General features: G+C 49.2%; 5 protein-coding genes, 1 long non-coding RNA gene and 1 pseudogene across 33 annotated transcripts, besides 38 other annotated features; 5 read left to right on the top strand and 2 right to left on the bottom strand.

Annotated features, from left to right (window-relative positions):
- Positions 1717-1976: a silencer, noted in NCBI's record as "silent region_839". NCBI's record gives its function as "represses an Ori minimal core promoter by ATAC-STARR-seq in GM12878 lymphoblastoid cells {active_cell/tissue: GM12878}" and the evidence as "EXISTENCE:reporter gene assay evidence [ECO:0000049][PMID:35858748]".
- On the top strand, positions 2081-32866 carry RAD54L (RAD54 like). Of its 3 annotated transcripts, NM_001142548.2 has the most exons (19): positions 2081-2139; positions 2737-2801; positions 2905-2991; positions 4393-4512; positions 13079-13139; positions 14357-14492; positions 14935-15004; positions 15120-15408; positions 15654-15778; positions 21852-22002; positions 25052-25178; positions 26859-26933; positions 27065-27195; positions 27748-27858; positions 28017-28140; positions 28531-28609; positions 28931-29110; positions 32210-32373; positions 32465-32866. In NM_001142548.2, exons 2-19 carry the CDS (start codon positions 2799-2801, stop codon positions 32673-32675), a joined length of 2244 nt encoding a protein of 747 aa, NP_001136020.1. In that variant the 5' UTR covers positions 2081-2139; positions 2737-2798; the 3' UTR covers positions 32676-32866. The 3 variants fall into 3 exon arrangements, with proteins under 3 accessions (NP_001136020.1, NP_001357695.1, NP_003570.2); NM_001370766.1 differs by lacking the exon at positions 2737-2801; NM_003579.4 differs by lacking the exon at positions 2081-2139 and having other exon boundaries at positions 2156-2801.
- On the bottom strand, positions 31855-58009 carry LRRC41 (leucine rich repeat containing 41). 2 transcript variants are annotated; one of them, NM_006369.5, is made up of 10 exons: positions 57517-58009; positions 52677-52763; positions 51956-52026; positions 39755-40892; positions 35518-35778; positions 34789-34953; positions 34585-34683; positions 33885-34007; positions 33575-33650; positions 31855-33477 (listed from the first exon to the last, which is right to left on the bottom strand). In NM_006369.5, exons 1-10 carry the CDS (start codon positions 57713-57715, stop codon positions 33258-33260), a joined length of 2439 nt encoding a protein of 812 aa, NP_006360.3. In that variant the 5' UTR covers positions 57716-58009; the 3' UTR covers positions 31855-33257. The 2 variants fall into 2 exon arrangements, with proteins under 2 accessions (NP_006360.3, XP_047287644.1); XM_047431688.1 differs by lacking the exons at positions 31855-33477; positions 33575-33650; positions 57517-58009 and adding an exon at positions 57156-57424 and having other exon boundaries at positions 33657-34007.
- Positions 39677-40301: an enhancer, noted in NCBI's record as "H3K27ac-H3K4me1 hESC enhancer chr1:46750956-46751580 (GRCh37/hg19 assembly coordinates)". NCBI's record gives its function as "activates a minimal SCP1, AML or CMV promoter by ChIP-STARR-seq in primed H9 embryonic stem cells {active_cell/tissue: H9 hESC(primed)}" and the evidence as "EXISTENCE:reporter gene assay evidence [ECO:0000049][PMID:30033119]".
- Positions 52978-53479: an enhancer, noted in NCBI's record as "NANOG hESC enhancer chr1:46764257-46764758 (GRCh37/hg19 assembly coordinates)". NCBI's record gives its function as "activates a minimal SCP1, AML or CMV promoter by ChIP-STARR-seq in primed H9 embryonic stem cells {active_cell/tissue: H9 hESC(primed)}" and the evidence as "EXISTENCE:reporter gene assay evidence [ECO:0000049][PMID:30033119]".
- Positions 55349-55931: an enhancer, noted in NCBI's record as "H3K27ac-H3K4me1 hESC enhancer chr1:46766628-46767210 (GRCh37/hg19 assembly coordinates)". NCBI's record gives its function as "activates a minimal SCP1, AML or CMV promoter by ChIP-STARR-seq in primed H9 embryonic stem cells {active_cell/tissue: H9 hESC(primed)}" and the evidence as "EXISTENCE:reporter gene assay evidence [ECO:0000049][PMID:30033119]".
- Positions 55932-56514: an enhancer, noted in NCBI's record as "H3K27ac-H3K4me1 hESC enhancer chr1:46767211-46767793 (GRCh37/hg19 assembly coordinates)". NCBI's record gives its function as "activates a minimal SCP1, AML or CMV promoter by ChIP-STARR-seq in primed H9 embryonic stem cells {active_cell/tissue: H9 hESC(primed)}" and the evidence as "EXISTENCE:reporter gene assay evidence [ECO:0000049][PMID:30033119]".
- Positions 55932-56764: a biological region, named in NCBI's record as "H3K27ac-H3K4me1 hESC enhancer GRCh37_chr1:46767211-46767793".
- Positions 56005-56124: an enhancer, noted in NCBI's record as "active region_996". NCBI's record gives its function as "activates an Ori minimal core promoter by ATAC-STARR-seq in GM12878 lymphoblastoid cells {active_cell/tissue: GM12878}" and the evidence as "EXISTENCE:reporter gene assay evidence [ECO:0000049][PMID:35858748]".
- Positions 56215-56764: a silencer, noted in NCBI's record as "silent region_840". NCBI's record gives its function as "represses an Ori minimal core promoter by ATAC-STARR-seq in GM12878 lymphoblastoid cells {active_cell/tissue: GM12878}" and the evidence as "EXISTENCE:reporter gene assay evidence [ECO:0000049][PMID:35858748]".
- Positions 56795-56864: a silencer, noted in NCBI's record as "silent region_841". NCBI's record gives its function as "represses an Ori minimal core promoter by ATAC-STARR-seq in GM12878 lymphoblastoid cells {active_cell/tissue: GM12878}" and the evidence as "EXISTENCE:reporter gene assay evidence [ECO:0000049][PMID:35858748]".
- Positions 57215-57364: a silencer, noted in NCBI's record as "silent region_842". NCBI's record gives its function as "represses an Ori minimal core promoter by ATAC-STARR-seq in GM12878 lymphoblastoid cells {active_cell/tissue: GM12878}" and the evidence as "EXISTENCE:reporter gene assay evidence [ECO:0000049][PMID:35858748]".
- Positions 57395-57444: a silencer, noted in NCBI's record as "silent region_843". NCBI's record gives its function as "represses an Ori minimal core promoter by ATAC-STARR-seq in GM12878 lymphoblastoid cells {active_cell/tissue: GM12878}" and the evidence as "EXISTENCE:reporter gene assay evidence [ECO:0000049][PMID:35858748]".
- Positions 57495-57554: a silencer, noted in NCBI's record as "silent region_844". NCBI's record gives its function as "represses an Ori minimal core promoter by ATAC-STARR-seq in GM12878 lymphoblastoid cells {active_cell/tissue: GM12878}" and the evidence as "EXISTENCE:reporter gene assay evidence [ECO:0000049][PMID:35858748]".
- Positions 57545-57944: an enhancer, noted in NCBI's record as "active region_997". NCBI's record gives its function as "activates an Ori minimal core promoter by ATAC-STARR-seq in GM12878 lymphoblastoid cells {active_cell/tissue: GM12878}" and the evidence as "EXISTENCE:reporter gene assay evidence [ECO:0000049][PMID:35858748]".
- Positions 57545-58263: a biological region, named in NCBI's record as "H3K27ac hESC enhancer GRCh37_chr1:46768959-46769542".
- Positions 57680-58263: an enhancer, noted in NCBI's record as "H3K27ac hESC enhancer chr1:46768959-46769542 (GRCh37/hg19 assembly coordinates)". NCBI's record gives its function as "activates a minimal SCP1, AML or CMV promoter by ChIP-STARR-seq in primed H9 embryonic stem cells {active_cell/tissue: H9 hESC(primed)}" and the evidence as "EXISTENCE:reporter gene assay evidence [ECO:0000049][PMID:30033119]".
- Positions 58091-71169, top strand: UQCRH (ubiquinol-cytochrome c reductase hinge protein). Of its 3 annotated transcripts, NM_001297565.2 has the most exons (5): positions 58091-58213; positions 63494-63520; positions 64290-64437; positions 64548-64709; positions 70945-71169. In NM_001297565.2, exons 3-5 carry the CDS (start codon positions 64375-64377, stop codon positions 70975-70977), a joined length of 258 nt encoding a protein of 85 aa, NP_001284494.1. In that variant the 5' UTR covers positions 58091-58213; positions 63494-63520; positions 64290-64374; the 3' UTR covers positions 70978-71169. The 3 variants fall into 3 exon arrangements, with proteins under 3 accessions (NP_001284494.1, NP_005995.2, NP_001284495.1); NM_006004.4 differs by lacking the exon at positions 64290-64437; NM_001297566.2 differs by lacking the exons at positions 63494-63520; positions 64290-64437.
- Positions 58264-58845: an enhancer, noted in NCBI's record as "H3K27ac hESC enhancer chr1:46769543-46770124 (GRCh37/hg19 assembly coordinates)". NCBI's record gives its function as "activates a minimal SCP1, AML or CMV promoter by ChIP-STARR-seq in primed H9 embryonic stem cells {active_cell/tissue: H9 hESC(primed)}" and the evidence as "EXISTENCE:reporter gene assay evidence [ECO:0000049][PMID:30033119]".
- Positions 75689-75748: an enhancer, noted in NCBI's record as "active region_998". NCBI's record gives its function as "activates an Ori minimal core promoter by ATAC-STARR-seq in GM12878 lymphoblastoid cells {active_cell/tissue: GM12878}" and the evidence as "EXISTENCE:reporter gene assay evidence [ECO:0000049][PMID:35858748]".
- Positions 83150-83878: an enhancer, noted in NCBI's record as "H3K27ac-H3K4me1 hESC enhancer chr1:46794429-46795157 (GRCh37/hg19 assembly coordinates)". NCBI's record gives its function as "activates a minimal SCP1, AML or CMV promoter by ChIP-STARR-seq in naive H9 embryonic stem cells {active_cell/tissue: H9 hESC(naive)}" and the evidence as "EXISTENCE:reporter gene assay evidence [ECO:0000049][PMID:30033119]".
- Positions 83879-84608: an enhancer, noted in NCBI's record as "NANOG-H3K27ac hESC enhancer chr1:46795158-46795887 (GRCh37/hg19 assembly coordinates)". NCBI's record gives its function as "activates a minimal SCP1, AML or CMV promoter by ChIP-STARR-seq in naive H9 embryonic stem cells {active_cell/tissue: H9 hESC(naive)}" and the evidence as "EXISTENCE:reporter gene assay evidence [ECO:0000049][PMID:30033119]".
- Positions 84609-85337: an enhancer, noted in NCBI's record as "NANOG-H3K27ac-H3K4me1 hESC enhancer chr1:46795888-46796616 (GRCh37/hg19 assembly coordinates)". NCBI's record gives its function as "activates a minimal SCP1, AML or CMV promoter by ChIP-STARR-seq in naive H9 embryonic stem cells {active_cell/tissue: H9 hESC(naive)}" and the evidence as "EXISTENCE:reporter gene assay evidence [ECO:0000049][PMID:30033119]".
- Positions 86068-86797: an enhancer, noted in NCBI's record as "H3K27ac-H3K4me1 hESC enhancer chr1:46797347-46798076 (GRCh37/hg19 assembly coordinates)". NCBI's record gives its function as "activates a minimal SCP1, AML or CMV promoter by ChIP-STARR-seq in naive H9 embryonic stem cells {active_cell/tissue: H9 hESC(naive)}" and the evidence as "EXISTENCE:reporter gene assay evidence [ECO:0000049][PMID:30033119]".
- Positions 88333-88382: a silencer, noted in NCBI's record as "silent region_845". NCBI's record gives its function as "represses an Ori minimal core promoter by ATAC-STARR-seq in GM12878 lymphoblastoid cells {active_cell/tissue: GM12878}" and the evidence as "EXISTENCE:reporter gene assay evidence [ECO:0000049][PMID:35858748]".
- Positions 93601-94400: an enhancer, noted in NCBI's record as "H3K27ac hESC enhancer chr1:46804880-46805679 (GRCh37/hg19 assembly coordinates)". NCBI's record gives its function as "activates a minimal SCP1, AML or CMV promoter by ChIP-STARR-seq in naive H9 embryonic stem cells {active_cell/tissue: H9 hESC(naive)}" and the evidence as "EXISTENCE:reporter gene assay evidence [ECO:0000049][PMID:30033119]".
- Positions 95061-95270: an enhancer, noted in NCBI's record as "active region_999". NCBI's record gives its function as "activates an Ori minimal core promoter by ATAC-STARR-seq in GM12878 lymphoblastoid cells {active_cell/tissue: GM12878}" and the evidence as "EXISTENCE:reporter gene assay evidence [ECO:0000049][PMID:35858748]".
- Positions 95200-139592, top strand: NSUN4 (NOP2/Sun RNA methyltransferase 4). Of its 22 annotated transcripts, NR_170618.1 has the most exons (8): positions 95200-95312; positions 95716-98687; positions 99194-99537; positions 101314-101468; positions 107261-107421; positions 111969-112052; positions 115097-115221; positions 115963-119411. NR_170618.1 is itself a non-coding variant. In NM_001387266.1 (7 exons), the coding sequence occupies exons 1-7, from the start codon at positions 95220-95222 to the stop codon at positions 122260-122262; spliced, it is 1086 nt and encodes a 361-aa protein (NP_001374195.1). In that variant the 5' UTR covers positions 95200-95219; the 3' UTR covers positions 122263-123611. The 22 variants fall into 22 exon arrangements, 11 of the variants coding, with proteins under 11 accessions (NP_001374195.1, NP_001374198.1, NP_001374197.1 ...); NR_045789.2 differs by lacking the exon at positions 111969-112052 and having other exon boundaries at positions 95716-95890; NR_170617.1 differs by lacking the exon at positions 101314-101468 and having other exon boundaries at positions 95716-95890.
- Positions 96398-96487: an enhancer, noted in NCBI's record as "active region_1000". NCBI's record gives its function as "activates an Ori minimal core promoter by ATAC-STARR-seq in GM12878 lymphoblastoid cells {active_cell/tissue: GM12878}" and the evidence as "EXISTENCE:reporter gene assay evidence [ECO:0000049][PMID:35858748]".
- Positions 119096-119296: a silencer, noted in NCBI's record as "peak205 fragment used in MPRA reporter construct". NCBI's record gives its function as "represses an SCP1 promoter by STARR-seq MPRAs in K562 erythroleukemia cells {active_cell/tissue: K562}" and the evidence as "EXISTENCE:reporter gene assay evidence [ECO:0000049][PMID:32103011]".
- Positions 126456-126620: a silencer, noted in NCBI's record as "fragment chr1:46837735-46837899 (GRCh37/hg19 assembly coordinates)". NCBI's record gives its function as "represses an EF-1alpha promoter that drives an FKBP-Casp9 reporter gene in an ReSE screen in K562 erythroleukemia cells {active_cell/tissue: K562}" and the evidence as "EXISTENCE:reporter gene assay evidence [ECO:0000049][PMID:32094911]".
- Positions 148598-149111: an enhancer, noted in NCBI's record as "H3K27ac-H3K4me1 hESC enhancer chr1:46859877-46860390 (GRCh37/hg19 assembly coordinates)". NCBI's record gives its function as "activates a minimal SCP1, AML or CMV promoter by ChIP-STARR-seq in naive H9 embryonic stem cells {active_cell/tissue: H9 hESC(naive)}" and the evidence as "EXISTENCE:reporter gene assay evidence [ECO:0000049][PMID:30033119]".
- On the top strand, positions 148710-168238 carry FAAH (fatty acid amide hydrolase). Its single transcript, NM_001441.3, has 15 exons — positions 148710-148936; positions 156484-156597; positions 159407-159541; positions 159765-159898; positions 159981-160187; positions 160431-160471; positions 160637-160761; positions 162852-162977; positions 163494-163591; positions 164791-164890; positions 165207-165247; positions 166005-166044; positions 166536-166644; positions 167468-167613; positions 167840-168238. The coding sequence occupies exons 1-15, from the start codon at positions 148742-148744 to the stop codon at positions 167966-167968; spliced, it is 1740 nt and encodes a 579-aa protein (NP_001432.2). The 5' UTR covers positions 148710-148741; the 3' UTR covers positions 167969-168238.
- Positions 174600-174649: an enhancer, noted in NCBI's record as "active region_1001". NCBI's record gives its function as "activates an Ori minimal core promoter by ATAC-STARR-seq in GM12878 lymphoblastoid cells {active_cell/tissue: GM12878}" and the evidence as "EXISTENCE:reporter gene assay evidence [ECO:0000049][PMID:35858748]".
- Positions 187138-187858: an enhancer, noted in NCBI's record as "H3K4me1 hESC enhancer chr1:46898417-46899137 (GRCh37/hg19 assembly coordinates)". NCBI's record gives its function as "activates a minimal SCP1, AML or CMV promoter by ChIP-STARR-seq in primed H9 embryonic stem cells {active_cell/tissue: H9 hESC(primed)}" and the evidence as "EXISTENCE:reporter gene assay evidence [ECO:0000049][PMID:30033119]".
- FAAHP1 (fatty acid amide hydrolase pseudogene 1) lies at positions 188220-200095 on the top strand (annotated as a pseudogene). Its single transcript, NR_045483.1, has 9 exons — positions 188220-188340; positions 189600-189641; positions 190305-190429; positions 190517-190641; positions 193916-193970; positions 195059-195098; positions 195487-195595; positions 197285-197430; positions 199592-200095. The product of NR_045483.1 is annotated as a fatty acid amide hydrolase pseudogene 1 (transcript).
- Positions 196621-196750: an enhancer, noted in NCBI's record as "active region_1002". NCBI's record gives its function as "activates an Ori minimal core promoter by ATAC-STARR-seq in GM12878 lymphoblastoid cells {active_cell/tissue: GM12878}" and the evidence as "EXISTENCE:reporter gene assay evidence [ECO:0000049][PMID:35858748]".
- Positions 197271-197510: an enhancer, noted in NCBI's record as "active region_1003". NCBI's record gives its function as "activates an Ori minimal core promoter by ATAC-STARR-seq in GM12878 lymphoblastoid cells {active_cell/tissue: GM12878}" and the evidence as "EXISTENCE:reporter gene assay evidence [ECO:0000049][PMID:35858748]".
- A 970-nt stretch (positions 200096-201065) lies between the features above and the next one.
- Positions 201066-204097, bottom strand: LINC01398 (long intergenic non-protein coding RNA 1398). Its single transcript, NR_121680.1, has 3 exons — positions 203880-204097; positions 201845-202282; positions 201066-201538 (listed from the first exon to the last, which is right to left on the bottom strand). It is a non-coding gene; the product is annotated as a long intergenic non-protein coding RNA 1398 (long non-coding RNA).
- Positions 202212-202723: an enhancer, noted in NCBI's record as "NANOG-H3K27ac-H3K4me1 hESC enhancer chr1:46913491-46914002 (GRCh37/hg19 assembly coordinates)". NCBI's record gives its function as "activates a minimal SCP1, AML or CMV promoter by ChIP-STARR-seq in naive H9 embryonic stem cells {active_cell/tissue: H9 hESC(naive)}" and the evidence as "EXISTENCE:reporter gene assay evidence [ECO:0000049][PMID:30033119]".
- Positions 202724-203237: an enhancer, noted in NCBI's record as "NANOG-H3K27ac-H3K4me1 hESC enhancer chr1:46914003-46914516 (GRCh37/hg19 assembly coordinates)". NCBI's record gives its function as "activates a minimal SCP1, AML or CMV promoter by ChIP-STARR-seq in naive H9 embryonic stem cells {active_cell/tissue: H9 hESC(naive)}" and the evidence as "EXISTENCE:reporter gene assay evidence [ECO:0000049][PMID:30033119]".
- Positions 212358-213225: an enhancer, noted in NCBI's record as "H3K4me1 hESC enhancer chr1:46923637-46924504 (GRCh37/hg19 assembly coordinates)". NCBI's record gives its function as "activates a minimal SCP1, AML or CMV promoter by ChIP-STARR-seq in naive and primed H9 embryonic stem cells {active_cell/tissue: H9 hESC(naive and primed)}" and the evidence as "EXISTENCE:reporter gene assay evidence [ECO:0000049][PMID:30033119]".
- Positions 220807-221523: an enhancer, noted in NCBI's record as "NANOG-H3K27ac-H3K4me1 hESC enhancer chr1:46932086-46932802 (GRCh37/hg19 assembly coordinates)". NCBI's record gives its function as "activates a minimal SCP1, AML or CMV promoter by ChIP-STARR-seq in naive H9 embryonic stem cells {active_cell/tissue: H9 hESC(naive)}" and the evidence as "EXISTENCE:reporter gene assay evidence [ECO:0000049][PMID:30033119]".
- Positions 221524-222240: an enhancer, noted in NCBI's record as "H3K27ac-H3K4me1 hESC enhancer chr1:46932803-46933519 (GRCh37/hg19 assembly coordinates)". NCBI's record gives its function as "activates a minimal SCP1, AML or CMV promoter by ChIP-STARR-seq in primed H9 embryonic stem cells {active_cell/tissue: H9 hESC(primed)}" and the evidence as "EXISTENCE:reporter gene assay evidence [ECO:0000049][PMID:30033119]".
- Positions 239894-240441: an enhancer, noted in NCBI's record as "H3K27ac-H3K4me1 hESC enhancer chr1:46951173-46951720 (GRCh37/hg19 assembly coordinates)". NCBI's record gives its function as "activates a minimal SCP1, AML or CMV promoter by ChIP-STARR-seq in naive H9 embryonic stem cells {active_cell/tissue: H9 hESC(naive)}" and the evidence as "EXISTENCE:reporter gene assay evidence [ECO:0000049][PMID:30033119]".

Raw genomic sequence — 241425 nt, forward strand, 5'->3', positions numbered from 1 at the left:
GGAGGGTTAATCTGACTACATTTATTTGCTATTACTGGAAACTAGAACCAGAAATATTTATTTATTATTTTTGAAATGGAGTCTCGCTCTGTCGTTCCGGCTGGAGTGCAGTGGTGCGATCTCGGCTCACTGCAACCTCCCCTCCTGAGTTCAAGCGACTCTCCTGCCTCAGCCTCATGAGTAGCTGGGATTACAGGCGCCTGCCACCACGCCCGTCTAATTTTTGTGCTTTTAGTAGAGACGGGGTTTCACCATGTTGGCCAGGCTGTTCTCGAACTCCTGACCTAAAGTGATCCGCTGGCCACAGCCTCCCAACCGATTAATACTTAATTAAAACGATATTTCTCTCCAGAATTCTTTTTTTTTTTTTTTGGGACGGAGTCTCGCTCTATCGCCCAGGCTGGAGTGCAGTGGCACGATCTTAGCTCACTGCAAGCTCCGCCTCCCGGGTTCACGCCATTCTCCTGCCTCAGCCTCCCGAGTAGCTGGGACTACAGGCGCCCGCCAACGCTCCCGGCTAATTTTTTGTATTTTTAGTAGAGACGGGGTTTCACGTGTTAGCCAGGATGGTCTCGATCTCCTGACCTTGTGATCCGCCCGTCTCGGCCTCCCAAAGTGCTGGGATTACAGGCGTAAGCCACCGCGCCCGGCCCAGAATTCTTTGTTTTGAGATAGGGTCTTGCTCTGTCGTCCAGGTTGGAGTGCAGTGGCGCGATCTTGGCTCACTGCAGCTTGACCTTCCAGGCTCAAGCGATGCTTCCAAGCTCAGCGTCTGCAATAGCTAGGACTACAGCTGTGCACCACCATGCCTGGCTAATTTTTTTGTAGATATGGGGTTTCTCCGTGTTGCCCAGGCTGATCTGGAAGTCCTGGGCTCAAGCAATCCTCCTGCCTCGGCCTCCCAAAGTGCTGGAATTACAGGTGTGAGCCACCATGCCTGACCTCAGAATTCTTGATAACCCTGTGAGGATGGCTTAAGCTATACTCAGGTGTGTGACCTTGTACAAGTTACTAGCCTATCTAGGCCTGTTTCCTCACTTACAAAATGGGGACAAAAATAAACCTACCTCATAGTCATGAGCATTACATGAACTGTTATATCTTAGAAGCTCAGAAATGCCTGGTGGTAAATGCTATAAATACACCCTTATCATTATTAGTGAGTACCTAGGTTGTGCATGCCACTGTTGGGTGCTTTACGCACATTAATTTACTTGTCAGAATAGCCATGGGGGGGAGGTACTATTATAATGCCACTTTAGATATGAAGAAACTGACGTTTTGAGAGATTGGATGATTAAATCTCTGACTCCAAACACAACGCTTCCTCCAACGCGGTTTGGCCTTGGAGAGGAAGGCAGCTTCTTTCAAGACACCCCTGAGCGAGAAAGTCGCGTCATCCGGGGGCTCCCATTGCCCGAGCCCGCCACGTGGCAGTCTGGGCCGAATGCCTCTCCCCACTTTCTGGGTGGGCGAGGCCTGACTCCAACCCCGGCCCTCCGCTCTAGACCTGGTACCACTGTAGATTCAATCCAAACTCCCAGAAATGTGCCGCCTTTCATAATCCCCAGCTGTCCACTACAGGTGGTAACTCCCCTGCTGCTCAATGTGGCGTAAATCTTCCCTTCCATAGCTGCGGGACCACAGCTCACCGACCTGGGACAAACACCCGAGACGGGCCGAATTCCAGCTCGCAGGTAGTAATTCCGCCCCTCCCCTCCCCGCTCCGTCGCGTCCAGTCCAGCTCTTCTAGCCCTGCCCCGCTCCTCTAGCCCAACCGCTCCCCACTGTTGGCCCCGCCCCTCCCCGCCCCGTCCAGCTCTTCTCGCCCCGCCCCGCTCTTCTCGCCCAACTGCTCCTCGCTGTTGGCCCCGCCCCTCCCCCGCCACCCCCGCCCCCGCCCCGCCCCTCTCTTCTCGCCCAACCGCCCACCTCTGTTGGCCCCGCCCTCCCATCTAAGTCACGCCTCCTAGTAGGTCAATTTAGCTTCTCCAGCTCCAGAGCCCAGACTCCTCATTGGGCGCAGCACTATTCCCGCCTCTTCCTTGGGTCGCGAGCGCCGAACTCATCGAACGCAGCCAATGGGTGATACGACGGCAGCGCGGCGGGAGGTTCGATTGACCCGGTCTTGGCGGGTCGGTGAGTCTTGGCGGCTGTTAACGCGCGCTTTGGGAACAGGAAGGTTGAGAGAGAGGTGCTGGGGTCTGCGTCTATCTCTGTCGCTCTTTTCAGCCCCTCCTGGTATTCCCCTCCTAACCTGGGTTTTTTACACGCCCGCGTGGCTTCCTGCTCGACCTCCCTGAGTCTGATCCTGGTTTCCACCTCCAGCCCTGGGAAATTTCCTTTCTCCAGACTCGCCCTCCCCACCCGGGCCTCGGACTTTCACCCCAGCTTCTCTCTCCTGGCCAGTGATTACCCACCCCCAATCCCACCCCGCCCCGCCGCGCAACTACCTCCTCCCTTCACCCGGACTGGGACCATCATCCCCACTCCACTCCGCCCAGTCTGGGACTCCACCTGCCTCCTCCCCAATCCCACACTAATCTCTGCTTGGTCTCTTCCTCTTTGGCCTAATCTCTCGTCTCGGCTTATTGGGGACGGCCACTCTCACAGTTTGGTTCCAAACACCAGTTCCTGGATGGATTCCCGCCATCCATGCCCCCTCTTTAATTAGCCGGTCCTCTCAATAATGTAGCAGCCCCCTCTACAGATTAGACCCTGGTCCTACACTCTTAGCCGCTGCCTGCTTTTGACCTTTGGCTCATGGGTACTTGACGTTTTAAACTCCTAGGCCCAGGATGGTAAGTGTGGGCCTAGGGGAGACTGGGAATAGCCCTGGGTCAGGGTCTAGTAGGCCTAGGCTGCAGGATCCTTGCAGGCACTGTTTCTGTTCTCCCTTTACAGAGGAGGAGCTTGGCTCCCAGCCAGCTGGCCAAGAGAAAACCTGAAGGCAGGTCCTGTGATGATGAAGACTGGCAACCTGGCCTAGTGGTGAGCACTCAAGGGGACAGGGAAGGTGGGTAGAGCTGTTTGGACAGAAAAGAAGCCAGGATTTGGTTTCTAGGGTTACATAGCCAATTCCAGATGCCTCTTTTGTATGTTCAATAAACTTTTAGTGAGTACTTACTATGTGCCAGGCATTGAACAAGATTAGTAAAATCTTTATCCTCAGGGTAGTCACTAGAAGCTAATATAGCCTCAGTTTTCCTGGTGGGAAAAGATAAGCAAAAGAGCCAGTTGGATTGGACCTTTTGACTCTGCTTGGAAAAAAGGGCTACACAACAGCAATTAGCAGCTGGCTCTTTTGCTCTTTGTCCCCTGCCCAGTGTCACAGAACAGTAGAGTGTTCTGGGCCTACCTTGGAGTCCTGGGCTCACTTGGGCCTAGATCTGACAGGTTGTGTCCTTCCAGTCCTTGCTCATACTCAAGTACAGTATATTCTACTTTAGGTTGGGCCCTGGGCTCTGCTTCCTGTTTTGGAGGCTTGTTGGGGCTGGCTGTGGGCAGGACCTATGTAAACCAAAATAAATAGGACAGTGCAGCATGGACTTCAGAGAATAAGAGCAGTTCAAGAAGTGGGGGCTTGGCCACTGGAACTTTGAAGGAAGGGATCAGCTACGCAAGGACTAGAAGGCACTTTTTGGCAGGAGCAGTGTGTGAATAAGGTGTGGGGTAGGGGTGCTGGTGTTTGTTTCAGGTGTGTCTTACAGGATCACTGAGGCTTCAAATATCCTGGCAAGCTGGTACAAGTGTGTTCTTGCCTAATGGCTTGATGGGGCTTGCTCAATAGTTGTACCGTGGTGTGCAAGGGGCTTCTCTACCTGTGAAGGAGGCACATTGGCTGACCCTTGCCATGTACATGGGTCTCAGACTTGAACTTGGGGCAGCATTCTCTGCATCTGGGTCTGCTGTCAGTTGCTGGTTGCTTCTGAAGATGCTTTTAGTGCCAGTGTCCTCACAGCCATGGGTGGCCTGAGTGGGGAGTGGCCTCAGTGGCCTGGGAGTTGAAGGCAGCTGTATTCTTGCCTCTTGGAAACTCAGCGAAATGTTTGGTTGCTCCATCATTCCATGGAGCTTTTGGAGTGAAGCTTTGGGCCACCAGGACTCCATGCTGTTGGTAGACTTGCTCTTCAGAGGCCCATTTTATTTACCTCTTCCATTGCCCCGCTCAGTTTAGGCAGGTTATTTAATCTCATTAAGCTCTAGTTTTCTCACCTCTTAAATAAGGATAATAACTCTACATAATAGAGTTGCTATGAAGATGATACACTATGACATGTGTGAAGAATTTAGCACAGTGCCTGGCACTTAATAAGCACTTCAAGTGTTAGTTGCCATTATGGTGATTTCTGTGGTCTTCTAGACTTCACCTTTCCCAATTCTCTCTCCTAGACTCCTAGGAAACGGAAATCCAGCAGTGAGACCCAGATCCAGGAGTGTTTCCTGTCTCCTTTTCGGAAACCTTTGAGTCAGCTAACCAATCAACCACCTTGTCTGGACAGCAGTCAGCATGTAAGCCAGAACTGCAACCTGCATGTGTATGTCTGTGCCCAGTCACTCAGCCTAGGTAGACTCCTGTCCCTGTACACTCCCTCAGTGCTTTCTAGAGTGGCCAGAAGACACACATCTGTAGGGGCTTTGGACCTGCCCACAGCTGCTGGGGCCTGCTTAGAGAGGTGTGCCTGACTTGTGCCTGGTTTATAGTAGCTACATGGGCACCAGATATCAGATGGTTCAGATTCCTGAGGAAAGGAGGGTAAAGGAACTAGGATCCTCATGTCAGCTCAGACTCTGACTCTGTATATGACTTTAAGGTGTACCAGAGTCATGTATTTCCTCTAGTAAAGTCAAACTTAATCACCACCATGGCAGGTTCTGTGCATTGCCTCATGTAATTCTCACGTTTTAAGATGAGAAAACAGTCTCAGAAGGGTTAAGTAATTTGCTCAGAGTGGGTGGAGCAGATCTGTCTATCTCCAAAGCTTTTCCACTAAGCTTTATGAGGAATGTTTTGAAGGAAAAGTAGGAATACATAATGGAGATTAGTCATTTGTGCATTCAGCAAACATTTAAAAACGGTTTTGTGGCCGGGTCGGGTGGTTCACGCCTGTAATCACAGCACTTTGGAAGGCTGAGATGGGTGGATCAACTGAGGTTAGGAGTTTGAGACCAGCCTGGCCAACATGGTGAAACCCCGTCTCTACTAAAAATACAAAAATTAACTGGGCATGGTGTCATACCCCTGTAGTCCCAGCTACTCAAGTGAGGCATGAGAATCACTTGAACCCGGGAGGCCGAGGTTGCAGTGAGTCAAGATCACGCCACTGCACTCCAGCCTGGGCAAGAGTGAGACTCGGTCTCAAAAAAAAAAAACAAAAAACAAAAAACAAAACAAAACAACTAAATGAAAACAGTTTTGGGCCAGGCGCAGTGGCTCACGCCTGTAATCCCAACACTTTGGGAGGCCGAGGTGGATGGATCACCTGAGGTCAGGAGTTCAAGACCAGCCTGGCCAACATGGTGAAATCCCGTCTCTATTAAAAATACAGAGAAAATTAGCCAGGCATGGTGGTGCATGCCTGTAATCCCAGCTACTTGGGAGGCTGAGGCAGGAGAATCACTTGAACCCGGGAGGCAGCGGTTGCAGTGAGCCGAGATCATGCCATTGCACTCCAGCCTGGGCGACAAGAGTGAAAATCCGTCCCCAAAACAACAACAAAAAAACAACAGTTTTGTGTAATACTTGATAAATATAGATATATTACATAAGTTATAAAACACAAACACCCGTGAACCCATCATCCAGGACTAGAACATTGTCAAACCCATAATCCCTTTTCCCATCCCCAGAGGTAATCACTATCTTGAATTTTATCCATCATCTTTTGCTTTTATGATAGTTTTAGCATACATATAAAAATCACTAATACAGCCTTGGCAACAGAGTGAGACCACCTCAAAAAAAAAATCACTAATACATTGTTTAATTGGTTCTTTGAACTTTAAAAAATGGTGTTGGGTGGGCATGTTGGTTCATGCCTGTAATCCCAGCATTCTGGGAGGCCAAGGTAGGCGGATAGCTTGAGCTCAGGAGTTTGAGACCAACCCAGGCAACATGGTGAAACCCCATCTCTACCAAAAATACAAAAAAAATTAGCTGGGCATGGTGGCGTGTGCCTGTTGTCCCAGCTACTTGGGAGGCTGACATGGGAGGATCACTTGAGCTTAGGAGGTGGAGGTTGCAGTGAGCTGAGATTGGCACCATTGCACTCCAGCCTGGGTGACAGAGCGAGACCCCGTCTCAAAAGAAAGAAAATGGTGTTAAAATGGTGTGTAATCCTCTGGGACTGTTTCATTCAGGATTTGTTCAAAGTTGTCCTGTGTAACTACATGGCATAAGTGCAGTTGTGGGAGTGCACAACAGGAGACCTATGGGTCTGGAGATTGGGGAAGACCTGCCTCTGAGAGATGTGCTGTTAAGTCCTGAAAGATATGAGGGGTTAGACAGGTGAAGGGAGTGGAAAACATTCTAATAGAAGGAACAGCTTATTGGAAAGACTGGCAGCAATAGAGGCAGGTACTGAAAAGAGAGTGTGGGGAGTTGGGGGATGGTGGTGAGAGATGAGAGTTGGAGAGCTGTGCAGTGGCTAAGAGTGGAAGGCCTTTCAGAAGCCATGCTAGGAGAGTCTGGACTAAGGTCACTGAAGAGCTTTAGAAGTGTTTTAAGTGGGGGTAGGAGGTAACAGCAGTATAGAATATTTGTTGGATGGGGAGAGACTGGAGGTAGGGAAACTAGTGAGAAAGCTATTGCAGGTGGCCAAGCAAGAGAGGATTATGGCCTGGACATGGGTTTTAGGGGAATGGGGAATGGGAAGAAGTGGGTGGATTTTGAGAGATACTTAAAAATTACAAGTGGAAAAACTTGGGATTGATTACATGTGGGGAGAGGGAAAATTGAGGATGAAGTTGGGATTTTAGGCTTTGGCAAGGTAGATGGATGGTGGTGTCATTTGCTGAGATAGGGAACACAGAAGAAGAATGGCATTTGGTGGGAGGGAGATGGCAGGCACTGTAATCAGGAGGCCCATGAAGTTCAATGTATTATACAAGAGCTATTCTCTTTTAATAGCAAAGTTACAGGAATAGAACAGAAGATAGACAACATTAAAAATGTACTTGCAGGCCAGGTGTGGTGGCTCACACCTGTAATCCCAGCACTTTGGGAGGCTGAGGCAGGAGGATCACTTGAGCCCAGGAGTTTGAGACCAACTTGAACAACATAGTGAGACCCTATTTCTAAAAAACAATAAATAAATTGGCTGGATGTGGTTGCACGTGACTGTAGTCCCAGCTACTCTGGAGGCTGAGGTGGGAGGATCGTTTGAGCTGAGGAGGTCAAGGGTGCAGTGACCCGTGATACTGTCAGTGCACTCCACCCTGGGTGACAGAGACCCTGTCTCAAAAGGAAAAAAAATACTTGCGTATAGGAAAATTCAGAAAAGTATAGTTAATGGGTAGAATCTGCTGTATGATAAGAATGCTACTAACACTGTTTAGTTGCTGTCAATAAGAAATTGTATTTTAAAAAATCCATTGTCCAGAAGATATGAACAGGTTTGTTTATGGTTGTTATAAAATTGAAGTGCTGAAACTTGTTCACTGAAACATTTTGACTTGTATTAATGCTTTACATCCCTACATTTATATTAAGAATTCACACAAAAGGCCGGGCACGTTGGCTCACGCCTATAATCCCAACACTTTGGGAGGCCTAGGCGGGCGGATCACAAGGTCAGGAGATCGGAGATTGAGACCATCCTGGCTAACATGGTGAAACTCCATCTCTAGTAAAAAGTACAAAAAATTAGCTGGGTGTGGTGGCGGGCGCCTGTAGTCCTAGCTACTCGAGAGGCTGAGGAATGGCATGAACCCGGGAGGTGGAGCTTGCAGTGAGCCAAGATTGTGCCACTGCGCTCCAGCCTGGTGACAGAGCGAGACTCTGTCTAAAAAAAAAAAAGAATTCACACAAAAAATGAAAATGGAAAAACTGCAAACTGCAATACCGGATTTCTGTCCCCTATTTTTCTACTCACAGTGATATACTTAGGTACTCTTTTTTTTTTTTTTTTTTTTTGAGACAGAGTCTTGTGTTCTCACCCAGGCTGGAGTGCTGCAGTGGTGCTGTCTTGGCTCACCTGCTTACTTATCTCCATTCTCCTTCAGCTGGAGCTTGGTGAGCTAACACTGCACTTAGAGAGCGATGGTGATCTTTAATTCCTTTTGAAATCAGAAGAAAAAAAATACATAGTAATCCAGCCTGATTATATTATTATAGTTATCTTTATACCAATGCAGTCTTTTTTGTTTTTGTTTTTTCTTTTTTTTGATAGGGAGTCTTGCTCTGTCGCTCAGAATGGAGTGCGGTGGCGTGATCTTGGCGCACTGCAACCTCTGCCTCCCAGGTTCAGGCGATTCTCCTGCCTCAGCTTCCTGAGTAGCTGGGATTACAGGCACCCGCCACCATACCTGGCACATTTTTGTGTTTTTAGTAGAGACATGGTTTTACCATGTAGGCCAGGCTGGTCTTGAACTCTTGACCTTGAGTGATCTGCCTGCCTCAGCCTCCCAAAATGCTGGTATTACAGGTGTGAGCTGCTGCATCTGGCCTCTTTTTTTTTCTTTTTTTTTTCTTTTTTTAATGGAGGAAGGGGTCCCAAAGGCAAAAGTGCCTGGGGCCCACAAGAGTCATAGTGTGGCCTTGGAGATGAGGACTTCAGCCTTAGACATGATGATTTTGAAGTCCCTGCAGGAGATCTAGGTCTGGAGTCAGTTGTAAATGTGGATGTGGAGTAAGGTATAACTAGAAATACACCTGGGACTCATTAGCATAGATAAATTTTATACCTGGTAAGTGGATTGGTGAATGGGTAGTCAGAAGATCTGAGGGCTAAACCCTGAGCCCTGGGGAGCACTGACTTTTTTTTTTTTTTTTTTTTCCTGAGACAGGGTCTTGCTGTGTCACCCAGGCTGGAATGCACTGGTGCGATCACGGCTCACTGCAGCCTCAATCTTAGGCTCGGGTATTGCTGCCACCTCAGCCTCTGGAGTAGCTAGGACCACAGGCGTGTGCCACCAAACCTGGCTAATTTTTAAATGATATGTAGAGACCAGGTCTCACTGTGTTGCCCAGGCAGGTTTCAAACTCCTGGGTTCTAGCAATCCTCCTGTCTTGGCCTCCCAGAGTGCTGGGATTACAGACGTGAGTCACTGCAGCCGGTTGGGAGCATTGAGCTCTGGGGGTGGGTTGAGGGTTAAAAGGCAGAGGGAAAAGAGCTCATTAGGGGACTGAAGATGAGATCCCAGAAAGGTGGAGAGTAGTGTCATGGAAATCAAAGGCAGAAAATATTTGAGGAGTGGTCAGCTTCGTCAAGTAAGATACATGTCCATTGGAATTAGGGTCATGTAGGCCATTCGTGATCTTGGCCAGAGTGGAAGGGGCAGAAGACAGGAAGAGTGGGAGGAAAGAAGGGGAGCTATATAACTTACTAGAAGTTTGCCTGTGGAGAGGAGAGATAAGCAATCAAATGAATATTTGTTTTTAAGATAGGAGATAATTAAGTCCATTTTAAATGCTGGTAAGAGCTAGTAGAGAGGGAGAGGTTGAGATACAAGAGTGATCAGTCATAACAGAGTGATTCTCTGCAGAAATGGGAAGCTTTAGCCTTGGTGGGGAGGAGGGATGCTGTCTCTCATCTATCAGAAGGAAAGATTGGTATGAATTATCAGTAACTAAATGAACAGAGAATAAGAGCATGCTCCCTCCCCTGCCCCCTGCTATAGAGACTGGTGAGTCACCAAACCAGATCCCTGAAGGTTGGCCATTCCTTTTTTTTTTTTTTTTTTTTTTTTGAGACATAGTCTTGCTCTGTGACCCAGGCTGGAGTGCAGTGGCGCGATCTCGGCTCACTGCAGCCTCTGCCTCCCAGGTTCAAGTGATTCTTGTGCCTCAGCCTCCCAAGTAGCTGGAATTATAGGTGCCCGCCCCCACACCCAGCTCAGTTTTTTGTACTTTTAGCAGAGACGGGGTTTCACCATGTTGGCAAGGCAGATCTCGAACACCTGACCTCAGGTGACCTGCCCGCCTTGGCCTCCCAAAGTGCTGGGATTACAGGCGTGCACTGTGCCCAGCAGGCCATTCCATTTTGCAGGCTGAGCCCTCAGACATTTTTGGCCAGGGGTCTCCACATTCTTCCTTACCAGTTATGCAAGCCTGTAGTTCTCCCTGCAGAACCTATGGTTCCTGTGTTCTATTGAAAGTCTTTTTAAATTTAGGGCATAAATTCTTGGCTACTCAGAGCCTCAAATCTAGCCTTCTATACTGATAATTTTGAAAATATTTCTGTTTTAGAATTGATGCCAAATTAAAAAGAAAATTAGGGTCCATCTCCTTTTCCTCTCATTTGACTTAAGAGTAGCTTTTTTTTTTCCTTTGAGGCAGGTCTTGCTGTCACCCAGGCTGGAGTGCAGTGGTGTAGTTGTAGCTCACTGCAGCCTTGAACTCCTAGGCCAAGTGATCTTCCTGCCTCAGCCTTCTGAGTAGCTGGGACCATGTGCCACAGTGCCTGGGTAATTTTTAAATTTTGTGTACGGGGTGTGTGGGGGGGTCTCACTACGTTGCCTAGGGTGGTCTCAAAATCCTGGGCTTAAGCGGTCCTCCCACCTCAGCCTCCCAAAGCACTGGGGTTATAGGCATGAGCCACTGCACTGGCCAAGGGTCCTTTTTGTTAGCATTTTTCATAATGATTATCATTGCTATTCATAGTTACAGTCATGCTAATTAAAAATAGTAAAGGCTGGGCATAATGGCTCATGCCTATAATCCCAGCACTTTGGGAGGCCAAGGTGAGAAAGATCCCTTGAGCCAGGACTTAGAGAAAGATCCCTTGAGCCAGGACTTAGAGACTGCAGTGAGGTATGATCACCACTACTGTACTCCAGCCTGGGCGACAAAATGAGACCCTGTCTTTTAAAAAAAAAAAAAGTCAATAAAAGATTTTATTCAGATGCAAAGAAATTTGCAAATAAACAAAAGCATTTGAGTTTTTTGCCAACTTTGCCTTTATGTTATGTTATTTAGTGTGATGTTGTCATGTTATTTAGTGTGATAAGGAAGTTCATTTCTACATACTTGTTTTCTGTCTTCTAATATCACAAAAAAAATTCATTACTTTTTTTAAATTTAAAGTACATTTGAGGCCAGGTGTGATGGCTCATGCCTATAATCCCAGCACTTTGGGAGGCCAAGGTGGACGGATCACTTGAGGGCAGGAGTTCAAGACCAGCCTGGCCAACATGGTGAAACCCTGTTTCTACTAAAAATATCAAAATTAGCTAGGTGTGGTGGCGTGTGCCTGTAGTCCCAGCTACTTGGGAGGCTGAGGCAGGAGAATTGCTTGAACCTGGGAGGTGGAGGTTGCAGTGAGCTGAGATTGTGCCATTGCACTCCAGCCTGGGCAACAGAGCAAGACTCCATCTCAAAAAAAAAAAAAAAAAAAACCCCAAAAAACAAATAAAGTACATTTGAATTTCTAGACATTGATGATGTGTGAAGAAATGAGTCAGAAAACAAAGGTAAAAATATCACGGCAGGCTTGCTTTTTTTCCTATTAGACTATGTTTTTTGCTAGAAGGGACATTTTTTCATTACTGCTTTTTCCACTAATATATTCCCATTAAAACTACCTTCAGGGTCTCTGCTCTTTATTTCTCTGCTCTCTTGGCTTCCACCTCTGGTTTTGTTGAGGTTCACAGGCTATCACAGTTCCGCAAAGGGCTCAGGTGTGTGTGGACCAGAACTTCCATGGGAGCTGTCAGAGTTAGCTCAGTGTTAATTTTTCTGCCTTCTCTGCCCCTGCCCCAGCCCCATAGCCCATGGAATAATGCTGGTTCAAGGCAGAAGTGCTTGTACAGAGGCTTCTTGCCTTTAGGTGGAGGAGTCACCAGTGCTACCTCTCTAGGACCCACATATGTCTACCTGCTGTCACCCTTGTCCCACTTGCTTTTTCTTAGTGTTGGGCTTAGCTTCTCTCTCATGTCCCTTTCTCATGTTCCTTCTCTTGTGCTTTACATGGCAGGAAGCTGCTGGGTCTGGGCTGATCTGCATGGCTGTACTCAGAGTGGGTGAGAGGCCACGTTGCCTACTGAGTACAAGTAAGGACCCTAGAACCAGGAAAGTCCTGCATTTGTAATGGCTTTGTGACTTGAGAAAGTGACTTAATCACTCTGAGCCTCAGTTTGCTCATTTGTAAAATGGAAACACCAGTAATATATGGACCTCATACAGCTGTTAGGATTAAATGGTAACATGAATGCAAGAGGCTTAGCTCTGTGTCTAGCATACATTGGTAGCCATCATTATTTTTATTTATATTTTTAAATATATATTTTTAAAATAGAGATGGGGTCTTGCTATATTGCCCAGGCTGGTCTCGAACTCCCAGACCTAAGTGATCCTCCTGCCTTGGCCTCCCAAAGTGTTAGGATTACAGGTGTGAGCCACCATGCCCGGCCTGGTGTTGTTAATATTATTTTATTAATACGATGGCTCCCATTTCTCCATCACTACTCTTTGATGAGCTGTTTAGTTCCCAAGGAGGCTGATGTGAGTATTAGATATATTAGACATAACTGATGTAGCCAAAAAAAAAAAAAAAAGAATTGTGAGGTGTGCTTGGGAAGGTGTAACCCTATATGACAGTGGTTAAACCCAGACATTAGAATTATCCATTATTACTCAGGTTGGCTAAGTCTGTGGTATTTGCTTTCCAAGGTGCTATACCCTAGGGAAGAGCTAGGTATGCTCACTGGCATGGTTTTTAATGAGTGAATGGTTTCCTGGGTTCTAAGCCTCGTGGTTGACTGAGGCTGGGCCCTTCTGCTATCCCTGGATATTTGTAGAACCTTACATAAAGCCTCGAAGATGGATGCTGTTGTACAAAACCTAATGTGAAGCATATCATGATATTGTCCCATAACATCTCCAGTCAGTCCTGAATCCTTGTTTCTCCTTTCTTTTTAGGAAGCATTTATTCGAAGCATTTTGTCAAAGCCTTTCAAAGTCCCCATTCCAAATTATCAAGGTAAAATGGAGGTTTTTCTGTTTTTGAAATCAGTCATATGTACGTGTGCCTGAATAAATTAAAAACCTGCTTTTGTAAATACAAGCTTAGCTGGGAATTGAAGGTGCCAGTCCAGCGGTGGCTGTGTTTGGGGTGACCCTCCTGAGGCCTGCATGAAAACTGTGTTAGCCTCAGTAAGGGCTGCCAAGACTAACTGCCCCTCATCTTCTTGGTAGAGGTGTCCCGGTGCTCAGAAAGCTCCTGGTGGGCCAAGATGGCTGATGGACCTGGGCTTCATTCAATCCAAGTGCATTCAGTAGCATCCCTTTTATGAGGCTGACTGTGTGGGAGGCCTGGATTCTATAAGGTTTTTCCCTGTCTTATGTAGGGTACAGCATTATGCTAAAACTGGGGCTTGGAGGAATAGGGAGGCCAGCTTTCTCTCTCTCTCTTTTTTTTTTTTTAATTTAATAGAGATAGGATTTCACTATGTTGGCCAGGCTGATCTCGAACTCCTGGGCTCAAGCGATCCTCCCACCTCGACCTCTCAAAAAGTGTTGGGACTACAGGCTTGAGATACTACGCTTGGCTGTGGCCAGCTCTCAGGAGCTCTCAGAAAGCTCCATGAAAGTGCCCTTTAGAATTTCAGGCCTTCCCAGGATTGTCTTGAGTTGAAATGAACCAGATCTGGCACCTCAGAAGTTTGTAATTGAATGGGAGAAATAAAACGGGAAAAGCTCTGATTCAAAGCAGAAAAATTCTGGGGGCTGGGCATCGTGGCTCACGCCTGTAATACCAGCACTTTGGGAGGCCAAGGCGGGCAGATCACCAGAGGTCAGGAGTTCAAGACCAGCCTGGACAACATGGTGAAACCCTGTCTCTACTAAAAAAAATACAAAAATTAGCTGGGTGTGGTGGTGGGAGCCTATAATCCCAGCTTCTTGGGAGGCTGAGGCAGGAGAATTGCTTGAACCTGGGAGGCAGAGGTTGCAGTGAGCCGAGATTGTGCCACTGCACTCCAGCCTGGGCAACAAAGTGAGACTCCATCTCAAAAAAAAAAAAAAGCTGAATGGGATAATGGTCATATAGAGATGCCCAAACTGAGTTTGGAGGCATTCTCAGAGAGAGAGGGTCATATGGGAGCTCGGGAAAGGTTATGTGAAGGACAAGTATTTGAGCTGGGCTTGCTGGAGCTCCTAAACATAGATTCAGGTGACGGAATGATTATTGGTTTGTAGGTCCTCTGGGCTCTCGAGCATTGGGCCTGAAAAGGGCTGGGGTCCGCCGGGCCCTCCATGACCCCCTGGAAAAAGATGCCTTGGTTCTGTATGAGCCTCCCCCGCTGAGCGCTCATGACCAGCTGAAGCTTGACAAGTATGTGCACTGGTATTTCATAAGCAGTTTTGGTTCTCTGTATATGCACGCATACTTGGGAGGGCAGAGGGTATTTTGGTGTGATTTCTTTTTAGGATTGACATATGTTTTCAGAGAGTAGATGATTGGGGAAGGAGACTGCCTGGGGAAGAGCCTGTGGTCATGTCCAGTGAGTGGGCATTCCTCATCCCCTCCTGCCTTCCCAGGATGCTCACTCAGGAGGAGGAGTGATTGAGGTGATGACACAGGGAACCCATCCCTCTCTGAGCTAACTTTCTAACTCCTAAAGTAGGAACTTGCTATGGTTTTACGATTTATCAGCCAAGAAGGTCTTCTTTTAGGCAGCTGCCTCTGTTGCCTCCGGATCAGCAGGACACAGCTTCCTGAGGGTGCTCCCTTGCCCATGTCTGAGCACGCTGTTTTCTTTGCTGTGTTTTCTCAGGGAGAAACTCCCTGTCCATGTGGTTGTTGACCCTATTCTCAGTAAGGTTTTGCGGCCTCATCAGAGAGAGGTAAATGAGGGTGAGGGGAACGAGGTATGGGCTATGGGCTGAGCCTGGGAGACTACCATCCCTGGGACAGCAGCAGCGTAGGTGCCAAAGTGGACTGAAGGCTGTTATTCTCTAGGGAGTGAAATTCCTGTGGGAGTGTGTCACCAGTCGGCGCATCCCTGGCAGCCATGGCTGCATCATGGCTGATGAGATGGGCCTAGGAAAGACGCTGCAGTGCATCACATTGATGTGGACACTTTTACGCCAGAGTCCAGAGTGCAAGCCAGAAATTGACAAGGCAGTGGTGGTGTCGCCTTCCAGCCTGGTGAAGAACTGGTACAATGAGGTTGGGAAATGGCTCGGAGGGAGGATCCAACCTCTGGCCATCGATGGAGGATCTAAGGATGAAATAGACCAAAAGCTGGGTACGGAGCCCTAACAAAGATGGCTGCACTCTCCTGCACAGCCTGCTGCTTTCTTACGTGTATGCTCATTTATGGCCAGGGTGGAGGGCAATGCAGGGGTAGAAGAAAAGAGAATTTCCATTGAAAATAGTTGAAGTGGAGTCAGTTGTTTCCAGGCTAAATTAAAGAACTGTCTAATTGTTTTTTTTGTTTTTTTTTTTTTCAAAAGATTCTGAATTGTTCCCTTTACACCTTTTCTGTTGTAGAAGGATTCATGAACCAGCGTGGAGCCAGGGTGTCTTCTCCCATCCTCATCATTTCCTATGAGACCTTCCGCCTTCATGTTGGAGTCCTCCAGAAAGGAAGTGTTGGTCTGGTCATATGTGACGAGGTACTTGACTCTCAGCAGTCTGGGTGGTAGGAGAAAATCTGTCAAAATCTCTTCACTGAGTATTGCCTTCCAAGGGCTGTGCTAGTCACTGGGGAATGCTGAAGACAGGATGCTGCCTTGGAGACAAGTGACAGGGAGAGCCTGTGATACCAAAATACAAGATACTGTCTGCCAAAAGAGGGCTGAAACAATGCTTAGAACCCTGAGGAGAGTGAGATACTGGGGGCTGATTGGCTTTGTTGCCTCCGGATAGTATTCCTAGACTAAAGAAGGACCTTGAAGGGTGGGTGGCAATGTTTAGAGGATATAAATCAGAAAGTGTCTGAGACAAGTCTCAATTTAGAGATTTATTTTGCCAAGGTTGAGGATGCTCTGGGGAAAAAGAGACACAAGCCAAAGTAGGATCTGTAGCCTGTACTTTTTCCAAAGAGGTTTTTGAGGACTTCAATATTTAAAGGGGGGCTGGCCACGATGATTCACGCCTGTAATCCCAGCACTTTTTGAGAGGCTGAGGTGAGTGGATCACTTGAGCCCAGGAGTTTGGGACCAGCCTGGGCAATATGGTGAAACCCCACCTCTACTTAAAAAAGATAAAAATAGTCAGGTTTGGTGGTGCACCTGTAGTCCCAGCTACTCAGGAGGCTGAGGTGGGAGAATCAGCTGAGCCCGGGAAGTAAGCTGAGATTGCGCCACTGCACTCCATCCTGGGTGATGGGGTGTGAAACCCTGTCTCAAAACACACATATGACCGGGCGCGGTGGCTCACACCTGTAATCCCAGCACTTTGGGAGGCTGAGGCGGGCGGATCATGCGGTCAGGAGTTTGAGACCAGCCAAGATGGTGAAACCGTGTCTCTACTAAAACTACAAAAATTAGCCGAGCGTGGTGGTGGGTGCCTGTAATCCCAGCTACTCAGGAGGCTGAGGCAGGAGAATCTCTTGAACCCGGGAGGTGGAGGTTGCAATGAGCCTAGATAATGCCACTGCACTCTAGCCTGGGTGACAGAGCAAGACTCTGTCTCAAAAAAACAAAATAAAAACCAAAAAACACACATATACACAGACACACATGACCCTTTCTCAAAAAACAACACCACACAAATATGCATAAAGGGGCAAGAGCAGGCAGGAGGGAAAGAGGAGCCATCAGTTATGCATTCAGCTCAATAAATCTGATTTTACATACAGTTAAGTAAATAAAGAGTAGAGGAAGAAGTCAAATACACATTTGTCTGGGAGGGAGGATTTCTAGTCTTGTCTTTGTCCCCTGCTTGTAAAGATGAGCTGTTTTTTTACATTGTCAGGGTGAGGGAGGCCACCTGGGGAGAGGCATGGCGTTCTATCTGCAGCTATCTGTTTAGGAACAAAAGGAAAGACATTTTTTTGCTTGACTAGTTCCCAAGCTTAGCTTTTCCCTTTGGCATAGTTTGGGGTCCTGAGATTTTGTTTTCCTTTCACAGGGAACAGGTTCTAGAGTTAGAGACCTTTATTTGTATCCTGGCTCTGCCACTGACCAGCAGTGTGACCTTCAACAAGTTACTTTATCAGCTGAACCTCTGTTTCTACATCAGTAAAATGGGGTGATAATATCTGCCTCATAGGATTATTGTGAGGATTAAATGAAATTATTAAGAAAAAGCTCTTATCGCAGTGCCTGGTATGTCATAAGGCCTTGGCAAACGTAAGCTCTTGGTGGTTATTCCAGGCTGGGGGTACTTGCAAGAACAAAAGCAGAGATAAGAAAGTCCATACACCTTGTAGTAGTAGTTTGTGTTGACTTCTTGTTTCTTGTTTCTGGAACTAAGGGAATATGGCCGTAGTTACTTCCTGGCCTTTTCCAGTATGTGTGAATGGCAATAGAGAGGCTAGTACTTAGGAAGCAGTGAGGGTGGCTGGGAGCTTCCTACTATAGAGAATTTCCCAGGACTTCCCAGTGGGCTTGGCGACCCTGAGGCTATAGTCATTGTTTGCAACTTCTTGGGAGAGTTAACCTCCTTTGTATACCCCAGAGGTTCTAGTGGAGAGGTGGCTGAAAGACTTGGCCCTATCTGTCAACCAGTTGTCAGGCTAGGCTCAGCTCTGGGTACTGTAGATTAGCCCAGTTGTCTGAGGAACTTCAGAGAGGGGACAGAGGGAAAAAGCTTGCTTTTGGGTACCATGCTTTCTAGTTGTGAGCTATTTTCTGGTCAGTCATTGGCGGGTCTTCAAACTCCCAACTTCCTGGTAGGAGTAGGGAACTTACCAGGTTGAGGTGAGGTATGCATGTTACTGCCCTGTGGTTCAAGGCCCTGACATCTGCTTCATCACTGTGGAGGGGGACTATGCCAGGAGCCAGGTCCAAAGCATTGTGGGAGAGGAAGGCAGGCTGTAGCTGTTGAGCCTTTGAGGATTAGGGAGCATCTAAATTTTTTTCTACTTTTTGTTTTTTTTTGAGACAAGGGTCTTGTTCTGTTGTCCAGATGGAGTGCAGTGACGTGATCTTGGCTCACCGCAACCTCTGCCTCCCATATTTAAGTAATTCTCCTGCCTCAGCCACCCGAGTAGCTGATATTACAGGCGTGCACCACCACTCTGGCTAATTTTTGTATTTTTAGTAGAGATGGGGTTTCACCATGTTGGCCAGGCTAGTCTCGAACTCCTGGCCCCAAATAATCTGCGGCCTTGGCCTCCCAAAGTGCTGGGATTACAGGTTTGAGCCACCGTGCCCAGCCTTTTTCTACTCCTTAGTGTTTTTTTCTTCCCCACTCTGTCCTGTTTTATGAGCTGACTCTGTGCAGGGCACAAGGGATGAGGCTGCCTCTTATCACACTGCAGCCCCTTGGCTGTTTACCTTTCTACTTGTTTACCTTTTATTTTGTCAACTGTCAGAGATCTGAGGAACCAAAAGTCCTGAAAAGATGGTCACCTTACTCCAGGGAAGGAGAGGGTTTGTCCTGTTCAGACCCTGGAAAGGGAAGGTGCCATTTCAGGCTTTCATGTTCTCAGCTCCCACAGCATCTTCCTCCCAGTAACGCTTTTCTCTGGAACACAGTTTTTCATAATAACTTCTATGTACAAAATCTTTGATCCTCAATCAAAAGACACGGGATCAGCTCTGGCTTTGCCACTTACAAGCGTGACTTTCCACAGATGAGACTGCTCTGAGATTGTTTCTTCATCTGTAGAGTGGATGGCACATGGGCTACTTGAAAGGGATATGATACAGATCAAGAGAGGATATATGGGAGCACTTTGTACAAGTGTATAAATAGCAGAGGGATTGACGTCATCGTCATCTCAATCTTAAAGATTAGGAGACAAACTCAGGGAAGTGCGTAGTGACTTGCCCAGGTTCTCCTAGCGAGTACATAGTAAGCTGGAATGTGAATGCAGGTGTGAGATTCCAAGTCGTGGCTCTTTTTCCTATCCCTCTCTGCCTTGGATGCTTGGTGCAGGAAGAAGCTTGCCTTGGGTATGGAAGGGTTGTCCCTGTGCTCCTCATTGAGACCCATGTGGATCCTTAGTGACTGGTCCAATAGGGAGCTGGGGTTGGCTTTCTCTTTTGCAGAGACAGGATAGTGTGGCAGCCCATTTCATTCGCTGGGTTATTTATTAAGTGCCTTTTATGTGTCAAGCCCTGGAGATCTCACAATGCTGTCCCTCAGGGAGCTTCAGTTTAGAAGATCTAATTGTTGGTGCCCATTTCCCCTGGACCTGTTGGGTAATTTCCTCTGACTTTCAAGTCTCATTTCCCTCTTCAGTTCAGAAGTCTAAGGCTTTTTTTAGGGCTAGTACTTGGAGCCTCTAATAATTTTTTTTTTCTTAATTAAATTTCTAGGCCAAATGCGGTGGCTTACACCTGTAATCCCAGGACTTTGAAAGGCTGAGATGGGCGGATCACTTGAGGTCAGGATTTCAAGACTAGCCTGGCCAACATGGTGAAACCCTGTTTCTACTAAAAATACAAAAGTTAGCCCGGCATAGTAACACATGCCTGTAATACCAGCAACTCAGGAAGCTGAGGCACAAGAATTGCTTGAACTGGGGAGGCAGGCACATGCCACCACACCCAGCTAATTTTTGTATTTTTAGTAGAGACAGGGTTTCACCATGTTGGCCAGGCTGGACGCAAACTCCTGACCTCAGGTGATCCACTTGCCTTAACCTCCCAAAGTGCTAGGATTACAGGCATGAGCCACCATGCCCCGTTGGTTTATTTAATCTTTAATAGCAACATTGGTCATTATTTCATTCTTTCATTCAACTAATATTCACTGAGCTTTGTCCTATACACTGAAATTATACAGGCGAATCTGACATAGTCTCTGCCTTAAGAAATCCTAGTCTCTGCCTAGTTGAGAAGATAAAGTACAGTAGAGTGTGATTAGTACTCTAGTATATATATTATGGATGAGGGCAGAGTGGTACAGTGTCCAGACTCAGAGTCATACAGACCTGAGTTCAAATCCCAGCTCTGCTACTTTCTACCGGCATGATTTTGGATAACTGTTTACCTCTCTGAATCTTAGTTTCTTCATCTCTAAAATGGATAATACAATTTCCATTCGTGTGGATTACAGAACAGAATACAGGTAAAGTGTTTAGTTAGTACCATGCCTACCACATTAAACGGGTTCACTAAATAGTAGCAGCCATTACGTATATAGTGCCACAGGAGCACAGAGTTGAGAGAGACAAGCAGCCTGGAGTCACTGAGGAAGGCTTTGCATAGGAGGTGACATCTGAGGAACTTGCCTGTGGAAAAGAGCTCTAGGCAGAGGGGTGGCATGGGCAAAGAGACATAAGGAAAGCCAGCATTAGGAGTGACAAGGTCAGGATTCCTGGACCGTGACAAGCTTGGAGAGTGTCAGAGAAGTTCACTGGGGCCTCATTGAGAAGGGCTTTGAATGCTAAGCTAGTGAGCTTAAAGAGCTTGGACTTGATGCTATAGATGGAAGAGTCAGTGAAGGGTCTGCATTTAATTGCGTTGTCAAAGCCTGACCCAAGGGAGCAAGACTGATTGCTGATTCTTGGTTGAGTGGTTGAGTTTTGTGTGCCTTCCCCAGTATGGGGCTGGATGTAGAAAAGGTATGGGCCTAATCTTGCCCATGTAGTTCTTGGAGAAAGAGGGAAGGTTGTCCTTTATGATTTTCTTGAAAAAGGCTTAAAAGAAGTAGTAGAGGTGTGGAGAGAATGGGAGGACAGGACAGGGAGAATAGAGATTGGGGAAGAGATGTGAAGGGAAGCAGAGGGAAGCTCTTTAGCTCTACTAGCTGTGAGGATTCTGGTGGGACATGGAGCCTGGTCCAAGTCCCTTTAACACTGATGGCCCAGACAAGGCCTGGAGTCTAATACAGAAGGCGTCTGGCTCAGAAGGTTCTGAGTTGGGTAGGCTGATGTGGAGGGGAGGACTCCCTGAAAGCATGGGTTTGTCATATGTCCACATGATCTCTGAAGAGTATAGGTGGGCTGCCAAGGCTCTGGAGGTGGGGCAGGGAAAGGGATGGAAAGGAACAGAGGGAATCTTTGCTTTATGGGTATAGCACTGGTCTGGAAACAGGAAGTCTGTCTTTTGAGCCTAATATTCTCCATAGTTAAGTGGGTGAACCCTCTCTCATGCTGCCCCCTGCCTAGTTCCCAAGGCCCTAGAACCTGTAATGTTTTTGTTTTTTGTTGAGACAGTTTCTCACTATGTCACTATAGTGGTGGCATATGCCTGTAGTCCCAGCTACTCAGGAGACTGAGGTGGGAGGATTGCAGTGCACTCACGGCTCACTGAAGCCTCGACCTCCTGGACTCAAGCGATCTTCCCATCTCAGCCTCCCAAGTAGCTGGGGCTATGGGTGTAAGCTACTATGCCCAGCTAATTTTTGTATGTTTTGTAGAGATGGGGTTTCACCACACTGGCCAGGCTGGTCTGGAACTCCTGGGCTCAAGTGATCCACCTGTCTCGGCCTCCCAAAGTGCTGGGATTACAGGCATGAGCCACGGCGCCCGGCCTGGAATGTTTTTGACTCCTCTTTTCCTGTCTACATGAGACTTTGCTACCGTATAGGGAATGCCACATTGCGCTCTGAATAAGGATTCTCTTGCAGGGACACAGGCTCAAGAACTCTGAGAATCAGACTTACCAAGCCCTGGACAGCTTGAACACCAGCCGGCGGGTGCTCATCTCCGGAACTCCCATCCAGAATGATCTGCTTGAGTATTTCAGCTTGGTACATTTTGTTAATTCCGGCATCCTAGGTAAGAATCTAGCCTTGTTTGCCACATCAGAGAGGAGCCCTGCCTTGTCTTTGGGAGTATAACTCCAGCTGAGGAGAGAAAGAAGAGAATGCTAGTTATATGTGGGTCACTAGGCATTCTTGTAGGAAGGCTTCTCTTGTCAGGGAGTAGCAAAGCCATTGGGAGGCCTTGGATCTGCTGAGCAACTCAGCAAAGCCCATGTTGGCCATTTTTCCATTGCAGAGGTGGCAGGGGCTATACAGGGAATGGTGTCATGATGAGCTGAGGGTGGAATTATTATTTTTGTTCCTCAGATCCTAGCTCCCTTAGAAGAGTTTTGGCCTCAGAGCAAGCTCTGTCTTGGGCAGACGTGTGTGTTTTAAAAATCATTTTAACCATTTTTAAATGTAACAATTCAGTGGTATTAAGTACATTCACTTTGTGCAACCATCACCATCATCCATCTTCAGATTTTTTTTTTCTATTTGCTAAACTTAAAATCTACCCAATAACTCCTCTACCCTCCCCTCCCAGTGCTTTGAGAGGCTGGGGTGGGAAGATCACTTGAGGCCAGTTCAAGACCAGCCTGGGCAACATAGTGAGACCTTGTCTCTACAAAATAAGAAAATTAGCTGGGTGTGGTGGTGTGTGCTGGTGGTCCTAGCTATTCAGGAGGCTGTGATCATGCCACTGCACTCTAGCCTGGGCAACAGAGCAAGGCCCTGTCTCTAAAATAGTAATAATAATCAAAACTCCTCATTCCTCCCTCCCCTAATCCCTGGCAACCACACATATATTTGTGAAAGGGTGTGTTAGTGTCACCCCAACTTGCCAGTGCTCAAGAGTAGGCAGAGAACCTGCTGAGTGGCAAGATTATGACCAAGTGAACACATTTGTGTAACCACCATCAGATGAATTACTAACACTCTCTCAGCAGCCCCTTTTCTAATCACTATCCTCTCCTTTTGTCCCGGCAGCAAACTCCTTCCTGACACTATAGGTTGGTTTTGCCTATTTTTGAATTTATGTTAATGAAATCATATAGTATGTATTCCTTTACATCTGGTTTCTTTTGTTCAACATGTTTATAAAGTTTATCCACATTATGTGTAGCAGTAGTTTGTTCATTTTCATAATTGCATACTATTGCATGTTATGAGTACACTACAATTTATTCTACTGGTTTGGTTTTGTTTGTTGAGACAGAGTCTCTGTTGCCCAGGCTGGAGTACAGCGTTGCAGTCATAGCTCACTGTACCCTCAACTTCCTGGGCTCAAGCAATCCTCCCACTTTGGCCTCCTGAGTAGCTGGGACTACAGGCATATGCCACCACTATTGGCTAACTTTTAAATTTTTTATAGAGATGGGGTCTCATATGTTGCTCAGGCTGGTCTTGAATTCCTGGGTTCAAATGATTCTCTTGTATCAGCCTCCCAAACTGCTGGAATTATGGGCATGAGCCCCTATGCCTGGCTTCCATCTTTTTCTGTTTGGATATCTGGTTCACCCTACATCATATATTGAAAAAACCGTTCTTTCCCCCATTGCTTTGCAGTGCTACCTTCTTCATAAATCAAATGTTCATATATGTGTTGCTCTATTTATGGACTCTATTCTGTTCCTCTGGTCCGTTTGTCTCCTTGTGTCAGTACTTCTCTGCTTTATTTACTGTGGCCTAATAAGTCTTGATATCCATTAGTGTGAATATTCCAACTATAGTCTTTTTTTTTTTTTTTTGACACAGGGTCTCGCTTTGTCACCCAGGCTGGAATGCAGTGGTGAGATCATGGCTCACTGCAGCCTTAACTTCCGGGCTCTAGTGATCCTCCTGCCTCAGCCTCCTGAGTAGCTGGGACAACAGGCACACACCATCATGCCTGGCTAATTTTTGTATTTTGGGTAGAGGTGGGGTTTTGCCATGTTGCCCAGGCTGGTCTTGAACTCTTGAGCTCAAGCAATCTGCTCAGCCTCCAACTATATTCTTACTCCTTAACATTGTCCTAGATATTCTTGGCCCTTTGCATTCCCATGTAAATTTTAGAATCAACTTGTCAATTTATACACCTACTGCCTGCCATACCCACCAAAAAACTCTAACTGGATTTTAATTGGGCTGTATTGAAACAGATAAATTCTGAAAGATCTTTCATTTTTATAATACGGAACCTTCCAATATATTAATATGATCTGTCTCTCAACTTGTTTAGGTCATCTTTAATTTCTCTCAATGTGGCCAGGTGTGGTGGCTCACAACTGTAATCCCAGCACTTTGGGAGACCAAGGCGGGAGGGTACCTTGAGCCCAGGAGTTCAAGACCAGCCTGGGCAACATGGCAAAATCCCATCTCTACAAAAAAAATACAAAAGTTAGCTGAGTGTGGTGGCATGTGCCTGTAGTCCCAGCTACTTGGGAGGTTGAGGCTGTGGTGAGCCATGATTGCCCCATTGCATTCCAGCCTGGGCGACAGGGAGAGAACCTGTCTCAAAAAAAAAAAAATTGGCCGGGCACGGTGGCTCATGCCTGTAATCCCAGCACTTTGGGAGGCTGAGGCGGGCAGATCGCGAGATCAGGAGTTCGAGACCAGCGTGGCCAACATGGTGAAACCCCGTCTCTACTAGAAATACAAAAATTACCTGGGCACGGAGAAGGGGTGCCTGTAATCCCAACTACTCGGGAGGCTGAGGCAGGAGAATTGCCTGAACCTGGGAGGCAGAGGTTGCAGTGAGCCGAGATTGCACTCCAGCCTGGGTGACAGAGCAAGACTCCATTGCAGGAAAAAAAAAAAATCCACTCTGGCCATGTTTGTCTTTTTAGTGGACTATTCAATCCATTTACATTTACTCTAAGTAATTATATATTTGGATTTTAACCTATCATCTCACTTTTGGCCTTTCAAGTCTTCACTGCTTTGATACCTCTCTGATCTGTTAAACAGAAATTGGCCTATATTTTGTTTAGCCTTGTTCTTGGTAGGAAGGCTGGTTTGTGAGAAGGTAGTCTGCCATCACTAGCTGTGGGAAAATCATTCCTTTTCCACATTCTTCTGTTTTCCTTCTCTCCTGTGTTTAGGGACTGCCCATGAATTCAAGAAGCATTTTGAATTGCCAATTTTGAAGGGTCGAGACGCTGCTGCTAGTGAGGCAGACAGGCAGCTAGGAGAGGAGCGGCTGCGGGAGCTCACCAGCATTGTGAATAGGTAATGACCTTAAGCGAAGTCATTAGAATTGCCTCCCAAACCATCCATGGCCAATCCTTTGGGGGCTTTGCCTCTCTAGAGCCCTCAAAGGCTGGGATTCTAGGAAGGGAGTGGGTTCTGTGTCCTAACTATGGCCACTGAATAAACAAGGGAGTCTTGGAGGTGAAGTGCCTGCTTTCTTTCTGGCTTGGGCTCTGTGGTCTGGTTTTGGTCTGTTTATCAGCCTGCTGAGGAAGCTTTTCTCTGATGCTGCTGGACTTCTTGAGCAAAGTATACCTTGGAGCATTACTAGTATTTCAGAAGCTTCCTGTCAGTTGGTCTCAGACCCGAAACATTAGGCTTCTCTTCCCAGGCCCCATAGTCATTCTGTGACAGGTAGGAGAAGATCTGAAAGGTGGTTGTGGCTCCCAGGCTAAGGGGACTGACTTTTTCATGGGAGTTACATAACCCAGAGGGTAGGCACATTCTGGACTCCTTTGTCCAGAGGTGGTATGCACACTTGATAGGTTACATTCTAAAGAGTCCTCCTGCCCTTCCCAACAACTGCCTGGCTACCTGGCTACCTCTCCCTACCAATTTTAGATGGCAGGACGGGCATGGTGGCTCACGCCTATAATCCCACCACTTTGGGAAGCTGAGGCGAGTGGATCACTTGAGGTAAGGAGTTCGAGACCAGCCTGGCCAACATGGGGAAACTCCCATCTCTACTAAATATACAGAAATTAGCTGGGTGTGGTTGGGGTGCACCTGTAGTCCCGGTTACTCTGGAGGGAGAGGCTGGAGAATCGCTTGAACTCGAGAGGCAGAGGTTGGAGTGAGCTGAGCTGCGCCACTGCACCCCAGCCTGGGTGACAGAGCAAGACTCCGTCTCAAAAAAAAAAAATTAGATGGCAGGAAGAAGAATTGGTGTTTTCTTAAGATCTGCTTCTTAGGTGCCTGATACCTATCCTTCATAGTCTTCCCAGGAGGTCTATGCTTAATTTCATTTAGCCTGGGGCCATGTAGCAGCGGGCATTTGGACAAATGCAAGCAGAAACTCCCCTAAGGACTTAGTAATTTACAACTTGCTTTTCCTGTTAGAGCTCCTGTATCAATGGGAAGCCTCAGTCTTCTCTTGAAGACTAGGCAACCTATTGAAGGGGAAGAGAAAGTGCTGCCTGTCTAAGCTAGCATGTTTGGAAGGTCTCTGTTCCCACAATTGAGACCCTGATACAGATGTGTTTGACATAGGTCTGATGACTTTTTTTTTTTTTTTTTTTTTTTTTTTTTTTTTTGAGATGGAGTCTTGCTCTTGTTGCCCAAGCTGGAATGCAATGGGGCGATCTCGGCTCACTGCAACCTCCACCTCCTGGGTTCAAGTGATTCTCCTGCCTCAGCTTCCCGAGTAGCTGGGTTTACAGGTGCCTGCCACCACACTTGGCTAATTTTCGTATTTTTAGTAGAGATGGGGTTTCTCCATTTTGGCCAGGCTGGTCTTGAACTCCTGACCACAGGTGATCCGCCCGCCTCAGCTTCCCAAAGTGCTGGGATTACTGGCGTGAGCCACTGCGCCTGGCCGAGTCTCTGACATTTAATACTGTAAAAGAGGGCTAGTCTTGGTCCTTTGGGTGGTAGCTTTTATTCCAGTAGTTAGCATGGCAATTTTACCAGCCTCTTGCCTTTTTATCCTGTTTTCTCTAGATGCCTGATACGGAGGACTTCTGATATCCTTTCTAAATATCTGCCTGTGAAGATTGAGCAGGTCGTTTGTTGTAGGTACTGAACTCAACTGAAAGATGTGGAGTGGGTCAAAGCCTAGCTCCTGAAGCATGGCTGGGCTCTCAAGGTGTTCTCAGAGGGCAGGAGGGTGGTCTAGCTTTTTCCACTGACCCAGCTGCCTTTTTTAGGCTGACACCCCTTCAGACTGAGTTATACAAGAGGTTTCTGAGACAAGCCAAACCGGCAGAAGAATTGCTTGAGGGCAAGATGAGTGTGTCTTCCCTTTCTTCCATCACCTCGCTAAAGAAGCTTTGTAATCGTGAGTTGGGCTTGTGTCCTGGTGTCCTCTGTGAGAGTGAGCAAGGGAGGGTAGGTTCCTGTAGTGGCCTGGCAACCCTCACTAAAACTCGTCCAGAGTCATCCTCATAGAGGCCACATGTGATTCCAACCCTACCCAAGGCATGAACCCTGCATTGTGGAGTCTGTTTACCAGACCCTTTGCTTTGGAAAATTGAACTCATCTTCTGTCCAGCCCATGCTTGATGACCTGGGATGTGTCGACTGTTTGTGAGTGCTTGCATGTACACACGCTCATATACAATGTTGGGCAGGAGGAAAAATAACAAAGAAACCTTGCCTGCTCTGTTATAGCTCCCTTCTTGTTGGGAGAACACATTAGTGAGTGAGATTGTCCATCCATCGTCCCAGATGGCACCGACTATATCCTGTTGGAATTTGGTAGGATGAAGATCAAGCAAGTCTGATGTTGAGGAAGGCCTTTTGGGCTAGGCTTCTAGAGGGAGTTCTAGTGAACACTGAAGTGGAAACTTCAGAAAGCAAAGTATCTGGGTTTTGTTTTGTTTTCTCCCAGATCCAGCTCTAATCTATGATAAGTGTGTGGAAGAGGAGGATGGCTTTGTGGGTGCCTTGGACCTCTTCCCTCCTGGTTACAGCTCTAAGGCCCTGGAGCCCCAGCTGTCAGGTGACCCTTTTCCTACCAGTATTTGGGCTTCTCTAGGAGGAGGGTGGGAGATTTTTTTTTGTGCTAGGGCTGTCCTGTTTCAAGGCAGGATATCAAGAGTAAGAAGCCTGGGCCATTGGGACAGCCAGTAGGGGACTGCTGGTTGCTGCTCTTCCCAGGTAAGATGCTGGTCCTGGATTATATTCTGGCGGTGACCCGAAGCCGTAGCAGTGACAAAGTAGTGCTGGTGTCGAATTACACCCAGACTTTGGATCTCTTTGAGAAGCTGTGCCGTGCCCGAAGGTAGGGAAGATCCTAACCAGGATGCCAAAGGGGGATATACCCCTCCCCTACTGTCTGTCTAGTTCTGATTTGTGGATGTGGGCCAAGATCTGGGCACATAAGGGCTTTCCCTGGAGATATCTTCCCTTATTGCTATGATGGCCTCAGCTCTATCTCCAAGTAGAAGATCCCCTAGTCCTTCAGGTACTCCCTTAGGAAAGAGTCTTGGCCTCTAGCTCCCTGCCCCTGCCTTTGGGAGCTTAGGGCCTCAAGCATGGTTATTTCAGTCCCTTCAGTGGCTCTCCAAGGGACTCTGCTTTCTTGGGTCTTTTTAAAAAAATTTTTATTTTTAATTTTTTTTCCCCCTAATCATTGAAGCTTTATTTTCTTGGGTCTCGAATCCCCCTTCAGGTACTTATACGTCCGCCTGGATGGCACGATGTCCATTAAGAAGCGAGCCAAGGTTGTAGAACGCTTCAATAGTCCATCGGTAAATGCACATCCCCGTCCCCACACCACCAATGCAGTATCATCAGAATTAAGGAATGATAGAGAAGCTATAAGGGGTTACCTTGATTTTTTTTTTTTTTAATTCCCCTAGTGGATATAGTAGGATTTGTCTGGTTGGTGATGGCTGGGCTGGAAACTGACTGTGTGTGTTGGGATTGGCTGGCTGGTGAGCAGATAAACTGGTGGTTTTCACAATTGGTACTGAGTAGTATAGAGGCATGAGGGAGGAGCTGGTTGGGCTGAGCAGGATCCCAGTTTAGGCTATAAGAGGTTCCTTTTCTCCTGTTTCTTCTCTTTCCAGAGCCCTGACTTTGTCTTCATGCTGAGCAGCAAAGCTGGGGGCTGTGGCCTCAATCTCATTGGGGCTAACCGGCTGGTCATGTTTGACCCTGACTGGAACCCAGCCAATGATGAACAAGCCATGGCCCGGGTCTGGCGAGATGGTCAAAAGAAGACTTGCTATATCTACCGCCTGCTGTCTGTAAGGATGGTGATAGTAGTCATAGTAGGGGTGGGTCATGGAACGAGATCTTCAGGACCATCTTGTTCCTTAGTGCCTCTCTTTGGCCTTTCTGCCTCTAGCAGTAGCCAAGCTATGGGCCCAGAAGTGAGTCTTTTATTCTTCTGTTCTCCCTCCCCTTCTCTCCACCCCATTCCCTCAAACCATTCTTACTGTGCCATCTGGACACCTGTTCAGTACATCCTTTTCACAGGACACCTGCTTCCCTCATACATGATTTCTGCTGTGTCACTGGCCTTGTAGTCTTCTCTCATCCCCTGTCCTATTTGCATTCTCCAAGTTATAAATTATCACCTTCAGACCATCCGTCCCATAGTTCCTTTCTTGCAGCTTATGTCGTTGGACTTGACTACACTCTTTTCTTCCTTGCTGCAGTCCTCTATCCTCTGCTATATTCCTAATTCATTGATGACTTTGGACATTAGCTCAGCCTTCATTTCTTTCCCAAATCCAGCAATCATACTGGCTGACGTTGAGGACCATGTGGTTATCCAGCACTCTGGCCTTCATGTTTCCTTGACCTCATCTCAACCCCGCTTCGTCTAATTATTCCTAAGATCACACCGTGGAACTTGTTAGAACCCAGAACCTTAATAACTGTCATTCTACTTTCACTTCTTGTCCTCCTAGCTTTCACATACCTGCTGTATCTGCTTCAGCCTAATGTTCCTGTAGCCTCTCCCCTTCCCACCCTCCCACTCATCTGGCTTGACTTCCTTGTTTATTTAGCCCAGTCTTCACTGTGCATCCTTTCAGCTACTCTTTTCCCAATACCCATTCCAATTGGATTATTTGAGCTGTTTTCAGCTTCTACACCAGCTACATTGCATTTACATGTTGGTACTACCACAAATTCATGTTCTCTTTTTGAGGTGGGCCATATCTCATTTCCTTCAACCATTTCAAGCATCTACCATTTCTCTCAAATTTCCTACCTAACTCATCTTCTTTCTACTCACTCATCAGACTCCTTATACCACTGAACCTACCTTCAAATATACTACTGAATTCCTAATTGCCAAAACAGGAGACTATGAATTTTTCCTCTTCGTGTATCTCACACTGTTGACTACTAATCCCTTAAAAAATGCTCTTCTAGGCTGGGTGCTGGAGGATCACTTGAGGCTAAGAGTTCGAGGCTATAGTGAGCTAGGATTGTGCCACTCTAGCCTGGGTGACAGAACAGGATCCCGTCTTAAAAAAAAAAAAAATTTTTTTTCTCGTCTTTGGAAACTCCACTCTGGTTCTTCTACCTCTCTGATTACTCATTATACTGACAAATCTCTAACTATAAAATTTTAGCCCAGATCTCTTACCTGAGCTCTAAATCCCTATTTCTACCACTTAATCTACATTTCCACTTAGATTTCTAATGAGCACTTTAGAAGTATCATGACTAAACTCATTCCCCTTCCTTCTGATTGATTAACTGATTGATTTTGAGACACTTTCTTTCTGTTGCCTAAGCTGGAGTATAGTGGCACGATCATGGACCACTGCAGCTTCAACCTCCCACCTCAACCCCCTGAAGTAGCTGGGGCTACAGGTGTGTGCCACCACACCCGGATAACTTTTTTTCTTTATTTTTTGTAGAGAAGGGGTCTTGCTATGTTGCCTAGGCTGGTCTCGAACATCTGGACTCAAGCGATCCACCTTGGCCTTCCCAAGTGCTGGGATTAACGGCATGAGCCACCACACCTGGCTCCCCTTCTGAATGTTGTTCTTAATGGCTCCATTATCCACCCAACCCAAAACTGGGAATAATCTTACTGGACTATTCTTTTCTCCTAATAACCAGATTCCCACCAGTTTTCACTGATTTTTACCTTCTTGAAATTTCCTTAATCTAACCTTGCTCTCCAAGCCCTCCTGAGGTCATGGTCATCTGTCACTTGGATATTGCAGCAGCTTCCTAATTGTTTACTTCTGTCTTATCCCAACCCATTGTTCACATACTGCTTCCAGAAGGAGCTTTCCAAAAATTCAGATTTTATTTTTCGTCTCTTCGAAGACAAGATTAAGGCCTTCAGCATGGCATCCAAGGTTTGTTTTTTGTTTTTTGAGATGGAGTCTTGCTCTTGCTGCCCAGGCTGGAGTGCAATGGCACCATCTCAGCTCACTGCAACCTCTGCTTCCCGGGTTCAAGCGATTCTCCTGCTTCTCCTGAGTAGCTGGGATTACAGGTGCCCACCACTACCCCTGGCTAATTTTTGTATTTTTAGTAGAGACAGGGTTTTGCCATGTTGGTCAGGCTGGTCTCGAACTCCTGACTTTGTGATCTGCCTGCCTCGGCCTCCAAAATTGCAGGGATTACAGGCGTGAGCCACCGTGCCTGTCCCCAAGGTTCTTTAATGTGGCCTCTGCTGACTTCCCAGTCTCAGCTCTTACTATACTCCCACCAACCTCCAGTTAGCCTGAACTACTCACAGTCCTCCAATAGGCCAGTAGTATTCCTTTGTTCCTATGCTGGGAATACCTTTCTTTGTGTCTTTTCTTACAAACCATCTACTCATTTTCAAGATTGAGCTCAAGGATAGAGTTTCAAGTTTTCAATACTGTTCTACTCTACCATCCTTATGGACTCGCAGTTACCCTGTATAGATTTCTATCATTGTATCAACTGTTTAAATGTTTGTCTAGGAGCTAAAGGATAGGGGATATATATGATTCTTTTTTGTATGCTAATGTCAGCACAGGGTCTGGAATAGAATAGATACCTAAATGATATTTATTGAATGAGTTAGAGTTGGGCTTGGTGCAGAAATCTGAAGCTGCAGCAGACAAACCTCAGTTCACCCTGACGGGATTTAGCCAGGCCCTGGGACCCTTCATTAGTATAGAAAGTAGCCTGGGTGGGCAGACTATTCATGTCATGTTCTCAGGAGACAGACTGGGAAAATGGACCTCAGCTGAGTAGAGATAATGTTCTGGGACTCATACTTTTTATTCATCTCCTCTTCTCGGGTAGCTGTAGTTTCAACCCTTTGGTTTTCCTGCTCCCTTTTTATGAGGATGGCTAAGCGCTGTATCTTTTGACATTCCCCACCTCCTCTTCCCCAGGCAGGGACCATTGAGGAGAAGATCTTCCAGCGTCAGAGCCACAAGAAGGCACTGAGCAGCTGTGTGGTGGATGAGGAGCAGGATGTAGAGCGCCACTTCTCTCTGGGCGAGTTGAAGGAGCTGTTTATCCTGGATGAAGCTAGCCTCAGTGACACACATGACAGGTGGGGAAGTGCCCTAACCATTATCTCTAAGCTACCCACACAGTAGGGAGATGGGATCTGTAGTGACTTCAGCTGTGCCTTCTGTCCCTAGGTTGCACTGCCGACGTTGTGTCAACAGCCGTCAGATCCGGCCACCCCCTGATGGTTCTGACTGCACTTCAGACCTGGCAGGGTGGAACCACTGCACTGATAAGTGGGGGCTCCGGGATGAGGTACTCCAGGCTGCCTGGGATGCTGCCTCCACTGCCATCACCTTCGTCTTCCACCAGCGTTCTCATGAGGAGCAGCGGGGCCTCCGCTGATAACCAGCTGGTCTGGGTGTAGCTCTTAGAGGAAGGAGATAGGGAAAAGGGGCTCCTTGCTCCACAGGGCCCTGTTGAATTTTGTTCTCTGGGAGAAAATCATCAAGAAGGGCTGCATGATGTTTGCCCAAAATTTATTTTATAAGAAAAACTTTTTTGGTTAAAAAAAAGAATAAAGGTATGAAAGGGTTTGAGGCCTGAGAGCAGTGTGGTAAGCCCAGCAGGGAAGAAGCCCCCTATACTTCTCTAAAGCCTGGGTGCCTGCTTGAGGAGGGAAGGCAGGAACCCAGGGGCAGGGGAGGGGATCTCTTCAGCAATTATGATGACCACTGTAACCTCCTGGCCCAGGGTTCCCAGGATACTGAGTAAGGGGCCCAAAGACTATAAACCCAGCTGTGAGAATGCCTGTTTGCTGGGCCTCATCAAGGCCTCCAGGACCTCAGTGCAAGGGAAGAAGGAAAAAAGAGAAAAAAGGTGACAGAAAGAGAAAGATAGAACTGGTGGTTGGGGTTCTGGGCAGCCCATGCTTCAGCCCCTGCAAGCTGATGGTACCGAGCATGAGACTGTGAGGTACGGGCCCCATCACATGGTGCTAACATAATCTGCGAAGGCCTGGGATGAGTCCCATGAGTCGCTAACCACATGGCAGGTAGCCCGGAGCCGCCGGATGGCTTCCCTGGCTGTGACTGCATCCTGGTCCAGCCAGTTTTGGAAGAGGCGCAGGTGACCAAAGGCTCCACGGCCCCAGCGCTCCAGCCGCTTGGCGAACTCCAGAAGCCCATCTGGCTTGATGCAGTTGGAACTGGTAGGGTGAGATGGATTAGATATCCAGGAAGCAGTGAATTCCTGGTCTATATCTCTGTAGCCCCATCCCTTGTCTTGCCCCTCCCCTCATGTACCTGATGTCCAGCTGACAGAGAGAGGAGGATGAATCCTCTGAGAAAACATCTGCCAAGGCCAGCAGGCCAGCATTCCCTGGAGAGAAGGGGAGAACGCCTATCACCTCCACCCAAGAACAGGGGACAAGGGTATCCCAACCCAACTATGGCTGGCAGAACCAGCCCTGCTGGTTCCTGAAGCCCCAGCACAGAAATATCTGTATTCCAACTCCCACGTTCCCAGTGGAGAGGTCTTTGCCTTTATCCAGTGAGTTTTTAGGTCAAAGGCCTAGCTCCTTTCCCCTCTCCCTCCCCAGGGTCTGGCCCCCACCCAGGCGGTTCCCTGGCAGCCGGAGGCCCTTCAGTGTGGAGTTGCCCTTCATAGCAGCAACCATCTCAGGCAGAAATTGGGCTGGGCGCTTCTCAAACAGACGGCAGAAGGAGAAGGTAATCTCTGTCAAGAAAAATTATAGTAAATTCTGATGGCTGCATTAGGACTGGTGCTGCCCCTCCTGCCCCAGTTGGCCCTAGCAAGGGGTATTAACATTATAGAGGCCCAAAAAGAGGAAGGAATTTGTCTAGACTCCAAGCAAGGCTGGAACTAAATCAGAATCCAAACTAAAGACTGAACCTAAATGTTCCCTATAAGAAGGTTCTCTGCATGGACAATTCTCCATTCACTTCCTTCTTTCCCTAACACTGGCCACCCTCTATGCGGGGGTGGGGATCAGAGAAAAGTCTATGAGGGGAGCCTGGCACAGTACATTTATTTTGCCCCACCACCACCATTTTGTCCACCTCTGAAAGGTAAGAGCAACTTTTGGGTGAAGCACTCTAAAAGAGCGATTTCTCATGTTTAGTAGAGGAGGAATTGAGGTTGGGGCTTTTAGAAGGAAAATCATGCAGGTTCTATATCCATTTTATAGCTGAGGACACAAGGCCAAGAAAGGAACAGTGGTTTGCTCACTCAGATTATGGCAGAACCATAGTGAAGACCCAGGAAATGTCCAGGTTCTGAATAAGGAACTTACCTTGCAGAGTCAGATTCTGTAGCAAAAAGAGCACCTCGCTCTGACAGTCAGCGAGATTCATGTCATGGAAGCTCAGTCTTTTCAGGGCTAGGTTGTACTCTGGATAGGAGGCAGAGACCATGGACCATGGACCTTAGCTTTCCTAGAGAACAGTGCTAGGTCCCCACCTACTCCTCTCCCTTCACCATTCTGGCTGGGTCCTACCTTTGAGTGTTTGCAAAACAAGCCCAAAATCCTGGGGAGAGGCAAAGGTGGCACTATCCAGGGACAGCTGCTGCAGAGAACCCGAGGCCTTCAGAACGGAGCACAGCAGTGGGGCTGGCTGGGCTCCCCGTGGAAATCCCATCTCCAACTGCTCCAGGCAGTTTTCTGGATATGGTGGGGAAAGAAGATTCCAGCTGGCCATCTCTACCTCACTCCCATAGCAGGTCCCATCCTGTTCTTAAGGGATTCATCTAAAAAATTATTTATTCATTCACTTGTCGTTGAGTGCCTACCATATGTCAGCACTGTGCTAGATTCTAGGAATTGAGCACTAAATATGAGATTTAGTCCTTGCCCTTGTAGAAATTTTAGACCAGGAAGACAGGCTACCCAGACACAAGCAAATAAAGTATGCAGAGTGGTGGGATAGGAGACATACAAGAACTAAGGGAACATACAGCAGGGGAACTAATCCAGTCTAAAGATCAGTTCTTTTCCTTTTCTGGAGACCAAGCTGCCTTGGTCACTCTCTGCTGGTCTTATGGTGGTTTAGGCCCTGTCTAGCTCAAGAGTATCTTAGTGGTAGGCTCTAAAGGGGGGATAGGTTCCAGATAAGCCAGGAATGAGTGATAGAAGAGGTCCTTCCCCTTTCCCCATACGAATGCATCTGCACCTTTGTGTGGGGATACACGTGCGTGCACACACACAAACACACACACAGTGCTTCACCTGGTATCTCCTCATCGCCTATTATGTGGCTAGGGGGCCCTGCATTCCCTGGCACACCAGGGTTGTCCCGCTGGCTTGGGTGGTCAACACGAATAGAGAGGACCCGTAGCAGGGGCAGTGCTCGCACGATAGCACGTGTCAGCTCCAGGATGGGCAGTGGTGAGAACAGGTCACTGAGATGCAGGGCACGGAGGCGACATCCAGCCTGGCCTGACAGGGCCCGCAGGCTGTCTAGCAGGCGGAAGATGTTAGAGCCCAGGCCTATGGCAAGAAAGAGATTAAGTCAGAACCATGTGGGAGTGTCAGCAGGGGTAATATATTCAAATACAACTCCAAATACTTTTGGTTACTAGCAAATCTCTTGGGCTTTGGCTCAGCTTATTTAAACCCATTTGTCTTAACTACTCATCCATGTCTTGCTTTTTCCTTAGGTAACCAGCAAACTGAGGTCTGCTGTTTTGGGTTATGCCCACAAGAAGCACCAGTCAGGGCAGAGTCACAAAATTGAGAAGATACAATATGGTGAGGCAGCATGTGGCTACTAGCTGAATGACAGGCACAGACAGTAGCAGTTCTCTGGATTTCTGGGTTCTGAGTAGTTTTCTGAAGAAACTGGCCTTGAAGGAAGGAAGTTTTGGATAGAGGGAGAAGACATAGTCAAGAGTCCCAGCTAGCCGGGAGCGGTGGCTCACGCCTGTAATCCCAGCACTTTGGGAGGCCAAGGTGGGCAGATCACTTGAGGCCAGGAGTTCCAGACCAGCCTGGCCAACATGGTGAAACCCTGTCTCTACTAAAAATACAGAAATTAGCTGGGCTGGGTGGCACATGCCTGTAGTCCCAGCTACTCGGGAGGCTGAGGCAGGAGAATCACTTGAACCCAGGAGACGGAGGTTGCAGTGAGCTGAGATCACGCCACTGCACTCCGGCTTAGGTGAAAAAGCAAGACTGTCTCAAAAAAAAAAAAAAAATCACAGCTAGGAGAGTGCAAGGCATGAATGAGACGCTTGCTTGTTTGGCTACATGAGGCTCAGGAAACAGCTCTAGAGGGCAGGGCACTGGAGGCCACATTATGGAAAGGCAAAGGGATGGTTTAACCTAGACGCAATAGGGAGCACCTAAAAACTATGGAGAGTGACAGTGACCCAACTGGGATACTTAAAAGAATCAATGGGTGGGAATGGGGCAGGAAAAGATAACCAAATCCCACAGCATGGACTAGGATCCAGGAAGGTTGGTTGCTTAATGCCACAGGCAAATAATTCCTTGGACTATGCAGGCTCCTGTTCATTCATTCAACTACCCAGTGCCTACTAAATATCAAGTTTTTTGCTAGACACTAGTGAGCAGCACATTGCTTTTTTTTCTTACATAGCTTGATAATGCGATGGGAACTGGGGGAATAAAGTACTATGAAATTACAAAGGATGAGTACCTAGTCCAGCTTACATCAGTAAAGGCACTCCAGCTAAGTCCTAAAGAACATAAAGGGGACAGGCTAAAATTTAGGAAGAATGATTGTGGCAGAGGCAACTTGGCATATGTAGAGGCCTGAAGGAGAACAAAAAAATTTCATAATGGCTGGTGTGAGAGTGTGAAGGGGGGAAGCATTCAAGATACAACTATAGGCCAGGTGTGGTGGCTCACACCTATATAATCCCAGCACTTTGGGAGGCTGAGGTAGGCAGATCACCTGAGGTCGGGAGCCCAAGACCAGCCTGGCCAACATAGTGAAACCCCGTCTCTACTAAAAATACAAAAATTAGCTGGGCATGGTGGCATGTGCCTGTAATCCCAGCTACTGAGTCAGTAGAATTGCTTGGACCCGAGAGGCGGAGGTTGCAGTAAGCCAAGATTGCACCATTGCACTCCAGCCTGGGTGACAACAGAGACTCCCTGTCAAAAAAAAAAAAAAAAAAGATACAACTATAGAGATAACCAGGAGTAAGAATATGAATGACCACTAAGTAAAATTAAGCCATTGAAGGGTGTTTGCATAAATGAATGACAGGGTCATTTTTGACTGATTTTTTTAAAGAATCAAGACTGCATTTTTCAAAGGATGCTTGGGCTGCAGTGCAGATAATGGATTTGTATGGCAAGAGTAAGGAGTCCGGAGGAACTACTGAAATTAGTTCAGGTAGTGGGTAATGGTAGCTTGAATTAAGGATGTGGAGATAGAGAAATAAATGTATTTAACAAATTGTAAAGATAGGGCTGGGCTTAATGGCTCATGACTATAATCTCAGCACTGTAGGAGGCCGAGGTTGGTGGATCACTTGAGGCCAAGAGTTCGAGACCAGCCCGGCCTATATGGGGAAACCCTGTCCTTACTAAAAATATAAAAATGCATTCAAGTTGGATGTAATGAGTTGGGTGGGGTATTGTGGGTTATGAAGTTGTCATGTCTACTAGCTGGATAAATGGGTCTGGAAGTTCAAGAGAAAGATCTGGGGTAATGTCACATAATGGGGAGTCTTTAGCATAGTTGGCCTTTGAAACCACAGGAATGGATGAAATTGTCCAAGAAGCGTGCATAAAGTGGGAAAGCTCTGAGGAACTCTGAATAAACAGAGGAGGAGAAAACTTTTTTTTTTTTTTTGAGATGGAGTCTCACTCTGTTGCCCAGGTTAAAGTGCAGTAGTGCAGTGGCACGATCTCCAGTCACTGAGTAGCTGGGATTACAGGCGCCCACCATCACGCCTGGCTAATTTTTGTATTTTTAGTAGAGATGGGGTTTCACCATCTTGGCCAGGCTGGTCTTGAACTCCTGACCTCGTGATCCACCCACCTTGACCTCCCAAAGTGCTGGGATTACGGGCGTGAGCCACTGCGCCCGGCCAAGAAAACATTTTTTAAGGTAGTGAAAAAAAATTTAATGAACAGCAGTAAATCCTGCCAAGAAGAGTTACTGAAAAGTATACATTGGATCTAGTAACAAGGAGGACCCTGATGACATAGGTCCTTGCCAGTGCAGTGGTAGGGGTATAAGAGGCTGGAAGGGGCTGTGAGTAAGAGAAGTGGAAACAGTACAGATAACTAAGGTTGTGAAGAACAGGAGATAACAGTTTATTAATATGGCATAGAGGGAGGTGGTGGTGGCAGTTTTTGATGGAGACCTGTTAAAATGCTGATAGGAGAGAGACGGTGGAAAGGAGAGTAGCATAGTTGTTTGAAAGCATGAATCTGCAGTCTGGTTGCCTGGGTTTTGAATCCTAGCTCTATAATTGCTAGGTTATCCTGAGGAAGTCACTTGCCCTCATAGGGTTGTGAGGATTGTTAGATCAAATTATCAAGAATACTTAAAATATGCCAGACACATACTAAGCAGTATATAAAAATTAGTTTGAGAAACAAGCTTCCCTAAGAAGGTAGAATGCTTGTTTCTCAAACTGGTAATTTTTATATACTTTGTTGTGAAGCTCTATGCATCTAGAGCACAGGTGGGAGAATTAGCCTTAGAAAGGATGGTGGTCTCTTCTATTCTGGTAAAGAAGGATGAGTGCAGATGGAGAGTTTATAGGCTGCTTAGCAAGCTAAAGAAACTCATGTGTGATGGCTTCTATTTTCTCTGTGAAGTAGGTGAGGTCATCCCTGAGAAGGGAAAAGGAGAGTTTGGAAGTGGTAGGAATGGGAGCTGATGTTGCAAGCACAGTGAAGGTTCATACGAGGTTAGTGATCATATAGTAACACTGATTTGCATAGTTGTATGATTTGTCTCTAGCAGTGCTCAGCAACCTAGGCGGATTGCTGGATTTAGCCAGAGTTGAGGTTTTGCTAGCTGGTCACAAGCAGGAGGGAAATGAGGACTGAGGACTGCTTTGCAGGTTGTTGGTCTGATAAGAAATTGTGTCCCACACCTTGTCTGGACAGCTACTCTGATATGACTGGTGAGGTGGTGAGGTCAAACTCTAGCCCTGCCTGAGCATGCATATACTATACTGCTCCCACCTGCCCTTGGACTGCCTTCCATATCTAAAATGTATTCATTCTTCAGATTCCAGCTGGCTTGTCTCACTGCCCCTCAGGAACCCCTGCTTTCAACAACTAATCAAGTGTATAGACTTTATGTTCCTCTCTTCTAGCAATGACAGTCTCCCCTGCTATGAGGCATACAAGCCTTCCTCTCTAACCTCCTGATCATACCCCCAATTTGCCCCTCCCACCTCCCTAGAATTAGGCACACAGCTGGTGCTGCTAGGCAATCTAAGCCCAATCCCTGCCACTCCAGGGTGCTCACCATTGTAGGAGAGTGTGAGGCTCTCCAGTGACACCCAGGAGCTCAGCAGGTGGCATAGTGTCAGGGCTGCCTCTGTGGAGAGTGGAACTGTGAATAGCTCCAAGGTGGAGATGCTGCGGAATCTTTGTGAAGCTTCCAGTGCTGGAAGCCCCAGGCAGCTGGGATCTGATCCATCCAAAGCTCCACAAGCCACTTCCCCAATCTCCATCTCTTCGCCATCCTCCTTCTCGCCAGCCACAATAAAAACGAAGTCATACAGGTCTTCAGACTCTGCACCAGGCCCCTGACGGGTGCGAGCACCCTTCTTCCCTGCAGCTCGCTTGAAACGCTTTAGGGGCTTAGGCTGTGGGGCTGAGCTAGCTGGTGCCCGTTTGTATGAGGATGTAGAAGAAGAGGCAGAGGAGGTGGCTGCTGGAGCAGAAGGTGACCGCTTGGTGCCAGGAGCCTCATGGGAGGTGGCTGGGGGGTGCAGCTCCCTCTTAAGGTCTGTTCCGCCTGCTGTCAGGCTCTCCTGTGTGCTCCGGCGTGTTACCCGAGTGGCAGGTGCAGCTCTGGGCATCTGCTTGGCTTCACTCTTACGCCGGCTGGCCATCAGGGCTGCAGCACATCGCTCAGCAGCATCCCGGCGGGGCCGACGTGAGCCCAATAAGAGGGACCCTTCATCTCGGGATGGGGCCCGGCCTCGGGAGGCCTCTCCACAGAGGCGGCAGGGTGGGCCACCAGGCCCTGGTTGCCAGAAGCCAGCACTCATGGTGAGAATAAGGATGAAAAGGGCTGACTCAGGCACAGGCCAGGAGTATAGCGACACTTGACTGACAGCCCCATGGTGAATGAGCTGATGCAACAGCTGCCGAAGTGACTGCTGAGCAGCCACATCAGAGAACAGCAGGTGGCGGAACTTGAGAGTGTGCAGGGAGCTGGCCAGGGTCTCCAGAACCCTGCGGTTGGGCTCAGCCACCAGCTCGGTTGCACCCTGCAGCATGTTACAGATGGTGAGCTGTCGGACATGGCGGGAGCTGTGCAGAAGAGGTGAGAACCGCTGATCACAAAGACGCCTGTCAGAAGACACATCAATGGTCCCACGTAGAACATGGGAAAAAAAGGCCTCCATAAACTTGGCTCGCCAACATGTCACACTCTGAAACGCAGAAAACATGCCAGACAGCCATGATATATCCATGAAACTGTCCAAATTTCCCTCTCTTCCAATAGCACACTATTTACTGAGTCAGGCAACACTACAAATTCATTTAATCTTCACATCTCTGAGGTATGTATTATTATTAGCCCTATTTTACAGGTAAAACCGAGGCACAAAGAGGTGGCCACACAGGTAAGTGGTTGGATTATTTGAACCCTGGAAATCTGGTTCCAGAGACCATGCTTTTATTATAGTGTCTCCACTGAAACACTCACCCCTGTAAGTTCTTCCATGTTTGTTTCTAGAACCTTATCCCAATTTTTTTTTTCTTTTTAAGATAGAGTCTCACTTTGTAGCCTAGGCTGGAGTGCAGTGGTGTGATCTCAGCTCACTGCAACCTCTGCCTCCCAGGTTCAAGTGATTCTCGTGCCTCAGCCTCCAGAGAAGCTGGGATTACAGGCGCCCGCCACCACACCTGGCTAATTTTTGTATGTTTCATCATATTGACCAGGCTGGTCTTGAACTCTAGACCTCAAGTGTTCCGTCCGCCTTGGCCTCCCAAAGTGCTAGGATTACAGGTGTGAGTCACCGCACCTAGCCCCTTATCCCAACTTCATTTTTTTTTAGACGGAGTCTCACTCTGTCGCCCAGGCTGGAGTCCAGTGGCGTGATCTCGGCACACTGCAAGCTCTGCCGCCCGGGTTCACACCATTCACCTGCCTCAGCCTCCCGAGTAGCTGGGACTACAGGCACCCGCCACCACGCCAGGCTAATTTTTTGTATTTTTAGTAGAGATGGGGTTTCACCCTGTTAGCCAGGATGGTCTCGATCTCCTGACCTCATGATCCGCCCGCCTCGGCCTCCCAAAGTGCTGGGATTACAGGCGTGAGCCACCACGCCTGGCCTCCAACTTCTGATTCTTACCACCACCAGCCCCTTATCACCTCACACCTGACCACTAGCTTCCTGATTGCTTTCCCTGTCCCCAAAGTAGTGTTGTAAAACACTAATTACATCATACTGCTTTAAAACCCTAATGTCTCCCTACTGCCCTTCCACCCTCTGCCTGAGAAGCTTTATTTCCCACATCTTGCTTATGAGAATGCTTTGCTCTAGCCAAGCTGGTCACCCCACGGACTTGAACCTGCCTATGTCCTTTCCTACATCTACCAGAAATGTCTCCATTGCTGAATTAGACTTCCTGAAAGAACTTAGAAACATGTCATTTGAGATTCTTGTTGGGACTCCTCTGACACTCTGACTACTCAAGACTAAGAGGCTGGTATGTTGTCTCATGGTGTTGAGTCCCTTTGCCTGTGTACATGTCTTATCCCAGCCAGATTAGAAATTCTTAGAAAGCAGAAACCAAATCTTGATTTGTTTCTTCCAAGGCAACAGTTATTTATTTTGACGGATAGGAAATCTCATCAGACTATTCTGCACTTGATCTTAGCCAAAAGGCCGAGAAGCGATTCATCAGACTATTCTGATGTGTTTAATACAACTCTGAATGCAAGTGATTCTCAGCCTTTGGTGCACATCAGAATTCCCTGTGGAGCTTTTCTTCCCCAAAATTCATATACCAGACACCCAGACTTGGTGATTCTATGTTACATCTGAGGTAAGGTCAAGACATCTTTATTGTTTGAACCATCCCAGATGTTTCTGATGTATATCAGAGGTTAGGAATTACTGCTGATCCAGAAGGGCACACCAAGACAAAGACAGGTACCAGACCCCAAAGTTTCTAATTTAAGATGATCCCTAAGTCATCTCAGGGGCAGTAGAAAGTCAGGTCCCAGCTCTTTCACTATACTCTGGACTTCTCTGAACCTCTTCCCTCATCTGCAAAATGTAGATAACCTGCTTCACAGGATTGTTGTGAAGATCAAAATGAAGTAGTACAAATTAAAGCACTTTGTAAACTGTAAGATATAAAAAATGTTACTGCTGCCACTGCTATTAGCCTAGCTGGGATATGAAATGGAGGCAGAGCCTGTTAAGCATGGTGCTCATTCAGACTAAAGCCAAGGCTGTGGGGGCCTGAGGTTCCCCAAGACTAAAACATTTCTTTGATCCTTACCCTGCCTCCATGCATTCCTCCATACTGGAGTGACTCTCAGTTCCTATTTGAGGTTCTTAGAAGGAACTAGGCCTCTGCTGTCCTCAAGCAAAAGTGTCATTCCTGTTGCCTTAGCTATTTCCCCAGACTCCACTTACTGTGGTAATAGTTAGGAATGACTTCCTGCTTGAAATAACTGCATAGCAGCAACACAGAAAGGCCTTGCTCATCAGCAGCAGGACATTAAGAGCAGGAAAAACAATACCTGGCAACCAAATCTCTGCTCAACTTTGAGTGAAGGCAAAGAAGGTATCCTTCGGTCCTACCTCACACTAGCACTTTTCCTACAGATTTGCTGGCCCACACCCAGTCTTGAAAAACACTTGCAGGTAACCTTAGCAAGGCTTCAGCTTTATAAGTGAGTGAGTCAGATGGTTATTACAATATCTGTGCCTAAAATATGGACAAAGATGGTGAGTCAAGATATTGTGGCTGTTTCTGGCTATAAGAGGCACAGGGGAAATATAGGTTAGATAGGTAAATACTGGACTTTTTCAGACATGTTAATGGTTGATGAAGACAATGGGAGACAGAATATTTGGAACACCCCAGACACAACTGCAGTGAGCAGCATGACACAGTGATCAGGAACATGCACTCCAGAAGCAGACTGCTTCAACCTGAATCTGGGTCTGCCATTCACTAACTGTAATTTAGGCAAGTCATTTCACCTCTTTCTGCCTTAGTTTCATCATCTATAAAGTGGAAGATCACTATACTGACATCACAGCATTTTTGTGACAGTTAAATGAGTAAAGTTATGACAGCTCTCAGTGGCTTCTTTCTCACAAATTAACGTACGAGCAGACAAGAGATCATGAAGTTTTATTCCATCACCACTCTTAAGAATCTATGGGCCGGGCGCGGTGGCTCACACCTGTAATCCCAGCACTTTGGGAGGCCGAGGCGGGGGGGATCACAAGGTCAGGAGATCGAGGCCATCCTGGCTAACACGGTGAAACCCTGTCTCTACTAAAATACAAAAAATTCGCCGGGCGAGGTGGCGGGTGCCTGTAGTCCTGGCTACTCAGGAGGCTGAGGCAGGAGAATGGCGTGAACCCGGGAGGCGGAGCTTGCAGTGAGCTGAGATCGCGCCACTGCACTCCAGCCTGGGCGATAGAGCAAGACTCCGTCTCCAAAAAAAAAAGGAGTCTATGCTAAAATTCGAAGCTGAGAGATGCTTGAGATCTAGTCCAGACCACTCATTTTATGGACTCGTATGCTATCACGATGCAAAGTGATTTAGTACTTTGTTTTCTGTGAGGGTAAGGGAAATGAGGCATGATCAATGAGGTGAAGTGATGTTTGCCCAACAACACAATCCTTGGCCCATCCTCAGTGGGCTGGTAGGGGAAGAGGAAGTATTTGTACAAACTAGGGAGGGCTAAACATCTTGTGCTAACTTGTTAGAGCCAACAATATTCAGAAACTATATTTTGTTCATTATTTTGCTGATACCAGAAATACTGTGTGTGGATAGAGAAGCAAATGAAAAATCATGGACGAGGCATGGTGACTCATGCATGTAATCGCAGTACTTGGGGATGCCAAGGTGGGCAGATTGCTTGAGTCCATGAGTTTGTGATCAGCCTGGGCAATGTGACAAAACCCTATCTCTACTAAAAATAGAAAAAATGTAGCTGGGCATAGTGGTGCATGCCTGTAATCCAGCTACTTGGGAGGCTGAGGTGGGAGGATCGCCTGAGCCTGGGAGGTTGAGGCTGCAGTGAGCTAAGATCGTGCCACTGCACTTCAGCCTGGGCAACTGGAGTGAGACCGTCTCAAAAGTGTAAACTAACTCTGGAGTATTTACATATATGAGAGTACCTATATATATTTGTTTTTACAACATTGAGACAATTCTGAACAGTTTCAAATGCTGGGCTTTTAAAACATACCATGTATTCAAATATTTTTAGAATATTTTATTTTGAAAATGTGTACCATATGTAATAATACTTGCTGTATTTAATATTTCCATTGTTTCTAGCTTTTTTTTTTTTTTTTCCTCTGTCGCCCTGGTCTGGGCTGGAGTGCAGTGGTACAATATTAGCTCACTGAAACCTCTGCCTCCCGGGTTCAAGCAATTCTTGTGCCTCAGCCTTCCAAGTAGCTGAGACTACAGGCACACAACACCATGTCCAGCTAATTTTTTGGTATTTTTTAGTAGACAGGGTTTCGCCATGTTGGCCAGGCTGGTCTCAAACTCCTGAGCTCAGGTGATCCACCTGCCTTGGCCTCCCAAAGTGTTGGGATTACAGGCGTAAGCCACCATGCCCGGCCTGTTTCTAGTTTTTTTTTTTTTTTTTTTTTTTTTTTTAAGACATTCCTGCTCTGTTGCCCAGGCTGGAGTACAGTGGCACGATCTCGGCTCACTGCAACCTCCATCTCCCAGGTTCAAGCTATTCTCCTGCCTCAGTCTCCCAAGTAGCTGGGATTACAGGCACGTGCCACCACACCCAAATAAATTTTGTATTTTTGGTAGAGATGGGGTTTCGCCATGTTGGCCAGGCTGGTCTTGAACTCCTGACCTCAAGTGATCCGCCGCCTTGGCCTCCCAAAGTGCTGGGATTACAGGTATGAGCCACAGTGCCTGACCCTGTTACTAGCTTTTTTATATTAAACTCTTCTGTAATAAACATCTGGAAATAAATCTTCATGAGTATCTCAATTTTTATATACTATAAATTCTAAGGAGTAGAACTTATAGCCAAATTATTTTTTTAAGAGACAGGGTCTTGTCCCATCACCCAGGGCTGCAGTGCAGTGGTGAGATCATAGCTCACTGTAGCCTTGAATCCTGGGGCTCATGCAATCTTCCTGCCTTAGCCTCCCAAGTAGTAGGGACTATAGACGCATGCCACTATGCACAGCTAATTTTTAAATTTTTTCTGTAGAGATAAGGTCTCACTGTGTTGCCCCAGCTGGTTTTTTTTTTTTTTTTTTTTTTTTTGAGATGGAGTCTTGCTCTGTCGCCCAGGCTGGAGTGCAATGGCACAATCTTGGCTCACTGCAACCTCCACCTCCCAGGCTCAAGTGATTCTCCTGCCTCAGCCTCTTGAGTAGCTGGGACTACAGGCATGCGCCACCACGCCCGGCTAATTTTTGTATTTTTAGTAGAGACGGGGTTTCACCATATTGGCCAGGCTGGTCTTGAACTCCTGACCTCAGGTGATCCACCTGCCTCGGCCTCTCAAAGTGCTGGGATTACAGGTGGGAGCCACCACGCCCAGCCTAAATTTTCTGGGGAGGAGAGGGTCTCTGTCAGCCAGGCTGGAGTGCAGTGGTGCTATTATAGTTCACTGCAGCCTCAACCTCCTGGGCTCAAGTGATCCTCCCACCTTAGCTTACCAATTAGCTGGGAGGTACATGCCAACACGCCCAGCTAATTTTTAAAAATTATTGCAGGCCGGCCACAGTGGCTTATACCTATAATCCCAGCACTTTGGGAGGCCAAGGTGGGTGGATCACTTGATGTCAGGAGTTCGAGACCAGCCTGGCCAATGTGGTGAAACCTTGTCTCTACTAAAAATACAAAAAGTAGCCGAGCTGATGGGCGCCTGTAATCTCAGCTACTTGGGCCAAGATCATACCACTGCACTCCAGCCTGGGTGACAGAGAGAGACTCTGTCTCAAAAAAAAAAAAAAATTATTGTAGAGATGGGGTTTCCCTGTGTTGCCCAGACTGGTCTCGAATTCATGGGCTCAAGTGATCCTCTTGCCTTGGTGTTCTAAAGTCTGGAATTACAGGTAAGAGCCACCACATCCAGCCAGCCTAGATATTTTAAAGTCTGAACAAATATTACCAGATTGCCTACCAAGAAAGTTACAACAATTTCTGTTCCCTCCAATAGCATAGTAAAATGCAAATTTCGCCATGGCCAAACCTAGGCATTACCTTTGCGATGAAAACCAAATCAAAACAAGACTTTACTAAACTAAGAGGTGAAATAGGGATTTTACTTTCTCACTTTTATCATGAGACAACATTTTTCACTTTACTGGGGATTTTTGTGTATTTCATGATGTGTCCAAATCCTTACTCATTTTATTTTACTGGGATATTTGTCTTTTTATTTTGTGTCCCTTTGTTTTGCAAATATTGTTGCAAATGTTCTTTCCCAGTGTATTTACCTTTTAAAATTTGGTTATGGTGTTGGCATTTTCATTTTTTTAATTTAATCAATACAAAGTCCTGAAGATAGTGTTAGCATTTTATGTGGTTAAATATGTCTGTATTTTCTTTCTTGGTTCTGTGCATTTAATAATTAGCACTCTCGGCTGGGCACGGTGGCTCACGCCTATAATCCCAGCACTTTGGGAGACCGAGGCGGGTGGATCACGAGGTCAAGAGATGGAGACCATCCTGGCCAACATGGTGAAACCTCATCTCTACTAAAAATGCAAAAATTAGCTGGGCATGGTGGCACGCACTTGTAGTCCCAGCTACTCGGGAGGCTGAGGCAGGAGAATCACTTGAACCCGGGAGGCAGAGGTTGCAGTGAGCTGAGATCGCACCACTGCACTCCAGCCTGGCGACAGAGCGAGATTTCGTCTCAAAAAAAAAAAAAAATTAGTACTCTCTCCATCCTGAGATTAGGATGGTCACTTTTATTATTTCTTTAGTTGTTTTGTGCTCTTTTTTAAGACAGGTTATGACACTGGAGTGCAGTGTCATTATCATTGCTCACTGCAGCCTTGACCCCTGACGCTCAATTGATCCTCCTGCCTCAGCCTCCCTAATAGCTGGGACTAGAGGCGCACACCAGCACCCCCAGCTAACTTTTGTATTTTTTGTAGAGACAAGGTGTCGTCATGTTGCCCAGGCTGTTCTTGAACTCCTGGGCTCAAGCAATCTGACCACCTTGGCATCCCAACGTTTTTCTGGGATTGTAGGCATGAGCCATCACACCCGGCCTGATTTGTGCTTTTACTTTTTTTTGTTTATTGGTTTTATTATTTTTGGAGACAGAGTCTCACTCTCACCCAGGCTGGAGTGCAATGGAGCGATCTAGTCTTACTGCAACCTCTGCCTCTTGGGTTCAAGTGATTCTCATGCCTCAGCCTCCCAAGGAGCTTGGATTACAGGTGTGTGCCACCACGCCCGGCTAATTTTTGTATTTTTATTTTGTTTTGTTGTTGTTGTTGTTGTTTTCTGAGTCAGAGTCTCACTATGTCACCGAGGCTGGAGTGCAGTGGTGCCATCTCGGCTCATTTTAACCTCTGCCTCCTGGGTTCAAGCAATTCTGCCTCAGCCTCCCAAGTAGTAATCCCAGAGTAGCTGGGATTACAGGCATGCACTACCATGCCTGATTTTCAGTAGAGACAGGGTTTCACCATATGCACCAGGCTGGTCTCAACTCCTGACCTCAAGTATCTGCCCACCTCAGCCTCCCAAAGTGCTGGGATTACAGGTGTGAGCCACCACACCTGCCTGTTGGTTTTATTCTTTTTTAAATTATTTTTTTCTATTCTTTGGTGTTGAAACTTTTTTGTTGTTTTTGTTTTAAGACAAGTTCTGGCTCTATTGCCCAGGCTGGAGTGCGATGGTGTGATCTCGGCTCAGTGCAACCTCTGTCTCCTGGGCTCCCTCCCACCTCAGCCTCCTGAGTAGCTGGGACTACAGGTGCACAACACCACAACAGGATAATTTTTCTATTTTTTGTAGAGACGGGGTTTCTCCATGTTGCCCAGGTTGGTCTCAAACTCGTAAGCTCAAGCAATCCACCCACCTTGGCCTCCCAAAGTGCTGGGATTACAGGTGTGAGCTACCGCGCCCAGCCCTTTCTTTCTTTTTTTAAGAGACGTGGTTTTGCACTGTCCCCCAGGCTGGAATGTAGTGGCATGATCACAGCCTCCAACTCCTAGGCTCAAGCTATTCCTCTCACTTCAGCCTCTGGAGTAGCTGGGATTATAGATGTCAGTCACTGTACCCGACTCTTGTGCCTTTACTTTTTACAACTAATTCTTTTTTTTTTTTTTTTTTTTGAGTCGGAGTCTTGCTCTGTTGCCCAGGCTGGAGTGCAGTGATGTGATCTTGGCTCACTGCAACCTCTGCCTCCTGGGTTCAAGCAATTCTCCTGCCTCAGCCTCTTGAGTAGCTGGAACTAAAGGCACGTGCCACCACGCCCAGCTAATTTTTGTATTTTCAGTAGAGACAGGGTTTCACCATGTTGGCCAGGCTGGTCTTGAACTCCTGATTTCGTGATCCACCCGCGTTGGCCTCTCAAAGTGCTGGCATTATAGGTGTGAGCCACTGTGCCCGGCCACAATTTATTGTTTATACAAAAGTCATTAGAGTATACTGTAAAGTGAGGCTCTAACTTAACTTTTTCCAAATAGCTAACCAATTGCTAGAGAATAATTTATTGGGTAAATCTTAATTTATTCATTGCTTTTTCTCCAGAGTATCTATTCTATTATACAGATCTTTTTTTATTTGTTAGTTTTTTGAGACAGGGTCTCTCTCCTGTTGCCCAGGCTGGAGTACAGTGGTGCGATCTTGGCTCACTGCAGCCTCGACTTCCCAGGCTCAGGTGATCCTCCTACCTTGGTCTCCCGAGTATCTGGGACTACAGGCATGTGCCACCATGCCCAGCCAGTTCTTTGTATTTTTAGTAGAGACAAAGTCTTGCCATGTTGCCCAGGCTGGCCTTGAGCTCCTGGGTTCAAGTGATCCACCTGCCTCAGCCTCCCAAAGTGCTAAGATTACAGGTGTGAGCCACCGTGCCTGACCTTACAGATCTCTTTATATACCCCAGTACTACACAGTTTGAAATACTATTGCTTTATAAGCATTCTATATTTATCTTGTTCACCATTGTATCCCTGGAACCTAGCATAATGCATGGAACTGAGCAGGCACTGAATAACTGTTTGTGACTTATGAGCTGAAGGCTATTGTCATGCAAAAGTGGGAAGCGGAAAGACACCCTCTGGAATGGACATGCTCCAAGTTAGGACCTCTGCCTAACTGACTGTTGGGCCACCAAGCCTGGGGCCTCTAAATGCTCTGAAATGCTTTGAGCCAAGAAGACAGAAAGCTTTCTCCAAGAGAAAAATATAATCTTTATCACTTGCTGGTCAACTCTAGTGCTTGTGAAATACTGGAACAAAGTGAATCTGATGTTTCCTTAAAGATAGCAAAAAGCAGTTACTGTTTTCTAATATTCTTGAGTCTGCTTCTCTTCCTCATAAGGTCTGTTGTCCTCATTCTGAACGCCAAGGGTTGCAGTCCAGATTTGGAAGTGAATAAGCCGAAGGAGATGGGGTTCAATGTTACTGAACCCAGTGCATCCCCAGAAATTAAATCTCCAATTCCTGACATTAGCTTTTTTTCCACCTGTTATTTGGCCTCATTCACCATAGAAGGCCCAGTTCAAATACTACTTCCTAGGAAAGACTTTCTTATTCTCTTCTCTCTCAACCTTCTTACTATCCTCTATTACACCACTTATCCTATCATATGTGATCTATTTGTAGATTTCCCTATTAAACTGGTAGGTCCTTGCCGGGCGAGGTGGCTCACGCCTGTAATCCCAGCACTTTTGGAGGCCGAGGTGGGTGGATCAACTGAGGTCAGGAGTTCGAGACCAGCCTGACCAACATGGAGAAACCCTGTCTCTATTAAAAATACAAAAAAATTAGCTGGGTGTGGTGGCGCATGCCTGTAATCCCAGCTACTTGGGAGGCTGAGGCAGGAGAATTGCTTGAACCCGGGAGGCAGAGGTTGCAGTGAGCCAAGATTGCGCCATTGCACTCCGGCGTGGACAACAAGGGCAAAACTCCGTCTCAAACAAAACAAAACAAAACAAAACAAAACAAAACTGTTAGGTCTTTAAGATTAGAGGCTGCATCTATTCTTCCAATATCTAGTGTAAGATCTGGTACCTGGTTAAGTTTCAGTAAATGTTTATTGAATTAAATCTACCCCATCACCTAGTTATGGGGCAGCAAAAGAAACTGCTTAAATGAGAGCTCCAGTGATTTATATCTGTATCAGTGAATAATAGAATCTCAGGTCTAAAAGGAGCTCTAAAAGTCATCTTGTGCAACCCCTTTTACAATGCTGAATCCCCTGCAGAACACCCTAGTGTCAAGGAGTTACACAGACTCCATTTGAACTTAGTGATGGGAAGTTTATTACCTCTAGAATTAGCTTGTTTCATAAGCTCAGGGTTTAAGCTTTACGTAAACTTCAGGTTAGCAAAAATGTATCTTCCATTAGCTTCCATCCAGAACAAGTCTATTAATCCCTCCTTCATGTGACAGCCATTCATATATTTCAAGATGGGTCATGTTTCCCAAGTCTTCTCTTTTTCAGGAAAAACATCTCCAGTTGTCCCAATGTGACTCACATAATGTGGCTTTGACTTTCTCCAATCTCCACGGGTAGCCTGACCATTGCAGAGCTAGGCAGGACTGTTGTCCACCTTGTCCTTCAGCCTATACTATATTTACATTAGTTCACACAGCTCAAGGTATAGTCGTTATAAGTGGCTTCAACACATTGTTGACTAAACTCCCTTAATCTTTTTTATACAAGCTGTTACTAATCATACTCCTTTATCCCTCATCCCGATACCATGCAATTGGAACTTTTAAAACTCATTGAAGTATTGGTGTATTCTATTAAATTTCATTTTGTTAGATTTGACCACTGCACCAACACCATCAAGAACTCTAGGAATCCTGGCTCTGCCATCCATTGTGATCACTAACTTTCCCTGTTTTGTGTCCCCTGCAAATACAGTGAGCAAGCAATTCAGTGACAAATGCCAAATGGACCAAAACCTTGTGACAAGCCATCAGAGCCCTCCTCCCAAATCCATTCCATCATTGCCTCTGCACTTTATCAGTACCCAGCTTGTGTTTGTGTGCTATTCCTGCTTTTACCATGCAAAATCAGGCTAGCATTCTACCTGATACCTTAACTTACTTCCAAACTGGAAGGCCTTGTCTTCATCAGTTCATCCCAGAGTCGGCGCCAGATGGCCTGAGTTGAGAGGCCTGTAAGGAGAAATATCACACTTGGCTGCTTACTGGCCACCATGAGTAAAGTACATCAACCTTTCATGTTGTCTTCTGGGTTCACAGGAGCAATATGGCAGAGTGATTAAGGGCACTGGCTCTAAAGACAGATTGCCTGGGTGTGAATATCAGCAAACTACACTCCAGCTATGTGACTTTGCGCAAGTTACTTAATTTCTCTGTGGTTCAGTCTCCTCATCTGTAAAATGTTAATAACAGCTATTTCATAGGGTTGTTGAAAGGATTAGGGTAAATGAGTTTCTGTGGGTAAAGTGCCTAGGACAATGCTTGACACATTAGGGTTAAATGTTACCTGTTAACAGATGTGTCTAATGAGGGGAGGAAGCTTGGTAAAATAGAGAAACTAAGATTCACAAGATATGGGTTGTTGTTCTGGCTTTGCTATTAATTGTGGTGTGCCTGTGTCTCACTTTTATCAGTATAATAAAGATCATATACTTGGCTTTGTGTTTCATAGGACACTGAGGAATGAGGAAGAAAAATAGGTGTGAAGGTACTTTTTGAAAAGCACGAAGTTCTAGCAGGTATCAGGGGTAATATTTACCGGAAGAACATTATGGTGCCTTGCTCATAATCATTGACTGAGAAAGAGACAGAAAGATACTCACCTTTCTTGAGGGCAGTTTCCTCAATCCTCTCCAAGTAATATATATTGAGCAGAGGTAGGATGCTTTGAAGTATTGGGCCTGGGAGGGCTACAAAAATCAAAACAAAAGTTTACTTTTCCTCCCCTCCCCCTCCCACCCAAGAGGTTTCCAAGCATTATTTATTCTACTGGAAAGGAAAATGGAAGGGTAGACTTCTCATTTGACAAATGGAACCTCTAGAAGCTAATCTAGATCTGTTCCAAACTCTAGTCCACTTATCTTCAGCCACTCAGTTGGAAGCTGGAATTTCAGGGGCAAGGGTGAGATCATCCCACAAAACAAGCTGACATGCTAAATGAGCTTGACATGCTTATTTAGGAGCTGGTCAGTTCACTTCTGCCCAAGCAAAATGAACCATTTGGCATTGAAAAGGACCTACTGAATATGTGTGATAAAAGGTCTTTCATAATCTGCCCTGCTAGTATCAGCTCCCTGCTTTGCCTCCTACATTTCAGCCACACTTAACTACTTTTTCATTTACCTAACATATTATGCCGCTTTCTGCCCCTGTACCTTTGTCATGCTGTTCTTTCCAATAGGAATGTCCTTTGTCATGCTGTTCTAATAGGAATGTCGTTGCCACTTTCAGTATATCAACTACTCATCTTTCAAGTATCACATGCCCTTTATTAAGTCTTTCCTGAATTCCTTTTCCATTTTTCCAGATTAACCACTACCATCCTTTGGGCTACTGCTATATTCTGAACTAGTACTTTCCTATGAAGAATAGAAACAATTCGTGTCTCTAAAGTCAATATATCTTAAAAACAAAACCTGCTCTTGCCAACTTCTCTAGTTCTAAGAGCTGTTATAGTATAGTGTCTAAAGGGTTTGGCCTCTAGAGTAGGACAAATCTGAGTGCAATCCTAACTACTTAGTTAAATGTGAATCCTTGGACAAATTATTTAAGCCTCTTTAAGCCTTAGTTTCTTCAACTGGAAAAAAATGGAGGCTGGGCACAGTGGTTCACACCTGTAATCCCAGCACTTTGGGAGGCTAAGAGGATCGCTTAAGCCCAGGAGTTCGAGGCTACAGTGAGCTATGATCACACCACTGTACTTGAGCCCAGGTGACACAGTGAGAACCCTATCTCAAAACAAAACAAAAATTAGCAGAGTGTGATGGTGTGCACCTGTGGTCACAGCTACTTGGGAGGCTAAGGTGGGAGGATGGCTGGAGCCCAGGAGGTTGAGGCTGAAGTGAGCTGTGCTTAGACCACTGCACTCCAGCCTGGATGACAGAGCAAGACCCTGCCTCAAAAAATAAAAAATAGGTGGGATGCAATGGTTCACACCTGTAATACCAGCACTTTGGGAGGCCAAGGCGGGCAGATCACTTGAGGTCAGGAGTTTGAGACCAGCCTGACCAACATGGTGAAACCCCATCTCTACTAAAAATACAAAAATTAGCCAGGTGTAATGATGCACGCCTGTAATCCCAGCTACTTGGGAGGCTGAGGCACAAGAATCACTTGAACTCAGGAGGTAGAGACTGCAGTGAGCCGAGATGGCGCCACTGCACTTCAGCCTGGGCGACAGAGCAAGACTCTGTCTCACAAATAAAATAAAATAAAATAAAATAAAATGGAGATAACAGTAATTAACTCATGACATTGTTGTGAAGATCATGCTTATAATCTGTTTAAAACAATGCCCAGCCATAATAAGCTCGCTAAATGTTGGTGGTTATTTTTATCCTGTCAATGGCATCTCTGTCCAATCAAGAACAAGTCAAACTCACACCTGTAATTCCTGTAATCTTTGGAGGTCAGAGGTAGGGGGCATTGCTTAAGTCCAGGAGTTTGAGACTAGCCTGGGCAACATGGCAAAACCCCATCTCTACCAAAAATACAAAAAAAAATTAGCTGGGTGTTGTGGGGCACGCCTGTGGTCCCAGCTACTCGAGAGGCTGAGATGGGAGAATTGCTTGAGCCCAGAAGACAGAGGTGGCAGTGAGCTGATATCATGCCACTGCACTGCAGCCTGGGTGACAGAGTGAGACCCCATCTCAAAGAAAAAGAACAAGTCTAAGATCTTGGAGTATACCAAAACTTCCGCTCCAGGGTCTCTTTTTATCTTTACTTACAGAATAACTGAATCTTGACATCCAAGAATCTAGTATAATTATTTGTACATAGTAGGTCCTCGATGTACGGGCTGAATGAAAGTGTTAATTCCCTATGCTTTTACACGAATGTAGTCCACATCACCTTTCATCTGGTCTATTACAACAGCCTAACTGCTCTCCTTCACTTCAGTCTCCATCCAGTCCCTCTTCATCCTGCTCTTGGTGATGACACTACCCTCTTCAAAACCCTTGGAGGTCTCTCTGCTGCATTCATGATAAAGTCCAAACTCCATATCCTGGTATTCAAGGTATAATATACCTTATTTTAAAGTTTCCTCATTGTACCCTTTCCTGCTGCCTCTATACACCCGCTGCCCCAACTCCTTACACAAAGCGATGCTAGTCCACTACCTCCAGGAAGCCTTTCCTGGCTGTTAGCCCACACAGACCTTCCTCTAAAATAGCAATGCTTAGCAGGCCTCTTCCTTGGCTATTCTCCTAAAAGGCCTCACTTGATTCAGCTTTTTCTGGTCTAGGCCCACAGGAGCTCTTCCTCCCCTGTCTCCTCTCAACTTGGCTGGGGGCTCAGCCAGTAATGGGATGGTGGTATGTACAGCAGTGGTAGGGGAGGGAGAAGGGGAAAGGGAGATTCAGTAAACTGTCAATTGTTTTAGGGGGAAGAGGCCACACGGGAAGAAGTTCCTCCAGAGCCTTACCCCTTTTCCCTCCAACCTGCTCCCCTCTAGTTAGCCATCTCTTCTTGCAGCCACAGGAATTCTCATCCCCAGTTACCCACAAACTCCTCTCTTCCTTTCTCCATTCTTCTTAAGCCGGGATTTTCCTTGCTTCTTTCTAGCCTGCACCTTTAATGCTGCTGCTTCCCAACCTGGGCCTCCGCACCCAGTCATCTTCCTTTTTAGCCAGTCTTAGCATCCCAGAAGCTCCAGGCGGAAAAGCCAGACCCTCTCTGCCTTCTTCCCCATGCCCTAGGACTTTTCTGAGCTCCCTGCTCAGCTCTACGGAGCCTTTCCTCCTGTTCCCCATGGGTCGGCCTGCCCCTTGTCTTCTCAGCCGCTGGCTGGCCTGGGGCCTCCACTGTCCCCTCCGCACACCGGCCGACTTCTAAAAGCCTCTTCCACCACCACTATGCAGGACACTCAGGCCTCATGGTACTGGGCTCCACTCCCACAGCCAAGGGCCTCCCCGACCACCCTCCAGCTTATCCCGGAGCTTCAGTCCCCCCAAACTCCAGGGCCTTTTCCCCACACCCCCTCCTCATGGCATAACTCAAACTCCGCGCCCTGCAACCTCGAGTCCTCAAAGTCCTCACTCCTGTCCTGACCAGGGCCTTCCTCCTGCAAAGACGCCACGGCCACCCGCAAGGCCTCCTGGTGGAACCTCCCCCGCGCCGCTTCCAGGCCCGGGGCCTGCTCTCCTGCCCCCCTCCCCAGCAGGCCTCGGCCGGGCCTGCCACCTCTTCGCCCAACTCCAACCCCGGCCTCCCGACCCCACCCTCACAGAGCCAGCAGCCTCTCAGGCCCGAGGCCTCCCCTGTCCCCAGCGCGGCTAGGCCTGCTTGGCAGAGCCTCACTTTCCCCTCTTTCACTTGCCCCACGTCGGACCCAAGTTTCCCTCGTCAGCGGCCAGGCCGCGGCCAGCGGTCCCCAACCCACAGCCCCGCCTCCCAGCCCAACTGGCCGGTTCGCCCTCCCCGGCCGTTCATCCCGGCGCCCCAGGCCGCCCTCCATCCAGGCCCGGCCCTTTGGTCCCGGCCGCCTTCAGGCCTGGGGCCCCCGTTCACTCCCATTCAGCCCAAGGCCTCTTGGCGGCGCCGCGCCCCCTGCCACGGCAGCCCGGCAGTCCGGGATCCCCGGGCCGTCGCCCCGCTTGGGGCCTCCTTGGCCCTTCCCGCCTGTCCGTCATTCGAGCCTCCCTCGCTTGTTTAAGCCGCTCCGGGCCCCCCTCCACTCGCTCTCCGGTCCCTCCTCGCCGCTCGAGCCGATCCGAGTGGCCTCCGGCGCTCCCTGTCCTGCGGGTCGCACGGTCGCTCGGTCGCTTAGTCAGTTTGGCACCCGAGACCCCGGTTGTCGGTTCGCTCCCGTCAGCCCTGGGCCGTCAGACAGGCCGCGGCGCCCCGACCCTTTCGTTCGGCCTCTCCCCCTGCCCCATTCCCTCGCTCTCCAATCTGCTGTCCTCCCCTCCGCCCATCGGCTTGGCCTCCGGAATCTCGACCCCCGTGGCGTGTCAGGCAGATGCTGGAGCCCCGGGGCCATCAGTCAGGTTCGGTGGCCCCGGGCCTGGCCTGGCCTTGCCTTAGGCCGGGCCTCCTAACCTCGGCCCCTGCCCTAGGGCAGCCGGGCCATCGCTGCCCACCGGTTCGACATCCGAGACTCTCCTGCCCGGCCCAGCCGAGTGTCAGTTCGCGCGGCCCACAGCCGCAATCCAGCCTCAGTCGCCCGGGCCCAGCCTGCTTCGCTCCAGACCGGGCCTCCTGGCCTCGCCCCCCGCGCCCCCGAGCCAGGCCGCGGTGCGGGTCAGCCTGCCCATTTAGGTCTCCGTCTTTACTCTGTCCAGCCCTGTCAGTCACAAAATTCATTCTCCGATCCTACGAGCTGGCTTTCAGCGCCCCAGGCTGGGCCTTGCCCCGGGCCTCCCGGCCTCGCCCCCCGCGCCCCCCGGCCGCTGGGCCGCCCCTTGCTCTTAGCCAGAGGTAGCCCCTCACCCCGCGACTTACCCCACACCCCGCTCTCCAGAACCCCCATATGGGCGCTCACCGCCCGCCCGCACAGCTCGAACAGGGCGGGGGGAGCGTTGGGGCCCGAGGCCGAGCTCTTCGCTGGCGCCGCCTCCCGGGACGTGGCCTCCATGGTCGTTGCCGCCGCTACCTCACAGAACCAGCAACTCCGGGCGCGCCAGGCCTCGGGCGCCGCCATCTTGGGGAGGTGCGCGAGCCCGAGAGTGTCGCCCGCGGACCGCCATCTTGAAAAGGTCAGCAGTTAGGACGGCTCCATAAGCGATATGGGGAAGAATGTGAATTATTCTAAAGAAATTTCGAAGAAATTAGCACACTTTCCAAGTCTCTTAGGAGCTACTATTTTAGATAAACTCCTAGATCAATTATACTTGGGTGTGGTATGACTAAGGGGATGTTTCTTAGCAAAGCCTCCTCGGGTGCAAACATCAGCTACCCCTAACCTCTGCCTGCGGCTGGTAGTACATGCCAATCTGAGCATGTGTTCGCGACCACGATGAGTGTGCCGCACTTCCGGCCAGATCGCCGGATTTCCGCTGAGTGACCCTTACAAGTCCTTCTTGATCCTGAACTGGGTTAGGTGCCGCTGTTGCTGCTCGTGTTGAATCTAGAACCGTAGCCAGACATGGGACTGGAGGACGAGCAAAAGATGCTTACCGAATCCGGAGATCCTGAGGAGGTAAGGCAAGGCGATCCACTCGGCCCTCTTCTCTGCCCTGAAGCCCAGGACCTAGCCCGCCAAAACACGCACGGGGCCCTCTTAGCCCCCAGTTTACCCTCTAGGGTTTGCATAGTCGGGAGCTCTAGTTCCCTCGACCTTTCCCCAGAATTCGTCCGGTGACTTTGGACAGATAGATGACTAGTTTTTCTCTGGGCCTCGGCTTCTGCATTCTGTGAATGTAGTGAAGGTTTGAGAGCGAAAATGTTTTGTGGACTAAAGTCTTGTAAAAATATGACCTATGTTTGCAGTCAGTCAGATGTTCTGAAGCCCGCGTTTCACAGATTTGGGGAGCAAACAGACCGCCTTGCCCCAGCTCAGGTTAGGAATCCCTACCACATCTTCTATGGAGGTTCGGAAGACCTGGCCTTGTGTTCCTTTTCTTTGAGGAAGGTGTGTGTCTTTGGGGACAATGAAAGAATGTACGATGTGATTCTGTGATGGAAGAGGGAGCTCTTTCCCAGAGAAAGAGTGCTGCTATAATTATTGACTGCTTGCTATTCCAAGTGCTTTATATGCACTAATTAATTTTTTTTTTTTTTTTGAGATGGAATCTCGCTCTGTCGCCCAGGCTGGAGTGCAGTGGCGTGGTCTCGGCTCGCTGCAACCTCCGCCTCCTGGGTTCAAGCGATTCTCCTGCCTCAGCCTCCCAGGTAGCTGGGACTACAGGTGTCCGCCACCACGCCTGGCTAATTTTTGTGTTTTTAGTAGCGACGGGGGTTTCACTCTGTTGGCCAGGCTGATCTCGAACTCCTGACCTAGTGATCCGCCCACCCCGGCCTCCCAAAGTCCTGGGATTACAGGCGTGAGCCACCGCGCCCGGCCCTAATTCATTTCATCTACACACTATTCCTATGAAGTAAGTGTTGGGTACTATTAGTGCCATTTTTACAGATGAGGAAACAAGCATAGAGGTTAAATATCTTTTCTAAGGTCATGCAGCTACCAAATTGGTGCAGCCAGGAATTGCGGCCAAGCAGCGCGGTTCTAGAACCAGGACTCTTATCAATTTTGCGACACAGCTACTAGTTGTTTCTAATCTCATTTCCTGTCCGTCTGTTCTCTGGTCACTTGGGGGCAGCCATTCTGGGCTGTGGGTTCAGAATAATTGGAGACTTATTTATCCCTTAATTTTTCTAGTCTTATTATTTCTAAAAAGAAATAGAACCTGAGGCCGGGCGCAGTGGCTCACGCCTGTAATCCCAACACTTTAGGAGGACGGCCGAGGCAGACAGGTAGCATGAGTCCAGGAGTTGGACCAGCCTGGGCAACGTGGCGAAACCCCGTCTCTACAAAAAATATAAAAATTAGCCGGGCATGGTGGTGAACGCCTGTGGTCTCAACTGCTCGGGAGTTTGAGCCCAGGAAGTCCAGGCTGCAGTGAGCCGTGATCGTGTCACTGCACTCCAGCCGAGGCAACCCGAGTGAGACCCTGTCTCAAAAAAAAAAAAAAAAAAAAAAACTAAAGAAAGAAATGGAGCCTGCCTCAGAAAGGTCAGCAAGATCCACCGCTGCAATAGATGAGAAAAAGCAAGTAATTAAGCAGTCAGTTTTAAACTAGGGTATTCTGGCCGGGCGCGGTGGCTCATGCCTGTAATCCCAGCACTTTGGGAGGCCGAGGCGGGTGGATCGGGAGGCCGAGGCGGGTGGATCGGGAGGCCGAGGCGGGTGGATCAGGAGGTCAGGAGATCCAAACCATCCTGGCTAACATGGTGAAACCCCTTCTCTACTGAAAATACAAAAAATTAGCCGGGCGTGGCGGCGGGCGCCTGTAGTCCCAGCTACTCGAGAGGCTGAGGCAGAATGGCGTCAACCCGAGAGGCGAAGCTTGCAGTGAGCCAAGGTCGCGCCACTGCACTCCAGCCTGGGCGACAGAGCGAGACTCCGTCTCAAAATAAATAAATAAATAAATAAAATAAAATAAACTATGGTATTCTATGAGGAACCCATAATTTTTTTTTTTTGAGACGGAATCTTGCTCTGTCTCCCAGGCTGGAGTGCAGTGGCGTGATCCGGCTCACTGCAACCTCCGCTCCCGGGTTCAAGCGATTCTCTTTTGCCTCAGCCTCCTGAGTAGCTGAAATTACAGGCGCACGCCACCTAATTTTTGTATTTTTAGTAGAGACAGGGTTTCACCGTGTTAGCCAGGATGGTCTGGATCTGACCTCCTGATCCGCCCTCCTCGGCCTCCCAAAGTGCTGGGATTACAGGCCTGAGCCACCGCGCCCGGCTGAGGAACGCAAAATTATTGAGGATTAAATCTTTTTATCTGGTGTGATCTTGGTTTTTCTCAGTGACTGGAAATTTTACATGTAGCAATCCATATTCAAACATATTTGGATTTATTTTTTCAAAACCTGCCATGTTATTTTTGACACAAAATTATCAGTGACACAGAATTACCAGTGTTGTAGCATTGCTAATAGGGAAATGATATAAGGGTCTTGTATCTACGGTCCTAATTTCTGTTTTCTAACTCGGGCAGAATGTAATTTTAGTTTTTTTGGGAAAACTTTTTCAGTTTTTTTTTTTTTTTTTTTGTGACGGAGTCTCGCTCTTGCCTGGCTGGAGTACAGTGGCGCGATCTCACTGCAACCTCTGCCTCCTGGGTTCAGGCAATGCTCCTGCCTCAGTCTCCCGAGTAGCTGGGACTACAGGCGTGTGCCATCACGCCCAGCTAATTTTTGTAATTTTAGTAGAGATGGGGTTTCACCATGTTGGCCAGGATGGTCTCAATCTCTTGACCTCGTGATCCTCCTGCCTTGGCCTCCCAAAGTGCTGGGATTACAGACATGAGCCACTGCACCCGGCTTTCAGTATGTTTTTTAAAAGAGCAGCATTAAGAAACCTTGTTAATGAAAAACTAGAATTTACATCCTAAATAGCATCTTCATATTTAGAAGAAACCTTTGCCAATTGTGAGAATAAATAGCCTGGATTCCAAATTGAACCTTTCCTACCCCTCACTCCCAGCTTGTATGAGCTTTGGTGGCTTCACTGAATGGCATGGTAGAGGATGAAACATGTATTAGGACTTTTTTTGGAGACGGGGTCTCACTCTTGTCACCCAGACTGGGGTGCAGTGGTACAGTCATAGCTCACTGCAGCCTCAAACCCCTGGGCTCAAGGGATCCTCCCACCTCGGCCTTCTGAGTAGCCATGACCACAGACGTGCGCCACCATGCCCGGCTAATTTATTTATTTTTGAGACGGAGTCTCTCTGTCGCCCAGGCTGGAGTGCAGGGGTAGGATCTTGGCTCCTGCAACCTCTGCCTCCTGGTTTCAGGTGATTCTCCTGCCTCAGCCTCCTGAGTAGCTGGGATTTCAGGCGCGTGCCACCATGCCCAGGTAATTTTTGTATTTTTAGTAGAGACGGGGTTTCACCATGGTGGCCGGGCTGATTGAGAACTCCTGACCTCAGGTGATCTGGCCACCTCAGCCTCCCAAAGTGCTGGGATTACAGGTGTGAACCACTATGCCCAGCCTGTTTTTAATTTTTTTAGAGATGGGGTCTTGTCATGTTGCCCAGGCTGGTCTCAAGCAGTCCTCTCACCTGGCCCTGTATTGGAGTTCTGAAAACATGATTCCTGAGCTAGTTCTTTTTATTTCCCTAGATACCTTTTCTTTCCTTGCCCCCAAATGTGGGTATCTGCATGCACAGGCAGGCAAACACCTTATTTCTGAGGTCAGATTTTACTATATCCCAAATTTAGGCCTAAACTGTTGCTCCCATGGGCAGTTTTTTACACTACTATCCTTGAAGAAGAAGGAAACTAAGTTTGAGGTTGTGCATTTGAATCAGAAGTGAATAGGTGGGGTCTGTTCTGTATTTCCAAGCTCATGAGTGGAGTTGTGCACTTTTATTTGATATACTTAGTCTACTAGGGGTTCTGGGAGTTCAGCAAGCCAAAAAGCAGTGACTAACCATCCTTAGTTAAGCTCTGACCAAACAAGGGTTTTTAGGTTTAGCAGTTTTCATATTCCTAATTCAAGTTCACAGTCTAGAAAAAAATGGGTTTTCCTCCTAACTTGGTTTGGGATGTAAGGACTAAATTTTGCTATTTGTAGCAATACTGGGACAAATACTTTAGATTATGTAGGCCCCATGTGAACATCTGGCAGCTTGAATCTGTATCAGAAAATGTCTAATTACTGTTTATTATCTCTAAACTGGGATTACCTCCTTAAGGGACTGTTGTGATTAATTAAATCATAAGAGATATGAAGGTGCTTTATAAACTGGAGAGTATTAAGCACACTTAGGTTCTTGTTAATGAAAGTGAGATGGTGTCTCTGTCTTGAAATATACCTGGGATTCGTTTTAACCAAGTATGGTAAGGTGACAGACCTGGAGACAACCGCCTTTGAAAGAAGAGTTTATTATTACTTAAATTTCCTGAAAGAGAGGGATATGCCACACAAAAAAATGCAGAGCTATATGGGGAAGTGTCTGAGCTCGTCAGGAGGCAGAAGGTATGAGGGGAAGGAAGCATGGCTCAGCACCTTGGTTTCTATGGGAAGGAATTGGTGGGCAGCGTAGGTACACTTGCTCAAATTTAGGATTGGATAGTTTGAATAATTTCGTTGGGCTCTAGCTTATAGGGCTGGTTCCTAGTTGTCCTATATTTGTCCCTGGGGTGATTTAGAGAAGGGGAAACAGGAGCTTAGTGTACAAAACTTAGATAAAGGAGGCAGGGCCAGGCTGAGTGGCTAATGCCTATAATCCCACCACTTTGGGAGGCCAAGGTAGGAGGATTGATTGAGCCCAGGAGTTTGAGAGCAGCCTGGGCAACATAATGAGACCTTGTCTCTACCACAAAGAAAATTTTTAAATTAGCCAGGCATGTGGCGTGTGCTTATAGTCCTAGCTACTCAGAAGGCTGAGGCAGGAGGATCACTTGAGCCCAGGAGTTTGTGGCTGCAGTGAGCTATGACAGAGCAAGACTCTGTCTCTTAAACAAAAGATAAAGGAGGCAGTTTGCTACAAGCACTTTGGATAGTTACGTTGCATATGAAAGGTATGCTCGCAGGCAAGTTTGCTGTCTAAAAATTAGCCCTGGAAGAGCAGGATTAGCTCCAGGATTAGCAAGGCCTCTAAAATGTAAAAACATCATAAAACACAGAAAACAAAATAACATCGTTAATAGTGTCAGTGTCTATCGTCAGTAATTACATCAGTATGATCAGGAATAAATATGTCATAAAATTGCTGCTGACATTAATTTTGTTTTCCTTTTGTAGGAGGAAGAGGAAGAGGAGGAATTAGTGGTAAGAACTGTCTCAGGTTTGGAAACATCTCAGTAAAAGCAGGGTTTGAGCTTCATGAAATTCTAAGGGCATTTTAAGGAGTTTTTACTTGATACCTTGTAGATAATGGGGGTGGAATAAGCTTTGATACTTCCTGTGCAGTGGAGAGTTTAGGGTGTGAGCCTTGGAAGCTGAGTCTGTTCTGGGTTTGGGGCTTCTTCAGTTGTGGTACCAGGGAGCAGATGGCATCTTGAGGGCCTGGCACTCAATCATCTGCTATTTGTGGTTTAATAAAGAACTTTGGGCTAGGCATGGTGGCTCGTGCCTGTAATCTCAGCACTTTGGGAGGCCAAGGCAGGCGGATTACCAGCCTGAACAACGTAGAGAAACCCCATCTCTACTAAAAATACAAAATTAGCCGGGCGTGGTGGCACATGCCTGTAATCCCAGCTACTCGAGAGGCTGAGGCAGGAGAATTGCTCGAACCCGAGAGGCGGAGGTTGTGGTGAGCTGAGATTGCGCCATTGCGCTCCAGCCTGGGCAACAAGAGCAAAACTCCGTCTTAAAAAAAAAAAAAAAAAGAACTCTGAAGGAACCTTTGTTAGATAGTCCTTCTCTATGTTAGCATTGCCTTTCTAGTTGGGCAGCTGGGGTGCATAGGCCTGGTTCTCAGACAAGGGGATTTGAAGTTTCAGACGTGTCATATTCCAAAATGCTGTGTTAACAAGTAAGGCCTCCTATAGATCTACTTCAAGTTTGGCCAGGTTTCCTTTACCACCTTGTTTTTCAGATAGGACTGAGGCTTTCAGTGCATACTGGCAACCTTGGAAGGCAGGAATGTGAAACTTTTCCCTACTACTTAGCATCAGAATTGAATGGGAGACCGCATTCTGCCATTTCTGGCGGCAGTGTGGCTCTGCCAGCTGGCCTTCTGCACGGTAATTCAGAGGCAGCACCTTGGTTTGGTGGTTGTGTTAATCAAAGCATATGTGTTTGGTGGGTCTCTGCTAAAAATGCCCATTTTGTTTTTTTTCTGTTTCTACATCAGGATCCCCTAACAACAGTGAGAGAGCAATGCGAGCAGTTGGAGAAATGTGTAAAGGCCCGGGAGCGGCTAGAGCTCTGTGATGAGCGTGTATCCTCTCGATCACATACAGAAGAGGATTGCACGGAGGAGCTCTTTGACTTCTTGCATGCGAGGGACCATTGCGTAAGTCAGTGGGAAGTCAGGAAGGGGAAAGGTTGCAATGGTCAGGGAAGACTTGGTGCCAACAATCTTTCCATGCTAGGGAAAGGCCCATCAGTTACTCTGGGCCCAATATATGTGACATATGGTGCGCTGAGCATTTTATGTAAATAACCTATTCTATTTTATTGAGAGGGTCTCACTATGTTGTCCAGGCTGAAGTACAGCGGCATGATCGTAGCTCAGTGCCAACCTTGAACTCCTGGGCCTAAGTGATCCTGCCTTGGCCTCCCAAGTAGCTGGGACTACAAGTGCATGCCACCATGAGAGGCTAATTTTTTATTTTTTAATTTTTTCTAGTGACGGGGCCTTGTTATGTTGCCCAGGCTGGTCTCAAACTCCTGGGCTCAAGCAATCCTTCCTTCCATCTCGGCCCTCTGAAGTGCTGGGATTATAGGCATGAGCCATTGTGCCTGGCCTATAAATAATCTTGCCTAGGGCGCGGTGGCTCATGCCTGTAATCCCAGCACTTTGGGAGGCCGAGGCGGGTGGATCATGAGGTCAGGAGATCGAGACCATCCTGGCTAACAAGGTGAAACCCCGTCTCTACTAAAAATACAAAAAATTAGCTGGGCGCGGTGGCGGGCGCCTGTAGTCCCAGCTACTCGGGAGGCTGAGGCAGGAGAATGGCGTGAACCCGGGGAAGCGGAGCTTGCAGTGAGCCGAGATTGCGCCACTGCAGTCCGCAGTCTGGCCTGGGCGACAGAGCGAGACTCCATCTCAAAAAAAAAAAAAAATAATAATAATAATAATCTTGCCTAATCCTTACTACTTCCACTGGAGATAGGTATCATTATCCCATTTCACAGATAGAAACTGAGGCTCAGAGAAAAAAACATAAACATCCCAACATGCACCACTAAACAGTGGGGAAGCTGGATTTTGTACTTTTCAATAACAGACTGTTCTTTAAAAATAATTTGTATTGGCCGGGCGCGGTGGCTCACGCCTGTAATCCCAGCACTTTGGGAGGCGGAGGCGGAGGCGGAGGCGGAGGCGGGCGGATCACGAGGTCAGGAGATTGAGACCATCTTGGCTAACACAGCGAAACCCGTCCCTACTAAAGTACAAAAAATTAGCCGGGCGTGGTGGCGGGCGCCTGTAGCCCCCAGCTACTCGGGAGCCTGAGGCAGGAGAATGGCGTCAACCCAGGAGGCGGAGCTTGCAGTGAGCCAAGGTTGCGCCAAAAAAAAAATAATTTGTATCCTCAAATGTGTCTAATATATAGTAGTTGGTCCAAAAGGTTGCTTTTTTTTTTGAGACGGAGTCTTGGTCTGTCGCCCAGGCTGGAGTGCAGTGGCGCGATCTCGGCTCACTGCAAGCTCCACCTCCCGGCTTCACGCCATTCTCTTGCCTCTGCCTCCCGAGTAGCTGGGACCGCAGGCGCCCGCCACCATTCCCGGCTAATGGTTTTTTTGTTTTTTTTTGTTTGTTTGTTTTTGTTTTTTTGTATTTTTAGTAGAGACGGGGTTTCACTGTGTTAGCCAAGATGGTCTCAGTCTCCTGACCCCTGTGATCCACCTGCCTCAGCCTTCCAAAGTTCTGGGATTACAGGTGTGAACCACTGCACCCAGCCTTTTTTTTTTTTTTTGAGATAAGGTCTTGCTTGCTCTGTCACCCAGGCTGGAGTGCAGTGGCACAATTATGGCACACTACAGCCTCTACCTCCTGGTTCAAACAATCCTTCTGCCTTAGCCTCTGAGTAGCCAGGACTATAGGCACATGCCACCATGCCTTGGTAATTTTTTTTTTTTTTAATTTGAGACTGAGTTGCACTCTGTCACCCAGGCTGGAGTGCAGTGGCGCAATCTTGGCTCACTGCAACCTCCACCTCCTGGGTTCAAGCGATTTTCCTGCTTCAGCCTCCCAAGTAACTGGGATTAAAGGTGCACGCCACCACACCCAGCTAATTTTTTGTTTGTTTGTATTTTTAGTAGAGACGGGGTTTCACCATGTTGGCCAGGCTGGTCTTGAACTCCTGACCTCCAGTGATCCACCTGCCTCAGCCTTCCAAAGTGCTGAGATTACAGGCGTGAGCCACCGCACCTGGCCCATACCTGGGTAATTTTTGTATTTTTTGTAGAGATGGGATTTTGCCGTGTTGCCCAGGCTGGTCTAGAACTCCTGGGTTCACACATGCCACTCATCTCAGCTTCCCAGAGTGTTGGGATTACAGGTGTGAGATACCATGCCTGGCCTCAAGGGGTTGTTTTTTAAAAGTAAACTCAGGCAGGGCATAGTGGCTGACGCTTATGATCCTAGCACTTTTGGAAGACCAAGGCAGGAGGACCCCTTGACCCCAGGAGTTTAAGACCAGCCTGGGCAAGATAGGGGAACCCTGTCTCTACTTTTAAAAAATCAAAATTAAAAAAATAAAAATAAACTTCTGCTTGACTCTTACATATAACACAGTAAGGTATTTTACATAAATTATACATAAGCAAAGTTTGATGTGGTTGCTTCTATTAAAACTAATTGGATGGCCAGTAAACGTATGAAAAGATGTTCAACATCATTAGCCACCAGGGATACTACCATGAGATAACACTTTATACCAACTGCCCACTAGGATGGCTATAATAAAGAAGATAACGAGTGTTGACGACAATGTGGAAAAGTTGGAAACCTCATACGCTGTCAGTAAAAGTGTAAATTGGTACAGCCACTGTGGAAAACATCTGGCAGTTCCTCAAAAGGCTAAATATACAGTTAATATATGACACAGCAATTACACTCGAAGATATATACCCAAGAGAAATGAAAACATATGTTCACATAAAAACTTGTACACAAATGTTCATAGAAGCATTATTTATACTACCCAAAAAGTGGAAACAACATAAGTGTCCATCAGCTAGGCTGGGCACTGTGGCTCATGCTTGTAATCGCAGAACTTTGCGAGGTCAAGGCAGGCAGATCACCTGAGCCCAGGAATTTGAGACCAGCCTGGGCAACATGGTAAAACCCTGTCTTTACAAAAAATATATATATAAAAGCCGGGCGCGGTGGCTCACGCCTGTAATCCCAGCCCTTTGGGAGGCGGAGGCGGGTGGATCATGAGGTCAGGAGATCGAGACCAGCCTGGCCAATATGGTGAAACCCCATCTCTACTAAAAATACAAAAAAATTAGCCGGGCGTGGTGGCGGGCGCCTGTAGTCCCAGCTACTTGGGAGGCTGAGGCTGGAGAATGGCGTGAACCCGGGAGGCGGAGCTTGCAGTGAGCTGAGATTGTGCCACTGCACTCCAGCCTGGGCGACAGAGCGAGACTTCATCTCAAAAAAATATAGACAGATAGATAGATAGATAGATAGATAGATAGATAGATAGATAGATATAGATAACCAGGCAAGCTGGCTCACACCTGTAGTCCTAGCTACTTGGGAGGCTGAGGTGGGAGGATCACCTGAGCCTGGGGAAGTCAAGGCTTCAGTGAGCCATGATCACGCCACTGCACTCCAGCCTGGGTGACAGACTGAGACCCTGTCTCAAAAAAAAAAAAACAAGTTCTTTTCTCAAAAATTAAACATAGAATTATGTACTATATGATCTAGCAATTTCACTTCTAGGTATATACCCAGAAGTATTGAGAGTAGGCTTAAACAGATATTTCCACATTCATATTCACAATAGCCAAAAGGTAGAAACAACCCAATTTTCCATCCATAGATGCAAAGATTTTTTTAAAATGTGCTTTGTATATACAATGGGATATTATTCAGCCTTAAAAGAGAAGGGGGCCGGGGCACGGTGGCTCATGCCTGTAATCCCAACACTTTGGGAGGCCAAGGCAGGCGGATCACAAGGTCAGGAGATTGAGACTATCCTGGCTAACACGGTAAAACCCTGTCTCAAAATACAAAAGATTAGCCGGGCATGGTGGCGGGTGCTTGTAGAACCAGCTACTTGGGAGGCTGAGGCAGGAGATTGGCATGAACCCGGGAGGCGGAGCTTGCAGTGAGCTGAGATCACGCCACTGCACTTCAGCCTGGGTACAGAGCAAGACTCCGTCTCAAAAAAAAAAAAAAAAAGAGAAGGGGCTGGGCATAGCAGCTCATGCCTGTAATCCCAGCTTTTTGGGAGGCCGAGGCAAGTGGATCACCTGCTGTCCGGAGTTCGAGACCAGCTTGACCAATATGATGAAACCCCGTCTCTACTAAAAACACAAAAATTGGCTGCGCATGGTGGTATATGCGCCTGTAATCCCAGCTACTCGGGAGGCTGAGACAGGAGAATTGCTTGAACCCCGGAGGTGGAGGCTGCGGTGAGCCAAAGTTGCGCCATTGCACTCCACCCTGGGCAACAAGAGCAAAACTCCGTCTCAAAAAAAAAAAAAAAAAGGAGGGAAACTCTGACACGTGCTGCAACATTGATGAACCTTGGAGACATTAAACTAAGTGTCAAGGAAGACAAACATTGTATTGTTCCACTTTGGTGAGGTACCTAGAATAGCAGTCACATTCATAGAGACAGAAAGTAGAATGGTAGTAACCAGGAGCTGAGGGGAGAAAGGAAATGGAGAGTTACTGTTTAATGGATATAGTTTTGATTTAGTAAGATGAAAAAGGTCCCAAGATTGGACGTTCTAGAGATTGTAGGGGACTGTATGGTTGTAGAACAATGGGAATGCACTTAACTGCCACAGAAATGTACAGTTAAAAATGATTAAAGTGGGGCCTTGTGCGGTGGTTCACACCTCCTACACTTTGGGAGGCCAAGGCAGGCATGTCACTTGAGGTCAGGAGTTTGAGACCACCTCGGACAACATGGTGAAACCTTGTCTCTACTAAAATAAAAAATTAGCTGAGTGTAGGCCAGGTGCGGTGGCTCACGCCTGTAATCCCAGCACTTTCAGAGGCTGAGGCACGTGGATCACCTGAGGTCGGGAGTTCGAGACCAGCCTGACCAACATGGAGAAACACCGTCTCTACTAAAAATACAAAATTAGCCGGGCGTGGTGGCACATGCCTATAATCCCAGCTACTAGGGAGGCTGAGGCAGGAGAATCGCTTGAACCTGGGAGGCAGAGGTTGCGGTGAGCCATTGCACTCCAGCCTGGGCAACAAGAGTGAAACTCTGTCTCAAAAAAAAAAATTAGCTGAGTGTGGTGGCGCACACTTGTAATCCCAGCTACTCAGGAGTCTGAGGCAGGAGAATCACTTGAACCCGGGAGGCGGAGGTTGCAGTGAGCCAAGATTGTACCACTGCACTCCAGCCTGGGGGACAGAGCAAGACTGCCTCAAAAAAAAAAAAAAAAAAAAGATTAAAATAGAAAAAAAAAATTACTGAAGTGGAAAATTTTATGTTAGATGTATTTTATCATAATTTTTAACAAAATAAGTACTGAACATGCTACAACCTGGATAAACCTTGCAAACATGCTAAATGCTAAGGGGAAAAAGCCAGTCACAAAGTAAAAAATATCGTATGATATGATTTGTATGAAATGTTCAAAATAGGCAAGTCATGATCTGTTCCCTGAATTAACATCCCTACTGTTGATTTTCCCCCTCCCACTGTGTGGTCATTCTAAAAATATTTACATATATTTGTCAGCCAAGCACTGGTTTAGGATCTGGGAGTAAGATAGACATGGTTCATTCCTTCACTGAGTTTATGAGCCAGCATAGGAAACAGAAGTAGAACAAGTGCTAAACTTTGGTAAGTCTCTCAGGTATACCTTTCTCAGGGTAATATTAACTGAACCCCCCGCCCCGCCTCCCATTTATTTTCCTCCTAGCATTTCCCATTATCACAGGTTACCTTATTTATGTGTTCATTTTAACTCATTACCCTGTAAGTTTCTTAAGTGGCAGGCATGTTTTGTTACAGTTATAACTCACTCAGCACTTAGAACACTACCTGGCATATAGGAGATGTCCTGTTGAATTAATATGTAATGTTAATGTCACTGATGGGGAGGTACAAGTTTTTGTGGAAAGATAGGAGGGACAGATTTGTGTGTGGATAGGGGCTTGTTTAGAGAAGGCTTGCAGGAAATGACAGTTATCAGATCTAAATTCTAAAGGAAGAATAAAAGATGAAAAAAGTGGGGAGTTCACTAGGACTCAAGTGCTGCTTGCCTATGTGAGAAGGGGAGTGGTGAGAAGAGGGGCAGTACTGTTTCAGGTCTTGAAGGACCTTGTAAGCCATGACATTAAAGCTGCCAATTGATTACCTCCTTTTCTTTCCCCCATCTAGGTGGCCCACAAACTCTTTAACAACTTGAAATAAATGTGTGGACTTAATTCACCCCAGTCTTCATCATCTGGGCATCAGAATATTTCCTTATGGTTTTGGATGTACCATTTGTTTCTTATTTGTGTAACTGTAAGTTCACATGAACCTCATGGGTTTGGCTTAGGCTGGTAGCTTCTATGTAATTCGCAATGATTCCATCTAAATAAAAGTTCTATGATCTGCAAACCTGCCCGTCTTTTTTTTTTAATTGAGAATTTTTTTTTTTAATTTGATATTTTCTTTTAGTTTTGAGGGGGTGGGGAGCGGCAAGGAGGACAGGGTCTTACTTTGTTGGCTAGGCTGGAATGCAGTGGCGCAAACAGCTCATTGCAGCCTCCACTTCCTGGGCTCAACTGACCCTCTCACCGTGGCCCCAAGTTGCTGGGACTACAGCATGCATCACCATGCCCAGCTAATTTTAAAAATATTTTGGGCCGGGCGCGGTGGCTCACACCTGTAATCCCAGCACTTTGGGAGGCCGAGGCGGGTGGATCACGAGGTCAGGGGTTCGAGACCAGCCTGACCAACATGGTGAAACCCCGTCTCTACTAAAAATAAGAATATTAGCTGGGCATGGTGGCGGGCACCTGTAGTTCTAGCTACTCAGGAGGCTTAGGCGGGAGAATTGCTTGAACCCGGGAGGCAGAAGTTGCAGTGAGCCAAGATCGCGCCACTGCACTCCAGGCTGGGCAACAGAGCGAGACTCCGTCTCAAAAAATAAAATAAAAAATATATATTTTCTAGAGATGGCATCTCTCTGTGTCCAGGCTGGTCTTGAACTCTGGCCTCAAGCAATCCTCCTGCCTCAGCCTCCCAAAGTGCTGGGATTATAGGCATGAGCCACCACACATAGACCACAATTTTTAAACACATAAGAATAGATGTACCCATCACCTAGCAAGTATGTATGTCTTCATGAGGGCTGGGCCTGGCACGGTGGCTTATACCTGTAATCCCAACCCTTTCAGAGGCTGAGGCAAGAGGATCTCTTGAAGCCAGGAGTTCAAGACCACCCTAGGCAACATAGTGAGATCCTGTCTACAAAATTAAGTAGCTGGGTGTGATGGTGTTCTCCTGTAGTCCTAGCTACTTGGGAGGTTAAGATAAGAGAATAACTTAAGCCCAAAGTTCACTGGTTACATTGAGCTATGATCACTGAGTCTGGGACACATAGTTGAGACCCTGTATTTTTTAAAAGAAGAAGCCAGGTGAGATGGCTCACACATGTAATCCTAGCACTTTGGGAGGCTGAGGTGGGAGGATTACTTGAGGCTGGAAGTTTGAGACCAGCATGGGCAACATAGTGAGACTCTGCCTCTACAAAAAAAAAATTATGTAAGAAACTTTTGGTCAGGTGTGGTGGCTCATACTTATAATCCTAGCACTTTGGGAGAACGAGGTGGGCGGATTGCCTGAGCTCAGGGGTTCAAGACCAGCCTGGGCAACATGGTGAAACCCTGTCTCTACTAAAATACAAAAAAAATTAGCCGGTGTTGTGGTGTGTGCCTGTAGTCCCAGCTACTCTGGAGGCTGAGGCAGGAGAATTGCCTGAACCTGGGAGGCAGAGGTTGCAGTGAGCTGAGATCCCGCCAGTGCACTCCAGCCTGGGCGACAGAGCGAGACTCCGTCTCTAAAAAAAAAAAAAACTTTTCAATTTGGGAGGCCAAGGCGGGGGAATCATGAGGTCAGGAGATCGAGACCATCCTGGCTAACACAGTGAAACCCCATCTACTAAAAATACAAAAAAATCAGCTGGGCATGGTGGTGGGCAGAGAATGGCGTGAACCCGGGAGGCGAAGCTTGCAGTGAGCCAAGATTGCGCCACTGCACTCCAGCCTGGGCAACAGAGTGAGACTCCATCTCAAAAAAAAAAAAAAAAAAAACCTTTTTGGCCAGGCACAGTGGCTCATGCCTGTAATCCCAGCACTTTGGGAGGTCGAGGTGGGCGGATCACCTGAGGTCAGGAGTTTGAGACCAGCCTCAACATGGAGAAACCCCATCTCTACTAAAAATAAAAAAAAAATTAGCCAGGCATAGTGGTGCATGCCTGTAATCCCAGCTACTCGGGAGGCTGAGGCAAGAGAATTGCTTGAACCTGGGAGGTGGAGGTTGCGGTGAGCTGAGATCGCGCCATAAAAAAAACTTTAAAAAGAAAAAACCAGGCGAGGTGGTTCACAACCCGTAATCCCAGCACTTTGGGAGGCCGAGGTGGGTGGATCACGTGAGGTAAGGAGTTTGAGACCAGCCTGGCCAACATGGCAAAACCTCTCTAAAATTAGGTGGGTGTGGTGGTGGGTACCTGTATCCCAGCTACTCGGGAGGCTGAGGCACAAGAATGGCTTGAACAAAACCTCTCTAAAATTAGGTGGGCGTGGTGGTGGGTACCTGTATCCCAGCTACTCGGGAGGCTGAGGCACGAGAATGGCTTGAACTAGGGACGTGGAGGTTGCAGTGAGCTGAGATTGCACTATTGCACTCCAGTCTGGGTGAGAGACAGAGACTCCATCTCAAAAAAATAAAAATTAAAAAAAAAATTTATTTTTCAAAAGACAGGGTTTTGGCCGGGCTTTGTGGCTCACACCTGTAATCCCAGCACTTTGGGAGGCTGAGGCAGGTGGATCACCTGAGGTCAGGAGTTCGAGACCAGCCTGGCCAACATGGCAAAACCCTGTCTCTACTAAAAGTACAAAAATTAGCTGGGCGTGGTGTCACGCGCCTGTAATCCCAGCTACTCAGGAGGCTGAGGCAGGAGAATTGCTTGAACCCAGGAGGTGGAGGTTGCAGTGAACCGAGATCACGCCACTGCACTCCAGCCTGGGTGACAACAGTGAGACTCCATCTCAAAAAGAAAAAAAAAAGAAAAGGTAAAAACCAGAACAAATGCTGTGGTGTTTAGGTATTGGTATGCACACACACACAAAAAAGACAGGGTCTTGCTCTGTTGCCTAAGTTGGGAGTGCAGTGGCAACATCATAGCTCACTGCAGCCTCGAACTGGGCTAAAGAGATCCTCCTACCTCAGCTTCCCATAGCTAGGACTTACAGGTACATGTCACCATGCCTGGCTAATTTTTTAAAAAGGGAATGAGGGCCAGGCGTGGTGGTTCACTGCTGTAATCCCAGCACTTTGGGAGGCCAAGGCAGATAGGTCACTTAAGGTCAGGAGTTTGAGACCAGCCTGGCCAGGCCAACATGATGTATCCCGATCTCTTTTTTTTTTTTTGAGATGGAGTCTTGCTCTGTCACCCAGGCTGGAGTGCAGTGTCGCGATCTCGGCTCACTGCAAGCTCTGCCTCCTGGGTTCATGCAATTCTCCTGCCTCAGCCTCCAGAGTAGCTGGGACTTACAGGCACCCGCTACCACACCCGGCTAATTTTTTGTGTTTTTTTTTAGTAGAGACGGGGTTTCACTGTGTTAGCCAGGGTGGTCTCAATCTCCTGACCTCGTGATCCACCCACCTTGGCCTCCCAAAGTGCTGGTATTACAGGGGTGAGCCACCGCGCCTGGCCCCAAATCTCATTTCAAATTGTAATCCCCAGGTGTCAAAGGAGGGACCTGGTGGGAGATGACTGGATCATGGGGGTGGTTTCCCCCATGCTATTCACATGATAGTGAATGAGTTCTCATGAGATCTGATGGTTTAAAAGATTTTGACAGTCCCCCCCCATCTCATTGCCAGCTCCTCTCTGACCCCGCTGCTGCTATGTGTGGGGAAAAGAAAGAGGGATCAGATTGTTACTGTGTCTGTGTAGAAAGAAGTAGACATAGGAGACTCCATTTTGTTCTGTACTAAGAAAAATTCTTCTGCCTTGAGATGCTGTTAATCTGTAACCTTACCCCCAACCCTGTGCTCTCTGAAACATGTGCTGTGTCAACTCAGGGTTAAATGGATTAAGGGCTGTGCAAGATGTGCTTTGTTAAACAGATGCTTGAAGGCAGCATGCTCCTTAAGAGTCATCACCACTCCCTAATCTCAAGTACCCAGGCAAACACTGCGGAAGGCTTCAGGGACCTCTGCCTAGGAAAGCCAGGTATTGTCCAAGGTTTCTCCCCATGTGATAGTCTGAAATATGGCCTCGTGGGAAGGGAGAGACCTGACCATCCCCCAGCCCGACACCCGTAAAGGGTCTGTGCTGAGGAGAATTAGTAAAAGAGGAGGGAATGCCTCTTTGCAGTTGAGACAAGAGGAAGGCATCTCTCTCCTGCGCGTCCCTGGGCAATGGAATGTCTCAGTGTAAAACCCAATTGTATATTCCATCTACTGAGATAGGGGAAAACCGCCTCAGGGGTGGAGGTGGGACATGCGGTGGGCAATACTGCTCTTTAAGGCATTGAGATGTTTATGTGTATGCATATCTAAAGCACAGCACTTAATTCTTTACCTTGTCTATGATGCAGAGACCTTTGTTCACCTGTTTATCTGCTGACCTTCTCTCCACTATTATCCTATGACCCTGCCACATCCCCCTCTCTGAGAGAGAAACACCCAAGAATGATCAATAAATACTAAGGGAACTCAGAGGCTGGCAGGATCCTCCATATGCTGAACGCTGGTCCCCTGGGCCCCCTTATTTCTTTCTCTATACTTTGTCTCCGTGTCTTTTTCTTTTCCAAGTCTCTTGTTCCACCTAACGAGAAACACACACAGGTGTGGAGGGGCAACCCGCCCCTTCAGCTATGTAAGATGTATCTTGTTTCCCCTTTGCCTTCCCACATGATTGAAAGTTCCTGAGGCCTTCCCAGCCATGTGGAACTGAGTTAATTAAGCCTCTTGTGTTTATAAATTACTCAGTCTCAAGTAGGTTTTTTGCGAAGAGGCGCGGTGGTTCACGCTTGTAATCCAGCCTGGGCAACAGAGTGAAACACTGTCTTGAAAAAAAAAAAAAAATTCAAATGTACACCAAGGGTGAAATTTTGCAGTGAACATCCCTAAACCCATCACCCAGATTTTAGTAAATGTTTACTGATTGGTTTGGCTCTGTGTCCCCCGCCAAATCTCATCTTGTAGCTGCCATAATTCCCATGCGTTGTGGGAGGGACCTGGTGGGAGATGATTGAATCAGTGGGGCAGGTCCTTCTTGTGTTGTTCTTGTGATAGCGAATGGGTCTCACGAGATCTGATGGTTTTAAAAACAGGAGTTTCCCTGCACAAGCCCTTTTTGCATGCTGCCATCCACGTAAGATGTGACTTGCACTGTACTACAATAAGTAAGAGTAAGACTCTGTCCAGGAAAAAAAAAAAAGAAAAGAAAAAAGAAAGAAATGCCTAAGATGGCCGGGTGCGGTGGCTCATGCCTGTAATCCCAGCACTTTGGGAGGCCAAGGCGGGTGGATCGCGAGGTCAAGAGATCAAGACCATCCTGGCTAACACGGTGAAAACCCATCTCTACTAAAAATACAAAAAATTCGCCGGGTGTGGTGGCAGGCGCCTGTAGTCCCAGCTACTCAGGAGGCTGAGGCAGGAGAATGGCGTGAAGCCGGGAGGCAGAGCTTGCAGTGAGCCGAGATCGTGCCACTGCACTCCAGCCTGGGCAATAGAACGAGACTCCAGCTAAAAAAAAAAAAAAAGAAATGCCTGAGACTGGGTAATTTATAAAGAAAAGAGGTTTAATTGGCTCACAGTTCTGCAGGCAAGCATGGGTGGGGAGGCCTCAGGAAACTTACAATCATGGCGGAAGGTGAAGGGGAAGCAGGCTCATCTTACATGGCTGGAGCAGGAGGGATAGAGAGAAGGGGGAGGTGGTATACACTTTTTGTTTTGTTTTGTTTTCAGATGGAGTCTCACTCTGTCGCCCAGGCAGGAGTGCAATGGTGAGATCACGGCTCACTGCAGTCTCCACCTCCTGGGTTCAAGCCTCAGCCTTCCGAGTAACTGGGACTACAGGCACATGCCACCATGCCCGGCTAAATTTTTTTTTTTTTTTTTGTATTTTTAGTAGAGATGGGGTTTCACCTTATTGGCCAGGCTGGTCTCGAACTCCTGACCTCATGACCCACCTGCCTCGGCCTCCCAAAGTGCTGGGATTACAGGCGTAAGCCACCACAACCAGCTGGTGCTATACACTTTTAAACAACTTGATATGAGATTTGGGCAGGGATGCAGATCCAAACCACGTAAGGTTTTAAAATGGTTAACAGAAAAATGGCTTAAAATTTTAATTGGCTTTATATGGCATTAAATTTAATTAATTAATTAATTTCTCTTTCCCCTCCCTGCCCTCTTTTATGGCATTTTAGTTCCCAGAAGTGGTCTACATAAAACTGTCAAAAGTAAAAAAGTTAAATACATATAAATAAATATTTGTGGGTGTGCTTTTTGTGTGGCTTAAAATCTTAAACTGGAGCAGGATTGGCCGGGCACAGTGGGTCATGCCTGTAATCCCGGCACTTTGGGAGGCCGAGGCGGGTGGATCATGAGGTCAGGAGATCGAGACTATCCTGGCTAACAGGGTGAAACCCCGTCTTTACTAAAAATACAAAAAATTAGCTGGGTGTGGTACCATGCACCTGTAATCCCAGCTACTCAGGAGGCTGAGGCAGGAGAATCCCTTGAACTCAGGAGGCAGAGATTGCAGTGAGTCGAGGTTGCGCCATTGCCTGGGTGACAGAGCAAGACTCCATCTCAAACAAAACAAAACAAATAAACTGGGGCATGATTTCTGGATTCCTAGATTTTCACTAAAATTTATGTTTGTTAAGAATTTAAGGTAACATGTAATTCTGTATATAAAATATGCCAAAAGATGGTGCTCTTATTAATTTTTTCTTTTGGCCAATTTGGGTATTATTTAAAGAGAAGTTTAAAATAAGAAACTGGGCCAGGTGCAGTGGTTCACACGTGTAATTCCAGTACTTTGGGAGGCCAAGGCAGAGGATCAATTGAGCACAGGAGTTTGAGACCAGCCTGGGCAACATAGGGAGACCCTATCCCTAAACAAACAAAAAAATGAGCAGGGCGTGGTGGTACATGCCTGTGGACCCAGCTATTCGTGAGACTTAGGTGAGAAGATTGCTTGAGCCTGGGAGGTTGAGGCTGCAGTGAGCTATGATTGCTCCAGTTTGGGCAACAGACTGAAACCTTGTCTCAAAAAATTAAAAAATGAAAAAGAAACCAGTAAGTAGGAGAAAGAGATATAAAGAAAGATATAGGCCGGGTGCGGTGGCTCACGCCTGTAATCCCAGCACTTTGGGAGGCCGAGGCGGGCGGATCACCTGAGGTCAGAAGTTCGGGACCAGCCTGACCAATATGATAAAACCCTGTCTGTACTAAAAACACAAAAATTAGCTGGGCGTGGTGGTATATGCGCCTGTAATCCCAGCTACTCGGGAGGCTGAGACAGGAGAATCGCTTGAACTCGGGAGGCGGAGGCTGTGGTGAGCTGAGGTTGCACCATTGCACTCCAGCCTGGGCAACAATAGTGAAACTCCGTCTTAAAAAAAGAAAGAAGGAAAGAAAGAGAGAGAGAAAGAAAGAAAGATACAGAAATAAAGATGTATTTTTAATTTTAAAAATATAGGCCGAGGCCGGGCGTGGTGGCTCACGCCTATAATCCCAGCACTTTGAGAGGCTGAGGCAGGCGGATCATGCGGTTAAGAAATCGAGACCATCCTGGCCAACATTGTGAAACCCTGTCTCTACTAAAAACACAAACATATTAGCTGAGCGTGGTGGTGTGCGCCTGTAGTCCCGGCTACTCCGGAGGCTGAGGCAGGAGAATCGCTTGAACCCGGGAGGTGGAGGTTGCAGTGAGCCGAGATCTGTGCCACTACACTCTAGTCTGGCAACAGAGCGAGACTCTGACTCAAAAAAATAAAAAATAAAAAATACACACACACACACACACACACACACACACACACACACACGAGTAATTTTACATGAGGTAAAATCTTATGTGGTAAATTCTTGTCCTAGAGTGAAATGACTGGTTATTTATTTTATTTTATTTATTTATTTAGTTTTATTTTTTGAGATGGAGTCTCGCTCTGTCACCCAGGCTGGAGTGCAGTGGCACGACCTCGGCTCACTGCAAGCTCCGTCTCCTGGGTTCACGCCATTCTCCTTCCTCAGCCTCCCGAGTAGCTGGGACTACAGGCGCCCGCCACTGCGCCCGGCTAATTTTTTGTATTTTTAGTAGAGATGGGGTTTCACCATGTTAGCCAGGGAGGTCTCAATCTCTTGACCTCGTGATCCACCCACCTCAGCTTCCCAAAGTGCTCAGATTACAGGAGTGAGCCACCGCACCTGGCCTATTTTATTTTATTTTTGAGATGGAGTTTTCCTCTTGTTGCCCAGGCTGTAGTGCAATGGCACGATCTCGGCTCACCAAAACCTCCGCCTCCCGGGTTCAAGTGATTCTCCTGCCTCAGCCTCCCGAGTAGCTGGGATTACAGGCATGCGCCACCACACCCGACCGATTTTGTACTTTTTAGTAAAGACGGGGTTTCTCCATGTTGGTCAGGCTGGTCTTGAACTCCCGACCTCAGGTGATTCACCTGCCTTGGCATCCCAAAGTGTTGGGACTACAGGCGCCCACCACCACGCTGACTAATTTTTTTGTATTTTTTTAGTAGATACAGGGTTTCACCGTGTTAGCCAGGATGGTCTCGATCTCCTGACCTCGTGATCTGCCCTTCTTGGTCTTCCAAAGTGCTGGGATTACAGGCGTGAGCCACCGTGCCCGGGTGATAAGTTCTTAAAAGAAACAGGTTATAGTATTGAAAAGCAAAATTTCTTGTAATTTTTTTTTTTTGAGACAGAGTCTCACTCTGTCCCCCTACCCCGAGAATCAATTACAACCAAAATAAAAGAGCCTTTAATAGGTATTGTTAAGTACCCCCAACTACTATTAACCTTTAGGAAATCACTAGCTGGGTACACCTGTCCAATATTAAACCTGTTTCTTATGAGTCCCTGTAGGAGTAAAAGGAGGACATCATGACCTACACTTGTGAACTTGTAGCAGGATGAGCCGCAGACAAAACCTCTCAGACACCGAGTTGTAGAAGGAAGGGCTTTATTCAGCTGGGAGCATCGGCAAGCTACTGCCTTAAAATCCGAACTCCCCAAGAGAGCAATTCCTGTCCCTTTTAAGGGCTCACAACTCTAAGGATTTCACATGAAAGGGTCGTGATTGATTTGGAGCAAGCAAGGGGTACGTGACAGGGGCTGCATGCACCGGTGGTCAGAGAGAAACAGAACAGGGCAGGGAGTTTCACAATGTTCTTCTGCACAATGTCTGGAATCTATGAATAACATCGGTTTTTAAGTTATGAGTTGATTTTTAACTACTGGGTTTAGGCCAGGCAGGCCCAGGCTTGGTTTCGGGCCTGGCGCTGGGCTGCCTGTCTTTGGTTTTACTTCCTTGTTTTTTTTTTTTTTTTTTCTTAAAATAGGTACTGAGTATAAAACAATATAAAACAATATGAGAAGGTCTCTCTCTCCCCTCATTTCCCCCCTTTGAGACTCTCACTTTCTATTAGTGGGAGTTCTGACTTTTATTTTTGCTACTTATGTCTTTTTGTGCAATAGATTGATAGTGATTTATATAGTACACTTGTGCTAAAGCATTTTGGTGAACTAAGATAGTGATGAAGCTTTTTATCATTTGAAGAAGTACAGGTAGCAAACAAGGAAGCAGTAAACAGGTTCTTATTACTATTATAAATTCTATTATAAGAGTTTTAAATCCTTCTAGTGCTGGGAACTAATTTTTAAACATGGCTTCAGGATCGAATTCATGCTACACTTGCATGGGCACATGTGTCAGTTTTGTCATATTTTTAACTATGTCTTTAACTACTTGCCTTTGATTATCTATGTGTAGACAGTAATTAGTAAGGTTAAATTTCTTATAGACCTCTCTTTCAGCTGCTAGCAAGTAGTTGAGAGCCAATCTATTTTGATAGATAGCATTTCTTATCTGAGTTTCTTGCTGGGCCAGAATAGTCAAGGCTTGACTGGTTTTACTAGTGATGATTTCTAAAACAGCTTGCAGCTGTATGATTCAGTTGAGCATGTAAGTGGGGGTCCAGTATCCCCATGAGCCGTCTTGTGTCTAAGTGGCAGGCCTATAGTATTATATAATTTTTTTTTGAAGGTCATTTATCATCTTTCCAATTTCCTATGGCTATGCTTCATTTTCCGCGGGAAGCATAGACAGGGAAGCCCAGGAGTTTGCCTGTTTTTATGGTCAGTAGAAAGAAAGATGGTTTAATAGTGCCAATAACACAACTACCTGTCCACTGGTCAGGCAGCTTAGCTTAAGCTCTATGTCTACGTATTCAGTATAACTTGGTGGGGGCAGTCCAGTCCCGGTGGAATTCCAGGTGGGCCCAGACAGTCTGCAACCTTGGAAATTTACTGAATGGATCTCTTTCTATATAATTGGAACTTCACCATGTAACTGTTTTTTTGCGGTACCATTATACAGTTCTTGGCCCAAACAACTAAGACATCCTATAGAATGAGTGAATTCTTTCTTTTTTCTAGCTATGTAATATTGTCCAATAATTGAGACTTTTAGAACCTAGAGATGATCAGGGTGATTCTTGTGGGCCAGGAATTCATCAGGAACTGCGTCTGTAGGCACTAATTCTTGGGCTTTTTATGGCCATTGAGCTCTTATTACAGTTTTTTCACAAACATAACATGAAGTGACATTTAGAGACTGGGCTACACGCTCGGCTAATTGCAAAAACAAATTTCTGGTTTTTCCTGGAGTCTCTTGGTACTGGCAAATTTAGTTCATCATAGAAAGTCTGAAATACTGGTTCCAGAGAGAGTTTACAAAACTCCTCTTTTACTAAGATATTTGCTGTAGGACCTAGTCTTTTCCTATTGATGCCCAGAGATACGTGTTCTCCTTTTTTCTACCTTGGGTTTAAGGGATTTGTAATTATTAATTTCAAGGGGTTCCAATGTCCACTCGTATAGGAGGGGCTGCATTCTCCTTTTTGGAGCTAAACAGGATCTTTTTCATCCTTTTTCTAAGTAGTCTAGATGACACAAGACCAGTAATTACACACATTTGCACATGAGCTTAATTCATGGCAGATATACTTATTTCCTGCCGTGTAAACTTTTTTTTTTTCAACTTAAAGAACTGCATCTTATTTTATGCCAATTACTATTGATAGTGGCACAAGCATTAAATTTTAGGGTTATATGCTTGGAGACCCCTCTTTCTTCTGTCCTAGCTATTACTTTACTTGTGTCGCCTAGAAAAGGACCAGTCATTAATTTTATTTTAAAAACTGATCATGGGAGGCTTAAAATGGGTCATAACACGCATCAGGTTGGTTATTTCCTGGGCTACATACCTTGGATAGAATTGCATTATACAAACAACTTTTAGAGTCCTGGTACACTTATAATAACCATAAAATAATAAGACTTTAGCAATCTTTTGTCCCTCAGTGACTTGATGTATATACTGGGAACAGCCCTCAGTCTTAGGAAGGTCAGTTGAAGTCCTTACAATACAAGTCCAAATTTTAAGGAAAATGAGTCCCCTGCTATGAGTTTCCTCATGCTTCAGCTGTGTGTGGACCAGTCAGCTTCCGGGTATGACTGGAGCAGGGCTTGTCGTCTTCTTCAGAGTCACTTTGCAGGGGTTGGCGAAGCTGCTCCCATCCGCGTACAGCTCCCAGTCTACTGCTGTTTAAGGATGGTCTCGGAGTTTGGGCCCACTAGAATAAACTGAGTCCAATACTTCTACACAGTTATGTTTAACTGGGCTCTCTGATACAAGATGCCCAGCAAGATGGCGGGGTTTAGGGTGTTGCAAACTTCAATGGTTATGCAGGGATTTTCACAGAGCAAGCTTTGGTATCTAGTTAGTCCAGCATTCATTAGTTAATGGTGTCCTTTGGTATTTATTAAAATCACCACAGCATGGGGGGACTTTAGGTTTTGCCTAAGAGTTAGCTTATTTGCTTCTTGTGCTAACAGGGCCGTTGCTGCCAGGGCCCTTGGACGTGGGGCCAGCCTTTGGAAACCCCGTCTAGTTGCTTTGAGAGATAGGCCACTGGCCTTGGCCAGGGCCCTACAGTCTGGGTTAAAACTCTAACTGCCATTTTTTCTCTTTCTGACACATAGAGTGTAAAGAGTTTTGTCAGGTCAGATAGCCTCAGGGCTGGGCCCAAAAGGAGTTTTTTTTTAACTCATGTAAAGCTCATTGTAATAGATGTAGTTTTTCTAATCTACATTTTTATTGACTGTCATCTATCAAAATATTGACTTAAATCCTGTAACTATTTGATTTCAAGCTTTAAATTGATCTGGTATTCCTTGCGGGGCTCCAGTTGCATCTAAATAGATGTGAGAGTTGAAAGACCTATAAGGAGCTTCTCTCGCTTTATGATGTCTTATTTTTTTTTTTTCCTCTGGTTGATGAAATGCCAGGGTAAAAGGGATAGCCAAATGGACTAAAGCACAAGTGCCACTCTAGTTATTCAGCAGAGTGCCCAGTAAAGGTCCACCACAATACCACCATACATCCACTCGGGGATGAACAGAGGCTGACTGATTGATAAGCTCTTGAAAATTCTTAAGCTCACTGCATCCCTTCAGGTCTCCAAGGAATGCTAAATCTCCTCCCTGCCATGAGAGACAAGAAGTGAACTTAGTGTTGGGAGACATAAGTTGGATGGCCCTCCGGGGCTGACCCGCAGGGACTTCAGGATATAGCAGAGAGAGCTTGGCATGACTTATCACTCCAGGCTGTAGAATCCTGGAAAAGAGCTACCATGCAGCCCACGCCTGGTCGACTGGAGGACCACCTTAGTGGAAGGGGGACAATCAGGGCCTCTGGCCTGCCACGTGCACAAGCATAACAATTGCTTTTGTTTAACGTGCAGATGGAATATATGATCCATTTCAACCAGGCATTTGCATCTTGGTATGCCGTCTTAATTGCCAAAGTTTGTTTTAAGTCTTTAACTTGTATGGTCCTCTAGTAAAATGAATGTTTCCTTTAGCACCTATTTTTATTAGTTTTTAGACCAAAGAAAGCTAAACATTATTTTATATTTAATAATGTTTCTTGTATGATTTTTATACCAGATAAGTTAAATTTTACCTTTATATTAGTGTGTTGTTAATGTTAAACTTAATTTTAATAAAACCTTGTAGACATATTTATCCAATTTTTTATGTTTGACCAATTTTTTATGCTTGAAGGCGGCATGCTCATTAAGAGTCATCACCACTCCCTAATCTCAAGTACCCAGGGACACAAACACTGCAGAAGGCCTCAGGGACCTCTGCCTAGGAAAGCCAGGTATTGTCCAAGGTTTCTCCCCATGTGATAGTCTGAAATATGGCCTCGTGGGAAGGGAAAGACCTGACCATCCCCCAGCCCGACACCCGTAAAGGTTCTGTGCTGAGGAGAATTAGTAAAAGAGGAAGGAATGCCTCTTTGCAGTTGAGACAAGAGGAAGGCATCTATCTCCTGCGCGTCCCTGGGCAATGGAATGTCTCAGTGTAAAACCCAATTGTATATTCCATCTACTGAGATAGGGGAAAACCGCCTCAGGGGTGGAGGTGGGACATGCGGTGGGCAATACTGCTCTTTAAGGCATTGAGATGTTTATGTGTATGCATATCTAAAGCACAGCACTTAATTCTTTACCTTGTTCATGATGCAGAGAGCTTTGTTCACGTGTTTACCTGCTGACCTTCTCTCCACTATTATCCTATGACCCTGCCACATCCCCCTCTCTGAGAGAGAAACACCCAATAATGATCAATAAATACTAAGGGAACTTAGAGTCCGGCGGGATCCTCCGTATGCTGAACGCTGGTCCCCTGGGCCCCCTTATTTCTTTCTCTATACTTTGTCTCCATGTCTTTTTCTTTTCCAAGTCTCTCGTTCCACCTAACAAGAAACACCCAAAGGTGTGGAGGGGCAACCCACCCCTTCATTTTTTGTTTACAACTTTTGGAGACAATTTTTCAACATGTCTCAACTTTCTGACTTATTACAAACTTTTTTTCTTTAAACAAACAGTTAATTTATTTCAGGACAAGAATTTACCATATAACACTCTTTTTACATAAATTTTGCCTGCCCCCCTTTTTTTTTCTTTTTTTGAAGATAACCATTCCTTATGTCTTTGGACTAGACTGTCCAAGGCCACAAGATTAGAAGTTACCATAATACATGTTACACTGTTAACTTTTAGCAAACGTCACTTTTGTTGAAAACCTTGTAAGTTTGGGATTTCAATTATCCTTTGCTATTAATAAGACCTTGTTTAGTCTAAATTAACTTAGAATTGGTATAGATGGCCTCTTTTTCTCTCTGCTGGTCTTTCCTTGCCTCTGCCAGCCATTTATGCCGCTATTCTTTTTTTTGAGATGGAGTCTTGCTCTGTCGCCCGGGCTAGAGTGCAGTGGTGCGATCTCAGCTCACTGCAAGCTCCGCCTCCTAGGTTCATGCCATTCTCCTGCCTCAGCCTCCCCAGCAGCTGGGACTACAGGTGCCTGCCACCACGCCCAGCTAATTTTTTTTTTTTGTATTTTTAGTAGAGACGGGGTTTCACCGTGTTAGCCAGGATGGTCTCGATCTCCTGACCTTGTGATCCGCCCGCCTCGGCCTCCCAAAGTGCTGGGATTACAGGTTTGAGCCACCGTGCCCGGCCATTATGCTGCTATTCTCTTGACTGCTGTGGGGGGGAAGGGGGTCTAAAACCAGCTGTAACTGTCTATGTACAGAAACTGGTCTGGGTGCCTTGGCTTACAGGTGGCCTTCTGTCATACCTTTGAAACAACGGACCTGTCCAGGCCAACCCACCTCTAATGCTGTCCAGTCTATTTCACACAAAGTTTTAAGTTTTCCTGGTGCCACAGTAACACCGTAATCTCCCTTAAATTCTCTCTTGAAATTCTCTTTTTAACATAGTTCCTAGTGGGGTGGGCTTATTTGCCTGACCCATGCTGCTTTTTTTTTTTGATACAAAATACCATGCTCACATCACACACACTCACCACAAGACAAAGAACAGGTAAAAAGGGCACACATACACTTTTACCGTTTATACCAAACCAAAATCACGAAATTCAAAATCCGAGTACCAAAAAATCCAAGACAAGTCAAAACCAAAACCAAAGTATCCAGCAATTCAAGTCAAGTTAAAACCAGAACAAAAGTGCCAATGCAGACCCGCCATGGGTGATCAGGCCATGCTTCCACTCAGATGGAGTGGGGCAAGTTCCAAAGACTAGTCTTACCAAGTTTCAGATGTCCGGACTCCAAGTGCCAGTTCCTTCCTGGTGTTCAGCCACTGTGTTAATCCTCTGTGGGGGCCTGCTACATGCTGCTCTGGCGACGCGTTCCACTGGGGCAATTGCCTACCCGGGAGCACTCTTTGGATCGCGTCACTCAAGCTGTCTGGAGTCCCCCACAGGGACGCTCCACAGGGCAGGTTTAAGCCGGCCGTCAGTCACCTCGCTTCCCGGTCAGGGAACCAAGAAATGTAGCAGGACAAGCCGCAGACAAAAACCTCTCAGACACCGAGTTGTAGAAGGAAGGGCTTTATTCATCTGGGAGCATCGGCAAGCTACTGCCTTAAAATCCGAACTCCCCGAGTGAGCAATTCCTGTCCCTTTTAAGGGCTCACAACTCTAAGGATTTCACATGAAAGGGTCGTGATTGATTTGAGCAAGCAAGGAGTACGTGACAGGGGCTGCATGCACCGGTGCTCAGAGAGAAACAGAACAGGGCAGGGAGTTTCACAGTGTTCTTCTATACAATGTCTGGAATCTATGAATAACATCGGTTTTTAAGTTATGAGTTGATTTTTAACTACTGGGTTTAGGTCAGGCAGGCCAGGGCCTGGTTTCGGGCCTGGCGCCGGGCTGCCTGTCTTTGGTTTTACTTCCTTGTTTTTTTTTTTTTTTCTTAAAACAGGTACTGAGTATAAAACAATATAAAACCATATGAGAAGTTCTCTCTCTTCCCTCAAACTCTTATAAGACTTAAAGTTGTGGCCGGGCACGGTGGCTCATGCCTGTAATCCCAGCACTTTGGGAGGCCGAGACGGGCGGATCACGAGGTCAGGAGATTGAGACTATCCCGGCTAACACAGTGAAACCCCGTCTCTACTAAAAATACAAAAAATTAGCTGGGCGTGTTGGCGGGCGCCTGTAGTCCCAGCTACTCGGGAGGCTGAGGCAGGAGAATGGCGTGAACCCGGGAGGCGGAGCTTGCAGTGAGCTGAGATCGCGCCACTGCACTCCAGCCTGGGGGACAGAGCGAGACTCCGTCTCAAAAAAAAAAAAAGTTGTTATTTCACAAACACAAAACTAAATAATATTACAAGGCTGAGTATGTGCAGTATTAAACTATATTTGTTATTCTCACCTGGTTTTTACCTTTCCTAAGACTTTTAAATAGCGATTCTATTATTACTAATTTTTGGCCCTTGCTTGTTTAACCTCCTAGTAACATTTGTGTCTTCTAGACTACAATAATTCCACATGAAAACAATGCTGGCACAAGACTTCTAACCCATCCCATCTTCTGACTTAGAAAATAAAAACAAGCAGCTATTAGACCCATCAGATTAGGTATCCAGAGATTGTCACTCCTCCAATGCTAGGCAGGGCCTATGACCATAAAATTAGCAGAAAACAGCTACAGAAGATGGCCCTCTTCCCTTCTGCAGCCCATTTAAGGTCTTTTTAAAGAGAGAGTCTCACTCTGTCCCCCAGGCTGGAGCGCAGTGGTGCTATCTTGGCCCACTGCAACCTCCTCCCGAGTTCAAATGATTCTCCTGCCTCAGCCTCCTGAGTAGCCTGGACCACAGGCCTGTGCCCCACGCCCAGCTAATTTTTGTATTTTTAATACAGATGGGGTTTCATTATGATGGCCAGGCTGGTCTCGAACCCCCGGCCTCAAGTGATCTACCTGCTTTGGCCTCCCAAAGTGCTGGGATTACAGGCCTAAGCCACCACACCTGGCCGCCCCTTTAAGATTAAGGAGGAGTATCTAATCTCTGAGGGGGAATGAAGTAGGGGACTGGCAGGAATTATTTCCAGCTCCCAAGGTGCCGCTTAGATAAAATGAAGAAACCGGCAGGAACCAGCAGATGGCAACAAAAACCATCCCTAGCTACCCTCACTGGTCATTAGCATAAGATACTTCCTCTGGGGCATATTTACAGATGCTATGGCAATGACCAGGAAGTTACTGCCCCTTTCCTAGAAAGTTAGGAATAACCTGCCCCTCAATTTGCATTAGCCTGCTTCTTAATTTGCATCTAATTAAAAGTGGGTGTAAGTGGCTATAAATACAGTTGCTAACAGGACAAGAGCGGCTCTGGGCACACTGCCTATGAGTTGTCTCTACTCTACAAGGAGTAGCTCCAGTTCAATAAAAATTGCTGTTTGACCACTCATGGTGGCTGATGCCTCCAATAACAGCACTTGGGGAGGCTGAGGCAGGAAGATTGCTTGAGCTCAGGAGCTTGAGACCAGCCTGGGCAACATAATGAGATCTTGTCTCTACAAAAAATACAAAAATTAGCTGGTCATGGTGGTGGGCACCTGTGGTCCCAGCTACTTGGGTAGCTGAGGTGGGAAGCTTGTTTGAGCCCAGTAGGTTGAGACTGCAGTGAATTGGGATTGCACCACTGCACTCTAGCCTGGGTGGCAGAGTGAGACCCTGACTCAAAAAAAAATTGCTGTTTAACACCACCGGCTCACCCTTAAATTCTTTCCTGGGCAAAGCCAAGATCCTTCCCAGACTAAGCCCCAGTTTTGGGGCTCGCCTGCCTGTCTGCATCTAAACCACAGCCCTGCACAAAAACCATCACAACCTTACACAAAATACTACTGTGAAAACATCTGCCCAGTAACTGCCTGTCCAACCTTGGACTGATGCTTGTTATTGACTAACCCTTGTTACTAATTCTTGTAGCAAGGGATAATTGTTCCAAAACAACTTACTATGTGTAACGATTCTCACTTTTCCTTTAACCCCCGCCCCCCCTGCTTTTTTTTTCAGGTCAGGCATAGTGGTTCATGCCTGTAATCCCAACTCTTTGAGTGGCCAAGGCAGGCGGTCCCTTGAGCCCAGGAGTTTGAGACCAGCCTGGGTAAAATGGTGAAACCTCATCTCTACAAAAAATATGAAAATTAGCCAGGTGTGGTGGCTTGTGCCAGTAGTAGTCCCAGCTACTTGGGAGGCTGAGGCAGGAGGATTGATTGAGCCTGGGAGGTTGAGGCTGCAGTGAGCCATGACTGTGCAACTGCGCTCCAGCCTGGGCAACACAATGAGACCCTGTCTCAAAAAAAATTAAAAAACAAAAAACAACTCTTGTTTTCCTTTACCTCCTCATATGCCCGTAGGTTAATATGGTACCATATTCCACATTGCAATGCTTACTCCTGAATTAATTGATTATATTTGGATAATCTCTTTTATTTAGTTTGACAACAGAACTAAGGTAGAAAGAAATCAACTATAAATATAAGAGTGGAAATCAATTACATATAAAAGAAACGGAGGAAAACAACAAAACCGAAAGCTAGTCCTTTGAAAAGTTCAATAAAATATATAAACATCTCATTAGCCTGATAAGGTACAAAAGAGGGAAGACACAAATTGCCAATATCAGTAATAGGGGACATCACTAAGGATCCTATAAACCAAAGGTCAGCAAGCTTTTTCTGTAAAGATTCAGGGAGCATGTTTGGCTTTGTGGGCCACACATGATCTGTGGAGCAACTACTTAACTCTATTGCAGTGGTAAAGGAGCCATAAAAATTATGTATTTATATTTCAAAAACAGGCTGCAGGATGAATTTGGCTTGTGGCTGTAGTTTGCCGCCCCATACTATAGACATTAAAAGGATAATAATGGAATATTCTGAAACACTTTATATGAAGACAATCAATACCTTAGATGAAATGGACACATTCTTTAAAAGACTAAAATTGTTGGGGCTGGGCTTGGTGGCTCATGCCTGTAATTCCAGCACTTTGGGAGGCTGAGGCAGGGGGATCACCTGAGGTTGAAAGTTAGAGACCAGCCTGGGCAATATGGTGAAACCCCGTCTCTACTAAAAATACAAAAATTAGCCGGGTATGGTGGTGCGTACCTGTAATCCCAGCTACTCAGGAGGCTGAGGCACAAGAATCTCGAACCTGGGAGGTGTAGGTTGCAGTGAGCTGAGATTGCACCACTGCACTCCAGCCTGGGTGACAGAGTAAGACTCTGTCTCAAAAAAAGAAAAAAAAAAGATTCAAATTGTCAAAACCAATGCAAGAAGAATTAGAAAGTTCAAATAGCTCTATATTAGGGTTTCTCAACCTCAGCACTGTTGATATTTAGGTTGGATAATTGTTGTGGGGAAGGGCTGTCCTGTGTATTGCAGGGTACTGAGCAGTATCCCTGGCCTCTACTGACTAGATGCCAGAATGACCACCCAGTTGTAACAACCCCAAATGTCTCCAGATGTTACCACATGTCCCCCAAGGGAGGGATAAAATCACCACTGCCCTATATCATTAAAGCAATTGAGCCAGGCACGGTGGCTCATGCCTGTAATCCCAGCACTTTGGGAGGCTGGGGCAGGCAGATCACCTGAGGTCAGGAGTTTGAGACCAGCCTGACCAATATGGAGAAAACCTCGTCTCTACTCAAAATACAAAATTAGCCGGATGTGGTGGCACATGCCCGTAATCCCAGCTGCTCGGGAGGCTGAGGCAGGAGAATTGCTTGAACCTGGGAGGCGGAGGTTGTGATGAGCCAAGATGTGCCATTGCACTCCAGCCTGGGCAACAAGAAGGAAACTCCGTCACAAAAAAAAAAAAAAAAAAAAGGCCAGGCGCAGTGGCTCATGCCTGTAATCCCAGCACTTTGGGAGGCCGAGGCAGGCGGATCACCTGAGGTCAGGAGATCAACACCATCCTGGCTAACATGGTGAAACCCTGTCTCTACTAAAAAATATAAAAAATTAGCCAGGCGTGGTGGTGGGCACCTGTAGTCCCAGCTACTTGGGAGGCTGAGGCAGGAGAATGGTGTGAACCCAGGAGGTGGAGCTTGCAGCGAGCCGAGATGGCACCACTGCACTCCAGCCTGGGCGACAGAGCGAGACTCCTCAAAAAAAGAAAAAAAAAAAAGAAATTGAGAAGTTGGTTAATAGGTACAAAAATATGGTTAGAGAGAAGGAATAAATTCTAGTATTTGATAGTAAAGTAGGGAAATTATAATTATAAATAATTTAGTGTATATTTTAAAATATCTAGAAGAATTATAATGATCCCAACACAAAGATAAATGTTTGTGTTTGAGGTGATGGATATCCCAATCCCTTCATAATTGATCATTATACATCATATACATGTATCAAAATATCACATGTACTCCCAAAATATGTACAATTATTATATATCAATAAAAATCACCAGCCTGACTTTGGGAGGCCGAGGCGGGCGGATCACGAGGTCAGGAGATCGAGACCATCCTGGCTAACACGGTGAAACCCCGTCTCTACTAAAAATACAAAAAATTAGCCGGGCGAGGTGGCGGGCGCCTGTAGTCCCAGCTACTCGGGAGGCTGAGGCAGGAGAATGGCGTGAACCCCCGGGGGCGGAGCCTGCAGTGAGCCGAGATTGCGCCACTGCACTCCAGCCTGGGCGACAGCGAGACTCCGTCTCAAAAAAAAAAAAAAAAAAAAAAAAAAAAAAAAAATCACCAGCCTGGCCAACATGGTGAAACCCTGTCTCTACTAAAAATACAAAAGAAAAAAAAATTAGCCAGGTGCGGTGGCGGGTGCCTGTAATCCTAGCTACTCAGGAGGCTGAGGCAGGAGAATCGCTTGAACCTGGGAGGCGGAGGTTGCAGTGAGCCGAGATCATGCCATTGCACTCCAGCCTGGGCAACAAGAAGGAAACTCCAACTCAAAAAAAGAAAAAATTAAAAAAAAAAAAGAAAATAGAAGTGAAGGGACATTTCCTAAATTCATTTTATGAGGCCAGCATTACCCTGATATCAGAATCAAACAAAGACTTTATAAGAAGAAAAAACTGCAGGCAAATACGACTCATTAACTCAGACCCAAGAATCCCAACAATCTGGGAGGCCGGAGCGGGCGGATCACGAGGTCAGGAGATCGAGACAATCCTGGCTAACACAGTGAAACCCCATCTCTACTAAAAATACAAAAAATTAGCCGGGCGCGGTGGCGGGCGCCTGTAGTCCCAGCTACTCGGGAGGCTGAGGCAGGAGAATGGCGTGAACCCGGGAGGCGGAGCTTGCAGTGAGCAGAAATAGCGCCACTGCACTCCGGCCTGGGTGAAAGAGCAAGGCTCCGTCTCAAAAAAAAAAAAAAACACACACACACACACAAAAAAGAATCCCAACAATATTTAAAAAGAATACTGTATCATCGGCTGGGCGCAGTGGCTCGTACCTGTAATCGCAGCACTTTGGGAGGCCAAGGTGGGTGGATCACCTGAGGTCAGGAGTTCAAGACCAGATTGGCCAACATGGCAAAACCCTGACTCTACTAAAAATATAAAAATTAGCTGGGCGTGGTGGCCTGCACCTGTAGTCTCAGCTACTCAGGAGGCTGAGGCAGAAGAATCGCTTGAACCTGGGAGGCGTGGGTTGCAGTGAGCCAAGATTGTGCCACTGCACTGCAGCCTGGGTGACAGAGCAAGACTCTGTCTAAAAGAAAAAAAATACTGTATTTGTATCATGAATTGATGTGTTTTTTACAAGAATGCAAAGTTGGTTCATATTGAAAAGTCAGTCAACATGATGCATCATAGTAATGGAATAAAGAAGTAAAACTGGCTGGGCGCAGGGGCTCACACCTAATCACAGCACTTTGGGAGGTGGGCGGATCACCTGAGATCAGGAGTTCGAGACCAGCCTGGCCAACACGGTGAAACCCCATCTCTACTAAAAATACAAAAATTAGCCAGGCGTGGTGGTGCATGCCTGTGATAACAGCTACTCAGGAGGCTGAGGCAGAATAATTGCTTGAACCTAGGAGGCGGAGGTTGCAGTGAGCCGAGATGGCACCACTGCACTCCAGCCTGGTGACAGAGCGAAACTCCGTCAAAAAGAAAAAAAAAAAAAAGGAGTAAAACTGTATGATCATCTTAACAGAAAAAAAAAAAAAACTTAAGGAAAATCAACAACTATCATGATTTTTTAAAATCTCAGCAAACTAGGAACAGAAGGGAACTTTCTAAACCTAAGAAAGGACATCTATACACATGCAGGTACACGCACACACAAAACTACAGCTAACATCATATATAATGGTGAAGTACTAAATGCTTTCTTCTTAAGAATGGGAACAAGGCAAGGATGCCTACCATCACCACTTACATTCAACTGTGTACTGGAAGTCCTAGCCAGTGGAATAAAGCAAAGAAAAAAAAAAGGGATATAGATAGAAAAGAAAGAAGTTAAAGTGTCTTTATTTACAAAAGACATGACCATATGCATAGAAAACCTGAACAGATTTCCAAAAAGTTACCAAAAGTAATAATTGAGTTTAGGAAGGTCTCAGGATACAAGGTCAACAGAAAAAATCAATTATATTTTAATATACTAGAATTTTTCTTTTGAGACAGAGTCTCACTCTGTTGCCCAGCCTGGAGTGCAGTGGCATGATCTCAGCTCACTGCAACCTCTGCCTCCTGGTTTCAAGTTATTCTCCTGCCTCGGCCTCCCAAGTAGCTGGGATTACAGGCATGAGCCACCATGCCCAACTAATTTTTGTATTTTTAGTAGAGACTGGGTTTCACCACGTTGGCCTGGCTGGTCTCCAACTCCTGACCTCAGGTGATCCACCCACCTCGGCCTCCCAAGTGCTAGGATTACAGGAATGAGCCACAGTGCCGGCCAGCCTTTTTCTTGAAAAATGAACAAAGTGAGCCTGTCACTTCAAGGAAAATAACTGACAGTATTTGTTGCCAATAAGAAAATTCCAAAATTCCACATTCAAATGCCAAATAAGAAAAAGCTTTCGGCTGGGGGCAGCGTGAGCCACCGCGCCCGGCCAAGTTTTGTATTATTTTTCTTAACTATGTCTTCTCAAATTGCGGAAGCGTTAGGCCCCACAACATTTGACATCACCAGTAGGGATCCAGTGGAGAGGAGGGACATGATCAGAAACTGTGTTTTTAAATGATCATTCAACAGCCAATTATCAGGGTGGGTAGGAGTGAGGCAGGGAGATCAAAAGGCAGGGAGATTGGCTGGGATTACAGGCATTGTTACCAGAAAGGGGTCCCGATCCGGACCCCAAGAGAGGTTCATGGATCTCGCACAAGAAAGAATTCAGGGCGAGTCCGCAATGCAAAGTGAGAGCAAGTTTATTAAAGTACAAGAATAAAAGAATGGATAGTCCATAGATAGAGCAGCTCCAAGGGCTGCTTGCCCATTTTTATGGTTATTTCTTGATGGTACGCTAAACAAGGGGTGGGTTATTCACGCCTCCACTTTTTTTTTTTTTTTTTTTTTTTTTGAGACGGAGTCTCGCTTTGTCGCCCAGGCTGGAGTGCAGTGGCGCGATCTGGGCTCACTGCAAGCTCCGCCTCCCGGGTTCACGCCATCCCTCAGCTTCCCGAGTAGCTGGGACTGCAGGCGCCAGCAACCTCGCCCGGCTAATTTTTTGTATTTTTGGTAGAGACGGGGTTTCACCGTGTTAGCCAGGAGGGTCTCGATCTCCTGACCTCGTGATCTGCTCGCCTCGGCCTCCCAAAGTGCTGGGATTACAGGCGTGAGCCACCACGCCCGGCCAGGTCCCGAAACTTAAGCTTCATTTGTTTCACTGCAAATCTGCTTCTGCCTACAAGCCTGGTCTCATTTTCCTCTACCTAAGGATCTTCCTCCATGCAATTTCGGCCTAGGAGGCCCTTCCCGCCCCTTTTCGCCTAGCTAACTCTTTCGGTACTCAACCACCAACTCCTAATCCTCCCTGGTCCCCCAAGTGGGCTAGGGGCTTCTTGGGAGTCCCTCGCACTGCTCTAAGCATCCAGGCAGAGTCATTATTCCGGGTGCCAGGTTGCTCTTTTTCCAGCAGCCTTCAGGGGACTCCTGGCTGGGCGGAGTCTGTAGAGGCGCGCGGAGTCCTGGGAGAGCGTCAGATGTATTTCCTTTCCCTTTTTTCGCTCGTGTCCCGCCGGGTGGCGCTCACCACCTCCCCGGAACACGCGAGTCTCCTGTCGCGGTTCCGGTCGGAATTACCCCGTGGAGCACGCCGATATGGCTGCGCTGACACTGAGGGGTGTCCGGGAGCTGCTGAAGCGTGTGGACCTCGCGACGGTCCCGCGGAGACATCGATATAAGAAGAAATGGGTAAGGTCCGGCTGGGGGCGCAGGAGGGAAAAGTGAGGGTGGAAACTTCTCCAGTCTTTCCGTTTCCCGGCCCTCTAGAACGCCTAGCGTCTTTCCCAAGCACTCCACGGAACGTCCTTAGGCACCTCCCTCTCTCGTCTTTTCCGTCACCGCCTCTGTCCGCACTCTATGTCCCGAGCGTTAGTGTCTTCCACTTGTTACGTCTGCAGTCTCCTGACTCCGCCCAAGTTGCGTCATCACCTTCGCCTTCATTCTTTTAGTGATGTCACTGTCTCTTGTTCCCCAGCTGTGTCCACCTACCTTTCTGTCCCCCACTCCCCCTTTTACTTCCCTCCCTCCCCTCCCCCTTTCCCTTGCCCATTCTTCCCCCACATGACTTCTCCTTTCCTCATTGATTTTCCAGCCCGGTCGCCCTCACCCCTCGGAAAATACCATAGCGACCTTGCCTGCACTCCTGGGTCTCCGCCGCCTTGCAGGAAAGGATTCAGCCCCTTCCTCAACCTCGAGCTGCCTCTGGCGACCGGGCAAGGTTACAGCGACCACCCTGTCCATACTGCCGGCCCAAACCCTGGCAAAAGGTGCAACGAATCCTCTCATCCTCTGGACTCTCCTTGCTTCTCCAGAGACCCTTTTTCTTGCCTCACTGGAAGCCCTGGAATTTCTTCTATGACCGGCACGCCCCCCTGCCCACCCCAGCCGATTCCCTCGCCACCTCCACCATCTCTTCCACCCCCACAACCTTCCTCGCACTCAGGGAGATGGTCTTTTGAGTCCTCTTCCCCACTCCTGGAAAGGACCTACTGCCGCTAGCCCTGCCACTCGGGTTCCCCACTCTCCAGCCCTTATTTTGAGCAGTTCAGCATTCCGGGGTCACCCCCTCTCTGTCAGCGGACACCTTATTGCAGCTGGATGAGTCCCTCCAGAATGCGGCGTCCCTGTCTTCAAGGCACGTACTGTGACCAGCACACTAATCTCTGTTACTCTAGCGGATGGCCTTCAGCTTTTGGAACCAGCCCGGCAACCTCCTTTCCCCTTGCTCATCAGTCCCCGGGAACGAGCCCAGTGACCTCCCCTCAGCTCACTCATGTACCCTTGGAAACTGGACCCATGATTTCGCCTCCTCCTACACATAGGACCCCGGGAACTTGCCTCACGATTTCACCTCCTCTTGCTCGCCGGCCGGTGGAAACTAGTCCTATGGCCTCCCCAACCCTTTCTCACAGAGTTTTGGAAACTGGGCTGATGATCTCTCTGCCCTCTCACTGGTTCTCAGGGAGAAGTTATAATGACCCCCTTCTCTCCCCAGCATCTTCCCCACCTACTGGCAGCTTTTACCATGGCAGCCTTAAGCCTCTAGACTCTTGTGAACCCAAACCACAGCTTGACCTGCCCCTTGAGAAAAATTGTTGTGGCTTCCCACTCTCTTCTCAGGCAGGCATGCCTGGCTCTCCCAGCTCACCTCAGGAGGGCTCTTATCATTACTCCCATCTTTCCTCAGAGGCCTACATACCTACCCCTGGGAGTCCTTGCTATGCCATCTGCCTGTGCCCCGGGAGTACTGATTCTCCTTGCTCACCCCAGTCCCAGGCTCCCAGGAAGGCTTGCATTGAGTCCCTTCTCTCCTGGGAGGCAACTGGGAACTCTTACCTCATCCTAACCCCGGACACCACAACTTCTGGTCCCCCCTGTTCCCAGGAACCATCTCGTCCCCATGGTCCTCATTCTGTCCTTTCCTTCCCTTCACCCCTGGGCAACCAGTTTATATCTCCACCCCAGTCACTTCCCCGCAGAAGCTATAATGAACCCCCTCTTCCCACTCCAGTTTCCCCCCAACCGAAGTCCCCTAAGTCCCCAGAGTTAAGACAGTCACATACTCCCCACAAATGTCTCTCCCTAGTCAACACTCCCCAGCACACCCCTTCTGGCCAGCCCAAGCCCGCTAAGGCCCACACCTGTCCCCCACCTCCCTCCTGCCTCTCTGGTCCTTCTTGTATGCAGCCATACATCACAACTCCTTCAAATTCCAGCCCCAAAGAACTTCCCCCAGGGACTACCTTACTGACTGTGGTCCCTAGAGCTCTCAAAAGTGTTATCCCCACTTCTTTTCCCCTCTGCCTTCCTTGTGATCCTGTCTCGGCCAATAGTTATGCTCAGAGCAGCCGCCATGGACCCTCCATAGGGCCCCCCTGCAATACCCATATATGCTCTGTGGTTCCCTCCACCCCCCATCCCTGCCCACTGTCTGGCTCCCTCAATCATTCGACAGGCCCCCCTCCCATTGTGCCCCTGTGTGACACCTATAGCACTCCCAGGGGCCCACCCCAACCTCGTTGTCAGCCTGTGATGCCTCCTTGTTCTACCCACATCTATTCTTTTATCCCTTTGAGAACACCCTTTGATCCTCAAAGTTTACCCATTGTCCCCCGAGTCCGGGCCTACCCTGATACTGTCCCCTGTGGCCTCCATATCTACCCTGTGGCCTCTCAAGGCCCTTGCAAAGAGCCTCTGCAGATCCCCTACAGCTGCCCTTTGCCTTCATCCAAGGATTCCAGCTGTAGCACCAATCCCAGCTGTAGTTCGACTATTATTAGCAAATGCCAGAGTAGTGACAGCGAGAGCAGGAGTTCCCACCAAAGCCAAAGCCGGAGCCAAAGCAAGAGTCCCCATGATGGCAGAAGTCAGAGCTGGAGCAAGAGGCATCATCTGAGCAGAAGTCCAAGTCAGAAAAGCAGTCCCTATCCTAGCAGAAGCTGGGGCCGGAGCAGTAATCCTCAACAAAACACAAGTCAGGGCCAGAGTGAGAGTCCCCAACTTAGCATAAATGAGCACCAGGGTGAGAGTCCCCAAATTAGCAGAGGTCAGGGCAAGAGCAAGAGTCTATGATGGCAAAAGTCGGAACCGGAGCAAGAGTCCCCAACATGGCAAAGGTCAAGGCCAGAGCAAGAGTCCCCAACATAGCAGGAGCCAGAGCAAGAGTCCCAGCGAGGCAAAAGTCACAGAGCAAGAGTCCTCACCATAACAAGAAATGAGGGCCAGAGCAAAAGTTCTGACCAGACCAAAAATCTAGGCCAGAGCAAGGCATAGATAGTAACAAGATTGCCAGCTATAGCAAGCATCCCAGCTGCAGCAACCAGGACCGACTTGTGCACTCCTCATCTGAAGTCTTCATTTCTCTTTTACTCTGCCTCCTTGTTCTTGTCCTCTTGTCCCCTGCTACCCCCATAGCAGTCATCCTAGAAGTCCCTGTTTTGGTTCACACCTCAAGATTCTGTGGGCCCTCCTTATCCAACCTTTCTGGGGTCTGGGAACTCTCCCAGCATGACCCTCAAACCTCTGATTCTAAGCATGGTGGTGCTAGTCACTGTGTGACGCTAGGTAAGTTACCCACATCTCTTCATCAAATTGAAATGTTGTTAATTTTTTTTTGTATCTTACTGAGCTATCAGTTGTAGTGCTCACATAAGCTAGTAGACATGAAAGTGCTTTGAAAATAGAACTGTTCAGAAGAAAAGGGCCTTTTGCTTTTAAGTTCAAAGCTTCCCAGAGCCTCCATAGTTTCTCCTAATCTTCTGCAGGCTCTCCTCAAGAGTCCTCTCCTGAGCTCCCATATTCCTAAGTTCCTCTTTCTCCAAGGTCCCCCTTCTTGATGACCCCCGCACAGTACCGTGAGAGTTACATCTTTATCTGACAACCCTGGGATGGGAAGGCCCACTCTCCACTACTTTTCCCTCTCACACTTCTCTGGCAGGCAGGCAGGATGCAAAAGCAGGAGTGGGCACTAGCTGGATCCAAGTTTGCCCCTAGGCTCTGAGGTGGGGGTCAGGTAGTAGGGGGTAGAGTCAAGACTGGGAAAACCAATAAGCCTGTCCTCTCTCTTTTAGGCTGCCACAGAGCCCAAATTCCCTGCTGTTCGACTGGCTTTGCAGAATTTTGACATGACTTACAGTGTGCAGTTTGGAGATCTTTGGCCATCAATCCGTGTCAGTCTCCTCTCAGAGCAGAAGTATGGTGCACTGGTCAATAACTTTGCTGCCTGGGATCATGTAAGTGCTAAGCTGGAGCAGCTGAGTGCCAAGGATTTTGTGAATGAAGCCATCTCCCACTGGGAACTGCAGTCTGAGGGTGGCCAATCTGCAGCCCCATCCCCTGCCTCCTGGGCCTGCAGTCCGAACCTTCGATGCTTCACTTTTGACAGAGGGGATATCAGTCGCTTCCCTCCTGCCAGGTAGGATCTGGAGCCATGACTGGAGCGGTCCTGAGTGTCTGCTGGAAGTAGACATGTTGAGACCCAGCTTCTACCCTCTGTAATAAGGACCATAATATTGCTAATATTTATGGCATGTTTATACAGACTAGGCATTTTTTTGAGGTGCTGTACATATGTTATCTCTTTTTGTTCTGTCAGCAGCCTTATGAAGTAGGTAATATTATTGCTGTTTTACATTTGGAGAAACTGAGGTACAGAGAAGTTAAGATTCTTACTTGCTTTAGGTCCCTCAGATGGTAAGTGGTGTGACTAATATTTAGACCCAGAACCTGCACTTTGAACCCACTCTGCTCTGTGCCTCTGGTAGAAAACAGCCACCTTTTACATGAGCACTCACTGGGCCCTCTCAAGTTGAAATGTGTTATTCACAGCAGTCTTCTCATTTTGCCCTCACAGCCACCCATCAAAGTGAATAGGAAAAGTAACTTCATGGTAGCAAAGAGGTAGTGGGACTTTCCTAGGAAATAGGGCTGGTCTAGGGGCACAAACTTGGTATTAGACTGGGAAAAAGAAAGGAGAAGTTCAGTTTCTTGATTCAATCCTCATGTATATGAAGTTGAATGAGAAAAGACTGCAGAATCAAATGCTGAATTATGCTTTAACAATTAAGGAGAGCTCAATGTTAGTTGTAGGGTATGGGAATTGATTTTTGAAAGACTGATTTATTTATTAAAAAATATTGGCCGGGTGTGGTGGCTCACGCCTTTAATCCTAGCACTTTGTGAGGCTGAGGCGGGCGGATTGCCTGAGCTCAGGAGTTTGAGACCAGCCTGGGCAACATGATGAAACCCTGTCTCTACTAAAATACAAAAAAATTAGCTGGGTGTGGTGGCGTGCGCCTGTAGTCCCAGCTACTTGGGAGGCTGAGGCAGGAGAATTGCTTGAACCCAGGAGGTGGAGGTTGCAGTGAGCTGAGATCGTGCCACCGTACTCCAGTCTGGGCGACAGAGCGAGACTCTGTCTCAAAAAAAAAAAAAAAAAAAATTATCTACCAAATGCTAGGCATTTAAGTGCCTTGATGAACAAGCCCTCATAGAGCTTCCAGTTTAGTGAGGAAGACAGCTATTTAAAAACAATAATTGGCCAGGCACAGTGGTTCACACCTGTAATCCCAGCACTTTGGGAGGCCGAGGCGGGCAGATCATCTGAGGTTAGGAGTTCAAGACCAGCCTGGCCAAAATGGTGAAACCCCATCTCTACTAAAAAATACAAAAAATTAGCTGGGCATGGTGGCACAAGCCTGTAATCCCAGCTACTTGGGAGGCTGAGGCAGGAGAATCACTTGAATCTGGGAGGCAGAGGTTGCAGTGAGCCAAGATTGCGCCACCGCACTCCAGCCTGGGCAACAGAGCGAGACTGTGTCTCAAAAAAAAAAAAAAAAAAAAAAATTAGCCAGGCATGGTGGCGGGCACCTGTAATCCCAGATATTCAGGAGGCTGAGACGGGAGAATCACTTGAACCTGGGAGGTGGAGGTTGCAGCGAGACGAGATCGTGCCACTGCGCTTCAGCCTGGGTAACAAAAGTGAAACTCCGTCAGTCAATCAATCAGTAAATAAATAATCATTCTGGCTCCCGTATAGATGAATGAATAAGTGAATAAGTAAGTGTGGGTCTGAAAAATGAGTTTTTGGTGATTGGAGCTCAAGCCCCAGAGGGCATAGACTTGGTGGCCTAGACTCCCAGTGGGTGTCCTGACCTGGAATTTAACAATAAAGTGGTCTCCTCTTTTCCAGACCTGGCAGCCTGGGTGTCATGGAGTACTACCTGATGGATGCTGCCTCCTTGCTGCCTGTTCTGGCCCTCGGCCTGCAGCCTGGGGACATCGTGCTTGACCTATGTGCAGCTCCTGGGGGAAAGACACTAGCGTTGCTTCAGACTGGCTGTTGCCGTAAGTCAGGGTGCTGGTGTGTTGGGCAGAGAGAGCTCCCCACCTCACCTAGTCCCAGGTACATTTAATATGGTAGGTTCGGCCAGGCGCAGTGGCTCCCGCCTGTAATCCCAGCACTTTGGGAAGCCGAGGGAGGCGGACCACCTGATGTCAGGAGTTCCAGACCAGCCTGGTCAACATGGTGAAACACCATCTCTACTAAAAATACATAAATTAGCTGGGTGTGGTGGTGCACTCCTGTAATACCAGCTACTCAGGAGGCTGAGGCAGGAGAATTGCTTGAACCCGGGAAGTGGAGGTTACAATGAGCTGAGATCCTGCCACTGCACTCCAGCCTTGGCGACAGAGTGAAACCCTGTCTCACACACACACAAAAAAAGAATATGGTAGGTTCTCTAGTCCCAAAGTCAGAGTGGAGGGTAGTACTTACTTTCTAAGCTTGTGTATTTTTTCATTAGTTCCTCTCTTTCTCTGTCAATTGGTCAAGAAAGATTGCTGAGCAAGTTCTCTGAAGTCAGATTGAAGTAGGGCTCTGATCAGTTGATCACATGATACACACTCCTCTTCATCTGTTTACTTTTCCTCTAAGATTAAGCCCATTTCTTTAGCCTACCAACTAAAATGATAAGATCTGCCTGCAGCCACCATTTATATGCTTTATATGTCACTCTTCTAGGCTTTATGTGCTTTAACCTTACTCTGCTACTCTCTGTTGCCTTTGCTCTTGTTAAATTTTCTCCCTGGAATTCCCTCACCCTTGGCTGTCCAAATCCTTTTGACTTTCTTTTTTTTTTTCTTTCTTTTTTTTTCTCTTTTTTTCGAGATGGAGTCTCACTCTGTCACCCAGGTTGGAGTGCAGTGGCACGACCTCGGCTCACTGCAAGCTCCGCCTCCTGGGTTCACGCCATTCTCCTGCCTCAGCCTCCCTACTAGCTAGGACTACAGGCGCCCACCACCACGCCCAGCTAATTTGTTTTTGTACTTTTAGTAGAGACAGGGTTTCACCCTGTTAGCCAGGATGGTCTCAATCTCCTGACCTTGTGATCTGCCCGCCTAGGCCTCCCAAATTGCTGGGATTACAGGCATGAGCCACCGCGCCCGGCCCCTTGTGTCAAGTACTCACTTCAGCCATCCACTGGCTGATATCCTGCCTGCCCAGTCATCCTTTTGACTTTCAAGCCTCAGCTCAAGTGTGCCACCTCCTGGACGTCTGTCCTTACGACCTCTGCTGGCCGGTTCAGAAATGATGCCTGTCTCCTACGCTCCCACAGCATGGGTATCGCCCTTGCAACATTAGCCTTGCCTTAGGGCTTTACTAGTTATATATCTTCTCCCTCTTAAAGATGATGGATTCTGGCCGGGCACGGTGGCTCACGCCTATAATTCCAGCACTTTGGAAGGCTGAGGCGGGTGGATCACCTGAGGTCAGGAGTTCAAGACAAGCCTGGCTAACATGGTAAAACCCCGTTTCTATTAAAAATACAAAAAATTAGCCGGGCCTGGTGGTGGGCTAATCCCAACTACTTGGGAGGCTGAGGCAGGAAAATCGCTTGAACCTGGGAGATGGAGGTTGCAGTGAGCTGAGATCACGCCATTGCACTTCCGCTTGGGCAACAAGAGCAAAACTCTGTCTCAAAAAAAAAAAAAAAAAAAAAAAAAAAGTGGATTCCTTGGGGATAGGCCCACATCTTATTTGTCTCAGTAAAGTAGCCCAGCGAAGGCCTTGTGCACTGTTTTTTTTTTTTTTTTTTTTTTTTGAGAAGAAGTTTCGCTTTTCTACCCAAGCTGGAGTGCAGTGGCACGATCTTAGCTCAATACAACCTTCGCCTTCTGGTTCCAAGCAATTCTCTTGCCTCAGCCTCCTGAGTAGCTGGGATTACAGGCACCCACCACCACACCCGGATAATTTTTGTATTTTTAGTAGAGATGGGGTTTCACCATGTTGGCCAGGCTGGTCTCGAATTCCTGACCTCGCAATCCACCCACCTCGGCCTCCCAAAGTGCTGAGATTACAGGTGTGAACCACCGCGCCCAGTCTTGTGCACTGTTTTTTTTGGTTTGTTTTTTTGTTTTTTTTTTTTTGAGACGGAGTCTTGTTCTGTCACCCAGGCTGGAGTGCAGTGGCGTGATCTCGGCTCACTGCAAACTCCGCCTCCCGGGTTCATGCCATTCTCCTGCCTCAGCCTCCCAGATAGCTGGGACCACGGGCACCCGCCACCATGCCCGGCTAATTTTTTTGTATTTTTAGTAGAGATAGGGTTTCACCGTGTTAGCCAGGATGGTCTTGATCTCCTGACCTCGTGATCCGCCCACCTTGGCCTCCCAAAGTGCTGGGATTACAGGCGTGAGCCACCGCGCCTGGCGCCTTGTGCACTGTTAAGTACTCACTTCAGCCATCCACTGGCCGATATCCTGCCTTAAAATAGATAGTTTTTTTCCTTTGGCCCCTGACAAAGGGCCGTAATTTACACACCTAACCTGGAGCTCAGCCAGGCTTCTCTTGCCGTGTGCCCAAGCCCTTCTGTTGGACCTAGACCCTTCTTTTCCAGGTCTTGTCAGCCAGCTTGCACAGTTTGAGTCAGCATCCAGCCTTATGATAGGCATTGGTTGATTCAGAGAGATATCACATTCGGTCATAGCCTTCTGGAAGTCCAGAGGGAGAGAAGAAAAGGTGGGGTCATGGGCTTAATGAATCCAATGCAAGAGAGCCCAGCCTGTGTGCTGGACAATTCTTATCTGACTGAATGCTGTGGGAATCCATTAGAAGGGAGATGAGTAAGGGTAGGGTTACTTGGAGGAGGAGGAACTTGAACTAGGAGGAGGAAGAAGGGCAAAGAAGAAGTAATTGAGAGTTGTTCTTCTAAGGCATGCTTAACTATCAGCACCTCACCTTCATCCCAGCTCCTCATCAAGCGACAACTCTTGATCCGAGGAAAACGGGATCACAGAATTTGTATAAGAAGGGAAATTAGTGTTTACTTAGTCTAGCCCTCATATTTTATGGAGGGAGAAATTGAGTTCTGTGGAGATTAAATAAATAATACAAGAATTGGAGGTAGAGCCAGAACTGGAACCCATCTTTCTTTTTCTCAGTTCATATCCTTCTGCAAATTCCTCTAGAGCAGAGAATACAATTTTTACTTCTTTGAGTGCCCTCAAAAATGGAGACATTGGCCGGGGGGCGGTGACTCACGCCTGTAATCCCAGCACAAGCTAGGAGGCTGAGGCAGGTGGAATACTTGAGTCCAGGAGTTCGAGACTAGCCTGGGCAACATAGACCTCATCTTCATTAAAATAAAAAAAAAGGAGACATTTATTTATGGGATTACTAAGCTGGTTCATAGTAGTGACCACTATTAGATAAGGTGGACACTTGCATCTCGCATTCTTTACCATTCCCACCCTACCTTGTTGTTCTTTGACTCAGAGGCCAGGTATCAAGTGTCATTTATCATCAAGCTTGCAATATTTTTCTCATAGTAGCACTAAGAGCAAAGTGAGATATTTCTTGAACTCATGTCTACCAATAAAGAGAAAATGAAAGGTAGATGGTAAATCAGAATTAGGTTTGGTTGCATTTGATAGAAAACCTAACTAATTGGCTTAAAGAGGAAACATTAATTTATCTCTTACATAAGAGAAGCTGAGATATAGGCACTCCAGGTATGGAGGCTCCACAATTATCAGGGACTTAAGCTCCCTTTTTCCTTTTGCAACGTATTTTGTTGCTAGTGTCAGCCTTAGCCTCCCTCCCTTTAAGAGGGAGAAGATATGTAACTAGTAAAGCTCTAAGGCAAGGCCTCATGGTCCAGAATGACTGCTGGAAGTCCAGCCATCACATCCATATTTGAGTCAAGAGGAAAGGATTGGGCAAAAGAGACTCATTTCATCTCCCAATTATGTCAGCCTTTTAAAAATATCTTCCCAGAATTCCTATCCAATACTTATGCCTACAACTATGACCAAAAGTTAGTCATATAGTCATACTTAGTTGTAAAAGAAAGGCTTAGCCGGGTGTGGTGGCTCACACCTGTAATCCCAGCACTTTGGGAGGCCGACGCAGGCAGATCACCTGAGGTCGGGAGTTCAAGACCAGCCTGACCAACATGGAGAAACCCCGTCTCTACTAAAAATACAAAATTTGCCGGCGTGGTGGCGCATGCCTGTAATCCCAGCTACTCGGGAGGCTGAGGCAGGAGAATCGCTTGAACCCGGGAGGCGGAGGTTATGGTAAGCCGAGATCGCGCCATTGCACTCTAGCCTGGGCAACAAGAGCGAAACTAAAGAAAGGTTGAGAAATGTAGTCTTTTGGGGCAATTTTCCCCTTCCAAAAAATTGGGGTTCTATTAATAAGGAGGAAGAGGAGAATGATTTTGGCTAAATAAACTGTAGTATCTACCAAAGATGAAGAGAGCCATAGGTTTCCAGAATAGTGGGAGAGCATATTTTTTTAGAAATAAATATTCTTGGCTGGGCATGGTGGCCCACACCCATCATCCCAGCACTTTGGGAGGCTGAGGTGGGAGAATTGCTTGAGGCCAGGAATTCAAGACCTACCTGGGCAACATAGTGAGACCCAGTCTCTTTTTTTTTTTTTTTTTTTTTTTGAGATGGAGCCTTGCTCTGTCGCCCAGGCTGGAATGCAGTGGCGCCATCTCGGCTCACTGCAAGCTCTGCCTCCCGGGTTCACGCCTTTCCCCTGCCTCAGCCTCCCGAGTAGCTGGGACTACAGGTACCCACCCCCATGCCCGGCTAATTTTTTGTATTTTTAGTAGAGACGGGGTTTCACCATGTTAGCCAGGATGGTCTCGATCTCCTGACCTTGTGATCCGCCTGCCTTGTCCTCCCAAAGTGCTGGGATTACAGGTGTGAGCCACCGTGCCTGGCCTTCCAGTCTCTTTTTAAAAAATTATTTAAATATATTTTTATTTTTGTAGAAATGAGGTATCGCTATGTTGCCCAGGCTGGTCTTGAACTCCTGGGCTGAAGCAATCCACCTACTTTGGCGTCCTCCCAAAGTGCTGGGATGAGAGGCGTGAGCCACTATGCCCAGACTCAGAGACCCTGTCTTTAAAAAAAAAAAAAAAGAATGTGGCTGGGTGCAGTGGCTCACACCTGTAATCCTAGCACTTTGGGAGGCCAAGGCAGGCGGGATCACCTGAGGTCAGGAGTTCAAGACCAGCCTGGCCAACATGGTGAAATGCTGTCTCTACTAAAAATGCAAAAATTAGCCGGGTATAGTGGTGCACACCCATAGTCCCAGCTACTCAGGAGGCTAAGGCATGATAATCACTTGAACCCAGGAGGTGGAGGTTGCAGTGAGCTGAGAGTGTGCCACTGAACTCCAGCCTGGGCGACAGAATGAGACTCTGTCTTAAAAAAAAAACAAAAGGAAAGAGAGGGAGAGAAAGAAAAGGAGAGAAAGGAAAGGGAGGAAAGGGGAGAGGGAAAGGAGAGAAGAAAGGCGAAAGTAATGGGGAAAGGAAAAGGGGAAAGGGGAAAGAAAGGGGAGAAAGGGGAGAGAGGACAGGAAAGGAGAAAGGAAAGGAGTCTTACTTGGTCTGCTTTATTCATTGACTTAAATAACTTTGATACTTTCTGGCCCATTTAGGTGTTTGCCATTGTACCCCCACTCAGAATGACTGATGCTGTGCCATGCACATAATAAATGTTCCTGATGCTGGGGTTTGCATTGGCTGGGACTACCTGAGAATTGGTCTGACTCCATCAGCGCCATTGCTGGTGGAATGTTTCATTGGGTCATGGCCTCTGAAGTATCTTTATTTCCATAGGCAATCTTGCTGCCAATGATCTCTCCCCGTCCCGAATAGCCAGACTACAGAAGATCCTTCACAGCTATGTGCCTGAAGAGATCAGGGATGGAAATCAAGTTCGAGTTACCTCATGGGATGGCAGGAAATGGGGAGAACTGGAGGGGGACACCTATGACCGGGTGAGTGATTCTTGATTTAGGACATGCATCCAGCTTAATGCGGCCTCCCCATCCTGGTTCTAGGGCCTGAGGGGTTAGGATCCAGCCCCTATGTTTGAGCATGTAGAGCTGTTTCTGGACTGGCCAGTTCTACATTGGTGATTTGACCAAAAGAAAAATCAGCTTAGATGACTGGTTATTATCTCTATTAAAGATAGTTGGCAGCAAAAAAGAATTTGAAACTATTTGAGTAGGGGAAAAATTTACTAGGCTTACTTTATTTCTCAAGTCACTTGGTTGCTCAGAAAGCCTCATGAAGGTAAGTAAGAATAAGCTCATTTATTTATTTTTGAATGTTAGTACAGCACATGGTACAAAATTCAGAAGGCACAAAAGAGTATCCAATGAAAAGTGAGTTTTTCTCATCTGGCCTGTAGCCCCCTACTTCCCCACCCTATAGATAACGATTGTTTCTTTTTTTTTTTTGAGACGGAGTTTCGCTTTTGTTGCCCAGGCTGGAGTGCAATGGCGCGATCTCTGCTCACTGCAGCCTCCGCCTCCTGGGTTCAAGCAATTCTCTGCCTCAGCCTCCCGAGTAGCTGGGATTACAAGCGCCCACCACCACGCCCGGCTAATTTTTGTATTTTTTTTAGTAGAGACGGGGCTTCACCATCTTGGCCAGGCTGGTCTTGACCTCCTGACCTCGTGATCCACCCGCCTCGGCCTCCCAAAGTGCTAGGATTACAGGCGTGAGCCACTGCGCCCAGCCGGTAGTATATTATATTATACTCACTATTCTGAACTTTGTATTTTTTTATTTAATAATGTGTCCTGGGGTTAAATCCTTTTTTAATTTTGTTGACATTGTGGAAGTATAGTTGTTGAATAACAGTTTACATCCATTTAAGATTTTGATAGCGATTGCTAAATTTCTCTGTGGAGGTTAAACCAGTTTCACTCCTACTGGTAATGAATGAGTACTGATTTCCCACATGCTGCCAATATTGGTGCTATCAAACTTAATTTTTTTGCCAAATGGATAGTATCTAATTTACAATCTCTTATTAATCATGTTGAAAATCTCCATATTAATTTTTTTAAAGTTTTTTTTTTTTGAGTGGCAGGTTTTCACTTTGTCACCCAGGCTGGAGTACAGTGGTGTGAACACGGCTCACTGCAGCCTCAACCTCCTGGGCTCAAGGGGTCCTCCTGCCTCAGTTTCCCGAGTAGCTGGGACTAGAGTGTGCCACCATGCCCAGCAAATGATTTTTTGTAGAGACGGGGTCTCACTATGTTGCCCAGGCTGGCCTCGAACTCCTGGGCTTGAGCAGTCCTCCCACCTTGTCCTCCCAAAGTGCTGGGATTATAGGTGTGAGCCACTGTGCTGGGCCAGTCTCTTCATGTTTTTAAGTTATTTATTTTATTTTAAATGGCATACTCTAAAAATATTTGTTTAGAACACATATTTCTAAAAATATATAAAATATATAGCTGTTGTCTCTGTGTTGTCACCTGATTTACCTAATCTGTCTAGTTCTCACCATTCTGCCTCAACCACTCTAAGAAACTGAAAGAAAGACCAAGGCTTATGGAATCTTAGATAGGCTTGAGACTTGCTTTCTGCCTGTGTAGGAATCCCCTACTCATTTTTTTCTTTTTTTTTTTTGAGACAGTTTTGCTCTTGTTGCCCAGGCTGGAGTGCAGTGGCGCAATCTTGGCTCACTGCAGCCTCCGCCTCCTGGGTTCAAGCCTGGGTTCAAAGTTCGATTCTCTTGCCTCAGCCTCCCAGGCAGCTGGGATTACAGGTGTGTGCCACCACGCCTGACTAATTTTGTATTTTTTTAGTAGAGACGGGGTTTCACCATGTTGGTCAGACTGGTCTCGAACACCTGACCTCAAGTGATCCATTAGCCTCAGCCTCCCAAAGTGCTGGGATTATAGGCGTGAGCCACTGCGCCCGGCCTATTCATTTTTCTTGATATGAGAGCAGTGGAACATGATGGAGAGAGCATGACCTCTCCTGTCAGCCTAACCAGTTTCTACATTACAGGGGTGCTACTTACTAACCTTAGGCAAACTGTTGATCTTGCTGAACTTCAACCTCTTCGTTTGTGAAACAGGGTAATCCTACCACTTAGGATTATTGTGAGGATTCAGTGAGAGTATCCAGGGAAAGCACTTAGTATAGTACCTGGCGGTGAAGATTAGGCAAGCAGGACCCATTATCATTATTCAGCCTATGCTTAAACACATCCGTTGATGGGTGCACACTGAGATTCTGTTGTTGAACACTTACAATGTTAGGAAGTTCTGCCTCTTACTGCAATCTGTAGATAGCATGGTATATGGGTTAGGGCAAGGATTCTGGAGTCAGACTGCTTGGATTAGTCCTGGTTCCATTACTTATCAGCCAGAGAAGTTTCGGTGAGTTACTTAACTTTCAGTTAAGCTTCAGCTTCTTCATCTGTAAAATGAGGATAATAGTATAGTGCCTATCCCGTAGGTGAAAATTAAATAAGAATGCATTTGGCACAATGTCTGGAATATAGAAAACATTCAGTAGTAGTATAATCATCACAATCCTTACCATTATTATTATTATTTCCATTCATTGATCCTAGCTACTTATTTTAGAACAATATAGAATGAGTGACCTGCTATTTCACTTGACAGCTTTAATGTTTGAAGATGTCTTTGTTAACTTGTTTGTTGAAAAACTAGTTGTGGCCGGGCACGGTGGCTAACGACTGTAATCCCAGCACTTTGGGAGGCCAAGGTGGGTGGATCACCTGAGGTCAGGAGTTTGAGACCAGCCTGGCCAACGTGGTGAAACCCCGTCTCTACTAAAAATACAAAATTAGCCGGGTGTGGTGGCAGGCACCTGTAATCCCAGCTACTTGGGAGGCTGAGGCAGGAGAATTGCTTGAACCCGGGAGGCAGAGGTTGCAGTGAGCTGAGATCGCGCCATTGCATTCCAGCCTGGGGAACAAGAGTGAGACTTTGTCTCAAAAAAAAAAAAAAACTAGTTGTGTACAATATACTCTGTGGTAGGCAAGTGTTAAGCACTTTTATTTATTTATTTGAGACAAGGTCTTGCTCTGTTGCCCAGGCTGGAATGCAGTGGCGCAATCATGGCTCACTGCAGTCTTGACTTTCTGGGCTTAAGTGATCCTCCTACCTCAGCCTCCCAAGTAGTTGAGACTACAGGCATGTGCACCATGCCTGGCTAATTTTTTAACTTTTTGTAGAGATGAGGTCTCACTATGTTGTCCAAGCTGGTCTCGAATTCCTGAGCTCAAGTGATCCTCCTGCCTCAGCCCCCCAAAGCATTAGGATTACAGGTGTGAGCCACCGTGCCCAGCCGTGTTAAGCACTTTAGATGCAAAGAAGAATGCTACTTCAAGGCTGGGCGCGGTGGCTCACGCCTGTATTCCCAGCACTTTGGGAGGCCAAGGCGGGCGGATCACGAGGTCAGGAGATGGAGACCATCCTGGCTAACACGGTGAAACCCCGTCTCTACTAAAAATACAAAAAATTAGCCGGGTGAGATGGCGGGCGCCTGGAATCCCAGCTACTCGGGAGGCTGAGGCAGGAGAATGGCGTAAACCCTGTGGGGCAGAGCCTGCAGTGAGCCGAGATCGCGCCACTGCACTCCAGCCTGGGAGACAGCGAGATTCCGTCTCAAAAAAAAAAAAGAAGAAGAAGAAGAAGAATACTACTTCAGGGCTCTACATACTCTTGGTAACTCCATCCTTCTCCCGCTCCACTTGTCCATCAGCTGGAGAAGGGACAGGACCTCAGAGCTCTGCATGTTCATGGAAGACACTAACCCCCCCATGTCACAACTTTCTTTTTTATGTGAGCTCAAGTTTATTTCAAATAATACAATGTTTATTTGAACATGTTTCTATCTTCCCTTATAATACAATATTATACAAATTGATATTAATACAAATAATATTTGTTAGACACTTGCCCAGGGCTGAGATTCAGTGGGAGCACTATCCTGGCACGACTGGTTATTTATGACTGACATCCATGCCAGTGCCTGATGTGAAGATGCATGTGCCATATCTGATGTTGAGTGGTTTGACTACCCTCCCTAAATGTTTCCTAAGTGTAGTGCAACAGTACAACTTCCTTTTCTTTCTTCTGTGACTGAGTGAGATCAACATATTTTTTTATTTTTGAGACAGGGTTTCACTCCCATCGCCCAGGCTGGAGTGCAATGGCACAATCTCGGCTCACTGCAACCTCTGCTTCCTGGGCTCAAGCAATTCTCCCGCCTCATCCTCCCAAGTAGCTGGGAGTACAGGCATGTGCCAGCATGTCCAGCTAATTTTTTTGGTATTTTTTGTGGAGACGGGGTTTTGTCATATTGCCCAGGCTGGTCTCGAAATCCTGGGCTAAAGCCATCCGCCCGCCTTGGCCTCTCAACATGAACATTTTCCACAGTTAACACTACTGAAACAATATTAGAAATATATTAGAACCAAGATATTCAGATATATTGCCATCGATTTATAGTCCCCTTGAAATTACATAGCTCTGCTGTTTCTCTGCATTAGGGGCTCAGGAGTCCAGCGGTCCTAAGTATACCTTGCAGCCATCTTCCTAAAAGTTCTGACCATGACTGAGGACACTGAGAAGGAGTAAGGAAAGAGTCTGTAGACATTTCCTCCTTTTTGGGTTGGGGAAACTCCTACAGCTTTTTTTTTTAAAGGATTGCAGTTATACCTTTGCTCATCCCTTTATATTTAGGTCATTTCCTTTTAGGTGTATCTCTTATATGCTGCATAGACAGGTTTTGCTTTGTGAGCCAATCTATAAATTTTATTCTTTTCATTGCTGACTTAAGCAATTGATGCCATTGATGATTTTGGTCTCAGCTCTGTCAAATTATTATCATTTTATTTATTTATTTTTTGAGACAGTCTCGCTCTGTTGTCCAAGTTGGAGTACAGTGGTGCCATCTTGGCTCACTGCAACCTCCACCTTCCGGGTTCAAGCAATTCTTGTGCCTCAGCCTCCCAAATAGCTGGGATTACAGGCGCCCGCCACCATGCCTGGCTAATTTTTGTATTTATTTATTTATTTATTTATTTTGAGACGGAGTCTCGCTCTGTCACCCAGGCTGGAGTGCAGTGGCGCAATCTTGGTTCACTGCAACCTCCGCCTCCTGGGTTCAAGCGATTCTCCTGCCTCAGCCTCCTGAGTAGCTGGGATTACAGGTGCCCACCACTGTGCCCGGCTAATTTTTGTATTTTTAGTAGAGACAGGGTTTCGCCATGTTGGCCAGGCTGGTCTCGAACTCCTTACCTCAGGTGATCTGCCCGCCTCGGCCTCCCAAAGTGCTGGGATTATAGGCATGAGCTACTGCTCCTGGCCTAATTTTTTTTTTTTTTTTTTTTTTGAGATGGAGTCTCACTCTGTTGCCAGGCTGGAGTGCAGTGGTACGATCTCGGCTCACTGCAACCTGTGCCTCCTGGATTTAAGCGATTCTTCTGCCTCAGCCTCCCGAGTAGCTGGGACTACAGGTGCGTGCCACCACACCCAGCTAATTTTTGTCTTTTTAGTAGAGATGGGGTTTCACCATGTTGGCCAGGATGGTCTCGATCTCTTGACCTTGTGATCTGCCTGCCTCGGCCTCCCAAAGTGCTGGAATTACAGGTATGAGCCGCTGTGCCTGACACCTGTCAAATTATTTTACTGTGTTTATTTACCATGTTTCTTTCACTGTGGGGTCTCTGTCCTTGCTGTTTTGTTTTTCTTTTAACTTCTTTTGTTATTTAGGAAGGTTTATATTAATATTTTAATTCTACATTGGATAATTCCTATATCAAAACTATTGTTGACAATCAGTTACAGATGGAACTTCGTCTACTCTTTCTCCCCTTCTCACTCCTGCTCTTTCTCCCTTTCTCACTCCAGCAGTTGACTAGTCTCATTGAAAAAACAAATTGGGGCCGGCCAGGCATGATGGCTCATGCCTGTAATCCCAGCACTTTAGGAGGCTGAGGCGGGTAAATCACCTGAGGTCAAGATTTCGAGACCAACCTGGCCAATATGGCAAAACCCCGTCTGTACTAAAAAAATACAAAAATTAGCTGAGCGTGGTATTGTGCGCCTGTAGTCCCAGCTACTTAGGAGGCTGAGGTGGGAGAATCGCTTGAACCCGGGAGGTGGAGGTTGCAGTGAGCCGAGATCGTGCCATTGTGCTCCAGCCTGGGTGACAGAGCCAGACTCCATCCCAAAAACAAACAAACAAATAAACTGGGAATTTAGTTTTACTGGTTGCTGTTTCTGCTGACTTGCTCAAGGAGTCGTGTTTCCTTTTAAGTTTTGTGGTTATTTTTGTGTCCTGTAGTAAGCTTTTTTTTTTCTTTTTCGAGGCGAAGTCTCACTTTGTTGCCAAAGGCTGGAGTGCAGTGGCGCGGTCTTGGCTTACTGCTACCTCCGCCTCCCAGGTTCAAGCAATTCTCCCACCTCAGCCTCCTGAGTAGTAGCTGGGACTACAAGAGCGCTGCCACCACGCCCGGCTAAATTTTTTTTTTTTTTTTTGAGATGGCGTCTTGCTCTGGCGCCCAGGCTGGAGTGCAATGGCGCGATCTTGGCTCACTGCAACCTCTGCCTCCCAAGTTCAAGCGATTCTCCTGCCTTAGCCTCCCGAGTAGCTGGGATTACAGGTGTGTGCCACCATGCCTGGCTAGTTTTTAAATTTTTTGTAGCTGGGACTACAGGTGCATGCCACCACGCCCGGCTAATTAAAAAATTTTTTTTGTGCAGGTGGGGTCTCACTATGTTTTCCAGACTGTAATAACTTTCCTATTGGAGTATAATACAGAAGTGACCAAATCATAAGTGTACTGTTTAAAGAATTATCTTATAGTTAGTCTGGGCAACATAGCAAAATGCTGTCCCTACAAAAATACAAAAATTAGGCCGGGCATGGTGGCTCATGCCTGTAATCCTAGCATTTCAGGAGGCCAAGGCGGGCAGATCATGAGGTCAGGAGATCGAGACCATCCTGGCTAGCACGGTGAAACCCCGGCTCTACTAAAAATACAAAAAATTAGCCGGGCATGGTGGCAGGCGCCTGTAGTCCCAGCTACTCGGGAGGCTGAGGCAGGAGAATGGCGTAAACCCGGGAGGCGGAGCTTGCAGTGAGCCGAGATTGCGCCACTGCACTCCAGCCTGGGCGACAGAGCAAGACTCCATCTCAAAAAAAAAAAAAAAAAAAAAATATATATATATATATATATATATATATGTAAATTAGTCTGGAGTGGTGGTTTGCATCTATGGCCCCAGCTACTCAGGAGGCTGAGGTGGGAGGATTGCTTGATCCCAGGGAGTTTGAGGCTGCAATGACCTATGATCACATCACTGTACTCCAGTCTGGGCAACAGAGCAAGATTTGTCTCTAAAAATTAAAAAAAAAAAAAATTATAGTTACTTGTGTGTTAGTTTTGGGTTTTTGACCAGCCATGAATATTCCCAAATATACTATTTTCCACTCATTATTTCACAATTGTCTACCAAGTTAAAATGAAGAACTTTGTCAGGTACTCTGCAAAGGAGGGATGGGCAGAGGGAATATTTCACAAACTTAGGCCAGGGGCCTAAAACATCTCTGGCCTAAGGAAGAGAAGCCTATAAGGATCTTTAATACTTTACCCTTTAACACTCTGGGTAGGTGCTGGTGGATGTGCCCTGTACCACAGACCGCCACTCCCTTCATGAGGAGGAGAACAACATCTTTAAGCGGTCAAGGAAGAAGGAGCGACAGATATTGCCTGTGCTGCAAGTGCAGCTTCTTGCGTGAGTGACAGATTTTTAAACTCAGGACTTTGTGCCAGAGTGCTCTGGGAGACTGGGGGACTGGAAGCTCTTACCAAGACCATAACCCACACAAGAATCTTATGGCTGGAGATCTGCCTAGAGGAGACAGAAATGGGATCATCTCTGGAACATAAAAACCCTATTTGAATTAGCTGGGTGTGGAGATGCACACCTGTAGTCCCAGCTACTCAGGGGGCTGAGGGAGGAGAATCACTTGAACCTAGGAGGTGGAGGCTGCAGTGAGCTGAGATCGTGCCACTGCACTCCAGCCTGGGTAACAGAGCAAGACTCTGTCTCAAAAAACAAAAACAAAAACAAAAAAGCAACCCTATCTAGTAGGATATATATACTAGAGTGGGCTGCACAGATTGACTCATGCTATTTCATCCTCAGTACCAGTGAGTAGCACATGTTTGAAAAATAGCTGCTAGAGTAAGGACTCATTCTATAGCCAGCATAGCAATTTGGTCCATAAACAAGAGCTCAGGGGGTCATTGTAAGGAGACTTCCTAGTGAAGAGCTCATGGAGTAAGGTTGGGTTGCTATCTGCCTTGAGAGTGACTTTTCAGACAGTGTCATTGTGGAAGGGACTTGAGAGGCAGTCTAACCAGCTACCCATCCTGTAGTAGCCTTCCCTTATCCATGTTTCCAGCTCCTTATGTTGCTCTTCTACTGCTGGGAAGCTCACTAGTAACTGCTTCTGTCTCTTTCTGGTTTCAGGGCTGGACTCCTTGCCACCAAACCAGGAGGCCATGTTGTCTATTCTACCTGCTCACTCTCACACTTACAGAACGAGTATGTGGTGCAAGGTGCCATTGAGCTCCTGGCCAATCAATACAGCATCCAGGTACAGGTGGAAGATCTGACTCACTTCCGAAGGGTTTTCATGGACACATTTTGTTTCTTCTCATCCTGTCAGGTTGGGGAGCTGGTAATACCAAACCTCATGGCCAATTTTGGCCCCATGTACTTCTGCAAAATGCGTAGGCTGACATAGTATCACCCAATCCCTGAAGCAAGAATACAAAGGGTATACTCTGTTGGATGCACCAGAAACTGGAAACTGGGACCAGTGGCAGAGATGCACTCTCGGTCCTGTCTCCATCCTGTTCGTGTCTTTCTGCAGTTTTCGGCAATAAGAAGTAGAAGATTTGCTGTCCTGCTGTCCAATTGTGGAGCATCAGCAGGTTTCCAACTCACTCATTAACCCCTACCCCATCTCCAGGCCTGTACTAAAGTTTGCTGCCCGCTTAGGGGCTTAGAAGGAGAAGCCAGTGAGCAGGCTCACACTAAGTTGTAAACATAGGAGAAGCATTTGGCCAATAAAGTTGTTGAAACTCTATAGACCTGGGGCTGCAGTTGGGGACTTCATGTCAGTGCAAATGCCATTAGTTCCATTTGTACCAGCCAGTTACTGAGCCCCTGTCACCCTTGAAGTGAGTTCCACCTGACCAGTCTTGAGCAGCCAACAGGCTCAATTAAGCCCGCCTGGTTTTTCCATATGGCTCATGATCTAATTTAAGGAACAAGTAACTAAAAATGTTAAGCCAGTGCAAAATAATCTGCTTACCTACTCACATTGGAAAAACCCTCTGAGCTGAATAATTCTGGCCATTCCTGCTGTCAACAATACTGCTGCCCAAATGTGGCTTAGGAGGCTGCTTCTGCCACAAAACCGTCATACTCTTGTGCGTGCCTTGTTCTTTGTTCATTCATCTAGCAGGTATTCCCAGACCTCGTGTATGACAGGTAGCTAGGGAGCTCTTGGAGATGTAGCAGTTGGGATTGTGGGAGATTACTGGGCTTCCTCATCCTTTAGAATGGTAACTCTCCTTTTGCTTTCTGAACACCTAGGAATTTCCTGATGTTTTGTTTTGTTGGATTCCAGACTTTTTGTTGTTTCTAGTCTGCAGCTGAGCTCTGGTGCCTGTTCTTTGGCCCACCCCCTAATCCCTAACTCTTCCCTCAGCATCACAGGGCTTCACTGCACACACTGTGTTCAGGGCAAGATTTCATCATTTACTGACTGCATACTCGATATGTTGTTTTTGTAACTTTAGCCAAAAGAAAGTAACCTTTAGTGGCAGGGATATAAAAAATTGCTCAGGGTCACTTGCAGATATTTTATTTTTAAACTTTTTTTTTTTTTCCTGGAAAACATCCTGTGCAGAAAAGGGTATATAATTTTAGAATACCTGAAGGCTTCTTGGCTTTTCCACTTTCCTTATTCCTCCTCTTCCTGCCACTCTTTTTGTCCCTTCTGTCTTTCCTGCTCATCCTTATTTGGGTATTAGAGGTGTCAGTTGAGGAGGGACTTTAGCTGAGGTTAAGCCTTCTTTTGGGATTTGCATTGTAATTGAGGGCCCTGGAAGATCTCTGAGACTCAAAATCAGGTGAAGCTAGGAAGATGGAGCTTTAAGGAGCATGGCTAGTGCTCTGAGTAGGACCGTAACCGCCTCCGTGCGTGGCATATGGTCCCTGCATGCTGTTCACTCTGTATAGTACTTAGTATTCGCTGAGGCTAAGAGGCCTCAGGTGCCTGGGCTTCTGCCCTTGGACTCCTGGATATCCAGCCTAGTGCTAATTGAATGCTAAGCAGTGGTAATTCAAAATGAGAGGGTCCCCTGCCTCTAGAGTCATCATCTAATTGGGGACAGGCAGACCTAGATAAGAAAAGCAGAGAACTACTTTGGAAAACAGTTTATCTGCTGTAATTGAACATTCAGCTACCCTATAACCCAGTTAATCCAATACTGGGGATAAATCCTAGAGAAACTCATACATGTACACCAGGAGATGTGTACAAGAATATTCATAGCAACCCTATTCACAAAAGCAAAAGCCTAGAAATAACCCAGATGCCCATGAGCAAGAGAGTGGACAAGTAAACTGGAATATTCACATAATAGAACATTATACAATTGTCAAATGAACTATAATGATACCTAACCATATGGATGAATCTGAGCAATAAAATAATTAAGTGAAAAAAGTTTAATCCCAGAAGAGTAAATGTAGCATGATGCCCTTTCTAAATGAAAGGTTTTTTCTTTTCTATGGAGTTATTCTTTACATACAATATAGTTCATAAATTTTAAATATATTGTTTAATAAATTTTGATAATTGTATATAATAGTATAGTCACCATCAAGATGTAGAAAATAGAAAATAGGCTAGGCACAGTGGCTCACGCCTGTAATCTCAACACTTTGGGAGGCCAAGGTGGGAAGATCACTTGATCCCAGGAATTCTAGATCAGCTTGGACAATGTAGTGAGACCTGGTCTTTACCAAAAAAAAAAAAAAAAAAATTAGCTGGGTGCGCTGGCATGTGCCTGTGGTCCCAGCTACTCAGGAGGCTGAGGCAGGAGGATCACTTGAGCACAGGAGTTTGAGGCTGCAGTGAGCAGCCTGGGCAAGAGAGTGAGACTCCGTTTTGTGCCACTGCACTCCAGCCAGGGTGACAGAGTGAGACTCTGTCTCAAAAAAAAAAAAAAAAAAAAAGGCATTGGGATTTATAATGTGCTGTTTAAAGTCTGAAGCTCGGCCAGGTGCGGTGGCTCACGCCTGTAATCCCAAAACTTTGGAAGGCTGAGGCAGGTGGATCACCTGAGGTCAGGAGGAGTTCAAGACCAGCCTGGCCAACGTGGTGAAACCCCATCTCTATAAAAGTACAAAAGGGCATGATGGCAGGTGCCTGTAATCTCAGCTACTCAGTAGGCTGGAGCGGGAGAACTGCTTGAACCTGGGAGGTGGAGGTTTCAGTGAGCCAAGATAGCGCCATTGCACTCCAGCGTGGGCGACAGCAAGAGACTTCATTTCGATAAATAAGTAAATAAATAAATAAAGTCTGAAGCTCCACTGGTCACTCCTTTTATTGATTATTTGCAGCTGGTCTAACCAGTTACGTATGTCTGGCTTGATTACATGGCCAGAGCAACATAAAAGCCCTGCTGGGAACTTCTGATTTGAGCTCTTCCAAAACCAGGATGGATGCCTCACATAGATCATGATGATTCAATCCAAAGGCACTTTGCAGTGCAGTCCACATGTGCATAAGGACCATGGGGAGCTTGTATTTGGGAATTCTGAGATTCCTGATGTTTACCTACCTAGTCTTTCTCTTGCTGCCCTGTATCCTTTGCCTTTAAATAAAAATCTTAAGTGATTATGCTCTGTGAAGCCTGGATAATCCTTTCAAATATTTGGTCTTGGAAAATTTTTGCATATATACATGGAATCATACAATATGTAGTCTTTGGTGTTTGACTTCTTTGACTTAGTGTAATGTTTTTGAGATTCAGTTTGTTGTGAGTATTAATGTTTTGTTCCTTTTTATTGCTGAATTGTATTCCATGGTGCAGACATACCACCATGTTGTTTATCTGTTCACCAGTTGATGGACATTTGAGTTGCTTCCAGTTTGGGGCTATTATTAGTAATGCTGCCAATACCTTTTGGGCATATAATTTTGTGAGTACGTGTTTTCTTTTCTTTTTTTATTTTTTGAGATGGAGTCTCACTCTTTTGCCCAGGCTGGAGTGCAATGGTGCAATCTCAGCTCACTGCAACCCCCGCCTCCCAGGTTCAAGCGATTCTTCTGCTGCAGCTTCCTGAGTAGCTGGGATTACAGGCACCCACCACCATGCCTGGTTAATTTCTTTGTATTTTTAGTAGAAACGGGGTTTCGCCATGTTGGCCAGGCTGGTCTCGAACTCCTGACCTCAGATGATCCACCTACCTCGGCCTCCCAAAGTGCTAGGATTACAGGTGTGAACCACTGTGCCCAGCCCATGTTTTCTTCTGAGTAAATACTTAGGGGTAGAATTGCTAGGTCATATGGTAAATGTATGTTTAACTTTATAAGGTACCACCATACTGTTTTCCAAAGTGGATCTACCATTTTGCACGGCCATCAGCAATGTATGAGAGGTCCATTTGCTCCACATCTTAGTACTAACACTTAGGATTATCAACGTTAAACTTTATTGTAGTGGGCCGGGCAGTGTGGCTTATGTCTGTAATCCCAGTACTTTGGGAGGCCGAGGCGGGCGGATCACTTAAGGTCAGGAGTTCAAGACCAGCCTGGCTAACATGGGAAAACCCCGTCTGTACTAAAAATGCAAAAATTAGCCGGGTGTGGTGGCACATACCTGTGATTCCAGCTACTTGGGAGACTAAGGCATGAGAATCACTTGCACCCAGGAGGTAGAGGTTGCAGTGAGCTGGGATTGCACCACTGTACTCCAGCCTGGGCAACAGAGGGAGACTCTGTCTCAAAAATAAATAATAAATAAAAACTTCATTCTAGTGGATGTATCTTGATACCTCGTTGTGGTCCTAATTTGCATTTCTCTAATGAGTAGTGATGCTATAAAATTAAATACAATTAAGAATTTAAAAACATGTAAAAAGAACATGTATGCAGTAAAACCATGTAAGAAGGAAAGAATGGTTCTCACTATGGAATTCAGTATAATGGTTCTTAGAGGTAGGGGGATAGGATGGGGCTGGAGGGAACATAAAGTTAGATTATTGTTAAGGCTCTAGCTTTTATGTTTGGTGCTTATTGAATTATTAAAAGCAGCTAAGTTAATAAAAAGTTATACATAAAAATTTGTTATTCATGACAAAAGTGATAAAAGTATGTTATAAACAAAGATTATGATTAATTCAATTTTGTACATCTGAGGTCTCCCTAAAAAAAGAGAAGGGGGTTGGCTGGGCATGGTGGCATGGTGGCTCATGCCTGTAATCCCAGTACTTTGGGAGGCCAAGGCAGGTGGATCACCTGAGGTCAGGAGTTCGAGACCAGGCTGGCCAACATGGTGAAACCCCATCTCTACTAAAAATACAAAAAAAAAAAAAAAAAAAAAAAAAGTGGGTAGAGAACCAAGCCCACAGAGAATAATAATGCAAAATATGGCTTAATGTAGGAGGGATCATATTGAGAGACCTGGAAGCTTAGCAGTATTGCCTCAGTCTTGTTCATGAGCTCCTCTTTCCTTGTGATTTGCAACAGTTGAACCACAGCAGAGGGTCAGGTATTGGGGCAGTTATGGGTCAATATACATTGATAGCTTGGATCTATGGTTTTCACCTTTTAGGAGTCACAAATCTGTTTGAGAGACTGGTAAAAGCTTTGGCCGTTCTCAGAAAAATAAAGACAAAAAACACCATAGCATTTTACATATAATTTCAGGGGCTTTGGTACTTCCTAAGGCCTATCTCCCCCAAGTTAAGAACCTTTGGATTAGAAGATCTCAGATTTGAGGGTCTTTAGTGGAAGGCAAGGGGGTCAAGCAGAGACCCCAGTAACAACTCAAATCACCACTCTCACCCCTGCCAATCTGCCCTTCTTCCCATCTGCATTCTTCATCTCCAAACTTAACACCACCCTTTACCCTGCTGCCCATGCCAGAAACTGCAGCTATCCTTGATGCAGTGACAGTAATCACTACTGTATATCGAACGTACCTGAGCCAGGCCCATGTGAAAAAAGCATTGTTTTACTTACATCATTGTTTCTTACTTTCACAGAAACCCTGGGATATGCTCTTTTTTGTTGTTGCCTATTTATTATAAAACTTTGAAAGAGTTATTCGTTAATTTGAACATTTTCATCCATTTTGTGGCTTTTCTTTGCACTATTTTTATGGTGTGTTTTTATTGCAGGGCAGGCAAGCCTCAAAACTGGGGCTTAGCCTGGGAGAAAGCCAGGAAAGAATTCAAGGGCAAGCTAGTGGTGTTAGACAGCAATCTTTTATTGAACAGTACTGCTCCTTGCAGAGTAAGGCTAACTCATAGGCAGCAAATCCAGAGTCAGCTGATATACTCTTTTTAGTCCCATTTTATAGAGAAGGAAACAAGCTTAGATTGCTTAAGTAACTCAAAAAGTTACAATCTGAAATTTCTTTTTTTTTTTTTTTTTTTTTTAAGACAGGGTCTGGCTCTCACCAGGGTGGAGTGCCGTGGTGTGATCTCGGCTCACTGCAACCTCCGCCTCCCAGGCTCAAGTGATCCTCCTGCCTCAGCCTACTGAGTAGCTGGGACTACAGGCACATGCCACCGCGCCTGGCTAATTTCTGTATTTTTAGTAGAGATGGGGTTTCGCCATGTTGCCCAGGCTGGTCTTGAACTCTTGAGCTCAAGTGATCAGCCTGCCTTGGCCTCCCAAAGTGCTAGGATTACAGGCATGAGCCACTGCGCCCAGCCACAATCTGAAATTCCTTTCTTGAAATGTCGCTTATATTTCTCTCCTTCCTAGCATTCCTACCTTAGGTAGGGCCTTATCATTTCTCACTGATCAAAGGCAGTAGCCTCAAAACTCATTTCTATTACTCCAATCAGCCCTAAATTCTTCCATTCTCCCCCATCCTCTCATGCCACCCCTTATCTGTTGTGTGATCGCCGATCACAATAATTCCTCCCATCCTGTCCCAGTACAATGTGACTTTGCTGCTTCTGTCATTAAGAGATGGAGTCTGTTTCCCCACCTCTTGAATCTGGGCTGATCTTATGATTTGTTTTGACCAGTAAAGTCTGGTGGAAGGGATGCTGTGCAACTTCTGCATGTAGGCCTCAAGAAGCCTCGCAACTTCCACGCTCATTTTGGAGCTCTTCTGCGGCTCTGTGAAGAAGCCTGGACCAATCTGCTGGAGACATGTGCTGGAAGCTGTCTTAGACCTCCTAAGCTCAGTTAAACGGTTAGGTGACCCAAACAGCATGAGTGACCCCAGCCAAGACCAACCTAAATCGCTGACCTCCAGAATCATGAACAAATAAAGTAGTGGTTGTTTTAAGCCAGTAAGTTTTGGAAATGGTTAAGTAAATTTAAATAAAATTTTAACATATGTCATTTGTGTTAGTAAGTAACACAAATCTGAGTGTCATTCATCTGCTTATAATTCTTTGTTCTTTAGGCTGGGCATGGTGGTTCATGCCTGTAATCCCGGCACTTTTGGAGGCCAAGGCAGGAGGGTCGCTTGAAGCCAGAAGTTTGAGACCAGCCTGAGCAACATAGGGAGAACCCATTTTTACAGAAAGATCCTTTGTTCTCTCTCCATTGCCAGCAGGATCAAGTCCAGACTTTTGCCCTGATCCCTGGTTGTTGATGCTGTTTTATCTGTGTCTGTCATGCCTTGCTGCTCCCCTTTTGCACAAATTCTTTGTCTATCCATGCATAGCATACCCCAATGCTTCTGGGTCAGGACAAATTGTCTCCTCTGTCTAAATGCCTTTTCCCTTGTGCTTTCTTGCTAGCTCAAATGTCCACCCCTCTGGAAGCTTTCTCTAATCCTTCTAAAGCTGGGTTGATCCTCTTCTGTGCTCCCCAACCTTCTCTATAATACAATGAATATAGCACTTTCCATGGCCACTTTTTCTTCTTTACCCATCTCCAAACTAGGAATTGTTAGGGACAGTAAGCTGGTATTTATTTTTGCATCCCTAACCCCCAAGTACCAACATGCTTAGTACCTATTTGGTAGTTAGTATATATTTGAGTACCTCCTATGTGCTAGGCTTAACTGTAGACGCTAGAGTGGTGAACAGAGCAGAAAAAAGTCCTTGTTCTCATGGGATGTACAATCTAGTGGGCAAGATAGACAAGTAATTACAAGTAAATTACAAGCAATTACAATTAGTTATAAGTAAATTATGAGTGAGCCAAGTACTGAGAGAAATGTAAAGTGCATATACCTGAGGGACCTAACCTCGCCTGGAGGAAGAGATGTTTAAACAGAGCTGAAGATAAAGAGGAGTTAAATTAGTGAGGCAGAGGAGGATGTTGGGAGTGCCCTAGCAGAGGGAACAGTTCGTGTGAATGTGAAGTCAGGAAAGAGGACATTCTAGATTCTGAAAGAGGTCCAGTATCCTGCAGTGTAAGGAGAAAGGAATGGTTGTGAAACACAAGGCTGGAGAAGCAGGCAGAAGCCAACCTACAACAGGGCTTTCTGGGCCACTTGAAGGAATAGGTATTCCATCCTGAGTAACTGGAAGCCATTGTCGGAGTTTTAAGGTGGAAAATGATCTGATCAGATTTCATGGGCCCCCCAGTGGGAATATGATTATCAGAATTTACTGAATGAGGAAGTTAAATAACTGGCTCTACAGAAATTGCTTCTGAAAGTCAGTCCTGTCCTTAAGTTTACTCAGCCTTATCTCTCTGAGTAAATGGGAACTTTTGAGCTCCAAGCTGTTCAGACCATATTTTGAGGTGACACTTTAGGAGGTGTACTGGCTGAAGAGGGTGACTGGGATGGAGAGGAAACTGAAAGTCTCATTCTGGGGAGAACTGGGGGAATTGGGAGTATTTCGCCAGGAGAAAGACAGACTTAGGGAAGAGAGATGTTGTCTCCAACTAGGACTGTTCTGAGGCAGGGGAAGCAGATGTGTTTTGAGTATCCCCAGGGGCAGAGCTGGGACCAGTAGAAGGAAGTTGTAGTGAGCCAGACTGTAGGTTAGCATACGAAACCTTTCAATGAGTGTTTTCTGAATTATCGCTCACAACCATGAATCATTAGTGGTCATGAAGTCAATTTGTGGGTATGATAAGCCTTAGGACTTCTCACAAAGGAGTACTTAGTTACTCCTTCTCTTGGACATGTAGTAGGCTTGCCTTCCCCACTCCCTCTGCAGGTAGGCATAGCCACGTGACTTGCTTTAGCCAATGAAATGTGCACAGAGGTGCTGTCTTTTTTTTTTTTTTTTTTTCCAGATTCATTTCACTTTTGTTATGAACAAACACAATCTCAGATCAGTATAACTAACTTCAGAGTTGATATTAATAGAAATTATTCCAAAATTATTCTTAGGTCACAAATTACTAGTATGCCACATAAAAAGGGAAAAATCCCACCTCATCAAAGAAAAGGTGTCCTGTGTATGTTTCCATGGGAATGAGTTTAAGCATTCTCAAATTTTCTCCGGCTAGTTATCCACCACTTCTCCAATGGATTCATTCAGTCTCTTAGAGAACCATATAGACTAATGATAGCTTCCGGGACACACAGACAGATCAAGTTCATGGTGGACATTGTTATTATAAAAAATACTCAGGTCTTGAGAATTCCTTTGCTGAAGGATCCCAAAATGCTTTATAAAAAGCATTAGTCATGCCTCAAAACTGCCCTTTGAGGTAGCTCAGTATTATTATCCCCATTTTAACAGAAGAAAACTGAGGCATATTAGAGTTAAGTGACTTGCCCAGGGTCACATAGCAAGTCAGTGGCACTGTGGTAGGAGAGGCTCTGTCCTTAACCACCAGCATAACATTGCCACCTTGATTTTTTTTTTTTTTTTTTTGAGACAGAGTCTTGCTTTGTTGCCCAGGCTGGAGTGCAGTGGTCTGATCGTGGCTCACTGACTCCCAGGTTCAAGCAATTATCCTGCCTCAGCCTTTCGAGTAGCTGGGATTACAGGTGCCTGTCACCACGCCTGGCTAATTTTTCTTTTTTACTTTTTTTTTTTTTTTGAGATGGAGTCTTGCTCTGTCGCCCAAGCTGGAGTGCAGTGGTGCGATCTTAGCTCACTGCAAGCTCCACCTCCTGGGTTCACGCCATTCTCCTGCCTCAGCCTCCCGAGTAGCTGGGACTACAGGTGCCTGCCTCCACGCCTGGCTAATTTTTTTGTATTTTTAGTAGAGACGGGGTTTTACCATGTTAGCCAGGATGGTCTTGATCTCCTGACCTCGTGATCCGCCCACCTCGGCCTCCCAAAGTTCTGTGATTATGGGCGTGAGCCACCGTGCTCAGCCTAATTTTTGTATTTTTAGTAGAGACGGGGTTTCACCATGTTGGTCAGGCTTGTCTCAAACTCCTGACTTCGTGATCCCCCCGCCTCGGCCTCCCAACAATCTGGGATTACAGGTGTGAGCCACCGCGCCTGACCAGGGAGCTTTCAATCATGATGAAGGTGAAGGGGGAACAGGCTTGTCACATGGCAAAAGCAGGAGCAAGCAAGTGGGGGTGGAGGTGGGCGGGGGGTGCCACACACTTTGAAATGACCAGATCTCATGTGAACTCAGAGAGCAAGGGTATGCTTATCATTGAGGAGATGGCCCAAACCATTCATGAGGGATCCGCCCCTATGATTCAAACACCTCCCACCAGGTCCCACCTCCAGTAGCGGGGTTTACATCTCAACATGAGATTTGGGTGGGGACAAATATCCAAACTCTATCAGAGTCCTTCTTTCCTTGTCTTGATAATCCCTTCTCTCTGTACTAGTCTCTTTAGCAAACTGGTTGCTGGGCCATACCCTTGGTTTCCTCTCCCAAACATGCCTTTTTACTGTTTTTTTTTTTTTTTGAGATGGAGTCTCGCTCTGTCACCCAGGCTGGAGTGCAGTGGCGCGATCTCGGCTCACTGTAAGTTCCGCCTCCCAGGTTCATGCCATTCTCCTGCCTCAGCCTCCCAAGTTGCTGGGACTACAGGTGCCCACCACCACGCCCGGCTGGTTTTTTTTTGTATTTTTAGTAGAGATGGGGTTTCATTGTGTTAGCCAGGATGGTCTCGCTCTCCTGACCTCGTGATCCACACGTCTTGGCCTCCCAAAATGCTGGGGTTACAGGCGTGAGCCACTGCACCTGGCCGCCTTTTTACTATTTACATGGCCAGGCTGAGTCTTCCAAATCTTTCCACTTTACTTCCCTTTTGATTATAAATTCCATCTTTAAGTCATTTTCCCCTTCTCACAACTTAATATAGGTAGTTAAAAGTAGTCATGCAGCAACCTGAATGCTTTGCTGCTTAGATATTCCTAATTTCTCCCACCAGATGGCCTAACTCACTGCTCTTCAATTCTGCATTCCATAGAGCCCTGAGGCATGGACACAATCTATCAAGTTCTTTGACAGTTTTTTGTTTTGTTTTGTTTTGTTGTTGTTGTTTTGAGACAGAATCTCAATCTGTTGCCAGGCTGGAGTGCAATGACATGATCTCAGTTCAATGCAACCTCTGCCTCCCAGGTTCAAGCAATTCTCCCACCTCAGCCTCCGAAGTAGCTGGGACTTCAGGCACGTGCCACCACGCCCAGTTAATTTTTGTATTTTTAGTAGAGACGGTTTCGCCATGTTGGCCAGGTTGGTCTCGAACTCCTGACCTCAAGTGATCCGCCTGCCTCGGCCTCCCAAAGTGCTGGGATTACAGGTGTGAGCCACTGCATTCAGCCTCTTTGCCCATTTCTAACAAGGATGGCCTTTAGCTTCCATTACCTTGTTCTTCAGGTCCATCTGAGACCTCATTAGAATGGCCTTTACTGTCCATATTTCTATCAGCATTCTGGTCACAACCACTTAAATAATCTCTGAGAAATTCCAGACTTTCCCTAATCTTTTTGTCTTCTGATCCTTCACCAGCACTGCCCTTAATGCTCCAGTCATGTCAATACAGACCATGCTCCTAGCCAACCTGCTCCTCCAAATTCTTCCAGCCTCTGCCCATTATCCAGTTTCAAAGCTGCTTCCGCATTTTCAGGTGTTCATTTTTAGCAACAACCCCACTCCTCAACACCAATCTTGTGTCTTAGTCTGTTTTCTGTTGCTATGAGTGACTACCTGAAGCTGGTTAATTTATAAGGAAAAGAAATTTATTTCTTTCAGTTCTGGTGGCTGGGAAGTCCAAGGTTAAGGGGTCCCACCTAGTGAGGGCCTTCTTGCTGGTGGGGATTGTCTGCAGAGTCCCAAGGTGGTACAGGACATCAAATGGCAAGGGGGCTAGAGCATGAGCCAATCTGGCTTTTATAACACCCACTCTTGTGATAACTTGATAAAAGCTGGAGGCTGCCCTCAGATCAGGCCCAGGAGGCCATCACCAATAATCCATTACCATGATAACCCATGAATCCATTAACCAATTAATCCATGAATGAATTAATCCACTCACGAAGGCAGACTCCTTATGACCTAATCTCCTCTTCAAGGCCCCACCCCTTAATACTGTTACATTGGGGATAAAGTTTCAACATGAGTTTCAGAGGGAACAAACACACAGGACACAGCAAAGAGGAATCTGAAAAAGTGGAAGTGGAAGTAGAGAATAGAATGGTGGTTACCAGAGGTGTGGGGTAAGGCGTTGGGGGATGGGGATGGATGGGGGTGGGGAGATGTTGGTCAAAGGATACAAAATTACCGTTAGAAATAATTTTAAGAGATCTAGCCGGGCGCAGTGGCTCACACCTGTAATCCCAGCACTTTGGAAGGCCGAGGCGGGTGGATTACCTGAGGTCAGGAGTTTGAGATCAGCTTGCGCAACACGGTGAAACCCCATCTCTACTAAAAATACAAAAATAGCTGGGCGTGGTGACACATGCCTGTAATCCCAGCTACTCGGGAGGCTGAGGCAGGAGAATCGCTTGAACCTGGGAGGCGGAGGATGTGGTGAGCCGAGATCGCACCATTGCACTCCAACCTGGGCAACAAGAGTAAATCTCTGTCTCACCAAAAAAAAAAAAAAAAAAAAAAAATAGAGATCTGTTGTGGCCAGGCACGGTGGCTCATGCCTGTAATCCCAGCATTTTGGGAGTCTGAGGCAGGCAGGTCATGAGGTCAGGAGTTCGAGATCAGCCTGGCCAACATGATGAAACCCCATCTCTACCAAAAACATAAAAAATTAGCTGGGCATGGTGGTGAGCTCCTGTAATCCCAGCTACTTAGGAGGCTGAGGCAGGAGAATTGCTTGAATCCAGGAGGCAGAGGTTGTAGTGAGCTGAGAGGGCGCCACTGCACTCCAGCCTGGACAACAGAGGGAGACTCTGTCTCAAAAAAAATTAAAAATAATAAAATAAAATAAAAGGGGATCTATTGTATAACATGGTGACTAGTTAATGACAATATTGTATTCTTGAAAATTACTAACAGAATAGATTTTAAGAGCCGATGGGCTTGGGGCACTTAGTCCCAGCTACTTGGGAGGATGAGGTGGAAGGATTGCTTGAGCCCAGGAGTATATGAGTATATGAGTATAAGCTATAGTGAGTATATGAGTATATGATCATGCCACTATACTCCAGCCTGGGTGACAGCATGAGACCCCGTCTCTGGAAAAAAAAAAAAGAATAGATTTGAAGTGTTCCCACCATACACAAAAAATAAGTATATGAGTAATGCATATGTTATTACCTCAATTTATTCGTATTTCAAAACAATATTTGCACACCATAAAGATATACAATTTTTATTTGTCAGTTAAAAATTAAATTTTTAAAAAGGGTAATAATAGTTTATTTGAACAATCAACATAATTGATAAACCCCTGACTAAACTGACCAAGAAAAGAGAAAACAAATTACCAATATCAAGAATGGGGCCAGGCGTGGTGGCTCATGCCCGTAATCCCAACACTTTGGGTAGCAGAGGTGGGTGGATCACCTGAGGTTGGGAGTTTGAGACCAGCCTGACCAACATGGAGAAACTCATTCTCTACTAAAAATACAAAACTAGCCAGGCATGGTGGTGCATGCTTGTAATCCCAGCTACTCGGGAAGCTGAGGCAGGAGAATTGCTTGAACTCAGGAGGCGGAGGTTGCAATGAACCAAGATCACGCCATTGCACTCCAGCCTGGGCAATAAGAGCAAAACTCGTTCTCAAAAAAAAAAAAAAAGGGCCGAGTGCAATGGCTCACGTCTGTAATCCCAGCATTTGGGGAGGTGGAGGCGAGAGTCTTTTTTGAGCCTAGGAGTTCAAGACCAGCCTGGGCAACATAGTGAGTCCTTGTCTTTACAAAAAATAAAAACAAAATTAGCCAGGCGTGATGGTATGCACCTGTAGTCCCAGCTACTCTGAAGGCTGAGGTGGGAGGATGGCTTGAGCTCGGCAGGCAGAGGTTCTAGTGAGCTGAAATCATGCCACTGCACTCCAGCTTGGGCAACAGAATGAGACTCTGTCTCAAAAAAAAAAAAAAAAAAAAAAGGAAGAATGATATTCACAATAGGTCTGATTTATATTAAAAGAATAGTAGTAAATAGGCCAGTGCGTGGCTGGGCGCGGTGGCTCACGCCTGTAATCCCAGCACTTTGAGAGGCCAAAGCGGGTGGATCACCTGAGGTCGGGAGTTCAAGACCAACCTAACGAACATGGAGAAACCCTGTCTCTACTAAAAATACAAAATTAGCCGGGGGTGGTGGCACATGCCTGTAATCCCAGCTACTCGGGAGGCTGAGGCAGAATTGCTTGAACCCAGGAGGTGGAGGTTGCAGTGAGCCGAGATCGCGCCATTGCACTCCAGCCTGGGCAACAAGAGCGAAACTAAAAAAAAAAAAAAAAAAAAAAAAAAAGAGGCCAGGTGCGGTGGCTCATGCCTGTAATCCTAGCACTTTGGGAGGCCGAGGTGGGTGGACCACCTGAGGTCAGGAGTTTGAGATCAGCCTGGTGAACATGGTGAAACTCCGTCTCTACTAAAAATACAAAAAAATAGACGGGTGTAGTGGTGGGGCACCTGTAATTCCAGCTACTCGGGAGGCTGAGGCAGGGGAATTGCTTGAACCTGGGAGTTGGAGGTTGCATAAGACAAGATCACACCACTGCACTCTAGTCTGGGTGACAGAGAAGGACCCTGCATAAAAAAAAAAAAAGCATAGTAGTAAAGATGTATTATGAATAAGTTTTTGCCAGTGAATTTATAATTTAGATGAAATGGACAAATTACTTGAAAATTTTCACTGACTCAAGATGTAAGATAAAATTTAATAGCACATCCTTAGATAATAGATTAGTCTGTCTCTCTAAAAAAAAATTAAAGGAACCACAACAAGCAAGTTAATAAATTAGATGGCCACCTTTAAATGAAAGGATAGAATAGAAAACACGTGCATCACACATAGTAAAGGTAAGTATTATATTATGAAGCATTTGCTTTAGAGAGCATGTGTGTGTGTGTGTGTGTGTGTGTGTGTGTGTATAGAAACACACTTACTAGGTTTTTTTTTTGAGATGGAGTCTTACTCTGTCACCCAGGCTGGAGTGCAGTGGCACGATCTTGGCTTGCTGCAACCTCCACCTCACAGATTCCAGCAATTCTTCTGCCTCAGCCTCCCGAGTAGCTGGGATTACAGGTGCACACCACCATGCCTGGCTAATTTTTGTATTTTTAGTAGAGAAGGGGTTTCACCATGTTGGCTATACTGATCTCAAACTCCTGATCTCAGGTGATCCACCCACCTCAGCCTCCCAAAGTGTTCGGGTTACAGGTGCGAGCCACTGCACCGGCCTTTTTTTTTTCAAGACAAAGTTTTGCTCTGTTGCCCAGGCTGGAGTGTAGTGGCGTGATCTCAGCTCACTGCAACTTCTGCCTCCCAGGTTCAAGCAATTCTCATGCCTCAGCCTCCAGAGTAGCTGGGATTACAGGTGTGTGCCACCACACCCGAGTAATTTTTGTATTTTTAGTAGAGACGGGGTTTCACCATGTTGGCCAGGCTGGTCTCAAACTCCTGACTTTAAGTGATCCACCCGCCTTGGCCTCCTGAAGTGTTGAGATTACAGGCGTGAGCCACCATGCCCAACCAGAGTTCTTTAAATAATAATAGACTTACCTTAGGATTTGATTTGCCTACAACCTACCAAGAATATATTCTCTGTGAAATATGACATAAATGTGGGATAATGACCCAAGAGTGCTTCTCAAGACGAGAGACGTGCTTTTCTGCATGTCTGATTTTCAAAAACTGGTTTGCCACCCAGGAGATGTTTTCTCCCACATCAACTTGGATAGAAGAGCTTATGGCAGACAAGCTGACTCAACACTCAGACTGATGTCACCAGATCAAAGTGAAAAATATGTAGCTCTCATGATCCAAATAAAAATGTTTTCGTAATAAAATTGCCATTGCTGTGGATCAGTTTTAGTCACACTTTTATTTTATCTAATGATATAGTCCTTGCTATATGTCAGGCACTGTTCTAAGCATTTCCCGAACATTAAGTCATTTAATTCCCACGGCAACCAATGGGGTAGTACAACATCCCCATTTTATAGATGAGGAAATTCAGGTACCGAGTAAAGAAACTAACCCCATAGTTTCAAACAAATTATAGGTGGGAGACAGCATGTATTTCATGTGTATCCAAAGAAGGCATGGGTGAAAACAGGTTGAGGAAAACAGATTTAAGGTGAGGTATGGCTGATGGGTTTCCAAGTTAATGATTGGGAACCTTTAATAACAATTCTACAGTCTAGTTGTAGGTGTCCATGTTACAGAGGTAGCAGGGCTTTTTAAAAATTTTTATTTTTTTAAATAGAGACAGGGTCTCCCTATGTTGCCCAGGCTGGTCTCGAACTCCTGAGCTCAGTAGATCCTCGGCCTCCCAAAGTGCTAGGATTACAGGTGTGAGCTACCATGCCTGGCCATAGCAGAGATTTTTTTTTTTTTTTTTGAGATGGAGTTTCTCTCTGTTCAGGCTGGAGTTCAGTGGTGCAATCTTGGCTCACCACAACCTCTGCCTCCCTGGTTCAAGGGATCCTCCTGCCTCAGCCTCCTGAGTAGCTGGGACTACAGGTGTGTGTCACCACACCCCTTAATTTTTGCATTTTTAGTAGAGACGAGGTTTCATCATGCTGAACAGGCTGGTCTTGAACTCCAGACCTCAAGTGATCCTCCCGCCTTGGCCTCCCAAAATGTTGGGATTACAGGCATGAGCCACTGTGCCTGGCCAAGGGATTTTGAGTCTTGAAGATCCAGGTGTGATTCACAGTTGGGCCCTCCACTGACTGTGTAGCACTGAGCAAGTGACTGGTTGTCTGTAAGGCCTCGGTTACTTATCTGGGCAATGAAGATCAGGAGATGTATCAGTTAGCTATTGCTTTGTAATGAACCAACCTTCAAAGTGGTGGTTTAAACAACCATTTATTATTGTCTGAGTCTATGGTTTGGTGGGTGGTTCCGCTGACCTTAGTTGGCTTGGCAAGACTCACTCATGTATCTGCAGTCAGGTGGCTCTGCTCATCTTGGCTGTCTCGCCTGTGTAAGGGCCTGACCAAGGGCAAATGGGCTGAGCAGGCTTTTCTCCACATGGCTTCTAGTCCTCCAGCAGGCTAGCTTGGGCTTTTTCTTATGGCAGTGGCAGGGTTCCAGGAGAGAGAGACAAAACAGTTCTCTTACAGCCTGGGCTAAGAAGTAGCACAAAATTCCTTCCACTACTTTCCATTGGTTAAAGCAAGTCACAAAGATTTACATGGGTAGGGAAATAGACTCTTCTCCTGGGGAGAGGAGTTGCAAAATCACTTTGCAGAGAGCACAGATACAAGGGGTCCTGGATTATTGGGGTCATTTATGTAATCAACTTAGCAGAGGAGACAAACTCTCCCCAAACTCAGAGGAGGGTGTAGAGGTTGGTAGGGGGCCCAGATATCTGCATTCAAAGTCCTGACAGTGCTTTGTAAATTGTCAGCACCCTAGGCAGTGCTTCTGAGTGTGGAATCCTCCCTCCTATGTGGGGCTGTGAGTTCCTGTCTTAGTCCAGTCATGCAGCTATACCAAAATACTTGAGAAGGGCCAGGTGGGGCGGCTCACACCTGTAATCCCAGCACTTTTGGAGGCAGAGGTGGGCAGATCACAAGGTCAAGAGATCTAGACCATCCTGGCCAACATGGTGAAACCCCGTCTCTACTAAAAATATGAAAATTAGCTGGGCGTGGTGGTGCGTGCCCATAGTCCCAGCTACTTGGGTGGCTGAGACAGGAGAATCGCTTGAACTTGGGAGGCAGAAGTTGCAGTGAGCTGAGATCGCACCACTGCACTCCAGCCTGGGCAACCAAGTGAGACTCTGTCTCAAAACCAACCAACCAACCAACCAAACAACAAACAAAAACAACTTGAGAATGGGTAATTTATAAAAGAGTGGAACATTTATTTCTTACAGTTCTAGAGGCTGGGAGGTCTAAGGTCAAGGCACTGGCAGATTTGGTGTCTGGGGAAGGCTTGCTCATTGCTTTATAGATGGTGTCTTATGGCTGAGTCCTCCCACAGCAGAAGAACAGAAGGGAAAAGGGGCTGTGAACAGCTACCCCATACCTCTTTTATAAGGTCTTTAATCCTATTTATGAGGCCAGGGACCTTTTGACTTAATCACCTCCCCCAAAAGCTCCACCTTCTAATACCATTACCTTGGTGATCAGGTTTCAGCATGAATTTTGAGGGACACATACACTCAAATCATAGCAGTTCCTTAGAGCTGGACTGCATCCTCCCCTTTAGTAGGCCCCTGGGAAAGGCTCACAGAAGAGAAAGGAAATGAAGAAGCAGAGCATTTACTGCTCCCATCCCTGGAACAAAGACAGACTTCACACCCTCTGGAATCTGAGAAGCTCCCTTCCCTTCTTCTCTCCCTTGGACAGCCCTGCCCCCACCTCAGAGGGTGCCAGGGAAGGTATTACCTGTCTTCCCACTCAACAGCTGAAGACACATAAGAATAACTTACCATCACCAGCTGACTGCGGATGCTGACAGGGAAACTTACCAGGGTCTGCTAGAGGGGCTGTGGGCAGGAGTAACTCTTGCATGAATGACCTGACAGCAGATTATGGCTCACAGAATGGTGTGGTGTTACCTTCTGGATAACACAGGTGGAGCCCTGGAAACCCACCCCCATTGGATCTTTGCATCCACCTGCTCTTCTAGTCCATGACCTTAGCTTCCAGCTTGCCTCTCCCAACCCTCCTCCATACTGCCTTCTCAAAATACTGGTTGGATTGCATACATCTCTGCTTAAAATAAAGTGAGCTAATATTTATTGAACACTTACAGTGGATGAGGTGCTGTTCCAAGCTCTTTGCTTGGATTAACTTGCTTAATGTTCACATCAATTGTGTGAGATAGTCACCAGTGTTATCCCCATTTTACAGATAAGGAAACTGAGGCACAAGAGGTTAAAGAGGCTTACTCCAGGTTACACAGTAAGTGGCAGAGTTAGGATTTGAACTCAGGCAGTCTGGTTCCTGAGCTTGGGATTCTCAGCCCATAAAACCCCTCTCTGTGGGCCTCTATTTTTCTAATAATAAGTAATAACAACAGCAATAATAATAATGATTAACATGCATGGATTTTTTACTATACATATGCTAGGCCCTGTTCTGGTTGTGTTACATGCATTAACTCATTTGATTCATATAATAGTACCAGAGTATTTGCTGTGGGGGGATACTATTATTACCATTATTTGACAGGTAAGGAAATGGGGACACAGAGAGTCACACAACAAGGATGGGTTACTAGCTAGTTCTACTCTACAGCCAAGCTCTAAAACACTTGCTCTGAATCATGTGCCATCTTGCTTCCCCCAAAGACTCTCCCCAACACAGTCCAAGGGCCCAGAATCCAAGGCCCTCTGGGTTATGCAGCACGATCTCTGCATTTCCACCAAAGCCTGTCTTGGTCTATGCAATCTTTTTTCTTCCCATTCAGGCCAGATTTTTGGTCTACTATTCGTTTAAGTTTCCCTAGAGCACAGCATATAGTAGCAGGTGTCAGTGGATGTCTGTTGAATTGAATCACTGGATGTCAGAAGGGTTTCTGGATCCTCTCTCACAGGAACAAAGTGGCCACTCACTGTGACTTGAACATTAGAGTCAGTCCAGGACTTGCTGCACTGGCCTCCAAACCCACTCCTAACCCCTAGACCCTTTTTGTAAATTAAGTTATATTTAATATGCGCCCAGGGAGCTTTCTGTTTAGAGAAGCCATCATTTCAGCAAACACAAGTGAATGCTTTGCAACTGGAGTCCCTAAAGTAGCAAATCTTGGCCCTACTCACAACAGGTTACAAACTTGGTGATTAAGCCTCAGGAATGACCAGTGTTTCCCTAGGACTATATATTATTTTCCCTTTGAGAAGGAGAGAGGGTCTGGAAAAATGCTTCTCATTTTGCAAAAGGAAGAATTGAGTTACCCAAGGTCATCCAACAAATGAATGGTGAGTTGAGGGCTAGAATCCTATTCTTTTACTCAGGAAATGGGGTGAGGTGACCTCATAAGAATCACTTCAGATTGCTGTTTCTGTCATCAGCACCTGTCAGCTCCCTTTTTCTAGGGAAACTGAGGTCTAGGACTTGAAACTTGTAAAGGGTTATCAGTGCTGAGTAGGAACAGAGGCACTCAATCCTCACTGAAGACAGAAACGCGAGGATTTGGGACCTTGCTTAACATACTCAAGAGCCTGACTCAAGGCCCTCAGGCTGGGATTCTTCCATTACCAACCAAGTCTTTCCATAGGTGGGCCTTTCACTCCATTCATAATCATTTATGGAGGGCCTACTAAGTGCCAGGCAGTGTTGCTAACCATCTTGCAAAGTAGGCATCATAACCAGCCCCCTTAGAAAAGTAAAGGCACAGATTCAGAGACGTAAAAACAACCAGGATCCGGGACTGCACCTCCACCCGGGAGCCCCTCCCCATGTTTCAGGAGACAGTGTTTCCCCGCACAAAGCACTTACCTGTGCCCCATCATACTTTAAGTAAAAAAGTCGTTGGGACAAATAGGGCCACTATGCAATGAAAAAAGCTACACGTCAACCCAAAGATACACACATTCTAAACTTTTACGACCCATTCCCAGGGGCAGTAATGGTGGTGCTGACGGATAGGGAAGAGCTCTGGCTTCCGGCTTCCCAGTGGAATCCCCATCCACTCAGCCACCTGTGTGACCCACAAAAGTTACTTTTATTTTTTAAATACTTAATTTATAAACATCAGTTCTATGGGACACAAGTTATTTAATGCCATTTGTCTTCAGTTACTTCATCAGTAATATGAGCATAAAAATGCTTCTTTTTTTTTTTTTTTGAGACAGTCTCACTCTGTTGCCCAGGCTGGAGTGCAGTGGCATGATCTCAGCTCACTGCAACCTCCACCTCCCAGGTTTAAGTGATTCTCCTGCCTTAGCCTCCCAAGTAGCTGGGATTACAGGCACAAGCCAAAATGCCCAGCTAATTTTTGCATTTTTTGTAGAGACAGGGTTTCACCATGTTGGTCAGGCTGGTCTCGAACTCCTAACCTCAGGTGATCCACCTACCTCGGCCTCCAAAAGTAATGGAATTACAGGTGTGAGCCACTGCACTGGGCCAAAAATGCTTTTCTCATAAAGTTGTTGGGAGAACAACTGAGATAAAGCACGTAAAGTTCTGTGAGAGAGGCCAGGACAGCAGTAGGGAACCTGTGTGTGTGTGTCTGTATCCGTGTAATTCATCCCCCTCTGAAGCGGACCAGGTCCCCAGACTCCCCCTGGTCTGGCATTCCTTCTGCTTCTTGGATGTAAAATCCAGAAGTACCCAGGACTGGGACAGGGTGACCCTGGGGAGGCCAGTCTGCAGGAAGTGGCTGAGCCAAAGGACAAATAATGGGTGGATTGGGCCATGAAGAAGAGCCCAGGGTGAGAGACCCGGTGTCCCGGGTTTGGGAAAGAGGAGGGGCAGGGGGTGGACGCCCCAGAGACTCTTCCAGTGTTTGTCCTGGGCTGGCGCACCGGAAGCCCCATGCTGGGGAGAGGTGGGCACCCTGTGGTGCATGACCAGCCTCCTGGTTCTCCAGGAAAGATACTGCTACAGGGTTTGTGGAGGTTAAAGAGGTCTGTGAACCCAATCTGTCACTGCTCCTGATCTTGTTGGCTGGTGTTTTTTTTTTTTTTTTTTTTTTTCCGAGATGGAGTCTCGCTCTGTCGCCCAGGCTGGAGTGCAGTGGTGCAATCTCGGCTCACTGCAAGCTCCGCCTCCCGGGTTCACGCCATTCTCCTGCCTCAGCCTCCCGAGTAGCTGGGACTACAGGCGCCTGCCACCACGCCTGGCTAATTTTTTGTATTTTTAGTAGAGGCGGGGTTTCACTGTGTTAGCCAGGATGGTCTCGATCTCCTGACCTCATGATCCGCCCGCCTCTGCCTCCCAAAGTGCTGGGATTACAGGCGTGAGCCACCGTGCCCGGCCAGGCTGGTGTTATAAATAAAGTTTTGGTGCCACAAAAGAAATAGCACTCAAATATAAAATTTTCTTTTTTTTTCTTCTCAGCAAGGCAATTTACCTCTATAGAAGGGTGTGCCCTCACAGATGGAGCAATGGTGAGTGCACGGCTGGACAAGGGAGGGGAAGGGGTTCTTATTCCTGATGCATGTGGCCTCTGCTGCTGTGTCGTTCACCTATTGGCTAGGGTTAGACTGCACAGGCTAAACTAATTCCGATTGGCTAATTTAACGAGAGTGATGGGGTGAGTGGTTTGGCGGGAAAAATGGTTATGGCAGAGCAGGAGATCGGAATGGGTCAGGGTGGAGAATGAGTCAGGGCAGAGCAGGTAATTGGAATGAGTCAGGGTGGAGTAGGTAATCAAAAAAGGTTGCTTTACAAGGAAGTTAAGTTTAAAAGTAGAAGGCAAAGAATTGAACATACTGACATAGTGATTCTTTGAAGAGAAATTTAGAACTCACATCTAGTAATCCCTCCTCTTGAATTTCCTTGCAGCTCTTTCTCTTCAAACTTCTTTAACATGTCTTGGCTTAGTTGTTCTGCTTGATTTTCCAAAAGAAGAAGCTTCTCTGGATAAGGTGGAGGATAGTTAAGGGAGGTTTTAGTAAGTGCTGTTTTTATGAGCCTCTGCACCAACCCATGGATGGATGTATGACACAGCACCTGATAAGAATAAGTACACCCATTACGGCTGTGAGGGAAGTTAGAATTGAGGCTATTATTCCTTTCCATTTACCAAACCACTTTTTAGCCATGCTGTAAAGGGATCATTTACCCCTGAGTTGTTGGCTAACTATTGGACAGAGCAGTCAGACCTTGCAATGTCTTTGTTACAGATAGACAGACTAAACTTTTCTTAGCTTTAATTTGGTAGGGCTTGATCCAGGAACAATGGCCCATGATTCTGATGATAATGGCACTTGCTTGACTCAGGTGTGATGTGTCCATCCCTTTCCGCTGTATCAAAAGCAGTCTTGGTGGTTAGCAGCACAAAGTAGAGTCCTTCCCAGGCTGGCTTGAGTTTCCCTTCTTTCCACCCTTTGACGAGAACATGATCCCCAGGCTGATGCTGATGTCCTGGCAACTCCAAAGGTGGCCCCTGTGCTAAAAGACCTCTTGTTTTAAGGGAAGAGAAGGTGGAGGATAAACCAAGTGTATAATTCCTAAGAAATTGATCTTTTGGTTAAAATGTGGGGACATCAGCAGTGGACTTCATAGTCCTTGGTGCCTTCTTGCTGAGAAATTTTCTTTAGCACCTATTTTTATTAGTTTTTAGACCAAAGAAAGCCAAATACCATTTTATATTTAACAATGCTTCCTGTATCATTTTTATACCAGATAAACTAAATTTCACCTTTATATTAGTGTGTTATTAATGTTAAATTGAATTTTAATAAAATCTTGTAGACATATTTATCTAATTTTAATGTCTGACCATAAGGTAAGATTTTTATAGATTGTTTTCAATCTTTTATAATTTTTGTTAAAGAGCAGGTTAGTGCTTTAAGAAAAACCTGTTGTGTTTTATTTCAATGTCAAGTTCACAGAAAAACTGGATGATACCCATTTAACTTTAGCCAATGTTTACACACAGAATTTCCTTTATAATTGTTTTCAAAACTTGCTTAAACCTTTAAAACAATTTTTTAACCTTTTAATGTAGATAAAAATCCACATTCTTATGCTTCCTTATAACCTTTTACCAAGGTATAATTTACTTTCCTTACACACCTTGCACATAAACTGTTTCTTCAATAGTTTTACATTCAGGAGGCCTCATTACTTTTAAATTATACAACATTTCTTGCATAAATTCCCTTTTATAACTTTTTTTCCATGACTTTTACAGACAATTCTTCGACATGCCTCAACTTTCTGACTTGTTGCAAACATCCCTTTATTTAAACAGCCAGTTAATTTATTTTAGGACATGAATTTACCATATAACATTCTTTTTACATAAATTCTACCCGCCCCCCCCACATTTTTTTTTTCAGTTGCAAGATTTAATAGAGTGAAAACAGAGCTCCCATACAAAGGGAGGGGACCCAAAGAGGGTAGACATTGCTGACTCGAATGCCTGGGTTTATATCCCAATCATTGTCCCTCCCGCGTGCTCTCAGGCGATAGATTTTTTGCTATTTCTTTACCTCCTGTTTTTGCCTAATTAGCATTTTAGTGAGCTCTCTTTACTACCTGATTGGTCGGGTGTGAGCTAAGTTGCAAACCCCGTGTTTAAAAGTGGATGTGATCACCTTCCCAGCTAGGCTTAGGGATTCTTAGTTGGCCTAGGAAATCCAGCTAGTTCTGTCTCTCAGTAACCCCCTCAACAGGAAAACCCAAGTGCTGTTGGGGAGGTTGGCCGACGACTGCTCTAACTGCTTCCTGCTGAATTGGGGTGAGTAGGGGTCGTGCAGATGAGATTTACTTGGGAGGGGTGCCTTTGATGTCATCAACATTGGAGCGTGGGCTAGCAGGCTGGTCCAGGGGTCCACAGTAGATCTTAGTCATGGGCTGCATCTGGGGCTCCATTTGAAGAACAATTTGTAGTTTTACAGCTTTGATTCTGGAAGAGACAAACTTAACGAGGAGGTTAAAGATACGGGGATTGAAATATATGGCCTGCAGTATAGGGGATTATTTCTTTGGCACACTTTACAGGCCCTGAATATCTGCTTGATAGTTTTAAAAAGGCCTGGTCCAGTAAATAATAATTTGGCCACCTGATGGGTGCTATCAATGCCTAAGTGAAAGGTTTGGCGAAGGGTTTTAAGTAGTTTTCATTGGTTAGCTGCAGGCAAAAGTATTTTTCCTTTGTTGGCTAGCCATCCTGAGGGGGGGAAACTATGTCCTTGTAAGGTTCCCTATTCTATTTCTCCTGTTGAGTACTGGGGCTTGGTTTCCCAGAGGGGATTACCCCATACTAGGGGTCCTTCTATAAGCATTTTTAATGGAGGGTCCTGCCTTGTGGCTCTTTTGGCTTCAATATTCGCTTGGCGGTTCCCTTCTATTTCCCTTTCCTTTCCTTTCTGATGACCCCAGCAGTGTAAGACTGCCACCTCTTTAGGTTTCTGTACAGCCGATAATAATCTCCTGATGGCTTCCTGATGTTTGATAGATGTTCCCTCAGAAGTTAGGTATTCCCTTTCTCTCCATATTGCTGCATGGGCATGGAGGACTAGGTAAGCATACTTAGAGTCTGTATATATGTTTACCCTTTTTTCTTTTTCTAATTTTAGTGCCCGAGTAAGGGCTATTAGTTTTGCCAGCTGAGCGCTAGTTCCTGGAGTGAGGGGATTATTTTCAAGTATTCCATTATCACTGACCACTGCATACCCTGCTTTTCGAAGTCTTTTTTCTACAAAGGAACTTCCATCAATATACAAGTTGAGGTCAGGATCAGTCAAAGGAACCTCTAGAAGGTTTCCTCGAGCGGCATAGGTTTGAGCAATCACCTGTTGACAGTTACGTTCTATCTTTTTTTCAATGTCTGGAAGAAATGTGGCTGGGTTAAGAGTTGCCCAAGTGCACAGTTGCAGCACTGGCCCTTCAAGTAATAGACCCTGGTATTTAAGTAAATGGCTGTCTGACAGCCACAGGTCTCCTTTAGCAGTGAGTATGCTGTTCACATCATGAGATGTCCACACAGTAAGATCTCTTTCCTGTATTATTTTAACTGCTTCAGATACTAAGATTGCTACTGCCACCATTACCCATAAACAATGAGGCCAACCCTTTGCCACTACATCAATTTCCTTACTCAGGTCTGCCACGGGTTGCAAGCTCGTTCCTTGGACCTGTGTAAGGACTCCTAGAGTTATTCCTGTTTTTTTCTGTGACATATAAAGAAAAGTCTTGCCCCGTTGGCAAGCTTAATACTGGGGCTTGGGTTAGGGCCTTCGTTAGGGCCTGGAAAGCCACTTCTGCTTTAGGTGTCCATCTTACTAAATGGGTATTGGCTTTCTGAGTTTCCTTAATTAGCGTATATAATGGCCTGGCTATTTCGCCATACCTGGGAATCCATATTTGGCAGAAGCCTGTTATGCCAAGGAACCCTCTTAGTTGCTTTAGGGTTTTGGGATGAGGATAAGCCAGTATGGGCTGGATACATTCCTTACTGAGGGCCCTGGTGCCTTTGGATAATTTTAGCCCTAAGCATTTAACCTGTTGTGAGCAGAGCTGAGCCTTTTGTTTGGAAACCTTGTAGCCACAGGTGGCGAGGAAATTCAAGAGCGCTTGGGTAGCTTGATGGCACAAGGTTTCTGAATGGGTGGCTAAAAGCAAATCATCCACATACTGAAGGACAAGAGTGTCAAGGTATGAGAACTGGCTCAAGTCTTGGGTTAACGCCTGGCCAAATAGATGGGAGCTATCCCGGAACCCTTGGGGTAAAACAGTCCAGGTGAGTTGAGACGTTGGGTTCGAAGGATCTTCAAAGGCAAACAAGAATTGAGAGTTAGGTTGTACAGAGATGCAGAAAAAGGCATCCTTAAGGTCCAGGACTGTAAACCACTCTGCTTCCTCTGGTATTTGGGAAAGCAGAGTATAAGGGTTAGGTACAGCTGAGTATAGAGGGACAATACCTCATTTATAATCCTGAGATCTTGCACTAGCCTCCACTGCCCGTTGGGTTTCTGTACTCCTAAAATTGGAGTACTACAGGGGCTATTGCATGGTTTTACTAGGCCTTGGGCTTTTAGGTCCTTAACAATCTTTTGGAGTCCTTGTTGGGCCTCAGGTCTAAGGGGATACTGCCTTTGGTAGGGAAAGGAGGCGGAATCCTTTAATTTAACTTGAATGGGACGGGCATTCTTTGCTCATCCATATCGTCCTTCTGTTGCCCAGACTTCAGGATTAATTTCTTCCTTAAGCAGGGGACAACAAACGGGTGTTCCTTTTCCTATGTTCAGGTGTATAATGGCCCCTGCTTTTGCTAGAATATCTCTTCCTAACAAGGATATGGGGCTTTCAGGCATAATTAGAAAAGCATGTGAAAAGAGTAAAGTTCCCCAGTCACAACTTAGTGGCTGGGAGAAGTATCTAGTGACTGGCTGTCCTAGGACCCCTTGGATAGTGATAGATCTGGAGGACAGTTGTCCGGGACAGGAGAGTAAGACTGAGAAGGCCACGCCAGTGTCCAGGAGACAGTTAACCTCCTGGCCCTTAATGGTCAAGCATACCTGGGGCTCTGTGAGGGTGATGGCATGGGTTGGTACTTGCCCCGGGCACCCTCAGTCCTGCTGCTGGATCATCTGGTTAGTGGCTTCTGACTCAGAGGGCCTTCGTCCCCTGGGGCAGTGGGCCTTCCAGTGATTCCCTTGACATAAGGGGCATGGACGAAGGGGTGGCTTATTTCTACTTGGACAATCTTTTTTTTTTTTTTTTTTGAGATGGAGTCTTGCTCTGTCGCCCAGGCTGGATGGAGTGCAGTGGCACAATCTCAGCTCACTGCAAGCCCTGCCTCCCAGGTTCACGCCATTCTCCTGCCTCAGCCTCCCAAGTAGCTGGGACTACAGGTGCCTGCCACCATGCCCAGCTAATTTTTATATTTTTAGTAGAGATGGGGTTTCACTGTGTTAGCTAGGATGGTCTCGATCTCCTGACCTTGTGATCCATCTGCCTTGGCCTCCCAAAGTGCTGGGATTACAGGTGTGAGCCACCTCACCCGGCCTACTTTGACAATCTTTTTAAAAGTGTCCTTGTAGACTGCACTGGAAGCAAGCCCTATTAGGCATTCGATTTGCCCAGTTTTTCCCTTTTCCAGAGCCTCCAAAGTCCACTTGCCTGAGGGCCATGACTAAAGTGGTGGCCTCTTTTTTATCCTGTTTGTCCCATTCCACCTGCTCCTCCTGATCTTTATTATAAAAAACCAAGGTTTCCAAGTTCAATAGGGTTTCTAAGTTTTGCTCCAGGCCTAAGGCGGACTTTTGAAGTTTTTTTCTAATGTCTGCAGCTGACTGAGTGATAAACTTATTCTTCAAGATTAGTTGGCCTTCAATAGAGTTAGGTGACAGAGAGGTATGCTTTCTCAATGCCTCCCTTAGTCTCTCCAGAAAGGCAGTAGGATTTTCTTCCTTTCCCTGTATTATAGTGGACATCATTGAATAATTCATAGGTTTCTTCCTAGTTTTCCTTAGTCCTTCTAGCACGCAAGTTAGCAAATGTCTGCTGCACCAATCTCCATGTTCTGATTCTGTGTCCCAGTGAGGGTCTACACTGGGAACTGCCTGCTGGCCTGTGGGGAATCGTTCTTTCCTCTGTTGTCATCTTGTCATTGACCTGACTGAGATACCAGAGATCACCAAACTCTCGGGCTGCAGTTATGGCAGCACTTCTCTCATTTGGGTTTAGTGTCTGATTTAGCAATAACATTATATCTTTCCATGTCAGATCAAAGGATTGTCCTAACCCTTGGAAAACATCAATATAGCCATCAGGGTTATCTGAGAATTTACCTAGGCCTATTTTAATTTGCTTTAAGTCTGAGAGAGAAAAAGGTACATGCACTCTGGCTGGGCCGAATTCTCCTCCTCCCATTGCTTGGAGAGGGGCATAATTGGGGAATATTAGCACTCTTTGGTTCATTGTTTACCCCTTTGTCTATCTCCTTTTGGACGTTTGGGTTGAAGGGGGGTCCTCATTAGTTGGGGAAGGAGTCGGGGGGACACCAGGGTAGGGAGGTAGACTCTAGGGCTTCCTGTAGGACATAAATCACACTTTTTACATAATTGCGAGTTGTCTCTTAATGAAAAGAAAGTTTGTACATATGGCACTTCATTCCATTTGCCTTCTTCTCTACAAAAGAGGTCTCACTGTAAGATGGTGTTATAATTTATATTTCCCTCAGGAGGCCAGGTTTCTCCCCCTTGAAGAGGATATCATGGCCAGGTGGTACTGCAGAAGAATATAAGTCATTTCTTTCTTAGCGTCTGAGGGTCAAATTGGTCCCAAATCTCCAGAATACATCTTAGGGGCGTTTTTGCCTTGTGGGGAACGTTTCCCATTGCTTTGGAGGTCCCTTCGTGGTCGCCAAATGTTACTGGGGGGTCCTTGCTCCCAGAGCTCCCAAGATGGTGGCGGGCCGCTTCCAAGATGGTGGCAAGCCTGGTGTTCTCTGACCTGGGGTTCTTGGCCTCACGAATTCCAAGGAATGGAATCTTGGGCCATGCGGTGAGTTTTATAGCTCTATTAGAAGCCGTGGGTCATGGAAGAGAACTGTGGAACCCAGTGACTAGTGTTCAGCTTGATTAGGATGAACCTGGGCACTTAGCCGTGCAGGAACAATGGCAAACCTTTAGCCTGATTGGGAGCGGCAATGGGCGCCTCGCTGGATCAGGAGCACAGTAGACACCCTGCCGGATCCAGAGGGATGGAAGTCGGCGGCGGGTCTGCGATGGCAGCAAACAGCAGTGGATGTCGAGCGAAAGCTCAGCTCCAGCCATAGCAAACACGGACCAGAAGAGAGTGCAGTTGCAAGATTTAATAGAGTGAAAACAGAGCTCCCATACAAAGGGAGGGGACCCAAAGAGGGTAGCCATTTTTTCACTTTTTTTTTTTAACTTTTGTTGAAAACATTTTAAGTTTGGAATTTCAACTATTCTTTGCTATTAATAAGACCTCATTCAGTCCATATTAACTTAGAATTGGTATAGATGGGTCCTTCCTGATTCTGTAAGTGCTTTAAGGCTTGGCTGAGTGCAAACAGCTCTCACATTTGAACAGGCCAATTATTAGGCAATTTTCCTAACTCTGCTTCTACAAGAGTTTCCTTATCACTTACTGAATACCCATTGTGTCTTTTTCCCTCAATTACCCAGGAGGAACCATCTATCATCCTGTCCTGAAGGGAGTTCTTCCTAGGTCTGGTCGGACCTTTGTATGGTAATTAATTAAGATTTAGATCCCATGTTAGGAAACCTGCTGGGTTAAGGGAATTTTCAGTGGTTAATATTAAATCATTTTTTTCTAACAGAACAGCCTCATACTTTAAGGTTCTTGAGTCAGTAAGCTACCTTTTTTTTTTTTTGACTTAGGATAGTTCTGACCTGATGAGGTGTGCTCACAATGAGGTTTCCTCTAAAAGTTGTTTTTCTACTTTCTTCTGTTAGCAAAGCAGTTGCTGCTACAGATTGAATGCATTTGGGCCATCTGCCGGTTACTGGGTTAAGGAGTTTTGATTAGGGAGGTTACGGGTTGTCAGTGGCCTCAGTGCTTTTGGGCTACATCCTTGTTTACACTGACAACAAGGTGGTATTGGAGTGTTATAGGGTCATGGAGAAGACCTTCAATTATCAATTACAGGTTTTGAATTTTATCCTGGCTTTTAAAGGAATAGGGTACACTGTTTTCTCTTTACTACTTCTATCTCTCTTTCTCTCTCTCTCTCTTTGACTCTCTCTCTCTTTCCCTGTCTCTGACTCCCTCTCTCTCTCTCTTTTTCTTTTGAGACAGAGTCTAGCTCTATCACCCAGGCTGGAGTGCAGTGGCGCGATCTCGGCTCACTGCAAGCTCCGCCTCCCAGGTTCACGCCATTCTCCTGCCTCAGCCTCCTGAGTAGCTGGGACTACAGGCGCCCGCCACCACGCCTGGCTAATTTTTTTGTATTTTTAGTAGAGATGGGGTTTCACGGTGTTAGCCAGGATGGTCTTGATCTCCTGACCTCGTGATCCACCGGCCTTGGCCTCCCAAAGTGCTGGGATTACAGGCATGAGCCACCACGCCTGGCTTCTGTCTTTCTGTCTCTTTCTCTCTCTGCCTCTCTTTCTCTCTCTTTGCCTCTCTCTTTCTCTCCAACTTCCTCTCCCAGTTTCTCTTTCCTCTCTGCTGGTCTTTCCCTGCCTCTGCCAGCTGCTTATGCTGCTGTTCTCCCCTCTCCTTCCCCTTCCCCTAGGGAAGGGACCGTCAGGAGTGCAGCTACTTTTTCTTCCCCGAGAAGAAAGGAAAGGGGAATTCTGAATATTTTTCTTACTACCGGAGGTTTGTGTGAGGTTTTTGATCCCCTGAAATTTGTGGAAGGCTCAACACCTCAAACCAGGGGGTATCTTGCCTTGCCTGACCTGGAAGGCTCAACCCCTCAAACCAGGGGGTGTTTTGCCTTGCTGCCCTGGAAGGCTCAATCCCTCAAACTAGGAGGTGTCTTGCCTTGCTTCCCTGGAAGGTTGACCTGTTTCCTCCCTTTCCCCCTCTGAAGGTCCTTTGCACACTTCCCACTCGTGTTGTCCTCTCTGGCTGCTCCCCCAAGGGAGAATTAGGCCCCCCTCAGCATTGGCATTCCAGTAGAAATCCCACCGCAGGATCCTCCCTAAGCCATATGAGGTAGCTACGGAAACGTGGAGAGGACCCACTCACTCCGTCCAGCAGTAGGACTTGTCATCATCCACACGAACAACACCACAGGTAGGGTTGTTTGTGATCATTCACGCACACACACATTTAGCCCTCCAGAATTTGACCACCAAGGAAGTACCTTACCGGCTCCCTCGGCTTCTTCCTTTGTCTGTGCACAGAGTTGTCTCTGCAGTGTGTGAGGATGCTTTACCCTAGGTTGCCTGCTGGTTTCTTTTCACATTGCTGAGAGCTCAGGTTATTTCTTGCACTGGGTGAGTCCTGATTTCTCACCCCTGAGGCCATCACAAGAGGGTGGGGCATACCTCCTCAGGAGAGAGAACCAGAGACTGCCCCTGAAGGGGAATGTAATCACGAGCAAGCCCCCAAATTGTTATAAATAAAGTTTCCCCCCAGTGCCGCAAAAGAAATAGCACTCGAATATAAAATTTTCTTTTTTTTCTTCTCAGCAAGGCAATTTACTTCTATAGAAGGGTGCGCCCTCACAGACGGAGCAAAGGTGAGCGCACACCTGGACAAGGGAGGGGAAGGTGGTTCTTATGCCTGACCCACGTGATTCCTGATGCTGTGTCCTTCCCCTGTTGGCTAGGGTTAGACCTATAGGCTAAACTAATTCCGATTGGCTAATTTAAAGACAGTGAGGGGGTGAGTGGTTTGGCGGGAAAAATGGTTACCGCAGAGCAGGAAATCGGAATGAACCACGGTGAAGAATGAGTGAGGGAGGAGCAGGTAATCGAAAAATGTTGCTTTATGAGGAAGTTAAGTTTAAAAGTAGAAGGCAAAGAATTGAAGATACTGACATATTGATTCTTTTAAGATAAATTTAGAACTCATATCTAACAGCTGGCATGTCTGGCATGGGGCTCCGGCTGGGGCGCAGTCTTCAGCATTTGGGGCTCTGGGGTGCAGGGGGCAGAGGACGGCCGGGGCTGTGGTGCCCAACCGGTGCTAAACTCAAGCTTGGGAGGTCGCCCACGAGAAACAGTCGCCCTTCCCCACCCGCCTGCTCGGCTTGGCGGGGAGCGGGATGTCGCTGGGGGCGATGCCAGGCGGGCCGCCTCTGATAGCCTCTAGGCTCTGGCGCGCTTCCCCGCCCCTCCCGCGCAGGCGGGCGTGGGATCCCGGCTGATCCAGTCCGGGTTTTGCGGCGGAGCGGGCGGGCTGCGCGTGCGGCGGCTTCAACTGTCGCGGTAGGCAGCAGCAGGCTGAAGGGATCATGGTGCAGTACGAGCTGTGGGCCGCGCTGCCTGGCGCCTCCGGGGTCGCCCTGGCCTGCTGCTTCGTGGCGGCGGCCGTGGCCCTGCGCTGGTCCGGGCGCCGGACGGCGCGGGGCGCGGTGGTCCGGGCGCGACAGAGGCAGCGAGCGGGCCTGGAGAACATGGACAGGGCGGCGCAGCGCTTCCGGCTCCAGGTGACTGCCGGAGCGTAGTGGGATGGGCGCGGCCTGAGGGTACTCGCAGCGGCACTTTCAGCCGCCGGACCCGCCGAGGGACAGGGGATGGGGCGGGCAGAGCAGATGTGTAACTCTCCAGAATCTCTCCTTGCCCTAAGATATTCCGCACTTTCTGAGCCAGGTAGAGCACGGGGGAAGAAAGGAAACGGTAGTGTCAAGGCAGGTGGTGGAAGGCCTTTCCCTCACTGGGTCAAAGAGGAGTTTTGCTTTGTGCCAAAGAATCTCACGATTGCTGCCTATTGGAATGCGAAAACGCAAGCGTGACAACCAGTGGGATGCCAGGGGTTGAGGACTTTGGAATCGCAGAGTGTAATGGCCAAGGGGATCTGGAGAGCTTAGAGTTTTGTTTTTTGTTTTTTTTTGTTTTGTTTTGAGACGGAGTCTCGCTCTGACTCCCAGGCAAGAGTGCAGTGGTGCGATCTCGGCTCACTGCAACCTCCGCCTCCCGGGTGCAAGCGATTCTTGCTGCCTCAGCATCCCCAGTAGCTGGGATTACAGGGGCCCGCCACTACGCCTGGCTAATTTTTGCATTTTTAGTAGAGACTGGGTTTCACCATGTTGGCCAGGCTGATCTCAAACGCCTGACCTCAGTTGATACACCTGCCTCGGCCTCCCAAAGTGCTGGGCGTGAGCCACCGCGCCTGGCTGAGTTCAAGCTTCTTGATTTGTGCATTTGGATCCTAAGAGGGAGCCAGAAAGAAACCTGCCAAGTGCACAGGGAGATCTTGGCAAAGCCAGGCTAGAAGGGAAGTCTCTCTGGCTCCTGCTGTGGTGTCCAACCCCTGGCAAGCCCTTTCCATGAGCAGGTTTAGTTCCAGCCCTCCGTGGGTGGTCTGTCAACAAGCTTTTCTCCCTGCGCTGCCTTTGGATCACCTCAGTATGTGGGTTTGGAGGCGTGGAAGGGCCTGGCTGAGGGTTTGGAAGATGTGGCTTGAAGAGGGGCTTTTCCTCTGGGTGTGTGAAACACTGACCCCAGTTAAAGCCTTCTTATGTGCTGAGAGAGGGAGGGCTTGCTGTATCTGTGGGACCTGACAGGTGGGAAGGCTTTACAGGTTGGGAACCGCAGGACTCAGGAGGGTGTGCCTGGGTGGGAGACAGAAAGAGTCACAGAAAATTGTGTTCAGCAGATGTTCCGCAAGTGATTTTTGAGTTGGGGCAGAGCTGGAACTAGAACCTAGGTGCCCGCTGCACTCTGCAGCCACACTTTCGTGGAGAGGAACAGGAGAGAGATATGAGGAAGGCACCTTGCATGCCAGCCCAGGGTGTAGCCCTGCATGTTGAAGGGGGCCAGCCCCTCCACACCTGTGGGTATTTCTCCTCAGGTGGGACAAGAGACTGAGAAAAGAAATAAGACACAGAGACAAAGTATAGAGAAAGAACAGTGGGCCCAGGGGACCACCGCTCAGTATAGGGAGGACCCGCGCCAGCACTGGTCTCTGAGTTCCGTCAGTATTTATTGATCACTATCTCTACCATCTCGGTGAGGGGGATGTGGCAGGACTATAGGGTAATGGTGGGGAAAGGGTCAACAGGAAAACATGTGAGCAAAGGACTCTGTGTCATAAGTTTAAGGAAAGGTGCTGTGCCTTGATGTGTATGTAGGCCAGATTTATGTTTGACTTTATACAAGCATCTCAGTGCAGTAAACAACAGTATTGTCACCAGCATGTCTCACCTCCAGCCATAAGGTGGTTTTCTCCTATCTCAGTAAATAGAACGTAGGATCGGGTTTTACACTGACACATTCCATTCCCAGGGACGAGCAGGAGATAGATGCCTTCCTCTTATCTCAACTGCAAAGAGGCCTTCCTCTTTCACTGATCCTCCTCAGCACAGACCCTTTACGGGTATCGGGCTGAGGTATGGTCAGGTCTTTCCCTTCCCACAAGGCCGTATCTCAGGCTGTCTCAGTGGGGAGAAACCTTGGAGAATACCCAGGCTTTCTTGGGCAGAGGTGCCTGCAGCCTTCCGCAGTGCATTGTGCCCCTGGGTACTCAAGACGGGAGAATGGCGATGACTTTTTGCCAAGCATACTGCCTGCAAACACATTTTTAACAAAGCACATCCTGCACAGCCCTAATTAAACCTTGAGTCAACACAGCACATGTTTCTGCGAGCATAGGGTTGGGGCTAGGTTTACAGATTACCAGCATCTCAAGGCAGAAGAATTTCTCTTAGTACAGAACAAAATGGAATTTCTTATGTCTACTTCTTTTTACATAGACACAGTAACAGTCTGATCTCTCTTTTCCCCACACATGTGTTGCGGTTTTGGCTGGCTGTAATGTATGAATTTACTCCAAACCATCCCTGGGGCCAAGATATCTCATATTTATTTAGTAAGATAAAAAATATATCTGGTTCCAGCCTCCACTCACCAAGCTGGCTGAAAAGTCCACCATCAGTCAGTTTTTAGGGTTTCTTCCTTCCAGAGTGAGAGGGCCCTGGTGGTCAACCCAAATTGGCCATCTCCCCTACACAAGCACAGGTTCTTCACTGTCTAGTTGCCCTCTCTGGCTGGGCGCTGGAGGTCCTCCTTAGAGATCCTCCTGTTTATCCCTGGCTCTGTGCAGCCAGCTGAGTTCTGCCAGCTCCAAGAGCAGCGTGGGCAGCACTAGCAGGGATCTGCTCACAGCTCTTGCCTGCAGAACTCCCCTCCTGGTTGCAAGGAATCCACCTGGCTGGCAGGGGTGTGGGATGGTAGCAGGATGGGTCTTCCTGCACTTCGGCTCCAAACAGCAGCATCTATATGGTTTTCCTCTGGAGCAACTGCTCTTCATTATTTTTACGAACAGATTATTCCAGGACAGAAGTTTTGGCTCTGAAAGCTTGGCTCTTTCAGGAGGAGAAGCGGGAAATTACCTTTCAGGTTTCCAGTGATTGTGGTTTTGAGTAATCAGCAAAGGGGTGGGGTCCTGATTGACAATAGCTTTGTAGGCTTTGCGGGGGAGTAGGATTTTTTTTTGGTTTTTGTTATTTTTGTTTTTTGTTTTTGAGACGGAGTCTTGCTCTGTCGCCCAGGCTGGAGTGCAATGGTGCGATCTCGGCTTACTGCAACCTCTGCCTCCCAGGTTCAAGCGATTCTCCTGCCTCAGCCTCCCGAGTAGCTGGGATTACAGGCGCCTGCCACCATGCCTGGCTAATTTTTGCATTTTTAGTAGAGACGGGGCTTCACCATGTTGGCCATGGCTGGCCTCGACCTCCCGACCTCAGGTGATCCGCCCGCCTCGGCCTCCCAAAGTGCTGGGATTATAGGCATGAGCCACCGCGCCTGGCCAATGCCTGGCTAATTTCTGTAGTTTTAGTATAAACGGTTTCGTCATGTTGGCCAGGCTAGTCTTGAACTCTTTTTTTTTTTTTTTTTTTGAGATGAAGTCTCACTTTGTTGCCCCAGCTGGAGTGCACTGGTGCAATCTCGGCTCACTGCAACCTCCACCTCCCGGGTTCAAGCAATTCTCCTGCCTCAGCCTCCCTAGTAGCTGGGGTTACAGGTGCCTGCCACCATGCCCGGCTAATTTTTGTATTTTTTAGTAGAGATGGGATTTCACCATCTTGGCCAGGCTGGTCTTGAACTCCTGACCTCAGGTGATCCCCCTGCCTTGGCTTCCCAAAGTGTTGGGATAACAGGTGTGAGCCACCTCACCCGGCCAGGACGTGGGAGTTTTAGCTGAACCCAGCCCAGGCTTGGGAACAGCTCTTTCCCCCGCCTCTCCTCCCTTCTGCCTACAACTCCTAAGGCACCCTTCTGTTTGGCTCTGGAGTCCTTGAATGATGGGCAGGTAGGATCTGTGACTGTCTGGGCAACCTTTCTTCTGGGGCTCTTAGCCCAGCCCTGAATCACAAGGGGGCACCTGAGATAAGCAGGGCTCCAGCAGGCCCTGGGAGAACACAGCGATTTGTAGTAAAGCTCCTGTCTGATAGATTCTGGACAAAGCGATTTGGCAACCAAGATTCTTTTTTTTTTTTGAGTCAGAGTCTTGCTCTGTTGCCCAGGCTGGAGTGTAGTGGCTCAATCTTGGCTCACTGCAACCTCCGCCTCCCGGGTTCAAGTGATTCTCCTGCCTCAGCCTCCTGGAGTAGCTAGGACTACAGGTGCCTGCCACCACATCCAGCTAATTTTTGCATTTTTGGTAGAGACAGGGTTTCGCCATGTTGGCCAGGCTGGTCTCGAACTCCTGACCTCAGGTGATCCGCCTGCCTCGGCCTCCCAAAGTGCTGGGATTACAGGTGTGAGCCACCACTCCCGGATTCTTGGCTGTGTCCAAGGAGGACACAGCTGGATGAAGGGGTACCTAAACACCTTCTGAATTTTCACAAAATAGTTCACCTCTCTCTAAACTCTTGAGCAAATCTAGAGAAAAATGTGTTTCTGGTAATTCTGTTGACGCTTCACCCATTTTTTCCCACCCTGCCCCCTGAATAAGTTTTGATATCTTTTCTAGACCGAAGAGAAGGACCACCATCAATAGAATAGTATAGCTGGGAGAGACATCACAGAACACCTATTTATGCCCTTATGCCTTTGTACATGCAGTTTTGTTTTACCCTGAATGGTTTTTCCTACATCTCTTACAACCCGCTTATCAATCCCACTGGCATTGTGGTTCAGAAGGAGAAAACAAAACAGATGGAGGAGGGGCAATGCCTCCTAAGTGATTGGTAGAGTATCCCTCTCTTGAAAAATTGTGCATGCAGGTGGCCACAGGTTTAGATGTTACCTGTATACTATACTTCCCTGCATTCTCCGCAAAATCAGGTTTCCGCATGTTCACTGATTGGTCTTCTGGAGGTGCAGACTTACTTTGGTGTCTAGGAGAAAATGTCTCAGCTGCCTGACACTAGTTGAAGATTTAAAAATAGCTGTTAGCAGCTGTGTCATTAACTGTCAACAGGCAAGAACATAGGAAAGAATGAAAATGTGTGCTGAGCGTGGAGGGGAGCACATTGCTAGCTGCTAGCTGCCGTGCACAGGCACTCTGTGGGCGCCTTGTAGCGAGGTCGGGGGAGTTGGTGACCGGACTGTCAGGTGGCAGTTATTCCAGGGTGGTGAATGCTCTGCTGATTTCGATGTCCTTCTCCATACTCTTAGGCATTTTTTAAAATACAATGAACCTGTATTTATATAATGAAAACAAAAATAAAGCAAAATTTGATTTTCATTGTGAGATGGGAAAGGCAAGATGCAGTACTGTGTGTATAGTATGATTCCTTTGTGCAAAAAAGAATATATATAGACAACTGTTGACATGGTGGGTTTTTCATAAATATTTTCTTTTCCTGTAAGAGTACACCAGAAACTGTTAATTATAGTTTTCCTTTATAGAGGAGGGACTGTGCAAGGAGAACCAGGGGTGGAGGGAATGCTCACTTTTCATTTTGTATACCTTTAAAGAATATATCAAGAGGATTATCTAGTGTGTTTGGGGAGAAGTCTTGAACCCATTTTTTCTTCTTTGTAGCTCCTTGTGTTAGAAAAAAAATCCAAAGTAAGTACTCTATCAGTTCAATGAATTCAGGGAAGTGCTCCTGACACTGAGGACATCAGGGGGCAGAGGCTGTGGCATGTGCTCGGAGAGGGCAGGCGCCAGGCTCTGGGGTGTGGGGGGTGGGAGGGGGCAGTGGTGCCTGGGTGGGGAGAGGTGCACATGAGTCTGAGAGGACCACAGCTTGGAAGCACCTCCTGGAATATGCTCTGGAGCCTGTGGTGTGATGAGATGGGGATTTTAAGGGGAGAGGCAAGGCCAGGTTGGGTTTTGCACTGTCTGGCCCTAGTGGAAAGTGTGGGTTGGAGGTGCAGGACCTGGGCAGGGCAGCAGTTGGGTGGCCGCGTGTGACCTAGGAGACAAGGATGAGTCTGAGGCCCGGTGAGGGCCTTGGTAGAGGGGATGGAGAGGTGACCATTTTTCAGAGCTACTTAGCTTGGTGACTGGATGCAGGTGGTGGTGGGAAGGAGGAGCCAGAAAGACACCTGTTTCATTTCCTGAACACCTGGATGGATGGCGGGGCCTCCCCTGAGTACAGGGTACAGGATACATAAGGAGGAGCTGGTCAAAAGTCGGGCAGGTGATGAGCTTAGAGGAAGGACAGGGAAGGTGGACAGGTGACAGGAATAGCCCAGTGAGCTGGTTTGGGCTCCATTGCCTCGGGCTGGGTAGGGGATCTGGGGGATGTGGGATGAGTGGAGAGCCTGGAGTCAGAGGTGCTTAGGGGAGGAGTGGAAGCCAGGGTAGGGGAGGAGGGTAAGAGGGGAGGGGAGGAGGGGAAGGGTAGAGGGGAGAAGGGGAAGCAAGGGGAGGTGAGGAAGGGAAGGGGAGAAGGGAAAGGAAGGGGAGGGGAGGAAGGGAAGGGAAGGGTAGAGGGGGAGGAGGGGAAGCAAGGGGAGGGGAGGAAGGGAAGGGTAGAGGGGGAGGAGGGGAAGCCAGGGGAGGGGAGGAGGGAAAGGGTAGAGGGGAGGAGGGAAACCAGGGGAGGGGAGGAGGGGAAATTGGGGAGGGAAGAGGGGGAAGTGGGGAGGGGAGGAGGGGGAAGCAGGCCAGGGGAGGAGGGGGAGTAGGGGGAGGGGAGTAGGGGGATTAGGGGGAGGGGAGGAGTAGAAGCAGGGTTGGAGGGGTGGGAGGAATGGAAGCAGGAGGAGGGGAAGCCTTCTCCCAGAATCAGAGAGGGAAGAGAAGGTACCCAGAGCTCTGTCTCTCCCCACATCTGGCATCTTCTTATCCTTCAAATCACAGCTGAAATGTGGTTTCTTCAGATAGGCAGCCTTTAAGAACTGGAACACTCACTGTGAGGGTCTGCGGCTTCATTCTTGAAGTCAGTGAGACCAAGAACCCACCAATTCCGGACACAGAATGAATGTGTAAACCCTTCCTTTTGGGTGTGGCCTTCAGTCACAGACCCAGCCTCCCAAGATGGGGTCTTCTTGTTTTTGCCCTTCCCTGCTAGAGGTTGGCAACCCCCTGAGTAGTGTTCAGAGCTGCTCTGTGGGTGTGGGGATGGCATGGGGTCAGGTGCAGGCAGATGGCTGGTGGGCAAGAAGGCACCTCTCTCTCAGCCTCAGTTTATCTGTGCAATGGGAATGGCAGTAAGACTTAATCAAAACATGGATGACATCAGCGTGGTGTTGGCACACAGAAGGCAGCCACTGCTGGTGTATATTTGTAGTGGTTTAATCATCAGTCTGGAGCTAGGCACAGTAGCATGTGCCTGTAGTTCCAGCTACTCGGGAGGCTGAAGTGGGAGGATCACTTGAGCCCAGGAGTTCAAGTCTAGCCTGGGCAACACGGCCAGACACTGTCTCTAAGGAAAAAAAAAACCTACTTGGGCAGGTCGGCTCGCTGGGCACCCCTTCAACAAGCTTCTGGAGGAGACAGAGCTGCATTCTCTAGGGATGGCAAGGGCCTGCCCAGGCTGGGCCATGTCAGAGCTGCTGGGGCATGGGCCACTGGTGTCTGCTGCAGGCCCATGAGACTTCGGCGAGTAGGGGACTGATCCGAGTTTGTTCCCCACAGAACCCAGACCTGGACTCAGAGGCGCTGCTAGCCCTGCCCCTGCCTCAGCTGGTGCAGAAGTTACACAGTAGAGAGCTGGCCCCTGAGGCCGTGCTCTTCACCTATGTGGGAAAGGTAAGGCCAGCCAAGGCCAGCCCCTCCCTGGGAAAGGTAAGGCCAGCCAAGGCCAGCCCCTCCCTTTCCCCTCCCTCTGTCCGCACAGGCTGTGGGGAAAACCTGGCCTGGAGTTAGTCCTGCTGGGGGCCATGGTGGGACCTACAGTGCCAGGGACTGCCAGGGAGGGAAGGAGCCAGAGCGTGTGCGTGTGTGTATGTATGTGTGTATGAGACACTGAGCATGCTGTCTTAGCTAGTAACCTGGCTTTTAGCCCAGACTTCCCTCTCCCTCCTGCCTCCACCCCATTGGGCAACAAGTCTGGTCTGTTCCCTTCTTTTTTTTTGAGATGGAGTTTCGCTCTTGTTGTTCAGGCTGGAGTGCAATGGCACAATCTTGGCGCACTGCAACCTCCACCTCCTGGGTTCAAGCAATTCTCCTGCCTCAGCCTCCCAAGTAGCTGGGATTACAGGCATGCACCACTACACCCGGCTAATGAAAAGAAAAAAAATTTTTTTTTTTTTTTTGAGATGGAGTCTCGCTCTGTTGCCCAGGCTGGAATGCAGTGGCATGATCTTGGCTCACTGCAGCCTCCACCTCCTGGGTTCAAGTGATTCTTCTGCCTCAGCCTCCTGAGTAGCTGGGAGTACAGGCACCTGCTAACACACCCAGCTAATTTTTGTATTTTTAGTAGAGATGGGATTTTACCATGTTGGTCAGGCTGGTCTGGAACTCCTGACCTCAAGTGATCCACCCGCCTCGGTCTCCCAAAGTGCTGGGGTTACAGCTGTGAGCCACTGCAGCTGGCCCCCAACTAATTTTTTGTATTTAGTAGAGACGGGGTTTCACCATGTTGATCAGGCTGGTCTCAAACTCCTGACCTCAGGTGATCCACCCGCCTCGGCCTTCCAAAGTGCTAGGATTACAGGCGTGAGCCACCATGCCCGACCCCGTCTTTTTTTTTGAGATGGGAGTCTTGCTCTGTCGCCCAGGCTGGAGTGCAGTGGCATGATCTTGGCTCACTACAACCTCCACCTCCCGGGTTCAAGTGATTCTCATACCTCAGCCTCCCGAGTAGCTGGGATTATAGACATGCACCCCCATGCTTGGCTAATTTTTGTATTTTTATTTGGCCGGGCTGGTCTGGAACTCCCAACCTCAGGTGATCCTCTGAAAGTGCTGGGATTACAGGCGTGAGCCACCGCGCCTGGCCTGTTCTCTTCTTTTACCCAGCCCTCTCCTGTCTCCATCCCCTTTGGCCACCCTGGCCCGCCACCACCATCTCCCGCCATGCCCAAGCACCAGCCTCCTGGTCAGGTGCCCTCTTGTGTCCCCAGCTCTTCAGGCCATCTCTTGTACTCCTCCTCTGTGTGTGGCATCACCTCTGGCCAAGGCCTTCTGGAGCTTGGGTGTCAGCAGCTCTGCACTGGCTTGGGTGGGGCTCCTTTACCTGGAAGGCTGTTTCCCTCTTCTTTGCCCCTGTCCGTGCCACGGGCTCCCCTGGCTGAGCCTTCGGGGCTCAGAGCAGGAGGCACCGTCTTCCATTCGCCACCTGAGGTAGGGTTTCCTCTTCCAGGCCTACTCTCATTCTAATAGCACATTTCTCATCACAGTGTCAGGCTTGTCTTCTCTATCTCTTTCCCATGGGGGGTCTTTGTGGACAGAGCTTGTCTCATTTGTCTTTGAACCTTAGTGCTCAACATGTTGCATTTCACGTAATAAATGCTCAAGAAATATGTTTGAAAAGAAAGGGAGGGAGGGAGGAAAGAAGGAGACAAATTGTGCTTTGAGTGTGGCCTGCATGATTTCTTGAAAGGGTGTGGGACAGTGAGTGTGACCCCTAGGCAGGTGAACTTGTCTGGGTGCAGTGTATGTGACAATGCTGTGGGGGCTGCAGCTGAGGAAGCGAGCGCATGCTGGGCTGGTGTCACTGAGAGGGGGCACGTACATAGTCTCAGCAGATGGTCTTGCTTCTTCCCTGTCAATGTCCCTGAAAGGCTCCTGCCCTTCCTAGTTAATCTAGTCTATCTGGTTAGATTAGCCTTCTCTGTTCCTGCCTCGGGTACCCCGGGGACAGATTTTGCACATGCCTGAATATGGCAACACAGCCCACCCTGTTTCCCCCAGATACTCCCCAGGAGCAGGAATATTTACTGAAAGCTGCATCTCACTCTGCCCTCACCTTTCCTTCTGTAGGACCCTGTGTGGTGAGGTTTGAGCATTCTAGGCAGATTTCCACTATTAGCATGTTCTTCCCTTTTGTCAAGCTCCTACTCCACATGGCTTGATTATCAAATTCAAGATTTCCTGGGTAAGGGGAGGCTTGACTGGGCTACATGTGGGGAAGGCGTGGGGTTGAGGAGAGACTGCTGGGCTCCGGGAGGCAGGAGTCTGGTCTAGTCCTGCTCTGTGGTTGCCCTTCAGTGTGACCAGTGATGGGGCGCTGCCCCTGTCTGGTTTCTGTCTGCCTCACTGGCAGAGATGTGGCTTGGGGGAGGTGAGGGAGTGGCCAGTGGTCATCTTCCTCCCAGCTCACCCCCTACCTGGGGGGCACCTGAGGCCAGTATCTTGCTCCCTTGAGTGTCCCGGTTGTGCCCTGGTCCTGGTTGAAGGCCAGAGACAGCCAGGATGAGGCCTGGGCCAAATGTCCCTAGTGAGGCAGATGCTGAGCCCTAGGTCATCCTCTGTGCCCCAGGCTCTGGGCCATGTTGCTGGTTACCCCTCTCCCTGGGTATACTTTAAAAGGCCAGTTCTACATGATGTATATTTCACCACAATTTCTTAAAAAGGCCAGCCTCCTTTTATCTTATGTCTACTTCCCCTTCCTCAGGCCTGGGAAGTGAACAAAGGGACCAACTGTGTGACCTCCTATCTGGCTGACTGTGAGACTCAGCTGTCTCAGGCCCCAAGGCAGGGCCTGCTCTATGGCGTCCCTGTGAGCCTCAAGGAGTGCTTCACCTACAAGGTATGCTCTGCCTCAGCGCCAGGCCTCCATCGTCCCCTCCATCCCTGCCAGCCTGCTCTGCATCTTGGGTCATTTTGGGCCCTTAGAGGAGGTATCAGGTCCAGAGGCCTTCCGAGGGGACACTGGTATACCTGTTTTGGCCTGTGTGACAGTTGTTGGAGTGGACCCTTGGCTGCCCACGGGCCCTGACTCACTCCCTTCTGGTGCCCATCCCTCCTCCCAGGGCCAGGACTCCACGCTGGGCTTGAGCCTGAATGAAGGGGTGCCGGCGGAGTGCGACAGCGTAGTGGTGCATGTGCTGAAGCTGCAGGGTGCCGTGCCCTTCGTGCACACCAATGTTCCACAGTCCATGTTCAGGTTGGGTCTTGGGGTGGGGCGGGGCGGGGCAGGGGCACCGGTCCCAGCATGGCACGGGCTGACCCATTCTTGGCTCCTCCAGCTATGACTGCAGTAACCCCCTCTTTGGCCAGACCGTGAACCCATGGAAGTCCTCCAAAAGCCCAGGGGGCTCCTCAGGGGGTGAAGGGGCCCTCATCGGGTCTGGAGGCTCCCCCCTGGGCTTAGGCACTGATATCGGAGGCAGCATCCGCTTCCCCTCCTCCTTCTGCGGCATCTGCGGCCTCAAGCCCACAGGGAACCGCCTCAGGTAAGGTGGGTGGAGGGCGCTTCTGGGCCCCTCGCTGTGTGACCTTGGCCTAGCTTCCAACCTCTCTGGGCTCCAGGCGGGGATTCGGTCTCCGGGGTTTTGCTGGGAGGAAGCATTACAGTACCACTGGCCGGGCGTGGGTCCTAGTTTCCAAAGCGGTGAGTGTTCAGAGCTGCTCTGTGGGTGTGGGGATGGCGGCGGGTGGCCATTTCCTGTTTCCAGCATCTTATGTTTCTTATCCAGCAAGAGTGGCCTGAAGGGCTGTGTCTATGGACAGGAGGCAGGTGAGGTCCGTGGTGCTCTCAGTGCCCCGAGGAGGGTGGGGGTCGGCCTGACCCGCTTCCGCCCGTGCTTCTCAGGTGGCAGGGCAGTGTCTGGCCCCCAGGCTGCTCTAGGTCTGGGTTCCTCGCTCCTTGTCTGCTTACCTCCCTCACCTCTCTGCCCCACAGTGCGTCTCTCCGTGGGCCCCATGGCCCGGGACGTGGAGAGCCTGGCACTGTGCCTGCGAGCCCTGCTGTGTGAGGACATGTTCCGCTTGGACCCCACTGTGCCTCCCTTGCCCTTCAGAGAAGAGGTGAGCAGGGCTGGGTGGGCATGAATGTGGACCGCTGAACCCAGACAGCCACCCCAGGCCTTGTGGGCAGGCCTTGGAGCCCCTGTCTCCTGAGAACCGTCCCCCAGGCCTCTGAGGCCAGGGCGGGTTGCTCCTCCACAGACGGCCACCAGATGGAGCCCTTGCCTGCATTTGGAAATCCTCAGGCTTTTTTTTTTTTTCCTTTTCTTTCTTTCTTTTTTTTTTTTTTTTTGAGACTGAGTATCGCTCTGTCCCTCAGGCTGGAGTGCAGTGGCGCGATCTCGGCTCACTGCAAGCTCCGCCTCCCGGGTTCACGCCATTCTCCTGGGTTCACGCCATTCTCCTGCCTCAGCCTCCCGAGTAGCTGGGACTACAGGCGCCCGGCACCACGCCCGGCTAATTTTTTTTGTATTTTTAGTAGTAGAGACGGGGTTTCACCGTGTTATCCAGGATGGTCTGGATCTCCTGACCTCGTGATCCGCCCGCCTCGGCCTCCCAAAGTGCTGGGATTACAGGCTTGAGTTACCGCGCCGGCCGGAAATCCACAGGCTTTCAAAGGTGCCCAGCCTCAGCTGCTGGCACCAGGGATGCAGGAATCATTTCCCAGCCTGCTGACCTTCAGCAAACAGCAGCCTTTCTAACAGTATTCCTGTCCACATTTTGGGAGCAGCACGCCACGCTGCCTGCAGACCCCAGCTCATGTAGCCTGTTCCTGCCAGACTTGCTGCTACGTGAGCCAGGGTCTGCAAGCAGCGTGGTGTGCTGCTCCCCAAAATACCACCACAGCAGCCTGTTGCTGAGACAGGCTGGGCTTGTTGCTTTCTGTGGCGAGGCAGCACTGTCTTGCAAAGCCTTAGGATCATCTCAGAGGGCAGGAAGGGTGGGGAGATCTGCTGAGATTTTGAAGTCTGGTTTAAGGTGGATCTTTCAACATGGGGGTTGGTTAAGATTGGTTTAAGTTGGTTAAGATTGGTTAAGATCCTTAATCCCCATGTTAAGGATTGGTGGGCACAGCAGGGTGTGGATTTTGAGGCGAGAGGTGTCAACCGATGCTTCCTGTTGAAGAGTTGGAATGAATCGGAAGGTTATTTGTGTTATGTGTGTTATTTGGAGGAGGTGGGGGAGTGGCCAGTGGTCATCTTCCTCCCAGCTCATCCCCTACTGCGGGGCATCTGAGACCAGTATTTTGCTCTCTTGAGTGTTCTGGTTGTGCTCTGGTCCTGGTACTCTCTCTCTCTCTGTCTCTGTGTGCGTTGGGGTTGAAGGCCAGAAACAGCCAGGTTGAGGCTGGGGCCAGATGTCCCCAGTGAGGCAGGTGCTGGGCCCTAGGTCATCCTCTGTGCCCACTCCAACAGAGTGCAGGAGCTGTAAAGTTAGATTGGTGCAGACAGAGGAAGAGTGAAGTCACGTTAATGTAGACAGTAAGCTGTGTGACGTAAGCCCCGTTTCTCAGCAGTCCAGCGATTGTCTATCTTGTACAGACCTCTTGCCCTCGCCCCAGCCAAGGTTGCCTTGGAAAGGCTGAGGGTTTGTGGACGGGAAGGAGAGTGGGCCTTGGTGTTTCTTGGGAGTGGGGCAGCAGGGCAGATCTGGGCTGGGTAGGGTGAACTCCCCCTCCCCAGGCAGAGGGAGATATTCTAACCGAACCCACGGGGATAGGCAGCCGTGAAGTCCTTCCTCGGAGGAGAGGAGGAGATGAGGTCCCTGTCTGGAAGTCTGGAACAGTTTATCATGAGAGCCAGGACAGGTGGTGGAGAGCCTCAGCTCAGAAGACAGGATGCCTGCATTCCAGACCTGTCTTGTCACTCTGCATTGGGTAGCTTTGGGCAAGTCCCAGTCCCACCTAATCTCCCTATTGAGACCTCAAGCCTCAGTTTCCTCATATGACCAGTAGGAATCCTTATCCTTGCTCTGCCCACCTGAGTCACTGTGAAGGTGTTTTATGAAAGGGTCAGATGCAGAAGGGGCTGGCCTCGCTGACTGCAGCCTCGCAGCTGTGTCTGGGGCTGAGTAGTTTCTCTGATCTCTAGGGGTCCTGCCTAGGGTTGTCTTCTCCTGACCTGCCCCTGTCCCCTGTGTTTTCCCTCCAGGTCTACACCAGCTCTCAGCCCCTGCGTGTGGGGTACTATGAGACTGACAACTATACCATGCCCTCCCCGGCCATGAGGCGGGCCGTGCTGGAGACCAAACAGAGCCTTGAGGCTGCGGGGCACACGGTATGACTGCAGGGTCCTGGAAGTACTGGCATCTCCTCCCCTCACGGGAAGCCTTCCTGGTACCCATGGCTACTCCATCCCTGGCATCCTGGCACTCTGACGATGTTGTCGTCGGGGTGAACTGTGACCCTGTGGGACAAGTATATAGAGGGCTGATCAAGAGTATTGGAGTGAGTGATTGATGGAGAACTTTAGCCCTGTGCTGTGTGATGTGTGAGCACTGCATGTGGGGAGGCTCTTCAGCTCTAAACAGTGGTGCACAGCTGTCCAGAGGCTCCCAGGGCCAGTGGGTTTTGGTCTGGTCATTACACAACTTTATGTGTGGCTCCAGACTTCTCTCATGCTGTGCATTCCACAGTGAGTTTTCATGGGTCAGTAAGGCTGCCTTTGTAGCTCTAGTGAGAGCTATCTTGTGGGCAGGGTTGGTCCAATCCATCCTCAGGGCCGCCCAGACAGCATGGGGATCATGAAGCCAGTTGTTAGGTCAGGAGGCCTTACACCCCTCAATCCCTGCAGCTGGTTCCCTTCTTGCCAAGCAACATACCCCATGCTCTGGAGACCCTGTCAACAGGTGGGCTCTTCAGTGATGGTGGCCACACCTTCCTACAGAACTTGTGAGTGATAGTGGGCTTTGGGGTCTTGGTGGGATCAGACAAGTAGGCAGACCTGGGGGAGCAGCAGGGTGTGGTGATGCCTGGATGGGCCTTAGCTGAATCCAACAAAGGCCTGAGCACTCTGGGCAGGGACCTCGCTGTCCCTCCAGCTGGGCACATTGAGCCTGGAGATCCCTTGCCAGGGTGCCAGCCCGAGGGGAGGCTGGGTTGAGTATCTGTGGCCTACCCCTGATCTGAGCTTGTTGTGAGGTAGGAGGTGGGCAGGAGGTTGCCTCTCTGTTTGGGAAGGATTTGGGCCAAGGGCAGGATCCAGGCAGGAGGGTGGGGGTTTGGACTTGATGCTGTGACTCCAGGCTCTGTCTGACTTGAGCCAAGTCTTCTTTTTGAGCAGGACCTCAGCTTTCTCTCCTGTAAAGTGGGTGGGTTGGACCAGACTCCCTTTAAGGGACTTTGCAGAGCTCATTTTTAGAGAAGTTCGTTCCTCTGGGATGCTTCTAGTCATTAAAGGTGTCAGGGGCAGAGAACAGGCCTGCAAAGGTGCCTCCTGGTGACATACCTCTGCTGGATGGACTGGAACCCTTCAGAACACAGTCCCCCTTCCTCCACTTCACTGATGGAGAACTTGGCCCTGCAGCCTGGAGCTTGGCCCTGCAGCTTCACTCAGTCAAGGGCCCAGCCTGTCATGTTCCTTTCCTTCCCCTAGCAGCCAAGTGTGGTCCAGGCTTCAGTGGAAGGGGTCACTCCTCACTCTGGCCCTGGGAATGAGTCCCCAGGATCAGCTGCCTGAGACCTTTCCCTGAGATCTTGAGCCAGAGATAGCCTCAGAGCCCTGCTTCATGGGCAGCCCACCCTCGATTTCCCCACCTGTGCCTCCAGGCTGTACCTCCCTAAGGGGAGGTACCCTCAGGGAGGCCTCATCAGGGAGATGTTGCCCTCAGTTCTTAGAGCTCTGAGCTGGGTTTGCTGGAGAGGGATACCCTGAGTCCTGCCTTGGGGAGCTCCCGTGGATGTGGGTTGCAGCCCAGGCATCCCAAAGGATCAGCAGAAACAAACGGCATGTTTGGAAGGAGGGAGCTGAGTCTGGTGAGGAGGAGGTGGACAGGATCCCTGCATAGAGAATGGGATTGCTGTGGGCCGGGCGAGCAAGCTGGGAAGGATGTGGGGATGGGAGTGCCTGGACCGAGCATTTTGTTTCCCAGCAAAGGTGATTTCGTGGACCCCTGCCTGGGGGACCTGGTCTCAATTCTGAAGCTTCCCCAATGGCTTAAAGGACTGCTGGCCTTCCTGGTGAAGCCTCTGGTGAGGGCACAAGGAGTGGAGGGGCTAGGATGGCTGGGGGGGAACCTAGGGCCTCCTATCGCATGATCCCCCATGGCCTCCCTCAGCCTCTCTTGGTTTGGGCAGGCATGGCCTCCTCTTCTCTCCAGTCCCCACCCAGACTGCTCTCCTCCTCTGTCCCCTGCGATCTTCAGCCAACCCGCATGCTGAAAGGGGTGCCGACCTGGGCCCTGGGGGGAGGCATGGAGGGAGGGGTCCCCAGTGGCTTGGCCTGAAGAAGGTTGACGTCTGCCGTGGCCCAGAGCTGAGTCACCGACCCTGCGTCTGTCCTGTGCAGCTGCCAAGGCTGTCAGCTTTCCTCAGCAACATGAAGTCTCGGTAAGGGTTCTTCTGTGTCTAGCTGCCGGCCCCTGCCTGTCCTGATCCGAGTCTGGGTCTGGGTAGTTTCTGACAGGAAAGGACTTGAGGGAAGTAGCCTCTGAGGCTGGAAGTGGCCCAGGCAGGGGGGCAACCTTTGTGGCCTTCAGATGGGACTTTGAAGTTGTCTTGGCAAGGTCCAGTTCTGGCTGGAGAGCAAAGGCCTGAGGGGGACAAGAGGATGGGGGAGTTGGAGGGGAGGAGGTTGACCTGGCTGGGGCATGAGTGGAAAGGACCAGGAAGTGGGGGTTGGCCTGGGCCAAGGGTGGGGCACCCGGGAGAGATGCCACTGTTAGAGATCTGAGCTGACCTGAGCTGCGCCAGGCCCTACTTGCCCCTTAGTGGCTGGGGCTGGAAAAGCAGGGCGTAAACCTCCCTGTTTCATGCCCTGACGTCCCATGGACTCACTCCTTCCCTTACCACCAGGCTTCAGGACTGGCAGCAGCTATGGCCTCTCCCGTGTCCTGAGGGTAGCGAGGAATCGGGCCTGGGCTAGTCCTGGCTCTGCTGTGGAGTCACCAAGTGCCAGCCTGTGCCCCTCTGGGGCCTGATTTTCTCATCCAGACAGTAGGGGTTTGAACTTCCCTCTCAGAGCTCCCATGGGGTTGTGAAGGGTCCACGGAGGGGTGAGATCTAGAGGGTTGGCAGTAGGGGTCTGATGTTGCTGATCTCCGTGGCTGTGACCATCATGGCTGGTGACCACACTCCTTCTGCCCAGTTCGGCTGGAAAACTCTGGGAACTGCAGCACGAGATCGAGGTGAGGCCAGAGCCTCTGGATTGGAGCAGGGTGGTGGGGGGAGGGTGGAGTTGGACAGGGTACCCGCTAGCAGTGTCTCGTGGCCACTGCCCCCATGGGGCTCCTAGACTGGCCTGTCATCCCCCTTCCACTCCCTGGACCACCACTTGGGCCCAGCTCTCTGACCCTTACTTGCCTAGATGCCCATCCTTTGAGGCTGGGTCAGCCCCAGGCTCCTGTCCTGGCCGCCTTTTTGCCCCTCTGGAGCTGCCTTTGTGTGGCTCCGCCTCAGCGGGAAGAGGTGTATCCACAATTCATTCTGGAGGCAGAACGACTGATGCCCTCTGAGAGGCAGCACTGCCTGCCCGGAGGACCTGTGTCCCACTGTGGCTCTGTTCAGATCCAGGGGCAGGTGCTGGGGCCAGAGCCACCCCAGCCACAGTCCCTGAGTTAAAGAGCCTGGGGTGGGCTAGGTCTGAGTGCTTTCACCTGGTGTGTTGTGTCCTCCGCAGGTGTACCGCAAAACCGTGATTGCCCAGTGGAGGGCGCTGGACCTGGATGTGGTGCTGACCCCCATGCTGGCCCCTGCTCTGGACTTGAATGCCCCAGGCAGGGCCACAGGTGAGGCCCGACACCCTGCCTGTCCCTTCTGTGAATCTGGCCATGTGCCCTGCAGGGCTGCGAGGAAATGGAAGAAGAGCCCTCTGGGAGGACCCTGCCCTCTCGGGGCCCACAGTCTGGCTGACTGGAGACATGGCAGTCATGTGGGTTGCCCTGGCAGGGATTGATTTTCCTGTCATCAGCACTATTCAAGTTGGGGATCTTGAGTTACAGAATCTAGTTTGGGGAGGTGATGGTTTGAAGTCCAGGTGGGATTTAGATAAATCAAGAAAATAGGGGCCAGGGCGGTGGCTCACACCTATAATCCGAGCACTTTGGGAGGCTGAGGCTGGAGGATCACTTGAGCCCAGGAGCTCAAGAGCAGTCCAGGCAACATAGTGAGGCTCCTGTTGCTACAAAAAATAGAAAAATTAGCTGGGTGTGGTTGCATGTTCCTGTAGTCCTGGCTACTCGGGGGGCTGAGGCAGGAGGATTGCTTGAGCCCAGGAGGTCAAGGCTGCAGTGAGTTATGATCACACCACTGCACTCCAGCCTGGGTGACAGAGTGAGACTGTCTCAAAAAAAGGAAAAGGAAAAGAAAACAGGAACAGCATTCCCAGTGGAGAAAGTACATGGGCAAAGGCATGGGGCAAACATCAGTGGGTTGTCCAGCCCGGCCCTGAAATCTGAATTCCTGGGCTTTGTCACTCAGACCTCAGTCCTGGGAGAGAGCCTTTCTCTGGCTGTAGACACAGGGTGCCATTTCATATGAGGTTTGACTCAGGCCCGGAGTTGGCACTGAAGATTCTCAGGGCCTGCTGCAGCTGCCTGTAATGTGTTCCAGGGGCCGTCAGCTACACTATGCTGTACAACTGCCTGGACTTCCCTGCAGGGGTGGTGCCTGTCACCACGGTGACTGCTGAGGACGAGGCCCAGATGGAACATTACAGGGGCTACTTTGGGGATATCTGGGACAAGATGCTGCAGAAGGTGAGGACTGACCTGCCCCTCAACTGGACTCACTCCCCACCCTGACTCTGGCCGCTGTGGAGGAAACAGTACCAGCACTGCGGGTTTGCCAGCCTTTCTTAAGCAAGACCTGAAGGACTATGGCCTGGCCCTACGTTGTGGCCTCTCTCTAGCTGGGTGCTTCCTGGGCCTGGGGGTGGGGAGTCCTGCCTTGCTAACCCTATCCTGATGCCTGTATCCCCTATAGGGCATGAAGAAGAGTGTGGGGCTGCCGGTGGCCGTGCAGTGTGTGGCTCTGCCCTGGCAAGAAGAGTTGTGTCTGCGGTTCATGCGGGAGGTGGAGCGACTGATGACCCCTGAAAAGCAGTCATCCTGATGGCTCTGGCTCCAGAGGACCTGAGACTCACACTCTCTGCAGCCCAGCCTAGTCAGGGCACAGCTGCCCTGCTGCCACAGCAAGGAAATGTCCTGCATGGGGCAGAGGCTTCCGTGTCCTCTCCCCCAACCCCCTGCAAGAAGCGCCGACTCCCTGAGTCTGGACCTCCATCCCTGCTCTGGTCCCCTCTCTTCGTCCTGATCCCTCCACCCCCATGTGGCAGCCCATGGGTATGACATAGGCCAAGGCCCAACTAACAGTCAAGAAACAGCTCCTCGTCTGTGTGGTTTCTGGGCGTCATCGTGAGGGTGGGGTTTGGAGCCTGTTGAGAGCAGGGCTGGCTTGACTGTGCATACCCAGGCTCCAGCCATGCCAGTCTCCTGCTCCACAACCTCCCCTGGTGCCCATCACCCACAGGAGGGGTGCAGGCTTGTATCCCCCAGCACTTCGGCCGTGCCCCTCCTCTCTCACCTACACTAAGCCCTGCTCTGCTGGACACTGCCCTTGGTCTCCTTCCTTCTTCTGCTTCTTTCCCTGCCTAGAAAGCTCTTTCTGTTCCTCTGCTTTCTATCCTTTGAGACCTGACTCAGATCCTTCTCTCTCCAGGACACCTTTCCTCCTCCCTCTGGGCCCTGGAGTATATGGGCTATTTCTTCCCAGTCTGCCCTGTGTGGTGGGCATTGGTGGGTGTGTCTGCCTGCCTTAGCACACTGGCTTTCCTTGACGGCAGGGAACCCATTGCCACATCTCTGTCTTCTGTGGCCAGCACGGCAGCAGGGGAAGCACTGAGTTGGGTTGCAGAGAGTCCGAAGTGCTGGCCCTGAGCTGCTGCTGTTTGGGAGAGGAGCCCATGGGCCTGGGGAGGCCGGCATGAGACAAGGTGACCTGGTAGAGTGTGCTCTCAGGGCTGGCCAAGGCCTGGATTGCCCTGGGAAGGTTTCCTGAAGGAGGTGGACGTGTGTTGAGTCTAGAAGTTTTCCAGAGACTGAGCTAGGGGTTGAGGACATCTCAGAGAGAAGGGACAGTATGCCCAAAGATCAGGGTGGGTTTGCTAAATGGCAGGCATGTTGAATGGGCACAGGGGAAGCAGAGATATAGGTGAGGACAGATCAAGGTGGACTTGGGCAGCCAGGTCAGGAACTTGAGTTCTGTCTCAAGGACAGTGGGACTCTGGAAAGATCATAGCTCGGCCTGAGGACTAGACTCGTGGGGCAAAACCTGTAGAAGGGTAAAGAAGCTGCTCCATGATCCCTAATTTGGGGAGAGGGGCCTAAAGCCTGAACCTTGGCCCAGGGGTAAAGAGGGGCCCTTTGGGAATTGACAGGATGGAGGTGAGCTGTCTCAGCTCGTCTGCTATCCACCTCTTACTGGACTATGTCACCTGGCTGGTAGAAAGGTGGCATCTGTAGCCGACCCTAGGAGTTTCCTTCTTTTTTTTTTTTTTTTAGCAGAGTTTCGCTCTTGTTGCTCAGGCTGGTGTGCAATGGTGTGATCTCGGCTCACTGCAACTCCGCCTCCTGGGTTCAAGCAATTTTCCACCTCTTGGGTTCAAGTGATTCTCCTGCCTCAGCCTCCTGAGCAGCTGGGATTACAGGCATGCGCCACCATGCCCGGCTAATTTTGTATTTTTAGTAGAGACGGGGTTTCTCCATGTTGGTCAGACTGGTCTTGAACTCCCGACCTCAGGTGATCCGCCCACCTCGGCCTCCCAAAGTGCTGGGATTACAGGTGAAAGCCACCATGCCCGGCTGACCCTAGGAGTTTCTTAACCCCATTAGCCCAGTTGCTTTGCTCTTCCCTGGCCCCAGCCCTAATTCTCCTGCTGGCTGGAGATGTTTCAGAGCCTGAGCCCTCTAGGTAGGGCAGGTCCACGGCTCCTACCTGTCTGTCTCAGATTCTTTCTAGAAGAGTTGCCTTCCCAAGACTTCCTTCTCCACCCTGGTTTTCATACTCCTCCAGAAGTGCTTTGCCCTCCAGGTTGCCACACCCATTGGCGCCTGCACCATCTCCCAGTGCCATCCCTGCCTCTGTGGGGCCATTTTCAGGGCAGAGGTGAGGTCCCAACCTACATGGGGACACCCAGATTGGGACATCTAGGTAGATGCTGCACTTTGCCCTGATTTCTTGTAACCACTGCTGTAATTTTGCCTTTTTCATAAAACCACTACCATCTGCCCCAGCTTCCTCCTCCTGCCCCATTTCTCTCTTTCAGTTACCGATATCTTTGTGCCTTCAGACACGAGGCTGCAGAGTGGAGGTGCCTTCACTCGTTCATTGATTCAGCCCTTGGAGCCTCAGCATGGCCATGTCCAGACCTCAGCTGACCTGAGTCAAGCCTGGGCTTCTGGGGACGTGGACATTGACACAAACACATCTGTTCCTCCTGTGATTAGGGCTGGGGGACAGGATAGACAAGGGGTCAAATGCTGCCAAGGGGAGGGGGAAGTGGTCACTGAGGCTAGTACATGGCCACTGTGTTTCATCTCCACCACCATGCTCTAGTCCAAGCCACCTCCCTCATCTGGACGCTGCAGTGACTTCCCTTCTGGGCTCCCTGCTTTCAACCCTGGCTGCCCTCTAATCCATTCTCCACACAGAGCTGGAATGATCTTTTAAAAGTATAAATCAGGCTAGGCGCAGTGGCTCATGCCTGTAATCCTCGCACTTTGGGAGGCTGAGGCGGGTGGATCACCGAGGTCAGGAGCTCCAGACTAGCCTGGCCAACATGGCGAAACCCTGTCTCTACTAAAAGTACAAAAAGTCTTGACAGGCATGGTGGCGTGCATCTGTAGTCCCAGCTACTGAGGAGGCTTGGAACGTGGCTCCAATGTCACCTTCCCTGCTCACCCATTTATAAAACGGCCTCCTTTATTTCTTTTTCTTTTTTTGAGACGGAGTCTAGTTCTGTTGCCAGGCTGGAGTGCAGTGGCGCGATCTCAGCTCACTGCAACCTCCACCTCCTGGGTTCAAGCAATTCTCTTGCCTCAGCCTCCTGAATAGCTGGGATTATAGGCAAGCGACACCACGCCCAGGTAGTTTTTTTTTTTTTTTTGAGATAGAGTCTTGCTCTGTTGCCCAGGCTGGAGTGCAGTGGCGCGATCTTGGCTCGCTGCAACCTCCCTCTGCCTCCCGGGTTCAAGCGATTCTATTGCCTCAGCCTCCTGAGTAGATTGAATTACAGGCACGCGCCACCATGCCCAAGCTAATTTTTGTATTTTTAGTAGAGACAGGGTTTCACCATGTCAACCAGGATGGTCTTGATCTCCTTACCTCGTGATCTGCCCGCCTCGGCCTCTCAAAGTGCTGGGATTACAGGTATGAGCCACCACGCCCGGCCTTGGTTTCTTGATTATCTCAAGCTGGGCCCTGCTTCAGAGCTTTCATGTTAGCTCTTCTCTCTGCTTGGAACACGCAGCTCCAATGTCACCTTCCCTGCTCACCCATTTATAAAATGGCCTCCCTTGTTACTCTCTTTTCTTTTTTCTTTTTTTCTTTTTTTCTGAGACGGAGTCTTGCTCTGTTACCCAGGCTGGAGTGCAGTGGCATGATTTTGGCTTACTGCAACCTCTGCCTCCCGGATTCAACCAATTCTCCTGCCCCAGCCTCCCAAGTAGCTGGGATTACAGGTGTCTGCCACCATACTCAGCGAATTTTTGTATTTTTAGTTGGGACGGGGTTTCAACATGTTGGTCTGGCTGGTCTTGAGCTTGTGATCTGCCTGCCTGGGCCTCCCAAAGTGCTGGGATTACAGGGGTAAGCCACTGCACCCGAGCCCTTGTTTCTTTCTTTCTTTTTTTTTTTTTTGTTTTTTTTTGACAGAGTCTCACTCTGTCGCCCACGCTGGAGTGCAGTGGCACAATTTCAGCTCACTGCAACCTCCGCCTCCTGGGTTCAAGCGGTTCTCCTGCCTCAGCCTCCTGAGTAGCTGGTATTACAGGCGTGCGCCACCACGCCCAGCTAATTTTTGTATTTTAGTAGAGATGGGGTTTCACCATGTTGGTCAGGCTGGCCTCGAACTCCTGACCTCATGATCTGCCTGCCTGGGCCTTACAGGCATGAGCCACCACGCCCTGCCCCTTGTTACTTTCTAATAGGTTACCCTTTGTTCTTTTTTTTTTTTTTTTTTTTATTAAGACGGAGTTTTGCTCTTGTTGCCCAGGTTGGAGTGTAATGGCAGGATCTTGGCTCACTGCAAACTCTGCCTCCTGGGTTCAAGCAATTCTCCTGCCTCAGCCTCCCAAGTAGCTGGGATTACAGGCATGCGCCACCATGCCCAGCTAATTTTGTATTTTTAGTAGAGACAGGGTTTCTCCATGTTGGTCAGGCTGGTCTTGAACTCCCGACCTCAGGTGATCCACCCTCCTGGGCCTCCCAAAGTGCTGGGATTACAGGTGTGAGCCACCTCGCCTGGCCACCCTTTGTTCTTTGTAGCATTATCACTCTCTGAGCTCTTTGATGTTTTTTTGTCTCCTCCACTAAACCATAAGCTTCCTGAGAGCTGTGCTTTGTCTTGTTCATCACTTGTTCTTGGCTTAGAGGATGGTGCTCCACAAATTCTGGGATGATAAAGTGTGGCTGTGTGAGGGGCCAAGGCACTGTGCTGGGTGCTGGCAGTGACAAATGAGGCAGCCCTGGCCCCTGTCCTCGTGGAGCTCACATTCTGGAGGGATTTGTTGAATGAACAGAAGGGGGACAGAGAGTTGTGCTAATGAAGACCTCTAAATATTTAATGTCTGGAGTGATAACATGACTTTTGATCCGGAAAAAAGGGGAAAGGGAATTCTAGACCACATTTACTGAGTACCTACTATGAGCCATCTACTTTCTGGGCACTTCACAGTCATGCCATTTAATCCTCTGTGAACCCTATGATGGGCATTTTTGCCCCCCTTTTACAGAAAGTTTACGTATCTTGCCCAGGGTCCCACAGCTAGAAGTTGGGGGCTTGGAACCGAAAGCTAGGCCAGTCTGTCAGCAACTGCATGAGGTCTTTCTGTTGATGCCAAGCCCCAGTGAGTACGATGGCCAGAAGAGTGAGAGCACAAATCAGCCTCCTCCTCATACCTCTCTGACCACCAGTGTGCTGGTGGCTACTGCCTGTTTTCATGGCCTTTCCCCTTCTCACCGGGTCCACTGCCACAGCTTCTTTTTTTTTTTCGAGACGGAGTTTCGCTCTTGTTGTGCAGGCTGGAGTGCAATGGCGAGATCTCAGCTCACTGCAACCTCTGCCTACCGGATTCAAGTGATTCTCCTGCCTCAGCCTCCCGAGTATCTGGGATTACAGGCGTGTGCCACCATGCCCAGCTAATTTTGTATTTTTAGTAGAGATGGGATTTCTCCATGTTAGTCAGGCTGGTCTTGAACTCCTGACCTCAGGTGATCTGCCTGCCTTGGCCTCCCAAAGTGCTGGGATTACAGGCGTGAGCCACTGTGCCCGGCCTGCCACAGCTTTTTGCCTCGCTTCCCTGGGCTCCAGACTGGACATCTCCAACAATCTTTCACATGGCAGTTAGGCAATCTCATGCTTAAAATCTTTGGACTCACTTGTGCCAAGTCCAGAAGCCTTGTTATGACCTGCAAGGCCATGATTAACCTGACCCTGCAGCTGGCCCCTGCGGCCTCATCTCCTGCCCTTCCTCAGTGCTCACAGCCCGGCCACGTGGCCTGCAGGTAATGTTCAGAACACCGAGTGATCTCCCGCCTCCACGCCCTTTGCTCTTGGTGCTTGCTGTGCCTGGAGTGTTGTTCCTGGGGTCTCCACCTAAAGACCACCTACTCGTCCAAGGTGAGGGCAATTGCTCTTCCAACTCTGTCAGGCTGTGTTGAAAGAGCTTCTTTGTGCTTCTGCACGTGGTCAAAAGCAAGGTCTGTGTATTAATAGAACCCAACATCTGTTAGGCTGTGGAGTTGAATACCCATTATCTCATTTGGAAAGTGGGCATTACTATTTCCATTTAAAAAATTTATTTATTTATTTATTTTTTGAGACAGAGTCTCTCTCTGTCGCCCAGGCTGGAGTTCAATGGCACGATCTTGGCTCACTGCAACCTCTGTCTCTGGGTTCAAGTGATTCTCCTGCCTCAGCCTCCCAAGTAGCTGGGATTACAGGCGCCTGCCACTGTGCCCGGCTATGTTTTGTATTTGTAGTAGAGATGGGGTTTCACCACGTTGGCCAGGCTGGTTTCGAACTCCCGACCTCAGGTGGTCCACCTGCCTTGGCCAAAGTGCTGGGATTACAGGCGTGAGCCACTGCGCCTGGCCTTTTTTCTTTTCTTTTTCTTTGAGATGGCGTCTTCCTCTGCCACCCAGGCTGGAGTGCAGTGGTGCGATCTCAGCTCACTGCAGCCTCCGCCTCCTGGCTTCAAGCGATTTTCCTGCCTCAGACTCCCGAGTATAGCTGGGACTCCAGGCGCCTGCCACCATGCCTGGCTATGTTTTGTATTTGTGGTAGAGATGGGGTTTCACTATGTTGGCCAGGCTGGTCCTCAACTCCTGATCTCAAGTGATCCGCCCGCCTTGGCCTCCCAAAGTGCTGAGATTACAGGTGTGAGCTACCGTGTCTGGCCCTATTATTTCCATTTTATACATAAGGAAACTGAAGTTCAGAGGGGATTGCTGACTTGTTGAAGGCTGATCATTATGGGTTACAGAGAAGACTTGAAACCCACACGCTCAACTCTAAACTTACTGTGACTTCCTCATTTGTACAATCATCACAAGAACATGCATTCAACATTCTTCGGACACCAGCCTCTGTGCTAGGCGACCACAACACTTTGAAGACAGAAGCAGTCCTGTGTACTGTGCACCTCTGCCAATATCTGTTTACAGGAGATAGCTGCCATGTCCCTGTCCACCCTCCCTTTTCTCTCCTGGCGATTGCGATATTGGAGTTTTAGGACACAGCCAGAGCACTTGTCATTTGTTCCTGTTGGACACCATTTTTAGGATTATCCCAAGAGCTCTGGCTGTTTCTGCTCTTCCTCCCAACATGTGCTTATCCACAAATCTGAGCACTGGACCTCTGCAACTTCATCCAAGTCACCCATAAACCTATGGATCACAGCAGACCAAGGAAAGGGCGTGACCTACACCCTTAACAGACAGACACATAACCGAGTTTTGAGCTTCCCAGCCAGATGTATCTTTAGTTCACATTTCTCTGGCTGGGCTTAGCTGGGCCCTCCCAAGTTTCCTACACATAGATTTGGGGTGGCGGCCCTGGGCACCTCAGGAAGGTGAAGCCACTTGGGATCGGGCTGTGTATGCTCAGCACCCAGCATGGTGCCTGGTACTCAGTGGGTACCCAGAGAAGGCTTGTTGAATGGAGCAATGGGTGACTTGTTATTAGGGAACCCATTTTGGTCCATTCTGATTACTTCCTCTTCTCACCTCCAATAGGGAATTTTCCAATCAGTCCCTGACCCTTTGCTCCTTTCACATTTATTGTATCTACCTCCATGATCTTTTTTTTTTTTTTTTTTGAGATGGAGTCTTGCACTGTTGCCCAGGCTGGAGTGCAATGGCAGGATCTCGGCTTACTGCAACCTCTGCCTCCTGGGTTCAAGCGATTTTCCTGCCTCAGCCTCCGGAGTAGCTGGGATTATAGGCGCCTGCCACCACGCCCAGCTAATTTTTTGTATTTATAGTAGAGATGGGGTTTCACTATGTTGGCTAGGCTGGTCTCGAACTCTTGACCTCAGGCAATCCACCTGCCTCAGCCTCCCAAAATGCTAGGAGCCATGATCTTGATTAGTGCCCATGAGGACAAATAATTCCCAGTCTACATTCAACCTATAGCTTTCTCCTGGTCTGTAGATCCTCATCTATCCACTTCTCTCATCCTCTTAACTCCTTCATCTCTCTCAGGCTGTTGAAAGAGCTTCTTTGTGCTTCTGCACTTGGTAGAAAGCAGGGACTGTGTCTTAATAGAATCCAACATCCGTTAGGCTGTGGAGTTGAACCCATTATCTCCTTTGTAAAATGGGCTTATTATTTCCATTTCATATATAAGGAAACTGAAATTCAGAGAGGGTTGCTCTCTGAACAACAATGGAGGGTTGCTCCCTCCATTCATCCTCCCATCCATGCAATAAAAATATTGAATTCTTCCCACAGTATGTTCAGGGTAACCAATCAGAAATAGTCCCTGCCTGAATGGAGCTTCCATTCTACCAGGAAACAGACATCAAATGTAGAATTACACAGAAACACTCGTTAGAAGTGCAATCAAGCAGAAGCCCTGGGTATTATGAGAATAAACCACGTGGGATCTGATCCAGCCTGAGATGTGTGTATGTGTGTGTCAGGGAATGCTTCCTGGAGGAAGTAACATTGAAGCTGAAAACTGCATTGTCACCTGAGCCAAGGAATGAGTGTGTTTCAAGGAGGGTGAAGCTGACAACTCTAAATGCTGCTGATTTACTCTTGAGGAGATCACTGGGATGATATAGGCACAAGCCAGACTTTGTTGGGTGGGGGAGTGAGTGAAAGGTGAAGAAGTAAAGGCAGCCCGTGTAGAAAACTGGAAAAGTTCAGGAAGCGGACAAAAGACGTGGTAGTAGTTAGGGAGGGTGTAAATCTGAGGGAATCATCCCTCATCCCCCAAGATAGGAGAGACTTAGCATGTTAAATGCTGCTAGGAAAGAGCTAGCAGCAACGCACAGAGGGGGGAAGTCAAGGTAGGAATGGAGGGCTCAACCTGCCATCATTTCTTCACTGAAGAGATACCATTGAACACATACCATGTGCCAGGTGTTTTGAAAAAGGCTGACAAGGTCTATGCTCCCCCAACCCCCCAGCTAATTTTTTTGCATTTTCTGTAGAGATGGGGTCTTGCCGTGTTGTCCAGGTTGAGCTCAAACTCCTGAGCTCAATTGATCCGCCCAAAGTGCTGGGATTACAGGCGTGAGCCACTGTGCCTGGCCTCGTCTGTGCTTTTACGGAGCTTATTTTCTAGGGAGGGAGGCAGGAGGTGAGTTACAGATCAACAAGAAAACTTCAGCTAATGATAAGTGTAATGATGAGATAAAATGAGGTATGTGGTAACGGAAGGGTGTAACCCAGGAAAAGGTGAGGTCACGAGGCCTAGAGTGCTGTGCCGTGGGATGTGGTGCGGGTGACAAGTGGCCTGGGGGAGCTGAAGATATGGGGGAGAGCTGGAGTTCATGAAGGTGGAGTGGGGGCTATGGAAGAAAATGGTCAGAAAAGAGGCAGAAGGACAGAGGAGGGCTGGTCTGGAGGCCCCAGGGAGATGACAGAGTGTTACAGAGTGGGCAACTTCAGGGTCACCCTTAGTCAACTGCTGACCTCGCATCTGTTCCTTTAGACCCTCGGGTACTCAGACTCAACATTACCAACCATGAATTCAGTTCCTTCCCACCCTAACCTGCTGCTGCCCTGGCTTCCTGGTCTGGAGGGCAAAGGCGCCATTCTCCTGGGTACAGTGACTTGCAGTCTCAGTGATGACCATTGAGATGGAGACTGGATGGAGGCCCCTGAGGAGAGCAGAATGGTTCCCACATCAGGGCCCCTCTGCACCACTTTTCCAGTCTCCTCATGTCTTCTCTGTTCCTCGTCTGGGAAGTCATCTCCCTTACCCCCACAACTCCCCTCCACCAGCAGGGAGAGTCAATAGACTGGGGAGGCTGGAACCCCGGATCAGAGTCATGGCCTTGCTTTGGAGTCAAGGGGGAAGCCCAGCTGGGCGGGCTGGTCTCATGTCCTGGCATCATCTCCCCTGGGGTGGATGCCTGATGAGCCCTGCCCGCTCCTCCAGGTGTTCTTTCCTTTCCTCTCTTCCTGTCCCCCAGAACCTCCACTCTAGGCAAACATGGCCTGTTCAGTTCCACCTCCATGCGTCTGCTTATGCGGAACAAAGGAGCTTTGGGAGAATCCTGAAGGCAATGGGAACCCCAGGAGCAACCCCATCCATAACTCCTGAGGGTTGGAGTAGGGAATCTGAGGGGTGGGATCTGAGAGGTAGGATGGGTGGGAGTAGGATGTGACAGAGGTGAGGTCAGCTGCCCAGCTGCAGGCTTGGGCCCTTCTTCAGGCTCGCCTGCTAAAGCCTCTTCCTCTGCATGGCCCGGGAGATAGGGGTTTTGTCGCCAGGAAGTCCAGATGGGGTAAGAACTAGGAGGAGGTTGATCACTGCCACACCCAGGGCCCGAGATGTGCGTGGGTGCCCTGGCAGCATCGCTGACAAATACTCCTGAGGAAACAGCAGCTGGATTCACACAGGTCGTGCAATACCTAAGGTGGCTTGGCTGTTTGACTCCCTGATGATGCTACTTCTGCTGGCCCTGCTGGGGGCTGGCCTACTGGGGGCTTCCCTGCTCACCTCGTGGCATGCTCCAGCCCGGAACAAGATCCCCAGGGCCCAGAAGTGGAGGGAGGTAGCACTGCAGAAGATGGAGGACCTGGCCCAGTGACTCCGGCAGCAGGTGAGTCGACACGGGTCCCGGAGGCCCCCAGCCACAGGGGGCCTTGGCCCTCAATCCCAACAGGAGGACTACACCTCAGGATGCCCCTCCCGTCCATGACCCCAGCCCCCGCAGACACAGGGAGCAGGTGGGCACTTCCCCACCCCCAGTTCTCCCCCCATGCCAGCTCTGTGTGTGGTTGTCAGTTCTCCTCCATCCCCGGCCTTTGAGACCCTGGAGATTGGGGGCAGTGTATTCTTTCTCTGTTCTCCCAGCACTTGGCACGTGGCTCAGTAACATGGGAGGTGCCCACTTAGGGTATTTGCGGAAATAAGATAAACTGATGGAGGCCATTGGAGGAGGGAGGCTCGATCTCTTTTAGCCCCTGAGCACTCCAAAATCCCCCAAGACAGGAACCCTAGTCTACCTGTCCCCTCCTACCTCCACCCCATTCAGCTCTGAAAACACTTGCTGAGCCCTGATAAGTGCAGAGCATGGGGGGCTGGGGATGGGGTCTCCCAGGAAGCTGCAGGTCTTCAGAGGCAGCTTTGGCAACTCGGAGTGGGGGTATTTCACTGGGATAGCCTCTGTGGCTGGCTGGGCTGAGACTGGCAGGCGAAGTGGCTGAGCCATAGATGTATCAGCAAAGCCTGCCCCAGGTGGCAGAGAGAAGGGCGGGAAGGAGGGACATGGAGACAAACATAGACTGAGCCTGGGATTTGCTGTGTGGCCTGGAGGATGTGACAACCCGTCTCTGGGCCTTGGACTCCCCAGCTGTCTGAGGGGGGATGGGCTCATGGTCTCTCGGGGTCTCCAGCTTTGGTTGATGATGGTGGACTCAGTCTGGGAGCCCGGAGGTAGGGGCTGGGGCTAGTGCCTGAGGTGCTGTTCCCATGCTTTGGAGTTCCTGAGTGTCCTCTGCTGTCCCCTGGATGGTGATTGATGGCCCCAATGGGCAGCTTCTCTGTCTGAGTTGCTGCAGTTGCTGAGTATGTGTATTAATATTAATTAGGGCTAATTAGTTGGATAAATCAATCTGCCCCCAGAGAGCAGCTGCCCCTCCCTGGTTGATGAGGAGGAAGTCTGGGCTAATGGGTTGCAGTGGTGAATGGGCATGATGGAGGCGTCCTGTGTGCGTGTGGAGGCCCCATCTGTGTGCGGTGGTGGGTATAGCTTCCTTTACTGCGGACGAGGGCCTGCTTTCTTGTGCCTCCTGCTGGCATTTCATTGTGTTGTGGTTGGTTGTGTGTCTGGTCTGGCTGTGTGGTTATGTGCCTGGCTGGGTGTGCATGTGTTGGGTTATTGGTTGGAGTGTGTACATCTAGCTATGTGTGGCTGGTGTGGGTCTGAATGTCTGGTAGAGAGTGTTTGTGTGTGGTTGTGTGTCTGATGTGTGGGGGCAGCTGGTTTGGTATGTGTCTGGGCATCTGGTTGGTGAACATGTGGATGTCTGGGCTGTTGGGCTGGGGACCTGGAGGGGGTATATGTCTGGATGGCTGGAGGAGTGGAAGAGGTTTTGGGGTGAGGTCACTCATGGTGTCTCCAGCCTCCCATTGTGGTTTCAGGCTTCTTGGCTCTCAGCACCTTGCTGTCTCCCCAACAAGCTATACAGGTCTGTCCTGGGCACCTTCTCAGTCATGTCACCCTCTCTCTGCCAGTGACAACCTCGAGACCTCAGGTGTCCACCTTTATGTCCCGGGGAGGTGCAAGGCTGGGACACAGGTCAAACCCTCACAGGCTCAGCAAACAAATTCAATTCTGCTGAGTTTAGTAAAATTTCCCAGGGAATTTCTCCAGGTCTTGCCCTGTGCTGAGCTCTGGGGACACATTCATTATAAAGATGAATCTGACCCCTGACTCACACTTGTGCTAAAAATGTTCCCAACCTGGGAGGGGCGTGGTGGAGATAGAGCTGTGCAGACTATGCAGGGCAGCAGCACGGCAGAGTGTGGTGAGGCCAGATGCCCACAGAACTGGTGACTTGGCAGGAGGGTGGCTGGTCTGTCTGGAGAGGATCATGTTGGGAGGGCTCCCCAGACGGGTGGTGAGTGAGCTGAACCTCATGGCACCTGTAGGACTTTTCTGAAAGGAGAAACGAGAAAGGCAGTACCAGGGAGGGAGAAGCCCCAGATGAGGCAGTGTTTCTGTAGAACGTATAGAAAATAATATTCCTAGGACCCATTGGGTAAATGGACCAGCTGCTCATGGCTGGAACTGCTCAAGCTACTCATGGCCAGGAAGCTCTGCTCACCTCAGGCAGAGCCTGGCCACCTTGAGAGTTGACGGTTTTTATGATACTAAACATTTAACCACCACATTGGAATTTTTTTTTTTTTCAGACGGAGTCTCACTTTGTTGCCCAGGCTGGAGTGCAGTGGCCTGATCTCAGCTCCCTGCAACCTCCACCTCCCGAGTTGAAGCAATTCTCTTGCCTCAGCCTCCAGAGTAGCTGGGATTACAGGCAAGTCCCACCAAGCCCAACTAATTTTTGTATTTTTCGTAGACATGGGGTTTCACCATGTTGGCCAGGATGGTCTTGATCTCTTGACCTCGTGATCCTCCCACCTTGGCCTCCCAAAGTGCTGGGATTACAGGCGTGAGCCACCGTGCCCGGCCATAAATATTAATAATACATTGATTCACTAAAAACTTTAAATTACATTTTTTTTGTTTTTCAAACTAGGCTGGAGGCAGCACCCTGAGTACAGAGAAGGCTGGATGTCCGTGGGGCTGTGGGATGGAGCTGGAGGGAAGGGTTAGCTCCAAACTAAATTACATATTAAAAAGTGATATAACTTGAGGCTCAATTTTTCATCAAATTATTCAAATAATTTGTTGATTTTTAGCTTTTTTTTTTTTTTTTTGGAGACGGAGTTTCGCTCTTGTTGCCCAGGCTGGAGTGCAATGGCATGATCTCGGCTCACCGCAACCTCCGCCTCCCAGATTCAAGCAATTCTCCTATCTCAGCCTCCCAAGTAGCTGGGATTACAGGCATGCACCACCACGCCCAGCTAATTTTGTATTTTTAGTAGAGATGGGGTTTCTCCATGTTGAGGCTGGTCTCGAACTCCTGACCTCAGGTGATCTGCCCACCTCGGCCTCCCAAAGTGCTGGGATTACAGGCGTAAGTCACCGCGCCCGGCCTTTTTTCTCTTTCTTTTTTTTTTTTTTGAGACAGAGTTTTGCTCTTGTTGCTCATGCTGGAGTGCAATGGCGCAATCTTGGCTCACTGCAATCTCCGCCTCCCGGGTTCAAGTGATTCTCCTGCCTCAGCCTCCTAGGTAGCTGGGATTACAGGCGCTCACCACCATGCCCGGCTAAATTTTTTTTTTTTTGGATTTTGAGTAGAAACGGGGTTTCACCATGTTAGTCTCGAACTCCTGACCACAGGTGATCCGCCCGCTTTGGCCTCCCAAAGTGCTGGGATTACAGATGCTCGCCACTGCGCCTGGCTAATTTGTTGATTTTTAGAATTTGTTGTGAGGATCCTGTGATGTGGCTATCATCTTTTGAAAGTTGTCCCTGTCTTTCAAAGCGCTCCTGATACATTGGAGTCATTAGGTCACTTGCAGTCTGATTAAGGAGAGTCTTTCTCTTAACGTTAGTGATATTGTTCCGTGGGTGGAGTCCTCTCTCAGCTTTTGCTGAACCAGTAGCAATTACACTCACAATTTTCTAGCTTTTCTAATACAGTGTTAGATTTCATGTAGTTAAGCATCTCTGTTGTCAATTAAGTAATAAACATTGTTATTAGAATGTCATTAACACTAATTAGAAGTTGTCTAGCATGGCAGCTAAGAGTGTGGCTTCTGTTGTTGGGCTGGCTGTTTGAATCCTGACTCTTGACACTTTTTATTTTGTTTGATTTTATCATTTTACATTGTCTTGAACTCCTGGCCTCAAGCAATCCTCCCACCTCAGACTCCCAAAGTGCTAGCATTACAGGCGTGAGCCACCAAACCCAGCAAACACTTACACTTAAATGACTACTCTGTATCTTAACTTCTTCATCTCTACAATGGTATGATGATTGTAATGATAGCACTCAAACAAGTTAATAAATGTTTACAGTGGTGCCTGGTACACAGCAAACACCATACAGATGCTCCTCGACTTACCGTGGGGCTTCATCCTGATAAACTCATCCTAAATTGAAAATATTGTAAGTTGAAAATGCACTTAATACATACAACCCACCCAACATCATAGCTTAGCCTAGCCTTTTTGAAACATGCTCAGAACACTTACATTAGCCCACGGTTGGGCAAAATCACCTGGCAACACAGTACCCTGTAGAGGATTCACTGTTTCCCTTGTGATTTTGTGGCTGACTGGGAGCTAGTCTTGCTGGCACTGTCCAGTATCGAGAATCAAGAGAGTATCTTACTGCTTTTTTTTTTTTTTTTCTTTTTTTTGAGACGGAGTCTGGCTCTGTCTCCCAGGCTGGAGTGCAGTGGCGCAGTCTCAGCTCACTGCAACCTCTGCCTCCCAGGTTCAAGAGATTCTCCTGCCTCATCCTCCCGAGTAGCTGGGATTACAGGTGTGCGCCACCACGCCCGGCTAACTTTTGTATTTTTAGTAGAGACAGGGTTTTGCCATGTTGGCCAGGCTGGTCTTGAACTCCTGACCTCAGGTGATCCCCCCACCTTGGCCTCCCAAAGTGCTGGAATTACAGGCGTGAGCAAACGTGCCCGGCCTTTTACTGCTTTCCGATGAATGTATATCAATCGCTTTTGCGCTACCGTAAAGTCAAAGATTGTAAGTTGAACCATGGTAAGTTGGGACTGTCTGTACAAGTGATAGTTCTCACTTTAGGAATGAAGCTACTGTTGTTGTCCATGGTGAGTGGGTATTTTGGGTGAGCAGAATATGTTCTATTAGATGGATGTGACATTCTGTCCTCCCAGGTCCCTGGAGCGCCTGCTGTGGTCTCAGCAGCCACCTGCAGAGGTCACATTAGCCACTCCCCAACCCCTGCCCTTGCCTGCTCTTCCCACCTCTCCCCAAGCTCCCTGAGAGTCAAAGTGCCCCAGAGGCTGCCATTCCCACAAATGGCCATGCAAGGACAGCTGCAGGGGAAGGCTAGCCTCAGGGGCCCAGAGGGACACATTGGGCACTTGCCCATGGGGTGCCACCAGGGGTGTTGTCTCTCCAGGTAGAAATATAGAAATGGGGGCTGGTGTGCAGCTGCTGATGTCTCTGGGGTGCGTCTGGGGACCTGTGAGTGCAGGGAGGTCCCTGGCGGGGCCCGCTAGGGCTCCTTAGGGTTGGAGGGCGCAGGGCAAGGGATGAACCCAGGCTGGCCCTCCACAGTCCCTATGCCTAGAGGGTCCCTGCTGGGCTGAGCATTAACTTTACTTGCTGGACTGTGTAGAGAGGGTGGAGTCCTGGGGAGGGGCTAGGACAACTAGGGTGGTGGGGGGTGCCCAGCAGAGCAGCTTTTTGCCAAGTGACTCAGAAATGTTTCAGTAGTTTAGCCACTGGCATGGCTGTGGTGGTGCATCCTGGCTGAATGCTAGCCCTGTCCAAGGGATCTGTGTCTGGACCCTCCTGAGAGTCCCTGTGGCACACCAGCTGGGGAGCTCTGAGCTGAGGCACAGCAAGGAAAGGGACTGGACAGTGTGGCTGGAGCAGCATGCATGGGAGAGGCTGAGAGAGACAGGCCCACTGGACCCAAGCAGGGAAAGACCCTGGTCCAGTGCCTGGCACCTTAAAAAGCCTCCCTTCCACAAGATGCCCCAAGAGCCAGGAGAGGGTAGTGGTTAAGGTATGGACGGCCTGGGTTTAAGCCCAGGCTCCCCTGTCCTCTGACCTTGGGCAAGAGAGTTAGTCTCTCCGGGTCTCAGTTGCCTTCACTGGGGAAATGGAAACAGTAATAACAGCACTTAGCCAAGGGTTTTTGTGAGGATTTAATGAAACGGTGCAGTAAAGGGCTTGAGAGGGTTTCCAGCCCCACAGTGATACTCTGAATACTTGGTCAATGGGAATTGTGTACATCGAAGCAAGAACCCATGTTACACATTTACAGTGAAGGCTTTGCAAGTGGTGCTGGTGAGAATGGTGCTGCAATGTTATCCTGAGGGCTACTGGGACCTATTTTCAGAGTGGGCCTTATAAGATCTTAAAAGGATTGCCCAGGCTGCAGTGAAGAGGCTGAGTTGGAGGAGTGGAGGCCAAGCCGTGGAGGCCAAGCCAAGGAGGCCAGTGAGGAGGCCAATGAGCCAACAGAGAGAGGTCCTTAGGCAGGCAAGAGGCCTGAGGGTCCGAGGTGGGAGATACGAAGGAGTAGAACCACCTGCAGGCAGTGTGTGCAGTTAAGAATGTGGTCACTGGTGTTGGACTGCCTGGGTCCAGCTCTGCCACTTACTGGCTGTGTATCCTCGGGCAAAGAGGAGGAGGTCTCTGTGCCTCAGTGTTGTCTTCTGCTGTGAAATGAGAAAACGATGTGACCTACCTCTTAGGGTTGTTACAATTAAAAATTGTAAATTTTTAATTTACAATTTTCTTGGAGACAGGGTCTCATGTCATCCAGGCTGGAATGCAGCAGTGAGATCATAGCTCACTGCAGCCTCAAACTCCTGGCTTCAAGAAATCCTCCCACCTCGGCCTTCCAAAATTCATTATAGGCAATGACTGATTATATGCAAAGTGTCTGGAATAGGGCCTGGCACTATTAAGTGTTAGAACACATCCTAGTGTGATTATGTTAGCTAGTGTAACTATTATCAGAACTTGGGTGTGAGGGAGGACCTAGGATGATTCTGAGGTTTGTTGCTTTGGTGACATGCATGTCATCAATTGGGAATTTCAAGAAGAACAGATTTGGCTGAAAGAAGGTGAGTCCTGGGGAGTCTGTGTATATGTGGGTAGGTAAAGGGGTCTGAGTCCTGGCGGAAGAGAGGCCTAGGTTAGAGAAACAGGTGGCCTGCTTATCCTTGGGGTGCACCTGGCTGCCGAGGTCACCCATGGAGAGTGGGCAGGCAGGGAGAGAAAAGGTCATGCCCTGAGGAACACCAACATTTCAGGCAACTGAGAAGGAGCCACCTGAGGGTGGGAGGAGGCCAGCAGAGTTGGGGGCATAGAGAGCTTTGGGAGGGAGAGTGTCAGACGCTGCTGAGGAGAGTGAGATGAAGACTAACCCGAATCCATAAGATTTAGTAACCGAGAAGTCTTGATGCCCTTGGTGAGAAGGGGCCCAGTGCAGAGGGGAGGACAGATGTCAGACTGGTTGCTTTGAGGAATGAAAGAAGACAGACTGGAGCCAGGGGATCCTAACCTCCAAGGGAAATTTATTTGTCTCCACCTTCCCCCACCTCCAGGACCAAGAAAAGCCCACTTCTTGCCCAACCCATACTCCAGCTTGGAGGCATCGGGGTCTTAACCAGAGCTGAGGGGGGCAAGAGGAAGAGAACTTTGCCTTCCTGAGTGCCTGCTGTGTGCTAGACCTTTGTCATGTCACACTTGCCCAGGGCGGCAGTCCTGAGGGCCTGGTATCAGACCTCCCCTCATATCCTGAAGGACGGGGCTCAGAGCAGTTGAGGGGCTGACTCAGGATGGACTCCTAGTCCTTCCCTCTCTGAGGAGACCTAGGCCATGGGAGGAGCAGAGAACCACCTCCAGTTACCCAGCTGACCAAGGGCGCGGCCAAGATGGTGCTAACTCTCTTGCCACCCATGCTGGACTCCTGCCTCCCTAAAGTCAGCTCAGCAGGGGGAGGACTGGGTAGGGAGGAGAGGTGGGATGCCTGGGATGCCCCTGAAGGCCAGCCACCCAGGGCTGAACTTCACTTCCATAACCTCCAGTCTCATGATGTCACATGTGGAGTCACCCCCACTCCAGTTGTGACCCTTCTGAAGAGCAGCATGAAGGGGCAGGCCCTTCTCCACGCCAGGCCCTGGGCTGGCCACTGGGGGCAGAGGCAGAGGAGAACATCGTGCCCTTGGAGGGTTTTCATGACAACCTGGAGACACAACAGATGTTTTTAGTGCTAAGCATGAGTGCCGGAACATGTACCGAGAGACATGGGCGTGTGTGCAGCTGTGCATAGGGGAGTCTGGGGTGTGATGTGGAGTGTGTGGGAGTGGGCCTTAGCGGGTCCATCTTGGATATCTGCCTACTCCATCTCATTTCTGCAGGAGCCAGATCTGGACCCCAAGCCAATCCTGGAGCTGCCCCTGGCAGAGCTGGCCCAGCAGCTTCGGACCGAAGAGCTGAGTCTGGAGAGCATCCTCTGTAGCTACTTAAAGCAGGTGGTGGCCAGGGCACAGGATCCAAGCCCGGGGCTCTGGGCTGGAGTGGGGGATGTCACTTGTCATTGTTTTACTCAGAGGAGCTGAGGGGCAGGTGTAACTCTGCCACTGACTTGGGAGGTGGCACATGCCACAGTTACCTCAGGGTGGCAGGAGGGGCTGGGGCAACCGAGTGCCCTGCTTTGGTCCTGGCCTCACCTGGGGCTGTTGTCTGCTGTCTTCACTGTTGTGCAGGCACTGAAGGTGCACCAGGAGGTGAACTGCCTGATGGATTTCCTGGGGGAATGTGAGGAGGAACTGCAGGCATTAAAGAAGCTTAAGAAGAGTGAGAGAGGCCTTCTCTATGGGGTCCCCATGAGCCTCAAGGACACCTATGACAGCATGGTGAGCCTGGGGTGTACATGCACACGAATGTGCATATGCACGCTTGTGCCACCAGCCTGGAGCTTGGTGTGTGACACTGGGGGGCTCAGTGTGTGACAATGGGTGAGTCATTTAAAACTGCACAGCTACGAAGCGGCAAACTGAGGTTTATACCCAGAATTTGGGTTCCAAACCCCAAATTCTCAGCCACCACACTCTTTTGCCATCCGTGAAGTGCTGCGCTTGTGTCCCCAGGGGTGTGAGAGTGTGTGTGAGGGGGGTGGAATGGGGCTGAAAATCAGCCAGCTGGCTGGTTCCACCCTGACCCCCATGGCTGGAGGCAATGTTCCTTCCCTGCAGGGCCATGACTGTGCATGCCGCCTGGCCTAGTTCCTGGAGAAGCCTGCGACCAAGGACGGGGTCATTATGAAAGTGCTCAAGGCCCAAGGAGCCATCCCCTTTGTTAAGACCAACATCCCACTGACGCTGCTCAGGTCTCTGAAGCGGGCTAGCTGGGGTCGGGGGCTGGGCTAAGCCCAGGGCTGAAACAGCTCTTTGAAGTCCTGATTCAGGGCAGAGGGTGAGGAGGGGGCTAGTCATACAGACTTCAAAGACCAGGGTTCTTGGGCCAGCCCCTTCTGTCCCCGGGGCTGAGTTTCTTTATCACAGAACATGTGGATGGACTCCACAGTCTGTAAGGGCCCTTCGGGCTCCAAGGTTCTGTAAAGCTACACTCTTTTTCTATCCCAGTTTCTCTCTCAAATTGTTCTATTTCTACCCAGGCTTCTCTCTTTGATTGTTCTCCCCATCGCTTATTCTCTCCCTTCTCTACTCAGCCTGTAGTGCATCTGTGTTTCGTGAGGAACATGTTCTCAGTTCTGATGGCAGAGCTGTGGGCTCTTTGGTCCTGATATTAGGAGTCATGGCTGGTGTCTGATCTTGGTCTTTCTTGCAGCAGCAGCCCCTCACCCCAGCTGGAAGGGAGCCCAGGAAGCCTCAGCCTTAGGGAGGAGCTCATGGAGCCCAGGAAGCCCTGGGGTTGACTCTGGAGGGTGGTTGGCCCCCATATGGGGAGAGGTCTGCCGAGTGAGGCTTTCACCCTCAGCTCATTTTCTTCTGCTTCCCTTAGCTTTGAATGCGGCAACTCCCATCTATGGCCAGATGTTGAGCCCACTGAACTTAAAGAAGACATGTGGGGGCTCCTCAGGGGGTGAGGGGCTCTGCTGGCAGAAAGGGGGTCCATCCTAGGCATGGGTACTGACACAGGTGACAGCATCTGCATACCAGCCAGCTTCTGTGGTGTTTATGGCCTCTGGACCACAGGTTCCCGCCTCAGGTACTCATTGATGGTGGTGGTGGGGTGGGCTCGGACCTGCCTAAGGGAACTAGAGGGTGGGGAAGTAGAGGGGTCTGCTCCTCCCATCAACTTTCATCTACCCAACTCAGTACTAGGGGAAGTGGGTAGGAGGGCTTCAAATAACTCCTGCAGTAGCCATGCTAAACATACCATATTTTTCCAGGTGGCAGTAGAATAGACCTTCCACTCATTAACTCATCAGCTCATTAATTCATTAATCTATACAGCTATCCATCCACATACCCCTTCTCTTACTCATCAATCTGTCCATGTATCTATCTGTCCTTCATCCATTCAATCACCCACATGGTCATCATCTCAGTCTCTATCCATCAATCAATTTTACCATTCATCCACTATTTATTTAAAAGATTTCTATTGACTATTTACTGTGTCAGACACAACAGCTCCTTGGGTACTAGCTACTTGGGTTACTTCGGTGAACAAAAGAGACAAATATCTCAGCCCTTGAAAAACTTACACATACTCTTCCTTCCAACCATTTATCCATCCATCTTTCCATCCATCCATTTGTGTATCCATCCATCAATCCACATTTGTATCTCTCCATCCATCCATCCATCCATCCATCCATCCATCCATCCATCCATCCATCCATCCGTTCATCGTATATGCATGCATGCATCCACCCATCTCTCAACCCCTCTCTGTGTACCCACACCATGGCCCCTATTCTGGGGACATAGACCACTCTTGGACCCAGCCCCTGCCCCTGCTGTGCTCTTAGACACACAAATGAGTTAGTCAGAAAGTGATCAGGTCTGTAAGAGAGGGTCAAAGCTTACAAGAGGAAGCTGACATTTTCTTTAACAGAGATTTATTAAAAGCTTATACTCTTGACTTTCAGAGGCAGGGCAAGGGAAGGGAAGGATTCCTGGAGGAGGCAGCATTTGAGCGTGGTTTTGAGGGCCAGACATGCCAAGATGATGTGGCGTCTAGAAGGCTGTAAGATTGTTTGTAAGCGGCTGACTTTGCCTGCAGCAATATGCACGTGTGGAAGGGCTAGAAGGGGAAGCCATGGAGAGTTAGAGTCTTGAAAAGCAGTCAAAGAGATCAGACTATGCTGTGGGCAGCAGAGGGTCAGGGAATGTTGAAGCAGCTCCTATTTTTGTGGGCTGCGCCCTGGGGGAGCACATCGCCTGGGTGCTCAAGCCTCCTAGCACCCAGGCCCCTCCCTTCACATGCTGAGCTGGGCTCTGGGTCGGAATGTTTTGCAGCTACACTGGAATTGCCTCTGCCATCAAGGGGAAAAAAATCGGGTAAGTCCTGGTCTGTGCCTGTGGCCACCCCATTTAAAGATGAAACTGCCAGTCTTTCTCCCAAGGACATTTTGCTCAGCTCATATCTCCAGACAGATCAGCCCCACAGATGATGACTGAGAGGGCAGACTGCATGGTTCCCACCTGGCCTCCCCTTGTCCAGTGACTCTTGGCCCTCTGAGAAGGGCTTTTGTCCTGCTATCTAGCTTTAATCTCTTCCTTCGTCCTGACCATGACCCTGGAACCCACCCTCTGAGGCCAGGCAGTTGGGATCCCCAGGGCACAACAAATGAGAGGTGCTTGCTGGGCGCAGTGGCTCATGCCTGTAATCCCAGCACTTTGGGAGGCTGAGGTGGGCGATCACTTGAGGTCAGGAATTCGAGACCAGCCTGGCCAACATGGTGAAACCCCGTCTCTACTAGAAATACAAAAATTAGCCAGGTGTGGTGGCGGGCACCTGTAATTCCAGCTACTGGGGAGGCTGAGGCAGGAGAATCACTTGAACCCGGGAGGTGGAGGTTGTAGTAAGCAGAGATGGTGCCACTGCACTCCAGCCTGGGTGACAGAGAAAAACTTCGTCTCAAAAACCAACAAACAAAAAACAAAACACAACAAGCAAACAAAACGAGAGGTGCCTGCCTCTCTCCCCTCCTCTTTGTGCAGTGACCACGGTGGCTGGCCCCATGGCCCAGGACGTGGAGAGCCTGGCGCTGTGCCTGCAAGCCCTGCTGAGTGAAGACATGTACCGACTGGACCCCACTGTGCTCCAGATGCCCTTTAGGGAGGAGGTAAGCCAGGTGGGAGAGCAGACCTGGGGGTTTCCTTGCCCCCCACCATCATTCCTCCCTGACCTGTCTGCCATCTTACCTTCCCAGGTGAAGACCCCCTTTCCCACCCCAGGCTGCAGTGAGTGAGAAGCCCACATGCTCAGTCCAGTTTGTTTCCTTCCCCTGCTGGACACCAGCTGCTTTGGCTTCTTGGCTATCTGGAGCCATAGCTTGTAAGTGCCCCCAAAGAGGGCCTCCAGTGCCATATACCCAACCCATGCAGTTAGAATACTCAGCAAGTGTGGTTGAGAGGGTGTGGCATCCAGTTAAGCTGGGTTTTTAACCCTCTAGGTAACCCTGGCCAAGTCACATCTCTTCTTTCAGCCTTAGCCTCCCCATCAATACAATAAAGAGGTTAGGCTGGGAGATTACTCCACACCCTTCTGTCTACAGCAGCCTTCATTTATTCGTTAATTCATTCAACAACATTTGCTTGTACCAGTTGTGTGCCAGGCTCTGCGTGTCTCATCCTAACACTCTATAGAGTGAGCAGTGCTCCTCCCATTTACAGCTGGGGAGACTGAGGGGAAGTGAAATGACTTGCCTAAGATCATGTAGTTAGTAACTGGCAGAGCTGGCTTTGAACCCAGCCCTATCTAACTGCAGAACCCTCTCCATAGGGCAGTTTCTGTCTACGTCCCGGCAATGTCTGTTCCTCGGATTCCCTACACCCCTCCTAGCATTATCAACCTGAGATCATTGTATATCATCCATGATTTGCCCCTACAAACATGTGTTGTGTGACGGGTGAGGGGCGGCTGCCTTTCTGGCAGCACCCCACTTCCCAGGACTAGGGGCCCTCCATCTCAGACCCTGGTCTGGGTATTTGTCCCTATAGATCTCCAGCCTCATATTCTCCTAACATTTCTTTAGCTTAAAGATATTTGAGTCTATGCATGACTTACTCACCTGCCCACCCACTCAACTCCAACCATCCATTCACCCACTCACCCACATATGCATTCAACCCTCTGCCCACCCAACTACCCACCATCTCATACATACATCCACCCACCCACCCAGGAGTCTGTCTACCATCTATCTACTATCCACCCCATCTGCCCAACCACCCATCTCATCCATTTCTCTTTCCTCCAGGGGTTTCCGCAGAGCACCTAGAGCCTGGAGAGTATATAGGGAGGCTCCCAGGGGGTCTTGGGGTGTCCACATGGATTCCCCCCTTTGTGAGGACAGCTGTAGACCAAGGCCCTGCCCTTAAAGTCTGGCTCCTGGATAGAGTGGGGCCACCTTGTCCCCAGCACAATCTCTCCTCCGAGCTCCATCCAGCCCCTTGTGCCCCTAGGTTTACACCAGTAACCGGCCCCTTCGAATTGGCTACTATGAATCAGATGGTTACATCCAGCCATCCCCTAGCATGGCCAGGGCTGTGCAGCTCACCTCCTGGCTGCTCCAGGATGCTTGACACCAGGTAGTCTCACCTGGTCCTGGGTGAGAGAGAGTCTGGGCCAGTGCGAGGATGCTGGGCGGGGCCATCCTTGGAGACAAAGGTGGCTACATCTGCGTTTGAGGTGCTGAGATAACTGTGTTCCCCCTATGCTTCCTGGAGAAGACTGATGGGATGGAGGTGGGGATAGGGTGAGCCCTACCCTAGAAGGAAGGCATTAAGCTTTTGTGCTTCCTCCTTCGGTGGTGGAGATTCAGGGACTCACTCCTATAATTCCTTCAGCTTGGGTCTCTGTTGCCTCCATCAAGTGGCCGTAAGGAGCTTTCTGTCTCCAAAATCCCTACCTTAGCCCTACCCCAAACTCCCCTGCCCCCAGTGGCTTGTCCTGGCCTCACTTCCCCTTTGAGATTCTACCATGTGATCTTGGGCTAGCCTTTTAACCTCTCTGGGCTTGTTTTCTACCCAATGCGGTGGCTGTGAAGATTAAATGTGGTTCCATAGATAAAGCACTTGGCACGCTGGCTGGATCACAGTGAAGCATGAAGGAAATGAGGGCTGCTCTCGTTCTGTTCTGTCACATCTGTGTGTGAGGGTGAGGGAGTGGGGTGGCAGGAGAGCAACCAGTGACACAGGCCTCCCATGCCATGCTGAGGCGCTGAGGTGGACGGAGATGCACGAGATGATGTGGCATCCTTCTTGAAATCTTGGGGGATGCAGAGACAGAGAACCAGGCAGGGTCGGGGAAGCTCCAGACACTGACTCTGCCTCTGCCTCCCCAGGTTATCCCCTTCTCCATCCCCCAGGCAGAATACGCCATCAAAGACTTGTACACGGGGGGATGTTTACTGATGGAGGGGCCACTCTTCTAGAGAAGCTATACGTTATCTGCTGGGACTCAGGGGTGGGGCATGGTGGAAACAAGGTAGGGGAGTGGGCTGGAGCCAACCTGAGTCCCAGGAGGGAAACTGGGGGCCTGGGCTGGGGTGCCTCTGCCTAATAGTGTGACCTTATGCCGCAAACCACACACTGGGCCTGTCTTTAGGATGCACCTGTTCCGGGGGTGGGGCAGAAGTACATCTTTGGGTTTGGCCTCCTTCTTGTCTACGGCGTGGAAGTTGGGTGGCTGTGGGGGCAGGCCACTGGCTAAGGGCTGTGACTTACCCATCTGCGACTGGTTCCTCAGAGAGGGGGACATTGTGGATCCCAGCATAAAGGGCATGGTCAACCAGCTCTGCCTGCCAGACCCCTTCAAATGTTTCTTGGCCTGGATCCCAAAGTACATAGTAAGTGCAGGCCCTAGTCAGGGAGGGCTTTGGAAGGGCAGGGAGCACAGGGAGTAGGAGGGGCTCAGAAAGCAGAGGGAGCTCACAGAAGGAGTGGAAGTGGGGTCAGAGAGGAGGATGAGGCCCAGAGAATGGTGGTAGCTCAGAGAGGGGTTCAAAATGGGGAAGAAGAATGAAGGGCTGGGTGCACAGTGGCTCATGTATGTAATCCCAGCACTTTGGGAGGCCAAGGTAGGAAGATCACTTGAGCCCAGGAGTCTGAGACCAGCCTGGGCAACATAGTGAGACTCCATTCTCTAAAAAGAATGGAAAAAAAAATAGCTGGGCATGGTGGTGCATGCCTGTGGTCCCAGCTACTCAGGAGGCTGAGGTGGGAGTATCACTTGAGCCCAGAAGATCAAGGCTGCAGTGAGCTGAGATTATGCACTGCACTCCAGCTTGGGTGACAAGTAAGACTCTGACTCAAAAAAAATAAAAAAAAATTAATTAAAACAAATAATGAAAGAAGGGGATGGGGCTAAAAGAGTAGGGTGCTCACAGAGAGGGGAGGGGGTTTCAGAGAGGAGGCTCAGAAAGGGGGAAGGGCATTTGGAGGGCTACAGGGCCAGTGTGAGCTCAGGGCTTGGTGAAGTGGTGTAGGCTTGTTGAGGATCGGAGGGTTCCACGTCAGTGCGTTGAGCAATGCTACCCTTCTTGGACCCCCTCCTGGGCAGGCTGACTGTTTCCCTGTGGGTTCTGAAGTTGGACTCCCCCTCTCAGCCCCCCTCTAGGATCCCCAAACTAGCCAGCATCTTGAAGAGATTCGTGGAGTGGGGTGAGTCTCCCTAGGGCCAGCTCTTGCTCCAATGGTTGTCCATGGGATGGTGGGAATTGAGGAGGGGCATGAGGCTAGAGCTGGTATCCACTAAGGGGGGATCTATTTAGATTTCGGACTCTAATTAGGGTTTTAGGATCATGCCTGACATTAGCTTAGATTGAGACTTTTGATTGGTGTTGGGACTTTATTTGGAGTTAAGATCTGAATTAAGGCCGGGTGTGGTGGCTCATGCCTGTAATCCCAGCACTTTGGGAGGCTGAGCGGGGAGGATCACTTGAGGCCAGGGGTTCAAGACCAGCCAGGACAACATGATGAAACCCTGTCCCTACTAAAAATACAAAAATCAGCGGGTGTGGTGGTATGTGTCTTTATCCCAGCTACTCGGGAGGCTGAGGCACGAGAATCACTTGAACCCAGGAGGTGGAGCTTGCAGTGGGCCAAGATGGTGCCACTGCACTCTAGCCTGGGTGATAGAGATAGACTCTGTCTCAAGGGAAAAAAAAATCTGAATTAAGGCTAGGTTGAGGTAAAATTTGGGACTGAAGTTGAGATTAGGTTTTATTTGGGGATGGGCTTAAGACTGAGGCTGGGGTTGGAGTTGGTTTGAGTTGGGGTTGGTGGGGCGAAGATAGATTTGGAAGAGGGTTGGGACTGAGGCTGGAGTTGGGGTGGGGCTAGAGTTAGGGTTAGAGATGAGGTTGGGAGAGGCTGGTATGGGCTTGGGTTTGCTGTTGGGCTTGGCCTGGTGGGGTTGGCATGAAGATGCTGGGCAGAATTGGGCTGGAGTGGACTGAGGGCTAACTGGGTGCCTCACAGATTAGGGTAAGGAGCCTGTGGCCTTTGAGGCAGCCCATGAGTTCCTGTGACTGGTGGAATGGGGGGTAGATTGACCAGAGGATGTGTGCTCTTGGGGACCTTGAGCAGGCAAGATGTCTTGGCCAGGGGACAAGACACGGGGTCACTCCCAGCCCATCAGCTGATTTGCAGCGTGCACTGAGGCCTTGGTTGTCATGTCCCCATTTGTATAAAAGGGTTCCCTCCCATGCTGACCTTTGAACTTGTCAGAGTCTTCCTCATTCTTTCAGGACACCCAAGAAACTGTGGGAACAGCACACAGCAGTGGAGGTAATGCCTGTCTGGGAAGACCTTGAGGGGCTGCTGGAGCTGGGGCTGCAGACACCTGGGTAGTGCCCTGAGTGGTCAGAGTTATGAACTGGCCTGCAGAGAAGGCCCAGCTGGACCTGGGTGGGGGGGCTTGGTGACCTCAGAAGTTATTCTAGTCCATCTCCCTAGAGCATTGTCCCCAAATCCTTGTGACCTGAAATTCAGCTTCCCATCCCTTCACCTCTGTCCCTGGGAAGATCCTGAACCTCCACAGGTATCTCAGGCTGAAGCTTATAGCCTGAGACTTCCTCCTGGTGTGCAACTCAGTGCTGCCTGGCAGCATCTGACCTTGTCTGGCAAACAGTAACCCCTGCCTTCCTACCCCTCCCATCCCTCACTGTCCCTGCAGGAATATGAGCAAGAGTTCATAGCCAAGTGGAGGTCCCTGGACCTGGATGTGCTGCTGGTGCCAGTTCTGGGCTCTGCCTTCTATATAGGCTCTTCCTCCCTAGCATCAGGTGAGAGCACACTGGGTCTTGGTGGGGTTGAGATTGGGAGTCCGGGACTCCTGAGTCCTGCCCCAGCTTCTGTGATCTTGCCCTCTATCTCCATTAACTTTTTAAAAATATTTCTTAAATTGAGATAAAAGTCAGATAACACAAACTTACCATTTTAAAGTGTACAATTAAGTGGTTTTTAATATTTCAAAATGTCGTGCAACCACCACCATTATCTAATGTCTGAACATTTCTGTTACCCTGAAAGGAAAACTTGTACCTGTTAGCAATTTCCATTCACTTTAAAAATGAACTTTATGGAAGTATAATTTACATGCAATAAAATTCACCGATTTTAAGTATAATTTGATGAATTTTGACAAATGTATACTGTTGTATAACCACCACTATAATCAGAAATACAGAACAGAATATATTTTTAGATTTTACAGATACATGTTCCATCACCCCCAAATTTCCCTCATGTCTCTGCAGTTCACTCTATCCCTAACCCCAGTAACCACTGATCTGCTTTCTGTCACCATAGTTTTGCCTTTTCTAGAATTTCATACAAATGGAATCAAAGGGTATGAAGCTTTTGTGTTTGGCTTCTTCCACCTAGCACATCCATTTACTGTTTTTTTTTTTTTTTTTTTTTTTTTTTTTTTTTTTTTGAGACAGAGTCTTGCTCTGTCACCCAGGCTGGAGCGCAGTGGCATGATCTCAGCTCACTGCAACCTCCTCTGCCTCCTGATTTCAAGCAATTCTCCTGCCTCAGCCTCCCAAGTAGCTGGAATTACAGGTGTGTGCCACCACGTCCAGCTAATCTTTGCATTTTTAGTAGAGACGGGGTTGCGCCATGTTGGCTAGGCTGGTCTCAAACTCCTAACCTCAGGTGATCCACCCACCTCAGCCTCCCAAAGTCCTGGCATTACAGGCGTGAGCCACTGTGCCCAGCCCATCCATTTACTCTTAACATGCCCTCTGCTGCCCTACTTCAAAAGGGGTCTTCAGCCCAGCCTGTCCAAAACATGGGCTCAGGACAGGGTAATATCTGGGCCATCCCTGGGTCCCATGCACAGGTACTGGTCTCAAAGGTGCTACCCAAGGCAGGATAAAACTCAGTTCCAAACCTGAGCCTGGACTCCTCTCCCCTGACCTTAAGAACATGTCCTCCTGGGTCCCCCGACTGTGGCCAGCCAAAGGCTCATCCCACGCCTGACTCTCCCTGCACACATGTGGCTGCTGCAGAAGAGCTGTCCTTTCAACTCCAGGTGGCGCTGTACACCCTTACTATCTTGAAGTCCGGTACACAGGAGGGCGTGGGCTGAATCCTCTGCCATCCACTAGCTGTGTAGCCTTAGAAAAGGCTAATCCTGCCCCTAATCCTGCCACCTCGATTTCCTCACTTGTACACAGTCAATAGTAATCCACACCTCACAGAGTGGAGAGGATTCAAGGGATCAGCAATGTGATGAGGCCAGCACAGTGCCTGGCACTGAGTGAGGCTTCTGCAATGCAGATTCCGTCCTTCCCTCCACCCTGGGGAGAGCATGAGGCCATTGTCAAGATGACCCCTGACACAAATTGGCTAGTCCGAGCCCAGAGCGCTGAAGTTCCCAGAAGGACCGGGAGGGGGCGCCCACCCACATTCTTCCCCACCTGAGTCTGCGCTGACGATTTCCTGGGCTTATCTGGATCTTCCTGCAGAAAGTCAGTCTTATGTGACCCTGTACAACCTCCTGGACTTTCCCGCGGGCGTGGTGCCTGTCACTATCGTGACACTACAGGACGAGGAGGAACTGGCCTTCTACAAGGGGTGCTACGGAGATAGTTCTGACAAAAATTTCTCAGAGGTCAGTTTCCTTCTCCGAGCCTCTCCCGGAGCGGGGACAAACCAGGGCTGGTTCTCTCCGGGTTGGGGCCCCTGACGGTAGTGGTGGAGAGAGTAGGGCGGGACTGGTCATTCCTGGTGTTCACCCTTTGGCACTTATGCTAGTTTCACCCCAACCCTGAGGACACATCATTTGACCTCCTTGTCAGCCCCATCCATGTCAGGGGAGAAAACTTTGCAAAACCAGTGGTTTTCTTTGTATTTCTTCTGCCTCCTCCTCCTCCCCCTCCCCCTCCCCCTCTTCCTCCTTCTCCTCCTCCTCTTCCTCCTCCTCCTCCTTCTCCCCCTCCTTCTTCTTTTTCTTCTTCTCCTCCTCCTCCTCCTCCTCCTCCTCCTTCTCCCCCTCCTTCTCCTTCTCCTTCTTCCTCCTTTTCCTTCTCCTTCTCCTTCTCCTTCTTCCTCCTTTTCCTTCTCCTTCTCCTTCTTTTTTGAGACAGAGTCTTGCTCTATCGCCCAGGCTGGAGTGCAGTGGCACGATCTCGGCTCACTGCAACCTCTGCCTCCTGGGTTCAAGTGATTCTCCTGCCTCAGCCTCCCAAGTAGCTGGGATTACAGGCACCTGCCACCACGCCCGGCTAATTTTTTTTTTTTTTTTTGAGATGGAATCTCACTCTTTTGCCCAGGCTGATGTGCAGTGGTGCAATCTCAGCTCACTGCAACCTCCACATCCTGAGTTTGAGCCATCCTCCTGCCTCTCAGCCTCCCAAGTAGCTGGGACTACAGGCATGCACCACCATGCTCGGCTAATTTTTGTAATTTTAGTAGAGACACGGTTTCACCATGTTGGTCAGGCTGGTCTCAAACTCCTGGCCTCAAGTGATCTGCCTGCCTCGGCCTCCCAATGTGCTGGGATTACAGGTGTGAGCCATTGCGCCCGGCCTTCTTTGCATTGCTGTAGGTAAAAATGATCTCAGAGGCAGGGAGGGCAGAGCAGGGCAAAAGCCGCTGGTTATGAGCTTACTGTGTATCTGCTCTGGATATGACCTCTCTTGGGACCTCTGTTTCTTCACCAGGAAAATGGGAATAAAAACATCTACTTTGTAGGGTTGTGCTAAAGGTTAATTAATTTGAAAAAGTGAATGAAGCAATTTGCATAAGGTCTTGTGTGTAGGAAGTGTTCGATAAATACTATGATTAGTAAGTCAGAGTGGTTTCATAAAAGAAAATATTACCAAATATTTAACTGCAGGGTCTAAAATAACACACCTGACTTTGGTGAGAGAGAGAAGGAGAGAGAGGAAGAGAAAGAGGCCGACTCTGAAACATATGCACGTATCTGAGTCAGACATTAAGTAACTTACTTTTTCTGGAAATTGATTTTAGTGCTAGAGTTACCCAGTGGAACTGCTGACCTGAATTCTGAGAAAATAACAATAATGACACTATCTCATGTGTCTTGAGCACTTACTCTGTTCCAGGAGCTGTTTAAAAGTGCCGTGTATAAATATTAAATCATTAAATTCAATAACTCTCCTGTGAGGTTTTTTAAATGAGGAAAATGGAGGCACAGACAGATTAAGGGACTGGGCCAAAGCCACACAGCCAATTGAAGTGGAGGAGCTAGGACTTGAAACAGGTGATCTGACTCCAGAGACAAAGGCAAATAAAGCCTCAAATGATATCATCACAAAGCAAAGAAAACAGGTTTGAATTCCTACAAGGACGTTTGGATTTCGTGGCAGGGACTCAGGCTTAGCCCCCATGTTCCTGGGCCTGTTTTGGGCCAAGGCAATGCTTTCACTGTGGAAGGGTAACCAGGCTCTGGATCAGGGATTAGCATGCTCTTCTTTCTCTTGCTTGAACATTGAGTGGATGCTCGGCTTTCTCTTTCGTCATTATAATCAGCATTCTGCACAGGGAGCAAGTTTTACATGTTAACCCTGAAGAACTATGGGCAATAAAATCAGAACAGTCTTTTCAGGTTTCACTGAGAGCTGAGGAAGCCTGGAATTCTGAGATCTAGGTCATTTTTACCTTAATATAGATTGGGAAAGGGATGTTTGGACTAAAGCATACCTAGACCAACCGTTGGTACGGAGGCCCAGAATAGCATGGGTGATGAACAGAGCCAGGCAAGGGGCCTGTGAAGCAGGCTCTGAGTTCCCGACCTTCTCTACTGGCAGGCGGTAAGAGGATCCGTCGGAGTTCTGGTGACTGTGCAGTGCATTGCTTTGCCATGGGAAGAGGAGCTGTGTCTCCGGTTCATGAAGGAGGTGGACACCTTGGTCAAGAATCAGAGGGGGCCCAAGTGATAGGCTCCTGGAATGGAGTAACAGCTCATGAAACACGGGGCTGGTTGTGGTGGCTCATACTTGTAATCCCAGCAGTTCAGGAGGCAGAGGCTGGCAGATCGCTTGAGGCCACGAGTTTGAGACCAACCTGGGCAACATAGTGAGACCCTGCTTCTAAAGCATTTTCTTGGTGTTACTCCTGTAGATCCTCACCCAAGTGTGCTCCTGATGCCCCTTCCTTCTCATGAATACCATGTCCACCTTATGTCTCCTCCTTCTGGAACCCCACCAGGTTCCTTTTCTTTGTTGGTCCCTCTGTGTGGGTGCTCAATATTCCTCAGATGGGCCCAGGATGGGGAGCAGGGTGAGGAGCTCAATAAACATTTTCTGACTGGCCCCGGCCTCATGATCTCTGGTCTGGGTGAGGCTGTAATCTCCTGGTGGTCTTCTGCCTCTAGCTGCTTTCCTCCAATTCAGTCCCCCTGATGCTACCCCAGACTGCAGTGGAGAAAGAGCCCCAAACAGAGAGGCTGGAGATCTGGGTCCAAGTCCTGACTCTGTCCGTGACTTGCTGTGTGATGCTGGGAAGTCCCTTCATCTCTCTGGACCTGAGTTTTCTCATCTGAGTTTCAGATTGAGGGGGTTAGATTTGATAAGGTCTATGGTACCTACCAGCTTGACCATTCTGTGAGCTGTGATTTCTAGGCACTGTCCTGATTAAGAACTTGCCATGATTCCCACTGACGTCTGGAGAGGGCTCCAGAGAGCAAGGCTGAGACAGTGGAACCCAGTCAGAGTGGAGCTTGGGTTAGGACCTAGACCCCAGGCTCACAGTTCAGTGCTTTTGCCACAAAACACCAATTCCTTGGTCTGACATCAGCATGTCTCCAGGATCCTCCATAGCCTCCTCTCCCATGGCTCCACCACAGCACTGCCTCCTTCCGTTCCCTCAAACTGGAGCCTTCTCACCAGCACAAGCCCACCTTATGCTTCTGGCTCCATGTCGCTATTCAGATTGTTCCCTCCACCTGAACACCATTGCTGCTTTCTGTGTCCTTCAAACCCTGTGTCAAATACCACTTCCTCCAGAAAGCCTTTCTTGATCCCTCCAACATACCCCCCCCATTATTTTCCCTTCATCTGAACTCTCTTGAGATCCTCCTCCCATCAAATCTCTCCCTTCCCCCATCCCATTCCTCTTTGTAGCCCTACTTCCGCCAACTATGCAAATTAACGAACTCACTTTTCCCTGTGCTTCATAGGACAGATCTTCTGAAGACAATGCAAAGGGATGGAATTCATCCATGCATGCTACATTTTTTGAGTACTCCCACTGAACACAAATGTGAAATTTCAGCCAGAAAAATCCTGACTTAAAAGAATTTAACTCAGATGAAGACCCCAGGAATTGCACAGCAGAGGGGGCAGCCCTGCCTCTGCCTCCCATAGAAGGAACCACTCGGGGTGTCCAGGTGCTGGATGGACAGGGCTATTGCTGACGTCACGTGTCCCCCCACACCAACTCTACCACAGAGTCTGAGATCTCTGCAGGAGAGGGAGCCTCAGAGTTTCCCCTCAGATTGGGTTAGTAGGGCTGGTGCCCTGTGTTCCCTGCCCTGTAAGAGGGAGGTCTGAGTAGCTTGGAAAAGGTAAGAGACCTCAGGTGTCTCCTGCCTCTTCTTCCTGCATCCCATTGCTGGCGCGGCATTCTGGGCACCAGGGGGCAGAATTGAGCTTCACAAGGCTCAGGCAGCCCTTGCCCTCTGCTCTTAGATCCACTGTCGCTGCGACTTCTCCAGTGAGATCCTTTGCTCAAACTCCATTGCGCTGATGGGGAAACTAGCGAGTGGAAGGACAGAGATAGAGGGATGCAGGAATTAGCAGGCACTTTGGCTTTAGGTTAAATATTTGCAGATTTTAAGATGGAGGTAGAATTCTATTTTGGCTGGAATTAGCCTGGGGAAAAGTGGTGGCAGATACCAGCTCGAAGGACTGAATAAATGGGAAGCCCTATGCTAGGCGCAGACTTCTTTTCGGCTTGGGCTTTCTCTAGTATCTCCTGAGCTGATGTTTGGAGTCATCAACCTCCCCACCTCCAGCGCCAGCTCCAGTGCTGACCCCTAACCTCTGACTCGTGACAACTACCTGCCAGCACCATCTTCATCTGAAATCACTCCGTGATCTGTGACTGTGGATGTCATTTGCTGTCTTGCTGTGGGGGCCTCTTTGAGGTCCATGTGTGGGTACATATGGAACCTCCTGGACCATATGTCTCCTCCTCCCCTTCCCACTCCTATTCCTTCCACCATGGAGGGTTTGGTTGGGGTACAACACGGGTCCAGGTTCTGGCTCTCTTTCCTCTGAGACATTGTGCAAGTCTCCAGCTTCTCTAAGCGTCTGTAACTTGGGGCTGAAGATCACGTCTGTCCAGCTGCAGGATGAGACAGACCCTCAGAAACCGAGGGAGCAGGTGGGAGGGACTCGGGCTCCGGCTCCCCAGTCGCTGTGGGGTGAGGGGCCTGCTCAGGTCTGGGTGTCTGTGCCCAGAATTCACGGGGAGGAGCCAGCCCCTCATGCGGGTGCCTGTGAGAGAGCAACAGGGTGGGTCACTCCAGCGGAGGAATTTAGCTGAGAAACAGGAGCATTCCCAGGGTGAGGGGCTCTAGAAAAGCTGGGACTAAGGGCCCTGACTAGGACGTTACGGGAAGGGGGTCTTGAATTCTGATCTCGTTTCTGCCTAAGACCTATCGCCTTTTTGAACCTCAGTTTCCCCTTTGGCTGCATAGGGAAGGGGTGCCCACATGCCCCCGCCCGCATTCAGTTCGAAGGACCAGCCAGTAGGCCCTGCGCCGCCCAGGGACCGCCCGGCCTTTGCGTCCGGCCCAGCTCAAGCCCCTTCCGCCGCGCGCGGCCTCGGGAGCGCTGGGCAGGCAGCCCGGGTGGGAGCGCCCACGTCTCCCGCGGACACGGACGGACGGATGGACGGGCGGCCGCGCAGGCCCGCGCCCCGCTCCCGCCCCGCCTGCCGCGCCTCCCGGGGCGCCCGCATTAAAGCGCATATGCAAGCCATGAATTATCAACTGAAAGGAGTCAATTACCGGCTCTAAAAACGAGTGTCTGCGCTCGCAGCGCCCCGGGCCATCCGCCTATTTACGGAGCGATCTACCCCGCCCGGCTGGGGAGGGGGCCTCGGGAGGGAGAGAGACGGAGAAACGGAGCCCGAGACCGGGAGAGAGCCGGAGAGGCAGGGACTGGAGAGTCTGGGACACGAAGGAGAGGCGGGGAGAGACCGAGATTCAGCGAGACGCGCGGAGGGCCGGACGGGAGCCAAGGCGGCTCAGTTCCTCTTCTCCCCCGAGCAGGCGAGGAGAGGTGGGGTCTCAGGACCTCCAAGGCCCTGTTCCCCTTCCATTGGCATTTGTGTAAGGACGCAGGCCCTCCGCACTGCTGACTGTGGCACTGGGCAGGGAGTCCCCTAGACTAGGGGTTTGGGGTTAGATCTGGGGCTCAGGCAGCGCTGGGCTGGGCGTAGTTTGCAGAGGGACCGGCCGTCCTGGCAGGAAACTGGGGAGGAGGCCGCGGCTTTGTCCAGGGTGGAGGTAAGAACGATGGTTGGACAGCATGACCACGAGTAAAGGGAGGAGGGCTTGAGGATAGGGACAAAGTGATGTGGAGCTTATGTAGGAGATGATGCGCAGCCTTTCAGCATTGAGAGAGAAACCGGGAGACCAGCCAGCCTCAGTGGGCCCAGGAAGTCCTGCTTCCTCCCCACCCGCTCAAGCTGTTCCCTCCTCTGGAAATGCTTTTCCTGCCTTCCCTCTACTCATTCTGTGATTCCTGCCCTCCCCAGCCTCTGTGCTACCTTAGCCTCAACACAATACACTCATTATTATTATTATTATTAGTGACAGGGCCTCACTCTGTCACCCAGGCTGGAGTGCAGTAGTGCAATCATAGCTCACTGCTGCCCTAACCTCCTGGGCTAAAGTGATCCTCCCACCTCTGTCTCCCAAGTAGCTGGGACTGTAGGCACATGCCACCATGCCCTCCTAATTTTTTAAATTTTTTGTAGACATGGGTCTTGCTGTGTTGTCCAGCCTGGTCTGGAACTCCTGGCCTCAAGCAACCCTCCCACCTCAACCTCCCAGTGTTGGGATTACAGGCATGAGTCCCACGATACCTGGCAACACACCCCATTCAATTCCATGATCCAGACCTGACTTTACCATAGGGCCAGACCTTGTCCATGTTGCTCAGTATTGTGCCCTTGGAAGAAGGTCCTTGAATGTTTCCTGAAAAAATGAATGAAGGAGTAAGCTGAGCTGGAGGACACATTGGCCTGGACAGAGGCTGTGACAAAGATGGCAGGGCTGGTGAGCCCAGATATGGGCCTCCCATACAGATCAGATGGAAGGCTTTAGGCAACCACAGTACTGGGGTGAGGTCACAGAAGCTGAGTCCAGCCCTTGCTTGGGGAGACGGGTACAGGAAGTAGCAGGGGCAGGGAGGGAAGGGGTAGATGGAGAGTTGTCATCAGCACCAGCAAGTCACCGCAAGAGCCCCGGGGCTTTGATTTGAATGCTTCACGGCCCCTGAAATCCTAGGTCTCTTCTGGGGGAAGAGGTTCAGGGAACCCCCAGTGACTTTGAGGAAGGAATGGGGCCTACACTGGGGCAGTGAGAAGATTCTCATCTTGGGAATCAAACAGAGCCTTTCTCTTCTAGCTGTGGGATCCCAGGCAAGCCTCAACTTCTGAGCCTCAGGTTCCTCATCTATGAAATGTTGCTGGCCAGGGGAGGTGCCTCACGCCTGTAATCCTGGCACTTTTGAGCTCAGGAGCAACAGACTTTGTCTCTATAAAAAAAACTAGCTGGGCGTGGTGGTTCATGCCTGTGGTCCCAGCTACTCAGGAGGCTGAGGTGCCATTTTTGAGGCTACAAAATACCAAGCACTATGATAATGGATTATCTCTCTACTCTTCACAACAGCTTCTTTCTAAGATTGCTAAGTCATTTTGCAAACAAGGAAATTCTAAGACAGGCAGGGATTGGGAAATGGCAGATAAAGTTTTGAAGCCAGTTCTTACTCCAGAGTCTCTTTAACCTGTGCACCATGAAGCCTCCTAGACCTGGTCCATATACCCCCTGCCCTGTTCCCTCAGCCCTTCCAGCCTGGCTGAGTCCAGACTGGGGGAAGTGGGGGCTGCACAGCAGGCAGGGCAGCTCAGGTCCAGCAGAGGTGGCCCCTGGGGTCTTGTTCCTGCCATGGCGTGGGGTGGGCGTCTGTCCAGCTTGATGAGTCTCCAGCCCCGCCATGCCATTAGCGGGCAGCCAGAGGGGGTGTCTGCAATCGCCAACACTGGGGTTCCCACTGCTGCTTGCCTATTAGTGGCTGGTGGCTTCATGGTGATTTATTGGGGCTTCTTCATTTCCCCTTGGTCCGCTATAAACATATTTATACCACCAGAGTGACCGATAAATTTCCCTTATGAATCCTGTTATCTCCCCTATTAACCATCCGTCACCTTTTATGTGGCCACAGTGGGCCAGGCCAGGGCACCAGGGCTGGGTGGGAGGCCTGCAGCCCACAGCCCCGGAGCCCAGTGAACTCTTCACCTCCCCCACTGCTCCCCAGACAGGGCAGCTGCTGCCTCCTCGGAGCTGCCTCTAGGATAAGGATATGGTCCTGGGAACAGACTGAACTTACGCGGGGCCTTTGAAATGTGGCTTCCTCCAGGGTCTCAGTATGGGAAGTCCCTCTCAGGGTTAACCTGAGTCTCTCCTACTGTAGCTCAGCCTTCATCTCTTCTAAGTGATCAGGAGCCTCCTGAAGCTGCTACTGCTGCTGCTCTTCCTTCTCTCCCCACCCTCAGCTCTCATCCTTATCCTCTAAGTGCAGCAGAAAACTGAGACACAGTTAGATGTAGCATGGGGTTGGGGGGAGATGGCAGCTGGCATTTGCTGAGCATCTCCTCTATGCCAGTCACTTTGCATTCATGACTTCATGTGATCGTCACACAATCCTAGACCCAGGCATTTATGGCTTCATTTGCCAGATGAGGATGAGGAAATAAGGCTCAGAGACATTAAATGAAGAGCCCAAGATCACCCAGCCAAAGGGCAGAGCTGTGATTTGGGGCTTTTCTGGCCCCAAAGCTGGTGCTTTCAACCACTGCACTATACAGCCTCTTTGAATGCTCTTGGCTGGGAGAGGTTAATCAAAGAAAGTTTTCCAGAGTGCTATGGAGCAGGAGAGGGAAGTAAAGAGAGGGGAGGAGAGGGGGCCCCCTGTGGAAGGCTGATCGGGAGAAGTGGGCAGGGATGTGGAGTAGGGAGTAACCTCTTTTGCTTTCCAGTCAGGGAAACTTGGACAACTGTTCAGTCAGGCCCCATGTTGCTGGGAGTAGGGGGTAAGGTCTCTAAGAGCTGGAAGCCACCTGTATTGCCAGAGCCTGGGCTAGAGGACTAGGGCCTGGCTCAGACCTCCTCAGCTGTATGCTTGGGACAGAGCACCCCTCATATTTAGGACTCAACCTTCTCCTGCACCTGGGCTTGGAGGATTCTACCTCTTGACTACTTGATATACCAGCTTCCTTGGGAGATGGCTGGGTGTGTATATATATTGGGATGCCTGGGAGTCTTGTTTCCTTTAACATCACCCACAAAATCGGCCACAACTACTGACAACTCCTCTGGAGTTAAGATGACCCCCATGGTCCAATGAAGAATTCTGAGACTTGAGGAGACTGAGGTCTACCCTCTGAGTCCTGGCATTGCTTCTCCAGCTCCAGGATGATGGGCATAGAAAGGCATTGTTATTCCCATTTTACAGATGAGGCAACTGAGGCCCAGAAAGGGAGGAGATCTTAACAAAGAATGGAGTCCCAGGGCAAGGGATGGTGACTGGGGTGGGGTGGGGACTCAGCAGCATGAGAGACAAGAGGAAGCAGAGTGGGGCTGGGGGTGGAGTATCGTCTGTGGGCCTGGGTGGCCATGGGTGGAGGTGAGGGGCTCAGCATTCTGGAGGATGTCTAATTATTCATGTCCTCAGCAACAGAGTCCCAGGTGGTCTGATGGTGGCTATGGAAGAGAGGATTATGGGCTTAGCACCCCAAGGAAACAGATTCTCTTCTGACTACCAGAGGATATGGAGAGGTCATTCTGGCCATTCCCCTGCCTCCCATGGTCCAGAGGGAAGAGCTGTTGGAGGGGCAGATGGCTACAAGATCTAGCTCCTTTACCTCCTGGCTCCCCATACCCCAGCACCTGTGGGACACGGAGCCTAAGCTGGGAGGAAGTTCTAGGTTCAGGCCCCATGTGGTCACTGACCTGCTATGCAACCTGGAGCATGCCTGGCCTCCTCTGGGCCTCCCGCTTTAGAAAATCTCCAGCTCAGACTCTAGCTTCCATGCTACCATATGCCACAGGGACATCCTCCCCTCAGAGCAGAGCTCCTGAGAGGGGGCCAGGGCAGGGAAAAGCCAGACACTCTGGGTGTCTCTCCACAGTGGTTCTCAGCCTTGCTCTGTGTCCTGGGCTCACCTGCTCCTCTCCCTCCCCGCCTTCCACCTGCCATCCCTGTCCTACCATCTGTCATCTGTCTGTCTGTCTGTCTGCCTTTGTCTCTGGTCTGGCTGCTTCCTCCCACTCCCCCATGTCCTCTCCTCTCCACAAGGTTGGTCTCCCTTGGAGGGAGGGGTAGGGCCGTGAGTGTGGTGAGAGCACACGCGAGCTCCCTCCCTCTCCCTTCCCGCCCCTCCTGCCCTCTCCTCCTCCCATACTCACATACACGCTCTCTCTCAGTCATTTTCAATGTCATAAATTTCCACGTCTCTCTCCTCCACTCGGCTATTACCTGCGCCTCCGTCACCGGGCCGCGCTCTCGCTCCCAGATGGGCTAGGCCATCTCCGCTCTGCAAATGACTCAGGGAGAGAGAGGCAGGGAAGGAGGGAGAGAAAGGAGCAGAGATGAAGAGAGATTGAGAGAGATTGAGAGAGAAAGCAAGCGAGCAGAAAGAGACAGAAGCAGAGAGGGAGAGAGGCAGCCCGGGGTAGGGCTCAGCCCCTCATCCTCCTCCAAATGCAGAGGTCACTGCCAACAGGGAGCCTGCCTGCCCTGGGCTGCAGGCAACAGGGTAGGATTGGGAGCTGGTGCTGAGCCTGGGGTGGAGTCAGGTCACCCAGGTCTGCCTGCACCCATTATGGGACTCTGTCCTTCCCCTCCACTCACATTTCCTGTGCACCACCCTTGTGCCAGCCCTGTGCTGGTATTTTCTCATTTCAGGAGGCCGGCCCTCTGCTCTGCAGTGCAATAGGACCCCGTGGGGACACTGCTGTGCAGTGCAATAGGACCCCTTGGGGACACTGCTGTTCAGTGCAATAGGACCCCGAGGCGACACTGCTGTGCAGTGCAATAGGACCCTGTGGGGACACTGTCAGGTGTGTTCAGAGTTCCTACAGCTGGGGGTGGGGCTGCCCTGGGAGCTGTGCCTCTTTCTCCAGAAAAGGACTCTGGGCACAAGGGACTCTCTGCTCAGACCAGGGCTTCTCACCACCAGGTTGAAGCTCCCTTCTTCTCTCCTATCTTCATAGGAACTCCTAGCTTTTGCAGGACTGGTTCTTTGGATGAGAGCAGAGCAGAGCAGAGCTGGGAAGATCCAGGTGGTCTGGGGAGAGAGCATTTCCAGGTAACCCCATGCGACAGAGAGTGGAGCTGAGGAAGGGTCACTCTCCCAGGCAGGAGTAAAGTAGCAGGACTGGGAGAAAGTGGACAGGGAACCCCAGGCCTCCGAGATGCGTCTGGGAAGCACCAGCTGGTGGTATTAGTGATGGCTGTGATATATGCACACTGCTGCTATTGCTGGGAGGGTATGAACCCTAGGCCTGGTGTGGATACCAGAACTTCCAGAAAGGTTTACCAGCTTCTGTTATCCATACCTCCAAGTGTTCCTCCACCTAACAGAGTGATCTTCCTGAGGCAGGAAGATCGGCTTGAGCCCAGGAGTTCCAGGCTGCGGTGAACTATGATTGCACCTGTGAGTAGCCACTGCACTCCAGCCTGGGTGACAGAGCAAGACCCCATCTCTAAATAAATAAATGAAAGCAAAACGATGCAAATATGATCATGACACTCTCCTGCTTAACCCCTCCGGTGGCTCTACCTCCCATGGTGAACAAAACCGAAGCCCCTGCTGGCCCCAGCCTCTCCTCCTGTTTCTCCATGGACCTCTGTCTCCTGACAAGACCAAGAATACCTCCAGTGTCTCCGCTCTTTCTGTTCCCCTTTTCCCACAGAGCTGGCTCCTCATTCCTCAGCTCAAATGTCACTGCACAGAGGAGCCGACCCTGATCAAATGCCAGGTCATTCCATGAATCTCTATCATGGTCTTCTGAACACCTGTTTTGTGGCCCTTTTTGCACACTGTCATTGTGTTTCCTCATCTGTGTACTTGCTCAGTGTCAGACTCCTCTGATGGGCTGTACCTCCATGAGGTCAGGAGCTGTGTTTGTTCTGCTCACCAGAGATGGCACCTGCCATGTTATGAGCCTTCAAGGAGTGTCTGTTGACTGAATGATGATGTTGATGTAGGTGCATCCTCTGACCTTGGTTTGGATGGGGACTGATGTTGGGATGGATGTTGAGGTTGGACTGGTGGTCTCAGGGTTGCTGTCCGTCTGGGAAATTTGATAAAATTCCAGTGTGATAGGATCTATTCCAACAGGGAAAGGCATCTTGCCCTGATGTTGGGAATTTAGCCTATGACCAGGGTCAGGCCTCATAAAAGAGAGTTTTTCTTAACTAACGGCCACACTCTGGAGTCCCTTCATCTGTGGGTAAACATACAGACACAAACTCACACACACAGACACACATGTGTGCTCACCACAGGCATCTCCATGCACAGAGTGGCCTCAGGCAAGCCACACTCACACACATACAGTCCTCAGAGATGCTGTACACACACCTAGGCACACAAAGTGACAAACCCAGTTATGTACATTCCTGCACATGCCAGACACAACCCCACAGGTGTATTTGTGAGCAGATGTACACATACATGTACACATACCTGCAAGCATGTACGTATGTGTGCAGACACAGTCAAAAACCCAACATAAACACTTAGAATGACATCAATGGAGAAGACACCTGTTCACCTGCTTGTTTGCTGGGGCGTCCACACCATGGAGTAACAGACTGGGCTTGGATCTCCCCTCTGGCAGTGGGGTGCATTACACTGAGGGGTCCATGTTCTCCAGCCTCCCCTCTACAACCACCCACCCCCACCCCTGACCCCCCTCCTCTACCCGTGCCCTCATGGTCTTGTGAGAGACTCAAGCTTCTGCAGACTCACTCTGTGGCCAGAGGCAGGGCTCGGCTGGAACTGGGGTCAGGGCTTGGTCTGTGGACAAGGCCAACGTTCACTGGGTGGCTGGGGTCAGGCTCATCTGGGACCAAGGTCAAAGGTGAGTTGGGGCTGAGGTTTTCTTGCTTTCTGTGTCTCTGCTTACAGGTGTACCCACCCCAGTGTGTGCCACCCTCAGGAGCCCCTGGCAGGACCAAGACTCAGGGTCCTCATTGTGGGCCTCTGCAGCTTGTGGAAGGTGAAGGGGGGCAGGTGGGGGGCCAGGCCTGGGCAGATAGCTGTGAGGTACGTTTCCATCTCTGCGGGTCGGGCGGGCGAAGCCATTTCCAATCTGCTCTCTATCATTTTCAATATCATTAATCCCAGACACTCTATTTTCCATGCCTGCGCAGCCAGGCCCCCGAGTGTGCGCCGTGTAAAGTGACACATATTCATCACCAGCTCGTGGCGCCGGCGCCGACGCTGATACAATATTAGTGTTGCCCCCCCTTTCGGAGCCCGCTCCGCCCGGCTCCCCGATGGCACGAATCCATCACCTGGAGCCCGTGTCACTTTCCCCAGCAGCCACATTTGTTTGGGCACTTAGGAGGTAATTGTGGCACATTAGCCGGGGCGGGGAAGGGCGCTGGGCCCCGGGGAGGAGGGGGAGGCCAAGGCGTCTTCTTCTATAGCCACAACCCATCCTGGCCTGGTCCAGCCCCTGGGTTCTGGATTCTTGCTCATTCTTGAGGGAGAGGATCTTGGGAAGGAACCCATGTGGAAGAGGTCAACTCGGGCCTCATCAGGAAGTCTCAGGTGGTTCCCCAGCTCTCCTGTAAGCCCCAACATTGGGAGTTGCTCCACAAAGGCGCTGGCTTGGAGTTGATGGATTTAAAACCTTTTCTTGCCAACCAGTCCGCATCCCAGCACTGAAACTCAGGATGTGGCAACACCAGCTCTGCTGGCCCCCTTCCAAGTTCCATATGGGAGCGAGGAGTAGAGGGAAGCAGGAGGGAAGACACCCCAGCCCTTGGGAGCCCAACTCAGGGAAAATCTGGCCCTGCCCTAGAAGCCTGGGCTGAGACAGGAGGCCCCTCCTCTGAGAGGGGGTGACATGGCCCACCCCTCAGGAATCCTATCTGCATTCAGGTGGAGGGGACATCACCCAGCCTGACTAATTGAGGTGGCCCAGGTCAGGGTGCTTTTGGGAAGGCTGCCTGGAGGTGGTGAGCTAGACACAGGGACAACCTCTGGATACACAGAGGCCCAGAGTGGCTGCAGAGTAGAGAGGAGCAGCAGCCGGGGTCATTGATCTGAGCAGAGGCCAGACTGTGCAGGGGCATGGGTTCTCCCTCCCTAGTCCGCAGGGCTAACACCCATTAACCTCGTCAGCAGACAAATTGCCCGTCTTGTCAAATTCGCATTTAAAATGCAAACTCGATTTGACAGAGTAAACGGAGCAAAGGTGGGAGTGGATAATCCAGTGGAGGCTCATTAGCGAGGCCCAATGAGAGGGCTCTGCTGGGATGGCCTAACGGACCTGTCATGATGAACCTCTCAGCCTCTTAGCATCCCACCACCCGCTCAATACCCTGACTCATCTGCCCTACTGCCCAACCCCTCACGGAGTCTGGGGACCCCAGCTGCCTACCACCACCTCTGGGAAGGGGCATCTGAGGGCTTTGGAAGCAGACAGAGCTGGGAACCAGGCCCTGCTTCTCTGCCTGTCCACTCAGTGGCCTTGGGTAGTGACAACAGCAACCATTCCCCCAGAGATCTCACTGGATCACAGTGTTTCTATTCTCCTACAAGGCCCACGCTGTAGGGGTCCTGTGAGTTGGCATGATTAACTCACGAATGAGAAACTTGGGGCTCAGGGAGGTTGCCTGGCTAGAAAGAGGCAGGTGGAGTGCGGAATTGAACCCCAATCCATCAGACTCCAACAGTCACACTTGTAACCACTGTACTACTCTGCCTTCCTAGATTGTAAATGATTGTCTTCCTTTCTGCCTCCCTGGTTTCAGTGCTGTCACCAGCTGTGTGGGTCTAGAAAAAGTGACTTCCCTTTGAACTTTGTTTATTTCATCTGTAAAAAATGGGTGAACAACAGTTGCCCAGGGCAAGGGTTAGGGTAAGGAGAATTTTAGTAAGTATTTGGCTTAATGAATACTCATAACCACCCCTGCAATATCTGCAGACAACTTAGCCTGGGGGGTGGGGGTAGGAAGGGATGGGGCTGAAGGGGAGAGAAAGATGCCAGATTTTCCCAGGAAGCAGCTCATGAACAGACCACAGGCCCTTCCTGGTGCTTGGGACCTGGACACCTCTAGACTGGCACCTTCCCCTGCCTTCCCAGCTCCATGCCTGGACACCTCTAATAGGAAAGAAGCTCATGGCCACTCTCAGGGCCTGGAGTGGGGCTGATGGGTCTCCCAACTCTGGGAAGGGGTGTCTTGGGCAGGTGAGGGTCCCGCTCCCAGGCCACTCCTTCCCATCCCGTACTGCAGCCAGGCTCTTGCTGCCTGTTCTTAGTAGTTGGAATAATAGATGATTATGAGGCTCTGGAGGGCAGCTGCTGAGAGGTAATGGGCTGTTGCCCTACCTTACCTTTCCCTAGGTGCCCCCAGCTCTGCTCCCTCACAGGTGCACGTTGATGCCCCCATCCCCCAGGCTCAGGCTGCACCTGTCCCTGCTGCCACACAGGGTGTTGTGCTGCTTGGCTGCCTGGGAGCTGGTGCTGGGTGTTCTCTCGGGGTCCCATTGCCGTTGCTGACATCACAGCAAGAGCCTCACCCCAGCCTCTGCCTGCCTCAGAGGACGGCTTGCCAGACAACCAGAGGGAGCTGGAGAGTGCCACCCACTCCTTTGCCCTTCCTCCTTTGCAGCCCACCCCAGCCAGGCTTCACAGGCACCAGACCAACTGCTCTGAATCCCACCATGACTCCTCAGCATCCCCAGGGGAGAGCCAAATCCCTCAGCTGGCATTCAAGGCCCTACACAATCTGGCCTCAGTTTGCCTTCTGGTTTCTCTCCTGGCACACTCTCCTGAGCTCCACTCTGTCTGCCTTTGCCAAGCTGTGGGTTACCCTTGTATCCTTGCCTAGCACCCCCTCTAGATTCAGCATCGGCCTGAGAGGTGGGGAGCCTCTTCCTCTTCAGCCCCCTCTGCCCCGTCCTCACCTGGTCCTAGCAGGGAGCTGGTAGGGATCCTTCTGGGACCCTGGTCCCTGGCTGGGGGTGGGGGTGAGCCACAGAGGAGGAAAGGCTGAAGGGTGGGTGGTGCTCTCAGCCTTCCTCCAGTTGTCTGGCAAGCCATCCTCTGAAGCTGGCCTAATTCCCTTCAGAGCCCGGCTCCCATCTTCAGGGTGGGGCTTAGGGAGCTGAGAGCCCAGCGCTAATGCCTAAGAAAGTCGTGGGTGGATTAGAAATCGAGGGGGATTAGGGCCAGAGCTGGTGGCTGATGCAGGAGCGGAGCCCCTCCCTCTGAGGAAGAGGAGGCTAATCCTGCTTAGCGACTGAGGAGCTGTCATGCTGACGGGGGCTTCTTCCCATCCACTTGGGCTGCCCAGGCCCAACAGGAGCAGCATGAACACCCATCCACTCCCTCTGTCCTCCAAACTTTTTGTCTCGTGTCCCTCCAAGCCATCCTGCTCTGCCTTGTCCTCCACAGAGCCCCAGCCCTCCACATAACCTCAAAACTTCTCATGCTGCTGTGCCCACCAAAACTGCCCCATCTAGCCATGTCCACCAACATTCATTACCACCTACATCTCCATGAACCGAGCCATCGCTAGGGCCCATTCATCCCTCTGCCCAGAAAGTCTGCAGTGGATGCTGTGGTGCTGCCCAGATTGCCCTTGAGGGCCGAGACATTCCTGCAGTGCTGGGAGTGTTGGCCGCTGTGGCCTCACGGTTGAGTTCCTTCCCGGGGAAGTGTCCTCAGCTGCCTCTCCCAAGGTTATGTCCCCTTGTTGGGGGCAGTCCACAGGCGACTGGTCAATGCGGGAGTCTGGCCTCCCCACTTCAATCTGGGACATCTCTGAAAGGCCATCCCAGCAGCAGAATGGGATGTGAGACTGGCCAAGGCCACTGTTGCAAGGGCAGCCCAGTTCAACCTCTCCCTCTGGCTGTTGCGGTGTCCCTACTGCCTCACCAGGCCATTGTTCCCCAGAGCATTCCAAAGACCCCACTGCACACTCCCTTCCTGATCTCTGCAAGAAATCTCACCTTTCACTTTCTTAAGTCCCAGGTTCGAGGATGGAAGATTAGATTGATCAGGGAAGGGTCTGGATTAGGAACTTCTGACCTGGATATTGAGTGAGGACCAGCAGTCCCTTCCCTGGGGATTAATCCTCCTCAGGGCTCCTTTAGTTTTAGTGGTGTAGGTAGCAGCCCCATGGGCTGAGAAGGGAGAGAGGTGCTGCCTTGGAAAGCCAGTCTGGGATCCTGGCCTCAAGGGGGAGGCAGATTCTGTCTGGGGAGCTGATTAAGGAATGGGAGCTTCATCTGAGAGTGGAAACAAATCGTGCCTCCCTTCAACTCCCCATGAGTCTGGCTTGAGAGGAGAGGCAGAAGTCTGACTTGGGACCCTGCTCTGAGCAGGGAGGAAGGACTCTATAATGAGAGCTGAGTCTGAGGGTGCAGGCTGGCCTCTAGACCAAGAGAAGAGGCCGGTGCCAACCCAAACTGCCTGCTCTACTGGGTCCCTGGCCCCACCATCAGCTGGGTCTTCGCTTGCCAGCCTTGGCTGGCTCTTCAAGCAGGCAGCCAGTGTGATGCCTGCACTGGGGGAATGGGTCTATGTGTTAATAATGGGAGGGCATTGGAGAATAACTAGAGAGGGTGTTGGAGAATAGCTGGCTCCTTGGTGCCATCAGGGTTGAAGCTCTGTGGGGATGGAGACCTTCCTGCATGCAGGGCCTCTGAAAAATGCTGGTCCCAGGGTAACTTGAGAGCAGGGGCAGGGAAGGGGATGGATTGACCTTTGAGAGTCAGTTTGGGATGTGGGGTCAGTGGAGGGGGACCACTCCCACTCTGTTCCCTACCTTTGATGGACAAATGCTAATGACATTACCAGCGATTGACTAGAAACGAATAAATAATTCAGTCTGGCCTGAAAATGGGAGAAAAGTACTTAAATGCTATTGACAAGCCAGTCCCTGGTCTCATTACCCATGCAGACTCAGGCCTCCACATCGACCATGTCCCCCGATTCCTCCAAACCCCACTGTGGGCAGCCTCAGGCTTCCCTCCCACCAACCTGCCCCAAGTAGCGTGTGCGGAGGGTTACCTGAGGAGACCAGGTGGAGGGCTGAGGCTTGTGGCTCAGACCACAGGGACCCCACTGCCCAAAGGACAGCAGTCCCCCAAGTTCTTCCCCTTTTCCCAGATACTGGCAGCAGCGTCTCTTCACAGGCAGGGCGGTCCTGGGAAGTCCCTCTGTAGCCCCGCTCCAGGTGTACATGCACAGGGGTACAGGCGGGCACTCACAGGGACACACAGAGCCCGCCCCACAGCTGCGGCATCCTCTTCCAGGACACAAGAAGAACAGTGACCCCCAGGGCGGCTGTCAGTCACTGTGCTCTCTGGGAATACAAACTCATTAAACGTTTCCCTGCCTTGTCCCAGGGGCCCTAGTCCCCGAGTCAAGCCTGAGGAGAAGGAGGAGGAGGAGGAGGAAACAAATGTGCAGCTGATCCTTTCAAAGCACATCCTGTATTTCTGACCCTGGAGAAGAGATGAGGGGATTACTGAGGGTGAGGATTACCCCTGGAAGGCCTTCTCTGTGGGTTCCTGGGGAGCTAGCATTTCTAGCCCCTATAACACACCCACAACTCCTCCAAACAACAACTCTACAAAACAAAACCTTCCATTTTCTTTAAGAGTCTCCCTCTCTCTCTTCCTTAGCTGCCTGGGCTTGACACCCCTTCAGGGTGCCTCCTCTGGTGTTAACAATCGGAAGCCAACAACACCTGCTGGTCAGAGATAGGGGAGCCTCAGAGACCCTTTAGCCCAAGGGATGGGTCACAAACAAGGACTCAGTGGAGGGGAATTTGAGAGAGCAGGCTGTGGCCTTGGACCCGGGCACTGCATGATGCTCCAGTGGATATGAAGGGGTCTATTCCAGCCCAGCCCAGGAAATCATTCTAAAAGGGACCCTATCTCTTTGCAAACCAAATAACCTTCTCTCTGGGTGTGGGCAGAGGCCCTGGCAGCCCCCCAGTGCCTATCACTGGTAGACCTATCTCCTCCCTCCCTTTGGAGACCAGACCCTTCACCTTGCAGTCTGTAGGGTTTGGGCTGGGGTTGCCAGTCCCTGCCTCCCTCCTGGTCTCCTCCCTACTGCCTGCCAGAACTCTGCCCCAACTAGGCTTGGCCTCAGAATATACCTGGACCAGCCCCTCCCTTTCACTGTCCCTGCCCCACAGAAGTCCAAGGGCTCCTCAGCTCTCCATGCACAGCACCCCCCACCTCTGGAGTGGGCTGAAAAACTCTGCTGTCCTGCTCATCATCCAGAAGGCCCTTCTTGTTCTGCATTTCCTCCCACCGTTGTGTCCCACGGGGAGTCATTTATCTGATCGACTGGCTCTCCTCAGTGCAAACATTCACAGGAGCATTAACAAGCCTAAAACCCAATTAGCCTTCAATTACTCAGGCCTTAGTCAGATTTTCTGTGGTGGGGACAGGGTTGAGGAATGTATTTGGACACTGCCTGGGTGGTACTCCTGCCCTTTGGCCAACGCCCCCACCCATGCACTAGCACTCCTGTTGCAGCCAGCCTGCTCTCCTCTGCGCTCCCTCCTGCCCTATACCACCTTCTTTCCTTCTTATTCTTCTCTCCTGACCCCTTTCCTACACCTCTCTAAAAACAATCATTGTTTTAAAATGTACATACCCAATACATGGGTTTGCAAAAACTCATAAAAACATAATGCAAAAGAAAAGAAAATGAAAAGCTAAATCCCGCTCTACCTCCCATCCTGTAAATCCTGCTGTCAGTAATTGGGGGTTCTCATTCCTTCCCTGTGTTGGATTCTATACATTTACAACCCCCCTCAACATAGTTTTAAGTGTTCTTTAAACATCTTCAAATTGGGATCACACTATATATGAATAGTCATATAACTATTCATACCTACTCTTTTTTCTTTCTTTCTTTTCTTTTCTTTTCTTTTTTTTTTTTTTTTTGAGACAGAGTCTTGCTCCATCACCCAGGCTGGAGGTGCAGTGGTGCGATCTTGGCTCACTGCAGCCTTTGCCTCCGGAGTTCAAGCGATTCTCCTGCCTCAGCCTCCCCAGTAGCTGGAATCCTAGGCATGCCCACCATGCCTGGCTAATTTTTGTATTTTTTCGTAGAGACGGGGTTTCACCATGTTGGCCAGGCTGGTCTCAAACTCCTGACCTCAAATGATCCGCCTGCCTCGGCCTCTCAAAGTACTCGGATTACAGGCATGAGCCACCATGCCCGGTCCATACTTATTCTTTTCACCAACCAATGACATCTTATTTAGTTCGTACTTCTCTTTTCCTTCATCTACTTTCCCTCTGTACCTCTCCTGCATCTTTCTATACCTCCTCCTTCTCCTTGGACACATAGTATTCCATGGTTTGGACACCCTCTGATATATTTAATCAGCCCCTTCTTGATGGACATTTAGTTGTTTCTAATGTTTGGCAATGACAAGCATCATTGCAGGGACCAGCTCTGTACTTACATTATGTGCAGAAGTCAGAGTTTCTGTGGGACAGATTCCTAGAGTTGGAATTATTTGGCTACAGAGGATGCATATTTAAAATTTTGATAATTATTGCCAAATAATTAATCAATAATTGCCCTTTATCTCCAGAACCTCCAAGGTTGTACCAATTTGTACTCCCAAGAGTCTCCATTTCACCCTACTTTCATCAGTATTTGGTATTATCTTTTTTAAAATAATATTGGCCAGGTGCAGTTTCTCATACCTGCCATCCCAGCACTTTGGGAGGCCACAGTGGGTGGATCACTTGAACTCAGGAGTTCAAGACCAGCCTGGGCAACATGGTGAAACCCCCGTCTCTACAAAAAATACAAAAATTAGTTGGGCATGATGGCTTACGCCTGTAGTACCACCTACTTGGGAGGCTGAGGTGGGAGGCTGGGAGGATTGCTTCAGCCAAAGATTGAGGTTGCAGTGAGCCATGATTTTGTCACTGCACTCCAGCCTGGACAATGAAGTGAGATGCTATCTCAAAAAAAAAAAAAAAAAAAGATTACTATTTTTATTTTAATCTCATTTGATTTGTACTTCTTTTTCCTCATCTCCTTTCCCTCTTCACCTCTCCTTTACTTTTGTGCCTCACCACTTCCTCAATTCCCTCCCTCCTACCTTGCTCCTGTCTCTCCTTCAGCCCCCTCTTTCCTCACCTCCTTTGTCCCTTCCACACGTTCTTCCCCATATCTTCTCATTCTTTCTTTCCCCTCCTCTTCTCCCTCCTCCCTTGGGTACTGCAGTCCCCGGGGGAGGGCAGCCAGAGAAGCTATTAGCTCTGCCCCCCTAATACTCTGAGTCCCACTCGCCTCTTAACACCTCCCTGAGCCTGGGCCTCTAAGCCCCATCTCACTCTCGTCTCCCTCTAATCACTAAGGCTTATTTCTGATTTTCTGAAGTGACAAGGAGCTGGGTTTTGGGGGAGGGAGGGCTGTCAGCCAGCATCTCCCAGGATTGAGGGAGGGAAGGATGCAGGGAGGGAGGCCTGGCTGGTGGGATGGGGTGGTGGAGACTCTGGCTAGGCCCTCCTCACTCTGAACAGGGAGGCCAAGTTCTCCAGCCCCTTCTGCCTTGGCTGATAGTGCATATGCTTCCAACCTTAGGATGTTCTTTTAGGCTAGATTCTATTTTCTCTGGTTTCCTCTGTAAAAAGGAAAGCGACTTCCTCCCCTCCCTTCACTCAGGGGAGCCTCTGTGGACAGGGCCTCTAATGCCCTTCTCCCTCCCTTGCCACCACCCTGCTAGGAGAATCCTGCCCTCATCTCTCCCTGCCTCACCTCTTTGATCCTGTAAGTGGGAAAAGCCTCCAGGCTGCAAAGCCTATGTCTTCTGCTTCCCACCTTATAGAAATCCCGGTCTCCCCTCCCCTGTCCCAAATCCATCCCTCCAAAAGCTCAGTGAATTGGCATAAATTTAATTAAGGACAGCAGCAAATCTCTCGTCGTTTTAAAGACATTTAAGGTTTAAAATACATGCTGAGAGTGGAGGTCTCAAGAGAGGTGGGATGAGGGGGCCAGAACTAATTCCGGGGAGGTACAGTTGGGCCTCTGTTCTAGCCCTAGTGAGTGACCCTGGGTGCTCCCCTTGGTGTCTCTGAGCCTTGATTTCCTCATCAGCCCCCTAAAAGTTCTGCAAGGCCCAGCAGGACTACCTTGCTCTCGCCTGGAAGTGTTCTTGCTGTGCTAATTTAATTACATGGCCTAACTGGGCCCAGGCTGAGGAGACAGTTAATGGCAGCTGCAGAGACAGTGAGTAATCAAGAATTAATTAAGCGTTTCTGGGGATTCCCAAGTCTAGGCTAGGGATTCCTGGGAGCCTGGCTATGGCTGGGCAGGAGTGGGGCCCCTCTAGCTACCCCCTACCCTTTCCTGGCTCCTCAGGAGTTGGGGAAACAGCAGGCCCTAGGTGCAGGAAGGTTCTGAGTAAAGGGCTGTCCATCCACTAAGGCAACCTCAGATCAATGGGATATGGAACCACACAGTGGGGGCCGGGCACAGTGGCTCCTGCCTGTAATCCTACCACTTTGGGGGGTTGAGGCAGGAGGATTGCTTGAGCTCAGTAGTTAAGACCGGCCTGAGCAACATGTTGAGGCTTCATTTCTACAAAAAATCAAAAGCAAAAAATTACCTGGGCATGGTGGCAGCTGTCTGTACTCCCAGTTACTCAGGAGGCTGAGGTGGGAGGATTGCTTCAGCCTGGGAGGTTGAGGTTGCAGCGAGCCATGATTACACCACTACTGCACTCCAGCCTGGGTGACAGAATGAGATCCTGTCTCAAAAATAAATAAATAAATAAATAAATAAATAAAATAAACCCTCACAAGGGCCAGCAGTGGGGTGGGCTGTGTGGAACTGAACAGGTGCCTGTGCCTGTGGGTCTGGGACATTTTTGTGAAGGGCTTAGCCTGTGTCGAGGCTGGGATCAGTCCACGCTGGGTGAGTGAAAAAAAAATGTGGCATTTCAGCCTCTGGGCTTTGGAGTCAGGCAGCCCTGAGTTTCAGTCTCTGCATTACTATTTGCTAATAGTGTGCCCTTGGCTGAGGGCTCCCCCCAAAATGCTTTACCCTCTGCCCCAATGCTTGTCCTCTAGACATTCCCAGAGCAGGTTCCTTCATGCCATGCAGATTTCAGCCAAAACGCACCTCCTTAAGAAGCCATCTTTGACCACTCAGTCTCATTTACCTCCCCTTCCCCTACAGTCACTGCCACATCACCTTGCTTTATTTTCCGTTCATTTATTTCTTGTTTCCTGTGTGTCGCCTGCCTCCTTCACTAGAGTCAAATTCCACGGAGGCAGAGACGGGGTCGGTGTGGCTCACAGGGGTATCTGCCGAACCCCAAACAGCGCTGGACACACAGAAGGCGCTGGGAGAAGGAAGAGGCCTCTCTGAACCTGTTCCCTCACCTGGAAAGTGGGGCTAATCACATAACCCTGCAGTCTCTGAGGTGGTTGTGAGGGGGATTCAGAGAGGGGACCCGGGGAGCTCTGAGCGCAGTGCCAGGCCCGGACGTGGTCACCGCCTTGTCACTTGCGCATTTCATGCTCTGGCCTCCCAGGCCGGGCGATGCGGCCGCGGGGCTGCAGCTCCCGGCGAGGCCCGCCAGGCCCCCGCCCCGCCCCGCCCTCCTCGGGCCCCGCTCCTTCCCAGGCGCCCCCGCGCCGCCGGCGCTTTGAAGTCCCAATCCGGCAAATAGAGTCAATCAATTATGAAGGGAACAATCTGGCGGCCCCTCGGGGAGCGGCGGCCGAGCGATCCCGGGGGATTAGGCCGCAAATCGCGCTGAGCCTCCCTAAGTGACAGCGAGAGAATCGCGCGCGGCGGCGACGGCGGCGGCGGGAGCGGGAGGGAGCGCGGCCGCTAACCCGATTATGCAGATCCGCGGGGGGCGCGGATTAGGCCTCGGGGGCGGCTTCGCCCTAAGCGGCTCTCGGATTTGGGAAAAGTTTACTCGGGCGGAGGGGGCGGAGACTCCCCCGGGCGGGCGGCCGGGACTTCTCCCAGCCGGGTGAATGGAGGACCCGCCTGCAGGAGCAGCCGCGAAAGAGTGGAGCGGGCGCGCCTGCTGAGCCACAGCCACAGCAACACTTTGCAGGCGTGCACACTCACACGCACACCCAGGCCACAACAGCCGTGTCTGCACCAGCCCACGGGCGCACGCGCGCTGCCCACGATCACCCTCCCAAGCCACAAAACACTCGCGAACGTGCGAGGCCGCACCAGCCCACATAGCCAGACCCACGCCGGCTCACACGCGCACGCAGCACTGCCTCGTGCTCACACAAGCATGCACGTACTCACAGACACGCAATTTGATGTTCGGATACCTGCCTCCTGTGGTTCCAGCAGAATCCCTCAGTGACACAAGGTGTCCCTGCCAGCCTATGTAGACGTAGGACTGGTGCACGGCCCTGCACCTGTGCTCTCCCACGGACCTCCCTGCAGCTCCTCTCCTCTGAAGGACCTTGAGGACAAGTGTGTGTTAGTGTCTGTGAGTGTGTGTGTGTGTTTGAGCGTGGCCTGTCTCTGGAGTCTGGGCCCAGTTTTGGCTTCTGCAACTGGGGCCTTCTCAGGGTAGGTGGAAAAGACTGAGGCAGGACGCTGGGATGGAAACAGGCCGAGTCCTCTTGGTGACTCTGGCTAAGGGGTCCTCTCCGCAGGGCTGGGGATCCAAGACATTCCTCACCAGGCCCCTCTGGGCCAGCCCCTTCCCTGAGGTGCTATCAGGGAGGAGGCAGGGGAGAGGGAGAGTGGCTTCCTTTTACCCATCTAGGAAAACGACACAGAACCCAGTTCCAAGCCTACCCAATGCAGGATGTGGGAAAGGCTCAGTCAGACTCGTTTCATTTGTAAAACGCCCATTGTGTGTGATCAGTGTGTGTCCATGGTCCATACATGTGTTCATGCTCAGTGTGTGTCCACAGTCTTTGTGTATGTCCATGGTAATATATATGTTTTTATACAGCATGTGTTTGTGGTCAGTGGAATGTGTATCTCTAGCCTCACACCCCTTGCACAAACATCACATCACACACAATGACTGTGGACACACACTGACCACAGACAGGCACTCATCATGGACACATACAATGGCGATGGACACACTGTTCTCTCTCTGACACACACACACACACACACACACACACACACACACAACTCCCGATAGAGACCAATCCTTTGAATGGACAGATGGTGGACATTGAATTGTTGCCATAGTGGCACAGGGCATTGGGTGTGGTGGCTTACACCTATAATCCCAGCATTTTGGGAGGCTGATCAGGTGGATCACTTGAGGCTAGGAATTCGAGACCAGCCTGGGCAACATAGTGTGGCCCTGTCTCTATAAAAAAAAAAAAAAAATTAAAAATAAAAAACCCAGAGTGGCAGAGGGTAATTGCTGTGGCATGGAGGGCACTCCACCCCATGCCCTAGGCAGTGATGGAGTGACCCTGTGGCTGACTGGATCAATGAGGAAAGAGGGGTCAGGGTCAATAAGTCTTTAGCAAGCAGGGAACCGGCTGTTGCCTCCAGCCCCCATGCTGCGTGCATGTGTATGCCTGTGTGTCCATCACACCCACCACTCTTGTCACACACACAGAGGGTGTGTGTGTGTGTGTGTGTGTGTGTGTGTGAGTTATCTCCAGAATCTGGGATCCACCTCGAGGTGGCCTGGGCTGGCCCCTGGGATCCCGGTCATGGTGGGATGGGGTGCTCTATGGCAGGGTGAAGATGTGCGCTGGGTAGTTTAGTCTACTGGGGTCAGTGAGAGTGATGGGGGAGACAGGCATGTGCCCCTCCCTGTGTAGCCATAGCTAAGCCCTGGCCTTGTCTGGGCCTGGTTCTCTCACTGGCTTTTCCTCCTCTAGCCTTTCTGGTTCGGAGTCCCTGGGAGGAGAAGCCAGAAGAGTCAGACCCTTGAGAAGAAATCCCATCAAACCCTCTTCTCTGGGGCATCCCTGACCCACTGGACAGGACCCACCAGGCAGCCTCACCCCCCCATTAAGGTGTCTAGCCCCCTATGGGGCAATCGGGCCCAATTTCACGCTTAGGAAGGCTTCCTCTGGCCACCAATGGGGCAGATCTGATTAGGCGGCTGCAGAGAGTGCTTGGTCACAATTAATCAGCAGCCAGGGGTGGGCAGAGGCCCACCCACGCAGGAGCCCCATCCCAGGGGTGCACAAGTCAGGCCTATGGAGCTAGAGGGAGTGAGGATGGGAAAAAGCAGGCCCCCACACACCCAGGGAACCTCCAGGTGGGGGCTGGGCCATGGCCTCCTTCCCCAGAGCCCTGCCCTGGTCCAGATCCTGCTGCACCCCTTAGTGGATGTATATCCTTGGGCAAGATACTTAGCCTCTCTATGCCTCAGGCCTCATCTTTAAAATAAGGATGAAAACAATACCTTCCTCATAGGACCTATAAAAGAAAATGTAAAGCAGGTAGCAGAGTGGCTGGCACCTAGTAGGTGCTCAAGCTGTAGGAACTTCTATTATTGTTACTATAGTTTTTAGTTCAGAATAGGCAGACAGGCAGACTGCAGAAAGAATCTAACAGCCAATGAGCTCTTGAAACCCCCTCCCCCAAAGGAGGATGGCTGGGGAAAAGGGAGACTTTTGGGATCCACTGCAATTTTCCCCACCCCATTCAGGCTCATCACTTAGGAGAGCACAGAGGGGATGGGGAGCCAGTCTGGGGCAGCCTGCCCTGTGGGGAGGGGAGCCTGAACTCCCTCCTCTCCCTCCAGTCTCCAAGTGTGTGTGTAGGGGTGGGTGAGAAGAGGAGAGGCTGAATCTGAAGTGGCTCAGTGGCTCAGTTGTTTCAGGCCAGAAGCCATTACCTTCCCGGAGAGAGAAGCCCACAGCCCATCTGAGGCTGGGGCAGGGGCAAGCGGGGGTACAGATCGGAGTGAGACTCCGGGCCCGCCCTGGGGCCTCCTTGCCTTCCCCGTTCCCCTTGTCTGCCCAGGTGAAGAGGCAAAGTCCCTGCTCTTCTCCAGTTTGGGTCTGCTTGGCACTGGCCCAGGGGGTGGGGTGAGAAGGGGACCAGGAGGAGAGAGGGGTCCCTGCCTGCAGTGCCTTCTGTGATTGTCATTGATTGTGCCTACTGTGTGCTAGGGGCCAGGCATCTCCTGTTTACTTTGTACCCTTGACACAGCTGGAAACCAGCAGGGACCTTTTCAAGAAAGTCATCCGATTATCTAGCCTGGGGGCGTGACTGGACAGTGGGAATGGGAACATTTCCATATGAGGGACGTTGGAGTGTGGACTGGAGGGATGGGGGCTTGAGACTCTGCCTGCTGGCTTTGCATAGCAAACGTGCTGTCTTATGAAGATTGCCTGCCTATTTAGGACTGCTCAGGACTGCTGGTAATTGAGGGAAGGGCTAGTGCCGCCTAAATCACCCGGACACCACTGGGGTTAAGCTCAGGGAAAGCACTGGCCTACAAAAGTCCAGGCCCAGAAGTCATTTGAGCTCAAGATGGCAGTCTGTTGGGTCATCCCAAAGGTGGATAAAGGGCGTCAGGGATGGGCTGAACCCCCAGGCGTGGGCTGTGTGCACGTTCTTACCCAGGAGTGGGACTGTAGGTTTGTGTGCAGCCCACATGCAGGGCATCCTGGAAAGGGCTTATTTTGCCTCTTCAGCAAGCACCTCCCCCATCGCTGCTGGGTGCTTGGACCCTCTGAGTGCGACGGATGCCACTGGGTCCTCTTCTGCCTCATGCCCTCCTGGCTTCTATCCTCTTGGCCTCTCTACTCTTGGCTGCTCCATGTCCCTGTTTCTACCTCTTAGTGTCTTGTCAAAGGCCTGTGAATCTGTGTCCCTGTCTCTGTCTGGCTGTATCTCTCTCTGTCTCTGTGATGATCTCCGGCTCTTCCTTGTCTGTCTCTAAATCTTGGTGTCTCTCCATCTGTACCTCTCTGCTTCAAGGCTCATCTTGCCCTCGGCAAGCCTCTGTGTGGCTCAATGTGGTCTCTGTGCTCAGGTTTTGTTTTTTGTTTTTTGTTTTTTTTGAGACAGAGTCTTGCTCTGTCACCCAGGCTGGAGTGCAGCGACATGATCTTGGCTCACTGCAACCTCTGCCTCCCAGGTTCAAGCAATTCTCGTGCCTCAGCCTCCCGAGTAGCTGGGATTACAAGCATGTGCCACCACACCTGACTGATTTTTGTATTTTTAGTAGAGATGGGGTTACACCATGTTGGCCAGGCTGGTTTTGAACTCCTGGCCTCAAGCAATCCATCCGCCTCTGCCTCCCAAGGTGCTGTGATTACAGGCATGAGCCACTGAGCCTGGCCTATGCTCAGGTTCTAAGGATGCTGTAGGTCAGGAGCTGAATGGAGAGAAGAGGCTGGGAGACAGGGTGTCCTGGATGCCTAGTGTCCCCTCTGAGGGGATTTATTCTTCAGAATCTGCACTTGGACTCAGTCTAGGTCAGTCCAGGAACACTCTGAAGGCCCCAAAGACTTCGCTTCCCACTTTATACTGTGTTTCAAGGGAAGAGCCTTGCCTCCATTCAGACAGGCAGCCAATTTCTCTGCAATTTCCTCCTTTCTCCATTTTTTTTTTTTCCAAAATGAGAAGGAATAGAGCAATGATTTTTGGAGTCAAACAAACTCAAGTTCAAGTTCTGGACTTGCTAGTAGTAAGCTCTGTGATAAGGAGTAAGGTATTTGATCTCTCTCAGCCAGGGACACCTCATCATCTATAAAATGGCGATAGGAACAGTCCCTATCTCTCTGGATTGTGGTGAAGTAAAATGTGTAAAGCACTTAACACAGAGCCTGACTCAAGAACTGGAAGCCATTTTTATTGCATTTCCTTGATTTTTTGTTTACAGAGCCCAACACATGCGTAGACCCATAGGAATCTTATTGAATGAATGCAGAGTTCTCTGTTGTTCGTTTCCTTATTTTCCTTCTGGCTCCCTTTCCTTCTATGGATGAATGGGCCAGGAGAACCTTTTGAGCATCCCGTATGCACCCAGCCTTGAGCCTGGTTCTGCAAATGGTGACAGGCTCTGTAAACAATAATGAGATCTATATGTGGGGTTTGGCTCTGCAAATAGGGTCTTTGTAAAGTCTAGGGTTCTGAAAATGGTAACATGTTCTGCAAATTATCATTGGATCTGTGACAGTGACAGATTCAGAAATCAGTGATGGGATGTGCTCTGCAGATGGTAGTAGGCTCTGCAAATACTGATGAGCTTTGCATATGATTTCAGGCTCTGCAAACAATGGCAGGCTGCAAACTTTAAGGCTCTGCAAACAATGATGAGCCTTATAAATAGGGAGAGACTCTGTGAAGGGTAATGGGCTTTGCAAATAGTGATGGCAAGCCGCGATAGGCTCTGAAAAAACTGAATAATCATTCTTAAAGGACAAGAGATCCCTCCTGTGGGTCCCTAAAGAATAAAGCTCTGTCTCAGTACCATGGACAGCAAGCCCCCCCTCCCCTCCACCGCCCCCAGCCGCCCGCCTGCCCCCCTGCCAACACACACACACATCCCATTCCCTTCCAGGCCTAACTAGATCGCCTCTGTCCACTTATTCACTGATGTTGGGTATGTGTTGTGGGGTGGAGGATGTAAGTGAGAAGTAGGACAAGGAGAAGAACAAGGCCATGTTCCCACTCTCAAGGCTTTCAGTTGGTCGAGAAGACAGACTTCTAAGTAGCCAAATAGAAGGATTGTGTCTGTGTTGACAAATCTGTTCTCAGCGTAGCTATTTGTGAGGTAGAAGGTATCTTTCCACATCAGAGGCTCTCAGAATGCTAAAAGGGTGTTTAAACTACATTGGGCCTCCTAGGGGAACTGAGAAGTCAGCTTTGCAAAGCATGTCTTGCAGGCTCCAGCCGACCTTAAATTCTAGCTGGCACCTGAATAGCTTTGTAGCAATTTAAATTTCTTTGCCTGTCCTTTCCAGATCTGGCCACATTAACAGGTCTGTATCACAGGGCACATGCATACCTCTCAGAGTACAGGGCCTAGGGAGGGTAAAACAAGAATCTGTTTTAGATGGGCTGTGAGTAAGGAGCAACGGTGCTGAGGGTCTGATGGTTGTTGAGAGTGGGATGGAGACGATGACATCATCGAGGTGGAGATAGTTGGATAGCCATGGAGGTGGTGGTGGTGCTAACATGCTGGTGGAGGTGGGGGAAGAGCTGGAATGTTGACAATGATGAAGGTGACAGGGAAGTGATGGATATAGTCAAAGTACTGTGGGCAAAGTAGGCCCTAATGGGAGATAGGTTGACTTCTGGTTCTGACATTAGCCGTGTGACCCCAGGCAACTTATTTAACTTTTCTCTGCCTCAGTTTCCTCTCCCATAAAATAGGGATGCTAATAATGCCTACCTCATAGAGTTCTTGTGAGGATTAAATGAGTTAATAAAATCTACACAATACTTAGACTAGTGCCTGGCCCATAATAAATACTATCTAAGTGATAGCTGCTATTACTTGTTTTTTGTTTGTTTGTTTGTTTGTTTTTGTTTTTTTTGTTTTTTTTAGATGGAGTCTCAGTTTGTCGCCCAGGCTGGCATGCAGTGGCGAGATCTCGGCTCACTGCAACCTCACCTCCTAAGTTCAAGTGATTCTCTTGCCTCAGCCTCCCTTAGTAGCTGGGATTACAGGCGCATGCCACCACACCCAGCTAATTTTTGTATTTTTAGTAGAGACAGGGTTTCATCATGTTGGCCAGGCTGGTCTCGAACTCCTGACCTCAGGTTATCCACCCACCTCCTGATCTCAGGTGATCTGCCCACCTCAGCCTCCCAAAGTGCTGGGATTACAGGCATGAGCCACTGCGCCTGGCCTGCTATTTCTGTTAAGGAGGGCAGTGGAGGTGGTGATGATGAAGGTGGGAGTGGTGGCAATGAAGTTGATAATGGTGAGAATAGGGATAATAATAATGAGGATAAGATTTATTGAGTACTAACTATGTACCCTGCACTATTCTAAGTACTTTATATGTAATAACTTGTTTAATCATGACAGCCCTCTGAGGTGGCTAATATTACCCTCATTTAAAGACTATGAAACTTAGACACCGAGGGGTTAAAATATGTGATCCAAGGCGACACAGCTAGTAAATGGAGGTGCTCCAGAGCCTGTGCTCATAACCATTGCTAAGTGGGGATGAGGATGGAGTTGGTGATAGCAGTAGTGATTATGGTGTCCTTGTGGAAGCAGGGTTGGGGGTGGAGACCATGGTCGAGGTGGCCTGGGCAGCAGTGGCTGTGGTGATGACAGGAGGAGGCGGCAGTGAAGTGCTGATGGAGGAGGTGAAGGTGATGGGGTCTGCGGGGGCAGTGAAGGCCGGCTACAAGAACACCCACTGCCCAGCTCCCAGCAGGGCTTTGCAGCTGCTGCTATGAGGCTGTGCTCTGAGAGCAGGGAGGACAGCAAGGAGCTCACTTTCTGTTCAGCAGCTGGGGGTTGTAGGTCCCAGACAGTGAAGTGGAATGGAAACAGGCAGACTCAGGGTAGAGGGGTAGAGGGGTAGAGGGATGTGCAGGGTTTTCCACTGGCTCTCCACCCTTTCCCCGCAATTTGGCATTCTCTGACCCCATAACTACCAAGTCTGCACGCTCCATGCCAGGGCCTGATCTGCACTAATGGAGCAGACAGCAGCAGAGGTAAGCTGCCCACCCCATCTGAGAACCTCCCTGCCTCGCGCCCGCCCAGTGCCAACTCTGGTCTGCTTCTCGCTTGCTGCTGCGCTGAGGGGAAGCCTTAATAGAGAATCCGCCTCTGTGCCGCCGCCCCCCACCCGCCAGCCCATCCCTATTATCAACACCATCAACGGCGGCAAATGACACTCTCGGAATCTTGACTCCAATCTGATGCCTGGTCCCCGGAGCCGCAGAGAGGCGCAGGCCAGCCAGGCTGGGGGCGCTGGGGAGGGTATGTGCAGTAATAGGATGTGGCCGAGGATGGTCTATTAGCAGCAGCGCAACCGCTGATGAGCCCCCTCCCTAGCCCCTTGGCGTCCCCATCCCCGCTCAGCCAGGCACAGCAAGAGGCCTGGGGGCTGCTGGGGTGGGGAGCAGGAAGGAAGGCAGCTGCGGGGGTGGGGCTAGGCTAAGCCATCCTCAAGTCCAGACATCAGGCTCTCTTGGGGGGACATGGGGATAGGAGGGGGAATCTGAAGAAATGAGGCCACTCAGACACTTCCTTCTGACCATGTGTCTGGGGAGGAAGAGGAGTAGGGGAGCAAGTGGTCTGTCTGAAGGTGGGTGATTTTTCCTGTTGCTCCCTGGGAGCAGCCTGGGGTTTCAGGTCTAAGGAGCCTCAAGGAACATGCCATCCAGCCTTCCTTCTCTGGCCTCACCTGGAAATCTCTCTGGCATGGGAAGCTCAGCACCTCCCTGGGCTGCCTCTCTCATTGCTAAGTGCCTCCTCATTTGGAGTACTGATTGGTCTTTCAGGACTTACTTTAGATCAAGATTTACCTTAGACCAAGACCCCTCCGAGGCCCTCACCCCACAACCAAGACAACCTTCCAGGGTTTTGGAGCCAGAAGGTAGGTCTCATTTGCTCACCTGGGCCCTCATCCCTCCTCCTGGCCACAGATCTTCTGATTGATGTATAGTATGTGTGTGGAAATGTTATAAGAGTCTGGGGGTGGATGGCTGGACCCACTACAGGGCCCTAGAGAGGCAGGGGAGATAGTGGAAGGAGCCCTGGGTGAGTGCAGGACACCCGGGTTCCAACCCAGATCATCTGCTGGTGACCATGGGTGAGTTACCCACATGGCTCACCCTAGTCTGCCTCCCCACAACAACCCCTCAACAAAGGCCTGCCAGGCAAGGTGGCTCACGCCTGTAATCCTAGCACTTTGGGAGGCCGAGGTGGGTGGATCCCTTGAGGACAGGAGTTCGAGATTAGCCTGGACAACACAGTGAAACCCCATCTCTACTAAAAATACAAAAATTAGGCGGGTGTGGTGGTGGATGTCTGTAATCTCAGCCACTCAGGAGGCTGAGGCAGGAGAGTTGCTTGAACTTGGGAGGCAGAGGTTGGCCACTGCACTTCAGCCTGGGCAACAGAGCGAGACTCCATCTCAAAAAAACAAAACAACAATGCAAAAAAAACAAAAACAAAAACAAAACAAAGGCCATGGCTGAGAAAAGGGGATGATGAAGTCAGCTTCTCTCCCTCAGGGGACTGGGTAGATCAATGCTTTAGGGGGTAAAAGTTATGAATTTGGGGCTGGACAGTCTATAAGCATAGTCTAATTAATACTCCTTCCACCCATGCATACACAGCACCACGTGGATAGAAGAAAATGAGGCAGAGTAGAAAGTGGGATTGGAGCCGGGCACAGTGGCTCATACCTGGAATCCCAACACTTTGGGAGGCCAAGGCGGGAAGATTGCTTTAGCCTAGGAGTTCGACACCAGCCTGGGCAACATGGTGAAACCCCGTCTCTACTAAAAATACAAAAAATTAGCCAGTAGCTGGGACTATAGATGGTACACACTTACAGTCCCAGCTACTTGGGAGGCTGAGGTGGGAGAATCACTTGAGCCGGAAAAGGGTAGGTAGGTGGGGTTTGAGGCTGCCAGTGAGCTGTGGCTGATTGCACCACTGCACACCAGCCTGGGCAATAGAGTGACATCCTGTCTTAAAAAAAAAAAAGAAAAAGAAAGAAAGAAAAGAAAAAGAAAAAAAGAAAGAGGGCTCTTGGGCCTGACTGTGTGTGCTGGGGTACACCATGGAGGGGCTGGAAGGCAGGGTTCTGTCCTGTCCTGAAGGGTGCCTGGTAGGCTAGGAGCCTTGGCACTTGGGCCAGCTGGACAAAGCTCCCTTCTGGGCTTCACAACAGGAGAGAAAGGCTGGGCCTGCCTTAGAGAGGACCCTTGGGACAGGCCAGAGAGGGAGGGAGAGGAGCCAAGCCTGGCTCACAAACCTCCCCTGACCCCTGCCAGGTCTGGGCCTCAGACCACGGCACTGAACTCAATCTGTTCTGCCCACTGCCCCCACCATGTCTCATAGTCCAGAGGCTACAGATGTCCAAGCTGTTTGCCTCTGCTGAGTGGCCACCCTCAGTGCCCCCAGCAGGGGCCTAGCCATCAGTCACAAGGCTGCCAGTCCTCAGGGCTGGACATGCAGAGCTGGATGTGGACCAGTGGATGGCAGGCAGCAGGGGGCACTGACTGCTACGCATGGGCTGCCTTGGAGGCCTCCCTATGCCTTCCCTGCCCCCTTTTCTCTCCCCCAGCCCACCTGTGCCCTCACCTGTGCCCATATCTCCATTCCCCTGTCACCTGGGTCTACTTTACCTGCCATGTCTCTGGGCCCTTCTCACCTGTGCCCCTCTGATTTGTCCCCTCTCTCTTCCTTCATCAGATCCCTCTCCCTTACCCCTCCTCTCCAGTCTCAGGGCCACTTCACCCCAGACTGACTTCTCCTGTTTCCTGTGTCGGTCTCTCCCTCCCGCTCCGTACCTTAGGGGTGGAAAAGTCAAGATTCAGCCTTTGAAACTCCATCTTTCCAACCTTGCTGCCCTTACCTCAGCCTGGCCCTCTCCTTTTCGAGGCAGCTGCCAGTGGGGGAATTGGAACATCAAGGCAGAATGGGTTTTTTGACCCAACCACGGGCATGTGGAGGTGAGAGGTGAAGGCCTTGTGTGATTGCGGGAGTACATAAAGAGCCTGGGAGGGGCACCCAGGGGAGAGGGTGCAGTTCTGAGAGCCAGACAGCAGGGGGCGGCCGATCCTTGGTGACGTCTGGTTTGTTCCTGTTCTTCAACCCCCTGGCTGGAATTACCCAAAGGGGTAAGTGTTGAGTACATTGTGGGTGGAACCCTAGGGCCCTCAGAAGGGGCAAGCTTTCTCCCAGTCTGAAGTTGGTCCTGGATTGTTAGCTTTTTAAAGAAACCCTTATCTGTTACCCCCAAAACCCCTCTCTATTTGAAATCCTGCAAGGGATGAGTGAGCTTGGGGTTTAGACCCTTGGAGGAAAGGGAGGGGAAAAACGCATTTTGGTTTTCCTGGGGAGCGCTATCTCCTCTGTCCTCAATCCTCAGGGAGGCTGGCATCTTGCCTCTTAAATGGTCCTATTTTGGGTTACAGAAGGAGTAAGAGTCTCCCTCCCAGCCCCCAAAGAATCCCCCTCTCTCATCTACAGGCAGCGTCCTCGCTCCACGGAACTCTCATACCTACACCAGCTCTGGAAGGGAGCAAGCCCAGGGCGTTCCCTATAGACCTCCTGTCCTGTGCTAATTGGCACAGAGGAGGGAGAAGGGTCTGGGAGGAGTGGGCCCTCCGTATGTGACAGTGTGACAGCAGGTGCATTCACCGTGTGTGCACAGGTGTGTGTGTATGAGAGAACCACAGTCCGGTCTGTTCTGTCGGTGAGTCCTGACATGAGTGTTTCAGTGCTCCCTTACCCCACTTTTGAGGAAGGAGCTGAGCCTGAGTGTGAGGTCACAGCAACTGTGTGTGACACTGATGCCAATTAGGTGGAGTAGCCCTCTGGGGCCTGCGTCACCACCCTCTTTGTCCTCAGTGCCTGCAAACTCACTATTAAAGTTTTTATCCTCGGGAAGGAAGGCACTGCCTCAGATTTTGAATAATATAATTATTATATTACATTAATAATGTGATGGGACAGCATGAGAACCCAATGTACTGGAGGGGACCCAGGAAACTGGACACAGAGGGTGGCAAGGGAGACTTCCTGAAGAAGGCTAGACTTGATGGGGAGGGGTCTTTCAGATATCCCTGTGACTGCAGACAGGAGGAACGGCCTGGTGCAGTCATTTTAGGTCCCGTAAACACCTTTCTGGGCCTCCCATGATGCTGGGAACTGGAACTGAGATCCTCAGGGTAACACGCCACCCCTCCCAAGCAGGCCATGGGAGGTTGGTAAATATTGTAATCAGATTAGTGGAGTGGAGACAGCAGAAACTATGGTGGGAAAATGCTCTGGGCTGGCCTGGCCCCCACCTCTCTCCTGGGAATCCACCCTCTTGCCCTGCCCACCTCCTCCCCTGTGGGCCCCAAGGCCATCCTGGCTCCTCAGTGACCCCTGCCAGCCTGGGTGACCCACCTGGCACCTGGCCCTCTCTGAGCCTAGTGGAGGTTTCTGCATCCTGGGTCTCCTCAGCTTAGGAGAGCGATGGGGCAGTAGAATGCCCAGCCCTGTTAACACCCTCTTCCCTAAGAAACTAGCCCTTTGGGCTGCTTTTCTCAAGCCATGGAGCCCAGGAGAGACCCCTGCCCCTTCCTCTGGCCGTGATGCTGCTCACCTGTGAGACCGGCATGAAGCATCAGGAGTTCAAAGTGGTCATGGGTGGAGAGAGTGTCTGGTACACGACACAGGTTTAATCAGGGTCGAGTCAGAATCACTTCCCTCTTCCGTCTTCTCATGGCCAAACTGAGCACAGGTCTGGGTCCCTGGGGTACTGGGAAGCCTGGTCAGGTGGAATGGCATAGGGCAGAGTGAGGCAGATGCATCCCACGGAAAGGTAGGGGTGTCTGCCCAGCTCAGGAGGGGAAGGGCTGGGAGAACAGGGCTGGCATTCTGTGGAGCCTGGGGTGGGGAACTGGGGGAGAAAAGCTGAAAGGTTGTGAGATGGAGAGTTAAGGATTGTGGGCTGAGAATCAGGAGAGGTGGATATTGGGTGGCTGAGGGGCTGGGAGTCTGGGGTCCTAAGGAATGGGATGATATTGGGAGGGGCTGAGGATTTTGGATATTGGGAAACTTAGGGGCTGAGAATTAAGAACTGGGGTCCTGGGGGGGGCTAGGGTGGTAGGGCCTGAGGAGACCAGGTTAAGGTGTTTGGAGGCTGAGGAACTAGCAGGCCAGTGTAGCTGACACGGGGGGAAAGGAAGTGGAGAAACATGCTCATGGACAGAGAAGGGTGTCCATGGGTGGATGGCAGGCTGTGCCCAACAGTCCTAGGCCAGGCCTCCCTCAGCCCCTGTGGCCGTGCTGGGGCCATGGGGGCGGGCAGCGGGCCTCTCCTTGTCGGGCTGTCAGAGCGGGTTAGGCTCGGGGAATTGGTTCTCTGGATCATCTCCCGGGAGCCAGCCCCTCCTGGCAGCTTTGTTTGGCAAAAGCGCAGGGATTAGCAGGGCTGCCCCCACACCACCTCCCGGCCGCTAGCTCCTGGCGCTTTCATCCCTGAAGGTCGCTAAAGCCGAAGTGCTTTGAGATTAGGCCCCACAAAGGGGCCCCTTGTGCTCCAGCCAAGCCTTAGGGGCAGGGAGGGGAGGGGGTCCCGAGAGCTCAGTGCAGGCCAAGCCCCTGAGATAAATCCTTTTCTCTGTCCCTGTCGCATCCCAAAGGGTCCCCCAGGCCAAAGGCCAAAGACCCCTCTGACCCCCCTAGCCCCAGCTCAGAGACTGTATCCCCAGTCGAACCTGGTAAGGGAGCATCCCAGGCCCAGCCAGCCTGGCCCAGAATATCAGCATCCACCTGTGGTCATTTCAGGGTGGAGGTGGACGAGGGAGTAGAGCAAGAAGGGCTGCAGGTCTCAGGGTAGCAGTTGGAGTGGGTCTAGATCACAGAGTGAGAAGGAACATCAGTCTGCACTGCTCACTGAGCAGATGGGGAGACCAACCAGGGCTCAGGATAAGAAGGGGCTTGCCTCAGGTCACACCAAGTTGCTGGCCAAGCTGAGGCAGGAATGTAGTGAGCTCCCCCTTTTCACCAGGTGTTTGAACCCAGGCTAGAGGTCAGCAGGTGTTCTTGATGGGGAAGGGGCAGTTTTGTGCTTTCTATGTAGAAGAGAATGGTGTTTCACATGTTTGCATTTCATGGGCCAGCAAAAAATGTTTTAAATATGAGTTCCAGAATAAAATTGCCAGCTATTAATTTTGCCATATAAGGGCACAGATGGAAAACTACTAACTGCTGTCAGCATCATTTTATTAAAAAGAGGATATTTTAGAATCAAAAAAGTAAAAAAGACATAATCCCAGAATAGAGAGGATAGATCTTCAAATTGAATAGATGTAGCTTTATGAAAATTTTCCTATAAAAACCTTATTTTTCTTATTTATTGGTATTTGGATGAAAATGTTTTGGGGATCCTAGACCGAGCAATCTTGGAGAGGTTCCCCACCCCAGAGGGCTAAGGCTCCTAGGCCCTATGCACTCAGGTCTCCTAGATTAGAGCTCTGCCTACTCCTCTGTGTCGGGGTGGAGTGGGGGAGGGGGTAGTTGTTTCAGGTCTAGTGCTGGGAAGACTGGGCTGCTGCTTTGGGGGCTCTGCTGAGAGGACAGCCTTGGCCTTGGCCCTCTCATTGGCAAGGAGACTTACGGAGAGGAGGGGGAGGGAGCAACCCTGACTGTGGGTCGATAGACGAAAATTTCTCCCTGTCCTCTTGCTCGTAAAATGTTTGTGGCCAACATATTGCACAACATTCCCAGAGAGGCCACAAAAGGCAGTGCTGGGCTGGCAGGGTCAAATGGTGCTCACGGAGCCCAGCCCCTCTTCTTGGCCCCCTGGCTGGGTCAAACTGTGGGGCTGGTCATAGGGAGGGGTCCACAGTAATTGGGGAGGTGGTGGTGGGTATATAGGATTAGCCTGAGGAACATCAAAGGTGCTCAAGAAATCCCTTGTGAGAAAGTGTTCACAGGGAGGGGGTTGCCAATGACAGTGAAGAACTGATAGTATTAGCTGATACTTATGTGGCATTTCCCACATACCAGGCATGGTGCTAAGTGGTAACTCATTTAGCACAATCTTTATAACAAACCGAGGGGGTAAGCATGATTATTTCCCCCATTTTCCAAATAAGAAAACTGAGGCACAGAGGTTGACTTGCCCAAGGTCACAGCTAGTAAGTAGCAGAGCCTGGTGAGGAAGCATCCCTCCCTCATCCCCCTGAATTTGAACCCAGGCAGTCTGGCTCCAGAGTCCATGCATTTAATTACCATGCACGCTATAATGCTGTATTGTGGTTCTAAGCAAGAGATACTTCAGAGTTCCCACCATCCCTTGGCCCTACCCTTCCAACTTCAAGATAGCTCCTCCTGGGATTTGGAGACATCAAGAGGTGCTCGTCATCTTGCAGACACTGGGTAAAATGGTAATGTCTCCTTGCCTAGTTGTGGCAGTTTAAAAAAAACACGCCCACAAATTCTTTGATAACTTCTTCCTTTGAGAGGTGGAGCTTAATTCTCTTCTCCTTGAATATGGGATGGACTTGGTGACTTGCTTATAATGAATAGAATATGACAAAGTGGCAGGATGTCACTTTTGAGATTAGCCTATAAAAGACTACAGCTTCTGTCCCCCCCGCCTCTGTCCCTCTCTCTCTCTCACTCTCTCTCTGTCTCTTTCTCTCTGATCCATCTCAGCCACCATATAAAGAAGTCCAGGCTATACTCCTAGAGGCCACATGCAAGAGAACTGAGGCATCCCAGCTGACAGCCAGCACCAACTGCCGGGCATGTGAGTGAACTTTCCTAGAATACGACCCTCCAGCTCCCATCAATCAAGACTGAAGATGATATAGCCCTGGACAGTGCGGCTTGACTGCAGCCTCATGAGACACCCAGAGTCAGACCACCCAGCTAAGCTGCTCCTGGATTTCTGACCCTCAGAAACTATGATACAATAAATATTTGTTGCAAGCCACTAAGTTTGGGGGTAATTTGTTATGCAGCAATGGATAACTGATAAACCTCACCAGTCTCACTATTGGGAATCTCATCATTAGAGTTTCACCCTGTGAGTGGGTTAAGTCACAATCTCCCCCATGACTCTCCCAACCCTGAGGTAAATAACAACTGGGCTAATGCAGATTATCTGAATCAGATAATGGCTAGAGGACACCTCCAATCCAGTTAGGAGATGCCATGCTGAGGATGGCATGTTGCTGCTTAATCATTCGTAATTCTTAATCTTGATCATTCTCAACTCACCCAGGGCTGGGCCAGGTGTCACAAGCAGGTGTACAAGCAGCTTTGATAGAGTCATACTTCATAGCTTTCCTATATGGCTGGTTCCTTCCAGGAAAAACCATCCCTTGCTTTAGTTGACAGTGAGAGGGGCAGGGCTGTCTTGGGGATGAGGAATTGAGGAGCACTGGGCTTTGGCCATAGTAGGGCCCAGGCTCCACAGATCCCATCTTTTGGGCTCTCTCCATTCTCTGCTTGTAGTGGCCACAGCTGCATTTGTGGGACTCCTCAGCATCTTCCAACCTCCTTTCAGAGTCCCAACCCCTGGTTGCTCAGTGACCCAGTGTTGGAAGTTAGCACAGTGTGACCGTGCACATCTCAGTGTCCCAGTGTGTATGCGTGAGTGTGTGCAGACATGGAATGGGAGGTATCTGTGTGTAGTGTGTGCTGGGGGCCTTCAAGTCGCATGCATTTGTGTGCAGGTGCATCTGATTTGTGGGTTTCTGGGTTGGAAGGAGTATGTGTGCAGCTATATTTCTATGTGTATCTGGAAGAGCGTGTACATGTATGAGATATGTGTATCTGCATGATGGCTTTATCAGGGTGGGGGCCCCATGCACTTTGTGTTTGCGTCTGTGTTTGCTGCGTTTGGGATGTGTATCTGTGTGTCTGTGTTTCCATGGCCAGGCACCAGCCTGAGGTGTGCCTGAGCTGTGGTCCTCAAAGGGTTAAGGGAAACCAGCGCCACCATAACTCTTAATCATAGCTTTGCAAGCTTAGCCAGTGCCCCTGTTGAAAAATGTTTCAAAAAGCAAAATAAATGATCTTTTAGTTACAGAAGTATTGATTTTGCCCACATCTAGTAATAAAGAGCAAGTCACCTGTAGCTAAAACTCTTGTAAAATATATTTTAGACTCTAATAGTCTGCAGATAGAGTCACCCGCTGAGCACAGATGACAAATCTCCCCAGCGCGGCCTGCGCCCCCATATTTCACGTCAGGGACGTGGTGGTGGCGCAGGCAGCGACAGAGCTGGGCCTCGCCTCGGGTGAAGACGTGGCCTGGTTGGCTGGAAGAAAAGAAAAAAGCCAGACTCCTGGCACATGGTACATCCCCCTGCCTCTACCCTGGGCCCACAGCACCAACCTGGGTGGAGATTTAAGACCAGCCGCCCTGAAGATAGAGTGGGCCTCCTCTGTCTGGACCCCTCAGGAGCTCCTCCCAGGTTCTCAGAGGGCCATGCCTCTCCCCAGCACTCTGTGGGGGCTGACAGTTTGGGAATGCTGAGGCTGGATTTGAGAGAAGAGTGAACAAGGAGGTGGGGGCTCTTTCCTGGTTTGAAGGCCAGTTACCCCAGGTGTACACAGGCATGTTCACACATGTGCCACACTCAGGCCTTTCCCAGGCCTCCTTGTACACACAAGGGGCACACTTAGTCCTCAGTGCACACAAACATAAGGCAATCTCTCGGCACATGTATGTAGGGGGACACACTTGACCCCCCTACCATGTGTGAATGTACACAAACGTATGACACTTGGCTTTATGCAGTCAGACACACACTTGCGTGTTCCCCAAGTGAAGGGGTGCACATCCAGTCCCTTCACACAGACCTGTGTAGTACATCTAAAGCACCAGGCCACATCCTCTCTACCCAGAGAATTCCTTCAAAAAATTGACTTCTGTCTGGGACCATCAAATAGTCACTCTGCCTTTGGGGATGAGAACGTGTACCATACTCATATTACATATACAGATTCAGGCCGGGCACGGTGGCTCATGCCTGTAATCCCAGCACTTTGGGAGGCTGAGGCGGGTGGATCACTTGAGGTCATGAGTTCAAGACCAGCTTGGCCAGTATGGTGAAACCCCATCTCTACTAAAAATACAAAAATAAATTAGCTGGGCGTGGTGGCAGACGCCTGTAATCCCAGCTACTCAGGAGGCTGAGGAGGGAGAATCACTTGATCCCGGGAGATGGAGGTTGCAGTGAGCCAAGATCGTGCCATTGAGCTCCAGCCTGGGTGACAGAGTGAGACTCCATCTCAAAAAAAGAGAGAGAGAGAGAGAGATCCAGATCCAGCCAAAAGCCCTCTTACACATCTGCCTCTCCAGGTGGGAGGAGCATTGCTTAGTGGGAACTCCTTATCTCTTGGTCTCCTTTACTTCCCAGAGCAAGTGCAACCGGAGAGGAAGCCCAGGCCTTGGCCTTCCTGCAGTCAGCCTGCCTAGACGTGGGTTGGGGGGCTGGAACTATGCTCAGGAGCGCCTGAGCCATTGCCCCCTAGCTGGCACGGGGTGAGTGGAGTTGAAGGCCACCTTACCTGCCCTTCACAGTACAGTTACTTGTGGGCAAGAGTGGTCAGAAGAAACTCAGCATGCTCAAAGGCACTACAGGAGACCCCCCACTCCAAAGCTGCGAATAAATAGGGTTTTCCAATCTCTGCTGGGGGTGGCTGGCGGGAGGAGGGTGGAGAGGGCAGAAATGAGGAGGTCCTCTGGGTGTCAGCAAGTTCTCGAGGTGAGAAGGAGATGGGTCAGGTAGCATTGGGGGAAAGGCTGGGAGTATTGGGGGAAAGGCTGGGAGCACGTGCGGTATTTGAAGAACCGGGGTTGGAGGGTGGGAGTGGAGCAGGTAGCGGCTGGAGTAAGGGAAGGAAGGAACGTGCATGCAACTAACAGGGTGTGTGTGTGTGGTGGGGGCGGGGGTGACTTTTGGGTGGTCGGAGAGGGTCAGGAACAAGCGGGGGTATCTCTGAGCGGTGAAGGGGAGTAGCCGTCGGAGGGCGGGGACAGAGCGGTAGCTGCCTTGCGCTGGGATTGGGGGTGGGGGTGGGAGTGGGGAGGGCTCTTTAAGCGGCGGCCGCGCTAATAACCTGTCCAGGAGATGGCTCGTGGCAAATTGCTTTGTTAGTCTTGTCAGCGCGGCCGGGGCCGCCGTCAGCGCGCGCCATGGATCAAGATGATGAATCGCTGCGGACGGCGCAGATGCGGGCGGCCCGCGGCCGGGCCCCCGGGTAGGGGTGGGAGGTGGAGGGGGCCGCGGGGGGCCCGGCCGCCGCCATTAACTCCGGAATTAGGTCTAAGCCGCCCACCACCCAGCCACTGCCCCGGGGAGCGCCAGCCGTTGGGGCGGGAGCGGGCCCAGGATGGGGACTGAGACCCGCGTCCCCCACCCGAACCTGGACCTAGCCTCCTCTGAACGCAGAGGGCAGTGGGCCGCCCGGAAGGGGCGGGGAGGGGCCCCGGCCCTCAAGCCGCACAGCCAGGTGTTCCCGCTCTTCGAGGACATCCCCTGCCCGCCTGGAGGTTGAGAGGGCGGCCGCATGGGGCATTCGCCAACCCCTCTCACCCGCCCCAAACCCTCGCTGTGAGCTGCTAGGGAGCCTTCGTGGGGGTGGAGGGGGAAGCTAAGGAGAAACAGAGAGAGAGGGACAGACAGACAGACAGACAGACAGACAGACAGACAGACAGACAGACAGAGTTGGGGTGTGAGTAGGGTGGTTGGGTTTGACATTGCTACTCTAAACTGAGCTCAGAGACCAGCGATGGTGGGGCTGGGGCCTGCCCTGGGACTTCAAGGGGACCTAGGCCCCTAAAGTGGTTCCGGGCAGACAGCTGGGACCCTGCGTTCTTTGCATTTCCAGACCAGTTGGAAACGGTGAGCACCTAGTTTTCCCAAGTTCCTAAATTAACTCACCCCTTACCCACCTCCCCCTTGGTCCAACTTAGAAACATCTCCCCCCAAAACACACACACACCACACGCACACCTAGGAATTTACAAACTCACACAATCCACATAAGCACAGTCTACATTCACATGTAAACGTGTATACGCATATATTACACACAAATATAGGAGTATATACTTAAATGTATTCATATACTCATAGCACAGGAAAATGAATTCGAACAAATATAAAACCACATCCAGAAATGCACCACTGCCTGCACTCCTAGTCCCAGCAGCCCAGGAAAGTCTACTGGGGACAGGTCCCCAGTTCCTCAGGGGATGCCTTTCTTTTAAGCCCTTTGAAGGCGTCAGCAACAGCCCTGGGCAGGCAGGTGGGGAGACTCCAGGAGGAAGGCCCTGAACTATTTCCACTTATTGATTCCTGTCTAGACGGTGGCACTTTCAAAATGGCTTTGTGAAATCACTAAAACCCACCCACATTGTGGCACATCAAGCTTCCCATCACTCAGGCCTCCCTAAAGGACGTGTTCCCTTTCCCTGTTTGGTCCTGTTTCCCTCCGGACTTTCCATCTCAGCAAGAGAGC

The sequence above is a fragment of the Homo sapiens genome, chromosome 1, assembly GCF_000001405.40.
Source record: "Homo sapiens chromosome 1, GRCh38.p14 Primary Assembly".
Classification (NCBI taxonomy): Eukaryota; Metazoa; Chordata; class Mammalia; order Primates; family Hominidae; genus Homo; species Homo sapiens.

Coding starts and splice junctions, on each gene's coding strand:
- RAD54L (NM_001142548.2), top strand. Junction 15,005..15,119: donor TGCGGCCTCATCAGAGAGAG/GTAAATGAGGGT, acceptor GTTATTCTCTAG/GGAGTGAAATTCCTGTGGGA. Junction 15,779..21,851: donor GTCTGGTCATATGTGACGAG/GTACTTGACTCT, acceptor ATTCTCTTGCAG/GGACACAGGCTCAAGAACTC.
- LRRC41 (NM_006369.5), bottom strand. CDS start 57,715: ATGGCGGCGCCCGAGGCCTGGCGCGCCCGGAGTTGCTGGTTCTGTGAG. Junction 40,893..51,955: donor CAAGGCCTTCCAGTTTGGAA/GTAAGTTAAGGT, acceptor TCTGCGTTTCAG/AGTGTGACATGTTGGCGAGC. Junction 33,478..33,574: donor CTCTGTCAGCTGGACATCAG/GTACATGAGGGG, acceptor TCACCCTACCAG/TTCCAACTGCATCAAGCCAG.
- UQCRH (NM_006004.4), top strand. CDS start 58,160: ATGGGACTGGAGGACGAGCAAAAGATGCTTACCGAATCCGGAGATCCT. Junction 58,214..63,493: donor AATCCGGAGATCCTGAGGAG/GTAAGGCAAGGC, acceptor TTCCTTTTGTAG/GAGGAAGAGGAAGAGGAGGA. Junction 64,710..70,944: donor TGCATGCGAGGGACCATTGC/GTAAGTCAGTGG, acceptor TCCCCCATCTAG/GTGGCCCACAAACTCTTTAA.
- NSUN4 (NM_199044.4), top strand. CDS start 95,220: ATGGCTGCGCTGACACTGAGGGGTGTCCGGGAGCTGCTGAAGCGTGTG. Junction 95,313..99,193: donor ATCGATATAAGAAGAAATGG/GTAAGGTCCGGC, acceptor TCTCTCTTTTAG/GCTGCCACAGAGCCCAAATT. Junction 107,422..115,096: donor AGGGGGACACCTATGACCGG/GTGAGTGATTCT, acceptor CACTCTGGGTAG/GTGCTGGTGGATGTGCCCTG.
- FAAH (NM_001441.3), top strand. CDS start 148,742: ATGGTGCAGTACGAGCTGTGGGCCGCGCTGCCTGGCGCCTCCGGGGTC. Junction 159,899..159,980: donor GTTCCACAGTCCATGTTCAG/GTTGGGTCTTGG, acceptor TGGCTCCTCCAG/CTATGACTGCAGTAACCCCC. Junction 165,248..166,004: donor CTCAGCAACATGAAGTCTCG/GTAAGGGTTCTT, acceptor CCTTCTGCCCAG/TTCGGCTGGAAAACTCTGGG.